The 244,585-nt window shown below is 41.9% G+C and overlaps 23 protein-coding genes across 29 annotated transcripts; 8 read left to right on the top strand and 15 right to left on the bottom strand.

The window, feature by feature from the left end:
* Window positions 1–5,249: 5,249 nt before the first annotated feature.
* ubr3 (ubiquitin protein ligase E3 component n-recognin 3) lies at window positions 5,250–40,355 on the bottom strand (the record flags this gene model as incomplete). 2 transcript variants are annotated; one of them, XM_083681801.1, is made up of 39 exons in its annotated part: window positions 5,250–7,503; window positions 7,657–7,796; window positions 8,020–8,229; window positions 9,484–9,663; window positions 9,938–10,063; window positions 10,333–10,440; window positions 11,491–11,615; window positions 13,520–13,620; window positions 15,549–15,654; window positions 18,727–18,812; window positions 20,521–20,657; window positions 21,055–21,267; window positions 21,409–21,519; window positions 22,044–22,177; window positions 23,143–23,292; window positions 25,994–26,082; window positions 27,447–27,901; window positions 30,035–30,214; window positions 30,368–30,472; window positions 30,632–30,773; window positions 31,907–32,003; window positions 32,869–33,010; window positions 33,142–33,227; window positions 33,556–33,689; window positions 33,845–33,897; window positions 34,007–34,135; window positions 34,378–34,467; window positions 34,592–34,657; window positions 34,756–34,842; window positions 35,001–35,134; window positions 36,013–36,192; window positions 36,678–36,906; window positions 37,207–37,337; window positions 37,443–37,509; window positions 37,752–37,792; window positions 37,932–38,087; window positions 38,391–38,543; window positions 38,765–38,904; window positions 39,922–40,355. In XM_083681801.1, the coding sequence occupies 39 exons, from the start codon at window positions 40,353–40,355 to the stop codon at window positions 7,386–7,388; spliced, it is 5,565 nt and encodes a 1,854-aa protein (XP_083537927.1). In that variant the 3' UTR covers window positions 5,250–7,385. The 2 variants fall into 2 exon arrangements, with proteins under 2 accessions (XP_083537927.1, XP_083537928.1); XM_083681802.1 differs by having other exon boundaries at window positions 21,070–21,267.
* Window positions 40,356–41,022: 667 nt separating this feature from the next.
* On the top strand, window positions 41,023–43,691 carry mettl5 (methyltransferase 5, N6-adenosine). Its single transcript, XM_083681824.1, has 7 exons — window positions 41,023–41,309; window positions 42,086–42,200; window positions 42,349–42,533; window positions 42,626–42,708; window positions 42,791–42,842; window positions 43,039–43,088; window positions 43,551–43,691. The coding sequence occupies exons 1-7, from the start codon at window positions 41,210–41,212 to the stop codon at window positions 43,590–43,592; spliced, it is 627 nt and encodes a 208-aa protein (XP_083537950.1). The 5' UTR covers window positions 41,023–41,209; the 3' UTR covers window positions 43,593–43,691.
* ssb (small RNA binding exonuclease protection factor La) lies at window positions 43,179–46,775 on the bottom strand. Its single transcript, XM_083681816.1, has 12 exons — window positions 46,700–46,775; window positions 45,945–46,008; window positions 45,734–45,837; window positions 45,339–45,513; window positions 45,143–45,250; window positions 44,947–45,050; window positions 44,781–44,852; window positions 44,627–44,669; window positions 44,377–44,514; window positions 44,097–44,283; window positions 43,896–44,015; window positions 43,179–43,772 (listed from the first exon to the last, which is right to left on the bottom strand). The coding sequence occupies exons 2-12, from the start codon at window positions 45,999–46,001 to the stop codon at window positions 43,684–43,686; spliced, it is 1,197 nt and encodes a 398-aa protein (XP_083537942.1). The 5' UTR covers window positions 46,002–46,008; window positions 46,700–46,775; the 3' UTR covers window positions 43,179–43,683.
* A 977-nt stretch (window positions 46,776–47,752) lies between these two features.
* Window positions 47,753–50,095, bottom strand: klhl23 (kelch-like family member 23; the record flags this gene model as incomplete). The annotated part of the gene is made up of 3 exons (XM_083681808.1): window positions 47,753–48,063; window positions 48,153–48,305; window positions 48,874–50,095. The coding sequence occupies 3 exons, from the start codon at window positions 50,093–50,095 to the stop codon at window positions 47,753–47,755; spliced, it is 1,686 nt and encodes a 561-aa protein (XP_083537934.1).
* Window positions 50,096–51,496: 1,401 nt separating this feature from the next.
* phgdh (phosphoglycerate dehydrogenase) lies at window positions 51,497–56,458 on the bottom strand. Its single transcript, XM_083681810.1, has 12 exons — window positions 56,240–56,458; window positions 55,380–55,531; window positions 55,163–55,228; window positions 54,962–55,016; window positions 54,689–54,787; window positions 54,472–54,604; window positions 54,231–54,379; window positions 53,892–54,044; window positions 53,343–53,481; window positions 52,852–52,979; window positions 52,310–52,535; window positions 51,497–51,884 (listed from the first exon to the last, which is right to left on the bottom strand). Exons 1-12 carry the CDS (start codon window positions 56,375–56,377, stop codon window positions 51,730–51,732), a joined length of 1,593 nt encoding a protein of 530 aa, XP_083537936.1. The 5' UTR covers window positions 56,378–56,458; the 3' UTR covers window positions 51,497–51,729.
* A 972-nt stretch (window positions 56,459–57,430) lies between these two features.
* cfap210 (cilia and flagella associated protein 210) lies at window positions 57,431–60,515 on the top strand (the record flags this gene model as incomplete). The annotated part of the gene is made up of 9 exons (XM_083681809.1): window positions 57,431–57,623; window positions 57,798–58,006; window positions 58,195–58,368; window positions 58,530–58,735; window positions 58,835–58,991; window positions 59,102–59,241; window positions 59,572–59,764; window positions 59,875–60,039; window positions 60,162–60,515. Exons 1-9 carry the CDS (start codon window positions 57,572–57,574, stop codon window positions 60,513–60,515), a joined length of 1,650 nt encoding a protein of 549 aa, XP_083537935.1. The 5' UTR covers window positions 57,431–57,571.
* A 643-nt stretch (window positions 60,516–61,158) lies between these two features.
* ppig (peptidylprolyl isomerase G (cyclophilin G)) lies at window positions 61,159–66,441 on the bottom strand. Of its 2 annotated transcripts, none has more exons than XM_083681805.1 (13): window positions 66,327–66,441; window positions 65,829–65,904; window positions 65,652–65,726; window positions 65,410–65,517; window positions 65,274–65,318; window positions 65,100–65,187; window positions 64,932–64,961; window positions 64,586–64,725; window positions 64,222–64,411; window positions 63,956–64,138; window positions 63,694–63,775; window positions 63,442–63,584; window positions 61,159–63,201 (listed from the first exon to the last, which is right to left on the bottom strand). In XM_083681805.1, the coding sequence occupies exons 2-13, from the start codon at window positions 65,887–65,889 to the stop codon at window positions 62,139–62,141; spliced, it is 2,208 nt and encodes a 735-aa protein (XP_083537931.1). In that variant the 5' UTR covers window positions 65,890–65,904; window positions 66,327–66,441; the 3' UTR covers window positions 61,159–62,138. The 2 variants fall into 2 exon arrangements, with proteins under 2 accessions (XP_083537931.1, XP_083537932.1); XM_083681806.1 differs by having other exon boundaries at window positions 66,316–66,426.
* Window positions 66,442–66,977: 536 nt separating this feature from the next.
* fastkd1 (FAST kinase domains 1) lies at window positions 66,978–72,114 on the top strand. 2 transcript variants are annotated; one of them, XM_083681803.1, is made up of 15 exons: window positions 66,978–67,166; window positions 67,488–68,015; window positions 68,110–68,178; window positions 68,295–68,420; window positions 68,534–68,932; window positions 69,037–69,147; window positions 69,235–69,366; window positions 69,464–69,950; window positions 70,081–70,195; window positions 70,283–70,411; window positions 70,616–70,747; window positions 70,874–70,984; window positions 71,313–71,457; window positions 71,589–71,703; window positions 71,779–72,114. In XM_083681803.1, the coding sequence occupies exons 2-15, from the start codon at window positions 67,678–67,680 to the stop codon at window positions 71,869–71,871; spliced, it is 2,502 nt and encodes an 833-aa protein (XP_083537929.1). In that variant the 5' UTR covers window positions 66,978–67,166; window positions 67,488–67,677; the 3' UTR covers window positions 71,872–72,114. The 2 variants fall into 2 exon arrangements, with proteins under 2 accessions (XP_083537929.1, XP_083537930.1); XM_083681804.1 differs by lacking the exon at window positions 66,978–67,166 and adding an exon at window positions 67,244–67,365.
* Window positions 72,115–72,235: 121 nt separating this feature from the next.
* klhl41a (kelch-like family member 41a) lies at window positions 72,236–75,302 on the bottom strand. The gene is made up of 6 exons (XM_083681807.1): window positions 74,144–75,302; window positions 73,813–73,970; window positions 73,593–73,700; window positions 73,196–73,381; window positions 72,764–72,910; window positions 72,236–72,563 (listed from the first exon to the last, which is right to left on the bottom strand). The coding sequence occupies exons 1-6, from the start codon at window positions 75,236–75,238 to the stop codon at window positions 72,452–72,454; spliced, it is 1,806 nt and encodes a 601-aa protein (XP_083537933.1). The 5' UTR covers window positions 75,239–75,302; the 3' UTR covers window positions 72,236–72,451.
* Window positions 75,303–76,214: 912 nt separating this feature from the next.
* bbs5 (Bardet-Biedl syndrome 5) lies at window positions 76,215–79,890 on the bottom strand. The gene is made up of 12 exons (XM_083681818.1): window positions 79,762–79,890; window positions 79,369–79,451; window positions 79,125–79,190; window positions 78,833–78,882; window positions 78,624–78,751; window positions 78,379–78,514; window positions 77,777–77,872; window positions 77,567–77,629; window positions 77,310–77,444; window positions 76,954–77,037; window positions 76,677–76,700; window positions 76,215–76,573 (listed from the first exon to the last, which is right to left on the bottom strand). The coding sequence occupies exons 1-12, from the start codon at window positions 79,821–79,823 to the stop codon at window positions 76,472–76,474; spliced, it is 1,029 nt and encodes a 342-aa protein (XP_083537944.1). The 5' UTR covers window positions 79,824–79,890; the 3' UTR covers window positions 76,215–76,471.
* Window positions 79,891–80,157: 267 nt separating this feature from the next.
* Window positions 80,158–97,377, bottom strand: col28a2a (collagen, type XXVIII, alpha 2a). The gene is made up of 36 exons (XM_083681826.1): window positions 97,178–97,377; window positions 96,608–96,775; window positions 95,478–96,052; window positions 94,747–94,767; window positions 94,542–94,601; window positions 93,341–93,394; window positions 92,795–92,839; window positions 92,662–92,688; window positions 92,530–92,574; window positions 92,192–92,236; window positions 91,778–91,831; window positions 90,107–90,175; window positions 89,949–90,017; window positions 89,692–89,760; window positions 88,071–88,139; window positions 87,366–87,434; window positions 87,136–87,204; window positions 86,471–86,539; window positions 86,187–86,258; window positions 86,011–86,079; window positions 85,853–85,924; window positions 85,421–85,489; window positions 85,173–85,241; window positions 85,007–85,075; window positions 84,828–84,896; window positions 84,558–84,626; window positions 84,131–84,199; window positions 83,958–84,026; window positions 83,765–83,845; window positions 83,386–83,421; window positions 83,254–83,290; window positions 82,608–83,165; window positions 82,116–82,405; window positions 81,626–81,872; window positions 81,243–81,434; window positions 80,158–81,144 (listed from the first exon to the last, which is right to left on the bottom strand). Exons 2-36 carry the CDS (start codon window positions 96,765–96,767, stop codon window positions 81,137–81,139), a joined length of 3,714 nt encoding a protein of 1,237 aa, XP_083537952.1. The 5' UTR covers window positions 96,768–96,775; window positions 97,178–97,377; the 3' UTR covers window positions 80,158–81,136.
* Window positions 97,378–101,339: 3,962 nt separating this feature from the next.
* On the top strand, window positions 101,340–104,470 carry LOC310813009 (ATP synthase subunit beta, mitochondrial-like). Of its 2 annotated transcripts, none has more exons than XM_083681814.1 (10): window positions 101,340–101,469; window positions 101,941–102,111; window positions 102,217–102,391; window positions 102,488–102,609; window positions 102,729–102,913; window positions 103,024–103,182; window positions 103,305–103,427; window positions 103,530–103,742; window positions 103,885–104,086; window positions 104,225–104,470. In XM_083681814.1, the coding sequence occupies exons 1-10, from the start codon at window positions 101,361–101,363 to the stop codon at window positions 104,320–104,322; spliced, it is 1,557 nt and encodes a 518-aa protein (XP_083537940.1). In that variant the 5' UTR covers window positions 101,340–101,360; the 3' UTR covers window positions 104,323–104,470. The 2 variants fall into 2 exon arrangements, with proteins under 2 accessions (XP_083537940.1, XP_083537941.1); XM_083681815.1 differs by having other exon boundaries at window positions 101,344–101,442.
* Window positions 104,471–104,637: 167 nt separating this feature from the next.
* On the bottom strand, window positions 104,638–106,689 carry LOC310813250 (coiled-coil domain-containing protein 89; the record flags this gene model as incomplete). The annotated part of the gene is made up of 7 exons (XM_083682113.1): window positions 104,638–104,724; window positions 104,819–104,918; window positions 105,000–105,076; window positions 105,210–105,346; window positions 105,493–105,623; window positions 105,718–106,190; window positions 106,630–106,689. The coding sequence occupies 7 exons, from the start codon at window positions 106,687–106,689 to the stop codon at window positions 104,638–104,640; spliced, it is 1,065 nt and encodes a 354-aa protein (XP_083538239.1).
* A 1,601-nt stretch (window positions 106,690–108,290) lies between these two features.
* lrp2a (low density lipoprotein receptor-related protein 2a) lies at window positions 108,291–153,726 on the top strand (the record flags this gene model as incomplete). Its single annotated transcript, XM_083681800.1, has 80 exons — window positions 108,291–108,399; window positions 114,742–114,849; window positions 115,098–115,220; window positions 115,437–115,553; window positions 116,330–116,440; window positions 116,564–116,677; window positions 116,845–116,961; window positions 117,564–117,707; window positions 118,001–118,120; window positions 118,258–118,386; window positions 119,023–119,192; window positions 120,304–120,527; window positions 121,069–121,275; window positions 121,416–121,618; window positions 121,854–121,994; window positions 122,139–122,342; window positions 122,976–123,168; window positions 124,014–124,139; window positions 124,438–124,568; window positions 124,935–125,072; window positions 125,163–125,444; window positions 125,864–126,103; window positions 126,409–126,528; window positions 126,791–126,907; window positions 127,095–127,475; window positions 127,897–127,911; window positions 128,312–128,560; window positions 129,305–129,516; window positions 129,644–129,828; window positions 129,954–130,182; window positions 130,385–130,562; window positions 130,935–131,063; window positions 131,809–131,975; window positions 132,081–132,224; window positions 132,529–132,638; window positions 133,147–133,324; window positions 133,568–133,781; window positions 134,128–134,367; window positions 134,759–134,947; window positions 135,415–136,341; window positions 136,517–136,682; window positions 136,826–136,984; window positions 137,176–137,465; window positions 137,571–137,783; window positions 138,357–138,389; window positions 138,481–138,723; window positions 138,883–139,008; window positions 139,122–139,241; window positions 139,835–139,966; window positions 140,503–140,704; window positions 140,939–141,234; window positions 141,628–142,294; window positions 142,434–142,604; window positions 143,086–143,309; window positions 143,550–143,727; window positions 143,866–144,062; window positions 144,262–144,507; window positions 144,715–144,843; window positions 145,811–145,930; window positions 146,865–146,981; window positions 147,383–147,499; window positions 147,687–147,824; window positions 148,019–148,141; window positions 148,381–148,509; window positions 148,686–148,820; window positions 149,047–149,178; window positions 149,344–149,487; window positions 149,619–149,784; window positions 149,875–150,003; window positions 150,223–150,443; window positions 150,601–150,780; window positions 151,023–151,142; window positions 151,300–151,390; window positions 151,494–151,561; window positions 151,989–152,106; window positions 152,265–152,391; window positions 152,748–152,861; window positions 153,048–153,164; window positions 153,260–153,331; window positions 153,556–153,726. The coding sequence occupies 80 exons, from the start codon at window positions 108,291–108,293 to the stop codon at window positions 153,724–153,726; spliced, it is 14,076 nt and encodes a 4,691-aa protein (XP_083537926.1).
* A 1,372-nt stretch (window positions 153,727–155,098) lies between these two features.
* Window positions 155,099–162,424, bottom strand: LOC310813249 (retinol dehydrogenase 7-like; the record flags this gene model as incomplete). Its single annotated transcript, XM_083682112.1, has 8 exons — window positions 155,099–155,181; window positions 157,153–157,408; window positions 158,507–158,751; window positions 158,865–159,028; window positions 159,949–160,207; window positions 161,335–161,665; window positions 161,780–161,815; window positions 162,374–162,424. 8 exons carry the CDS (start codon window positions 162,422–162,424, stop codon window positions 155,099–155,101), a joined length of 1,425 nt encoding a protein of 474 aa, XP_083538238.1.
* Window positions 162,425–163,228: 804 nt separating this feature from the next.
* On the bottom strand, window positions 163,229–167,012 carry dhrs9 (dehydrogenase/reductase (SDR family) member 9). Its single transcript, XM_083681819.1, has 5 exons — window positions 166,944–167,012; window positions 164,871–165,185; window positions 164,170–164,428; window positions 163,866–164,029; window positions 163,229–163,780 (listed from the first exon to the last, which is right to left on the bottom strand). The coding sequence occupies exons 2-5, from the start codon at window positions 165,181–165,183 to the stop codon at window positions 163,548–163,550; spliced, it is 969 nt and encodes a 322-aa protein (XP_083537945.1). The 5' UTR covers window positions 165,184–165,185; window positions 166,944–167,012; the 3' UTR covers window positions 163,229–163,547.
* A 3,487-nt stretch (window positions 167,013–170,499) lies between these two features.
* On the top strand, window positions 170,500–178,613 carry abcb11a (ATP-binding cassette, sub-family B (MDR/TAP), member 11a; the record flags this gene model as incomplete). The annotated part of the gene is made up of 27 exons (XM_083682110.1): window positions 170,500–170,587; window positions 170,700–170,712; window positions 170,841–170,889; window positions 171,118–171,359; window positions 171,465–171,549; window positions 171,823–171,956; window positions 172,075–172,246; window positions 172,561–172,685; window positions 172,797–172,971; window positions 173,055–173,168; window positions 173,270–173,380; window positions 173,463–173,588; window positions 173,790–173,993; window positions 174,264–174,434; window positions 174,706–174,895; window positions 174,978–175,059; window positions 175,193–175,322; window positions 175,440–175,604; window positions 175,745–175,849; window positions 175,964–176,125; window positions 176,293–176,496; window positions 176,655–176,896; window positions 177,087–177,243; window positions 177,353–177,550; window positions 177,735–177,941; window positions 178,076–178,222; window positions 178,413–178,613. The coding sequence occupies 27 exons, from the start codon at window positions 170,500–170,502 to the stop codon at window positions 178,611–178,613; spliced, it is 3,999 nt and encodes a 1,332-aa protein (XP_083538236.1).
* Window positions 178,614–180,994: 2,381 nt separating this feature from the next.
* LOC310813018 (glucose-6-phosphatase 2-like) lies at window positions 180,995–182,809 on the bottom strand (the record flags this gene model as incomplete). The annotated part of the gene is made up of 5 exons (XM_083681825.1): window positions 180,995–181,512; window positions 181,609–181,730; window positions 181,832–181,939; window positions 182,252–182,365; window positions 182,592–182,809. 5 exons carry the CDS (start codon window positions 182,807–182,809, stop codon window positions 180,995–180,997), a joined length of 1,080 nt encoding a protein of 359 aa, XP_083537951.1.
* Window positions 182,810–184,050: 1,241 nt separating this feature from the next.
* spc25 (SPC25 component of NDC80 kinetochore complex) lies at window positions 184,051–186,683 on the top strand. Its single transcript, XM_083681821.1, has 7 exons — window positions 184,051–184,120; window positions 184,495–184,656; window positions 184,743–184,808; window positions 184,982–185,128; window positions 185,302–185,406; window positions 185,531–185,629; window positions 186,358–186,683. Exons 2-7 carry the CDS (start codon window positions 184,506–184,508, stop codon window positions 186,480–186,482), a joined length of 693 nt encoding a protein of 230 aa, XP_083537947.1. The 5' UTR covers window positions 184,051–184,120; window positions 184,495–184,505; the 3' UTR covers window positions 186,483–186,683.
* Window positions 186,684–187,651: 968 nt separating this feature from the next.
* nostrin (nitric oxide synthase trafficking) lies at window positions 187,652–192,694 on the bottom strand (the record flags this gene model as incomplete). Its single annotated transcript, XM_083681820.1, is given in 17 exon segments — window positions 187,652–187,788; window positions 188,013–188,099; window positions 188,197–188,446; window positions 188,775–188,900; window positions 189,005–189,093; window positions 189,275–189,383; window positions 189,981–190,106; window positions 190,220–190,318; window positions 190,589–190,714; window positions 190,910–191,008; window positions 191,253–191,315; window positions 191,521–191,602; window positions 191,705–191,767; window positions 191,896–191,979; window positions 192,316–192,401; window positions 192,597–192,652; window positions 192,655–192,694. Coding segments are annotated over 17 exon segments (1,713 nt in total). The 5' UTR covers window positions 192,686–192,694.
* A 996-nt stretch (window positions 192,695–193,690) lies between these two features.
* cers6 (ceramide synthase 6) lies at window positions 193,691–211,183 on the bottom strand. Its single transcript, XM_083681817.1, has 11 exons — window positions 210,906–211,183; window positions 208,681–208,786; window positions 208,032–208,162; window positions 204,282–204,339; window positions 201,440–201,490; window positions 201,181–201,273; window positions 198,247–198,375; window positions 197,765–197,871; window positions 195,553–195,709; window positions 195,119–195,142; window positions 193,691–194,648 (listed from the first exon to the last, which is right to left on the bottom strand). Exons 1-11 carry the CDS (start codon window positions 211,073–211,075, stop codon window positions 194,478–194,480), a joined length of 1,197 nt encoding a protein of 398 aa, XP_083537943.1. The 5' UTR covers window positions 211,076–211,183; the 3' UTR covers window positions 193,691–194,477.
* Window positions 211,184–213,470: 2,287 nt separating this feature from the next.
* On the top strand, window positions 213,471–237,559 carry stk39 (serine threonine kinase 39). Of its 3 annotated transcripts, XM_083681813.1 has the most exons (20): window positions 213,651–213,675; window positions 213,981–214,041; window positions 215,409–215,521; window positions 215,874–215,982; window positions 216,371–216,512; window positions 217,090–217,145; window positions 217,553–217,662; window positions 218,277–218,378; window positions 218,584–218,717; window positions 219,015–219,063; window positions 219,174–219,239; window positions 221,498–221,569; window positions 222,020–222,142; window positions 222,977–223,006; window positions 223,502–223,558; window positions 224,700–224,761; window positions 232,289–232,341; window positions 232,520–232,588; window positions 232,828–232,892; window positions 235,817–237,559. In XM_083681813.1, the coding sequence occupies exons 2-20, from the start codon at window positions 214,029–214,031 to the stop codon at window positions 235,889–235,891; spliced, it is 1,500 nt and encodes a 499-aa protein (XP_083537939.1). In that variant the 5' UTR covers window positions 213,651–213,675; window positions 213,981–214,028; the 3' UTR covers window positions 235,892–237,559. The 3 variants fall into 3 exon arrangements, with proteins under 3 accessions (XP_083537937.1, XP_083537938.1, XP_083537939.1); XM_083681811.1 differs by lacking the exons at window positions 213,651–213,675; window positions 213,981–214,041 and adding an exon at window positions 213,471–213,620; XM_083681812.1 differs by lacking the exons at window positions 213,651–213,675; window positions 213,981–214,041; window positions 221,498–221,569 and adding an exon at window positions 213,471–213,620.
* A 1,791-nt stretch (window positions 237,560–239,350) lies between these two features.
* Window positions 239,351–240,343, bottom strand: b3galt1b (UDP-Gal:betaGlcNAc beta 1,3-galactosyltransferase, polypeptide 1b; the record flags this gene model as incomplete). The annotated part of the gene is made up of 1 exon (XM_083682330.1): window positions 239,351–240,343. Exon 1 carries the CDS (start codon window positions 240,332–240,334, stop codon window positions 239,351–239,353), a length of 984 nt encoding a protein of 327 aa, XP_083538456.1. The 5' UTR covers window positions 240,335–240,343.
* Window positions 240,344–244,585: the final 4,242 nt, after the last annotated feature.

Genomic DNA, 244,585 nt, shown 5'->3' with positions numbered 1-244,585 from the left:
TCTTCTGTCCAAAACAAAGCTCAAGCCTCCGATGTGTTTTCGGTGCAAATTGCATCTTGCCAATTATTTTTAGTATTGTGCTCAGAAAAAAAACAATATATATATTTACATGGAAATATCTCTTTCATTAAACCATTGGTTCTCAACAAAAGGCAAAAGTGCAGGCTAATTAAGGTTAACACAACATCAGTAACAGACATAATAGGCAATAAAGGACTATCAAGTACTCTAGATGTTACTCAATCCGTACCTTACGAAAATAAAAACAACCACTGCAATTCAATAAAAGATATTCAAGATTCTTATATGAACATCACAAATCTTGCCAGCAAGCCTCAACCTCCATCATATTCCTCAAATATCATGCACCAAATCACTCTGTCGACAACTCAACTTTTCAGAAACATTTTAATTATTTATTTCAAATTTTTAAATAACCTTATCATAAAACAAAAAATCATGCATACCTGTATCTGACAGTTGATTCCGTGTAAAGTTCTGCAAAAGTGTGTCTCTGTGTCTGTCCCTCTAACATGCCCCTGACTAAATCATGATAATCAGCAGTGATAAATTATTCATTCAGTTGTAATCTGCAATGCGATCTCGTGTTAAATATTCAGGTGCCAGATGTATCCAGTCATAATAGAGGGAGATATGAAGCCTCTCAGGTTGCACACAGGTAACCAGGAAGTCCTTGATAGTTACAAGGTCACATGGCCCCTTCATGTCTCCTCTCTGTAAACAATCTCTACCTCACTGACACAAACTGCTAAATTCTTGACTTTGGATTCAGACAACCCTTGACCTTGAAATTCTAAACAGCTACTGGATATAACAATATTTAAAAACCATACGAATGCCAAAGACATGATGTGAATAAATAATGCTGTGTCGACACTGAACATTTTGCTCTTCCATCACCTGAAATAATCGATCATCTCAGATCAGAGGGAAAGGTAAGCTATTGCAAAAATATGTAAATAGTATCCTGGCACTTCCAATTTTTTTGCAATGTGTGTGGCAACGTGTTTCACTAATAGGTTACAATATCATCTGCTGAGTGGTTAGCTACAAAAACAAGACATTATTTCACATGAGTAACAGTGGCGATCATGTTGCTATGAGCACAAAGCCCAGGGGAACCACTGAGTTGAAAGACATTCATACAGAGCACAACATATAGCCTAGCCGCTGTGTCTCTTCAACAACCGTTTTCATTTTCATTCAAACCAATATCAGAATAGACCAGATTAGGTTAAATACAAATTGAGGTACTGTGTCTTCAAAGGTCCAACATGTTCAACAAAAAGGTCTGTTTTCCTATCTGCTGTAATTCAGAAATTGAATAAATATTCCCTACAGCCAAGAGCCTACTGTGCACCATAGGTTTCAGGGATAACTGAAATGTATCTTATCAAAACAATGACAGGGAAAATGCTCCGATCACTCTCCTAAATGGGCAGTGACTCGGAGGGGAGATGGTGAAAGAGTGCTCTCTTAGAATAGGACACCAATGCTGCTTGATGGCTACGCTCAGGTTACTCATTGTCTACCACACTGTGTCAACATAGGAAAAAAGACATGTCATACGTATTGAAATGCTCTCAATGCACTCTGAGTGGAATCCTCACTGGAGATCTGCACGTGAGAATCTTGCATTCATGTCAATAAGAAATTTGCGAGTGGATCTCGAGTTAGGATTCTACCCTATATGCACACAAACAAATATAGTATTATACTCCGGCTAATGTAATTATGTATAAACAAATAGTGACATTTACAACAAATGTATAAGCCTTTAGACGCACATTAGTACACAAAATAGCTCTCCATATAAATTCAATTGGTCTGTGTGGAGATGGTGGTCGTTTCAGATCACATGAGCAGTTACCAAAGATAGATTGTTTTAGACACTGGAACCAGAGTGCAAAGGTGTAAGTGGATAATCTTATTTTCTGCTTCCGTCTCAATCTCACTCTCTCTCTTTCTCACACACACACACACACACACACACACACACAAACACACACACACACACACACACACACACACACACACACACACACACAAACACACACACACACACACACACACACACACACACACACACACACACACATACACACACACACACACACACACACACACACTCGCTATCTCACCCTTACTGGTAAGCCTCACTGTAATTATACGTTATTCTCAACAATAATCCCAGTTAAGGGGATATGAAGCAGCTTTACAGTAAACCTGCATCAACGACCAGTAAAACCAGACATGACAAACATGTCCTTGCTCTAACCCTGTCTGACCACAGTAGTGGAAAGAGAAGAGGACCTCACGCTATGGAGAGCATAGACAAAAATTAAGCTAATGTGTATTTATTGCAATAATGGCACGTGAAATAACGACTGACAATTGGAGTGTTTAAATGTGTTGCACAACTCCAATTAGTCCTGTTTATCATAAAAGCAACTTTTGTCCCGATACCACATGTACAATACATACGTTAAAAAACGATATGATATGTACAGGTGAAAGCCACAGAGTGAAGAATTCACGGTATCTGAGCTCACTGTCTCTCACCAGATCCTTCCGTGTAGGTGGAACAACTCTTTTGCCTTGAGGTGATTATCCTCAGTGTTTCCAAGTCCCCTGAGCATTGAGTAAAAACAACATCCTATTATCAGAGATGTAAAACATCTACTCCCGCACACTGGCCAGCATTCAGCAATGCTTTTGTATGCCATGTACCTTGTTATTTGTCACCTCACTGTGTTAGAGAAATGCGAGAGGCCAGATCTTGCAGATCTTGATATGTGACAGATGTAACAAACACTATCAAAATGTTGCAAAAGCATACATTAAGTGAGTGCAAGTGTTGTGATTGCTATTAGTTGAAGTTGATTAATCATGTTTGATATAGCCATTCTCATCCATTATAGGACAACATCCATAAGTAACAGGAACATAACTTTCAAAGTAGTCTACTGAAAGCCAGTCCAATCCGGGTCCACATTTCTATTTGTAAACATGTTCCAGATCAAATGTGACATAGAAAACATCTCATTCTCTGTCATGTGGCTAAATGTCATGTGTGCCTAAATATTTGTTTTCAGCACTGATGTCCTGCAGAGAGATAATGAGCAATGTGAGTGCCTGAGCCAAGCTGATGATGGTAACAACAGCTTCTACTAGATAACTGTATGTGCAGTAAGGTTTGGCAATACATAAATACAGCAACATAACATCTCACATGTTGAGCTGAAGTCAGTCAACCTCTCATTGAACATTTTCTCAAAATAACTGAACCTATAGAGTCATGAGTGAACAAAATGCATACCAATAACAACACAACTGACAGAATGCATGTTCCTTATTTTGCAGCCTGTAATCAATGGTTGTCAATTGCATGTGTTATAAATGTAATTGAATTGTAGCCATAATCCATGGCTAATCGAATGATGCCTTACCCTGTCGTTGCTGCCTCTGTATTTCCATTTTTAAAACCTGCCAATGCAAATGAATTAAATAGACATTTTAGAAAACATGACAATCTAACCAACTTGATACAATGTTATTATTTACATAATAATTCAGGCATCCCTACACGTCTGAAACATTGTCTTGTCTGATACCCTCCTCAGAAGCTTGGAAGAAAATATACGACATTCTCACACTTGTTGCAAAAGTTCGACTACCCTACCATAACAGTTTAGTAAGCCAAATATTCTAATGAGAAGATTAACCGTTTGAGTACATTATTTTTTCTCTATTTCTTACCTTCCATAGCAACATATCCGAACTGATTTTCTCGGTTTCTTCACAAACCCGTCAAGGATTTAATTATTAACTGACACTTGATAAGCACCTGGTCGTGCACGCCTGAGAGGAAGTAACATGTAGGTAGGCTATAGATGTCTTTAGGCTATGTGTTAAATTATAAACACAATGCTAATCAGCAGCACTTTTTATCCCACTTTCAAAATATAAACTAGCATTTACTTTGTCATTTCGGGTTGTTCATAATTGACAAATGACAATACAAACAGAGCAGTTATTTCTATCAAAGTTGAATAAGGTCTTACCAAAGCATGGAACAAAAAAGTCGCTCACGTTAAATGATGTTGATATGTGTTGTGGATGTTGCAGAGCAACACCTCCATCACAGAATCAGGGCCTACTGTATTATTTTTTTGTTGCCAGTTTCAATGTTGAAACAGAGTTCCCTGCTGGTATCTTCTGCATGTCTGGCAATTACTACTAATTAGAAAAGATGCCATGAAATAAGGGCTTTGTAGGCTTATTGGTCATTATAGAGGCCTCATTGTTTGTTAAACTTCAACCCACTTTTCCTCCAGTACGCAAATAGGTTGCTCGCCTGCAGGCATTTGGGGCAGTGGCACGCATTGTTGCTGCAGCTCTTAAAAAAAACGGATCTGACCAAATGCATTTAAAAAAATATATGTTTATCTATATTCTCTCATGTCATATAGGCAAATTGCCATTTATTTTCAGCAATGTTCTCCTACAGACCTATAGCCTAAGATGGCAATGGAAGCCCATCTGTAAAATAACTTTTATAGATTTCAGAAGTTATTATAGTATGATCAGTCTAGCCTGCCAATGAGAAAAGTATCATTTTTCCCCCCCCTGCGTAATGATCTGTCCCTCTGCAGGTTCTGCAACAATTAGCCCCGGGACCCTCTCGTGGCAACAGCTTTATCTGAATCATAACGTGTATATTCATCTTCATTCCAGACCCCACGTGTAAACAACAACGAGGTTTTTTTCTGTCACCTTCTGGAAATGGGTGCCTGTTTTTAAGGAAAGCTTCTTGCGGTAATGTCAGCCTTTGGTCCAATGGGTCCAATCTAGTATCAGATGGAATAATGATTGAAATACATTGCCATCCGGTCTCCATTTTTCTCCAGCTTCCCGTCTTCGCAATTGGACTGCATCATTAGTGGTATGAGTGCAGGATGGCCATGTAGTGCTAAGAGGCCTAGTATTAAAGGGTTTCCATGGAGATTGCTTCAACTTTTACCCAAGAGACTCAAATAAATCCTACTTACAATAATAGCATACAGAGTACATACAGAGAGCAGGAAATTGTTTTGTTGACGATAATTATGTTCATTAAATGCACCAATTACAAACAACAGGGACACAAAACCTGAGAAATGAAGCATTTATTTCCAGGTGTGTCTTCTGACTTGACAGCAGCATGCAAAATGAAAACTATACACAAATCAGAGTGTGTTTATATTTTATTAACATATGTTACATTTGCATTAAATGTCTAAGTCACACTTTCTGATCCAACTCAGAAAGTTTGAGTCAGCACCTACAGTAATGTACTGTATTCTTTCTTATTTTCATTCATACAGGAGAACACACAAAGAGCTTTCAGAATTTACACCCATCACTCATTGGATATTTTGTTGCGGTCATGTACAAAGAGGGGACTGCAAAATGAGAGGAACAGAAAAACTAGAGTAAACAGAAAAGCAGCATGCGTGAATTCAAGAAGAAATAATTCAAGTGTTTATTTAATTTTTTTTATCCTAAAAGATTCCTCCTTCAAGCACGATGTGGACCAGCAATTCACAAAATATTTTTCAACGGAATAAATCAACCAGGGATTAAAATGTGTTGTTTTCCCACAAAAAGGTAACATTAATCTTGCAGGCACAACTGGAGAAGTATGTACCCTTCCGGTTGGAAAAAATATATAATAATTAAGCATTGAAGAAACAAACTGTACGTAACTCAGTGTGACTAAAAACAACACGTCATGCACAGTGTATGATGGGTATTAGAGTCTGATATTATTCTGTGTAACGTTGGAATGCGTCCATGACTCATGAAAAGATTTTGAACTTTGAGAAACTTGGGGGGGGGGAAATAGTCTTCTTTAAAAATATATTGTAATTATAAGCAACCAAAAGTATAAATAAACTAATTGATAGAAATTAGATTGCATCACTAGTGTGGTTTAGCTGGATAATACATACATTTGCTTTGAAAGGGAACCCTATGATGCTTCTCAAAACCAACTACATGACATCAACATTTTGATAGACCAAATGGTATCTTTAACAGATTCCCAATCAATTTGATTTAACTTAATTTATCCAAAGTTGGGGTCTTGCTTTATGTGCCCATCTATATTGTCCATGACATTTACTGTATCTTTACAGAGCAACTAAAAAGATGTGAAATTCATAACCCCAAAATAATATTGGCCAAAGATTTACACAAATGATTGGATAGCATCCAAAACTGCTGTAGGATTATTCAACTATTTCCATTCCCTTGCAGAACGCCATCTTAGTACAGTATAGTGTATGAATTTTGAGTCATCAAATTCAACTTTAACTATGGCAAAGTCCCCTTGCATCTGATATTTTGAGCAATGGTGATCTGTCGAGATGTATGCCTGTAGTAGACATCCTCCACACCAGCCCATCTGTGATGTCATTCTACTGGGGCCAGACTAGCGAAAGGGCATGAGTTTCCTCTGAGACCCAGTGAGGCTTAGCAGAAGGCAGGACTGCAAAGATGAATAAAGAGATGACCGTGTGTCTCCCTCAACCTTGCAGCAAGCTGGAGTCAACTGTTTCCAGCAATCTAGCATAAACTCAAAGCCTTCATTTCTTAGAAAAAGAAAACAAAAAAATAATCTTTACAAATGTAAAATTACTTGTTTGAACAATGAGCAGCAGCATTTATTTAAATATTAAAAACTTTGTATTTTAAACTACAGCAAAAAATAATTCCTGAGGATGAATTGCAACTAGACCCTAAAAAAGAGCCTTTGCTTGTTTGCAATAAACTCTGTGTTGATGAGTGGACTTGTCTTGCCTACCATAATGTCCCAACAAACACACTGAGCACACATTTTGCAATAACATCGCTACACTCATCAGGAGCTTGAAACCCATGCCAGCAGTAAGAAGTCTGAAAAATGAGGGATATGCATCAACTCATACATGTGACAAATATGATTATCATTACACTTACCAGGGGAATCAATTATATAATCTACTTTGAGTATTTGAGCTGAACAACCAAATTATCTCAGGCTTCAAACGCCTCTTTCAAAACCAATCAGTTTCTGGGCAAAGTTGTGCTTTCGCTTCGAGCTTATCAAATTCTCTTTCTCCTTGTTGAAAACCACACGGTAAATCACTTTAAATAAACACACACACTGTTAGTCTTTAGGCATGATTGTACACCAAACTTCACATAAACCAAGGCTTGTGGCAGCAACACCCTCACTGCATGTTTGTTTATATCACATGATAAGATTCCCAAATGTATTACAGAGGCAGACACATAAGCCAAACAGATTCTTTACCACCAGGAGTTGTGGGTTTGTGACTTTACAGTCCGTTGTAGTGAGGCCCCCAGCGCTTGTTGATGTGGTCAAAGGTGTGCGAGACCCACTGTTGCTTCAGCACTCGATACCTCTCCTCACATAGAAACAGGGGCTTTCCACGGCTATAGGGAGGGCAGATGGAAATGACAGTTAAACAGATGATTACACTCTCAGTATATCCTCCCATACCGTCCTTCTGGTAAGGGTCTGTCTTCAAGATACAGAGCCAGAAGCCTGTGGTGGTTTGTCCCATGATGCATTGTGCCAATTCTTACCGTAAGTCGCGGTCCTCCTCTCCATGGGCATCCAGGTAAACGGAGCCCCACAGGCAGAAGCGATGCCCTCGGATGATGATGATGACAGAGGCGTTGATCAGTAGGAAGATGCCTGTTGCTGCCCCACAGTGTTGGGAGTGCTAGAAAGACACAACCGTGTTTAATCAAAACACACATCACCACCACACAACCAATCTAATTTCATATTAGACTAATTACCTTTTAAAAAGTGACAAATTAGGTTCTGTGGGCCACCCCATTAATTCTACATCCTGTTCCTAGACTCACTATAAGACAACAGTACATTTTTTGTTTCAAAGGATAGAGGAGTAAATTCGCCTTTCAACAGCCAAGGACACTCACCAAAACACATTCACAGATACCCTGCTGCTTGCAGCACAGCCCTTTGAGGCAGACAAAGGCTCCGCAGACAAGGCAGAGCGCAGGGTCCTTTGGCACCTTTTTGCAGGCAGTGCAGGCCTTCCTGTGGTAGTACTGGAAGATGGTATTGTAGTTGTCAGGTAGGTGGAGGAGGCGAGGCGACACCCACTGAGGGTCCTGGACAAGCAAGGTCTGGAGGAAGAGAAAAATAAACCCAGTTACAACATTGTTCCAATTATGTAGTTCCAACCATGCACAACTACACTATGTACACAGACTACAGTATGTGCCTTAAGGAATCCTTAGTAAACAGCTTGAGCTGCATAGAGGAGGCTTTGCAGACAATGAGAGCTAGGGCATTACTTAGTATGGGAGAATGAATAGTCTCTGTAAAAAAATCTCACTGAAAGTCTGCTGCTGTTATAGAACAGTATTGTGCTGTGGTCTGTGGTAGGTCTGCTATCGTTGACCTCAGCTGTCACTCACCACTAAAGAAGAAAGCCATGCCAGTCCCCTGAGAGGTGAATCTGAAGCCCTCTTTATTACCCATGAGCCCCTCAGCTCCCTCTAGTCCCGTGATTAAGAGTCTATTGACAGGAGGTTAGTCTGTCAGCCCTTCTCAGCAGCCTTTAGAGACATAGACAAAAATGATGCTGCACTTGGTCCTCCTCTGACCATCTCTAAATATAGCACAGACTGACGATACTTGAATTTCAGTGAGGAGATCTTAGTGTAACCATCTGTTAGATTAGATTACGTAAATTGCTTAACCTACTTGCTGTTAAAAAGCATTTAGGAAAATAAAAGTCTGTAATTTCGGAGAAAAAAAAGGTTTTTGAACCTTCAATTGAATAAATCTTCAAGTCTCTCTGTTATTTGCTCTCGTCTGTCCTTCAGCTCAGCTCCAGAGTAGGATGATAAATAACGTACACGGCTGAAAGGTATGTGGAAACAGTCCAAAATGGCAGTTCAAAAGCACTGTGAGGTTTTATCATGTGATGCATTGCATCAAAGGTCAGAGCTGAATAACAAAGTAGGGTGGGAGACTCATGACATGGCTGCCATCACTCTCACAGGGGGGTGGAGAGGGGTTCTAGTCAGCACTGGCTAAAACAATGGCCTTCGCTCAAGCTAACGCAATGCCTTCCAAACAAGGCAATACAAATATATAAAACAAAACATTTGATCACACTTTATTTGGATAGTCCCCAACAGATGATCTACAGTTGCTCAAACCATCAACAAACTATCAACTGCAACTCTGTTGATATGCAACAGCTTGCTAGGGTTAGGGTTACAGTAAGTGTTAGGACAGTCTCACTAAGTCAGACTCTCCTTATAAATGTTGTTGACAGTTAGTTGAACATCTCCAAACCATCTTTTTGGGACTAAAATAAAGCGTTGAATGAAAATCCTAATCTGTGTTTGAGAGGTTATATTGCCTACCAATGACTGCTGTGCCTGAGAGTCTGAGAGCCCTGTGACCTCGGAGCACCACTCAGTGACCAGGTCGAAGGCGCTGATCGTCCACTCCAAACACGAGGCACTGTACATGGGGTTGGATGGCTGAGGGGACGAGGGGAACATCCCCAGACAGGCCGCCAGGGAGGAGAACTCCTCTTCCTCCTGAGAAAAGACGCAACAAAGAGACCAGTAGGTTACATACCTTTCTATATTTCCTGTTTCTATGGTTGGGGGTGGGTTGATGGGGGTTAAGGGTTATAATTTACTGAATTTGTTTAATGTAGAATGTTCATAGACTGTCTTCTGCATGTGAAAAAACCTAGTAATCAATATTTAAAAAGGCTGCGTATGAGTTCAAGCTGTGGGACAGGAGTAACTCCAATGACAGTAACAGTTCAAGTAGAGGTGGTGTGGAGAGGTGTAGGGGCTTACATACCAGGCAGCCTGACAAGTTGTCCCCATACAGGTGGTGCTGCAGGAGGGTGGAGAGGCGCAGGAAGGGCAGGCAGAACTGCTGGAGGCTGTACTCTATGGACTGTGGGGACCACACACTGGAACTCAGCTGGGGAGAGAGCAGCACAGTATTAATGCCTCATCAATAACCTCTTAACAACTGGCTGATAATGTGCTGATGTATATCTCTCTCGAAGAGACTAGAGATATCAGAGCCTTGTTGTTCAGGGTAATGGGCAATTCATCATGTATGAGACAATAAGAGGGGTAACAACTGAGGGGATTACCAAGAGAGATGGAGCCAAATACTGGAAGATGGCCACTCTATCTTGAAACATGGAATGAGTTACTAACATTTTCCTAAACTTTATGGCTTACCATGGATGGCTCCTCAGTGCACACGTCATAGACACTCTTCTCCTTGGACAGCTCAGTGATGACATGGCTGAGGAGGACTTCACAGTCCTTCTCGGCATTGGCAGCATTCTGTGAAAGAAGTTGAAGAAATGCGTCACAACGGGAGGAAACATTAGTTAGCAACAACAAGCGAAAACAACTCCTAAGGCCTCTTCAGGCATTCTCGTGGCATGTGACGGAATTGGCTTCATGCAAGTCTCAGGCAGTAAGTTGTGAAGTATTAGAGCGAGACGTACTGCCTCTTCCAGTGCCCTCCTAACTCCCCTATCTATCTCCTTCAAAATGTGCTGTTCTCTATAATATCATAACTTATGCAGAATAATCCGACGCAATAAGTCTTTTCGCGCGATGAAATATTTGACCGTTGATAAGCACCGAGACATTACTGAATGTGTGTTCTGATAAAAAATTCAACTGGTTTGACTAATATTTTATATGGGGTAAAGCCGCTAGCATTTATCAAGTTGACGGTGGGAGAATATAAAACAGCAGCCGTCTTATCTAGGCTGGCGTTTCTCTGTCAAAGATTTATAGAGGAGGAATTTAATGTCTTTGGATTTCCTTCCTCTGGGCTCGGATCTTTGCATCTTTTTTATCTGTCGTAATTTAAATACAATGACACCCCTCCAAATATGGCCGGTGTTAACAATGAGGATTTCAGACAGTGTCTTAATGACAGCTTGTGAGCAAGTGCTGCATTGTTGGAGACAGAGTCGGGGGAAGATATTCTACCATTCCTCCATAATAGATGGTAACACCCCAGAGGCAGGCATTTTGCGGTTTGTCCATTTATATTCAAACCAGCCACTCACTAATACAGATTTAATAGACTGAAGACGGATAGCCAATTAATGCCACAGTCTGCGGTAATCACACTTTCCCTGATAATGAAGATCGATATTGTCTACAGCCAAAACAACTTCAATGGGCTAAATCTTCACTTCCATTTTGAACCATACTCACTACACAGTGATTTACAATGGCTGTGACTAGTCCTGGGAAAAACAAATCTGACATACAGACACTGCATGCCATGCACTGTTTTAAATCACTAAATAGGCCCTTCCAAAAGACTTTCTTTCTATTCTCATCAATTCATAGGTGCAATGTCTCCATTACCTTCTTGAGCGCTCCAGATGTGCTCCAGGCCTGTCTCTCCTCTGGGCTGAACTTGACTGAGAGAGCAGTCAGGGCCTGGATGTACTGTAGGTTGTACAGCATCCTCACCACACACGTGAAGTGTTCTACAGGAACAGAGAGATATTGAGGTCAGGCCTACATCAGGAAGACAGGCTTTACATATTGTACACAGTACATCGAAGCGCTATAATATTGTTTGGTCAGATACTGTATGTTATTGTTCAGCCTACTTGTTTTGAGAATAATGCATGATAACTACTTGGTTAGCAGTATTCTCATTGGAATACACTTAGTTATGCATGTAAATCTGCTTATAATAAGACAAAAATCTGATGATAACAACGTAAATTGTTTTGGGAGATGGAAGGAAAATAATGTAAATATTATGCCCTTCATTTACATGTTTTCTTTTAATATCATGGACATGCATTAGTATTAGAGTAGAGTAGCAAATAGCCAAAAAGGCAATCACACAACAACCAATGTTGTTCCACATAGGGCCATTGAATTTCAGTGGGTTATTATGTTGATGCTTAGAAAATAAAATTGATCTCGAGAATTAATCTCTCTTGACATAAGTAATAGTTAAATCTAAATCTATGCTGAAAATCTATGAGCTGTCAACCTGTGTGAATTTAGGACAATCCCTTTATTGAGTTAAGCGCCAACCGTTGGGGCTCGTCTCCAGAGGAATGCTGCCCTCCTCCTCTGTTTATAAAGGCTCATCAAACGCAGGGAGGTAATTAGTAGTGGGTGCCAGGTGGGCGATCTGATTGGGAGGGAGGTCTTGCTTTTAACCAGACAGAAACACAATGAACTCCATTATTTCCCTTCACCTCAAGAGAGTGGTGGTGACAGGTCTCCTGTGCTGGTCATTGTGTTGCGTGTCAGCAGCACATTAACACACACAAACACCTTTACTAGCATGAAGGACACACAGGCTGTTTGACCCCCCCCTCCGCCCTGACTACCCCTCAACTCTATTCTAAAGGCAACAAAAACCCATGGCTGTGCTGACCTCCATACCCATGCACCGCCCTTTAATAAAATACTTAATTCCCATCCCTCATTGTGACATGTTAAAATCAATTCTCTCTCTCTCTCACAATGAGCCACATAATGATGCTTATTTTGGCTTAATCAATGTGGAATTGAAAAAGATACAAAGTCCATCTAAAAGCTAATAAGACATTGAGTGCTGTTTTACCCCTGCAGTCTCTGAAGGGCAATGTGAGGGAGGTGTGATTCAGTCAATAGAGTGGAAAGCTTTAACAGCTGTAAAATGGCTTTCACTTGAGCTAAAACGGTCACATACTTTTCCCAGCACTGATAAGCTAAATGTTGAAAAACAACTCTTAAAATACTGCTCAATAATTGACTGAAAGTATTGTATTGTATTGTCTCCCATCAGTGTTTACGTTAAGGCCTCATTGCCTTAAAAATAATCTTAGATTTAAAAAAATAAAATAAAATAAAATTTAACAGTTGGGTTGATATTGGCTTTCAGTCCATTCTCCATTTCTCCCTGTGATCGATGTGAGAGAGAGATCTTCCGCCCTTAGTATTCCTGGGTCACTCAGTCATCACTGAAATTATCAGCTTTGTACGACACGGCAGCCATTAAACATGATTGCTGCAATTTGGGCTCCAGTATGGTGGCCCTCCCCTCAGGCTCTGGGGTTGAGCTGGAGGAGATCAAACGGCCAGTGTTCAGCTGAAGATGAAGGGCATGTGAAGGAGGCACAGCCCTCCCATAAACAGGGCCACGGCACTCTGTTCCTCACAGCCAAATAAAGGGAACAGGGGCACAGATAAGAGACTGGAGAAAAGCCCCCCTCCCTACATTCAGTCATGATTAGGACTGATACTGGGCTCTGTCATGGTGAACCGAGCAGCGACAAAGGAGCCTCCCTCTGTAGCTTTACTACCCCCTCCTCTCCCCTCCCCTCCTTCTGGTCTGATCTACAGTAGTAGACACGGTGGAGGAGAGAGAGGACAGCGACAGTACCTTTACGTAGAGGTTGAGGCATGGTCAACACGAAGATGATGAGCAGGGACGGGGTGTCTCTGAACAGCATGGGGACCTCGGGCCTCCCGTCATCCAAGCAACTGTGGGGAAACACACAGATAAATGTTATTAATACACTCATATCCAAATGACCAATACACACAGGTATCTATTTCTAGACATGCTCGCATATACTGTTGTTATCAAAATGTTCATGTTTAGACGTGGTGAAAAGTGACATGGTGAAGAACCTCTTTCACTGAGCTCAACAACTAGAAAGCACCCATGCAAACAATAAACTGCAGGTACTAAACACTAAAGGTATTCAATAACTAGCATCAATGGGGGCATGTTCAGCTACAGTATCATAACTAGAGACAGGTTACTGTATGTACACACTATAAATAGATGACGTCGACTGCCTTTTAATCTTTAGAGGGCCGAGAGCAAAGTCCTCCCTGAATAGGTGGCACTTTAAATTTGCTTAAACAACGATGACACACTTTTTCTAATGACCCTCTAGGAGCTCTACTTTAATGTAGTTGGAGAGGGCGGAGCATATTTCCTTGTATCCTGTGACCCAGTTCTTTAATGCAGCTCCAAACACATACTGTATTGTTGTTGATTGCCATCTTCATTTAAATGGCTTCTTTTCTTCTGACTGCCTATAGAGAAAGCCTCCAATCTCTCCTCTACCTTGAGTGGACCTCGGGGGGATTTCAAATGAAGGGAGCCGCACTTGCAGAATAATACACTCCATTTTCAAGGCGCTTGCCTGTTAATTCTACCGTGCAATAGAAGAAAACCTTTCTGACGCAGCAATCTGCTTTTGACTCCCTTGAATTCAAAAGACTACTGTAGCCTACTAGCCTATGCAGTGCACACACTGCACACACACACACACACACAGTCAAAGCTGATTTCGTACCCACATAAACCAAAGACATATAATTAGTTAGAGGATCGCACATTATTCATAAGGTATCCTGAAAAACGTATATAACTGAAAATTAACATGACAAAAAAAGCATATAAGAGAGAAATGTCTAGGTCACAGTGTATGAGTTTATATGCAGGCATGAGCGTCGCTCTCTGTCCTATTTAAGTAGTGCAACATGACCGCCCAAGGCTGTCAATGACAGTGCCGCCTTCTGAATCTCTAACAAGGTATTTTTAACACAAAATTGCTCCAGCGAGAATACTGCCCGGCTGGCTGGGAGCATTTTTAATAGTAACAGGTGTAAAAGCTGTCTTTCCCCTGCTAACAGGGAGGAGGAGGAGAGATCGTTAGATCATCTAATAGTGCTAAGTGTTCTAGGAGTGGGATGCTCGCTGCTCCTTAGACTAGAAACCTTGGCAAACAAACTGTATTGACGGCTAAAAGCACGTGTGACAAAAACAACCAAAGCTGTGTGGAGGCCGGAGAGAGAGAGAGAGAGAGAGAGAGAGAGAGAGAGGGAGAGGGAGAGGGAGAGGGAGAGGGAGAGGGAGAGGGAGAGGGAGAGGGAGAGAGAGAGAGAGAGAGAGAGAGAAGAGGGAGAGAGAGAGAGTGAGAGTGAGAGTGAGAGAGAGAGAGAGAGAGAGAGAGAGAGAGAGAGAGGGAGTGTGAAGAGGGAGAGAACACTTCGCTTTATAAAATGTCTGTTTCACTGATGCTGTGAATGATGGGGGTCGCTGGACAGCTGAGGGCTGGCATGTTGTGCGGTGCAGTGTGGTGTGTAGCGCGGTTGTTCCCGGTGCAGTGATTGTGACAGGGTCGTTTCGCTCTCGCTGGAGCACCCGGTAATTTGCCAGATGCAGCAATTATTGGTATCTATGGCAACCACACATGGTTCCTTCTCTGTTTTTAGCTGCTCTTTTGTCTGGAGGAAAAGCTGTTAGGGGGCAGGCAGAGATTGTGGCGTTTAGCGGGAGGGGAAAATGGCACTGTGATTAAGGCTGGGGGGAAGAGAGGAGTGTGTGTGTGTGTGTGTGTGTGTGGTGGGGTTGTGCGTGGTGATGATGCTTCAGGATAGTGGTTGTAACTCACTCTGTGTCTCTGCCCTGTGCAACCTGTGTCAATCTGGTCCAGGGGTTGTAGGCTGAATCGATGCTGTACAGGCGCATGTGCATGGCAAGCACATGAAACAGCTGATCTGAAAAAGACGGAACAAAACACGCACGTGAACGTCAACTGGCTATTTCGGACAGAGCAGTACGCTGACACGGAGAGGAAACGGTTAACCTGCATGTCAGTGCCCACTCTCACACCCAACTATCAGTGTCAAATGACAAATGCGGTTTACTTGAACCGACTGCCCGAGTGTAATGGGCTGGAAGGGTAAAAGCAGGCCAGGCCAGATGGACAGTACTCAGCCCCAAGCAATCCTTTGGTCAGGAGTCGCACCTGTTCATTGTGGAATGAATGTAACATGAAGAGCCACGCGTGTGCGTGCGCACACACACACACACACACGATGGGAAGGAGATTCACAGCATCACAGACACTTCATCAGAGAATATATCAGATATATGAGTATATTACTACACGTGGACTTAACATGAGTAAGAAGACACCTGCACCCAGAGATGCGCTAGAAATTGAGCATTTATGTGAGCAGGAACACCATGTGAAGGACAAAGCTTATGAAAGAACACTATGAAAAAACACCATCCACCTCTGGAACACTCGCTTCCTCTTGTCATATTAGCACAGAAACAAATTAACCTACTTTTTCTCATTATGGCCTCAATGGAAGCTACAGTCGTGCCAGCAGAGCTATAGTTCAACATTTGCATTTAATGTGCCTGAAAAATACAAATAAAAAAAATCACCATTTGTTGAAAGGCATTCAATCACAAACCATTTCCATACACCCAAACCACCAGCTCTTATTCTAAAAGAACCCTTTTTCCCCCCCCCTCACCCAGACCAGCCAAAGTGAACACAAATCCATTTTTACATGCAACCATGTCTACAACAGACAACCCACACAACATTGGATTTTCTGTTTTTCAAGAGAGTTATGACGGCTGTAATGCAGCAAAAACATTGCATTCATAACCAGTGCTGCAATATTGACTTACGGGTGAGCTGGCTACCAAAACCTAAACCAACACTGCCCTCTGCAGGTGAAAGATTCGACAGCAGGATAACATGAAAGAGAGGCTGGAGGAGAATGTCGAGTGACTCAACCTAGTTCCTCTGTCAGAAGGGTTTAGAGTCCCTCCAATGGGGGAGAGGATGCCATGGAGTGACACACTGTCGTCGAACACCAACCAAAGCCCTTCAAGCTGGTAGGAAACCAGTCCTCTATTTTGGCACACATGGCTAGGATTTTGGCACACATGGCATGTCTTCCTTCAGAGGCTGTCTGGTACTCGGTGCAGGTCTCTGCCTCTCCTAGCCTGCTGCTCCCCCCCAAACTGACAGCAGAGATAGAGATACTTTTAGTGTGCTGATATTGATCTGCCTTGGCTTTCTATTAAAGCTCATGCTATTTGCCATGATCCTTTACCCCTGTACTTGTCATCCCACCATTATAGATTTGTAATGCCTGTGTGACCTATGGTGTGCCTACAGTAGATTACCGTCTCCCCCTAGTGGACAAACACACTTTTTCAACAATCAATTCACTTGGACAACATCTTATCCTGACAGGTGGAGGACATAGAACACATGCCATAACAGTATTGTGATAGACGTTGAAGGCCGTCTTCTCTGTGTAAGGCTACAGCATCACAGTCTAGACCAATTCAAATGTTGCTTGGCAGATAAACCAGAGGCAAGCCATTTGAAGGGTCTGCTACCACAGTTGATTTAACACGAGGGATTGCCAAGCAGCCAGCTCCCTTCTCCGGCCCATGACATCCTCATCAGCTAAATGCTAGGAGAGCCTTGTGGAATAAGGGCTTTGGAGCCCCTGTAGGTTATGGTAGTTAGCACATGTCCCCCGTTCCCCTCCATATCCCTCTCCCTATGAGGAGGGAACACTAATGTACTGCAACTGAGTAAATTTGGCCGCCAGCGCGGCTACACAGTTAATGTAGCTCAGAAAATGGCAGTCCTCTAGTGTGAAATCTCTTTTGCCCCACTCAGGGATGACAGGCCTTTCACTAGTGCAGCGAGCTCTTCGAATTTATCGCCACTAAACAGACTAATTAAACCGACCAAGAGAATGGGCGGCACTCTTCTCATCACAGGCTCACTTCCGACACGAGGAACGCTACGTTGAACACATTTAAGGTGAATGCAAAGTTAAATTGACAACGTAGCACGACAAAACAGAAGCCCCATGAACAAAGTGATGGCCGACAGAGTCGAACATACAGAATCAAAGCAGACACCAGACTCATTGCATGGTCTGCCTCCCTTTCAAGTGTGTGTCCTCCCATTGACCATTAGCTGAGGCTGCGTCTCTGGCATTGTTGTCCCAGACGGGCCTAGTCACAGCTCAAGACAGCAACATCACTCAGTCTTCATTTCCACCCCCCACCCCCCCCCACCCACCACCCCCCCTCGCCGAGCGGCCGCCCTTGCCACACAATCAACTAAAACAGCACTTGACCCATTTGTCCGCTTCATTTACCCTGACGGCTAGCGCTTCGAACAGCTCACCTGGGATAGCATCTCTCCTTGCCTGCCACTGCTAATCGACAATTTTTACAAATGGCCCAACAGTTACATGGACCAGCAGCTTCAATCTCAACCCAGACACTTCATTACCCAGAGGCCGATGGGACATGAAGTCCCGCCACCCCCAATACCCTTAAGTCATTGTAATCACCAGTCTAAATACCATGGTAGACATTATACATCAAACTACAATGCTATTCTTCATATCTTTAATAAAAAATAAAAAAATAAACAGAACAGATTTGAAAATGTACGAAAAATGTCTGAAGAAACACAATGTTCTTCAGACTGGACCCTTGGGACCAATGGGGCGTGCATGATTTTGTTCCAGCCCAGAACTAATCAACCTGATTCCACTGATCAATGGCTTAATGAGTTAGTACTGTGCTGGAACAAATGCATGCACGTCTTATGGGTCCTCAGGACCAGGATGGAAGACAACAGCTTTAACACAAGGTCAACTTGTAAACAACAGTGTTGTGTTCAAGTCAAAGGTTCCATATCTGATAGCATTGAGTACAGGAATCAGGAATGGAGGAGGACAGTTGATGTTAATCAAGTGGGTGGGATATGGGGAGAGGGGTGAACTCACTGAGACAGGAGCGCTTGGCAGCAGCACTGGCTCCTCCAGAACACAGGTTCCCTCCACGGTGCACCAGCTCCAACTCCAGGTTGGTCCTGAGGAAACACAACCATGACCATTAGTTTAGACAGACAGACACAGAGACGTGCATACACACACGCACATCATCTCCAAGTCAGTTTTCCCCTGTTTTGTAAGAAACGTACAGGATGTAGTCAAGCCATTTGCAGGTAAACGCACTTGTTTGGTACCAGCAGTTCCACGTCAATAAATGACTGCATTTCAGAGGCTCTGATTTTGCACAAGCAAAGTATCAGCATAAAAGCCATCACAGCTTCTATGTATAATCTCTGCAGTCAATTCCTAATGCATATGCACACATTTCACACCATATTAAAAATGTTCTCCTCCAAATAATAATGAAATAAACAAAAAACCTTAACAGAGTAAATTGATATCAGAAGGAGATAGGTGTTACTAAAATTAGACTTAGCAGGGTCTGTTTTTATCCTGCCACCGGCCACCGCCTCCTATAGGCTGGGGAGGTGGGGGCAAATCCTCGGGCTTCCTGGGAGAAAAAGCAATTTCACATAGATAATGCAGCCGTACCGAAGCTCCATCTGGCTGCTGCTGATAAGAGCACCCTTGTTACAGAGGAATTTTCCACTCCTCAGGCAATTTGCACTGTTCACTGAACTTCAGAGAGCCAACAGGCACCCCAGACACAGGACTAGTGGATCTCTCTCCACAGGGCAGGGGGAGTGTGGCACGGGGAGGGTAAAGGTCTGGAGGGCTGGGATGAGTGAAGGTTAGAGGGGTTTGGAGGGGCAAGGGCACCTTTGTGACCCTCTGTCTCTCTGGTCAGAAGGCTGAAATCACTAGTCCATTATTTTTCTCTTGATTTTTCTCTCTCCGTTTCAGATTCTGATAAAAAAGGACTGCAGAGTGCCTATCTGTAACCCCCTGAGTTGACACTGTTTTGTTCAAGGAAAGATTCTAGTTCTAATGTGGAGGCAGCAAAACTGTGAATAAGCACTCGGAGGAAAATAGCTCCTCAAATCAGTCAAAGTGGGAGCAATAAATCCATACAGTCAGAGGTAATAAAGGAGTCTGCAAAGGCTGGTGGAACCCGAGTCAATACCGTTTTACTATAGCCCCGATTGACAAAGCTGCTAATGCTGCTTAGAAAGCGCATTTCCAGCACCAACACCAGCCCCTGCCATACTCAGAGGCAGTATAATCAAGAGGTATGAATAAAGCCCATCAGGAAAAGCTCCCACAGCCACTCAACTTTAAGGAAAATGTATTCCACATAGAGTAATCTATATATTCAGTGCAGGACAATGTTTGCAGGATTGAATTTCAAAGCCTTTTAAAGTGGCCTTCCTCGAAACGGAGAAGTGTGTTCAATGGAAAAAATAACAATACAAGAACTAAACTCAGGAAAGGAGATGCAGCTTTTGTGTCTGCTAGGCAGTAATTCTAATGCAAGGCAGGGAGCTAGCATTAAGAACACACCAGGTCAGACAGGGGTTTTGGCCTGAGGCCACCAAACAAAGTCAGTGGCCTGCAGAAATGAGAGCAGTGGAGGACCTCCCAGTCTGAGGAGAGGAGAGGAGAGAGGAGAGGAGAGAGGAGAGCACGCGTAGGGGTCACTAGCCACAGGGGCACAGTCACACCGAGAGATAACCCTGCAGTGACCAGTGCATCGCTCATCATCTCCCAGGCCACGACTCAACACACAGTCACACACACACACACACTTCTAGCTGCACATTGTTAGCCATCACAGCACACACTCACCTGGCCACAGAGTACATGAAGAGGAAGTCATTGTCAGGAGAGCCTGGGTTCTTGCCGTAGTCCATGTACTTCCTCTGGGTGGTGTTCTTGATGTCCTTGATCACGAGCTCCATCTCTTTACTCAGGTTGGACTCCGTCTGAGGAGGAAAGGGTACAATGCGGCTTCATAGGAACAAAATCACATCAGTATGGAGACGCTTCGCAATCATCACATGAGACTTGATGAGAGACAAGCATGGCAAAAGGTTGGCAGGAGATGAGTTGTTAGATATGAACCACGTTGGAGTCATTATTCATACATCCAATCAAGGGCCAGTTCCCAGATGAAGCCAAATCCTGGACTAAATCACACATTCAATGGAGATTCTTCAGTGGAAATTCTCCATTGAAGATGCTTTTTGTCTAATATTATGCTTAATCAAGGTCAGGGAAACTGGCCCTAAATGTCTCATTTGGTATCAGCCAATCATGAGTTGAGATGGAGAGATTAGGGAGACAGACACACAGGAAGTGGTAAAGATCTCTCTGCCTTACAGTGGTGCTGCTTACTGGGAAAAGGCCCAGCTGCTCCTGGAGATCCTCCACCTCCTTCACCAGCACACACGTCTTCTTGTTGCTGGGGTTGTGCCAGTGTACCTCCGTGCTCCGCCCGGGGCGGCAGGGTAGCACGCTGTTGGCAAACTGTCGGCACAGCGGGCAGGTGAACTCTCCCTTGTCCACAGAAAAGCCTTGCAGCACCTGGTCATTCTGGGGACAGATCATGAGATTGGATCATTACCGGAAATACAGACTGCGTTGTATTGACCCCATGTTCATACGTACAACAATAGAGGGCCACAAAATAACTAGAGAAAGAGGGACAGGCAGAAATGTCATGGCTTCTCTTACCCTCAGAGACTCCATATAGGACTTGTGGCAGTCTATATGCAGGGTGTGTCCACAGGTCTGGACATACACACCCCCATCCCAGCCTATGGACACTGACTGTAGACAGGAACTCTGAACAACAGAAGACAACAGTACGAGAAAGTCTGTTAATGTCAGTAAGACCCGATGTTTCAGTAAAAAAAAAGACAAAACATGGGGACATCTGAAGCGGAAAGAGAAACACTTAAAAATGTTTAGTCACACGTCAGTGAAGGCCTCTTATGTGCTAGTGAAACGTAGTTGCCTGAAGAAAAAGGCTTACAAGCAGAACAGAAGGGCAGCCAAAAGCCAAATAGCAGTGTTTTCTGCCACACTGACTAAACTTCTTACTGCTCCTAGAGAAAGGTGGAGGTGGGTATGAGGGAGGAAAAGCCAACACAGGGCTCCGTCTGTCAGGATGGGTTCTAAATCCGCCATGCCTAATTCTCAGGCTGCTGAAGCTGCTGAGAGTCTGGCAGGCTCATAGAGCTGGGCGCTCACTCGCCCCTGTCACAGAGCTGCTGATTCACCCGAATCCCGCTCAGGAAGGAAGGGAACATAGCCTACATGACGAGAATACAGTCCATGAGCATGAAAGAGGCTTAGAGGTTGCCTACGTCTTTGAAGAAGCGCTGCATGAGCGCGAGCCTGACGTCATGAGCCGCGCCACATGTGTCCGCCGGGTAGACGTGCTCCTCGTCACTGGTTGGTAGGTTCTTGGCCTCGTCGCTCTTGCAGCGGTGCCCGAGCACTGAAAGACAAATCAAAGCACGGGAGGCTTGCAGTGAGTGACAGAACGACTTCTATTCTAGATTATTACGATGAGTAACGAGCTTTCACGATTCTATTTATAGGCCTGCGTAATATTTACATAAAAATCATCAAGGGCAGCGGTTGCGGCAGTCAGATGCATCATGTTAAAAGTCTGCCTGGAGTGGAAAACAGATGTTTTCCCTTCCCACATCAGAACAGAGAATATTGACTGATAAATCAGACGCCGTAATGACAGGTAATTTACTGCACACTATCGCTGTAATCAGTAGCAGTGAAAACTATATTTTGAAAAAACTCTTGTTTTAAATGATTGTCTTCCTATCTGTAAAAGGACAATATGATCGTGTGTAGAATAATGAACTGACAATAATTCACTTGGAGTGTTTATATTGTCTTAAATAGCCGTTATGTGAAATAGCAGGTGGCAGATCATATAAGGTGTTCTTTTGACCTTGAGGTGGCAAGTGTTCCGAAACGGCATTATTGCTCAACTAATTACTAATCAAACATGCCGTTTATTTTCATGACTGATGTTGTGAAGTGAATGATAATCCTCCTTTCAGGAAGACAGCATAGAAATTACCTCTTAGCTGCAAGAGGCAGAAGGAACAGCAACCAGGGATCAACATGAATGATAAATGAGCCAATTAAAACAACAGCTAACCTTCCTATTAAAATGAGAACTCCAATATGGTGGTGCTAAGCTCCCATGAATAACTGTTTTGGTTTAATAGGCAAGGCCAATGATAGGGGGGAGTAGACACTCATATCTATGAAATACACTACCTGTTAATTTGACTTCCATCCTGACATTTCATTTGCAGGGTGTTTGAAATTAAACTACAAATCAGGACAGTGGTGAAACAAAGCAAGGCCTGTGTAGGCCATTAATTCAGCTGTGTCAGTGAGGGAGGGGGACACCGGCGGGTTGTAGTGCAGTACCTGAGGAGGCCTGTAGGAGCACCACCAGGCCTGTGGGTCGGTCCTCCGTGGAAGGGCCACTCTGGCCACAGATCACACAGTCGTAGAGGACCTCAGACTCCATCACCTCAGACGCACCCAGGTCCATGGCTGCTTCAGCGTCCGGAGATTCTGACACACAAAGAAGAACCTGAACAGTTACTTTAGTTTCCTTTTCAACACTTCACCAACAATGTCGTATAACATAACAAAGCTTCGTTTAGATATTCAGGCATGCTGGAGATTTATTAGATATTCAGGGCTTTTCCACTTCTGATCAGATTTTTCTGGTGATCCCTTGGTATAAAACTCTGAGAGAAGACAAACATATCTATCAGAATAGAGGGGAAGAGCTTGGGGAAGCAATGTGTTACCCATCACTAATGTGGTGTGTGACACCAACTCTACTTCATTCCAGGCTAAAACACTGAGGTAATGAAACACCATTAGAGGAGGTCAGCCAGGTCAGCTGACATTCATGGAAATAATACCATGCTCAATTACTTTCCTCCTCTCCGATTCACAGCAAAATCAATGACATGTTCTATTAGTATGACATGGACCTTTAACGTATACATGCCTTTCCCTGTAGAAAACCACTGTACAGTTGCATTTACTCAGTTGTAGAAAGATAAGGAGGTAAAGAAGATTGCCGTTCACAAAAGCGAAGAAGCTTTCATCAATATTTCTCCATATACTGCATTAGTGCACACACCCCCCCCCCCCCCCCCCCCCATCACTACCCAATGTGTGGACTGGAGAATCACTCACTGCACTGTGGTGCATTCAAAATGAATGAGAGAGCTTGCTGTGGCTAGGATAACTACTAACTAGAACTGAAACTCAATCAGAACTATGCTCTACTCTGTCCAAAGAGATCGGCATGGCACGGGAGATTAATTACTGATGTGAAATTAGTTTTAAATGTTAAAGACTGTGTTCAATTTGAACAGTAAATATCACAGAGAAATGTCAACCTGTGTTGGAATTGATTTATTGCTTAAGGTCGAATATGATCTCAGGGGAGGTTGCCGTGTTCCAGGGGAAATGAAAACAGTTTGCATTAGATGTCAATGTAAGCGCTTTAGCCTCAGGCCATGAGTACACACACACACACACACACACACACGTTATAAAAGGACACAGGCTGTTATTCTTCTGTACTTTACAATACTATACACTGATTTAATCCTGTCGTCAACAAGATTGTAGCTATGTGTACATCTATCCACATTAAATGTGTGGTATCAAATTTGAGCACTTCGTGATGATCGTTGTGAAGGATGCATGAGTGTGTTTATCTTTCAAAAGGCATTGAGGGAACAACTGTACAATCTTCAAAAGATTATTCTGCCAGATCTCATTTACATTGAAAATCCTTTATCATAAATTCTAGGCTCAAAGTTATTCTAATTCGGAGCCAATAACAACAAAAATTACAAATCAATTTAAAAGCAGATGCTCATAGCAGCTGTTGCCCGAGTCAAACGCATGGATGCTCAGGAACAATAGGTTGACATTTTGAAATACACAAGCTCCATGGTACTCAAATGGCATATTTCAAGTGTCTCGTAAGAAGTGAAATAACAAAAATGCAATACCAAGAATTCAAAAGGGAATTTTGTCATTGTTTATAAAATACAAGACACCATTGTAGCCAGACTTGTGTCTTATCTTGACCTTTTTGTCCAGGAGACAGAAACCCACTGTGGCCAAGAGGACCGGGAGATTAATGTTTGAACAGATGCTCCTACCATTGGACTTATTTGCCTTGTTAAATAATCCAGAGCAAATATTTATATCCTTTGTGACCTTTGATTAAATCTGTGAAATAAATGTAGCTTGTGAAAAGACCAGGCCCCATCATTTATACTGATAAGATGGAAACACAGCCTAATCTATTCAATAAATTTGGGTCAATGTCAGCAGGGGCACCTGCGACACTATAGTAAAAGTACTCAAGCACAAAAAAGGAGCCAAAACTGTGTTGCATTTCTTCAAGGACAGAGCCTGTAGGCAAATTGTTCAACCTTATGGGTTAGGGTTAGTGAAATCATATCATATTACTGAATACAAATGCAATAATCAATATTAACTTTATGTTTCAGGGTGAATCTCTTATGTCTGCCCCTATTAGAACCGACACTGGTGAAGCAGAGCTGAGCCCTTCAGCAGTGAACCTGAGGTAAAGCGCTGGGCTAATGTGGATGCTAGCTAGCTAACTAGACGGAGTCCGTAGCCCTGCCATAGTGCTGCCTCTGATCACAGAGACCATTATTCATCCACTAACCACACTGTGTCAGGGTGGTCCCTGTGAGTCCATCCCACTATTAGCGCTTTGATCCACTGTGCCCTCAACCAGCACGGCTCCCTCCTCCCTGAGGAGCTCTCTCCTCTCGTTTCTCCTAACAGGCCCTGGGAGACGGGCGCAGAGCTGGGGAGCACTGTCACCTTGCTACAGTGAAAGAGGCAAAGTGGAAGTAGGTTTTTTTTTTCCTACAGCTTTGTTTCCTTCAAGGACTAGGACAGGTGCACCATGTCCTCGATATGAGTGGACATCCACTTTAAAGTGTGTGTGTGTGTGTGTGAGTGTGTGTGTGTGTGTGCGCGCATGGTCTTGTACTGCTGCAATGGGTTCTGTACAATTATGTGCAAAGATATGATCACACCATCGAACAAATCTGCCAACACTCGATTTCGGGAAAAGCATCAAGGATTCTAAATACAATCAGCATTCCTGTCAGTCTATAACTGCAATGAAGCCAAACGTCTATGGCAGATCTTTGAGGGGAGTGAGAGATGTTGCTTCGCCAAGACGTGTGTCTCTCCTTACCGACATCCATGGCTGTCTCCATGAAGCTCTTTTGCCTGGAGGCGAACTCTGCCAGAAGCTTCTGCTGCCTCTCTCGAGCCCTCTGACGCCTGAAAGATCAAGAGGGAGTAAGAAACTGAAAATGTACAAGATTTCTCAGAGATAAACCTGTCAGAAATCTGCCATCCAAAATCAAAACATGTAATTCATTTCAATGTATCGCAGGGCTAAGAATGTTGTGCAATAACCTGACAATTACCACCAACCCGCCAAAATGATACGAGTAAAAAATAAAAAAAATAAAAAATTTTAAAAAGTAAAAAATATTTACTTATCAAAACATGTCCCATAATAGGACGCTGATATGGCACGGAATGCAATCCTTTTTGACCCAGGAATAGTGATTATCCTCGACATTGAGTGGGTTAACCTAGCTCTGTATCCATAGCAACAGCTTCCATGGGTAAGTGAAAAAGGTTGTTTTTCTAAAAACACTAAAAGCCCTTCTCTCAATGATTAGCCATTAAATACCCACTGCTCAGCCACCAGTGCATTGCAATCTCTAGACAATGACTGCTTCTGTCACACAATTTCCCTCACAGTTGAAGCTTCCTTCCACAAATACATATTATACACAATACAAGGTGGATTTTCCCTTTTCCCATTGTATTTCAATGGCGTTTCCTTTATAGTACTACTATACTACAGTACTAATACATGCAAAGCAAGTGTATTTCTATAAGGTTGTGATTGGCTGCTGGCAAGGTGGCTATTTCCCTAATGCCCATGCCTGTGGCCCTTGTTGCAGACGTCCAGAGAGCAGGGCTGACTGTAAATTGAGACCCCTAATAAGAGGACATAAACAAATGCTGACAGGAGTGCCACAGCTCAGTAATTTCCACTGACAGCTTCAGGGGCGCAGACAAGCCAGCCTGAAAAATGTGCAGCACCCCCTTTCGGCTTTCACCGCCATTGGCTGGCCTCCCCCGCTGTCACCGTGGCAACAGCCCACACCGCGGGAGAGAGATGCTACCTTTTGTCTTTGTCTGTGGGTCAACCCCAAAAATAGGTCATCACAGAGTGCTTATAGCCCATTCCATCATCATTAGAGGTGGGAATGGGGAGGACACAGAATATGGATGGTGGGGCTGGTGAGTGTGAGTGAAATTGCCAAATCAGACTGGATTCATCTTAATCTCAAACACAAACTCTACAGTGGGTGAGGGGTGGTTTTGGGACAGGCCTACAAATATTTCATCCTACTCTGCAGATGCTCTCTGACAACATTGTAAAAGTGTCTCTAACTGCAAAGGTTAAGACAGTGCTCATTTCTATAGCTGTAATACTGATTCTGTTGCTGTAGGTGTACAGTATTTGTTTTGTAAAGAATATGTTAAGTGTTACAAAATGTTGACAATGTGTGTCCTGACAAGATGGTGATCATGGTGTTGCATTCTGAGTAGCAGCCTCTAACCTCTCCTCCTTATCCATGGTCTTCTTGTCCGTGGGGCTGTTCTTCTTTGGTGGTACCGGAGGAGACACCTTCCCACAGATCTCCTGGATGCTGCGCTTGCTCTGACGGCTGAGTGTGGCCGCCTTGGTGAGGATGCGCTCAATGGCGGTGATGCCGTCTCCGTGGGCGTGGCTGTTGTGGCCGGCGGTGTCCATCTCCTCCAGAAAGGAGGCAGAGAGGGAGTTCTGCTTGGCAGACAGCTTCTGGTGCAGCTTGATGAGCAGGGAGAGCATGCTCTCTCGGATCTCCAGGATCTCTGTGACCAGCTGGGGGGGCGTGCCGGGTGGGACCCAGCGCGTGGAAGAGCTTTTGGGCCGCACCACCTGGCTGGCCTCGGTGCTGCTGCGGTTGATGATCTCCTGGAACTTCCTCCTGCGTTCCGCCACAAGGCTGAACACCTGCGCCTCCCGGACATTCTAGGAGAGCAGACACACACGGTTTTCAGTAAAACATGCAGATGGAGAGCGTGACAGAGAACATCCTGTCCTTATCTAGACTCTAGACCATGTCTTTAAAATGGAAAAATCAAGTACATTACTTAAATGCGAGCGAATACAAACACTATCTACTCAAATAACAACATCTCTGAAAGCGATTTTGGCCTGATGGATCCTCAGTAGTACATTGGAGGGAGGCCACACCATTATCGTCAGACAGGCACAGCAGACATATCAAAGTCAAATTAAATATCCATTATAAAATTTCAGCTGACTTTTCAAGAGAAACTATCCTCAGAGCACTATTTCATATTCTGAGGGAAAATTTAAATCATCCTGCATCTAACATGAAGACTGTTTGAACGATAGCAATGACCTGACCCGACAAAGGACCGGAGCACTGTTAAATAAACATACATCATACAGCCCAGTCGGAGCAACATCAATCAAACTGACATGCAGTTAAAAAGCGTTTACCCAGACTCACATTATACACTTAATTAGTTTCGGCAGTCAAGAGGGAAAACCCATCAGAGCACAGCACTGTACACACTAAACAATCCAAGGCAGACTGCAACCTTCTTATCAATATGGCTACAAATCATAGAACACAGAACCACACAAAACACACACACACACAAATATACAAACACAACAGGCAAATAATGCTTTCATGAGGCTTGTATAATGGGCAGAGAACACACTGCAAGGACCTGAGGACAGAAACCAGATCTGAACAAACTCAAATGCAACCGCTACCTCTCTCCAATTCCCTGTCAGACGCCTCGAGTTCTGTGGAGCAAAAGTGCAGCAAAACGATATACAACATTTTTTTTATTATACACATGATGATACAAAGACACCTCTCCCAACATAGACAGATATGATATCATACATAATACAAAAACACCCCACTAAAAAATAAATGCAACCAACAGTTTACACATTAAAGGAACATTACACCTAATCTGCCCTTCGGCAAGCAATGGCTGAGCACACCTAGTAGATGAACATGAGAAGCAGCCATCATGCCAGCACCCAGTGTACAGGGTATTTGGGTCATTCCATAAATTAGGGGGCCAATGACAGTTTTGTGGATGGAAAACTTGTGAAGACTGTTCCAAAGACATTGAAATGTAGTGGGACTGCATATCTTGTGATGGAGAAGAGCACACGATATTTCAAACGCTTGCATTGGCTTGATGCCTTCGCATATTTTGCAAAAATCGTGGAACATAAAACTATACTTGTCTTTCCCTTCATATTTCATGGTGTTATTATAATACTAAAATGCCATGTAAAACTTGAATCCTATGACACTCCAACATTTTTATTTTCACTTTCTTACATGTAATCCTTTCAAACTCACTGTAGCAGTGTAACTTTTAAGGCCCTTGATGTTACGATGGTAAGGCAGATCTACCAGTCCCACTAAATCACATATTTGTTCAAATTCGTGTGATCAGTCGCCTTTCTACCGACACAGCACCTCTCAGACTACATACAGATTAAAAATGTATATTGTTGTCATCATGGTTCCAACACTATAGAGATCAATGAGATTTTAGTACACACACACACACACCTCTCTTTTAGCTTCTTATCAACATATTTTTCGATACGACTTGACATTAAATCTGTAGGTCTCTCTCAAAACGTTTTTCTTTCCCTCATTATCTCCCTGCGTGCTGCTGCCTACTGTGTGTGTGTGTGTGTGTGTGTGTGTCTGTGAGAGAGAGAGAGAGAGAGAGAGACCCACCCCTGCTCCCAAAAGTAATGTGAATATAATTATAATAATAAAATAAATATGGTGTCATTAAAACAATAAAATAATGTCATTTTGAAATTAATCTGAGAAAAATGTGTAATGGTGTTTTGGTGTCCATTTTACATGTGTAGTTTTGGATGAGGTGCGTAATGCATGTTGCCACACTTCAGACAACTTGAAGTCCATTTCTGCATATAATGACTTTTATTCCTGAAACTAGACATCCTGAGCTAGTTACTAAACATTCGTTTATCTGTATTGAACCACATGTCACATGTTGACCCCTATGTCACACTTTGGCCCCCTCATTTATGGAATGACCCACACACAGAGTGTTATCTGACCTGGCCGAAGTTGGAGGCCTCAGAGCTGGTGCTGGGTGGGGGCTCTCTCGGCTCTCTCTTCACCTCGGGGGCATTCTCAGGCACTCTGACCCTGACAAAGTTGATGACGTGGTGCAGGTTGGACAGGAGGTTGGTGCCAGGGAACCAGCTGTCGTGGCAGTGCTCCTCAATGCACGGCTCCTGGTGGGAGAAGATACAGTAGGCAAGATGAGACAGACATGATGAATGCAAAAGAGGACAAATGGAAAGAAGCAGGGGGGGGGGAACATCTTTATGCACCGGCATCTATAGTAGATCTCGAACATGATTCAGAAATCTCTGTGTACATCTTACCTCATCCTCCTTGTCCTCCTGAACCTGGTTGTCCAAGCCCAGCTCGATCAGGTACAGCACCATGCACATCACATGCTCTGACATGTTCGGGTGATCCATCCAGATCTAAAAAGATAAAACACAAGACATGAGGTAACATGAAAATATGAGCGATTGTACAAATTCACCACTTTAGTCATATATCTAATGCAAGGGCATTTCTAATGCAATGAATGAATAAGTAAGTAAGTAATACGAATGAATCAAGCTGTCCAAAAAGGTCACCTTGTACAGCAGAGTGAAAATGACAATGTGCAGGGTCTTGCAGTGCAACAGTTTCACCAGCCCCTTGTAACAGGGGTGCAGAGGAGTCCTCTCCTTGTAGGGTGGCCATGGGTTCCCAGTGTGCATACCAGCCTGTTTCAAACTGGCCAACAACAACAACATTATCATCATCATCAGGTAGGTTATAGTATCATCATTGACAAGTAAGGTACATTAAAGAGATTATTCAATAGTTATCAACCCAACATCACAAATACATGATGATAGCATGGCACAAAATAATCTCACCACACAAAGTAATTCACCACACAAAACCTCTCAGTCTATGCAATGGAACAGCCGGCTGCAAAGTCTCACACTCTATTAGCGCTGAAAGGATCCTGGTTATATAAAAATGTGGCTCGCCTGACAGGCAATCCATCATATTCAACAGTGTGAACCAGCAGCATAAGCCTGAAGTCAGACTGAGAGGTGGGAAATAGCAGCAACAGGAAAAACATGCTACTGTCATTACATTTAAGACACTCCATATTATACAGGACTGTCTTTCAAGATAGAATGTGATGAAGAGGTAATTCAGTGTTATTTCTTTATAAAGATGGTTTGAGCTGGTGGATTGCGAAATTGCCGTAGTTGAATTATACATTTTGTATTAGGACGTCATAAAGGCAAAACAGGGTCTAAATCCATTAACGGTGTAATCTTCCCCTTCCCATAAACTGCTATTTGTGCTGCTTTGGGGAGGACACTTCAGCACATTTGGCCACTTCACATCTTCTAGAGATCTTCAAGAAATTAACCTCCCACTATCTCCTTCACCCCAACCATCACATTTGTCTTTCCATACGTCCAAACTAAATCTAACAAGGAAGGATTTCCTCAATTCTATTATAGTTTGGCATGAAATATTTATTTTGCTCGACAGTGAACTAATTGGAACCAACCCCATCACCATGTAGGCCTAACCCCTCTTCTCCTCTCCCTTCAAGACACGGTGCTAACAGTGTCCATGTAGCAGTCAGCAGGGCATGACTTATGCTCCGTTTGGGAAGGGTGTTCAAACCACGGCCATTCCGACAATAGAACTAAAGATACCAACAGCTAAAAGGTTAGAATGAAAATGAAAGGACTCAATGGGAAAATAGTAAACTAATAAAACCTGATAACTATTCACATACACAAGGCAAACCATTTAATTGACATTGAAGTGCACTGCAACCCATTCAAATGAGAACCAAAAGCCAAGAAATGGATGTGATGATGTGACGAACTTACAATGCTGAGTATCTGTCCATTGCTGACTGGACATCACGACGGTAGACCGTTCTGAGAACAACCATGATGGGGTCAAACTCCTTCTCCCACACCTCCGCTGAAATACATTAAAAAAATCTGTTTTGTAACACAAAGTCACATTGACTCAAATTTCTTCATATTTTCCCCCCATTCTGAGAATGCGGTGTTAGCCTGCCCCCAAGTGGAACGTACAGTGGAAATAACAATCTAAAGCCTTCAATGATAGACCTAGCTGTGGAGATTGTTACAAAATGCAATTTTGAGAGCGTCAAACCTCCTCAATGCCTCAATGCACCCCCATCCCACCAACAGAAATTGCCCTCATAACACAAAATATAAAAACATGATAGAGACTATGGATGAGGTCTCCATTATAAACACCCATTTACAAGACTGGACAAAGGGCAGAAATTACTTTTGGTCAATTTCAATTTAGGATAAACCCATAGAATGGACATGAGGACAGGACCACCTAATGGGCCAAATCCTGATCTGATATACAGCACAATGCTTCATAACAGCCAAAGACTAAAAAAAATACACTGCTCTCTAGAGCTGAGGCAATGCCCTATATTTGGTAACAAGAGAGACAAAGGGCGAGATGTAACAGCCTGAAGGGCACCAACATTTTAAACGTGCACAGGGTGATAATGTAGTCATCCACAGAGACCATATCTTATGTGATTCAGTCTTGTGAATTGTGCACTGTCCAGGTTTCTGGATATAGAAGCATAGTCAACTGTGGTGCATGAGTGCCATCTCAAGGCAGACTGGTGAAAAAGCACCGTGATAATGTTTAACAGAAAGAAAAAGTGCTTGTTGAATCATCATAGCTTTTGGAAAGCAGTCCAGAGGGTAACACAAAGAGCCAGTAGTTAGCGCAGCCAGCCAGTAGCACAGCAATCCAGTAGGCTAGTAGCTAGCTTGCACAGACAGCTTACCTTTGGGAGTGTACATGCCCTGCTGCATGGAGCCTCCCGGCTCAAACACAGGGGCTTTGAAGTCGGCCACTGCAGACAGCATCTCCTCAAAGCTGCAGCTTCCTGGAACTATCCCACTTTTGGGGTTCGGATTCTCAGGAATCTGAAAAAGAACCTAAGGAAAAAGTCGCGTCCTATGCAGATGTATATCAAAAAGGGGGAATGACAAGACAGCTCAGTGCCAAAAAGAGCTCATCTGAATTTGTGAACAGTGTTGTTAACAGGGGAGGATACAAGGTCGAGCAGCGAGCTGTGCGTGCGATCATTCATACACAGCTGGGACACCATCTCCGCTCTGAGGATCTCGTCGTCCGCCATGCCTGTCAAAGAGGAGAGGACAGTCCTTACAAATGTACCAATGACTCACAGTCATGATGATGTCTGGAAAAGCCATAGTTTGAAGAGAGACAATAGTGCACAGTCCAGTCTGATATGGGATTTAGATGCAAATTACCATATCAGTTGAGTAATAACCAATTACAGTATTTATTTACCAGGGTGTGAAAAAAAACGCAAAGCACTTGCTGCAGCTACAATATAAATATATTTAAAGGCATACAAAGATAGACAAATGCATCTAAACATTGCATCTAAAGATCAAACTGTTCACATAAAAATATCTTTCTGCCTTGACATATCTGGACGTACCCAAGTGAATGCGAAGACTGGATAGTATCACCAGGAAGGTCAGGGCTCCCTCCAGCATCGGCCTCTCCTGCTCCGAGTCCAGAACTGCATTCTGGTGCTGAGACGCCATGGTCAGGAGGTCCACCACTTTGAATCTGTGTGCAAAAGAGACATTACTACCACTTATTTCCATGAGCTACTCTACATCATACAAGTAAAACATTTTCTTAAATTGGTGATTATAAATGAGTTCAAGTTCAAAGGAAAATGAAATCAACTGCAAGGACATCAACCATGGGTCTGACCATACCTTTCAAAGACAGACGAAATGAAGTAATCAGGATCTAGCCTCGATGCACAAACCTGTCAACAGGGTGGGCGGGGCAAAAAAGGAATGAAAATGTGTGAATGAAGTATACAACATTCATAATACATCCCAATGCTGTAATGCCGACAAGAAAGTAGTCTTTACCTGGAGCAGATAGATGTCTGGATCGATCATGGAGTTGCAGAAGTGAGACTGCACGTAGGTCATAGCCTGTCCTTTGATCTGCAGACCATTCCTGACCCACATGTTACTATGGATCTCAGAAAGGCTTGCCTACACAATAAAACACAAGGGCAAATATAAGCAATTGAAGGGGGAGAAATTCTGGCTGTGGGCTCTCTGGGATGTTTTCTGAAAGGTGTCAAAGCTGTGGTGTCATCAGTATACAATTGATAGGATGTATTCTGATTGGTCTCCTTGCAAACAGCTCCTAATTTAAATATTTTGGTCCATAAAACAGAAGAAAAGCACAGATTCGCTCTCTTTTTCTGTGTCATTGACAGAGCTCCTGGTACCTGAATCTGGAGAGGATGGACCATGATCTTCATGAGCATCTCCTGGTCTGGGAGGAGACTGTCCAGGTCCAACCCCTGACATTTCACTGCCTGGAAGACAGACAGAGCATGTCAACTCAATGCCAAATGGTTCTAAAACCACCTACAATATTCCATATATGGAGTATTGGATGATGGGTAATTAACTATAAATACAATGGTAGTAGTAAGTTACCTTGCTTAGAAACATGGCGTAGTACCGATGCAGGGGCAGATGAAACGTCACTTGATTTGGAGCAGGCTAGATAGAAATGTGCCCAGTTACAAACAAAGAAAGTAAAATGCTGATTCATAAATACAGTATGTGTACTGACAGCTGGGTATAGTTTTCAGATTTACCTCATCCACAAAGCCAATAGCATCAAACCAGATCTGCAGGGTCTCCAAGCAGTAGCGCACCACAGTTTTCGTATATTCCTGTGTCTCCTGCACAACAAACAATAGTCCGTTTAGTGTATTCCAATTCTATACTAGGTTTCTGTGTATTTGTTTCTCAAAAAAAATCAGGAAAATATATTTGAAAATCTCAGAAAATGTATCTCCTGAACAAAAGCATGTGTGAGAGGAAAGGAGAGTGGACTTGCTTTGACTTTGCAGTGTGTCAGGAGACCCCACATAGGTTGAGCACAGGCCTCCAACTCTGCTGCAAACGCTGCATAGTAAGTCTGGGACTCAAACTCCACATGCTCGTTCATCTCACGCTTATTCAAGTTCATACCTAAAAAAAGGACCAGACAAGAGTCAGAGTTAGAGTTCAGAGTTAGAGTTCAGAGTTAGTCATCGCACACATTGTTACCTCAGGCACTGAAGTGTCATTTTGAACAAGCGGAGTTAGTGTCACAAAGATAAACAAAGGCTTGTGAACCTGGCAGACATGTTTGTTGGAAGCCAACTTAATCTGTCAAACCAGGGGAATCCCTTCTAAGTAAGGCAAGAGCAGTCTGCACATGCACAATGACAGTGACAGTCTACAGTACACCTTGCCTCAGTAAGAGGATACTCTTACTGAGTCCACAGTTTGAGACCAAGAGTTATTTTTAGGGTTGCGGTGGCAAGAGTACGTGGTAAGAGTTCAACGCTACCTACAATTCTAATACAGTGACAAGGAGGCAAATGCCCTACATTTATTTTCTCAGGCCAGGAACAATTAAAATAATTGCTCTTGGGGTACCATAGCATTGGTTTAGCTGGACTAAGATTAAAATAAGTTAATTCTATTAACAAAACAAAAAACAGCTGTATATTTATTTGGTCTATCTTTAACAATGATGCAATAGGTTTTTGTTGGAGCAAAAGTTGTTTGTGTTTATTTCCCAACATACTGCCCGGGTTAAGATTTCGACAGGTCAGGTTCTCTTCTGCAGCCAGTAGCGAATACACAGTGACATACCGTCAGTGCAAGGGAATCATAGATAACATTGTTTCACATGACTAAGCAGTTATTAACCAAGACAGATGACGAGGGAACATATTCACTGTATGACTCACATAGATAACACAGAAGAGTCCCCTAAGAGAAGTCACAGCTACTGTAACATCACACATTCTCGGCTACCACTGTAAATTCTACTTTTTAATTCTCCTACTGTGATTTACCTTGAAAGAAGGACACGAAGCTCATCCACAGCATGAGCAAAGAATGGTCCTCCAGGAATTTTTTTGCTACACTTTGGTGTGAGAGGATATTAATAAAATCGCTAACTAAAGGCCAGTAAGTGTTGTTCTTCAGCAGAGCCTCGCCACAGTTCACCACCACGTGGCGACTGTTCTCTTCATCTGAAAAGCAGGCGAACAGAGGGAGAGACAATGAGACATTCCACATACAAGACGAGAAAAATACCTAGACCCTGGTTGTAAAGATTAAGGTCAACACTGCTGCTGAAATACCAACCACTACAATTCAAAACAAGAACTACTGGGGCCTTACTGATAGACACTCACCCACCCCATTATTTACACACCTCACACCCATTTGAAGGTGTACATAGTTACTGTCAATCATCCAACAGCTTTGTATAGAGATAGGTTGCTAAAGGAGGAACCATGTTTAAAAGGTGTGGTGGCCAGTAGAAGAGTACAGTACATTCTTAAAATGTTTGAAATAGATACCGATACTAGTACTTCCATTTCAAACCAAAAGAAATCTTCCACTTAATGAATGCACATTTGAGGTCAATGCAGTTTGTGAAGTCAATGAAACGATGCTTGCTGTGAATGAACAAAAAGAAACCCATCGGCACCATGATTCAAACATAGCTCACCTTGAAGTTCACTTTTGATAAGGCAACTCTCCATCATGTAGAGGAGGACAGTGACCATGATGTCCAGTAGTTGACACTCCTCGGTGACGTGACGTGCTAGCTCCTCATTGCTGAACAGCTGGACACTGATATGGACGATGCGGTTGGACATGGTATCTGACTCATGGCTTTTCATCAATGTTTTCATAATGAATGCATAATGTTGAACAAATGTTTTCGTGAAGGTGATCTATAAAAGGAGAAAGGATAATAGACAAGCAGGTCCTTCAGGTCATCAGCTGCTGCTGTAACAACTAGGCCTGCTCTATAGATTTTTGAAGCTGCAGGGAACACTAAAGTCAAGCAATCAATAAAACAAATTGTCTAATTTGTGAAATACACAATCTCAAGACTACTATCACGATTCAAGACATTTATTCTTTGAGCTTTGTGCCAAATTTAATCATGTGTTTGAACATATGAACAACAAAGGAGTCCCCACATACGGGGACTTCTTACAAGTAGACTTCTTACAATCTGAGAGACATACCTTGTAGTCTTGATCTGGCAGCATGTTCAGTAAAAAAGTTACCATTTTCTGTGGAAACTCATACTTTATTGTCCAAAACAGTAATTCCTCCAAAAAAGATTTGTGTTTCAGAGAGTCCATGATGGATGGATCTGAGGAGAGAGGAACACATGACGGAGATTGGCACCTCCTGACAACGACTCACATTGAATACAAGTGAATTATTCATGCAACAATCATAGAATTTAGTGAATTACCTTTGGTAGTGCTACTAAGTTTCACCCTCTTTCTCTGTCCAACCGATTGCCCACCATCTTGATCCTCCTTAATGAAAAAGGGAGTGAAATATAACCCATTGAAATTGAAATATAATTTGAAATATGTAACATTTGAAACATACCACTCCCTGATATTACTGTAAAATATGTTCAGGAAGGCTGTCAGAGCTATACATCACAATATTCGGTTTGACACTGACATGATTTTTATTTATTTAAAATAAGAAATGTTGACAATAACTAATAAATGAGACAAGCAATATCGAACACACTTTCACATTCACATACCTCTTTATTGGACTCATCAGGGCTGATTGGTGCAGTAGCACCTAAGAAAAATAGAGCAGGGATAGATGACAGCCATTAGCTCATTATTGCTTTTTTCTTTTAGCTAAAGTCTAATTGACTTTATTTACCATCCTGGTTCAACACACAATTCCAACCCCTAAAGAGGGGGTGAGGTCTTACCTAGTAAGCCCAGACTTCCTGCCCCTGCCTCAGCCCCAGGAGAGGCGTCTGCAGCCCCCACCTGGGCCTTTTCCTCCACAGACACCAGGCCTGAGTTCTTCAGTGCTGACAGGTACTTCTCATAGTTCTTTTTTGCATATACATTATCCTCTTGACCTACAGGGAATGTGTGTCAATTAGTTATTTCCAGACAAGAACAATTATCAAAAAGCACATAGATAGACACACATTAGATAGACAAATAGCTTCATAAGAAAAGCATATAAGAGCAAAAACTAATATTTGTTAGATCAAAGTGATAATACCTTATACACTCAACTTTACAGTAATAAGGCTACAATAAAAAGATTTCTGCTAATCCATTACTATAATTTCATCCTTTTTTACAGTTTGTTTCCCTCCAAAGGATACCATTACTGTACATTAAAACAATGACAGGCCAGATATGTAAATATTTACCCATGCTCAAGTCCTTGTATGTTTGCTGGTTGGTTAAGATCTTTGTCAGCACTGTCCTCATTGCCCCACCCATCTTCGTAAGTTCTTCTAAGAAGGAGATCTGGGGCTCCAGCTGTTGTAAGACCTTCTGTAGGTCCCTGTCAGTTGATGTGTCTGTGAGAGCAGGATGAGACATGTAAAATGTCAAGTGGGCTCTCATCAAAACAAGCCCAGTGACTCAAAAAGTTGTATAAGTGACATATCTACAGTACGCAATTTTATGTTCTGACATCAGCTGTTAGAATAGACACAGTTGCATTGTTTAATAACATGGTAAACGGAGGATGCTTTAAGGGTATTTTGTAATGTCAGCTGCTTTGTCACTCATTCCTCACCTGGTTCAGTGTATCCATCCCTTAGGTATTGTATGATAAAGATAATAAATCGAGGAAGAACCATCTCTGACATGAGTAATAAGTCTCGAGGGACTGAAGGGACATTCTCCCCTGTTCTTAATCGATGCGGTCTGCAGAACCTGCAACAAAAACAGCACAGATCGCCATCTCTTTAGACTTTTAGCAAATTAAAGAACTTATATTATGAAAAGTGAAACCAATTTGACACCAATCTGGCCTACTCACTATCCTAAACATGTACACAGGCTAGGCCTACACATTGACTGGCTTTGCTAGTGCAAAATGACCATGCATCTCATAATCATTTACTGTATTGCTGCATAACAAGAGAAAGTTGTTTAGCAAGGTCATCAAATAACGGTAAGGAGCTGGGGTTGAGCGAGGTTAAATACCATTATCTTGCAGGGGGGAAAGGTAATCTTGTAGGAGTATTATCAACCCTAGCGTTCGATTACTAACCTAACAATAACCTTTCACTTATGGGAATTGAGTAGCTTAGCCTTGCATCCTACCCCACAACAGAAAACAGCTGTATTGTTCAGTGCTATTGTTCAAACCTGTGCACTTGAGATTGCTGGGGATGAAAGGGAGGGGTGTGTGCTCGAGAAGTTACTATCTAGCTAACGTGCCCCATAATAAACTAAAGCACATCAGCTTTTGTAAGAGCTGCAAGAACTGCAAAGTGCAGTAACGATTATAAAGCGCAATTAAATATTCAGTGACAATAGACTGGACATGTCATGTGTTAAAATGTAAGTAAAAATGGGGACCTGGTTTAAAAATTAACTACACTTTGACACTCACTCAGCATCACAGCGAGAGAGTAGAGCAGCTCAGCACCAACAACAACACTTGTCTAGCCTGTAAGCTCAGTTCACTAACGTTAGCTAGTAGCTACCTAGCTAGTGACTGTGGTGTAGCTAACGTACTGGGTGGGCGGAGAGACACAGTGTTTGCTAACGACAACAGCCCAAAGATGCTATTCCAATCACTGGGGCGTGAATTTCTTGTAGCTAGTTTGACATGAGGCCTTGTTACTGTGGATGTCACTTGCCAGCTAGCTAATCAGCTGACGTTAGCTTGTTAGCTAGCGCTTGACGGCTTGTTTAGCTAGCTAGCTGGTGGACACGACTTACCCACTTTCTCGCATGACATTACTGTCTCCACAGTCACAGGCCCCACCAGCCTGGCTCCTGAACATATTGAAATCATGGCCCGTGTGATCCCCATTGTTAAAACACTCTGCGCAGAGTGACATGCAAGGGGATATGCCACAGGTCCGACAACGGTATGCCACAAAATTGGCTGTCCAAACCAAGCCACACAGAGTAGCGTTGTCATAGGACCGGACCGTTTTGCAGAACTCTTCGAAACCTTCTCCTCCAGCTATTAGACATTTACACCAGTCAAGAGCCTCGGTATCAGCCGCTGGTTTTTCAGGATTAAAAACACTATCAAGCAGTTCCTGAAGTTGTCGGACTCCAGAGCTGTTGTCAGTTCGATTAAGGTCTGCCTTCAAATGGGTGGCAGTAGATTTCTTGTCCCGGCGTAGCAGCAACGCCGCCATCATGCACTCTGGCTTGTTGTCCAGAAATTTATTTTTGTTGTCTTGTTGCTATGTTCTCGGGTTCTCTCGCGATACTTTTCAATATTCCCATATTGATCGCACATAGGTTTTCCCAACTTTGGTTTTGCCAGTGCTAACACACTTTTGGCAAAATAATAGAACATGCTCAGTAGTTTCTACTAGACTGCCACTGCATTCGTAACCAACTGCAAGCCTTTGAGACATTGCTGCTTATCAGCAGAGACATGACCATGCAATTTTGTGCACCATACATTCTATTTATAGACAACCCATCATAATCTGACACCTCATAAAACCTCTCATCTTTATAAAGATCAAAGCAAGTATTTATACAAGTTTCATTTAAAAAAAAATATATATATAAATTCCATCAAGCCCATATCTGATGATCTAAAATGCTAAAAAAAAAAAAAAAAAAACTCCTGCTCTTCAGACAACACAATATTCTTTAGGTAAACACATTTAATAGTATTAAATATGATGTAATATGTTTGTAAACGAAGCTTGATTTTGAGGCTACTATTATCGGTACTTGAATTCTTGATGTCGGTTCTACTTCGGATTGTTTTCATTGAGACCCCAGACGCGGAAGTGTCACCCTGTAAATTATCCCCCTACACTACATCATTTTTTGAAGATGGTCTCTGCTTTATCCGTTGTGGTCTACTCTTGGTCAGCATGAGGTAGAAAACCAATAGTGACTCTGGTTCTACAACTCCAAGCTATTGCGAGTCTCTTTTCAGTGTTTGGTTGCGTTTCGACAGCTGACAATACTGTAACGACCGTTCGCTACAATACTTTTTCTTGCATATCAGTAAGGTGGAAAATTAATCAACATGAAGCTCAAAGAGTTAGAGAGTTGCCTTCAGCAAGTGGATGGTTTTGAAGAACCAAAGATCCTTCTTGAACAATATCCAACGAGCCCTCATATTGCAGGTATAGTCCGACTCCACATGGGTAGTCCATACAGTCACCTGCTCCGTACCCCTCCATATCATGTGTTAGGACAGTTAACCTTACATTTAAATGTGTGGCTCTATACTAGCAAACTGGGGTACAAAATGTCAGTTTACATTCAAGGGTATTTTCATACATATATATTTTACCATTTAGAAATTAATGCACTTTATGTATGTAGACCCCCTATTTTAGGAATATTTGGTCCCATTGCATGCGGTTTCTGCATCAATCCTGTGGTGAGTGAATGGTAAATCATTAGGAGCAAAGCAGAGATGTTTTTTAACATTTATGAATTCAATCTGATGCTGCCATGAAAATTAATTAAAAATGAATAATGATAAGTGAGAAAGTTGCAGAGGCTCAAACAAACTATGCTTTTCCCCTACACTATGATATCATGATTTTTGATAATCATTGCAGCATCAGAATGGAATCAGGAGTGTTCAGAAACATCTTCTCGGCTTTCTCACAAAAAACATCTGCAAAACACACTGCAAATGCATCCAAAGATATAGCAGGCATAATGCAGTTATTGCATGCTGTAGACATGGGATGAAATATTAACATTTATTAAGTTGTCCAAATACTTACTTCCTCAAATGGAGGGACTACATATATCTAGTCAAATGAAAGCTGTAATTCTGCCTCGTACATCATCATTTGATCTCAAATTCAGTTTCCTGGTGTATAGAGCCCTGTTTCAGACCTGGCATGTCTGGATAGATCAACAGATGATCCACTTCTCTTTTCAGCCTGTATGCTTTATACAATCCATAACACTTTTGGTGACATTGAGGGCAAGTTGGTTGCTGATCTGGGATGTGGATGCGGAGTTCTCAGCATTGGGGCAGCAGTGCTCGAAGCAGGGTAATATTGACTATTCACAAAAGCGAACTGAGCTTTTTCTGTGCTTATGGACTGAACCTTACTTACACACATAATTGAAAGAATTTAGAAGGAACCAGCTGTTAACATCGGAAGTGTTATTCTGTTCTTCTTTACAATGTTCATACAGTTTGTGTGTTGGGTTCGACATTGATGAAGATGCTTTGGACGTATTCCGAGGGAACACAGAGGAATTTGAACTTACCAACATAGACCTGATCCAGTGTGACATATGTTCCCTGGGAGCTCATGCACTTGCCAAAAAGTTTGACACCGTGATAATGAATCCTCCGTTCGGCACAAAACGCAACCAAGGTGGTTTTACGCTCATATTAAATTAAATATTTTTCCCCCCAAAAAATCAACTGTTTGTGATACAAATCTTGACTTCTTTCTTCAAACCCAAGGCATGGACATGCAGTTTCTGAGGACAGCTTTAACAATGGCAAAGACAGCAGTATATTCACTTCACAAAACATCAACACGAGAAGTAAGTTCTCAGAGGAATAGTTTGACTGATTAATTAGCTGTTGTGTTTGTCCATTAAATACAATAAAACTGTCTAATTGCAGCACATACAGAAGAAAGCAATTGACTGGGGAGTGAAAATGGAAGTATTAGCAGGTAACCAAATAATTATCACATTGTATTGCCTATTGAGTAATAAATCTCACCCTAACCCATCCTCAAAACTCATTTGATGACATCATGGTCAGGTTCCTCCCCTATGACCTGCTGTTCCAAAGCGTTTTGAGGAGGCAAGGAAAGAGGACATGATTGAGAGAGTTGAGACTCACCTCTTGTTTTCCTTCCATCACAGAACTAAGATATGACTTGCCAGCATCTTACAAGTTCCACAAAAAGAAATCGGTAAGAGACACAAGGTTAACCTATTTGTATATGTGCTTATTATCCCCCAACACTTTACAGGCAACCAAAAAGAAGCTTAATTGAAGACAATTACTTTTAAAACCAAACTTTTATTGACTATTCACAAAAGCGAACTGAGCTTTTTCTGTGCTTTCGGACTGAACCTTACTTACACGCATAATTGAAAGAATTTAGAAGAAAGAAAATGGCACTCCGATTAACTATTGACATGCACGTCTTTGTATGAAGGCGACTAACAGGCTTAGCATGCCCATGTAGAAATGAAATTATTATTAGACGCAGTCAGCACAACATAATGAAATTCATGTTAAATAAGACGATCCAATAAAAAAAAAGTATGTTCAGGGTAGAAATTGAGAGGTACACACAATGTATGATGCACAACATTACTGATAAGGGCTGAAAACTGTCTCCAGTCTTACATTCTAACTTGTTTTCTAGGTTGACATCAAGGTGGACTTTCTACGGTTCTCCACAACATGAAGCCTCCAATGGAATGGAATAAAGTTGTCTCTGCATTTTCAATGTTTTCTCTTTTTTTTCCAAATAAAGTTTTTCAATGACATGGGCCTATCTAAGAACCATTTTGAGTTTTGACAACTTTTGAAGCAGGTCCATCGGCGCCTGCTCCCTCCAGCGCTCTCTTCTTTGGGCTAGGAGGTGCTAATGGAGAAATGGAAGTAAGAAGGAAAGGATCAGATGGGATAGTTGTGACTTTTCTCATTGATTATTTACAGACATGCCATGCCAGAAACCTCATGATACTGCTAATGTCAATCTTCTTACCATCATCCTCATCGTCACTATCAAATTTGGTCTTTCTGCCTTGATAATGTGATTTGCCATCACGTCCACCTCTATCCCTTCTGCCTCCTCTTCCCCTTCCTCTGCCGCCTCCTCTTCCACCTGTAAAGAGAGATTAGAAAATGCTCAATCGGTGCAAAAGAGATGACACTGTAGGTCACTGTTTGCTAGTGTTACAGGTACCTCTGCCTCGACGTTTATTGAGGGATTCCTGTTGGTCTTCAATTATCTTTTTCAGAGTTTCCCTCTCCACATCTCCCTCCATCACCTCCCATTCAACATCTTTGCTTTTGATTTGCAAGTTCCCTTCATTTGCTTCCTTGGCCTTATCAAAAGCCTCCTTGGCACTCCCTCTGAAGAGAATGGTACCCTTTAAAATAAAACAATTTAAATTAAATAAAAATCAATTATCTGATTTTGTAAATAAAAAATAATATAATCTTGTATTAAGTGTAATTCGTACCTCTTTGGCACCCCTGGTAAAATCAATCCATTTGATCTGACCATGACCTGAGAACACTTCGTGGAAGTCCTCTCTTGAAACATTGTCGAGATTGCCTGAGAATTTCAGCAAGCATCCAGTCTGCTCATCCAGAGATTTCTACGATGAAAAATTACAGACAACCATTAATGATGTGTTTCTTAAAGATTTTCAGTGTCAAAAACTATTCACAGCTGTTCAATAAACATCAATGTGACATTTGTGATCTTACCATTTCCTCTTCCTCTGCTTGTTTTTGCTTTTCATCCTTATCACTGTAATAAAAATGTTTATTTTTTATTTTTTAAAGTTTACATGACCATAAAATATTACTTAACATACTTGACATATTAAAATGTGATTAGGCCTGTGAAATTTGTGCTTACTGTTTAGCTTTAGCCTTTGATTCTGCTTTCATCAGTTTCCTCTCCTCTGCCTTCTTTGCATGGTAGTCCTCTCTGGAAACACAAAAGCAGAGAATTTATTCCTTGTTACAACAGAAATTACAGATCATCAAAGAGGCTTGTTAATGGTGGTACCATGTCAACTTACCTCGAAAGTATGATCATCTCATTGTCTTTGAAAGATTTTGTATCTGTGCGTGCAAGGAACTGCTTTGATGATTCTTCATTGTCAAAAACCAGGAACACTGAGCCCTGAAAGTAGGATGCAAAGTGTCTTATTACGTGACCATACTACAAGATCACTACTAAACATTTTACTCACTGTAAACTTGCCTTTAAATTACCTTGAACTGCTTCTGCAAGTTTCTTCTCATTTGAATGTTTTCTATGGTTCCGGTCACATTCAGCCACTCCTGAATTTCATCAAGAGTTGTTTCGAGAGGGAAACCTTTCTGGAAGATCATAGAAACTGGATTTCAGACACAGCACAGGGCAAAGCTGTAATTTCTAAATTAAGATCATCTCAAATACTCAACTTACAATGTACACAGATTTGTGTTTGAGAGCATCTTTGTACGCATCATTCACTTCTGGCAAGGGCTTGGCTGAAGCTCTCCTGATTTTTGTCTTATCCTCACTGATTTCCAAAAGGCCAGTCTTGGACTTTTGCAAAGATTCAATGATTACGTTGGAATCTGTGGTCAGCAATCTCAGTCTGAAAATAAGGAGAAAAAGTGTCAGTCGCCAGTAAGAATGTATCTTAAAAGTGGTCAATCCTTTTTTACATTTACATTTCTGGCATTTCTTTATCAAAAGCGACTTACGGCAAATACATTTGTTTAAGTAAGTGAATCATCTATCCAACAGTCATCATAAGACAAAGATCCTCTAACCCAATAAATAAGAACACACTGTAAAAAGTAAATTGAATGAACCTGTTAAATTTCAGCATGGTTTCCACGGTCACCCAGCCATCATCAAGCTGCAACTGTTCTTTGAGAAACTTGTCTCTGGGAAGGTTGTGATCACCAAAGTAGTACTTCAAACAAAAATGTATAAAGTTATGACTCAGGGCTGACATTCAACACATTGATTTATTTGTCTAGCTCAGTTGACTGATCTTAAGTGACTTGAAATTAATGTTACCTCTATCTGTTTAACCACCTTCATCTCGGTTGGAGACATTTCCTTGTTCTCTGCCATGATTTGTCTGTGAAAGTAATCATAATTGAAAGGGTCAAAAATAAGAAATGCAATAATTTGGAAATCACATCAAGCTAAATTCACTATCAAACTAGCCATGATGACTCATTACATTTGCATAATCATGCAATTCACTTAAGCTTATTCCAAAACACATGCAAGCACAGATATTACCGCTATAGTATCTTAAAATGCTGTGCCTGCAAGGCAGTGAATTACACGCAGGGTTGACGGGAGGCAGTAGTTACCGGTGTAATGAAGCTAACACACTAACCAATTTCTCCAGACACCACCACATGCGGTGTGGGAAAACGTTTGCTTACGTCGTTAGCTTACATACATTAGCTACCCACGTTTTCATGTTGATAGGTCTAGCTCGCCAGTCCCAATACATATTTTCGTTCATTAGTAAGCTATATGTTAGCATTGCCACAAAATGCACATGACACGATTATTTAACAACCTTTAATTTGCTGCAATATTTCTATGATTGTAGGTAGTTATCTTGCTTGTATGTCCACTTAAAATACTTTAGTTTATGCTAGCTAGGCTAGCGAGATAGCGAGTACCATGACTTGCTTTAGCAACCTTCCTGCCTTGGTTTTTAAAGGGCCTCTAAATCCCTAGAAAATCAGGGTCATTTTCGCTAAATTGTACAACGAGATCAAACACAGACCCGTTTAGATAGCTTTACTTACTGTGAGATATTCAATGCTTTCAGAGATGTTACGTGCCTCCAAGCCGACTTTTTACACTCCGCTAAATCACGTTGGAGAGCAGATTCTTCTGCGTGCTACGGAGCACGTTGAGGACCAAAAGAGAATTATTGATTTGAAACATTGCTTTGGCGGTCTTGACAACCTCTTGTTCTCATGTGGATGATTTCTATGCTGATGTAAGACCAAATAGACTGACAAAAATAACATTTTTGTTATGGATTTATTGTATCAATTGTTTGTATCATAAATACTGCATGGAGTAGAATTCAATTAACACATCATTGCATAGCTTTCCACCATGTGTGAAATTTGTGAACATGCCACCACCTCATACAAGGTGCATATTGTGTTAACAGAATATTATACAATCAATTATATCAAGTGCACAATCAGATACAGTAACTGCTCCAAACGTTCTTTTCACGTGAAACACACTGTCTCACATAATAAGAAATAAAGGTTGCTTGCTGTAGCTTACACCACGTTTATCATCCAAATCACATGTCTGTTTTCCCTGTTGTACTTGATCTACAATATACAGCATTAGATGGCAACACAAGAGTCGAGTCTAGTGAATAGTTGTGCATATTCCTGAACCCCTGAGTTTGATTATGTTTATTATTCCTCTAGACATTGCCTTCAATGGTGTATTTTTTAAGTGTTTTCTGGACATGTGTGATTTGAGTGTGTGAGTAATTGTATCAGTCAGCGCACACTGTTTTATGTGCTTCATTTGATTTACCAGTGTATACTTATATACCTTTAGCAGCTATTCCTGGTGAATTCCTGCAGTGAATGTGGTTTGTTCTTTTGTAATATCAAACCAGTGATAATTTGTCACGACAAAACACAGCTTTTGGCCAAAGGTATCATAAGGATATGATGTTATTAGAAAATAATTGTACACAGCACCTGTCATATGTTTTGAGTCAACAAAGTTTGAGAAAGCTGTCTGTTGTCTCACAAAGGAATGGCATCCACTTGATCACTCAACCACATCTTGGTTATGTGCTCAGAGGACATTGACAGACATTAGACACTGTAAACACTAACACAGCCATGTGATCTTGCTGCACTGGGGAGGCTCCCCACAATCTCCCAGGTGTCCAGCTCAGGGTCATATTTCTCAATGCTCTGCAGATAAGTCCCCTTAGAGTAGGAATATCCCCCTGTCACATAGATGCAGCCATTTATCACTACAGCACCACACTCCATCCTCCTCTCCTTCATCATGGACATCTGTCTCCACTCATCTCTCTCTGGGTCATAGCAGTCTGTGATAGTCGTCTGTCCACCAACCAGGTATAGCTTGTCGTTCAAAGACACAGAACACAGGCCATATTCTGGAAGTATTAAGGCAATAATTGTTCAGGATTCAACATATTGTATACACATTAAAATAGATGTCTGTTTCCCTCTAAATATGTCATACCTGGATGAGGACTTATTGTGACAATGTTCCACTCATTGATGTCTGGCCTGTAGGTCTGAATTTTCTCGTAGGTGCAGCTTCCTCTGTATCCATAGTGGCCCCCAGTCACATAGATCGTGTCACCCATGACACAAGCAGTGGCATTTCCTACACCTTTGAAAGAGTAAACCTTTATTATGAAGAGTGAACATCTGAACACTTACAAAAACAACATTAATTTCCCAATTACTATGAAAGATATTTGTGCATGTTATTCTGACATTGCAGAAAATTTTACTAAGTCACAAATTTGTTATGCTTGGGGTCACATGTTTGTCTTCTCATTGTACAATACATTTGTAGTGATAGGATGAATGTAACTGATGATTGACACAACGCCCAAATCTTATTAATGTGTAACAATAGAGCATAAAAGAATATTTGTAATTACATTATACCAACATTGTATAAACCTTCATAATGCTTTAGTAATTGCTCTGTAATTGTGTGCGATGGCAATGAGCCATTTTTGTTATGATGCAAGTTGAATAGGGCTGTTATCAAGAAACATCTCATTTTCATTACCATGCAATTGCGAAGCAGTTACTAAAGAACCATGTAACACAATGTTAATTCAATGTTGTTACTACAGCGATTACAGTGTTAATACATAGGTATCGAACAGCATAATTCACATTTCATTACGATTATAACAACAAATGTTATGTTAAAGTTTCCATACCTTGTATCATGTTGGCAACAGGAGACCATATCTTTTTTAAGGGGTCATAAAATTCTGTTTCCCGTTCTGGAGCTCCCCCTCTATACCCCCCTATAGCATAGATACAACCATGTAGAGCCACAGAACAGTGGTAGTATCTAGCAGTGAGCATGGGACATCCCTCTGTCCATTCATCACAATCACCATTATAAATCCAAACTGTGTCCAGGGCTTCAATAGTGTCTGTCCTATAACCTCCAGTCACATATATAGTAGCCCCCAATAAAGAAACACTGTAGCTTTCTCTTGTATAGTCAGGCATATCCTTTCCTTGAACCCATGTGTTGCTTATGGGGTCCCATATGTGGACTTCAGAGAGTGGATGCCAGTAATACCCTCCGATAACATACATATTTGAGCACGTTTTTTTGCTACTCACTGAAGTCTCGTTGCTGGACTTCAGAGCACGGATGATTAAAGATTTGACTTTTTCCTCATTGTCAAGTAAGCATTTTCTTTGTACATCCACAGCAGTTTTGAAGTACATCTCATCCAGCTCAAGCTGGATGCAACGGAGTAAGTCCTGAACGTGATCAATGCGATTATCCAAGTCATGGGTGACCCATTTCACCACTGCATCCAGGAGCACACCATCCTTCCATACATTTAGGTTCTCAGCAGACATAACCGAGCTCAGCTTGTCATACTCCACCTCCAGGAACTCCTCCTGGTGCACAAGCTCCTCGAACCTGCTGAGCATGATCCTGCGTGCCTCCCGCTCGAGGACAGGGCAGATGTGTAACTCAGCAAAGGAGTGTATACCCAGGCAGTTGTCCACATCCAGGAAGCGTATGAGGAAGTCCTCGCAGGCCTGCCTCACTGAGTTGAACTGGAGGAGGTCAGCAGCCTCCAACAGGCTCTGCACATTAGTCTGGGTGATGCTCACCCTAGAGGAATATACATAGTTCACCAAAGCACTGAGAACATCATAATCAATCCCAGTCAACTTGATGAGGTTGTTTGATCGCTCCCTCATGTCTGCTGTGAACATTACTTTGAAATAAGAGCTTCGAGCTGACAAAGCTGCCTTGTGACAGTGAAAGACCTGTCCTGTGGCACACTGCAGGCTAATGTCTGTGAATAGACCACCTATGTAGAATTCTCTCAGAGCATCCAATAGCTCAGTTGGATGGGTGATGTCACAGAAATCATAAATGTAGCTTCCTTTTTCTTTGTCTGACATGGTGGCTGGAGAATGAAAAGATAAAACATGAGACTTGACTTATTGGCTTCATAAATTAGTAAAGGCCTTCAATAATAAATGACCTATAGTCGAACAGTAGCATTGAAGCAATTTCCTTTATTGGTGTCACATAATTCCAATAATTCAGTGCAGGCTCTGATAATTTTTCATAGCAAGGTGAATCTAAAGCAGACGCCCTCTAACATCGGAATAATATAATGTAATGGCTTTTTATCCAAAGTATTCCTCTTATCTTCACATCGATATAGCCTCTATTCATCATGTGCAATGTGATCCTTGCCAGTGTGAGTACAGACTGCTATGTTATCCAGGTAAACATTCAGCGCACTTCAGCTAGAATGTAGCTGGTGATTCGAATTTACTGTAGCATTCGTTTCCAACAAATCATTTGCTCATCGATCAAGCATTAACATACACAATCATTCCCTTTTTCATAACGCTTACCGTTCCAGTGTATGGCATGAATGACGCGCGCTAGTGAAAAAGTAAAAGGCGCTTGCAGTGTTCCTGTTTAAGCCCTGAGGACGCTCCAACACATGAACCTCAAATTAGCTCTCAGGACGTTTGCACCGCTGTCCTATTTTGGTATCTGTGTATAGTTGGAGAGGCGCCGGCTGTCACCCTGCTCCATATTCCAGCCAGCCTCTCAGTCAAAGGATAGTACAACCAGCCAATCAGAGATGACATCAGCGAATCACCATCACCGTTATATTCCCTAGACACATTCTACGGTCACAATGGATGAGCCAAGACGGCATCGATGCGCTCACTGACGGAGACAGTGCACAGATCTGAACAAAACAACAGTATAGCTAGGCCTACTTTAATTTAATTGAGGATACCCCACCGAGAGAGAAAAAAGGAAATTCCCATTCACTATTCAGTCTTTCTTTTTCGTTGCCATGGCAGTTTTAGCCTAATCCTAATAGGGATTAAAACCCTTGCATAATCCTAACACGAGATTGTAGAAACAAACCGACGCTGAACCTTACCCCACTGGTTTTATGGTTTCATAATTCATAAGTAAACCAGATGGTGGCGTTTGAGGCTTCAATGTTGAGAACAAAATATACAAATGTGCATACATTTTTGCACAAGTCACAACATGACTCAAACAGAGCAACGGCTAAGGACATTTAGGGGGCATGAATCATCTCTATTGCACCGTAGGGACTATTGAAACCAGAAATACGCCTAATACATGTAGTAACCATAGAAACCAAGGGGGCACAAATCCATAAAAACGTGCCCTGGCTACAGGACTTAGTTTTTGTTTACTCTCCTTCTGTGGTGTTCATATTGAGAAAATGTATAAAAACGAGTTGACAAGCGGAAATAACTGAACAAAAAAGAGAATAGGCCAAAAAGAACATTACCATAAACATGACAGATGAGTTTTATTAAAACTAGACACATAGCCAGCATTTCTACAATTTCAAAAGGTGCATTTAGTAACAAAATGTTAAATACAAACACAAATACCCTTCTACATTTTGTAAACTGCAATTATTGAAATGCTAAAAGCCAAGAGGAACCACTAAAATCTTGAGTGGTTAGATTTTGGAATGCTCTACTGGTCCCTTGCCATTGTAACAGTGCTCTCTCACTCCCACTTACACAGTGATCTGTGCCACTTCTTTAGCCAAAGGCTTCAGGGCACCAAGGTCCCCCAGAAGAGAGGATAACCCCACACAATACCACTGGTCCCCAGTCCGATCTGCAGGGGCACTGAACGACTCCATGTCCACTCCCGCCGTGGCCAGCAAACCTGGTGGGGAATGAGAGAGAGAGAGAGAGAGAGAGAGAGAGAGAGAGAGAGACGTTCAAGGTAAAGGAAGACTCAGTCATGCTGGCCATCTGATATTTACAAGCTTTGCCGTATGTACATGTGAAGTTGGTAATGAAAGACAAACATTATCAGTGAAAACAATCAAGTTTAATTAAAATAATCTCAAGGGAAAAATCATTCAAGTGTGGCTACAAGTCTAACAAGAGGCAGCAAAAAAGTAACAGTTCAACAGAACAGGTGATACCGTGATATCCCAAAACAAAAAAAGGTTGTGCACAATCTGCATTACTTTACATTGTTGGATTGTACCCCTTGAATAACCGGGTAAAGCACGCTCCCCTGTGATCTCTATTTGACAGAAGTCGATAGTTACGGTTATAAAACGTGAAAAAGAGCTCTCTCACCAGTCACAGAGGGCAGGAGCTGAGGAGCAGCCGCAGCCTTGAAGAAGAGTAGGCTGCCAGAGAGAGAGACAGGCTGTCTGAACACACTGCTGTTGAGCTCCAGCAGGACGGGTGCTCCTCCCTGGACTGAACCAATGGCTTTGTAGCTGGAGCCATTGACAGAGATCTCCACCTCACAGGCTCCAAAGGTCTGCCCAGCACTTGCTTCACTGTGGTTTCTGGTTACCTAGAGTTTAAATACAAAGCCAGCCATCTCTGATAAGATTGTTGTTTTCTTTTATATAAGTCATTCATGTTATAAAACAGGGTTAGTGTCAATTCCATCAATTCAGAAAGTAAATTGAAACTCCAATTCAACACTGTTGAGGTGTTTAAGTGTTGACAATTGAAACATACACTTCGATAATCATTTTTGAATTCATTGTAATATCATTGAAAAATATTTGGCAATCAATCATCTAATTGTAATTCAATTCACTTCCTGAATTGACAGAATTGAAATCAAATCTTTAACCAAATGTCCATGGGACAATTATGTTTACCGTGATTCCAGACTCCTTGGCCAGGGTCAAGGCATTGACCAGGTTGGGGCAACTCCTGGACCCATCAGTGAGTAGTCCAACCATTACTGCTGAAGTCATATAACCAGAGGAACCATTCAAGCAGTCTCCTGGATGGCGACAAAAAGGGCAAGTAATTTAATTGACTGAAAAAAAAAACATTCCACAATGCCTTATACTGTTCTCCTGCATTCATAGCTGACATAATTATACCACCAGAGGGAGACAAACCAAAGAGCACATGACTTGTCTTCACATGCCTTCAGCTTAAACCTGTGAGACCACATGACATTCTTTTGTCTCCTATACTTCATGATCACTGATCAGATCACTGATACACAGGTTATGGGCAACGTGCCAAATATTTTCATCCATCGAACCCTTCCTGATCTGCAGTCACAGAAAAAATTAGACTAGACAAGTAAGTAATTGAAGGGCATTAGGACAAAAATATTGCCAGGCACTACTTTTACCATGGGTTATGATTCGGACTTGGCTGAAGGGTTGTTTAGAGGTATTGCACGACTGCAGCATGGCTCCTATGGCCTCCCCAAGTTTGATCCACTGATGAGACTCAGGGGCGAATGTGCTTGCCAAAACCTGGGCATTCACCTGCATTCACACAAAATCAAATTAAAACAAATGTGGTTACTACCAAAAGACTTACTGCATCATTTTTGCTCATGTTTTTTTTGGTAATTTCACTGTTCAGTCTCCCTACCCTACTGGATCTAATCACATTCAAGTTAAAAACAGCACAATTTAATTGTCAAGTATGTCTCAAAGATATAGAAACATTCTTACAAACAAAACGTTATGTTTAGATTCCTATGAGAACAACCTTGGGGATTACATGTTATGATACAAAAATGACAAACAAGTTGAATTTAGAAACTGTTTCAGGTCTGTGAACCCTAGTGAATACACAATTAAAGCAGGAGCCAATTACAATCGCATTACAAATCAGTTGGCACACACAATTGGCTGGACTGAGACAGTTGTACAACGAAAGAATAACTCACTGCTCCAACCAGGCCCTTGCCCTGCACCATGTCCACAATCTGCAGGGCAATGTCCTGCCCACAGCGGGCCTGTGCCTCCTTGGTGCTGGCTCCCAGATGAGGGCAGCTGATCACATTGGGATGGTTCACCAGGGAACGGTTCTTTGGGGGTTCCTGTGACAGAAAATAAACAGTTCTTAAGAGGGGAAATTTATTTCAAAAACATTTCCATATACCATACATTAGCCTACTGCATACATTATAAGTGCTCTGATATTGGCATTAATTGCTCCAAAGAGGATTTATAAAGCCTCCAAGGGGATAAACTGTATAAAGTTATTCAAGTGGGTATGTTCTTGCCTCAACAAAGACATCGAGGCCTGCCCCTCCGCACTGCCCAGACTCCAAAGCTCTGAGGAGAGCATCCTCATCGATGATGCCCCCACGTGCACAGTTCACAACCTTCACACCTTTCTTACACTTTGCAAATGAGGCATCATTCAGTAGTCCTGAGAGGAAGAAGAACAGTTCACTATGGTGGGAAATGTTTGTTTTATGTTGATCATTAAAACTTTCAGCACTCCGGGACTATTAAACTCACCAGTTGTAGAAGGCATGAGGGGAGTGTGGACAGTGATGTAATCACACTGGGGCCACAGCTGCTCCAGAGACATCTGCTCCACCCCCCAGGTGGCAGTCACCTCAGGTGGGGTGATTGGATCATAGCCAATGGTCTGTCAAAGGCAAATCATTTCAATACTTAATCTAAAAGCTATTGTATCATGCATCTTATTTGAAACTCAGGATTATAAACAGACCTTCATGCCAAACGACTGCATTCTGGAGGCAACTTCCTTTCCAATTCTTCCAAGTCCAACTATTCCAAGTATTTTGCCGTACTGCTCTGCACCCATGAACTGCAAAATCATTAACAAAACTTTGACCCGGGACCTTTAACATCCTGAGACTCATCATCAAAACTGATTAGTGATGATTGGATGAACAATGGGGCAGACCAAGCGGCATAAATTCCTTTGTGTGTCAAAATCATGCATGAACACATTAGGCAAACCAAAAACCACTTGATTTACCTTTTTACGATCCCAGTTCCCTGCTTTCATGGACATGGCTGCTTGTGGCACATGTCTAAAAATGGAATGATTTTATGTAACTAACTTTTCACTAAAAGGGTGATGAGACTGAAAAATGTGTGTTGGCAGCATTAAACACTGTTTGAAAACTGAATGCCACATCAGCCAATCAAAGCAAGGCCATCTGCTGAAATCTCTTACCTTGAGAGGCTCATCAACAGGGTACATGTCAACTCTGCAGCGCTGATGGTGTTGCCACTCGGTGTGCTAAAAGAGCAAATCTTTACATTAACTGGCTCATATTTAGGGGGAAGTAAGAAGTAATTTGATGTCGACTACAGATGGTGCTCTCATTTCAAAAAGTTGGACAAAGCATGCTAGACTATATGTGGTTTCCAGAAGACACTTGCAAACTTACTTCATGACAATTATGCCCTTTTTGGTGGCAGCATCCACATCCACATTGTCAACACCAGTCCCAGCTCTTCCAATGATTTTGAGGTTACCAGCAGCATTGATGACATCAGCCGTGACCTTGGTTGCTGATCGAACAACCAGGCCATCATAGTTCTGGTGGTAAATTTAACATAATATGATCAGTTGGATAGACACAGTAAGAAACAGTCATGTACATGGGGGTAGTTCGGAGAGATCAGAAAACATGTTATGGTTTCCATTAGTGCACTAGTCAAACATTTTCAAGCTATTCATTTGGGCAACACTGTGTCATACAAAACTTGAGGCCATTCAGGCCAAATATCACATCAGCCATGTCCTCATGTGATCAATGGCAATTAGGTACGTAATGCCTTCAGTTGCAAAGGTTGGAAGAATATCTAGCTGACCAAGGGATCCTAGTGCATGGACAGTGGATGACGTGTTGTGGATGAAAGAGTGCAGAAGGCCAACTGATGGGGAGCTCAGCCAACCTCGTTTGCAGTTGCATCAGATTTCAGAAGGCGGTACTAGCGACCGAATGCGGAGATGAACGCACACGCAAGACCTTGCATGTTCTATCTATTAAACTGAAACTTTTACAAATTATCTAGTTGTCGTCTGTAGCAGTAGGAAACATAACACTCAATTCACGTTATAGTTTGATCACGCCAATGGCAATCACTATACATTCCCTTCGAAAAAAAAGTCTCATACAAATGTTTAGAAAAATACTTACGTTATTTTAGAGGGGTATGAGCAGCATTCGAAAACTGTCACTGCTTTTCTCAATCTGACGGATATACACAGAAGTAATTGCAATAAGAAAAGATGCAACAATACCTTTATCTCCGCAATCAAGTCATCTTTACTCATGTTTTGCTTCTCCGTAACTTCGATGCCATTTTCCTGCAGGATCTTCTTGCAACAAGGATCAACACTTTCACTGATTAAAATACGTTTGATGGATATCGGGGCCATTTTGCTGTTCTCTCAACAGTTGGAGGACAATTTCACAGATGAATAGGTGATCCCTTACGTAAACTGATGGACACACTGAAACTTCTCAACCCAGTTGGTTTTGAATGAAAATCGTGGTTAAGGACTGCCCCTTCAATAGTAAACCCGCCTCTTCTCATCTCCTGTTTTCAGAAGATGAAAAAAAAAATGGAAGACCTGGAAACACACCCAACTTGTCTAACCAGAAAAAACATTTGGCAATACATTGTCTGTTGTCTCATACTGTATAGATGTTTTAAAATAACCACTCAGGAAATTCAGAAAAAATATTTTATTTTGTTTCCCCATTGGTCACTGCAATTTAGACTTTACCATTATGGGGGGTACGTTTTAATTTTTTATCAGTTCAAAGCAATATTCAGTTTCCTTCAGAGTCAAGTTTCATTCAGAGTCAAGTAACCTTCTAAGATTGGCCTGTCTTAATACAACAGACACTGCTAAGCACCTGATTCAATTAGACCTACCCCATGACATGCCTTTTTCTGTTCATTACTCGTGAAATAAAGCTGTAGTGTGAAACTCCTCCGCCTTTACAAATAAAGTTGCCTACTATGCAATTAGTTGATCTGTATGTGTATTTCATATTAGAATCCATTTCAAGATTGATTGTGCCAAGAGTTGAAATCCTAACTGACAAATGTATTGTTAGGGACAGAGCAATTAAAGATACCATAGTGTACAGATATAATACAACAATTAGTCAAATGTAAACGAATGATTGACCCAATTGCCCTATTTTATTAATGAGGAACATTTTGCGAAATCTGTAGTTTACTATCAAACTTCAGACATATAGTTCAGAGCCTCGCTGTGCGGTCTGAGTCATTGGTTTGAGTACAATGAACTGCTTTTACTAATGAATTACGAATAAATGGCGCCATCTGTTGGTAGACAGTGGCGTGTTACGTTCTAATTACTGGCACAATGTAATAATCGGTTCTATGACGTTCAGAGTTCTGATTGGCAAGGTGTTGCTAGGATACATTGCAACAAATGTGTCGATCGTAACTTTTCTGAAAACATTCCATCAAAGCCGACTTTACACAACGTTGCAAACTAGCTTGATGCCACACAAAAACTGCCATGCAACTTTTGGAGTTCTCTGAATACTGTTGTTAACTGGATAAGATTGAAACCAATATAAATTCAACTTAAATGGCAACGTCGGTTGTACAGTATGGTCGACGGAGTGGGTCCAGCAAAAAAGGTAAGCTAAAGATATGACAACTTGGCATAGGCCTCTACCTTGACATTGCGTTCAGACACAGGATTGCATAGTTACTGACTTATATGCGTGTTTGATTTGACATACAAATGGAAAAGAAAAACTATACCTTGTCCTGTACCATTGTATCTTTATCTTATTTGATAATCCAATCAGTGCACGAAGTTGAGGAAAAAAGCGAAACGATGCAACCACCGGATCTTCGGCAAGTCACTGTCTTGCCTAAAGGTGAATGGCTACGAATTCAAGGTAGTTTAAACCAGGTGAATAAATATAACGAAAGTCTAAAGGAAGCATCCAAGCAACGAGAGACTATGCACCTGCGTTCCAAGGACGTGGTGAAATTCTGGTCTAACACTATAGCTGTAAGTAGTAGTCTATCTTGTTTGTTTGTTTTCTTTGTTTGTGACTGATGTCATTGTATTTGAGGGTTACTTATCATAACCAATGCATCACTATTATACATTACCATTATGTTCATGTGTCCAGAACACATGTCCTACAACAAAAATCCTGGTGTAAAATGTATTGTAATGTGCCATTCATTTCACAGGGGCAAAGACAAAAGAAACTTGAGGCAAAGAAGATTCGTGAGGAAATTGAAGAAGAGGAGAAAAAACGGATAGACATTGAGGAGGCCAAATATCAGGAACAAAAAAGAAAAGAGGCTATAGAAAAGGCCAAGACTCAGCAGTACTACCAGACTGATCGTGTGAAAGGATTCCATGTTTGTATTCCTTATTGTGTTAAAACAATAGCTGTCTTCTACAAATATATTCGTCCACTTTTTAATTGTGACTCAGATAAAGATACAGTTGTTATCCTTTACTCATTCTAAATGTGCAGCTCCCAGTTGATGAAATAAATGCAATATTGTAAATTTTTCAGAGTGCACTCTTGCTGACCGAGGTACTGAAAGAGAGGGAGGCTCAGATTGAACTGAAGCACAGAAAGCAGAATACCTCCAACGATGTGGACAAGGAAATCATGGCTATGATGAAGCGCAGAGAGGACGAGGCCTTGCAGCTCGAGCAGCAGAAAGTGTTGCAAAGGAAGCTTGATAGTCAGGCCATAGCAGAATACTTGAAAGAGCAGTAAGTCTCAGTAATACATTAAAAAAAAAAAAGGCAGCATAATTATCAAATTTAACAAGATATCACACATGAATCCTCTTTTGAATTCTCCTCTATTAGGGAAAAGGAGCATGAGATGGCTAGAGAATGGGAGAAACTGGAAGACAAAAAAGATGGAGAGGAAATTCAGCAACTTAAAGAGCTCTATCAGTGGGAGCAAGGCATGCTGGAACAAAAGAGCAAAGAGGAGAAAAGAAACATCATGAAAGCTCACATGGTAAAGAATGGATGTAATCACTGTTTAGATTTCTCACTCACTGGAGCAATACTAGACAACCACTTACAGTTAAAGCGTGTGCATTAAAGAGTCATGCATTTGAATTTCAGGAGCATCTCTCGAACAGAGACATCATTAGGGCAATTGAGGCACAAAAGCAGGAGGTGGAGGAGGAGCGCAGGAGGCTTTTTGCATCCGCCAAAGATAAAATGATAAAGTTACGGAAAAACAAAGAGGCAGAGATGTTCAGGTAAGTTCCAATCAAAGTCTCATGTAAAAGGAACACTAATAGCATTAATTTGAGAATCCATATGCAATTTTGACCTGAGTAGAAAGGAAAGAGTAGAGGAAACACATTTTTTATGACACAATATTATCAAAACGGCACAAATGGGGGCGCTTAATGGCATAGCAAACAAATGCGCATACCGACCCTCGACGCGTTCGATTCCGACCCTCGACGCGTCTTGCATGTCATCCCTCCTCTCTCCCATCTCTTCTGTGTCTATCCCAATAAAGCAGAAATGCCCTAAAAACATATTTAAAACAAATAAATTGACATGTCTTTCTCCCTCTTTAGAGAGGTCCAAATGCAAAGGGAGAGGATCATGGAGAGACTGGCAGCTCAGCAGCAGGAGTATATTGACAACGAGGAAGAGCTCATCGCCAAGGCTATCGCTCAACGAGATGCCAAACTGGCACAGCAACAGAATGAGAAAGAAGAGAAAAAAGTGGCTATGCTGAACTCCATTGCCTCCCACAGAGAAGCCATGGTATACCAAGACCAAGAGGAAGGGGGGGGGGGAGCAACTAAACATTTTAAAGTGATATGAATTTATGAATGTTTATTTATCATAATTGCACCAGCTTTTTTTTATTTCAGAGGCAAGAACAGGAGCTGAGGGAAAGGGAAGACCAGCAGAAAGCCCTTGACATGCTGTATGCCAAGAAAGAGGCTGACAGAATATTTCTTGAAAAACAACAACTGAAGGCGCAAAAAGTCAAAGAGGATGGAAGAACTTTACAAGGCGTCTATGTCCATCAAATGGTAAGCTTGGCTTTGGTTATTTTTTTTTACTATGCCCTTTCTTCATTTTGTCTTTGAAACCAGCATTACACATTTGATGCAGCAACAAGATTTCATTTAACAATTTAAACCTTTGCATTTAGGCTGAAAAACGTGCAAAGGACCAACACATAAAGAAAGGACAACGGAACTTCGAGGCCAAAAATGCAGAGCTTATTTCTGATGAGGAGAAGCAGTTTCAACAGTATGCAATGCATGTGATTGATACAGCCGCAGAGGCCAAGAGAAATACTCACCCACTCCGCAAAGCCGCCAGGGAGGGTATCGGAGGGGGGCTTGGACCCATTTTTGGAGGAGTGAGACCAAGTTACTTGGTTCAGGATGACACTGGTGTCCAGATGCCCAATTACGTCTGTAGTAGAACTCAGGACATTAAAGAGCTGAATGAGACAACTGATATTCAGCAATCCAAGAAAAGACTTGGATTCACCTGGTAAAGATATGTGAAAAAGATCAAACAGTGTCAGTTAATTTAAGCTAATTACTTCATATTATAGCGTTGACTGAAGAATAGTTGCAAAACAATAAACTAATTAAATTCATGATCATTTTGACATTTACAGTATATTTTAACACCATTATTGTTGTCATGGTTGCAAATTAAAATATGTCACTGGGTAGGAAAATGTGTCACTTTCAATATACAGTGAGATGATTGTGGTCTATTTCAGCACTCAAATATCTCATTATTAAATAATGAAAAGTAGAACTAGTGATAGTCGATGTGTTTAACACTCCTTTGTTCATCTTCATATGGTATATTGTAGTAACCAATTAAATGTAAAACTAGTGTAAAATTTACATACTTTATGGATAATTCCATACATTTGTGACTTGTGAATCACTTCAAATGTGATTCCTATTTCCATGCATAACTGAATATGAAAATGTGGTGGCCTGGGGTGGTCCAATGGTCTAGCACCATGGCCTACAGTGCACACATACAGTATGCCCACGTCAGCATGAGTTCAAATCCGGCCCATGCGCTGCTGACATATCCTCTCCTCCTGTCTTTCTTCACTATCTTTAGTCAATAAAATGGTAACTGTATTTTACTGAAAAGAGACATTACAGGCAATATTGAATTGAAGATGTTTATTTTACAAAGCAAGTGGTTTACATTTATAGTTCAAAGGAAAGTCAAGCCCAGGAATTGAATACCCAGTGTGGACTAACATGGAAGAACTTTACAGCAATGTATTTATTTGCACATTACTCCAGAGAGGGATACAATTTTACAAACAACAAAGAAATCAGAATCTACTCAACGCTAATCCAAATATACACTGCTGCCATTTCTAATTTGGGACTGAAGTGAAATTTCCAGGAACATTTAAATCAATAAATAAGTTATCAACTGGTGGTTTGTCCGTCTCTTACCTAGTGTCGGCTCTTTTCAGATCTATAAGTCCTGACACTTTCAAAGAAAGTAAGTAAGATGATTTTTTTAGAAACAAACCCATTTCATATGTTGCACTTACAATATTCTGTCAAAAAAGCTATATTCATTTCAAAACATGACTATAGGGAATTCAAATGTATAAATGTTTATAACAACTGTATGATTACAGTGACTTTAATCATGTATCCATGTAATCATACTCAGTCACAGATTAAACCCAGGGATAACATCACATCAACTCATCCCTTCCATTAGAATTATCACACTGGAATCACATATGCCTCCTGAAGTGAGACACTTCAGCAAAAGGGAAAAATAAAACAAAATAAAACATTTGTCTTCAGGAAATGTTCCTACAGCAACCCATTTTCCTATTCCACTGACCAATAATGCACATGGCATACATAACCTGTAAATGAGTGACAGTACAAAATAAAAATGTTTTTTTTTGTTTTTGTTTAAAAAAAAAAAAAACAAACATAAAAATGGCTCTCTTCAGCTGTCAAATCGTATGAAATGTTAATTTGTGTGAATATTCTTGATTTGAACCCATTTGGAAGTCAATTGGTATTGTCTGAGAGAAAAACATCATACCTTTTTATGCATCAGGGTTGTCAACTGTTCGATTTGAGGATGGAGTAAATGGACATTTATTTGACTAATAACTGTCATCAGAACTGGAGCTGGCGCTGTACTTATGTTTTTTACCGTGGTCTTTGCTTGAGTTTTGATTCCGCTCTGGGCTTTTCATGGCATCTTTGGGCTTATGAGTGGACTCCTTCTCTCGGCTATCCTCCCTTCTACTCTTGGAGCAGGGGCTTTTTCTGCCCTTGTCCTTCCCTTTGCCCTCCCCATCACTCTCAGAGCTGCTGCTGTGTCTGCTCTTGGACCTCCTCTTTCGGTGACCATCTTCACTGTCTTTGTTCTTCCTCTGGTGGGATGAACTGTCTTTGCTATGGTCTCTGTTGTTGCTCTTACTCCTAGACCGCCTACCTCTACGCAAATCTCTGGTCTTATTCCTGTCTGGACTCCTGGTCCTGTCCCTGCTCTTGGACCTGCCTCTCCTTTTGTCCTCCCTCTCTCTATGGCGCTGTCTTTCATGGCTCTTACTGCGCTCTCTACCCCTCTCTCTGTCCCGTCCTTGCTCCCTGTCTCGTGACGAGGCACGTCTCCCCCTATCCCTGCTCCTGCTGTTAGATCTATGCCTGTCCTTTGCAGAGCTCCTCTCCTTGCTTCGAGACTTTGTCCTGAGCTTCTCACCGTTTCTTCCCTTCGTCTCCTCCCTCTGCTTATTCTCAGCCTCAGAATGCTTAGTTCCCTCTTTACTCTTATCGCGTTCCTGACTTGTAGACTCTGCAGCCTTTTCTTTTTCTTTTTCTTTGTTAAGGTTTCGGTCTTTGCTTCTTGAGCGACCCTTTCTGCTATCACCTTTGTTGTGTTTATTATCCTTTTCTTGGCTTTTGGACCTTGCTCTTTTCTCTCTGCTCTTGCTGCGGCTTGGAGATTTGGCTTTCTTCTTCGACTTGTGTTTGTTGTGCTTCTCTTCATTTTTCAAAGTGTCCTTTTCTTTGCTTTTGGATCGATGGGAGCGACTTTTCTTGTCTTTCTCCCTGTGCTTGTTGGCGTTTTCAGAAACATTTTCATTCTTGTTTTCTGAAATCTTCCTCTCTCTTCCTCTGGGAGCTTTAGCACTTTCATTCTTACCTTCGTTCATGTCACCCCTACAACACCAATACAGAAAAGGTCAGCCAATCAACTAACAGTGAAATCTACATCTAGGCTCTCTCACAAAGAACTGGCTCCTAAACTGATCCATGAGGGCAATGAGAGAAATATGGCAATACTTGAGCCAGATTATTGGATACAGATTATTGGATACATAGCAGCCTCCCAGTTCAATAGTCTATACAGTACCAGCTACGAATATTCCGAAAATCTAAAACGGTTGGAGGGCCTCTTACTTGTCACCCTTGATCCAACGATCTCCACTGGGTGCTCTCATTCTTTGAGCACGCTGCATCTCCTGACGCCAGTGTGGAGGAGTCTCACTGCGCCTGAAGCGGTCCCTTGATCTTGACCTGGAGCGTGACGGAGTTCGATACCGCTGCAAGAGAGAGAGAGAGAGAGATTCAGTTAACTCACCCACTAAACACTTGTTTTACAAGCACACAAGTGTTGAAACTCTGTACAATCAATTATTCCAGTGTGCTCACTCTTGGGCCTCTGCCTTTGATCTTCCTGCCAGATCTTGTCATCTGAAGTCTCCTCTGGTATGCTGACAGAGAATTAAATGTGCTGCAACAAACAAGCGGAAAGGTTTAAATAGACGACGTCATTTGTGAAGGCATGGCACAAACTGTAGGACCATTGTGGCAAACTGTTAAATGCTTCAAGGTTAAATGCTTCTCTAGGCATTGTGCTGAGCTGCACAGAATCAGTGTATTTTAAACATGCACAATGTGTTCATGTACTCACCTCTCCCTGGGCTTCTCTCTCTTTTTCTCCCTCTCCTTTCCAGCCTCTTCCTTCTGCTGCTGCACCTGCTGAGGACTTCTCCTCATAAGGAACCTGTTCTCTGGAATAGCGGGGATTTCCTCTGGTCTTACTGTAGACATAGCCTGCTCTTCATCTTTCACATCAGCACTTTCGGCCTCAGACCTACAGCCATAACAAACTACAGTTAAAACCAGCTTCACTGCTGTTGTGACAGAACATGTGCAACCTGTGATTTCATTACAAACCCTTTCTTGTCTTTCTTTTTCTCTTTCTTCTCCTTCTTCTTGGACTCTTTCTTCTGCCTCTTTTTCCGTTTCTTGGATTCTTTATCAGAATCCTCAGAATCAGAAGAGGAGTCAGAGGAACTGTCAGATTCACTTGAGCTATCGCTGTCACTGGAGGCCAACTTGAGTCTTTTCTTCTGGTCTTTTTTTGCTGTGAAAAATACATAATTAATTGAACAAGCTAATTGCTTAAGTTAAAAATTCAAAAACAATGATCCTGACAAGACAGTCATATCTCCCTTACCTGAAGCAATAAAGAATCTGAAATATTTTCTAAGGTATTTCTATTTAATGTCAACATTCCAAACTACAGACATACACCTACCTTTCGATTTTTGAATGAGTTCTCCACAGTTCAAAACTTTCACTTCAGAGTATGGTTTACTGCTGGGGTCTGCCTTTTGACTCTCCATTGTCTGAACGACTTCTTGGCCGGATATCACTTGACCAAAAACAACATGGACACTAGAACAAAACCAGAGGTTAATGAGCGTTGACAGATGACAAACCGAAGAGAACTTGAAAACTAACTTGCCAACGTGTGTCTAAAACTGGTAATGACAATTATTCTTGTACTTCCGAAAATACTACGATTCCAAGTGAAAATACTTTTCAATAAAGATACAACTTGTCAAACAATGTTGCTGTTCTTGTCCTAATATTACACTTACCCATCCAGGTGTGGCGTTGGCTTTGTTGTTCTGAAGACCATAGAAAACATTGGAAGAGAATATGACTAAAAAGGGACAAATACATGTTCTAACTCTCAAAATATCAAACCAAGAATGACGTATCATATCATTATGCGCTGAGAAAAACAAAATCATTGACACACTTACATAAAAAACTGTGATCCATTGGTATCTTTGCCCCTATTTGCCATTGACAGGAGGTACGCCTTGTTATGTTTGACAGAGAAGCTTTCATCTGGGGTAGACATGCAGACAGAATGTTTGTTACTCTGTGAGACTGGCATTGATCAGAATATGCAACAGAATTGTCAGCCTACCTACCTTCAAAGAATCCTCCATATATAGACTCGCCTCCTCTTCCATTGCCTGATTTACCAAAAGCATATTGTTATTAGATCAGACAATGCAAGTTTTAGTACAAGTTTGACTGTCTGTGAAATCCAACAATGGTTTATACCTTCACTGAAGTCTCCTCCTTGAATCATGAAGTCCTTCACAATTCGGTGGAAAAGGCATCCTTTGTAATACAGAGGTTTTTGTGTGCCTTTTCCAATTCCTTTCTCGCCTACAAAAGAAGCAATGTTGTTAGTCAAAGTAGAATGACTGAGTGCACATTGACAACATCTATGAATACAAGGTACCGTTTCAATGAATCACACTTAGTGAGTAATGAATTAACTGCACACTTGTAAGAGTTACCTGTGCAGAGGCATCGGAAGTTCTCGCACGTTTTGGGGCAGACATCAGAAAACAATTCAACCACAACTCTACCAACTGCAAAATAATATGGGCGTTAGTGTCTGTATCCTTAAAGGCAAGAGACAAGATAAATTAGATGATTGATAAATGATTAGATGAAAAGCTGTGCCCTCTCACCAAGCACGTTACTGATGCCAATATCAAAGAAGCAGCGTGGACGTTGAACCTTAATTCCCATGGTAAACCTCCGTAGCTGAAACACGACAACATTTTTTTAACAACATTATAACACCCACCAATCAAACATGTTAAGTAAGCTAGCTAATAAGGTGGAATATTGGTCTGTATTGAGATGTAGCTAGCTAGCTAGCTAGCTAGTAGGCTATATTTACAAACAAACGTTACTACTACCTATCAAGCTCATGTAAAACATGTTTAGCTATATTTCTGAGTTATTTTACAGCGTTCAACAAGTTGTAAAACCATCCTGCTACCTAATAATAGCTACCTAGCCACTTTACTTTCCGGATTGTGGCCTGCAGCTTGCAGGCTAATAGCTAGCTAGCCAGCTTACGCGACTCATTCAGCTGTGTTCCTCTCGATCCGCAAACTGAATTCAACACACATTACAATAGATTTTACATTTAACACTTGAGCTACCTACATTCACTTTACCTCCGTTGGTCCACTGAGGCCAATCTCTCACGGTAGTTTTTCAAAACAAGATGAACCCGAGTTTTCATTCAGAGCTTCCCCCCACAATGTTTTCAGAAGATGGCGCGATGGGAAACGTCAATGCATTTCGGAAGATGCGCTGCGCTCGCCAGAAGCGCGCAGAAGCCTGGCGAGTTTTTCACACGTGCAGACAGTCCAGACAATCCACTCTCTAATTCGAGCCCTCTGAACTGAAATACATAGTTACACAAATTGCTCACATTGAAAATATGAAACAATTTCATAAGAGCAAATAACTGTTATCACACATGCTGTACAATTCGGAAAGGGGGATTGTTGTACTAGGACAAAATTATAGTATTGTACGGCTTGATCATGGATTACGGTAGGTACCGTTTTCTGAGGAGGTACGGTAGCTTTGATGCAAGGGAGTGGACTTAATTTAATGTTACAAAAACGAAGAAAATTAAAATATTAGACTGTATATTTGTCATTAATAGAACGCATGCCTTTGATATCATTATGCTGAATTCTGGAGGACTCACATATTTGAGTTCATCCACCTTTCTTTGCTTCTTAGTATTGACCTGTAACTTGCGCAAGAAGTCCGCAAAATGTTGACCGTTCCTCAATGACGTTTGATTACAACTACAAGCTGTCATGTAGCTAGGGAAGTCAGACACACTGCTAACTACTTAAACCTGAATTAATTTGTTCGCTCATCGTTATTTCTTACGAGATAAAACTGCATGAAACAGACTACGCCGGTCAACACTTAGACTGCAAGAAATGTGTTGGATTAGCCTGTCTTTGCATTTGGCAGTGCCAATTGTCCCCCATGTGAGTAGCTTGCTAGGTCGGACATGCTGCCCAGGCTTGAAAGTCATGTCCAACATCTTCTGTTGCTGTCTGCAATTCTATAATAGAGATTAGCGTACTGCTTGCCATGTGCAGAAGCTACAATATATTGTTTTGTAGTATTCATAAGGAATGTATCACTGAACCGCTATTATTTTTAATTTGTGAAACAGTTAGTAAGGTAACGTTGTGCAACATTTTACCCAACAGTTTTTTAATTATTAATTTTATGTGAGTAGAGAACTGTCTGTAGGAATGATGATCCATGCAACATTTTGACAATTTCCTGCTCTCTTGCTTCAGATGTTTCACTTAAAGGGCACCTAGCTGAAAGAGCACCTATCGAGAAAGCTGTTTCCCTGTGGATTCTAAACTTATAGCTGTCGACCAGATCTTTCAGCAGTCTCACCCTGAAAATGTGGACTTGATCTTTCAGCAGTCCCACTCTGAAAATGTGGACCTCAATTCACACATAAACTAGGCCAGACCTTCCATGGCAATGTTTAGGCTTCGGGCTTTGAGCTACTGCCTGCGTAGGTCTCTGCATGGAGGGGGGAACCGGGACCAGGTTCTAGAGCAGCTCCGCATCTGCTCTGGTGAGGACCAAGTGTTTGAGTTGGTGGGCAAGAACAAGGCTAAACTGACAGTGAGCCATGTGGGCGTTGCCATGGACACACTCTGGCAGTGCCAAAAGGAGAAGCCACAGATGCTGAGGACAGTCGAGTTTATGAAGAGCCACCCACAGTTCCTAACTCTCAGAGTCCTGGCTGAAAATAAGATTGCACTCATGGATGATGTGATGTTGGTGGACATGCTCTACAATGTTCTCAGGTACAAAGAAAACATTTGTGTGGATTAGGGATTACATACTTTTGGAATGTTTATTTATGTGTGTATATACACCTTGTATTTTATACTTTTAAAGGCTCAATGTGGAACCACATGACTCTCTGGTTCAGCACTTGGTCTCAGAGGCTTGGCTCAGATTAGACAGGTAAGTCATTTCACTTTTCAGTGCTAAATAGGCATATTGCACACTGCTGAATAATGTAATTACATTGGGGTGTTACATTGGAACTGGTGCACAGATGTGGATTCTCTGTTCTGCAGATTTCCAATGCAGTCACTCTCCAAGTTTGCTATCTGCCTGAGTGATCAGTCCCTGCAAAACAGTCCTTTGATGGGTCAGATCACTGACATATTGAGTCAGAAACTCTCCTCTATTGATGATGCCAGGTATGCAAAAACAATTAGTAAACTTCAGAGCCCATAACTCTTTAAATCCTACCTCTAACCTTTGGTAGTACTTCTTCCGTTTTCTAACTTCTGGTCTTGTGTGTGTTCTGCAGGATCCTGACTACGCTGATGATCAGTGTGTCACCTTTTGTTTCTACTCATCTGCGGGATGCACTGATTGACAGGGCCAATAATATCCTGGACACCATGGACCCCTCCCATTACAACAACCCCAGGAGGATGGTGCAGTTCCTGCGTAACATCAAGTATTGCTACCGGCCCCTGCTGGACAAGTGTAACCAAATTCTCTTGAGCAATGTCCCCCACATGAATGCAGAGAACATTAGCATGATCATGGGGCTGTACCAGTCACTGCAGTTCAACAACTGTGACTTCCGTCTTGCTGCTAAACAGAGGCTAATGGAACTTGTAGACTCAAGCACTGACCCGGTCTCCTTCACCAAGCTTTTTGTCGCACTTGGTCCTATGGCAGGGCAGGAGACCAGAGAAAGGTACATTAATTAGAAAAGCTGAGATCCTAAACTCATTCTGGTGCATTTGCATACATTTCCTGGATTAACAACACATTGGATTGTAACAGCCACTTGTTTTTCAGGCTGAAGAGCACAGCACTGATACTGGCAGATGAGTTCAATGCCCAGCAGGCCCTGGCAGTTGCTGAGGCACTGGAGGAGATTCAGTGTAGGAACCTTAATTTGATCCACAAGTAAGTTCCTTTCGCTGTTACACGGCAATGTGTTTGGGATGCATATACAGGTATGCCATGGAACTTAGTCTGGTTATCTGTTTACAGGATTGCATCAATAGTCCACAAGAACCTGCATGTCTACAAGCCAATGGAGGTGGCCAGGATTACTCAAGCCCTGATTCTGCTGCACTACCAGAGCCCAGAGCTCTTCACTAAACTAAGGAACATTCTAGTTCAGTGAGTGGTCATTCTATTAATTTCTGCCCTCTAATGTCCTTCTCTTACACAATGGCCTTTCACAGCATTTAAGTAAACTAATACACATTTCTCACAGCTTCTTGCAGAATAGTATCTTCCCATATGAGGTGACCATGCTGACTCGAGTCCTGTCCATGCTGCCTTATCCTCGACTCGATGAAGGGGTGCTTTCACGTGTAGAAGCAGTGGTGCCCCAGTGTAATCTGAATGACCTCAACACCTTTGCAATGGCCTTTGCTAAGTGGGTGCGCAATGACCCTGCCTACAGACACAACACGCCCAGCAAGTATGTGCACTTGCTCCAGACACTGAACCGCTGTGGACATGAGCGGTTGCAGAAGGCTGAGCGTTTGGACCTGGTGCTGGAGGAGCTCAAGTACATGTCAGGGGAGTGGTTTGAGGAGATGCTGCTGAAGGAGACCATGGAAACGCTCCAGAGGATGGTGGACCAGATCACCTGGAACAACGTGCCTGAGATGGCCCTCTTCCTGACGAAGACAAATCACCTCTGCACCCCTTTAATGGCCCAAATCGCTAGCGTGGCCATTAAGGACATCAACAAGGTACTTTGAAAGACAACACATTGTAAACTTTTTATTTCACATTAGGAAAAACTGTCTGTCTGTTGGGTCTGTCTAAACATTGAGTCTGATTGTAAATTGACACCTAATTGTCCTTTTTTCTGTCTCAAAGATTCACTATTCAGCAACTTACGCCACCTTGCTGCCATTTTCTGTGTTGAATTATGATTCACCAAGGGTAGACGAGCTGTTTGACATATGCATTCAGCATTTCATGCCTCATATCAGTAAGTAACAATGTATGCCGTTGTATTTTGCATTTAGAACTCATCAAAATGGCCTGGACTAAAAAGTGGACCTTATTGTTCTTCTAGGTTTGTTTGACCCCCATCTGCTAGTTCTTCTTGCCTATAGCCTGGCAGTAGCAGACTGCTTCCCAGAGGACCTAGTCCAAAAAATCTTCAATGTGGATTTCCTCGGCAAGCTGGATGCCCAGTTAGAAAGTATGTTTCTGAGTTGAAATGAAATGATGTGAGAAATGTATGAATGGAGTCATCATTCTATCTCCACATTTTAAAATGGCACATTTTACTAAACAACTCAAAAGAAATGCAAAATCAAATTGAGTATGATTTAGTAGTATAAAAAGGCCAATACTATCAGATAAGACTGATGCCATAGGTGCTAACCTCACTTTTACCTGACAGCCCTACCAGACGCCCTCAATATGCGGGTCCGCCTGCGCCTCATGGAGCTGAATCGGGCTGTGTGTCTGGAGTGCCCAGAGTTCCAGGTGCCCTGGTTCCATGAACGCTACTGCCAACAGCTGCAAAAGAAAGGTAGGGGTACTTCCTTAAGTAGAGCCAAAATACTTTCTGGATGTGTACAGAATTGAATGATTATGGCTTCATGTGTATGTCATTACTACACATTTTGAGGGTTGAGTTTCTTGTTTACTTTTTCAGGTAATGGTTCCAGTCCTCTCCAACAGCAAATCCACAGAATGCTTGGGGAGGTTCTTGGAGGGATTAATTGTGCCAGAGTGGCAGTGCTCACCCCTTATTTCTACACAGTCGGTGGGTAACAATGAATTCAAACTGTCTATTAGTTGTGGAGACTTTAATAGTTGCCTAGCCCCCAGATGATTTGACAAAGGCATTCACAGTACCCATTAAGTAATCCTGAATGTGTAATCTAGCACTGTTTGTGAATTAAAGGGATAGTTCACTATTTTACAATTTATAGTCAGATGGTTCCTTACCTTGGAAGTAGTCAATGGGCCAGGAGAAAATGTAATCTATGGATCTCTCTGACTTGGTTGAAAGTTACTTTCAGGTGATTTGGCCACACATTTTTAACAGTGTTGAAGGTAAGGTAAAAACTATCCTTTCCTTGTCTCCACAGACTTTGAATGTGTTTTGGACAGACACCACAAGCCAGTGGCTTACAGTGAGCAGAGCCAGCTGCAGATCTCTGACGATGGGAAGGTCCGGTGGGGGTCGGACTCACGAGTGAAGGAGAGGAGTGAACTCCCACCAGAAGCACAACGGTAGAAGCCTTAACATTTGACAATGGTAGAATAGTAGATTGGAAATACTTTTTTCTATCAATGTTTCTAAATTTGTTTATTATCTTGGGTCAACACTTGGGGGATTTCACTTTTCTTTTTCACTTTCTCAGTGTTGCTGTGGACTTCTTGGATTCCAAAACCTTTTGCAAAAACTCTCGTCACATGAAAGGTGAAGCCATGATGAGAAAGAGACACCTTGAAATTCTGGGATATCATGTTGTCCAGGTATGTGTGAACATTATCCTCTGTCCTCATAATGTATACAATTGTCTCTGATTAATGGCAATGTTATCTGAACAGATCCCTCATTTTGAATGGAATTCTATGGAGCTCTCCACGCAAAATGCTTGGAAGGAATACCTAAGGAAGAAGATATTTACAGAGCTACCCTGAAGGACCTAGACATTTAAATTATGATGAGTAATGTTGATGTATCACTGGTAAATCCTGAGAGGATGTCTGTCTATCTTTGGCAGTTTCACTGACCATAGATATCATGTCAGATGTCAAGTGCTCCTTATTGCCTCCTCAGCCTAGAGTGGCTATAGAGCTACCTCACACTGCCTGCCAAGAAATGACTGTATCATGCTTTTTATATCAAGTGTTACATTTGTTATCCAATAATAAAGGTTTGTAATAAAATGTGATTTGTGTAATAACATGTAATGGGAAGATGTTTTACCCATCCAGTGGATCATCTGACCTACAGGTGGGTGAAGTAAATTAAGAAGGAAGACATGTAAGCATGTATTGGGGCAGACACCCACACTTAAGAAATGTTTACTTTACGAAGACTTGCAAAAAAATACAACATTACAGTATACAACACAATACTATTGATGTTTGTGTGTAAAAATCACCAAGGTGGATGTCACACAAAGTAGTAAAACCATTTTTGCAGTAAACTTCTAGCCTACATCTTGTGAGTATAGACTATGTCCTAGGCTGTGAGTTTACAGTGTGTGTTCACACTTCACAATTTAGGCATCTTGGCTGGATTGAGGCGGATGGACACACAGGAAGCTCCTGCAGCATAGCGCATCTCTCTCAGCATCCCTGTCCACTCTTTCTTATCCTCTTCATACCTATGGCAGGAGAAAAGATGAGAGAGTTTGAAAGAATTCACTGATTCTCATTGTCAAAGACATGCACAGAGGAGTAGATGGCATTGGCTCTTTAGTACATAAGGAATGATCAATTTATCAAGAGTGTAATACACTTCAAGTTGGTAGTCTAAAAGGGATTATATTTGATGATTAGCTATCATGCTGATGATGAGACTTACTGCCAGATGTCAGTGACTTCTGAAGGAGCACACTCTTTGTCCTCCAACTCCACAATGGCGAAGCCTCCAACTGAGTACAGCACCCCTCCACAGCTAACCAGGTTGACTGAGCTCCTCTCCTGGGGGAAGTCTGTGAAAGGAGCCCACCTGGAACAACAGATTGTTTGACAGTAAGATTGAATCAAAATCAATCTCCTGACTGCTTTAGCCCTAATGCATATCACATGAATACAGTTGCCCATTTAACAGACAGCTGGTATTTCATTGAATAAGTGACAGTGCAATTTAATTTGCACCATGAAATGTAAAATGTCTAATGCTAGATGAGATCTTTGTCATACTATAATTAATGAGCAATTGGGGTGAGGGTTAGTAAAACATTATGTCCAAATTGACAAGTGTATTGACAAGTAATGAGGAATTGCAACATACTTGTTGGTTCCAAAGTCATATGCTTCAGATGCAGCTGTGAGACCGTCTTCATTGGCTCCCCCAACCACCAAAATCTTCCCATTGTGAATGACTGCCCCAAACATGGATCTTGCCGTGTTCATAGAAGCCACCTCCTTCCACTCTGATTTCTTGTGGTTGTACGTAAACATCTTGTTGATGGCTTTGCTTTTATAAAGACAAGGATAGGTTCACATGGAAAATCACATTTAGAAACAGGGATATCACATCTTTCATAAAAGGATCATAACAAACTCATCACACCTTTTCAGTTTAACTGATCATGCCTACACCAACATACTGTATACCAGTAATACAATTAGTAGGATGTCTTATAATAATAATAAAAAGACCAGTACTGTATAAGAAGCAGCCTTACTTGTCATCTGTCTTGCCTCCAATACAATACACCAACCCATTTTGAGAGACAACACTATGACCGTGGATTCTCAGAGGCAGCTTTTTGGTCTCATTCCACTTCAACTTCCTCGTGGACAGAGGATAAGGGGAAAACATTATCCATACATTCCTTATTTAGCCTAATTTAGGGACATTTGGTAAGAGATCTTATTAAACTCATCCAGGTGGTTGATACTTACTCAACATCATAGTACATTACAGAGTCAACAGACACATTAGACTGTAGGTCTTTGCCAGCGACAGCAAAAATGAGATTGTCACATTCTCCCATACTGAATAGACATCTGGGAGAAGGCATAGGAGGGAGAGCTATCCAATCAGCAGCAAGACTGTCCAACTGAAAAAAAGATCTTGATGTTACACATTAAGAAAACATCAGATTATTTTCAATTGTTTATGATTTTACAATAGGGAATACCCTCTGCTTATTCTATGTGTAGTGTGGCTGACACTTTGTAATGGGGGTCAATATCCTTAGATAGGAAGCGCAAAATTAAGACGTATTATCACCTGATAGAAGTAGCATTGTAATGGTGCGTCTTTGTCCTCTTCATCAACAAACAATCCTCCCAGGACATAAAGATTATTCTTCATTGATGTCAGGCTGACATGGTTGCGTGGTATTTGCTCAGCCATTGCAGCAAGAAAGCATTCATTCTCAATGCCATCATAAGCCACAGCAGCTGTGTCGTTGAGCATCAAAAGGACATCCCTGGCATACATACCATGTCTTTTGTTATCATTCAGGTAACGAGGCAAGCTATCTTTTCCGTCTTCTCCATTGGCCACCTCTTCCCCTGCTTTCTTCTCAGGAAGTTTCCCAGCTAAAGCATCCTTGATGACTTTGATTTTTTTTACGAGCTCAGGGTCACACTTGATGATGTCATCCTTTTCCACTTTCTCCTTGAAGTACTTCTCTGGGAGTAAACGGAAACGGATGCAGTCAAAGGCCTCACCGAGGGTCTTAACACGGTTCTCCTTGTCTTTCCTGATCCAATTCATCATGGTTTCAAACACTACCTCCTCCTTTTCTACATTTAGAGAGTCCCCTCCTATGATGGCAAAAAGTTCATGGGAAGCAAGCTGTAAGAAGTCCTCCTCCTTGGCCAGGGTTTCAAAGCGGTCTGCAATGTAATCTCGAGCTGCCCCTGCCAGTCGGGGGCAGTTGAGCACCAGTGCCAGTCTGAAGATAGCCAGGCAGTTGGTCAGGGACAGTTTCTTCTGGAGAAAATTCACACACACAGTGAACACTGAGGGGATCTGGAAGCGGCTGGCCACAGCAAAGATATCCTGCACATTGTCATCTGTGATGTCAATCTCTGCTGAATACAAGTAATTCACAATCATCTCCATGATTGTGGGGTCCAAATCCTCCAGAGTAACCTCCTTGTCACTGTCCATTTCTTTTCCATCTCCTGAGAAGCATAGCTCTCGGAAATAAGGACTACAAGCAGCCAAAATTAGTTTATGGCAGGGCAAGTTTCTATCTCCCACTTTGAGAACACAGTCGATAAACTTGTTCTCATTCAGAAGCTCTTTCAGGCCATCCTGCAGCAGTGTGCTCTGAAACAGGCGAAGATCTTCCTTCATGCCTTTTGGGTCCATGCTGAACGAAACGTGACTTTGAGCAAGGGACGTGGAGGATGTTGTTCTCGGCACACTGTCCTGGCTGGGCTGGAAAAGACTGAACACTATAGCACGCCAGACCTGAACCCCCTTCAATATAACCATGACCCTCTAAATATAGCCACCGACCCCATCCAGGAGGAATTCAGGGTGGCCAAATCGGAAAAGTCTACATCACACAGCTGTCAAAGAGTGAAAGAAACAACTGTGGACCCTTGTCACAGAGGTAGTTAGGTATTTATAGTTATTACAATGTTATATGACCACACAGAAATAACATTTGTGACAGTGTGACTCAAGTCAGAGTAGGGCCTACTGTTACTTGAGATGGATCCCTTGAGTGATGTTTATAGTAGTGATACATGCTGAATGGACATGCAATCAGTCATTCTCATACATATTTCTAGTTATACTCTGAAGAAATACATCACTTTCACATAGGAGTTTTTCAGTTTGAATTTACTTTTATATTATTGTTGTATTAGATAAGTGACACAATTGTGAGTAGGGTAAGAGCATACTACAGTATGTGAGGAAGTGTGTGAGGTGAACTTCATGAGAGGTACTGAGGTTGTCACACCGTTATTGGTAGAGATGACTATGAACTTTTGTTAGTCATGAAAATCTGCCATGGTGATTCACTTGGGAGCTGATCCCATCAACATGTTTTATATTTAAATTTGAGTATATTTCCAAGGGACTGACCTTCCTCGTAGGCAGGGTACTGAGCAGCAGCTGTCACAACAGGTGACAGTCTGTCCTCTTCAACCGTATACTTGAGCTCCTCTGACACATTTGTAAATAGCCTGCAGATCATTGTTCACAGAACAAATGACTCAGTTTCCCCCCACATGCCACAGGATTATGCTTTCAACTCATTTCAAAAATTCATTTTAGACATGTTCACAGATAAAAAAAGGTCAGTAAATATATCTAAATACTTTAATTCCCCAATTCAAATAGACAATCAATAATTAGTATTTCACAATTTATATTTAATTGTACAAACGTGAATATACTCAGCAATTTCATAATAATGCAGTACCTTATTATTATGCTAAACCTGTTTTTTTAAACATGTATCAAGTCTACATCTTTACTGTACATCAGCTATTAATACACAGCCATTAAATATACTGTACACTTACAAATGAAGGAAACAACTGTACAAATACGTCATTTGAAATAGCAAACTGATTCAATTTGATGTTTTCAGCCCATAACCTCCCATAGTCCTTGAAGTGTGAACCCCTCCTTCAACTTTTCTACTGCAATCCCAAGCTCATCAGAGAATACCGGCTCGCGGTCTTGTTGCTTTGAGAGGAAATTAAACAAAGTATGAATGACTCATTCATATATAAATGTCTTTACATCAATGTAATGTATGCAAGTATGTAATGTGGTTCTGGGAAATTACCTTATTGCCATCAGCAAAGTAGGCCTGAAAATTAAACAAATACAAATCAGTAACATACACACAATTCACACAGTTCTGAATTTGAGCTACTGTTTGCAGTAATAAGAGGTCAAGTGTTTAAACCATCCGATAACATCTCTGTATAAACATGACAGGCACTAGGCAACGTAAATCCATGTTTGCGGTACATGACTTTCGCAACCTGCTATTTTCAGAGTGTGAAACCCAAACAGTGTGCTCCCAGAGGAAGGGTGAGTGTTTGGCTAGGCACACTCACAGTGAAAGCATCAGTCTGCTCATCGGGCTCAATTTCCACATCATCTGGTAGCTGTTCCACCGTAAGCTCCTCCAATGGCTGAGGCTGGAATCATTGGTGGGGGAAAAGGTTATGTAATCTTATAGGAGGATAGTCATACCACACCAATGGTAAAGCTATTAATCAACTATGTTCCACTGCTGTATGTCTATTGTGATATTCTTAAAAAATCAGCCAAATTTACAGCTGTAGTTCACAATTCATCTGTTGGTCTATCTATTCGTTTTATGTCATAATATCATTACTCATATTAGTAAGGGAAAGTTCAAGAACTTTAACTAGTTTTAATAAGACATTTTATTCTAATATCGATGTACCTTTTCCTCCATCTCATAGTCCACTCCAAAAATAGGATTTGCAGAGTACACTTTATGTAGTGAGTTTATCTCTTTAACTGCATCTTGGAGTTTATCCAATGGATCAATCTTGAATCCAAGCACATATCCTCCGGTCTAAAAACATAAGAAGAAATATGCTTTCCATCAAATGGCACAGAAAAGCCAAGCACTATTATCAGCCCTTTATGAGTAGTTGATGTACTTTCCCATGTCTTTAGGTAAAATACAAAAATTACCTGCTGTGAGCTCTCGATCACCAAAGCTAGACCAAATTTGGAGTCTCTTATTCTGATGGAACGCTTTTGGGAAGTGAGAATAAATAAATTCCATGATTATTTTCCATATCCTACATTTTTGTCATTTCCTTTGTTATGAAAATCAAAGAGTACTCATTGAACAAGGTACAGTATCATGGACCAGCTCATTTTTCCATGACTTGCACTTACAATCTGAAGATAGGGAATGCTGACATTGAAGCTCTCGTTCATGTTGGCATGCCACACAATCCGGACATTGGTGATAAAGAAGGTTCCTAGATTACCCTAAAAGGAACAATTTAGTCAAATGTGTTTTATTAAAAGCATATTCATTTCCCAATTACAGATATTTCCCACAGGCCTATGATCTACGACTGATAATTTGTAATAATCCCTGACACAATCAAAGTGCATGTACTGTAAGACCAAGGTAAACTGAACATATATTGTCCATGGACAAAGTAAACTGAATGTCTGCAGAACTAAGTTAAAAGTCTCTGATTCACAGACAATGTATCAAATACAGGACCTCTCCCATTCCTCTGTAAAAAGTTATGGAAACTACTTTTAATATTATTTGGTACACCGATGACTAACTCCAATGAATTTGTTTGAGATATTTGACGTGTTTAATGTAGGCCTAAATAGGTCTAAGAATTGTATTATGTGAGACGTTTCTCATCCTACCTCTCCGTATCAAGAGAGATTGGAGATTGACTTCAAACCAAAAGAACACATACAGGTCATTACTGTAACTGTATATCAAGTTACCATAAAACAGAAAGCAATACCTGGTCACTGGATAAATTCCACACTCCGTTGATTTTGTCATACACTTGCTCCTGAGGCAGGAGCCTCAGTTGTTTATTTTGAATCAGAGCTCCCCTCAATTTGAGGTCACGGTACATTTTAGAAGTCTCATAAGCCCTACAGCAGAGGAAGGAGGGCAATTATTAGAATGACAAGACATTCAATACAATGTCACCCCCTGTATTAGGCTATGGCTACGGCATTATGTGTTATTATTGGGAAGTACCTGTGGACGGCAATGACAGACGTAAAAAGCCTTGGACTCCCTGGAACCACGTTGGTAAAAATGAACTCAAATCTTGTGTTATTGGACTTTGTCAATATATACAGTGCTTCAGTCTGACCTCTCAGTTTCTGAAAGAGAAAATTCAAAGATCTTACTGCTCAATAAATGCCCAATGATAAATTAATCTGTCATTAAGATGATGTTCTTACAGAGTTAGCTGTCCTTGTTGTGATGTTAATAATGGAATTGTATCCCACGGCTACAAAACACAAAAGAACAGCAATGTCACTATTGTGTAAACAAGCAAAGAAACAAATGGATCTTTGAGGCCAAACTGAGATACCATTTGAATCCAAGAGAGGGCAGTGGTGTTCACTAGGAAAGAGCATGTTGTCCTCTTGTATTGTTGTTGCATGTACTGTAACTATCCTACTATGGCTGTCAAAGAAACAAAAAGTGATGTTGTGGATGTGTACTGTAGCAAGTGATTTATATACTCACACAAATTGACTCTTGGCAGAGCCAAAGAGTGCCAAATGATCCTTAAATTTGTTACCAGGAGCCTCCCTGCAAATAAAGTAGGCTTTTACATTAAGATGACACTGTATAGCGAATGCATACACTACAATGTCTTCAAACACTGGTCAGCCAGGCCAGCAACCAGAGATGGATTTTGCTGGTCAACAAAACCTTCACACAGATATGATTTGAAACAATCTTGCAGGTAGTTAGGAAGCTAAATCACCTCGATCCCCATTGTTTCCTTTGGTATCCTCAATGGAATCAAGACAGTCTATCAAGACCTCTCCTGGTCGGGTTTTCATCTGCCTGAATTGTAGAAAACAGTTGTTATCTTTCATCAACAAGTGGGTGCATGCTCATTCGCCTGGGTGCTCAATTGCTAACCAGCTGTCAAAGTCTGGCCTATTGTATGTAGGCTGTAGCTAGGCAATCACACGTCAATTGGACAATATAACATGTTTAACAACGTGATGTCGAACGAATTATCTATCTTGACCCTAATAACATGATTATGAAACAGATTTCCCTCCAAGTAGCTAGCTAGCTACGTTAGTTAGCGTCGAGATAACATAACAGGGCTATTGATAAATAGGTTAGCTATGATGCAAACACTTACTGTGCAGTAATATCGAATCTAACATCTCTATCCTCCCAAAGGACATCCAACATAGTCGACATGATTTCAGATTAGCGACTGCTTTCAATCCAATCTGCCTGCATAATCTTCTCAAGACAAGCAAACTGGTCTAGAGCGTTGCATCCGTCACCGTGGAAACCGACGGCAAGCATTAAGGACATACTTCGCGGTGTTTCTTGCTGAGCGCCACACGACAGACCTGCCTATCTGGAACGAAAGTCTACGATCTGTCTACGCGGTATGCCTGCCTCTGCACTACAGATATTTGACAACTTGTTAATTGGACAAGGACTCATCAAACAGCACATTTTAAACTTTGTATTCATAAAAACAAATACCGAACAACATTATTCAGGCAAAAACTATGATCATATACACAATGGTGGTGATGTTTGGTATGAAAATGTGTACCTTTTTCTAAAGAGATTCCAATCAAGACATATCAAACTTTGTAGAAAATCGCATTTGACTATACAACATGCTTTGAACAGATATTTCCAAATAGGCATCTGATTTATTACATTTTTATCACTTTATTCTTAGTGGGAAACATGAGAAAACATTTAAATTGAAGGCCTATCCCTAAAATGGACAGATTAATTGCATTAAAAATAGACAATAATTAGAGCACCAGTTTCATTTAGTTTGCCTATACAATTCAGAATCCAAAACATAAACTACACAAATAATGTATTCTAGGAGCCTATTGCTATATTTTAAGAAAAAAATATTCAGTGTTTGTAATAGCATAATGTGCTTATGGCTCAGAGGTATGCGAATTAACAGACTCACTTAAACCTAAAAGGATAATAGCTTTGTTCTGACTTGCTTAACTTGTTACAACTATCTCCCCTAACTCTGTCAATTCCTGAATGAACAAGAATGTCTATTTTATCCAGTATTGTACAACATATTGTGCATAACATTGAGGTAATGGTTAATAATGGCTAATATCACAATAAAAAAAGGCAGGCTCACTTTTCAAATGTAATGAAATAGTAAAGATGTTATTCTTCAAACTGAGATTTTTTCACAGAAAGTCCTCATAAAGACCAGTGCAATCATGAAGATATTGTTCAGATAGGGCCTATAGCGGTGAACCCAAACAGCTAGGCAACTTCATGAAGTCAAGAAGTAGTATATGTCCCTGATTCTCTACTCTAGAGAAGGAGAGAGAGAGCAAGTAGCAAAATTGAGCTTTTGCCACAGATAAATGTTGGTTGTACAATACACCATGTTTAGATATGAAACAGTAGACCATAACATATTAAATACTGTTCAAATAATCTGCTTCACTTTGGTGGTTTCCTTGGAAGATTGTTCCGATGAGAGTTGACTGATTCTTCTGTCCATTTTAACCAGCTGGTGAAAAAAACAAATGCATATAAAAAACTAAGCCACATACATAGAATAGAAGTTTAAACTTCTTTTTGGTGACAGCGCTTTGGGGCATACTGTACCTTTTCTAGATAGAACACAGGTTTTCTTGCATTCGTCCTCTGTCTCGTAGTTGTTGGCATTTCCATCACAGCCTCCATACCAGAACTGTGCACAGGAGTTGGCCTGCTTGTCATAGTACCACTTGATGTTATATTCTCGACAGGGGCCTTGGTCCAAACTCAGGTTACAGCGAGAATCGAGAGGGCCAAACTCTGACAGAACAACACAGAGGGAGACATATGACATTTGAGACATTTCGAAAGTTTTAAACACATTGCTACATGTTAACTTCCAAGACAAATATGAGCCTGTTTCATTAAGTATTAGAACATGTTGAGCGATAATTGAACTGTATGAACAAACTTTTGATCTAGTGTATATCTTTTCAGTGAGAGCTGCTAACCTTCAGATGGTAAAGCAATAACCACAGGATGAAATTGGCCTGAAGAGGACAACGCTGAGTCCAATGCTGACGTTGCTGCAGATGATGATGATGAAGATGATGAGGCTGATGAGACAGATGCATTCGAGTGGGAGTTCTCCCTTCCAAGCATGATGGACACAGTCTTGTTAACTACAGGTACACTGCTACCTCCTCGGACATGGGTCCGGATGTCTAAATCCTCACCCTCCTCATCTTCCTCATCCACCTGGACAAAAACAATGGCACACACATAGATGTGTCAGTACTTCAAAATTGAATGCATCCTATCATGCATGTAAATTAGATTTTTTACATGTAGCATACAATGAAGACTTTCATACAGAAATATTGATCTGTTGAACGTTATTATACGTATAATTCAATTGTTCCTTGATGAAACTTAAGGAGACTTTATGCATGCACTATACTACAGTATTACATGTGTACAGACAGTACAGACTAAACAGACCTGCACTGGGAGTGGACCTGCATTGATGGGCAGGGCAAAGGTATCTCCACGCACTCTGATGTGAGTCTGTGTATTTGTGCGTCTCTGATTAAAGACCTCCTCCTGATTCCCATATCCATAGCCGTACATCTCATTGCCAGTATTCCTGTGGTTTTCATCTCCATGTCCTTTTCTCTCGTAGCCGTTGTTCCCATTGTTTCCATTGTTTCCATAACCATTTGTGAGGTGATTGTATATAAGGGCGCCATTTTCATCTTCACAGAATTGGCTAACAAGTTTTGACTCGAGAGCTGAAGGAGAAAAATTATAACGTTAGAGTGCATCTCTTAGGCTGGCTAAGGAGCTGTAGAGAAGATTTATACTGTAATCTTGATTCAATGTCAATTAATATGTTTAAATGAACATCGAATTAAATGTGATGATATACTATTGAAAATGTATCAATTTCAAATAACTTCATTATACATTATATAATATAACTGTGATTGTCACCTGGTAGAGTGTTGAAGTCGTCAATGAGGTACATATGTTCACTGTCAGGGTCCGAGGCGATGAGGTTGAGCTCTCTCAGGAACTCAGCCTGTGTAGGATCTGAACTGTTGACAATCCCCAGGGCGTACATCTCAACGTTGGCAGCATGGGCCTCTCGCACAGCCATGTCCAGCTTGACAGGCTCCCGCTTGTCTGTCTGCCCATCTGTGATGACAATGGCCACTTTCCTGACCCCATTGCGGGCACTGAAGAAGGCATCCTGGGTAGCCTTTCGGATGGCAGTGCCAGTGTAGGTGCCCTCGCCCATATACGGCATTTTCCTGATGGCCTGCTTGACATCCTGCTTGGTCATAAAGCGAGCCAAGTTGAACTCCAGATGGACATCCAGACTGTAGAGGACCATTCCAATCCTGGTGGCATTGCGTCCAACAGTGGTACGGTCCACCAACCTTGTGACAAAGTCCTTGATGATTTCAAAGTTTTCTGGACCAACACTTTCTGAGCTGTCAATGACGAACACAAGCTCCATTGGCCTCTCCTTGCACTTGATCCCACATCCTGAAAATATACAAGAAATACAAAATGCAATTCTATCCATGTTTCACATTTTATTTTTTATTTTTTATTGTCAAACAGTGAGTCTTACCACAGATTTCCTTGATCAGTTTAATGATGTCCTCTCTCTGGAAAAGATAGGAGTGTGAGAATTACATTGATATATCATATAATTTCTATAACAGACCATCAATGATTTAGTAGGTAAAGTTTGTGAACTTACTGTGAGCCCTGCTTCACCCTTTACTCCTGGTCTCCCCTGTGATGTGAGAAAGGCATTTGAGTGATATATATTATACATTTTATTTTGTGAAACTTGACTTTGAACATGAGTATTTCAATCACTATTCTTGCTTAGATTTCCTCTGACTAGGTTTAATGAAATGATAAATGCTTGGCAAGATTACACAGTTGCCCTACTTCCCTCAATGAACAATGACTACAGCTGAGCTGACTAGAACAAAGCCATTATCCTTTTAGGTTTAAGTGAGTCTGTTAATTCACATATCTCTGAGCCATAAGCACATTATGCTTTTGCAAATCTTTTTTCTGAGCTGATAAGTAACACTGTAAACTAAGTCAGTGAAAATGTCATAACTCACAGACTCGCCAGTAAGCCCAAAATCTCCTAAGTCCCCCTTTGTACCCTTCGTCCCCCTCTCGCCCTGCAGCCCACGGTCACCCTGCAGTGAAGAAAGAGGAGAGAGAGAAGAGAGGAGGCCTGCAGTTAGAGACAAGACCACTGTATCAGTCAGAAGAGGGGAATGAAGTTATACATACATGCCATCCCCTTACCTTAGATCCTGGGAATCCATCTCCTGTGGGTCCCCTTGGTCCTGTTACGCCCTGAGACCCCTGATCACCCTACAATTTGAATAGACAAAACAATACCCATAGTGTTGTTATTTACTCAAAGTCAAAGGACCTTGGAAAACCCCACTGAAGTTCAAAAGGCAGGATACGCATACCTTGGGACCTTGCAGACCCTCCCCTGGCGGGCCTGTTGGACCAAGGGGTCCTGGTCTTCCAATGTTACCCTGAGAAGAAATGACCCCAAGTTATTAGAAGTGGACAGACCATAGAATTAGATGGGTCAGACAGGTCACTGACGCCATGTCAGCAAAGTTGATTAAGATCCAAATTCCCATCACAGCGGGACTCAACATATCCACTAAGGATATACTACTACTGTGACCTCTTGACTATGACCTCTAGGATGCAAATAATCTCTGTTTGTGAGGTGAATATAATATTCTTTTTGTTGTATGGTAACTTAACAACAGTAACATGTATCGCATAGTCCATTTGTTTATACATTCTTCATATATTGATATTCTTGAACATCTAAGTGTTTATTGAATTTATCATGTGTGTCAACTAAATTAATAAACTTACCGGTAGTCCTTGCACACCCTCTCCTGTTGGGCCAGGCAAACCTGGCAACCCTCTGAAGCCAATATCTCCCTAGCACACATAACCAGAATCAGACACACATACACATACAGTACACATAAACATACAGTACACAAACGCATACTGAAAATACAAATCCATGCATCCACATCCACTAATTTGCAGCAGATTGACATGCATGGCAAGTTGAAGAAGAACTCATGGATTTTACCTTGGGTTCTGGAATACCCTAACCCTAACCCTAGATTTTACCTTGGGTCCTGGAATGCCAACCCCCTCAGGGCCCTGCTCTCCAGGCAGACCTGGCAGGCCTGGAGGACCCTAAAACAGGAACAGGAAACAAATGTAAACTCATTGTAAGAGAGACCAGAAGTATGCAGTGATGAATAAGCTATTATTCATAAGTTTTTACGCTGATTCTTGGTACTTACCACCGGACCAGGGAAACCTTCACCTTTGGGCCCAAAGTGACCAGGTGATCCAGGATTACCACGGTCGCCCTGGTGAAAAATCATTCAAACAGGTTGAGTACATGCCACATGATAACTTCTGACACAGTTTTCCATCATCGAAAATATAGCGTAATATAACACTTACCTTTGGACCAGGCAGCCCGTAGCCATTCTCCCCCATAGGCCCAGTGGGGCCAGGTGGGCCAAAATCACCCTTAGATAGAGAAAGAGATAAGGAGGTCACAATGCTGTTTAGCAGCCAGGTTCTGACGATGCATGACAATGGGCTCTATTAACAGTGTTACTCAATGCAGGCTAACAGGCCTGCCAAACGTCTACACCTGCCAAGACCTGCATTGAGAAAAAGGATGATGAAAGATGTGTATTTGTTACCTTGGAACCTGCAACGGACCGTCCCGGTAATCCTGGCATGCCCAGGCGGCCTGGTATACCAGGCTCCCCCTGAAAGACAAGAGTTTGCAAGACATACACTATGACTGTTTCGACACTCCCTTTATCCAAACACTCTCTACACAACCTACAGCCTGAAGAGGAGTTTAAGCCACCAATACAATTACCTAGAGCATTAGTGCTGGACTACTGTTACATCAATCTTGACAAATATGCCTACTACTGTATGCGTTGATTGTAATTAGGCACTGCAGTAACATGAATAGGAGGAATGGGAGGTAGGCCAAGGAAGCAATTAGTTTGTATGATTGCATGACTGACAGGGATTCCTTTACTTAACACAGTAACACAGTGAGACTACCCTGTTGAGATCAGACTGTGTGTTCAATCTCGTTGAAATTCGTTGATTCTCACCTTAGCGCCTGAGGGGCCAGTAGTTCCGTGAGGCCCATGTAATCCACGGATGCCCCTCGGTCCATGGTCTCCCTGGGGGGGTTGGAGCATACATCATTAACATGACCCCTCTGTGTGTTTACAGCAGTATAAAAGAAGAACAAGAATGTGAAATATACCTTCTCGCCTTGGGTGCCGATCCCTGCTGCTCCCTCAATACCCCTTAAACCAGGAAAACCTGCTTCACCCTAGGAAAGGTTGATGGTAGATTACACAAAAAATATATTGTTGGTATATTTCTACTGCTATGTTGTTGTGGCACAAATCTAGTGCCCAGAGGGCTGGAATAACATGCCTTCTGTCCTGGAGCCCCGTCCTCTCCTGGAAGACCAGGCAAACCACCTAATCCAGATGAACCAGGCTCGCCCTGAAAAAGAAACAAACTGCTATTTACTATCATGGATATTTTTCTGATTAATTAAGCTAAATCAGAATACCACACAATCAGGAAATGGGTGACAGTGTGATAGATTCAGTTTGTTTTGAGTAAGAGCATTTTCCTGTCCTTATAGTCTATCAAGAATTCATCGGTCTTATTTGAATCAATTGAGGACAGTAGATAGTGTAGATGAGTCTTACCTTGGCCCCCGGCTCACCAAGGCCTCTCTCTCCTGGAGATCCAATTTCTCCTGGTAAACCTTGATCGCCCTGGATATGAACGGATAGAAACAGTTTGAAGACATGAATCAAAACAAAACATGTAAATACTTCCCTAATTTTACTTCAGGGTCTACGTCTCTGTAATCTCATGGCATAATTTAATATCAACCGTGGTATGATTTGGAGAGAACTCACATTACCAAGAATAGTTTAAGATGCTTTAAAGGTCCAGCATGTAGATTTGCGTGTTGCTGCTCCCTCTGGCCACACTGAACATTTGAAAATGTGGATATGCTACGTTTTCTAATAGTACCGTACATGTGCATATCCTAGTAAACAAACCAAATGTAAAATAGGCACGCAAAGGCCTACCAGACACCAGATTTGAGAAAACTCTTTGAACTAATACAGCACTCGTCACTTAACCTCCTTCATCATGTGGTCTCATTCCTTGATGGCTACCGATTTATCATGGCCATTTAGCACTATTTTAAAGCTAAAATCTACATACTGGACCTTTAACCCATCTTTCTAAAACTGTCTAGTATTGGTGGCTTGGCTGTTATATTGTATCTGAACTGTCTTAAACTCATGGGATTAAATCAGTGGCATTGTCTCTCTCTTGGAGTGTCACTAGCACCAACCTTAGGTCCGGGGAAGCCGTCTCCTTGGAGTCCTCTGCCTCCTGGTGGACCCCTTGGACCTTCCACTCCCTGTGGGACAGTCATCAGTATCACATGTCAATAAGTGTGTGTGTGTGTGTGTGTGTGTGTGTGTGTGTGTGTGTGTGTGTGTGTGTGCATGCATGTGTGTGTGTGTGTGCATGCATGTGTATGTGTGTGAGAAGGTACCCATTGAAGGGATGCCACTTCACCTTCTCCCCCTGGATGCCTGCTCCTGTGAGTCCAGGTGATCCTGGAAAACCTGGTGGCCCGAACTCACCCTGAGGATGAAACACAGAGAGGGTCAGATGTCTTCAGCATGCACTATTCTGACAACATAATTACCATGTTTAATGTATTCACTCAAGTTCCTTCCTCTGATGCATGTGTGAAGCACCCTCTGACTAATAAAAGATGGTTAGAATCCTGCACCAGTATTGCAACTACATGTTCTTGAAAATCTCCACTTCTTCACAGAACAAACTGTGTTTCACACATGCATGGGTATCTGAGCATTAAGGTTTGACTTGAGAATTTGAGACTCTATGTACTGTATATAATAACATCATCACATGGTGTTTGAGACTGTGACATATAACATCATCTCATGGTGTTTGAGACTGTGACTATGTATATGTATACCATCATCCCACGGCTGTTCATTAAATACTAAAACAGGTACTGTAGTCCTAGAGGAATCCCACCCTGAACTTTCAACTTTCCCACAGTAACTCAAGCATGGTGCCCTCCCAGCTGACCTTTTCTTTCTCACTCTAGCTCTCCTCAGAGGCGCCTGTATATAATTGCTGCCTAAAAGGACAATCAGGCTTCTTTATGAACTACATTCGCCCCTTTGTTGGCCAGACATGGTGTGTTTGTGTGAACGGCATTCATTAGCTGATGTATTTACAACCCACCTTTTCCCCTTTGATTCCTGCGCCCGTCTGTCCCCTCGTCCCCCTCGGCCCGGCCAGCCCCCGGTCCCCCTGCAGAACAAAGACAAAGTCATCACCCCTCTCTCCTCTGCCTGTCACACGGCCACCTCCCATTGGCTCACACAGTCACAGCACAATCCTCATTGTTCTCGGGCAGTCGTGTAGGGAGAGTGAGTTAGCACCTGTTTCTGTCTTGGTGTTAGTGGAACAAAATGATGCTATGTGAGTGGAATTGTGTTTTCTTTTCTCCAGAACTGACACTCAAGTTTGAATCTGTTCTTGTGATCCTCCGGAGTGGAGAGTGTTGTTGCATACCTAGCAAAACTTGGCTGTGAGAGAGGGTGATGAACTGCTCAGCAACAGTTGAACATAATGAAATGCAGACACACGGACAGGAACATATTAATTGTGTGTATGTGTGTGTGTGTGTGTGTGTGGGGGGGGGGGGGGTGACCCCTTCTATAAAAACTACCCTGACCTCTTTTTGCGGTCGGGGGGAATTTCCCATACGAGCCAATGAGTCTGGCACAGTTCTGACAGATGTTTAGATGCCTCAGGACATTTTCAGTGTTACACTCATTTTCCAGGATATGTCTATTGCCAAATGGAATTACATCAAGGTTTCTTTAGAAAGAAACCGCCGCAACTAAACCTTTGTTATCAAATTTGCTCCCAGGTTCCGACTTGAATTAAGAGAAACCGTGAAGGGTAAAGTCACAATAAAAAAGTATTCTAGTGCTGAATACTTTGTTCGTAACTTTGTTCGTAAGTTTATTAGTTTACTCAATGAACTGTAAAACTGTTAATGTTCATGTCTCTCAATGTGACGATAATTATATACTTAAGATTAAATAAAAGTCATACATTCATAATGAAAACTTCCTATTTGTGTTCCAAGTTTTGTGTGCCATGCTTATAGCCTTGTCCAAATTGTACTACTTTCTATTTGTATATGATGTTTGCACAGTTCTTAAATAAATATTCATAAGACTTCACAAGTTGCAACATGAAGAAACTAGACTAGTTTCACGCACGCACGCACGCACGCACGCACGCACGCACACGACACATCAGTAAGAATGGTAAGACTTGAATGAGCACTTGAGCTGTGAATTGGAGCAGATTACGGTCTAGCTTTGACAGATCCAGCCCATATGTTGAATAATAACCAACATGAAAATCAGACAGTTTGGTCATTTCCTCTCTGCAATCTGCAGAGGCTCAGAACTGTGCTTTCATGCAGGTGTAATGTCAGGGCTACTCTCTATGTCTGTTTCCAAGGTCACTTATAGACTATAAACCACATGGCTCTCTTCAACAGCTCAAGCTCTTCTAGACCCAGCAGCACTGGAAGCCATTTGATTTATGCCAGGTTTATGTCAGTGTCTGCTATTAGAGTAATAAAGTCATATTTCAGAAGTATTTAGCTCCTCACAGCAGTCAAGGGTAAAATGCCTCTACTGTATAAGAGAACTGTGCACCTATGCACTAGTGAGAATGGAGAGAATGGAGGATGACAAAGAGAATGTGGAAGTATTCCAGCTTCTCCTTGGTCATGTCTCTATTGTTTGTTCTTTTTCTCATGACAAAATTGTAATCATACCTTCGGCCCAGGGAAGCCCTCGCCTAGGGGTCCTTTCTCCCCTTGAACACCTTGTGGCCCTTGAGGCCCCTGTAAAAGAAGCCAGACAGTTTTTATCCTTTCACCCAAATTAGGGTCAGATCAACCTACCTTTGTAGTTTTCATCCCAGCTCATGTTTCCCTCTAACAATAAGACATCCTATGAGGATCTCACTGAGACAATTACGTCATGCCATATGTTATGGTAGAATATGAGTCAGGTAATTCTGTCCACTCACAGGCAGGCCTGGTTCACCCATCCCTGGTGGGCCAGGAGGACCCAATCTTCCTTGGGACCCCAGATCACCCTGCAGAGGAGACACGCACGATGAGATGGAACAGGTGACATAAAAACACTACATCAGTCTCAAAAAATGCAATAATGGACCAAATTTACCTTTGGCCCAGGAAGTCCAATACCAGATTCCCCCTGAATTCCGGCCGGCCCTGCAGGACCTCGTTCACCCTATGATTGCAAACACAAGAAACAAAAACAGTGAGGGAGCATTATGAATCAATCCAGGCCACAGTTTGTGACGCAGTGTAAAATCAGATAAGGTTAAGGCCAAAGCTCTAATCCAATCTGGGTTTCACATCAGACAACTACATACAGGTGTTTTACATCACGCCCAGATTAAGTGACACTCATAAACACTGTCCTTTGATCCACTCTCTCAGAGAGACTGTGATATCAATGACTTCCTCCCTAAATATCAACAGCTTCAGTTAAGAAATACATTTTTGCTATTGTTCAGAGTCTCTCATAAGCTTCTTTGAAGTTGATGGAGAAAGATCATACAATCTCAAGATACAATCTCAAAGGCATGTAATTACTAACATGTAGTGCATGTAGTAAATCATCACAGCTATTGTATAGATGGTATTGTACATGGAATGGTGGGCTAAATACCTGAATATAGTCCCTACACATTCAAACAAGTCTGGACAAATATCACACAGACATTGTCTTCACTTCAGGTCTCAAAGCTCACCCAAAACAATGAACAACTATTTTCCTGGAGGCAGTGGTTCACAGCAGAGTTTACATGAGATTTACTCAGGTAACATGAACAGACAGAATATGTTAGAAAATGTTTCATCCTATACGAGAAACAACAAAGAAGTGGAGCCTGTCAAGAATAAAGCTAAGCTATACATTTAACAAGTTTTCACAGAGCAAGGCAGACCCCCTAACAGTTTTAAATACATACCTATAACTGAACAGTCACATTTGACCTGTATGATTGATTGACGCAATACCTTACATTCCTTTCTTAAGACATTTGAATAAAAACAGACATGTCTCTTTCAGGGATAATCTGTGCTCTTTATCATACAGATAAGCTAAGTTATAGTGCTCTAACTCAATTAGTGAGTAGAAAGTCACATCTAATTTGTAGTGGGGATTTGTAGTACTATATGTAAGTACTATATAGCACTTACTCTGCCTAAGAGAGCAGCATCAGTGGAGGATGCACGCTCTCAAAAAGCCAGGTACTGGAAACGCTTAGAAACCTCAATGCACTTTTAGCACAGTAAAGCATTACATACAAACGTTTGACTCAAGAAAGATTGACTCAACCATTGATCTTTGTTCATTTCTCTCTCTTTTTTGTGTTAATTTTTCATTTTCTCTTTGCAAAGGACCTGCATGTCCTCGCATGGAAGACGGAGCACATTTGATGCTTTAGCTATTAATAACCCCCATGACAATCCCAGTGCAGGACTGTTAGGGAGGTAGAAAATGCTGTAGGCAGTTCTGAGTGTGTGTTTAGAAACAGGATCCCTGCCATTAGGAGAACCTGTGTAGAGGAGTGAACACTGGTAGTTAATCCCCACCCTGCCTGGTGAATTAATGCAGGGGAAGGAACTGGCACAGCACCAAATCTCCCACAGGTGCCTATTACAAGACATACACGCCCCCTCCCACTACCAGGTAGTAGGTTGGGTGGCATAGCAGGTATCTCTCTTTTCAAAGTACTAAAAAAGGAAATGTGAATGTCACAGCAGATGTGTGTGATGAAGTAAGTATGAGGTGTACTGGATGTGGCTTTGAGGATGTACTTACCGCCTTCCCCTGAATGCCCGCTGGTCCTATGTCACCCTGTGGTCCTGGTAACCCCTGGGGAGAAACCAAGATTGTGGTTAATAAGGGTACAAGTCTGCCATGCTGTTAATAAGGGTACAAGTCTGTCTGCCAAGACTCGACTCACATCTGGATCTTAAAGTCAACCCCCCCAGATCCTGGAGCTAAATTACCAGGTCCTTAGGAAGATTACAGAGATTGTGTTTCAGACCATTGACTTCATTGTGTGTGTGTGTGTGTGTGTGTGTGTGTGTGTGTGTGTGTGTGTGTGTGTGTGTGTGTGTGTGTGTGTGTGTCTGTGGTGGAGGGGGGGCGGGTGGAGACATGGCGAATGAATGTGTTTATGTAGGAGATTCACAAATTCACTTTGCTGCATGCACATATCTGATTCCCCACCTGTAGACCTCTGACTCCTCTTATGCCAACTGGACCCTCGGGACCCTGCAAGTGGACACGTTACACATAAATATATGCCATTTAGCTATATATGTCATTAGCAAAACAACTTACATTGCAGTGAGTGCATACATTTTTCAGTATATATGGTCCCAGCAGGAATCAAACCCCCAACCTGACCTGTTAGCACCATGCTCTACCAACTGAGCCACAGAGGACCACGTAAAGACAACATATGTGCAATAACTCATGCCTTTGTCTATATTAGAAAACAACACATCAATATAACAGAAGGATGACAAAGGGACACACCGATAATATGGATGAGGCTTACGTACCCTGTCTCCTTTGATTCCTGGAGTGCCACACTCACCCCTCTCGCCCTGTGTATAGAAATCAAGACGTTATATGAGATGAATGTAACTCGATGAAGACAGAAACATTAATGGCAACTTGAATTTATGACATACCTTCTCTCCTTTATAACCAGGTTTCCCCTGCAAAATGAATGTACATCGTTGATGAGATGTTAATTATAATATTGATAATAGCAGATTTACATCAAATTCAGATTTATAGGTCTTGATCATTAAGATAATTTACCTCTCCACCGTCTCGACCTGGATATCCACTTAACCCAGCCTCACCCTAGAAGAACAAGAACATCAGCTCAGTGTATCATATTGTGAGAAGGGCATCTAAATAAGTAGATATTCAGTACATGAATGGATAAAAATGAATGGCACTTTGCTGTTTCATGCATGCAATATAACACAGACTTAAGGCCTTGTCTACACTTGACACTGAAATAAAGATTTTGTAAGTACGATGATCACATACAACTACAAAAGTGTTCACATTGTGGCCGCATTCTATTCTGATTTCCATCCAGTCTAGACGCAATCCAACCACTGAAAGCGCATACAGCCCATAGACACAGCGGGGGAGAGGAAAATGCGGACACAATGTGGGCATGCAAGACCGCTAAGACACTCATTTTAAAATGTTGAATACCAGGTGTGGACACACATACTGTGATCAGATTGTGATCTGATCATCATATTTGGATAACAGAAGTCTGATTTAAGTGTCATGTGTAGAAAAGGCCTCGGGAACACAACAGTTAAATGATCACATTAAATCAGCGACCTTATGGCCTTTAGCACCAGGGACTCCATCATCTCCTGGACGACCTTTCTTCCCCTGTGGAATGAAAAAGAACCCAACATGAGATAGTTCAATCACGAAATCTCAGACATTCCTTTCTCTTGCTTTAAAGGGTGTAGGAAACCACTCACTATAGGCCACTATCCATTGGAATTTGTTGAGTTAGCCAATGGGGGATACAATTTTACTATTCCATGTATATAGAATCGGTGGTCAATGTGAAAATGAAACAGGGTTGTTCTTAGGGCACCGACATTGTTTGAACAGTACATGCAGGAAAATTGTGGCTATAGACCTGTATGTGTGTGCGAGTGTGCGCACGTTTATGTGTATGGGGTGTATCATGGTGTAAACCACTGATGGGGCATGTTGTAACATGGCCGAGAGGTTAGAGGTCACACCGCTGTGCAGCACCTGGACAGCGTGTGGCAATTGTTATCTGCTGCAAATCGCCGGTTTGTGGCCATTAAACTAATGAGAGCAATTATGAGAACTTTTTAGTCTCAGTGTAAGAATGTAAGGAATCTCTCTGAGGAGAAAGCACCTGGTGAATGATCATACAGCTCTCTGTCACCACAAGACTTACTGTCAGACACTAAGCTGTCATCCATCCAGAGAGAGAGAGATGTGGGGGAATGGGGTGATGATGTAAAAGATCAGCTACTAATCTCACACACAGTTCAAGCCCCTCTGACATTCTATACCCCTGTAACTAACCCTAACAATAGGGCTGGAAGTGTTATTTATGCTGGTCAAAGGTCTTGTTTTATTGGGAGTAAATGTCATCATGGGGTGCCCCTGGTTTCCATGGGGGACATCTTATGTGGGATGGGAAATGTGCAGTAACTTGCAGGGAAAGTCAACAAAACTGAGGCATAAGAACTGGTCATTGGAAATGACAAACTTAAACCTCTCTTATCCTGTAGCCATTGGTAGCCAAGTTCTGGTAATGAAAATATGTAGGAAAGACCATTTATCAACCATCTCTGCTTACAGGCTGAGCTAAGAAAAAAGCAAGCAATTATCCCTAACTATCCAAAACCAAAGCAATATCAAATCAGAACCATGTTAGCTTGTCAAGGAACTCAGCCTTTCAGAAATACACAGCTTTCTTGGATTTCAAAGGAAGTGTTCTGTGATGTGGTCGTGTTTGGATTGGAAAAGACAGGGTAAAAGTACTCACCGCTGGGCCACTGGTTCCTCTCTCGCCCTTCTCACAAGCACATCTTTGAGCCAGGGGACACTTCAAAAAGGCAAGACATGGTTTCAGAATCCAAATGTAACTCTATATAACCATACTGTACATGAAGGTCCACTGAACTCGATTATATACATTATGTTTATGGATACTGAATAGTTTTTCAGCAACAACGTGTAATAGTACCTACCCCCTCATCAGCCAAGTCTGTCTGTGTTGGGAGAGAGAGACAAGATGTGATAAGCATTAGAGACCATCATTATGCTGCTCCAGATATTACATTCCCTCAAGTAAGACTAATTTCTTGTTCTGTCACATGTGTACATAACATGTACAGTCACAATATAGAAACAGATCTTAAGGAAGGCTAACATAGTTTCAACAAATCCCTTCTTTAATACATGATTTCCTGATGAGAAACAGCAAACTAAATTTGACACTTACCATGTATCTAATACTGTATCTAATACTGTACCACTCTAGAATATTACTGCACATCTCTGCATCACCTCTCTACACACCTCTGTAAACCACACTATAATCCGGTCCTTGAAAAGGGTATCACTCAACAACAAAGCATGTGGCCTATGAAAGAAATCACATGGGATTTGCACTCCTTATTACATACAGATGTCAAGCACTCCTCTTGAAATGCAAGACAGATTTCTGTGCATTGAACAAAGATACAAAATCCTCAACCGTCACCCAGAGTCATCATCCTGTTATAGTCTCTTACATCCATATAGAATGTCAGTCATTCAGACTCAGTCTGTATTACATAAAAACAAACATACTATAACATACTATTAGAGATATTCTCAACTAATACTAAACACATGTAGATCACATTTGCGCCATCATTGCATTCTCATTACCCAATAGTGTTTTGAGAGAGAATGTAGCCATGCGGATCATACTCACAATTTCTGTAAGGACTTTCTCCACAATGTCCACGTCCTGTAGGTTGTGGAGGTAGCGGGAGGTAGGAGAGCTGGCCAGCAGGCGCAGTTGAGCCACATTGGCTGGTTCGTTGGCAGCCCGGGTGATGCCCACCGTGAAGAACTTCACCCCCTGGTTCTTGGCATCGGCGGCAGCTGAGAAGATGTCTGGGTTCCTTGGGTGGGAGGTACCATCGGTAAGCAGCATGGCCACCTTGATGCTGCCAGGGCTGGACTCCTCCAGGTAGATCTTGGTCATGTTGGTGATGGCGTAGGTGGTGTAGGTGCCGTGGCCAATGTAGATGATGGGGGAGATGCGGGTCTTGAAGTTTTCCGTGCCCCTCCACTGATTGAAGGTCTGCTCGATGATGACGGTACTGCTGTACTGCAGCAGGGCTACCTTCCAGGACAGGTGGCGCCCGGTCTGCAGACGGACGCTCTGGAGCCTGTCCACCACGTCCATGGCAAAGCGCTTCTCCTGCTCGTGGTTCTCCTTGGCACTCTCAGAGCTGTCCAGCAGGAAGGACAGCTCCAGGCTGCAGTCCTCATCTAGGATAGCTGTGACACATACAAAAGGTGTTTTATAACTTATCTGTACTATTTATCTTAAGATCTGTCAGGATTCACATACAGTAGGCTGGGATACATCATATTGAATATGACATAGACCAAATGCTGTAGAATATCAACACCTTGGGAAGATAGGATATCCACAGACCAAATGGATATATGCAGCAGAAATCAGTAACACACTAAACATGAATCTCTCTATACTATTGTAGCAATGCTGTTATTACTCTAGAGCCAATATAGCATTAACATTTTGTAACATTGTACTTCAGCAATTGCTTTGTAATCGCATAGAATTTGAATCTAGGGATTTGTGTTATTACACAGGTGGAATAAGAAACAGTCCTAATTAATTAGAGCGTTATTACACAGTTAAAACTTAAAACACAACTTAATGAAAATAATTACCACAAAGGTAACACATTGTATTAGATTATTTCATAATTCTAATGGCCATGAGGCAAAAAAGTAATCTAACATCTCACTGTTTGTATATAAGCTTCAAGGAGCAATTGTTGAATGGTATGGTTTCTCCTACTGTACCTTGTCCATTATGGTTCGGTCCATTACTTGACAAACTACTTGCATGCAGCAGTTTCGCTCTGGATCTCTTGCCCCCTATCCTCTCATCAAAGTAATTCTGAGCCCAGACACTTACAAGCCCTGTCACCAACAGGACCCAGGTCACAGTAGGGAACACCATTGTCCCTCCTGGAAAAAAAGACAAAAGTAAATACAATGGTTATACTGTATTTGATCTGTTTGCATTAAAACCAGTAAAAAGCTTCAAAATGACAAACAATATTGAGAATAATTTTAATCACATAGTATATAGTGCATGGTGTCTATGAAATTATTTATTACATAATGAATGGGAATCACCTAAAGAGAATTCTAAGATATTCTGATATTCTGCAACCAATCATCCCTTCTTCTATCTTATCTCTTAAGAAGTCAGCAATGCTACCAAAAACAAATATTTGTGTAAGAATAGTTGTGCACAAGATGTGCAGTTGAGTGGCACCAAAAGATTTTCTTTTTTAAAGAAATACATTTTTCAAGCATGCATATAGGTAGATCATTAGAAAAAGCCAATCTTCCTGGTTCACTCACAGTCCAAATCCTTTGTGTGTGCTGCAGATCCAAGTATCTGAACGGTGTACAATGTTTAGAATATTGAGTTTGAGCAGGTAGTGAAAGAGAAGAGCAGTGATGGGGATCCAGTTAGCTGCTTTAGTGTATAGCAGCAGTAGCAGTGTTAGGCATCCTGAGTCACAGTGTGTTTGTGAGCCACTGAGCCTCTCCCTCCTCCTTTATAAGAGAGGAGCAACAGCCAGACCCCTTAAGACCCCACTGAGGTTCCAGCTCCCGCTCTCCCCTCAGGGCTGGGGAAGGTTGGGGTTGGGCGTCACCACTTAAAGGCAGTGTAGAGATTACAGATGTGTCCAAGAATTTCATTTTTTTTAATCTGGTTGTATGAAGCCATGTTTTGTATGAGTGGGGAATCTGTACAGTAGGGAGCTTATTTGCATACATGTATTTTATGTTGTTTCTCTAAACAGGATAATACAAAAAAATATATGTGTTTATGCTTTATTTGTACAGGGAGATCTTATTGAGACCTGAGTCTCTGTTACAGAAGAGCCATGTAAGGTTCATGGGAATAAAAGACAAATACAGATAGACAAAATAAAAAAAAGAAGGAAATAAAGGAAAGGAAAATAAAGGAAAGAAAATAAAAGCAGAGGGGTAAATAAATGGAAATCTACAAAAAACATTATGGAAAAAAATAAAATAATAACAATCATATATATAGAATCCACTAATGTAACTCTATCCCTGTTAGTTATATCATATTACTCAAAAAGAGGGGGAAATGAAGGATAGGGTGGGTTGTTGTCTTACTGACTAATAGATGTTCCCTTTTACATACCACAGGACACTACAGTGGTTGTCATGCGATCAGACGTTGCGTTGGTCTCATCTGGTCTTCCTTATTGTGTGAGGAGAATGTCTTTGTCTAAGGGTAATCAAAGGGTTAATGAAGCTGCCTCAAGCAGTCTTTACATTATCAGCCAGAGGTTTGCAGGTTCTTTTCATAGTAGATCAACTAGGACATGTCATTTTGCTTTACCTCTCCATTGGCATCCTCATAAAGGGGAGTGGCTGAAATTCCTCTTTGTTGGGATTTGTCAGTTCTTGTTGATTACTTGCAGTTGGTCAAAATCCTCCGACAGCCTCTGGCATTCCATAGTGGAATGGCTTCTTTCTTCATTTGAGTTCAGCTAAGCTTGGTGTAATGAGCCGTGAGGATATGTGAACAGTGGTTAATAGCAGTCTGACAGTGAACTGGGGGGTGGAGTAGAGATACCGTACATCCACATTCTGAGCTACCACATATTGAAGTCATATTGAAGGTGTGGTGTATACAAGCATGGCAACTACCTCTCTATATTAATGAAATATACATATCTGTTATATCTCTTACAAGATATGTCGCCGACCCTTTCAATAATGATGGTCTCTGTTTCATCAACATTGCTGTGTCTTTGCATTTTTTCTTTTTCTGAAATGGACTATTTTCTATTGCAGTGTGTCCATAAGTTCTGTATGGCTAAGTGGTGTTGTTCATGACTGTACTAAGGTCTCATCACAGTAGAAAAATAGCTGTAAGTTGTAGGTTAGATTGTAAATTGTAAGGAGTACTTCATCTTCTGGACCAAAAGATGACCATCTGACCATTCGCTTGTGGCCATGACCTGTGATCCCAGCGTTGGTATGGTACAAAAGAATGGGGGCTGGTCCTGTGCAGACTGGTTAGGGAATCATGCAGCTCCTCACCAGCTGTGCTTGAGGTGACTGTCCTTTTTATTTCAAACCTGGAGGCGGAAAGTAATCAGAGGAGAGCTGCTGACACTCAAGAATGTTGCACTGAATAATGCCTTGGCAAAAATACACCCCTAAGACTTCCCTTCTTTGCCCTGACAAAGGACAACCTTCCAAATGTATAATTTGCATCTACAATATTCAATTCGGGATTGCGGAAGTATGAGCAAGCTCATTATTACTGTAGAAGTCTGAAATTAATATTGAATTACTGCCCTAAGGCACTGGTGAAATAACTCAAATGCATTATGTTTTTCTTGGTCATGAGGCAGGCTTGTGAACATGTTGAAAAGGCCTCCCTCAGTATTATGTTCTGTGGTATAATGGTTTATACAAAATTCTCTGAACTTACCATATTGTATTCTCTGTTACAGGACACAGTAAACATTGAGGTGAAATTACCAGCAAAATTCCATGTGTTGTATGTAATCAGTAATTAGGTAAGTAAACAAAATACTGTTTGTATTCTCAAGGATGTAAAATATGAATACTCTGCACTGTAGGTATGTGGCCTATGAGCTAGGTCAGAAGTATTTCACTGTTTTGTGGGATAGGCTAAAAGACACACCAAGAAATGTTAAATACACTGCTTGTGTATGCTTCCAGGTGTGCTCTTAAATACATTGGTTGAAAGACAGAATGGTTCACTTCTGCTAATTTAAATGGCCTTCATGTACCCTACATATTACCCTAATTATCACATTGGTATTACTTAGCCAGATTACTGTTATTTTGCATCTCAACACTTAAAATGCTAACAAAAAATGAAATTTTTAGTGGTTGAAGATAGGTTTGCAAAGTTTCCCTTGAAACAGCCACATATATGGTTAACTTCTGTATCAACAGCCTAAGGACCAAGGACCTAAGGACCAACACCTACGGCATTCAATTTGTATGCCAGATTGCCTATGGAATGATTGGATAAATATCTGTAAACATTTTCAAGCAGACCATATCAAAGGGGATTTAGCTTGAAGTTAAAAAAGAGTCAAAAGGGAAAAATCACAACCTAGGAAGGATATTTTTCAGTCCTCATCCCAAACAATATCTATTCTCTTTTGTTGTTTATATGATTATTATTTTACCTCTCTCGTTTAATGTGTTATTTGACTGCTCCTATTCCACCTGTACCATTCCATTAAACAGTGCATAGCCTGCAGGGATTTCTACAGTTTCCTGAACCACACACTAACATTACAGTGCTCACATTACAGCAATGCTTAGGGGCATTGTTATATGGAATATGAACAGATGTGTAAGGGGACAGCTGTGGTAACTATTATTTGCATATCCATATACAGTAAGCCAAGTTAACCATAAGTAATGCACTGTGAGATGTGATTGACACATCAAGTGTCAGACAGGCTATGTCATACCAGACATAAATGTCAGATAAACAGCATATCATATATTACCACACTTTTAACTGCCAATAATTGAGCATATGCGTGTACAGTCCTATTGCAATAATTGAAAAATAGTAGTGGGGTAGTTTATAGATCATAAATCTGCCATGAGTACAATTTACATTTCATTGGTATTTCAAAATATTTCATGTGTATAACACATAATAAAAACATAAGCAGTAGAGAGCTCCTTTAACTGAACATCTTAATACCTCTGTAGCATACGTCAATATTTTACCACTACTTTCAATGGGCTCCAGTAAAAGGTAGTTTTCGGTGGACCTATGACGTTCCACGTTCAATTAGCCTACCAATGGGCAGCAGTTGTCGCCTGGCTGTCGGGGATAATCCCTCACACCACCAGTACATCCTCTATAAATATGTGGAAGTAGGCCTAGTGTATATTCTCGCATTCCTAAATTCTGTAAACTATATTCTCTAAAGCACCAAAGTCTTTGATAGGGTAAAAATCTAATATTAGAGTGTATATTGTAGAGTATAGAAACGTATGCATACATATACCTGCTTCATATAAAATATGCCATTCAAAACATTGGAACCCTTACCTTGACTTCTTGATCTTGCCATTGATAAGGTGTTGCCCTCGCAGATGTATTGCACTGCACTGCCCTCTTGTGGGAAAAACGTAGATAGGAAAGAGGATTGAAAAGCGATGTATCGTGCATATCGCGTAAAATTAGTTTGCCACTAAAGTGTCCTTTCATAATATTTCCTTTGTGTATAATGCATGATAAAACATGAGCAGTAAAGCTACTCTAGTTTAACATGACCCCTCTGAGCCTGTAGGCCTAACTATGTATTTTACCATTGCTTTCAATATGTCTTCATTCAAAACATTGGCACCCTTGCCTTGACCTTCTGCCCTCCCAGATGGCACTCAACCAGAATTCTGACAGGGTTGCGCATGCTCAGTTCGATTCACACGGCGTCTCAGTAAACGCTACACAGCGCACTGTCCCATTCCACCTTCAGCCATCTTAACCATGTTAGGCACCGTGGGACGCTGCTGCTGCAAGGGGGCTCTGCAAGCTCTGAAGCCGGGGGTTAACCCCGTGAAAGCCTTCAGTAAACAGCCAGCAGGTCTCTATTCACGTAAGTTTACATGGACATTTGAAATGTTGCTGAGCCCGAGTGCTGGAACAACAACATGCCTTCACTGACGTTTCAGCTTGTATTCAATTTGACAGCCAGCTGATATTGATGTCAATGGTGAATTATCCAGCTCTATTATGCTATAGCTAACGTGTTTTGTCACAAAAGGTAGTGTCTTGATTTGGTATCTAGAAGGCAATGACCTTAATGTGACAGCTAGGTTAGCTAAAGTTAGTTGGCACCTCTTTTCCAACAGTGAATGAGTAGCTGCCTGTTGGTGAGACAATCAGTCGCCGGGGCCAAATATGATCTAGAAAAGGACCATTTTCAGCAGAAAATGTGTTTGTTTTAGCTGTAGTAATAGTGGTAGCTACCATCAGCAATCCTTCTTATTGGCTTTTTGAAGGTTAGTAAAACCTGTCATACGGATCTAGCATACATATTAGCTAGCTAACACTATGATTTCCACAGGCAGAAACTATTCTGCTGCTCCCGCTGCTGCGATTATCAATGGCCGCATCGTAGCTGTCATTGGTGCTGTTGTCGACGTTCAGTTCGATGAGGGTCTCCCTCCCATTCTCAATGCCCTGGAGGTGGCTGGGCGTGACTCCAGGCTGGTGCTGGAGGTTGCACAGCATCTGGGTGAGCCTCTTTTGAATCTGTAATGTCAGTTTATGACAGTCTTGTCAATAAAGAACTGCTTTTCCAATGTATGTTTCTCCACAAGTCTATTTGGACTTTTTCCAGGTGAGAACACAGTCCGCACAATTGCCATGGACGGCACAGAAGGTCTGGTTCGAGGACAGAAGGTTCTTGACACTGGAGCCCCCATCAGGATCCCTGTGGGTCCGGAGACCTTGGGCAGGATCATGAATGTTATCGGGGAGCCCATCGATGAGAGGGGACCAATTACCACACAACAGTATGTACATGGGAGGGACGTCAATGTATAGCTGAAACTTCAACTGCAAAGCTAATAAACTATTTAATATGAATTCGTGATCTGATTGTTTTGCAGTACTGCCCCCATTCATGCTGAAGCTCCTGAGTTCACAGACATGAGTGTGGAGCAGGAGATCCTGGTGACAGGTATCAAAGTAGTGGACCTGCTTGCCCCCTATGCCAAGGGTGGCAAGATTGGTAAGTGAAAAATCTCCCTTCCTACTGAATTTTCACACTACTCATGTTTGACTTGGATCATTATGCATAGTGCTTATGAATGATTAGAAATATTAATAATACATTTTATTTGTCTTCAGGTCTGTTCGGTGGTGCTGGTGTGGGCAAAACTGTGCTTATTATGGAGCTGATCAATAACGTAGCCAAGGCCCATGGTGGTTACTCCGTGTTCGCCGGAGTGGGAGAGCGCACCCGTGAGGGAAATGACTTGTACCATGAAATGATTGAGTCCGGTGTCATCAACCTGAAGGACACCACCTCCAAGGTGACAATCTCTATATGATGCTTCCTTGTTGTTGTTTTTTTGGGACATTCCTAAGAGGACTCTTATCTTGGATCTGTTTTGAACGGCCTTTATGTTTCCCATGTCCTCAGGTAGCGCTGGTGTATGGTCAGATGAACGAGCCCCCAGGTGCCCGTGCCAGAGTCGCTCTGACTGGGCTAACTGTTGCAGAGTACTTCCGTGATCAGGAGGGACAGGATGTGCTGCTCTTCATTGACAACATCTTCAGATTCACCCAGGCTGGATCAGAGGTCAGGAATACAGCATGACCAATGTTTGCCGTTTGTCAGAGATAAAAAAATAATATTTCACAACATATAGCCAAGTCTGACGTAATAGCCCTATTCATAATGAGACCCTCTCTCCTCCTCAGGTGTCTGCACTTTTGGGTCGTATTCCCTCTGCTGTAGGCTACCAGCCCACCCTGGCCACAGACATGGGTACCATGCAGGAGAGAATCACCACCACCAAAAAGGGGTCCATCACCTCGGTACAGGTAAGTACCTCAGGAAATGGAAGACATCCCCAGCCTCCTCTGAATTCCATCCTTTCTTTGCCTTTAAGATGACTCTTTTTGTCTTTTTTTATTTGATTATAGGCCATCTATGTGCCTGCTGATGACTTGACTGACCCTGCCCCTGCCACTACCTTCGCTCACTTGGACGCCACCACTGTGCTGTCCCGTGCCATCGCTGAGCTGGGTATCTACCCCGCCGTGGACCCTCTGGATTCCACCTCCCGTATCATGGACCCCAACATTGTTGGATCTGAGCACTACGATGTTGCTCGTGGTGTACAGAAGATTCTTCAGGTAATTGTTGTTTTCTGATGTAATATCTACCTACGGTGGGTAAGGACTTAACTGTGCCATACGCCTTCAACAAAAAATCCTAACAACCTTTTCAATGTAACTAACTATTTCAACTAAACTAATTATTTTAACTCTCTTTTAGGACTACAAGTCCCTCCAGGATATCATTGCTATCCTGGGTATGGATGAGTTGTCTGAGGAAGACAAGCTGATTGTGTCTCGTGCCCGCAAGATCCAGCGTTTCCTGTCTCAGCCCTTCCAGGTAGCTGAGGTCTTCACTGGCCACATGGGCAAGCTGGTGCCCCTCAAGGAAACAATTTCAGGTTTCCAGAGTATTCTTGGAGGTAGGACACTATGCTTAAACTAACTACACCAACATTAGGCTTCCAATGTTGTTACATTTGAGGAGCCTTATACTTTTATCAAAAGTAGCTTGTGAGGTATGAGTGGGTGTTGCTAACGATTCTTTTATATTTTCCTAGGTGCATATGACGGCCTGCCGGAGCAGGCTTTCTACATGGTAGGCCCCATTGAAGAAGTCGTCCAGAAGGCTGCAAGAATGGCTGAAGAGCTCGCTTAATTGACAACTGGAGGGTTGGGGAATGGTTTTATGAGAGGGGCATTTGTATAGAATTTCACATTAACAAACTGTATCCAATGTATTGTCATCCTGAACATGTTCTATTATATTTCCATTTTACGGGGAAGATGATGATGGAATAAAAGTATCTTGTTATAATCTGTATTGGCATTTTATGTTTCCCAAATCAAAATTGGTTGAATATAGCTCCCTTAGGTGAAGAGCAGAAAACCATTGCCCTGGGAATATCAATAACTTTTATTTAGTAAAAACAACATTAACTGTATCTATATATGCATGGATGGTATGGTAGTCCTAGTCAGTCATATGGCGCAGCCTGGCATTTAACTCCTTTTCCTTTGCAAGCAGGCCGTTGCTGTGTGTTTTATAGGCTTCAAAATCCTATGAAATAATTGAATACAGTTGAGTATATATCTGATCACTTCTGTAGTGGCTCTTTGCCAAGATCTTAATATCAGTTACAATACATACAAACCTTCTTGAGCTTGTTGCATGTTTTCACAGATTCTTCAAGGGCATCCTGGAGGTCTCTCACTTTAAAATGCGTGTTTACCAGCACTGCCTCCCTCTCAAACCTAAAGCAGAGACGTTGTGGGTATACAGGCCTTTCATTTGTTTGCCAATATTAATATGGTTACTATCTATTATATTCAAACCTGTCTTCTGCTGCAGCTCTGGCATTTTCCACCTCTTGTCTTTTTGTCTCCAACTGCTGGATTTCTACTTGTTTGTCCTGCAAAGAGAGAGCTCTTACTATTTCGGCTGAACAGTGCTACTGCTTCCATGTGTAGTAGAAAACAGAACATGTTTTGTGAACAATTATGATTCAGACATTCTGTTCAGAGAATGGATGTATATTACAGTACTTGTATTAGTTTCCCTCTTTGCATGGATAGATTCAAGAATTTGTCTTTCTCCTTGGTCAAGGTCTCAAGTTTTTCTTGCAGTTCAGTCTCTTTTAATGAGTCATTCTCTCTTGCTTTCTGAAGCTGTTGATTCAGATCTGGTCAAGAGAAATTCACCATTAACGTTGAATGTTAATTGCTCATTTGAAACAGAACATATGATGTTATAAGTCAACTATCTGTTGTCATTGTAATATTATTCTTCACTTAGTGTCAATGCAACAAATCCTCTTGCCAAACTCACCTGTGCACATCTCTACTGCATCCATAAGCTGTCTTTGAGCATCATGCAATTCATCTTGCAAAGATGCCTCCTTTGTTTGATGGAGACACATTTGTTCTTTAAGTGTTGTCTGAAATCCAGTAGTTTTTTCCCTGTTGTGAAGAAAATATATTAGCAGTCAGTTTAACTCAAGCAGCATTCATCAGTGCACATAATTTAAGTGAAAAGATGTATTTTTAATCTTACTGATACTCATTTTCTAGACTTTTGTGTTGCTCAGCAAGATCTTTCAATTCTTGTGTTAGTGTCCGAATCGTCTCCTCTTTCTTTTCTAATTCTTTGGAGAAAAGCTTCTCGTTCTCCTCCCGAAGTCGTTTGTTCTCCTGTTTGAGTTTGGCGTTGTTTATTTTGTACTCGTCCTTGAAATTAATCATTTCCTGATGGTTAGCTGCCAGATCCATAAATCTTTGTTCTAATTGCGTGGATCTCTTCCTTTCATTATTTAACTCTGTCTGTACATCTACTCTAAGGTCTTCTAACTGTGAGTTAATCCGCTCTAGGGCTTGACAACGAAGAAACATGTCATCTGCTCTTTGTTTCAAAATGCAGATCAAACTGGACTGTTCGTCTATCCTGGAACGCAGCATCCCTGCCTCCGTTCTTTCATCCTGGGAAAGACCGCGCAGTTTCTCCAATGTCCTGTGGACATCGTCCATGTCCTGGAAAGAATTATGAAATTGCATATCAAAGCACATACTGTATTGACCTAATAGGACGCATGTTACAGTGTCAGCTACATTTTATTACATTGTATTGCCACCGAGTATAGGTACAGGTGAGATTCGATTGTAACAATTTTCCACCCTAAAGTAACAGTAAAATCAGGTAGGGCCCAAATGTGATTAGGCCTAGGATGCGTGGCGGTTCTTCCCAGAATACCACGCTGAGTGATACCATACATACATGCGAGAATACGCAAACCCAGTCTCCAAAGACTGAGAATGACTCCATATACACACAACCACATATGTAACTAGTTCCAGATAATAATAATAATTAAAAAAGGACGAGTTAGAACGCTCAACGGTATAGCTAGCTTGCTAAATTAAAATACGCTTCATCATGATGGGCGTGCTCTGGACGTCTCTGTATTCTTACCTGTTTGGTGTTTTTTATCATCTTTCTAATATCTTTTGGACTTCTTTGTGGTGATGCCATGTCGTAGGAAAACGTTTTTTTATGATATCTCAAGCTTTGGGTTGCCAAATCTGTTTATCCTGCTACTTGGCTAGCTACTTCTTCAACGCCTCCTTGACTTGATCTTAGAGTCAGAGCGACTAAAGTTTCTGCTGTTGCCACTAGCAACTGTCATTTGTCAGCTCGCTCAAAGTCCGCCTTTGGCTTTCCCAAACTTTCTTCACAGAATGTTTACAAAATCTACAATAAAAACGGAACGACGGGTGCCTATGCAAACATGTTTTAGTTTAATGTTTGGCTTTTTGTTTATACAGACTTGCTTACTGACGACACATTCACATGACTGTGCTCAAGTTCTACATTACAGGTCGAGTTGATTATTCCAGACGAGACATTCTTATAAAGCGCAGGTGTGGGTTTTGCAGCAAGTGCAATTTTTACTGTGAACCACAAGATGGTGCTACTGCTCTTCTCATCAATGTCTTTACATGCTGTTTTTTGCCAACAGAATATTGAAATGTGATGACCATCTAAAGTTACTCCCAAGTCATGAATGCTATTATTAGCAGAATTACATGATCCAATTCAAATCAATCGATTAATTGTTATGATTAGTTGTTGATGTCTTTTGGGGGGCATTTATCCTGGCCTTAAATTCTGGTCATTCCCATTCCATGTAGGCTAATTGAGTCTTGACCCCGGTGCAGGCCCGTACCAACGCACCAAGGTCACCCTGAAGCTGAATAACTTTCAGCCTGAACAAAGCAACAAAATGAACCTCTAGCAAGTGTGGCAACAATGTATATTTGTTTGTCTCATTGAATTATATTATTATTATTATTATTATTATTATTATTATTATTATTATTATTATTATTATTATTATTATATAGTGAAAGATACTTGGATATAAAAGGCCTACATATATATGTTGTTTTATTGATTAACTACAATTTTCAGTTTCCGAGAATTGAAATTTTCGCTTATGGTGCAGAAATATAATTGCAAAGACCATTAACTGCTGCAATTTTTAAACAGAAACATATTTAGGAAGCTACTGTAAATAATTAGTTGACATTTATACTGCCCTTCTATTAAGTTATTTTCCTTTATTCTACAATGCTGAGCTCTCTGTCTCACTGTTTCAACATGTCAGCAATTAGTGCTGCTCTTTGCCTGCTCCTTGCTTTTGAAGGGCAGATCATTGCCCCTGATCAGTTGGCTTAGCCTATTTTAAAGGAACAATTTCCTTGGGAAGTTGGGCACGTTAGCGCAAATCATTTTCTGGTTTTACATTGCAAGATAGGTCGGGTTGTCGTAAGGAGTCATTCGATACTAGACCTACGTTTTCACTGTAGTATTCCCCTTAGATGCCAAATAAGTATCATCTGTCTAAATTATGCATAAAGCAATGACAAATCACGCGCAGATGAGACAGCCCGGGCAATGGAATTATGCAGATTCCAGGGTGCGCGGTAAGGGTTTTATCCAGAGCGCCGTGGTTGGGGGAGCGTCCCGTCTCCGGCTTTGTCTACGCCCCTTTTCATCAACTAGCGGGACAAGAAAGAGAGAGGCAAGCAACAGCATCCCAGTCCCTAGAGCACCTCCATCTGCCCGGCTTCATGCGGAGCTGGACGGACCAGCCGGGACCCAGCAGCAGAATGTGGAGAGCACTGCTTGCAAAACTTCTTGTCTTATTGATTTTTTGTACATTCCGATGTCATTCTCAAGGTAAGTTGACTTAACTTGACTTATTTTTATTTATTTATACAGCCTATGATTCTCTGTGAACCTTCAGAGAGATGTTGTGTGTTTACCCCTGTTGATTCCAACATGTTAATCACTTGTTGCCCTTCAAATAGACAAAGTATGAGGTAGAGACAGAGTATCCCATTAGCTATTAAGTCAAAGTGCTTTATTTTAGAGTCAAGATGTGTTCCTTCCGTGTAGATTAGTGAACAATAACCTAATTCAAGTCAACAAGCAGGTGGACTTGCATGTCTGTGCAATGCTAGGATAATTTATGGCAATTATACTATTTTAGCTAATTGATGTGCTTTTTATATGACAACAATTTCTTAAATTATTCTTGCAAATTAACCAACAAACTCTTTGTCAGTCAATTTCTCTGGCTAGCAAATAATTAATCATGCAACCAGTAGATATAATGGTCAATTTAACATTGTCTAAAACATTTTAATTCTTTAGAAAAATATCCTACTATAGAGTATTATTAAAGGTTGAGCACAAAGCCTTCCTCAGACAGATTTGAAGTTCTCTTGGAGAACTTTTGCCTGAGCTTTGCCGTTGCTAGGTAACAGAAGAGAGCATGTGACTTCCAGACAATCTGTGTGGACTGCAAGCTACTGGTACAAATCTTATTCAGAGGAACTCAACGGCTTGCCCTGTGCAAAGCCCACAAAGATGGGAAATCATTTGATGCTCTTAAATTCAAGGACATTTTCCCTTTTTTCAAAATTGTTGGAAATATTCAGATACCCTGCCTGATAGATGTGAAATAGTCTTGTGTTTGTGTCTAGTATATTGGTCTAGCCCAGACCCTACTGCTCAAATTGTAATCTGCTTTCTTTTTGCTCAACCCTTAGTATGTAAGCTCCTTAGTGTGAATCAAGCAACTAATTACGCTGCAGCTGCTGCTGAAAGCAACCATTTCTACCTAAGGAACAACGGCAAAATAGTGCATGTAAACAGCAAGGGGAAAGTTCCTCCAACCTCAGATGAAGCCTTCCAGGCTAAATAGGCTGTATAGTTTTTCCTCCTCTTTATTTACCAGCTGCATATCCTAGCATTCCAAGACAAAGTAGGCCTAATACAAAAGAAAACCTACATGTTGTTTTCATGAAAATGTAACATTTAAAATGTTCTAGTGGCATTATTTTTTCATTTATCAGAAGTCACAAAATATGGAAATGCTGATCATTTGAGGTTTATCTTGGCCAGAATGAATCATCATTTTCAATCAACTTAGGGCTTAGTCAGCATGTAAATGTTAATAATTAGTTAGTTAATTCATTAGTTTTCCTTTAACATTTAACAGTGATGTACCAAAACATGAGCTGTGACCTAGTAGGTTCAGATGTCATCTAAATTAACAGATGATTAAAGTTGTGGATTTCAGGATAGGTTTCAGATGTGGTTTCGCTGTCAGCAACAAAGCCCCCTGCACTCGCTGCATCTGGTGCAGTTGAGTTTGCATCAAATCTAAAGACATGGCACTTGTTGATCTCCTCAGAAATGTGAGGCAGGAATGGTTGATTTAATCCAGATTTATTCAGCATGTGTTTGAGAGGAAATGACCAAAAGAGCCCTGATGCAGGAGGACAGGTTACTTTCTCTAATCCATTGAGCCTAATTTCCACTGGGTCCTCCAGGGATAGGGTTCACACTCATTTTTTGCCCTGTCAAAGTTTTTCTTAAGCTAATGTGGTTCAGCTTGGTGATTGTTTAATGTGTGACCACCTTTTGTGGCACATTGTCCAGAGGCTTTGAACTTGTTGTAGTAGAATGCCTGCGTTGGCACAAATGGGTAATGTAACACACACACAGTGTTTTGATGTTAATAGGTAATACACAATAAAGGAACTAGAGCTAATGGATGAATAATCTCAGTCATGGCTAGTTGACCATCTCTAGTTGACCATGGCTAGTTGACCATCTCTTGCTTGCTAGTTGACCATCTCTTGCTTGCTAGTTGACCATCTCTTGGCTGTTCAAAACATGTTTTTGCTGGTTAATTCTCAGAATATTTGGGTTAAGTGTCTGTTAAACCTATTTTGCCACAAACAGCTTTTATCATTGAGGGTCTTGTGTAAACTGATGGGGGATATATGGTCTTGGCCTAACATTTCCCTGCTACAGTTCCTAAAAGTAATCTCATCTATTATTAGTTCAAGTTTGTAATGATACGGCACAACACAACAAAAACACTTGTGCATTGATGTTGAAATTTGTCAAGGCTCAAAAATCCCTGGCCAGCACGTGCATGTTAAACCTCACACATGCTGCGGGCCTTTCCGGTGTAAATCCTTGAGCAACAGTAACACTGTATTAGAAATGGGAACAGAAGTTAGCACAGTTGGCACAAATAAAGGACTAATCCTTTCCTTTTATACAGCACCCTCAGCCTAGGTCCCAGACTATTCTATGGTGCATAGGAAGCATAGTTTAGGCTAACTCAATGCTCATGGTGTATTGGAGTGGCAGTTTGTCATGAGGAGCAGTGTGCACAAAAAAACATTCCACTGTCTGCATTAGTGTAGTATGACATCTCAATTTATAATTCTTCACTCAGTGAAATCTGAATAACATTTAGTTTCATACACTTGTTAAAACACATTCATTAAAACTTAGAAAAGTATTTTTTTTCAGTTAGCACTTATGAGTAAGGCTTCATTTATCACTCTATTTCTCCCCTCCTTTTGTGCCTATATACCACTGCCAAACTCCCTTGGGCTTTCTCTGTTTTGTGAGTAGCAGTAAGAGCCAAAGTCAGTTGTTTAGCAATTGACTGCATTCTGTTGCATTGATTTCCATATGAAATGGGCAGCAGCACTTCGCTCTGACAGCATGGACGGATCCAGCGCTCCACGCTGCCAGCCGTTTTCTCCACACACATTCAGAGAGTGCGAAGGGACACACCAAAACAAGGCGGTATTGATGAAAGAGGGTGCACCACTTTCACAGGGGCCCCGCATGATTGGAAAGAGATGTTTTGGGATAGGGGACAACAGGGGAGTTTTTTGGCGGGGGTGGGCAAGGGACTTCTGTTCGACGTTTGTTGTTTTTGCAGGAAGCTATACTGTATTCTGCATTCTGCTGTCCATCTCCCCAGTGGCTTTGGCGTGGTGACACTTCCAGTTATGAGGTTGCAACCCTGCTGGCTCCTCTATTGTGCCATTGTGATTTCACAGTGGGGTCTGAGGCATTGGGAGGCTTCATTCTAATGAAAATTCCTCCGCTGCTCCTCTTTGTTTGTCAGTAGTAGGGCGTCCTTATCTTCCTCTGTGGCTAGTGTGGGGTTCTCGCCTGCTGTGGGTTTAAGTTGGCTAATTAGAAAAGACATGGTCAGAGAGACGGGGGAAAAGAAAACACCAAACTAAACAAAACAGACGAAACAAAGACACTAACGAAAAAGTACCAATCCTTAGACACCTCATTCTTAACAGCAGATTTGCATCATTTAAGCCTCTCTTCTTCTAACTTTTTCTTAATGGTGATTGACACAGTCAACTTGCATCTATTTTATCTTCGTTGAAAAAAACTAAACAATTTAAGGGCTTATCAAGGGCTTAAGGAATAGTGAATTGGATGACTTAAACTATTTTACTGAATGTAAGAACAGAGCAACACAAGATAGTACTGTTACAAAGTCTACTTTAGACTGCCAGTCACCTTTCCCAGAATTGATACTGTCAGGAAACACTGGCTGCATTTGAAGGTCTCAGAAGATTGGTTTCCTTTTGGCAAAGGTTGTTTAAAGCTGTTAACCCTAATGTATAGCAGACAGGGATTATGAACATCTCCAATGTTGCTAGGGGGTCTCAGCAGTGCCCTTACTTTGAACTTGCAGTCCAGTCTTTCTCTCCCTCAAATCTTTCCTTTCAATATGTTGAGTTTGTTTTGTTGATCCCCCATGAAATTGATGATGATTTGAGCTCACTGTGTCCAGTGTGTGGACAATGACACTACATTCTAGTGGGTTGAATAGTGATCACATAAAAAGATTTCTGTTGCTTGTTATGGTTATCATGTCATATTAGGTTTAAAAAAGAAATCATAGGAAGACACAAATCACACACATCAATTTAAAGAATCTTAGATACACGGTATAAACACATTTTTAGTTGTCATGGCGTGGGGTGTATTTGGGGCTACTGTCTGTGTTTGTGGAGGGGGTACATAGTGAAAACCAAATGTTTTGTATTGGTGTCGTTGAGCGCGTTTGCTCCGCTGCTCTGATACTGTATGCACCGTTTGTCTTACCTGCCATGTTACAGATGATGCTGAAACCTCCGGGATCATTGCCTTGCAACAAAGGCTGCCTTTGAGCTGATGGGGGAGCAATTTTATCATTAGTAAACTGAGCAGGAAAAAGGCTTGCTTCCCAATTGGCTGCCGAAGGAGTTAAATATGAAGCCTATTTGGCTGGCGTAGTTTAAAAGCAGGTTGGTGGTGTCGGCTAATTAATCTGAGACGAGACCTCATGATATGAGAAGCCCCTCACAAGGCTTTTAGTGCAGTAGCATGGGCACTGACCCCACAACTCAAGTGGAAGTGATCCATCTTTAAAGAGCACATTACATAAAGGAGATGATAAACTACTGACTCTCGTATAATAAACTGTCTGCTCACACAACATTTGTCAACTGAATGGCCTGAGATTTTGCAGTAAATTTATTAAATTTTATGTGTGTTTGAAGAGGAAGGCAGAAGTGTTTTCCTATGCCTTTAGCATTTTTGTCATGATTGAAGTGCTTTTTTGACCTCTTTTATCTTTGAACCTCTTTTTATGAGACGGCAATGCTCTGCCAAGCTTTGTCACAAAATTGACCAGTGGTAGTATTTAAGTCGTATTTATTTTTCTGTGTTGTGTTTACGGTCACAACATTAAGGTGGCCCTATACTTGTGTAGCAACCCTGATAGGCTAGTTAGCTTATTAACATCATTGTATTAACATGCTGTTACAGTACATAGTGCAATAAGAATTGCTTTGGAATTGCATAGTAATGGAATGGAGTGGTTTGAGTTATCAAACAAAGAGGTGTTACCTATATATTTCTGCCTGACCACTGTTTTCCTTGTTTTGCATATCTTTATCATGTAAGATGCTCCTATGCCAGTGGAATTTGAAGTAATGTTGTAGATAACTCCAGTGGGGGAGAGCTTCTGCTCTCAGCTAATAGAAATCCACTGCACATGCTGATTGGTGATGGCACAGCTAGTTGGTGCAAAAAAAGAAAGAAGAAAAGATTACTCACATAGTTGCTTTGAGGAGTCATAAGTATGCTGTATGCGGGGATATCCCACCTTTAACCACTGATGCATTTCTTTGATGTGAAAATTAGTCATGAATTGGTGGAGGTAGATATGCTCTATATTGTGTAATTGGATTGGAGAAATTGCAGTAGTTGGTTCATGGATTGTTAAAAAAAACATTGTTGATGATTTTATTTGTATTACTGAGCCTTTAGTGAAGCCACCAGTCTATTTCCTATAGTGTTTTTTTGTTATTCTTCTGTTTGTTTTGAATCCGAGGTGTTGACTCAATTTCAAACCTTTTCTCTTCAGCACATATTTGACCAAACAGGGAGTATGTTTAAAGGTAGTCGATAAGACACCGTCGACCACCAACCCCAGACATGCACCACCAACCACCAGCACCTCACATCTCCCTCAGAGAAGAATTTGCGTTTAAGGGGTTACGGTACCACCCGGTACCACTATTTATCCCAATTACATTTCTGACAAGGAACAGCATGCACCATAAATCAGGTTGTCAGAGGGAGACAATCAGAATTGCGCATTCCAATTCGGACAGGTCTGACGGAGGGTTCTGCCACTGAACTATGCTGCCTCCGTCGATATCTCCTGGAAAACGTCAGTGAAGGTGGAGTGGTGGTACGTTATCTCCTCAGATGCCACTCAGTGAGAACATCAAAAGGAGGCTTGGGATGAGTGGGTTAGAGTTGTGTAACTGTCTGGAGGACGGCTGGCACGCTCGTCTCCGAGGCTTGTCAATGCTGTTAACAGCATGCTTCATCAATCGAGACATCCCCAAACACACTCAGGACTAGAAAGATTTTTTGATAAGAATCGCAAAGAGCTCCTTCAATTTTCCTGAACATGGACAGCATATGCATAATATGTGCATATTTCCATATTTCCTACCTATGTTATGAATATGCATTGTAATAACCAACTGATTTGAGAATGGATAATAATGCACTGGAGGTATAACAGGGGTAGGGAATATCAAAATAGCATCTGATCGTTTCAAAATACAGGGTTAAGGGAACAATATTGACGGTCATGTGTATGTGTCTTGTATTCAGGATGTGAGGGGGGCCAGTTCCGCTGTGGGACAGGTCGGTGTATCCCTGAGGACTGGCACTGTGATGGAACGTCCGACTGTGTGGATGACTCTGATGAGAACGACTGCCGTGAGTACTCTTATCATGTGACATTGGAACTCATTATGTCCCGCCCTCCTCCTTTCTGCCTTTTTAATTGTGTTGAGGGCAGCAACAGTGTCCTGTCTCCAAGAACTGTGCGTCACTGATCTCCTTACACATTTTATTCCCTGATAATAGCCTTAGTTGTGATGCTGTCATTTGACCATCACCCACTCCCTGACTGTTGTTGCCAATGGTGTGGTGATTAATAAGTGACCTTCTGTGTGTGTCCTCAGCTCATGTAACGTGTGACGAAAGTCATTTCCAGTGTCTGAGTGACGGCGAGTGTATCCCAGATGTCTGGGTGTGTGACGATGAGGAGGACTGTGAGGATGGCTCAGACGAGAGGCATCACTGTCGTAAGTTGTCCCCACAACTCCCCCTGCACTGTACACAGAACAAGAAAACAATATACTAATACAGCATGTAGCATATGGCATTAGGAATGAATGCACGACATTTCACAAATTCTTTTACGTGTAACCCTTGTTAACACAAAGTCAATGACAAAAGACAGTGGGGTAAAGAAAACCCTTGCACTTGTGGCTAAGTTTGTTGTTAATCTCTCGATCCAGCTGGTAGGACGTGCTCCAGTGGGCAGTTCAGTTGCACAAACGGGGCCTGCATCCCAGGGGAGTACAGGTGTGACCGGCTGCCTGACTGCTCCGATGGGGCTGACGAGAGAGACTGCCGTAAGTCCCCCCACTACCCCGTGTGGCTTACCTTCTCTGCCTCAGGCTCCTGTGGCATTTTAATCAATTTGTTCAGATTAAGAGGCTCGCTGACTGACAGAATGGCCACAATATGCTTCTTGTTGTCAGAGGTTGATTGCGGATTCCTCTGTGGATTAGTCAAGCTGAAGTTCAGCTGCTATTCCATTATTGTGCCGACATGTTAGACTCACAGCACTGCACACTTTGGTAATCTCACAATGGTAGAAAGAATGCTTAGGCTGTTGGTGGTGCTAATAGGGAAGTTTAGTCCTTTATTCCACCATGGAATGTTTTCAATGTTTGTGATGCTACTAGAATATTCTGTTCTGTGTTAGTTCAGTAGGCCTTCTAAGAGGTGAACTGCCACCATGACTTATTGGCGGAGCAGCCAAGGGTATATTTTACATGCAACAAAGTGGTTCAAAGACTGTGTGCCCTTATACGGTTAATGAGATTAAAAGTGGGTTAGACCTGCTGATGTGGCTGCTATGATAATGATTTGGAGAGAACGGACTGTAACTGCAAACTAGAGCATACTGAGAATTTTGGGAAGTTGAACTAGGGCAATATTTTGACTGGGGCAAATATTCTACATCTATAACTTGTGTGATAACTGAAGAATAGATGTTGTCCTTATACACATAGATAGATGACAAGTTACATTCATATGTCTTGTGGTTTATTGTTAATGTGACCGTCAGCCTTGTATGATTAGTTAATATGAACCTTTTATGCTGTCTCCCTCTCCACCTCAGACTACCCTGAGTGTACAGAGCAGAGGTGTTCAAACGGAGCCTGTTACAACCGCACCCAACGCTGTGACCAGGTGTTGGACTGCCGGGATGGCTCTGACGAGGCGAACTGCAGTAAGTGTCTAGTCAACGCTGGTCTTGACGCACAGCAGTGCACTCAACCAGCCACTCCAGAGCAACAGGGGAATGGGTAAGGAACTGAGACAGTCACTGAAGGGTTGTTGTGTTTGTCTGTAGCACAACACTGCAGCACAGGCCTGTTCCAATGTCGCAATGGAGAATGTATCCCACAACGCTACATCTGTGACCATGACGATGACTGCGGAGACAGGAGTGACGAACAGAACTGCAGTGAGTACCTCTCCCCTCCTCCCACCACCCCCCCCACCCCCCCCCCCCCACCTCCTCCACCTCTTTATCTTTCACCCATAGACTGTGGCTCTTATCTGAACTCTTCACCTAGATAGATGTTACGCTAACTTGGACTTGCTCTGACCTTTTCTCTATACTCCCTGTAGCCTACCCCACTTGCAGAGGGAGCTACTTCACTTGCCCCAGCGGCCGATGCATTCACCAAGTCTGGCTTTGTGACGGAGAGGACGACTGTGAAGACAATGCAGATGAGAAAGGCTGTGGTAAGGATGCTACTGAGGAAAACCCCTCCTCCCTAATACAATTCCCAGTGCTCAAATCTCAAAACTTGGACTTAAAATCCTGAAAAGACTAACATTAAGCTGGTGAAGAAGTAGAGAAGTAGAGTTCAATGACTGAGAAATGCTTGTGTGTGTGAACCGGGTTCAACTTTAGTCTCCATGGTTAGTATGGGCTAGCAAGGCGCTATGCTAGTGCTCCTTTAAGTGTCTTATTCAAATGCCTCTTTGTGGTCCAAGATCGTTGAACCCTCTAAAGAGCTTTAGAATTCCTCCACGCTGCTGTGAAGAGTGTATGTTTTTAGAGGATGGGCTGCAGGAGCCTTCAGAGCCCCCATGTGACCCTCTCAAAGCTTGGCCCCCCCTCTGTGATTTAAAGTGACAGTGTTTTACCCAGACAATGAAGTCTGAGTCACAGTGCCCTTGAGTTCATCCGGGCATTCCTGTGAAGATAAGGCTGCCTGTCTTGAATGCATACCTTACACATTGTGTCTCTTTTGTCAAACCCACGATTGTGAGGTGTCAAATTCCGGTGCTTTCCTTTCTCTGGTGGCAAGGCAGTGAGGATGGTTTTGTTTCCTGTGTAGATGCTGTACCACGTGAGTGCTACCCAGGAGAATGGCCCTGTCCATCTTCAGGGCTGTGTATCCCAATGGATCAGCTGTGTGATGGGACGGCCCACTGCCCAGAGGGCAAGGATGAGACCAACACCACTGCTGGACGCAACTGCAGTCAGTACCTATATGACCTCTACAGTACACACACACATGCACGCATGCATATATGCACGCACGTACACGTACACGCATGTGCATGCACACACACACACACACACACACACACACACACACACACACACACACACACACACACTGTACTGATAGCATACACATTTTTGTAAAGCAGTAATGTAAAGCAAAACATTTCATCCTTTCTTTTTTCATATAAACTGAAACCATGATTTTTGGCTAACTTGTATTTTGAGCGCGGTTATATGGAGTTCATGTGTGTCTATGCCTGGCAGGTATCTGGAGGTGTGCCTCTCTGAGCTGTGAGCATCGCTGTCACGCCTCCCCCGAGGGAGGAACCTGCTCATGTCCCTCTGGATATATCGTCAACAACAACAACAGCCGCTCTTGTATTGGTAAATACTGTACACTCGCTCTCTAATTTACACAGAGGGAATTTTTGATACTCTGAGGGAAAATGATGTATGGACTGTGCTTGTGACCCATGTTGTTATAATATCTACTACGATTCTTGTCTTATTCCTGGATGAAGACTTTGATGACTGTCAGATGTGGGGCGTCTGCGACCAGCTGTGTGAGGACAGGATAGGCACCCATCGCTGCAGCTGCCGAGAGGGCTACGTCCTGGAGCAGCACAGACACTGCAGAGTTAACACATCATGTAGGTGGCCATGGTCTCTGTGGTTCTCTGAGTGTTACTTAAGCACATCAGCCACCCACCATCCTCCAGGCAGAACACACCCCCCCCCCCCTCCTCCCCAGCCCAGTCTCCTGTCTGCCAAGCCCTGTCCTGCTGAACGCCTGCTCTGCTTTCTGGTGCATTGTTGCGCACTGAATGTTGTTTCAGCCAGTCGTTTACTTATGTGGAACAGAGAATGGATGTTGACCAAGAGACAGACCTCTCTGCCTTTGAGCATGAGGCCAGCAGCAAGGAGGGAGTGTGTTAGTAAAACAGAGCAAATCATCTCGGCCATACTGGTTTGGATGTGGAAAAGAAATAGAATGGATTATATTAAAATAAAAAAGGGTAGGCCTAATAGATAGATTTGGATTTAAAATAAATAGCCGCAGGTAGTCAGGCAGACATCAAAACTGGCTGACTTTATGTATTTTCTTTTCTCCACTGTGTACAGTCATGGCTGATTGGATTATGTACAATTTATTTTATTTAATCACTTTATAAAATAAAAGAATACGAAATTATATTCACTAGAAAAAAATGCTTTGATAGTTAAACCAGAGACAAAATGTCTGATTGAGCATGTTGTCTTACTGAATGTCTTGCCCTCTGCTACAGCTGCAGTGCCATCCCTGGTCTTCTCCAATGGCAGAGACCTGCTGATAGGGGACATCCATGGGCACAGCCAACGTACACTGGTCCACTCCCAGAACAGAGGAGTGGCTGTGGGGGTGGACTACCACTACCTCCTTAACCGCGTCTTCTGGACTGATACTATTCAGAACAAGGTAACAAGAGGCATTTTCATCCATCCAATCTCCAACTCCAATGCATTCCTGTACCCCTGTGTAGGCACCCGGGCTGTACAGTACCTTCTGTGTACCTCCTAGGTACGACTGTATACCCTAGTTACAGTCTCCACAGGATAGACAGGCTTATTGTTTGAGGAAATGCTTGAGTTGTACAGGAACCTGCCCTGCCGGGGGGAATTCTTTGACAGATCCTTTAAGATACGGTCACTGTTAATACTGTAATAATGGGGGAGCTTGTTGGCTCCCAAACTGCTGGGTCATTATAATGAAGGGGAAGCAGATCTGAAATGGAATCCACATTTTCTAATCTTTTGAAAACTGTGTCTGATATACTGGTATGATGTTCACATACCAACCGTGCAATTTTTGTAACCCGATCGTGTTCAAAGTAATGGTGCAGTATTTGTTTTCAGCGAGTCCACCCTGTTAGCTATATGCATTCTTTGGCCAGCTCAAAGGGCTTTGTTCAGTCAGTCTCTTGGCTTCTCCATGGTTTGAACCCCAGCCATGGGACTGAAAAGCTGGTACATACCAGGAGCGGGGGTATCTGTGTAGATCAGCCACCTTCATGGCGGGATGTCAAGGGATTTGAAGTGGGGGGACCACAAACAGGGCATGTGAATGGACCAGAGAGGTTAAACTACCAGGCTACTTCCACATCTTCAGTTTCTCTTTAAACAGGTCATCTGAAAATCCTGCTTTTTAGACGTCTGGATCTCATTTCAAAAGAGCCTGAGCTGTAAAGAGCAGTATGCCCTCCCTAGATATGCAGTGCCAAAGTTTCAAGCCTGAGAAACTGGTGCCATCTTGGAATCAGCCGGCAGGGTAGCAGTTTCAGGATACTACCCGACCGGCTCCACCAAAATGTAACTAGACAGACAAGATGGAAGTCAGACAAGCCGTAAGCAAAGCCCAGTCTTGATAATAGTCATTTCCTTAAGGCAGAGGATGGCATATCATGGGCAGTTTGGTGACATACACCTCATCCCTGTATTTTAGTCTCTTTGTGTCTCTGTGTACTGTATTTCCGGATGCTTAATGACCAAAGAGCTAATCTCTTGACAACAATGCTTTCTTTTGTGGGCAGGTGTTTTCGGTGGATATGGATGGTTCCAACATGCAGGTGGTTTTAAATGTATCAGTTGACTACCCTGAGAACCTAGCTGTGGACTGGGTGAACAATAAACTGTATGTGGTGGAGGCCAGCGTCAACCGGATTGACATGGTGGACTTTGACGGAAATAACCGGGTCACACTGATCGCAGAGAATCTCGGAAACCCAAGAGGGCTAGCTGTGGATCCTACTGTGGGGTAAGTACGGGGGGGTCTCCGTCATCCTCCGTCCCTCCATCCCTCTATCTGTCGTGCTTCATCGGTGGGGAATAATGAGTGTGTTAGATTAGCAGATTGTCCTGGGGGGGGGATTAGCGAGCAGTAATAAACGTGATGACCCTCATTGTAATCCAATATAGCACAGTTCAGGAGGGGAGATCGGGCCAGGTGGGTATTTACATTGGGATGTGATAAAGAATGTACACAGTTGCTCACCCTTGGTGGGATTATAAGTGAGCCACCTGTAAACTTGGCTCAAAGACAGTGGTGGACGTGTACTTCAAATTCAATTAAAAAGGAAATCCTTTTCCTTGATACATTGAAGGGGAAAAGGTACGAAAAGGAAGAGTGGTTGTCCATTCTCTAAAGAAAAAAAGGAGGAAATCCTCTCATGTATCAACTTTTGTTGAGATGCAATATTGGTAATTTTATGGTTGCTATTGAATCCATTACTGTATACATGTAGCCATGGTGCTAAACACAACCAAAGTGACTTGACCTTCATTTATTTTTCCCTCAGGTTCATGTTCTTCTCGGACTGGGACTCTCTGAACGGGGAACCAGGACTGGAGCGAGCCTACATGGATGGCACCAACCGCTATGGCATCATCAGGACCAAACTGGGTTGGCCAGCTGGGATCACACTGGACATTGAAGCCAAGCGGGTGTACTGGGTCGATAGTCGCTTTGACTACATTGAAACCACAACATATGACGGTCTTCATAGGTAAACATAAGAGCTAAATAAATCCTTATTGTTGGGCTAAACTGACAGGAAACCACATAGGAACTGACGACTGTTAAAGATGCACAACGTGATTGATTTACTGTATGTATTCCAGACTCATTGTATGTTCTGCCTCTTAGGAAAACAGTGGTCCATGGAGGTGCAGTGATCCCTCACCCCTTTGCCATCAGCCTGTTTGAACACACAGTGTATTACACTGACTGGACCAAGATGGCGGTGATGAAAGCCAACAAGTTTACTGACAGCAACCCTCAGGTGGTTTACACAACATCCCAAACCCCTCATGGAGTGGCCGTCATACACCCACTTAGACAGCCTTACGGTAAGCCTGTCTTTTATTCAAACATTCCAGTGATGACAGCACCTCCGTTTGTTATGTTAGTGACCGACAGTCTGAATGTAATTTATGGTGATATATGGCAATATGTTGAGTTTCATGTATTTTGTGTTGCATGTACAGGTATTGTGATTTATTTATACAGTATAGTTGTGTGCTTGTGTGCTTTAGGAGTCATACTACCCCTACATTTGACTAAGAAAGTGTGTTGTGTTTCTAGTGTCCAGCCCTTGTGGGATAGACAGGGGAGGCTGTGAGCACATCTGTGTTCTAAGCCACAGGTCAGACAACGGAGGGCTGGGCTACCGTTGCAGGTGTCGTATGGGCTATGACTTGCATGCTGATGGCAAGAGATGTGTGGGTAAGAATAAACACTCGCCACCATTAAAGTAGAAAGAAGGTGCCCCTAACCACTGTTATGTCCTTTGTGTGTGATGGCTCTGTAATGCCAGTGCAGTGTTATCTGAAGGTTAATGGAGGTGGTGGATCTCTTCTTCTTCTCCAGCTGTGAGACAGTTCCTATTGTTCTCCAGCCAGCTGGCTGTCAGAGGGATCCCCTTCAACCTCTCCTCCCAGGAGGACATCATCCTCCCTGTCACTGGAACCCCCTCCTACTTCATTGGGGTCGATTTCAGCGCCGAGGATGATGCCATCTTCTTCTCAGACACAGCCAAAGACATCATCTACAAACAGAAAGTCGATGGGACAGGTGAGAGTGTTCAAACACTGAAAGATTTCTGTTAGAAAGTTGACTTTACACAGAATATGGAATTTAGAATCAATAATCAATTTTTCATTTAGCATCATGGAATGTCAATACTCAATATTTGGAATGTTTTCCATACCCTACCATGTTTACATCCCTGGATAATATCCTTACTAGCAGAGAGCTAAAGCATGTGATCCCGGCAGGCTTATACAGGGAGTTAGGGAGTGCCTGATGGGGCCAGCTGGTACTATGGGGGAGGGAGGGAGTGGGCAGGAGTATGGACAGCAGTAAAACTCTTCACTTAACACCTAAGTCATGTTCCAGAAGACAAACTATAGGACACATAATTATAATAGTTCTAGAGGATTCAATCTTTGCCTTCCAGCCTACGACTCAATATTCTTGTTAAGAGGTTACTAATGTGGTAATCCATGAAAAAACTAGCTCCAGGAAAAATGAAACTACAATCTGCTCTGATCAGTAGTGTTGTTTTAGCAACACAGCGTCGGCCAGCTCTAGTTTTCTCTGTCAAGTCTACATAGGGCAAATGCAAGCTGACAGTCTATTGACTTAAATGTGTTCCTCTTTCATCTCTGTATTAAATGGCGGTGGCCACTACTTTGATCTGTGCAGGCAGGGAGGTACTAGCAGCCAATAGGGTGGACGGTGTCGAGGACCTGGCTTATGACTGGATTTCAAAGAACCTCTACTGGACAGACCCGCGTTACAGGAGTATATCAGTCATGAAGCTGGCTGACAAGTCCAGGAGAGCCATCGTACGCAACCTGAACAACCCCAGGTCCATCGTAGTGCATCCTGTGATTGGGTAAATATACACAGCAGGGATGGAGGGGGGATGGAGGGGGCGGGTTAGAGAGACTGGGGATGTGTGCCCCATCCAGTCTGCCTGTCACAATGAAAATAAGTGTGAAGTGCTCAAATGACTTATTACTTACTTTTTTAAATTTAATTAATAAATACATACAATTTCGGCTTGAATGTTGACAGTATGGTTCATGATGCAATGTTATTCCATTTCTTATCTCATTAGACCACACACACTTTTGCAACATAAGCTGCTCATGGGCGTGGGGAGGTGTGCCCCTGTATGCCCACCCAGTAATTTCTTGACAATATTTCTGTCTATTTAGGGGACCCACCCAGCTCAAGAGCTCCCCCATAGGTAGAAAGTTCCATATAATCACTTTAGCTCTGGGCACAGAGGCCTATGCTTTCATCCTGGATCTCTGCCTCTTAAGAAGATGAAAAAAGCATTAGGAAACTGGCCACTTGTGTCCGGTCACACCTACCATAATGCGAGAGGTGCCCAACCCATTCATAGATTGTTGGCGCTTTAAAGCCAAACCTGATAAAAGGAGTCTTTATTTAGTGCTAGTGGGACATTTCCAATAGCTTCAAAGTCATAAGGCCTCTGGGTCCAATAGCCTAGATTAGTTCAGCATGAAGGCTGGTATTGTAGTGAACACTAAGAGCTTGGCTTAAACGGAAAAGCCCTGTGGAGCCCTCAAACAAACTGTCTACATTACTAAGTTCCTATAGAAAGATTTTGAGATATGTTGTTTTTTGGTTGAGGTAAAACTGACACCGTCATATTTTATCCTTGTGAAAATGTGACTTTATTGGTTATTATTGTTCATGTTTGTTTGGCAGGTATATTTTCTGGACAGACTGGTACCGTCCAGCAAAGATTATGAGGGCCTGGTGTGACGGGTCACATGCCCTGTCGATTGTAAACACTACTCTTGGTTGGCCCAACGGCCTGGCTATTGACTGGAGGTGAGCCAAAGGTTCCAGGTCCCAGCCTCCTAAGAAACAGTCTCACAATACGCCACAATTCTTCCCCTTCCAGTAAAAATAATCTTGTGATTTCATTTACAAGAAATCAGATCCTTAGGATTGACTTCACAGTGGAGGTGCAACATTGTGCCATGTGTGATGACATCATTTTATTGTTCAGCCATCTAAGATCTCATTAAGCCTCTTAAGAATGATCGTCTCTAATCCTTTTCCTGGCAGTATGTTTGTGTAACCGTGTTTACTAAAAGCTGTCTCACTGGTCCTCTCTCCCCCCCAGCTCCATGCGTTTGTACTGGGTGGATGCCTTCTTTGATAAGATTGAGCACAGCACCTTTGATGGGCAGAACAGATTGTCCCTGGACCGCATCACTCAGATTTCACATCCTTTTGGCCTCACCATTTTTGGAGGTGATTCATTATTAATTTCTTCATTCAAGATCATGTAAAAAAAAAAACCCCCAGCACAAATGGATAATAAATCATTGCTAAGTAGATAATTGCAATTGGAATTACAACCATTTGACATTTTTGACCTAATGGTTTTATAAATAGTGGCCACCTTGTTGTGGTATAAAAGCTAAATCATTTTAATTTAATAACGACCTGTCCCTCCTGCTTGACTGACGATCATTTCAGAGGACAATTACTGTGTCATCTCAACCATTATAATGTTCACTGGTGATGAGAGATAGAATAGCTTAGGTCATAGGTTGTGCCCCCGCTATTCCCAATGGGGTCTCACTTACATGAACATTCTTGCTCGGGCCTGTCCAGGTTATGCATACTTCACTGACTGGCGCCTGGGTGGTATTGTGCGTGTTCGCAAGAGTGATGGAGGAGAGATGGTCACCATCAGGAGAGGCATCAGCCACATCATGCATGTCAAATCGTTCAACTCCAACTCCCAGATTGGTAAGCAGCTCTCCCATTACTTTCCCTGCTCCTGTGTCCATATAAGTTAACTGTGACATTCATTATGTGCTTTTCTACCTCCCTTCTCAGGTTCCAACTTTTGTAACAGGCAAACCAACCCTAACGGGGACTGCAGCCATTTCTGCTTCCCGACGCCGGACTCCCAGAGAGTGTGTGGCTGTCCTTATGGCATGAAGCTGGCGCTCAACCAGCAGACGTGTGTAGAGGACCCGTCCAACGAGCCCCCCACGCTGCAGTGCGGTGCCAACTCTTTCTCCTGTGCCAACGGGAAATGTGTCCCTAACAACTACCGATGTGACGGCGTTGACGATTGCCATGACAACAGCGATGAAGTCAGCTGCGGAGTTCATAGTAATGCTTTTGTGTTATGTTTATGTGGCGTTAATTTAGTGAAGTATTACTATTAGTACATCACTGAAAAGCTTTTTGGGATAGTAAGGTAATGAGACTGTGAAGCATTGTTTCTTCTTTTGGCTCGACACACCAAACGTTTGGATTTGAAAACCCTATAATAGAGGGACTACGCATAAAAAGTGTTGTAATTTCTGAATGGTGAAACCAATATGTACACAAACATCATATTAATTGTTTGATTTAAAATCCAAACTTTTGGAATGTAGAGCCAAAAGAAGAAAAATGCTTCACTGTTCCATTACTTACACAGGGCACTGTATATATACTATTTTAGAGGGTATTGTCTCTCTCTGCAGGAAGAGAGGAAGATACAAAAATGTGGTAAAAATAAATGTTTCATTCCTACTCTTTCTCAGACACCACCTGCAACCCCTCTGCATTCACCTGTACCAACCAGCGATGTATACCCAGAGGTTGGCGCTGCGATGGGCACAACGACTGCTTTGACAGCAGTGATGAGAGGGATTGCCCCACTCAAACACCTGGCACCTGCCCGGCCAACCAGTTCACCTGTGCCAACCGCCGCTGCATCCCTCACACCTGGCTGTGTGACACTGACAACGACTGTGGGGACAGCTCTGACGAGGCCAACTGCGGTGAGTGTCTTTGCTGAGGCCACACACACACACACACACACACACACACACATACACACACACACACACACACACACACACACACACGTTTACCAGTGCAAACTCATGACTTTGACATTGGTGGGTGCTCCACATTGAGAGGTAGACATGATGAATTACATAAAATGTAATGAACTAGTTTGAAAAAAAAGGTGCTTTATAAATGTAAATCATTCTTCATTTAATCATTGATAAAGTGTCATTGACCTAATTTAGGTCCTGTCATGCGCAACATCCAAGCTTGACTTTTCTCTCTGTGTTGGCAGACCTCATGGGTACATGCCACCCAAGCCAGTTCCAGTGCCCAGACCACCGCTGTATCGACCCCCGCTATGTGTGTGATGGTGACAGGGACTGTATGGATGGAGCTGATGAACAGGGCTGCAGTAAGTGTCCCTCTGGATTATAACAGATTATTATATCAGTACTCTCTGTACTGAGGACATGACAGTTTGACAGTGTCAAGTAATTGGAATGAACAGTGAAAAAGCATTTGCATTCTAATTTGCTAAGCCTCTTATTAAGTCATTGGTCTCATTAGATGTTTATTACACACATAATTACTTTGCATATTCTAAACTGTAACCTTGGTCATCAGTGCTTGTGTTTATCAGCCTAATCATACCGTACCATCCTTGATTTTTTCAGTTTACAACTGTACTGCTTATGAGTTCAAGTGTGCCAGTGGACATCAGTGTATCAACTCCTACTACCGCTGTGATGGAGTCTTTGACTGTAGTGATCGCTCAGATGAGTCTGGCTGTCGTAAGTGTTCGACTTCTCTCTTTTATTCCACAAGTCAGGATAATGACCCGGTATTATATAAGGTGACGATCATAAAGCTGATCAGTATAAGAACACATCACATCACATTTCAGAATTTCACCTCTGTGATGTGTTCATGAGCTTCCCCAGCTGATGTTTGACCTTGTCACCTCCGACTGTGCCCCAGCCACCAGACCCCCGGGCATGTGCCACCATGAGACTGAGTTCCAGTGCCAGTCTGATGGCAGCTGTGTACCGTCCACCTGGGAATGTGACGGCCACCCGGACTGCGAGGACGGCTCAGACGAGCACCATGCCTGTCCCCCCCGCACCTGCCCCACCTCGCTCTTCCGCTGCGACAACGGCAACTGTGTGTTCCGCGGCTGGCTCTGTGACGGCGACAACGACTGCAGGGACATGAGTGACGAGCGGGACTGCCCCACGCCACCCTTCCGCTGCCCCAGCTGGCAGTGGCAGTGCCCGGGACACAGCGAGTGTGTCAACCTCACTAGGGTGTGTGACAACACCCAGGACTGCCCCAATGGTGCAGACGAGTCCCCGCTCTGCAGTAAGTCTCTGATGCCGTCTCCTCTGCCTCTGGGGAGCCTGCTCATACACTACAGTGTCCACTCAGGCAGCGTCATGTAACAAATGAAGTGCACTTCTCTCTGTCCCAATGAGTTCATCACTTTTGTAATTTTAGTGTTCACTGGTCACTTAAAATTCCGATATATTTTCACAGCATCAAACAAATTACTCTGTCTCACCTGTCCATTAATTCATTTTTGTTTCATGATTGTGATTTGATGTCATCATGGTATGTTGAATACCAGTACTGTGCACTGCAGCGGTTTTTGGTGTTTTAGTGTTTGCGATGGATTTTGTTGTGTGTGGAATCTTGTGTTCAAATCATGCATGTGTTGATCTGGTCTGTATTAACGTTAAAGTGATCTGTGATTCTCCTCTCTTGCCTTCCTCACTGCTTTCAGACGAGCCTTTGCCAGGTAGGAACAAACCCTCAATCATTGGTGCAAACCTCACGCATGTAGCCTTGATTCTCCCCAAAAACTGCCATCCACACTAACCACTGGAAAATGTGTAGAATTGTGCCAAACACAATGGGAGTATAATGATTGTTGTCTATATAAATGAGCAATGTGTAGAAGATATGTACAAATGGTGTTTTGAAATGCAGAATATATTCAGTAGTTGCTGTGGTAGCTTTGATGAAGCTCTTTTGTAGCACTGTGATTCATTGAGAAGCTATCTAGATTAATTTCTTTCATTCATTCATTTATTCATCCAGATTTCCTGTCATGTCAGGAACATATTTTATTTCCTTTCAGACTGTTGTTCTGAATGATTTCCATTGTCTCATTGTCTCCTCCTGTCTCTACCCTCCAGACCAGGAGAGCTGCTCTGACAACAACGCGGGTTGCACCCATGGCTGCATCCAAGGGCCGTTCGGAGCCCAGTGCACATGTCCCATGGGCTACCAGCTAAGTAACGACTCCAAGACGTGTGAGGACATGGACGAGTGTAACCCCCCGGGGTTGTGCAGTCAGCACTGCTTCAACGAGAGAGGCTCCTTCCGCTGCCACTGTCAGGACGGCTACACTCTGGAGACTGACCAGCGCACTTGCAAGGTCTCAGGTGAGGAGGGAAATGTGTGTGTGTGGGGTATGAGTTCTCCAGTGGGTTTGAAGAGAGTTGCTCAACCATTTGCGCTTGACTCATCAACATTTGGTCCCTTAGAATTCCTGTAATTCTAGAAATGATTATTCTTGATATACTCTTTCGGCCAATCCATTTAGTCCTCAACATACTCAGTTATATCCCCCGTTCAAAAACATAATCAGCTAAATACAAAAATGAGAAGATGATCCTTCCTTGGACTAAGTCCCTTCCCCCAGAAGACAGGAATGGATGTAAATCTGATTGGCCCACACAGACGCGAGGTTCCCTGCAGACAGGAATGATCCATAATGGAGCGGGCCTTTGGCCCCCAGACCGCTGGACAGGCACACTGTCTCCCTTCTGCATTCTCTCTCCACTCTGCTCTGATTTCTTTAGATAAGACAAATAACATATATGTCACTCACTGGCCCTCGTATGGGGTAATTAGGACATAATCACCAACAAAGGCCTATTTATGAGCAGTGCGCCTGACATGAGCCCATCTACCACAGAGATAACCTGCTGAAAAGCCCTGTAATTCAATAGGCCATTATTTCCAACAAGGCTGCATTTATCCTGTTGCTGCTGATATCTGTGTAGCCCCTATTTATCATGTTGTGTAGTTTTGGAGGTCCTCCATAGGCGGCATGTGGTAGCTGAGGAGTGTTCTCATTTGAATGATAATACACAGGTGACAGGTGAAATTGTGTGTCTTCACAGGTTCGCGCGAGGCTTTACTGTTAGTGGCCAGTCGGAATCAGATCGTATCAGATGACATCAGCACCCAGCCCAACGTGGTCCGCTCGCTGGTTCGGGACGGGCGCAACATCGTGGCCCTGGACTTTGACTCAGTCACTGACCGCGTGTTCTGGTCCGACACCAGTCAAGATAGAATATGGAGTGCTCACAAAAACGGCACTGACAGGACTGTGGTGAGTCTTGAATGTCCTTTATGTCATTGTGTCATAAAGTCCTGAATGTCATATCCCACAACAGAGGTGTGACAGTACTTAAATAAACTCATTTCGCTCGAATACATGTCTTTTATTTGATTGACAGGTGTTTGACAGTGGAGTGACCGTGACTGAGAGCCTGGCTGTAGACTGGATAGGCAGGAACCTGTACTGGACTGACTATGTCCTGGAGACCATTGAGGTGTCCAAACTAGATGGCACCCATAGGACTGTGTTGGTCAGTGAGAATGTGACCAACCCCAGAGCCCTGGTGCTGGACCCAAGAGACAGGTAAGACCCTGTACACAGTGTTTAGCCTACTTGTATACAAATAATAGGTTACAGGCAGATAACTAGTATTCATTGTCAAACCAAATGCATTGAGTGTTGAAATAAAATCTGTTTCTATTGTGCAGTGCTCACCTGATGTTCTGGACAGACTGGGGGAGAAACCCTCGCATTGAGAAGGCCAGTATGGATGGCAAGTTGAGGACCACAATTATAAGCAACAAGCTGTACTGGCCCAATGGCCTGACCATCGACTATCCCAACAACCTGCTTTACTTTGCCGATGCCTATCTGGATTTTATTGACTACTGTGATTACGATGGCAAAAACAGGAAACAAGTTCTGGCCAGCGATTTGGTGAGGAAATGAGATGCATTTACACTAACATTACTTTAATGTTAGATAACATTTTCAAACATTGATTTATTGATTTCAATTATACAGTTGTTTTCTACTGAGTCAAGTATATTGATATATCATTTTTGCATCATTTGCTTATTTACCATTTTATGTCGAATAATGTGAGTAAAATGCACTTCTTGTCTTTTGCAATAAAAAGGTACTGCAACATCCCCACGCAATTACCATTTTTGAGGATTTTGTGTATTGGACCGACAGATACATCAACCGTGTGATCCGAGCCCATAAGTGGCATGGGGAGAACCAGACAGTGATGCTCTACAACCTCCCTCAGCCCATGGGCCTGGTGGCAGTACACCCGGCCAGGCAGCCCACAGGTACGACAGGGTCCTGCTGCATTAGCCCTGCTTCTTAGCCTGCATTAGCATTGGGTTCTTAGCCTGTCTTATGTACTGTATAGTACAATGTGGTTAATCAGATATCATATAGGCTGATCTTAAACCTTTGGCATGCTGATATCATTAGCCTCTTGGCTTGCCATCAGCACATTGTGGCTAATCAAGTTTTAGGACATATCATATGGTCAGCCAAATGAAAATAAATTGTTGGCATAATGATATAAGCATAAACTATCGTATATACTATCGTATTACCATTGTATTTGGACTTGACTCAGCTTACTAACGTGTGTGTGTGTGTATGTGTGTGTGTGTGTGTGTGTATGTGTCTTTTATTGGCCCTGTGTGTAGGTGAAAACCACTGCTTGAGAAGCCCCTGTACTCATATCTGCCTGCTGTCAGCGGTGGGGCCCAGGTTCTACTCTTGTGCCTGCCCCTCAGGCTGGACCCTGGCAGCAGACCAAATCACCTGTGCCAGAGGTAGGCACCATGCCAATCTGAAGGAAACACTCATCACTCACAGTTTGATTAAAAAGTGAGATCAGATGCAACAGATAGGTTGTTATATTCATAATTCATAAGGTTTTTATTAGTAGAGGAGGTCTTTTTGTAAATGCCTACACACTCACTGGAGCTCTTCTGCATTCTTCTGCATTCTTCTGCATTCTGCATTCTTTGCTGTGTCCAGCTCTCAGTTGGCAAAAGGAGAAATCTCCTTGAACACTGGACTCATTTGCGAGGCTAGGGACTTGTCAACAGTATCCCATTTAAATGTTGTTGTAAAGTCCCGTTCCAGAGGTAAATATTGAGAATCATAAAAGTGTGTCTAAGGTTTCAACAAGACAAGGGACCTTTAATCTGAAGTCCAGGGAGTCCTCTTTAGGTCAACAGCTTAACCTATCTCAAGTTTCAGCTTGTTCAAGCCAGGCAGAACGCAGTCTCCCCTGAGGCCAATGATTACCCAAGAATGAAAATGCCTGCAGCTATCCATTGATTCTAATTTGTGATGACAAAGCGAATCAGGCAATCTGAAGCCCCCTCCTCTTTCAAGATTGGGAGCTCTTAAGACTGATGCTGTGTCATGATACAACATTGTGTTCAATTATGTATAATTTCATAGAAGCCATTATGATTCAGATTGCCAGTACTGCCAGGGTCCCAGTACAATATAGGCTTGTTCCATTAGTGCCACTAAATTGTAGTTGATGTCTTTGTTTTCCTGCAGTTGAGGATCCTTTCTTGGTGGTGGTGAGAGACAGTATCATCTATGGCATTTCCTTGAACCCGGAGGACAAGAGCAATGATGCCATGGTCCCCGTTGCTGGGCTTCAGAATGGATATGATGTCGACTTTGACGACATCGAACAGACCATCTATTGGGTGCAGCACCCAGTAAGTGTGATCACTCTCCACAGACATCTTGAGATGGCACTATTCTCCCCCTGGGTCTGATGAACCCTCTTCCCTCTGACCAACCCCATCCCATCTCTTCCCTAGGGTGAGATCCACAGAGTGAGGTCAGACGGAACCAACAGGACAGAGTTTGCCCCTGCTGCCATCCTGGGCTCCCCTGTAGGCCTGGCCCTGGACTGGATGACTGAGAACCTATACTACACCAACCCAGCCTCACAGTCTATTGAGGTGAGAAGACCGGCAAGCAGAATGGATTCCATACATACACTTTGCTCCTGTAAAGAGCAATAAAGTACTGTTATTTTTGAAGATGGGTGGCTGACTGTAATCAATTACTTGTACAATAGAGTAGGGTATTGTCACTTTGGAGATATGCTGTTGTCAGTGGTACACAGTAACTAAACTTCTATACTCTGAACTTTAAGATTGTACTAAGCATGACTACTCCATCACTGAAATACATTTAAATGTTGTAATTACAGCATTCCAGGGTTACACAGTAACTGACCAGTTGTATGTGTGTTTGGGGCAGGTTCTGAGGTTGAGAGGGGAGATACAATACAGGAAGACACTAATCACCAATAACGGCTCCCCAACTGGCGCGGGCACTCCGGTTGGCATCGTTGTGGACCCGGCACGTGGGTAAGCCCCATTTAACACTGCTCTGGCACGGCCGCTCATCCCCACAGCCACTGAGCCCTATCAGCCTGCCTGCCTGCCTGCCTGGTCTGCCCGCCATCTGCTCTGCCCCCAGAGAGAGCTCAACCAGTGTTACTGTACACCACACAACACGACACACTCCAACAACCTAGGACCAGGGAAACAGGCCACATATCAGCTGCTCACCTTCTGCTTTCATAATGTATAATGGCTTAACTTACTCCTACAGTATGTGATTTTATGTGATTTGAGGGGGGGCACAGTCCCGACACACACAATTACAATCAAATGTACGCCCATGGCTACACAGCATTTGTGCAAAAGCCCAGTGAATTTCCCCATTAGGGACAATAAAGTTGTATTGCACAAGACACACAGATTGCTACTGCCTCTTTTAAAAAAAAAATTAGTATCTGTAGATGTTATCATATGATGTTTTTTAGATGTTACAGTATGATCGCTGTATTCATAGCTGTGTCTCTTTTGTTAGGAAACTGTACTGGACGGACCAGGGCACAGAAAGTGGCATCCCTGCCAAGGTGGCCTCTGCCGACATGGATGGCTCCAACCCTGTCACCCTATTCACCAACAACCTGGACCATGTAGAGTTCATCACTGTGGACATCACAGAGAACAAGCTGTACTGGGCTGTCACAGGCACCGGAATAGTAGGTCTTCAGTCACACTCTTAACCACCATAATTCATATTCATATTTACCTGGCTGAAGACACTAACAACGTACACTTATGTAGTACATACATCCTCTATACATATTAACTAGGGTCCAAAGTTTTCCCTGCTTCGGTTATGTGGTCAGGAAACTTCAGGCCTTTCTTTGTTTGAGTAACCTTTTTCACTTGCTTGATGACTTGATGTCATTGAATTGAATGCAGTCTTGATGTCCCCACAGATTGAGCGCGGGGACCCAGACGGGACAAATCGCATCACTATTGTGACAGGCTTGTCCCATCCCTGGGGTGTGGCTGTTCACAAGAACTTCCTCTACTTCACCGACCGGGACTTTGAGGTCATAGAGCGAGTGGACAAGGCCACCGGGGCCAACAAAGTGGTGCTGCGTGACAATGTCTCTGGACTGAGAGTGCTGAAGGTGCACTACAGGGAGAGTGAGTATCTGAAGGGGTGTATTATACACAGCCAGGACAAAATAAGCCTCGCACTGTTCTCTGTATGAAATCAAGCCATGCTGTTTTGCTTATTCGTTTTTACAGATAAAGAATGGCTCGATTATGACATTGCTGTTAAAGTTAAGCACAAAGTTATAGCTGATGGGTAATTGCTATGAGGAAGGTCGCGAGAATATTAGTTTACCAGTTCTTCCTCCTCTTGGAAGAACATTTGGTATGGAATGAGCTGTGTTCCTTGAAAACAGAGCAGATAATTGCTCCCCTGAAAACAGAGCAGATAATTACTAGCTTTGAGACTGGCTTTGTAACTTCTCTGTCCCCACAGCCTCGGCAGGTACGTCCAATGGCTGCAGTAACAACATAGGTGTGTGTGAGCAGCTGTGCCTCCCTCGTCCCGGAGGCCTGTACACCTGTGCCTGTGCTACGGGCTTCAAGCTGAACGCTGACAACAGAACCTGCGCTCCGTACCAGTCCTACGTGGTCATCTCCACACTGTCTGCTATCAAGGGCTTCAGTCTGGAGGGGGAAGACCACTCTGAGGCCATGGTGCCTGTGGCTGGGAGAGGTGGGTGTTTGTCAAGACTACGGCTGTAGCCCTCTCTTAGGAGAGGTAACATAATACTGTATGGTTTCAGACAATTTAATCAGATAGATAGATGCAGTTGATTGCAGAGTTAAGGGGAAAATGTAGTTGTGATATCTTTATAGACCACAGTGATGATATGTTTTTAAAACAACTGGGCTCATTATTTCAAAATGTTCAATCTAGATTAGTTTTTGCTATCCAGGATCAGATCTATCTGGCAGATTTTAAGTAGTATAGGGGAAATCAGCCAGCTCGTTCTGATCCTGGATAGCAAAAAAGAATCCATATCATTCTGATCCAGATTTAAAAGTTTTGAAATACTGGGCCCTGATGATTTCTGTGTCTAACCTACTGTACTAATGCCCTGCAGGTCGTAATGCTCTGCATGTTGATGTCCACATGGCGTCTGGGTTCGTCTACTGGTGTGACTTCAGTAGCACAGTGGCGTCTCAGAACGGAATACGCCGGATCAAGCCTGACGGTGCCGGGTTCCGCAACGTGGTCACATCTGGGATCGGACGCAATGGGATCCGAGGCATCGCCGTGGACTGGGCTGCAGGTACTGTGTACACAACCATACACACCAGCTCTCCAGGAATTTGTTTAAATGTTGCCAACAGATAGAGACAGTAAAGAGAGAATAACAAGAGATCAGACCTGGAGTAGGTGACAGGAAAGAATATTTAACAGAGCAGAGAGTCAGCTAGGAGTGGAGCTTGCTGCTGATCTTGATACTGTGGCAATGAATGATTTAATTGATGGTCATTCCAAAATCCAGGGAAACAAATTCTGTTTGTCAGAACTATCACGATATTGTCCATGAGGTACTGTCAGCTGGGTTACACTGTCCTTACGTTACACCACTCAATAAGATGTGCATGACCACATGCTCTTTCCAGTAGATCTTATCTCAACCATCCAGTCACAATTGGTCAGTGTTGTTTAAGTCCATGTCTTTGCAGAATCCTTTGTTCAAATACACAGTGTATGATGCTGATATATTTGTATCTTGGCTGTACTTTTCAGGGAACCTCTATTTCACCAATGCCTTCCTCACTGAGACTTATGTGGAGGTGTTGCGGTTAAACACGACCTTCCGCCGTGTGCTGTTGAAGACCCAGGTGGACATGCCACGCCACATAGTGGTGGACCCTAAAAACAGATACCTCTTCTGGGCCGACTATGGCCAGAGCCCCAAGATAGAGCGGGCTCTGTTGGACGGAACCAACCGCACTGTACTGGTGTCTTCTGGGATCATAACCCCCCGAGGCCTGGCTCTGGACTACCAGACTGGCTACGTCTACTGGGTGGATGACTCCCTGGATATGATTGCCCGTGTCCACCCAGAGGGGGGAGAGACAGAGATAGTCAGGTATGGCAGCCGCTACCCCACCCCCTATGGGGTCACAGTGTTTGAGAGTAGCATTATCTGGGTGGACAGGAACCTCAAGAAGGTCTTCCAGGCCAGTAAGGAGCCCGGAAGTACAGAACAGCCTGCAGTGATCAGAGACAATGTCAACATGCTGAGAGACGTGACCATCTACGACCAGCGCACCCAGCCCAGCTCCGTCCAGCAGCTCAACCACAATCCCTGTCTAGAGGCTAACGGGGGCTGTGCCCACTTCTGCTTCGCCATCCCTGGGGCGGGACCTCAGACCAAGAAGTGTGGCTGTGCCTTTGGGAACCTGGCGGCGGACAACGCAGGCTGTGTGGTGTCGCGGGATGATTACCTCATCTACACCACTGAGAGCACAGTGCGGAGCCTGCGGCTGGACCCTGACGACCACGCGCTGCCCTTCCCTGTGGTCAACGTGCCCCGCACCTCCGTGGCCCTGGACTTCGACCGCACAGACAACAGGATCTACTTCACTCAGAGCTCAGGGGCTGGGACAAGCAAGATCAGCTACATCAGTCTGACCTCTCCCACCTCACCTCCTACAGTAGTGGCCTCAGGTAAGGAGCCAAACGTCTATGTTCATCTGTATGGTTTCTAAGTAACAGCATGATATATTGCATTTGGCTTTGAATGTTTTAGCCATTTTATGCATGCTCACGGATAGAATGATAAAAGATAAGCAGCACTTTTTATCCCAAGATATAGGCTCACTTTATGTTTGTGATTATGCAGATTTAGGGGCTCCTGATGGTATTGCCTATGATTGGATCAATAAAAGGATTTACTATAGCGACTACATCAACCAGACCATCAGCTCCATGGCTGTGGACGGTTCTCAGAGGTCCATCATCGCACGTGTACCCAGACCAAGGGCCATAATGCTGGATCCATGTAGGGGGTAAGACTGGGCAAACAAGAAAAGAATGTGAACAGTTCCATGCCTAAAGCTCTCACTCAATATCTTCTCTAAGTGTTTACTGTAGCATGTACACCATTGTTGATTTGACATTGGGATGACTGTTATACCCTTGTGTTTCACAGGTACATGTATTGGACGGACTGGGGGTCCAATGCGAAGATTGAGCGTGCTACTTTAGGGGGCAATTTCAGAACAGAGCTTGTGAACAGCAGCCTTGTGTGGCCTAATGGACTGACCCTGGACTATGAAGAACAGAGACTGTACTGGGCAGATGCCAGCCTGTAAGACCTTCTAATACCTCAGAAGTCTATAACTGTCAGTTTCAGACCTTGGTAGAAAATCTGTTCTCTATCAAATACTGTGTGTAAGATCACTTAATGTGTGTTAGATTTAGCTTTCTTGGCACACGCAGGCCAGGTTAGTTTCTGTTGATTCTAATGCTATGCGCTGTGTGTTTCTTCTGCCTTTTCAGACAGAAGATTGAGCGCTGCTCTCTCAATGGGGCCAATCGGGAGGTCATTGTCAGCACAGCCATCTACCCCTTTGCCATGACCATGTTCGGTCAGTACATCTACTGGACTGACTGGAACACTCGCAGTATCTACCGGGCTAACAAGCATGACGGCTCTGACCTGAAGGTGATGGTCCAGAACCTTCCATCCAGGCCCATGGACGTCCATGTGCTGGCCAACAGCAAGCAGCAGCAGTGTAACAGCCCCTGCCAACAGTTCAATGGAGGCTGTAGTCATATCTGTACCCCAGGTACTGGCAGCTTACCCCTGTAAACCTGTGAGATCTGTGTTATTTTATTTTTGTGATGTTTGTGTTTCGTAGCTGTCATACAACCATGAGTGTCACTCTTTCTAGGACCCCAGGGTGCCGAGTGTCATTGTCCGTCAGAGGGGCGCTGGTACCTGGCTGACAACAAGCACTGCATAGTTGACAACGGGACCCGTTGCCAGACGGGCCAGTTCACCTGTATGAACGGACGCTGTATCCGCGCTCAGTGGAAGTGTGACAATGATAACGACTGTGGCGATGGCAGTGATGAGCTGGAGCGAGTCTGTGGTATGGTGCTTAGTAGAACCTGTGTCGTGCCTGTTTTGTACAATTATGCTGATGGTCTTATTCGTCGAGGAATGTCTTGTCATGCTAATGGCATAATTTTGCATGTCTTGATGTAATGCATAGCTGAATGTTATTGATTTATCAGTGATTAATGTCAGTGCTTTATCAGACCCTAGTCCAGAGTTATGTGTTTAGATGTTAGTATATGTTATCTGTGGTTTGTGTTTGGTGATGGTGCTTTCTGTTGTACAGTGATTGGTACATCTACTCTCTCTCTCTCTCTCTCTCTCTCTGTCTCTGTCTCTCTCTCTCTCTCTCTCTCTCTCTCTCTCTCTCTCTCTCTCTCTCTCTCTCTCTCTCTCTCTCTCTCTCTGAACTACTCTGAACTGCCGCTAACATGGTGCCTCTAACCAAGTTTCTGTTTCTCACTGCAACAACTCTCTTTTTCAGGATCCAAGAGTGATTTCAACCCTTTTGGTGTGTATGCTTGCTTTTCACTAATCTAATCTAACCATGGTGATGCTTGTTCTCTTGTAAAAACCACATACTAACCAATAAAACAATGTACTTGTATCTTGCATGCAGTCCCTCAAGTGGCATCATTTATTGCCCTGTCAGGTAAAGTCAATATACACCAGCTAGCTCACGTTCACCTGATCTCTCACCCCATTGGCTAGAGCTCTGACGTGTGTTTGGTTCTGATTGGCAGCCTTCGTCACCTGCGAGCCCACTGTGTTCACCTGTGGAAATGGTCGCTGTGTGCCCTACCACTACCGCTGTGACCACTACAATGACTGTGGGGACAACAGTGATGAGGTAGGGTGTTTGTTCCGGCCCTGCGACCCCAACTCTGAGTTCACCTGTAACAACGGTCGCTGTATCGCCAAGGACTACGTCTGTAATGGCATCAACAACTGCTATGATAATGGCACGTCGGACGAGCAAAACTGTCGTAAGTCTACTGTGCTGCACACAACATGACTTGGTCACTTCAACCAGAAATATTTGTTCATGGATTAGAGGAGTGTCTATGGTAAAGACTGGAAGATGCAGTTTTAGAAATGTGAGGTCTTCATTGTCAAAAACACAAATATTTCACCCTTCTTCTCAGCGGACCGAACCTGTCAGCCAGACCACACCAAGTGCCATACCAACAACATCTGCATCCCACGCTCCTACCTGTGTGACGGGGACAACGACTGTGGGGACATGAGTGATGAGAGCCCTACACACTGTGGTGAGTCCCTTAGGACAACAGCCAATGGGTATGCTTAGACAGAGAGAGAGAGATCCTGTGGTCCCCTCTTCATGACTGATATATGAAATGACCGTAAGCCTGTCTCCCTGCAGCCACCTCCACATGTTCCCAGACTGAGTTCCGCTGCTCCAGCGGTCGCTGTATCCCAGCCCACTGGTACTGTGATGGAGGGACTGACTGTGCTGATGGGTCTGACGAGCCCTCCTCCTGCAGTGAGTACTACAGACCCCTCTCTCAGTAATGGTGTAAATGGTGTGTGAGTGTGTGTGTAGATTTGTAGTGTTACCAAATTGTGTTTGTGTGTGTTTGTGTGCATGCGTGCATGCCTGTGTGCCTTGTGTGTGTGTGTGTGTGTGTATGTGTGTGTGTGTGTGTGTGTGTGTGTGTGCAGCATGGGTGACGTGAGTGTGTGAGTCAGTGGTGTATCCCTTTGTTGGGGATGTGGTCAGTCAGGCCTCCTATTGTCTGCAGCATTCCTCCATGGTGACGCCCCCCAGTCTCCTCTGACAAACACTGCCCCTCCTCCTTCCTTTGTTGCAGGAGAGTTACAGAGCCTGACTTTAGCTTTTGTTTGAATAGATCACCACTGATGGGAATGCAGAGTTGCCATGACTATTTTGATAGCCTCATCACCATTGTTTTGGTTAAGCCATTCACTACTTTTTCTCATTGGCCATTTCAAAACCAATTAGCAAGTACACAATGTATTTTATTGTGTATTGTGCATAATAGTATAATTCTAACTTTAATCGAATGACATGCACAGTATAAATGGTTGGGTTTACGTGCCCTTTCCTCTCTCCAGCCACCCTGGTGAGAACCTGCAACACAAATCAGTTCCGCTGTGACGACGGCAGGTGCATCGGCTCTTCCTGGATCTGTGATGGGGACAATGACTGTGGAGACATGAGTGACGAGGACCAGAGACACAACTGTGGTGAGTATCTTCTCTCTCCTCTCCAACCTCCCCCCCCTCTCCCCTCCTCCCCCCTCCCCCTCCCCCCGCCCCCTCCCTCGTCAGGAAACGTCAGGAGGCATGCCAACCAGGGGGGGTCGAAAGAGAGAGGGAGAGAAAGAGAGAGAGAGAGAGAGAGTAGACTGACGTCTTTGGCTCCTGTTGAAGGTCTCCGGCCAGAGTCTAAGGAGCTCGCATTCCTGATTTCCCCCTGCCTCACTCGTTACTTTGTGCCTCCTGGCTGCCTGGCTCAGGGTGGATCAAGACCCTTATGTCATGCCTCACCAATGTGTGGTGCTAACAATAAGGAGCCTGGAGCGGAGGCCTGGACACACCGCTCGCCTCTGCATGAGTCTCACTTCAAACAATGGGGATCAATCACATTAGGCGGATAGGAAACTCCACGGCTAGAAGTCTGGAAATACAGTTAGGAATGCTAGAAATGCAAAAAATGCGAGGGTTATGGAGGCATCATCAGATGTAATTTGGTGTAATTTTCTGTCCCCTCTGGTCTGCAGCCAATCGTACATGCTCAGCCTCAGAGTTCACCTGTGTGAACAACCAGCCCCCACAGCGGAAGTGCATCCCTCATGATTGGGTGTGTGACGGTGATGCGGACTGTGCAGATGCACTGGATGAGCACCAGAACTGCACACGGAGGTCCTGTGGTGTCAATGAGTTCAGCTGCAGCAACGGCCTCTGCATACGCAGCTCTTATAGGTATGAGAACATGGAACTGGCAGCTTTCACCAGGAAAAACAACACAAACACAAATGTGTGACGTTATCATAGAAATAATATTCAACTGAAATGCATACTGTATTGACAGCTATGCAAGTCAGATTTCTTCAGTTCATAATTGTTGTGTAGTTTGTCAGCTTGTGTCAATCTTGACACGACAGCGCCCCCTGGTGTACAAGGAAGCACACTGAGTGAGTGTTGTTTTGGTGGCAGGTGTGACAGGCGTAATGACTGTGGTGACAGTAGTGATGAGCAGGGATGTACCTATCAGCCGTGCCAGCAGCACCAGTTCACCTGCCAGAACGGCCGCTGTGTGTCCCACGACTTCATCTGTGACGGCGACAATGACTGCGGGGACGAGTCTGACGAGCTGGAGCACCTGTGCCACACGCCAGTGCCCACCTGCCCCCCTGGCCAGTTCAGGTGTGACAATGGGAACTGTGTCCCCCTCAGCAACGTGTGTGACAGGACCGATGACTGCTCTGATCACAGTGATGAGAAGGGCTGTGGTGAGTGATTACAATCAGTGTATAAGATCTGTCATTCAGTAAGATAAAAAAATAAAAATAAAAAAAAAATTATTGTAAATTTATTTTGTAAAACCCCCCCCAAAAAACACTTATAGTAGTGAATTAAGTTGTCAATTATGTTCCTCAAATTTGTTTTCTTTTGTTAATTTAAATTGATTTGTATCCAACTTCTCAAAAGATACATATTTTCAGAACATGTTAGGAATGAGTTTTGAGGAATGAGTGTTACACAATATAAACAGAAATAATATAAAAACATATATTTTACTATTCACTACTATGTTATTATTGAGGTCTACCTTTTGTAGTTATTCGTCAACTAAACTGTAAACTCTCACTAATGCTTGCTCCTTCTCTGTCTGCTGGCTGCAGGTATTAATGAATGCACAGACCCCTCCATGCACCACTGTGACCACAACTGCACTGACACCCCCACCAGCTTCATCTGCACCTGTCGCCCTGGCTACCGCCTCATGTCCGACAACAAGACGTGTGACGACATCAACGAGTGTGCCGAGACGCCTAGCGTGTGCAGTCAGGTGTGTGAGAACACCGTTGGTTCCTACGTGTGTAAGTGTGCCCCCGGGTTCCTCCGAGAACCAGACGGTCGTAGCTGTCGCCAGAACAGCAACATCACGCCTTACCTAATCTTCAGCAACCGTTACTACCTGAGGAACCTCTCTACAGACGGAGAGGACTACTCACTCATCCTACAGGGCCTCAGCAGTGTGGTAGCCATGGACTTTGACCGCGTGGAGAAGCGTCTGTACTGGATTGACGTGAGCCGCAGGGTGGTCGAAAGGATGTTCTACAACGGCAGTAACAGGGAGGTGGTGATGAACGGGGTGTTGCATGGGGAGGGACTGGCTGTTGATTGGGTGGCCAGGAAGCTCTACTGGGTGGACAGCTTCCTGGACTGTCTCAAAGTGTCAGAGCTGGACGGACGGTTTGTTAGGAAGCTGGCGGAACACTGTGTGGATGGGAATAATACCTACTGCTTTGAAAACCCCAGGGCCATCGTCATTCACCCGAAATACGGGTGAGTAGATTCCTTCCAATTATCATCATGTTGATAAATTAGTAGGCACACCTCTTAGGGAGAGTGAAATTGATTCTCACTCCATTGGATATGGCCAGGTTTCTGAAGCATTCTTAACTTGTGCTGTGGTTCTTGTCAGGTATGTCTACTGGACGGACTGGGGGGACAAAGCCTTCATCGGTCGTGTTGGAATGGATGGGAACAACAAGACAGCCATCATCACCACCAAGATAGAGTGGCCCAATGGCATCACTATTGACTACACTAACGACAAGCTGTACTGGTCCGATGCACATCTCAATTACATAGAGTAAGACACATACAATCATGCTCTGTTACAATACTCTAAATGTACTGGCCTGTAACCCTAATATTATTATTACTACTACTACTACCCTACAACTACTCCTTTAGCCCTACTACTACTACTACTACTACTACTACTCCTACTACTACTACTATTACTACTCCTACTACTACTACTACTACTACTACTACTACTACTACTACTACTACTACTACTACTACTCCTACTACTACTACTACTACTACTACTACTACTACTACTACTACTACTACTACTACTACTACTCCTACTACTACTACTACTACTACTACTACTACTCCTACTACTACTACTACTACTACTACTACTACTACTACTCCTACTACTACTACTACTACTACTACTACTACTCCTACTACTACTACTACTACTACTACTACTCCTACTACTACTATTACTACTACTACTACTACTCCTGTAACCCAACTACTCCTCTGTTCCTTAGGTACTCTGACCTGGAGGGACACCACAGACACACGGTGTATGACGGGGTGCTGCCCCATCCGTTTGCCCTGACTGTGTTTGAGGAGACATTGTACTGGACTGACTGGAACACCCGCACCGTGGAGAAAGGAAACAAGTACGATGGCACGGGCCGCCAGTCTCTGGTCAACACCACACACCGCCCCTTCGACATACACGTGTGCCACCCCTACAGACAGCCCATCGGTGAGTCCCAGAGCCAGTAGTAACCTGAGTATCCTGTCTTCAAGAGCCCTCTCTTTAGTGTCATCTTCCTTCCCCTACACTCAGATTGGCATCACCTCTTTATACAGACATTTCCTGCTCCTTAAGTCCATTTAAGTGTTTACTTGCAGTAAAACAATGCCGTGCCTGTGTGTATGTTTGCCCAGCTGGAGTGAATAGGGGATGTTTGACTGATTCTTTGACCCCCGCCCCCTCCCACAGTGACCAACCCCTGTGCCGTGAACAATGGAGGCTGCTCCCACCTGTGTCTGATCCGTGACGGAGGGCGGGGTCACACCTGTGAATGCCCCGACCACTTCCTGACTGTCCAGCTGGGGGGCGTGGCTCGCTGCCTGCCCATGTGCACCAGCACTCAGTACAGATGTGCGGACAATGAACGGTGAGAAGGCGCCCACAGCCGAGTTTAACTGTACACTCATTGCCTCTGTAGCCTATAAGCTGTGATGTTAATGAGTTGTTGGTAAGCCCTAAACAGTATCCCCCCCCCCCCCCCCCCCCCACACACACACACACACAGTTGCATCTCTATCTGGTGGAAGTGTGATGGCCAGCGGGACTGCAGAGACGGCTCTGATGAGCCCTCCACATGCCCCAGTCGCCACTGCCGGCTAGGCCAGTTCCAGTGCAACGATGGCAACTGCACCAGTCCCCACTTTCTGTGCAACAGCAACCAGGACTGCCATGATGGCTCTGATGAAGACCCTGTGCTCTGTGGTGGGTATAGCATTTAGCATTTAGCATTTAGCATTCACATTTTTGTTTTAGCACTTGAAATGGTATTTACTGTATGAAATGTACTTTAAAAGTAAAGTCCTTGCCATCCTGGTTGATTTTCCTTGGTCTTTGTTTTTTAAAGTACAAGGATAGGTTTATTCCCGTTCCGTAGACTGAATAAACTGTTCTCTCTGTGCAGCCACCCACCAGTGTGAGACCCACCAGTGGCAGTGCACCAATAAGAGATGCATCCCGGAGTCGTGGCAGTGTGACAGTGAGGACGACTGTGGTGACGGCTCTGACGAGGAGCCCACCCACTGCTCCAGCAGGACCTGCAGACCCGGCCAGTTCAAGTGTCGGAACGGACGCTGTATCCCCCAGAACTGGAAATGTGACGTCGACGACGACTGTGGCGACAACTCTGACGAGCCACTGGAGGAGTGCAGTGAGTGAAACACACACACACACACACACACACACACACACACACACACACACACACACACACACACACACTCACACACACACACAAACACACACACACACACAAACACAAACACACACACACACACACACACACACACACACACACACACTTACTCAAAAGCTGTTTTTCTTCATCGTTGACGTCCTTGATGTGCTCTTCTTCCAGTGGGGCCGTCTTACCGCTGTGACAACCACACCGAGTTTGACTGCAAGACCAACTACCGCTGTGTGCCACTCTGGTCTCTGTGCAACGGCCACAATGACTGTAGAGACAACAGTGACGAGCAGACCTGCGGTGAGTCTAGTTCACAACAACACCAGCACACTGACACACAGTAAATCATCCAGCTCAGCTCCATGGCACTGAATGAGAAGGGTTTGTAATAGAGACCAATGTGTGTTGAGAGTGAATGAGGGGCTATTAGCCAACACCCTCACCCTCCAGTGGAACATTACAGAGTGTGGAAGTGGAAGGTGCTGATGGAGAGGGTCTCACCACTCCCCCTCATATTCACCTACCCCTGAGAGAAGGCTCAGGATTTATGGGCTGTGTGTGTGTGTGTGTGTGTGTGTGTGTGTGTGTGTGTGTGTGTGTGTGTGTGTGTGTGTGCTCGCGCTCAGTGGTGTGGAGGACAAGGTTCACACACTGCACTCTTTGTGCTGCGCCCGATCCACACACACACACACACACACACACACACACACACACACACACACACACACACACACAGACACACACACACCAGCCCAAGCCCTCCCATCTCTTATCAGAGGCCCTCACTCCATTAGTGCCATCCCCACGCAGGAGGGGAGATCCGCGCTAATCTGGCTGTAAGAATGCAGCGGTCGGGCCAGGTGGAGGGCCAGCACTAGTACTATCTCTAACCCCCAGCACTGTGTGGTAGAGACAGCTCAGCCCAGCTCTCCTCCTCTCCTCCTCTCCTCCTCTCCACCTCTCCTCTCCTATAGACCTGGCATAACTCAGAGCTCATCCATTTGAGGCATGCTGATACTCTACTCCCCCCACATGATCACATCTGCTTTAATTAAAAACCAGGGGGCACCACCTCACTTCAAAGCTCTGTGGTCTAGTTATCATCATCGCTATATTGAATAGCGTGATGCACAGTGTTCAAGAATTTCTCATTAATCTGGTAATGTCTTGCTGCACCTACAAAAGTGTAAACGGTGGGTCTGTGTGTGTCTGTCTGTCTGTCTGTCTATGACAGTGAGTCATAACCCTGTGTTTGCCCCGGTTTCAGACGAGGTGACCTGTAACCCTCTTGGGGACTTCCGCTGTGACAACCACCAGTGTATCCCCCTGCGCTGGAGGTGTGACGGGGACAACGACTGTGGGGACAACTCAGACGAGCGCAGCTGCAGTGAGTTCTGCCCTACATTAAATAAATGTATAAAAGACACTTTATTACTGATTTCAGGGTTGAAACACCGGTGTCAGAAACTGTTGTTGAACATGGCTCTAACATGAACACGGCACATACCTTAGTTTGTGTGGCTTGGTCAGACTGGGACTTACAAGGACAAGTCTTTTGTGCCCCCTGTGAAAACTCCCCCCTCTGTTCCAATCACACCTAACTAAGAGGCTATTTTTTACAGTTGGTTGCAGTTTTTACAGTATGAGTCTCTGCCCAGCATCTCTAGTGGGGGATTCCATGAAATAGGGTCGTTGATGGCAAAGAATGGGCCTGTTATTGTTTTATCAGATAACAAAGTGCTCTTGTAAAAGACTTCACACTTCTCTCCTCAGCCTCAATATCAGTGTGCAGCAGGCTTATCAGCTGGTCGAGAAACGACCTGTCCTCAGCATGTCAGGGCCTGGGAGTGAGGGAGGCTGTCCACCTCTGCCCTGGAGAATTTAAACAACTCTGAGATACATGTCAGCTAATGAGGATAATGGGAGTGCTTCAAAGGAGAACCAACCTCTCTCACTAAATCACTATGTTGTATGATGAAACCTTAGTGCCACTCCCCTTGTAACTGCTGTGGTAATGCACAGGGAAAACAACCTCAGACAAATTCCATGAACTCACCACAGAAAAATGGCTGGATGGTTGCTTGTTTTGACATATTTTGAATTTGTAGTTTGATGAAGATAAAAATGATATATCAAATCCATCATTGTATCTATATAATCTTGATATATATAAAATATCAAATAGTACAGTTATAATGTAATGCCCACTGCCAGCTCTGTCTACATAATAGTGTGAGCTACGACCATGATAATCGTAACGTAATATTCTCTTATGCAGTAATAATTCCTAAGATCCTCTCTCTGTGTGTGTACCCCCTTAGGCCCGCGTGTGTGCACGGAGAGTGAGTTTCGCTGCGATAATCTGCACTGCATTCCCGACCGCTGGGTCTGTGACCATGACAACGACTGTGAGGACAACTCGGATGAAAGGGACTGTGGTGAGTGGAGGCTCTTTGTTTTGGCTGTTGCTTCTGGTGGTTATTTGTGTGTGATGTTGGGCAGCGCTAAGCAAAGAAGCAATAAAATGTCCCCTTTTGAGGCACTGGATAGACAGACGGGACCACCAAGATTCATTTATTTAGTTTACTGGAGAATATGGTGGTTCCTACAATGCCTCTTTTTAGAGAATAAATAGAATAAATTATATTCTATTCGAGTGACTGTAGATGTTTACTCACAGTAGTCATGAGCACAAGGTCAGAATCTGAGATACCTCACTATTTGGCATGAATGTGGAAATTCAAATTGGGTTGTGATGGCACTTCACAAAGCATGTATGAGCCGTCGTAATGTTTAAATGTCGATGATTCATTGTGTGCTGGCTTGTCTTTTGTTGCAGAGCTTCGGACCTGTCACCCTGGCTACTTCCAGTGTGGGAGTGGACACTGTATAGCTGACCGCTTCAAATGTGACGGCAACGCTGACTGCCTCGACTACACTGACGAGATATCATGTCGTGAGTGTCACTCATCTCTTCTATTCACTGTGTGTCTATGAGCTGACATCAAATACAATACTCTTTATAAGATAAACCTATATTTCTGTCCAAAAAATTAATATTTTTCAGAGAAATCATCACCCTACGATAGCACCAGATTTGAGTTTGACTCGTAATGGACAATGTGTTTCTTGTGTGTCCGCAGCAACCCGCTACCCCAATGGGACGTACTGCCCTCTGTTCCAGTTTGAGTGCAGGAACCATGTGTGTGTACAGCCCTACTGGAAGTGTGACGGGGACAACGACTGTGGAGACAACTCAGACGAGGAGCTCCACCTCTGCTGTAAGGCAACTAGCACAGATCTGTCTTGTTATATCAAACTCACATTTGAACCCAAACACTTCATAAATCAGGTACATTTCACATAGTTACACCATTTTACGTAGGTGAGGGTCGTAGTCTTTATCATTTAAACGGTCAAATATTGCCATCATCTGATGGACCTGCCTGGATACGTCTCGGCCTTGTCTCCTCAGTGGACATCCCGTGTGATCCTCCATTCCGTTTCCGCTGTGACAACAACCGCTGCATCTACAGCCATGAGCTGTGCAACTCTGTGGACGACTGTGGTGACGGCACTGACGAGAGACAGGAGCATTGTGAGTGTGGGCCAATCACAAGTCAGTGCTGACATACTGAGGGAGGTGTTGGAGTGAGGCTAGACAATAGTACAAATATAGCAAATATTGTTGTATTTATGTTACAGTAGCTAATGTTATCAACACCACTTGTCTGTTTGTGCCATCCAAATTACTGTCACTATTTCCCTCAAACTAAATATAATTTATGTATCCTTCTCTCTGACAATATTGACCCCTGTAATTTTTGTCTGTTACAGGCCAGACCCCCACACACGGTCCCTGCTCAGCAGATGAGTTCAAATGCAGCAACAGCCAGTGTATCCCTCTGCAATATGCCTGTGACGACTATGACGACTGTGGAGACCACTCAGATGAGCTGGGCTGCAGTAAGTACACCAACCACCTCAGTCTTCACTCAATCATAAACCTTTCTGTAAGGCTAAGCCAAGCAGCTGTTTGTATAGTACTATAAGTAACATACAGTAGGTCAATGAAAATTCATGTCAATATTGTCAAATACAGTATATCATCATATACTGTACATTCCACTTGCTCTCCTCAGACCATGGCAGTGGACGCACTTGCAGTGAGAACATCTGTGAACACAACTGTACAGACCTGGCAGAGGGAGGGGGGTTCCTGTGTTCCTGCAGGCCGGGGTACAAACCCAGTGAGACTGACAGAAACACCTGTGAAGGTACAGTACAAACAACAGATAGTAGAACATTACACACATCAAACAGATCTTGTTGAATCACCAGGCTGAGTTACATTCTGATTCTTATGCATTATGCTAGAAGCGTTACTATAGTTCCTTTGCTTACTGGATGTTATAATCTGCCTCTTTCTCTCTCTCTCTCTATTTCTCTCTCTCTCTCTCTCTTTCTCTCAATCTCTCTTTTTGGTTGTGTGTTTATTATCAGATGTGAATGAGTGTGAGGTGTACGGGACGTGTCCACAGGAGTGTAAGAACTCCAAGGGAAGCTACGAGTGTTTCTGTGCCCAGGGCTTCAGATCTGTCAGTGAGCAGCACGGCATGGAGTGTGCTGCTGAGGGTAAGAGCCGAGTTTCACTGAGGGAGATGAATCACTAAGACCTTTATGTATCTGCCTGTCTCTCATCTGTTCTTGAGTAGGTTGCAGAACATCTCTAAACATGCTGTTTCTTCATACACTGCTTTCTACGTTTTACCATGTTGATGGTATCTATCTACACTTCAGGGAACCCGCCAGTGCTGCTCCTGCCTGACAATGTGCGTATACGCCGTTTCAACCTGTCCACTGAGCAGTACTCTGACTACGTAGACAATGCAGAGCACATCCAGGCTCTGGACTACCTGTGGGATCCAGAGGACAACGGACTCAGTAAGACCAGCAGCTCTACTCATTCACTCTCACTGTTTGGCTTTTGTGAAGCTAGCATTCTGGAGTGATATAATGATTGGGAAGATCTCTAGTAGAAACTATAAGACTTTATTGTCCTCTTGTCATCTTAGGTATCGTGTACTGGACGGTTCTGGGTCGAGGCTCTCAGTTTGGGTCCATTAAACGGGCCTACATGACCACATTCAATGACAACGGCAACAACCCGGTGAAAGAAGTGGATCTGAACTTGAGATACATCGCCAATCCTGACGGCATTGCCGTAGACTGGATTGCAGGGTACTTTACACCACCTTGCTTATTATCATTTTGTTTTTGAAGATGCTTTCTGGTTGTATTCTTACACCTTCTTTTCCTTTTGTTTTCCAGTCACATTTACTGGACAGATGCAGGGACCAATCGAATTGAAGTGGCCAAGCTAGATGGCCGTTACAGGAAGTGGTTGATCCACGCTGATCTTGACCAACCAGCTGCTATTGTAGTCAACCCAGCTCTCGGGTATGAGACATATCAATTACAGTAATATGGAGACATGTTGATTGCTAGAAAAAAAGAAGACTTGAGGAATATACAGTCTCAACTGTAACAGGATATTGTGGAATGATTTCCAGGAAATAAAATGTAATAACAGCCGAGTTAAATCTGTTTAAACGTTCCGATTCAAACAAAGACATTAAAAACCCTTTGTCCTGCCTCTGTGCTTATTGTATTTCCCAGAACCATGTACTGGTCTGACTGGGGCAGGAGACCCAGGATAGAGTCGGCCTGGATGGACGGGCAGCACAGGCAGGTTCTGTTGGACGAGGACCTGGGCTGGCCCACTGGCCTGGCTCTGGACTATCTGAACGGAGACAGGATCTACTGGTGTGACTCCAAGGAGAATATCATCGAGTCCATGAGACCAGACGGCACAGAGAGGAAGATTGTCATGTCTGGAGGTCACAGCCTGATATGTTTATTAGATGCTGCTAAATGCTGATGTATATACATTGTAACTTATTAACTACCTAAATAGTAAGATGGAGTCATACAATATGCATTTTCAAGCCCTTGTGTCGTATGGGTCTTTACAGAATGTGTCATTGTCTGTTTCAGATATTGGTAATCCCTACAGCCTGGATGTCTTTGAGGGGCACGTGTACTGGACAACCAAGGAACGAGGTGAAGTGTGGAAGACTGATAAGTTTGGGAAGGGGGCCAAAGTAAAGGTGCTGACCATCAACCCTTGGCTCACTCAAGTTCGCATCTACCAGGAGCACAGACACAACCACTCAGGTCAGTGTGATATATCAACACTTTCACCCAATCCCAAATCAACCACCCAGCTCCTTCTCCTAAGATCTGAGAGGTGTGAGCAACATGGTGAAAATTACAAATCCCATCATCAGAGGGCAAGCTGACTCATCTGATCCTCTCATCACTCCAGGAGCTAGAGTTGTCAATTTGGGATTGGACATTTGTTTTCTTGTGTCTAGTGCTTATTATGGTATTTACAGGTCCGCTCTTGTCCCTATCAGTGCCCAACCCTTGTAAGGACATGTGCAGCCACCTGTGTCTGCTCAGACCGGGAGGATACACCTGCACCTGCCCACAAGGCTCTTCCCTAGTCGGCTTTAACCCCAACGAATGTGACGCAGGTATGGTTGATTATATCATTCACTCCCATATTGGCTGCTAACTGTTGCACAACCCAGATATCATGTGAATCATACTCCATACATGCATGGCTGCTCGTGTGATGTTGTCGTGTGATGTTGTGTTGATGTTGTGTGTACGTGGCTTTCACTCCTGCAGCCATTGAGGCTCCAGTCTTAATGCCCCTTGCATGCAGATGCATGAATGGAGGGTCGTGCTACTCTGACGAGGGGGGCCTGCCCAAGTGCAAGTGAGTTCTACAGCTGTGTATATCATTGACCACTCCAGCCGCAAGCCATGGGGATTTTTGGTTCCACCAGGGAAAAACATTATGTTTTGTGCCTATTTTACAGGTGTCCGTATGGCTATGCAGGCAGTTACTGTGAGATGGGGAAGTCGAGGGGCGCCCCTGCAGGAACAGGTGAAGAAGGAGCTTACTGGAATATCTGCACTGCAATATGTTACTGCCATTCCCAGATTGTCTAACTGCAGTATCAGTCCTTCTTATTTTACCTCATCAATGTTACCAGTTAATGATACAGTATTTATACAGTGACATTATCCAAGTTTTTGAGATAGTAATATGTGCAGAGTTTGTCCTCTAACTGTTGTTGTCTTGCAAGTCATTAGACTGCGACCTCTGGATTTCTTATGGTCAGCAAATACAAAAGCAGTTTTTCTCCCCAGTAAAAAAATAACACATTAACTTCCAGGGTTATTTCAGCAAACTAATGGCTCACCTGCATGTAATTTAACAGTGTTGATGATGTGTTTCTTTGGACCTGATATATTATGTATATGTAAACATCTTCTGGAACTAACGGTATGTCTGGCATCTTTGTCATCAGCAATTGCTGTGCTGTTAGCAGTGATTATCATCCTGGTTACCGGAGCATTGGCGGTTGGGGTCTTCCTCAACTACAAACGCACTGGTTCCTTCATCCCCTCCTTGCCCAAGCTCCCCAGGTACTTCTCATCTTTGACCTGATTTCATCCATCTCTGATTGCCTTTCTCTTATTGTATGAAATGAGAACATCATATGGAAATGAAAGCGGTGTAAACGTCATTGGTAGCCATTGGTAGTGTAAAAAGCAGCTCTAATGAGAGTCCTCTTCTTTTCCAGCCTGAGCAGTCTGGTGAAGTCTGGTGACACAGGGAACGGGGTGACGTTCCGCTCGGGAGATAATGTCACCATGGATCTGGGGCCTCCGTCTATTGGGGTGTCATTCATTGACAGGGCCATGCAGCTGGTAGGCACTAGATTGTGTCGTTTTAGCACTTAGTGGTGTCATTGTCCCTTCTACCTGCACCATCAGCAATTTAATCCTTATACTTTGGACCTCTGAAATCTACTAGTCCGGTTAATAACTGTCAAATGATTATGAACTGTCTCCAAGGTCACTATGCTTCGCAGTCAGGTCAATAATTCATAAAGTGAAACACAAATTTCAGGTCACTGAGGGTTTAGTGAGTGTTTGAAATACAATCAACATAGTGATGAAGATTGCAAGGCCACTAACCAAGCAGTATGTGTTCAAATTGTGTATGGTACTTTTGGTTCAACTCAAACCACCTTTGATGAACTTGATGTATATGTCCCTCTTAGGATGAGAACTTTGCAGTTGAGGCGGGGAGGCAGCCAATCACATTTGAGAACCCTTTGTATGCCACTGCTGCTGCTGGGTCATCTAGTGATCCTGCTGTCATTCACGCTACACAGGTAGGTACTCCCAGTGTTCAGAATAAGACATGGGTATTAGACAGGCTGACAGAAGCTTGTAAACAAAGACTCATAGTATCTGGCCCGTATTGCACTAATGACATACTGTGCAGCTACTGGATTATTAATGTCATAACACTGATGAATAACAATACTAATTACTCTGCACTGTTTAACTCCAAATAGGTGACAGTTAATGTCAGCGGTGACCAGATAGGGAACAACTTTGCGAACCCTGTGTTCCGTACGGAGCACAGCGTGGGGGCTGTGCAGATTTCCGCCACTAGCGCTAAGACTGTTCAGGTGAACTTCCTGTCCTATATCTGCAACATCAGTTGATTAAAGGAAAGTGGTTAAACTGTGCAGTATCTCACAACAATGGTTTCCCCTGTTTACAGGAGTCCAGGTGGACATTATTCAAAAGAAAATTGAAGCCAAGCACCACTTTCGAGAACCCTACCTACTCAGAGGTAAGCCCAAAACTGGCACCCAATTATCATTCAGTATGAGACTACTGGTTGCATGTCCAAAAATACCACTGAGGAAGCTACTGTCTTTGTCATTCAAGTATGGTTTGTTGGATTGTCCTTCTTCATCCTAATTGGCTGATGTTTGCTTCTTATTACTAGTTAGAGATTTGAATGTTTGAATTTCTTGACCTGTTTTTGCTTAGCATAATCTCATTGTCTCTCAGATGCAGAATGAAAAAACAGTAGGAGGCAGTGAGGACAGTTCTTCCACAGACCCCCCACCCTTTGTCCCCCCTGCCAAACCCGTGAAGAGGGAACGTCCCAGCACCTTCTCGCCCACTGAGGACACTTTCCGAGACACAGCCAACTTGGTCAAAGAGGACAGCGACGTATAACCCCCCCCCCCCCCCCCCCCTTCTCACAGACAGACAGATGGGAATCAAAAACACACACTCACTCTCTCCTTTGCACATAATCTATTTTTATATGCAGCCTGTGTACAAAACTACGATTGTTTTGAGAGAAAAAAAGAAATTAGACGAACATTTCGGTAGCATACAGAAAAAGAGGTCTGTCATGACTATGCCTTCTGATATTTCTTATGCCAATTCTTGTTGAATGATTTTTTTTTTATTGTGATGTACTATATGTATATCTTTGCACTGAAGCTGCTGATAGAAATGTTATAAATATGTTGTATATTTGTAAATTTGAAGAGTACGATTTTGTGATAATATCCTCTGGCTGTTATATAGATGATCTTATTAATAGTGCTTCATAAACAAGATAACCCATATAACTGGTGAAGTGCATTGTGAATGTACAGTAGATATCATTTTAGGACATTGGTAATGTTTTGAAAGGATAATGATATATTTTGCCACTGAACAAAACTGAAGATATATGCAGTTCATGTTGCATGTTTATATACCTCATTTCAGGGCTAAAAAACAATGAAGCAAAACAAATTAAGACTGGTCCAATATTTGTGCTCTTACCTTAGATATTGTCAATCTATAGACGCTTTAAAAAGAAAAATATGGACATTTGGAAAATCTAAAATACCAGTATGCTAAGCATACTTACATGGTACTTGGTGGTGGACATGATCAAATTATTACACATTTCCCCAAATGTTTTTGGTATATTTAAATCAAAATTATTTAGTAAAACCTTTTATGAATAACAATGGCGTCTTTTTTAAATGTATTTGGAACAATACTTGAACATGCCCATAATTTTATTGCGTGAAGATGAGTTGATAGTCCAAAAGCAAAATATCCACATATCTACTGATAAAGAATTGGTCAGTAAATGAAGTATCTGACTGTCGTTTCCTAAACATGGACTATAAATTGTGTGCTCTTAGAGTGATTGTTTTGTAATATGATGAAAAGGACAAATAAAGACTGTGTAGATGATCATTCTAAATATGCCCACATGTTTTTTCTAGATAGCAAAGTGGGAGACAAATTCATGCTGCTGAGACATAAAATGAATAAATTTCTTATTTTGTAATACAATCTCGACAATCTGTTTTTGTTACTCTGAAACACATTGTGAAATTTGTTGCTATCACCATCTTATAGAAATACTATATTTAAAACAAAACAAACAAATTTCACAAAAGCATTGCTGTTGTAGCACACACAGTGCTGTATTGTGTTGGCACCATAAGAAAATGCAATATGTTTATGAATCAGTCACATGTATGCAGTCTCTATGCATTACAGCATAATGTACACATTACCTTTGACAGGTAGCCATTCAGGACGAGCCTCCCAGGGTACTGGCCACGTTGACCACCCTGCTGTGGGCCTTCTTCAACAGTGGGAGGAACTGAGTCATGTCTTGTCAGACGAAGAGCACACATCTCTCCTGTCTTAAAGTCTCTTCATTGGTTGCCTGTCAGTTTTGTTCAAATCACTAAATGGTCTAGCGCCTGAATACCTATCAGATATGCTTTCAGTTTACAGTCCATCGAGACCTCTCAGGTCCTCTGACACTGGTCTTTTAGTCATTCCCGGGGCGAGGACAAAGAAATACGGGGAGGCAGCTTTTAGTGTCTATGGTCCTCGCCTCTGGAATAACTTACCTCATGAGCTCAGGGTGTCACAATCCATAAACACTTTTAAAAGAAACCTCAAGACACACCTTTTAGCTTAGCTTTCTCTTAATCCATTTGCACTTCTATTTTTGTTTTCTTTTTATTTACCCTCTTAATCTATTATTATTTCTATTTCTATTTCTATTCTATTCTCTATGTATATATGCATGTATGTATGTATATATGTATGTATGCTTGTATGTATGCTTGTATGTTCTGTACTTATGTATTTTCAATTTTACTGTTGAACTCCTTGTATTGCAATTTTGTATGAAAGGCGCTATATAAATAAAGCTTGATTGATTGATTGATTGATGTCAATCAGACCAATTAAGTCACATCCAGAACCTTCTTAAGTCATCCAACTGTATCCACTCTGTGGAGCTAATGGGTGTGGACCTCCCAGGTTGTTCACAATCCCCCAGAGACATAAAGGAAAGACAGAGGAAGACAGATGCTCCAAGGAAGGTGTCATATGCCAAAACGTCATTCAGCTGTATGTCGAGAGTCACCAGTGAAGTTTCTTGGGGGTAAGGATGTTTTTAAAAGGGAAAGACATCTCTCACACCATACTGAAGTATAACATTGTATGGCAGAACTATGGCAACATACTGTAAAAAGGAAAGTGGGTAGAAGGATGCAGTTTATTTATTTTTTATTTGTTTTTTAAATCCCAACTAGTCAAGCATGATGTCTCAGTGAAATACTGTATTCTGTATGTCCTATCCACAATTGTATTCAACCACTGTATCCTAGGAATGTGAAAAGGCAATGTATCTTAAAACAGATAAATCCACTGTAATCCCTGGTGGATACCGGTATATGATGCACCACTTAAATCTGCCTTTAACTAATCTGTGTGTCACTCAGTGGTAAATTAGTAACCACAAATGTGCTCCACATTTCATTCTAGGGTTTCAAAGCTTAATAACTGAATCATGAATAGCCTATGGCTCGATGTGATACAAATCTAATACATTAAAGAATGAATATGTCACTACATATCACAGAGAATTAATTTTGTTGTAACGTCTCGTCCTGTTTCTTAGTTTGTGTTTATCTTTGCTTCATGTCGTTAATTTATTGTTTCCTGTTTATTTTTGTGTTCCTCACCTTGTCTCTCGTTTCAGATGCTTTATCACCTGCCCTTGTGTGTTTCCCGCCTGTGTGATTGTCTACCCCGCCCTGATTGGCTTCACCTGTTCCTCATCTTTCCCTGTGTATTTAGTCTGTGTTCCCCTGTCTCTGTGCCAGTTTGTCTTTGTACCTTTGTGTTATGTCCCAGCATTTCCTAGTGATAAGTATTCCTGGACTTTTTTAACTGCTAACCTGTGTACCAAACCCTGCTTTGCCTATCCCTTCCTGGATTATCTGCCTATCCATTGACTGCCTACCTGTCTACCAAACATTTCTGAAAGTAAAGACTGTTCTATTGGATTTAAGTTTTTGTCTCCGAGTCGTGCGTTTGAGTCTTTTGCCTGAGTACTCCTGCCATTACATTTGTTATTGAATAATGAACGTTAAGCTGTGAGTTCATGGTATTAAACATGTTTTGTTTTGTCGCAATTTCAGAGAGAGAGCGGTGGTTTGAAAATATGCAGATTTATGGGTCAGTTAAAGGGTTATGAGGTAGGCAACCACCCCTACCACTTTTTATCTCTGCCGGTGCTTGACTCTGACTAGCACCCTATCTACCCCCTGCTGCCCGCCTCACCTCCCTCTCCGACCTCAGCGCGGATGAACTCAACCACACTCCCGATGCTTGCACTGTTAGTAACATTTACCAGAACTGTCTTCAGTCTGGGGGAGGCCGCAGACATCAAATCCGAGACACATTTCTCCCTTTGCCATGCAGTTATAACATGAAATCCCTGTCGATTAAGTTCCCTTGCCACCAAGTTTCCAAAGCCGCCATCACAGCCCGTGCAGACTTGCTTCTCGTTAAAGCGACCGACTTCTCTGATGTAGGGCTTAAAACACAATGGTGAGGACAATAATCAAATGAGTGTGCAGGTTAGAACCAAGTGTGATAGGATTGCCTAAACAGAAAAAAACCTAAAAGGTTAAGGCCTATTCATAAAATGTAGTCTACTATAGCATATGATGTGTTTCAGATGTTACACAAGAAAAAACCTCAGAAAACTCATTCTGCTGAATAAAACTCTCCCCCTGGAGGGAGTCACAGTTCAATACAGTATAAACTACGCATTACACATAAAACAGACATGAACACATAGGGCCTACTCATCTTTGTTGTCCTAAATGCTTTATAATGTAGGGAAAAGTCAGTCATAAGTATTGTAGTTTCTTTATGAGAAGCATGTGTTAACCAGTATGAAAACATCATGGAGACATACTGTAGCTCTCAGCCCTTCTAATATGAATATTCCCATAAAGACTATTAGCTTTTACGGTTTTAATTGTCAGATTCCTCTGCTTGTGAGTGTCCTCCACTTTCAACTCCATAATCCTGATCTTGTTTACAGAACTACAACAGGAGGATTATAATATCAGTTTGTCATAATCACAGCAATGCACCTGTCTACAGGCGAAAGCAAAACTGCTCCAAATAGGCTACTGTTGGATTCAAGGCCCCCCCCCCATCATAACTAAATGGGGGAAAAAACTGTTGTCTTTTAAACAATAGTTATTTCCGATTAAGGTACTGTACTTGCTTAGAATTAATACTAGAATCGCAAGTAACCTATATATCCACTTAATAGAAATGGGGGACAAATTGCTGCTGCTGAGACATAAAATGAATATTCTTACTTTGTAATACAATCTCGACATTCTGTTTTTGTTACTCTGATACACATTATGAAAAATGTTGCTAATGTAAATATTTCACAAAAGCATTGCTGTTGTAGCACACACAGCGCTGTATTTTGTTGGCACCATTAGAAAATGCAATATGTGAATTATTCACCAGTTATGCACTTTCTTTTCACAGCATAATGTATATATTATACAGTTTATCGCTGACAAGTGGTTATCTCGTTCAGTCTAGCCTTACAGTATCATAGTTATGATTGACACAGGGAACATTTAGTGGCTCATGAGTTTACCACATCCACTTCGTTTGCCTGGATCTTTCGGCCGTCTTTAGGGACCGGAAGTAGAACAACTACAACAAAATCTGCGACAAACGCGGGACAGTAGGAGAGAGGAATCCAGAACAGCTTGGCATCCCAACCTGCCCCGTAGCGGGTCCGTGGGTGGCGGGCCATCAGGGCATGTTGCATGCAGTTAGTCACTTTTGAGATATCAGCACTGCACAAGATCCCCATGGAGAAGCTCTGTGCTTTCACAACTTTGACAAAGAAGACCAGAGAAGGATGAAAGACAGGCATTTCAAATGTTTCAGGACTGTAATATGTGGCAGTTATAGGTAATTACATGGGCATACAAAGAATATTTACTCACATTCCTCAAAGAAGTTGTCTCCATATGAGTCCTTGACGTCCTCCGGGAGATGGTTCCACAGCCTTAACAAGTCTGATTCAATCAGGTCCAGTCTGGTCACACCAGTCTTGAAGAAGCCAGGCTCAATGATGCTCACATTAACACCAAAATGATGCATATCCCTCCTGCACACAGGTTGAGATACACAGGTAAAAGTGCTGTTATTGGTCTTAGGTTTGTGTGTTTTTGCAGTCATACAACAAAATGAATATCTAATCCAATGTAATATGAGTTTTGGAAAAATCCTTTGGTGTGAGAAAAAGTAACATGTCTCACAGCCAAATGAGATGACAGGACAGGCTATGAGGTGAAGGCAGGTGCTTTATTTATACAGTGGAGGTGACAGGCATTCGACTTGGTAATGTTCACAGTTTTCACATAGAAGGGAAAACAAGAAAAGGATAGTTTCTCACACATATACTATCAACCACTAAACAGTGTAACTTGCAGGTACAGTAGCCTGCATCTGTAGGTTGCTTCACAACAAACACCTGGCATGTAGACGGACCGACAGACAGGCAGGTAACTCGCAGCAGTCTCCTTCCTCCTCCAAAGTCTAAAACAGACTAGTGTAAGTAACCCATGGTATTCCCTAATCCAGATTGGGCCATACCAATATTCTTCACCAAACAGGTGAAAATAGCTTCAATAGGCTATATTCATATCCTATATCTATCTATCTATCTATCTATCTATCTATCTATCTATCTATCTATCTATCTATCTCTGTGCTACTACTGTACTACTAATAGCGAGCAACATTAAGGGAAATATACATATTGAAATGTTTGCCTGTGGGATGTTGGCGCTCATAGTAATTCATTAGACCCCTTAATCCCATTAATTTCCTGGAAGGAGATTTGTTGGGGGTTAAATGAGGGTGTGTAATGTAATTAACTGACATCAACTAAGATGCTTAGGCCTAAATCTATTAACACGTGTGAATCAACTTCTCCAACAAGTGTTTTTACAGTTCCATTAATCACTAGTTAAATATAAGTGGGGTTTATGTGTGAAGTGTGAACACCAATTAATCTCTCCGTACCTGAGGCTGTCAGAGAAGGCCTCCACCCCATACTTTGACAGGCAGTAGCCTCCTCCATTCAGGGCGAGCCTCCCCAGGATACTGGCCACATTGACCACCCTGCCGTGGGCCTTTTTCAACAGTGGGAGGAACTGAAGGGTCACGTCAATCAGACCAATTAGATTCACATCCAGAACCTTCTTAAAGTCATCCAACTGCATCCAATCTGTGGGGCCGATGGGTGTGGACCTCCCAGCATTGTTCACAAGCCCCCAAAGACCTAAAGGAAAGACAGAGGAAGACAGATGCTCCAAGGAAGGTGCCACACAGTATGCCGAAACATCGTCACCTGTATGTCTCTCAATAGTCATCAGCGAAGTTTCTTGGGGTTAGGGATGTTTTTAAAAGGGAAAGACATCTCTCACACCATACTGAAGTATGATATTGTATGACAGAACTATGGCAACATACTGTAATGGGAAAAGTGGGTAGAAGGATGCAAGTGTTCTGTATAACATTGGGTAACATATCTTCCACTATAAGAAGACACTTTTTTTAAAGACCTGCACCTCAGTCAATAGTGATGTCTCAGTGAAATACACTGTATGTCCTATCAACAATTGTATTCAACCGCTTCTGTATCCTAGGAATGTCAAAAGACAACTTATCTTAAACCAGAAAGATACAAATCCACTTGAATCCATGAAGGATATATGATGCACCACTCACTTACATCTGTTTTTATAATCTGTGTCAGTAGCTGGAGTCAAAGACATATATAATGTTGTGCTTCTTGCTTCAAATGTCATAGAGTTACTTAGGGTTTCAAAGCTATAATAATATTTTGAACCAATAATAAATCTATGGCTCAATGTTCAATTGAAAGTGAGTTTCATTGGAGAGGATATAACCTATTTTATACATGACATTAAAGTAATAATACGTCACTGCATATGAAGCAGAATTCATTTTGTTACTGAAAAATTCAAGGTATTGTCTAATTATTTTCTTGCCAGTTAGAGGGTTGTGAGGCAGTCAAGCATACCTTGCCCTTTTTATCTCTGCCAGTGCTTGACTCTGACTGGGGCCTGCTAGATTGCATTGCCTATACAGCTCATATGCTGCTTCATTGTTCATACTGCAACCTATTTATTCTGCTTATAATGCCACTGCTAATTCATATACTGCTTACACTGCACTACTTGTACTATACTGCACTACTTACTGTTCATATACTGCACTACCTGTATATACTGTTCATTGCACTTTCTGCTTTTTTTGCACTTCTGGTTAGACGCTAACTGCATTTCGTTGTCTCTGTACTTGTACTCTGCACAATGACAATAAAGTTGAATCTAATCTAATCTAATCTGATCTAATACCTTATCCCCCTGCTGCCAGTCTCACCTCGATCTCCGACCTCTGCCCGGACAAAGTCCACCGCACTCCTGATGCTCGCGCTGTCAGTGACATTGAGCAGAACTGTCTTCAGTCTGGGGGAGGCTGCAGACATCAAATCCGAGGCACCTTTCTCCGTGAGGCATGCGGCTATTACGTGAAATCCACGTCGATCAAGCTGCCTTGCCACCAAGTTTCCGAAGCCGCTATCACAGCCCGTGATAAAGACATGCTTCTCGTTAAAGTTCTCGACTTTAAAAGAGTCTCTGATGAACCAGACAATGGTGAGGGCGATAATCAAAATTAGAGTGCAGGTAAGAACCCAGTGTGAAAAGATGGCCTAAACAGACAAGAAGAAAGAATATACATTAGACGTTTTAGGCCTGTACAATCCATCGTCTGGCTTGTGATGTGATTCAGATGTTACACAAGAAAAAAGCCATATTTATCTCACCTCAGAAAATTCATCGAGGATACTATCCTCAGACACCTGGGAAAAATATAGTGAGTAACAGTTCAATACAATGGAGGCTATAAATTATACAGATACATAGGCTACTCGTCGTTGTTGTCCTAAAAGCTTTAGAACTTACACACGGGAAAATTCTGTCTTCATCCATTCGTATTATAGTTGCTGTATTGGAGTCATTATGTTTCAACCAGTATGAAAACATCATACACAAACTGGGCAACATACTGTAACTCTCAACCCCCCTAATATGAATATTCACATAAAGACTATAAGCATTTAGAGTAAATAAATAGTCCGATTCCCATACTGTAGTTGTTTGTGTCCTCCACTTCCATTTCCATTTCCATTTCCAACTCTATAATCCTTATCTTGCTTACACACCAGGTGGATTATAATATTAGTTTGTCATAATCACAGCAATGCACCTGCTGTACATACTGTGGGACTCTGGGGCCCACATCATAACTAAACAGAAAAAGGGTATTCAGACTTCTTGGCTAGAATAAACTGCAAGTTACATATCCAATGATAATAGAAATCATTTGATCAAGAATATTTTGTTCATGACACCAGTACATTCTCTGGGCAAACCACAGTGACAGTGGCTTGCTGGCCACCAGATGGCATCTTGGCATCTCCCAAATGTATACACACACTTAATGAAAAAAACCGTGTCCATACACTACTGTCAACCAGGGAAAGGTCAATTATGTATTGCTGTTGTATTGTAATGTGACTACAGATATCTGAATTCACAAATGCTACTAATTCACACAAATGCTAATTCACAAAAGTAAAAGTTTCATTGAAGTGTTCAGCTCACTAATTACTGTGCATTAAAGAGGTGAACCATTACTTCTTCTTACTGTATATCTACTGTATCAACATGGATTATAAATTGAACCTACCATAGCTACTTGCAGGTTTCCTTCTCATCTAGGATATAGAACGGCAAAAATGGAGTGAAGCAGTTGGATCATTCTCAAGTCAAACTTGCATGTTCTACTGACAGTTTCAACTATGAGGCTGCAGGTTGGCCGAAGGTCTTCTGGATACTAATTACCCGGGTAAACATTTCCTAACTAAGCAGTTGATTGTGTAACATTTAACCGAGACCCTTAGACTTTTCGTGCTACGTTCTGTGTTGTGAAGTCATAGGACAAAGAGCAGAGCTGTGTTAACGATAAGAAATGAGAGGCCGATATCTGGTGCAGGTAGAATGCACATACACCCTACAGGTATGTAATCTCTAGTCAGCCATTGCCCTGCATTATGGGTTGACTATCACATTTTTGTTTGTATTACTTTGACTAGCTTTACATGAGATGGGGTAACTGCCACTGTACATGCAGAATGGATGGTCTTACACTTTGCTGAATGGCATCGATACCTGTCGTGTGTTTCGTATTCAGACACTGACCATTGGCCTACTGTATTTCTGAAAGTCTGAATATACTTGTGTTTATTTGAAATTATGCATCAAACTTCAAACATGAATGCTTGCATGATCAGAACAATGTAGGGCATACAGTACAGTAGAAAATACACACTAATTTACTAACAAAATGGCTAACAACCATTAACAACAGTGAATGTGACAAAAAAATACAGGTTTGTACAAAAATGTGTATTCATTGTTACTTAGGTTGAATTCCAACACAAAGCATCTTTACCAGAGTAAAAAAGGCACAGTCTATCATGTTTCTTGATCTCTTACTCTGTACTGTACGATTTAAAGACTAACTTCCTTCTACAGATGGTAACCATGGCGAATCTTTGGTTCGGCAGCTTCTCTTAAGAGTAGTAGGTCAGCAATGCAAGTTGGCAAGTAGGACACGGGCAGCCAGAAGAACTTGGCATCCCAACCAGGAGAGTAGCGGGTACGAGGATGGACAGCAGAGATGGCGTGCTCCATGCAATTCACTACCTTCATCAGGTCTCCATCCAACATCTTTGAAAACCTGTCCCGCATCAACAAATCCACTGGAAGAGAAGTATGGCCTCCATCAATGAGGTGATTTTGACTTACAACTGACTGTGTGAGGAAAGTTAATTCCTATAAGCTTACCTTTGGCTGGGTAATCGCTTCCATAGTCGTCTTTGATATCCTGAGGCAATTTTGCCCACAATTTTTTAATTTGACTTTTCAAGAGATCTACATCAGTCACACTTGTCTTGAAAAATCCTGGTTCGATACACAGGACTTTAACTCCAAATGGTCTCATGTTCAACCTAAAAATCAACAACAGAATGAGCCACAACAAACATATGATGAATCTCTGCAAATACCACTATTCATTAGATGACAAATCACTCATGTATGCTTTCAAATAAGGGTAATGTATAATTAAACACAAAGCAGGGCTTCTCACCGCAGGCTGTCATTAAAGGCCTCAACTCCATATTTAGACACACAGTAGGGTCCACCAAATGGACTTATCCTTCCAAACACACTGGCAACGTTCACTACCCTGCCTCTGGCTTTCTTGATGAGAGGCAGGACACTCAGGGTCACACCGATAACCCCATTCAGGTTGACCTCCAGCATGGACTTGTAGTCATCTACAGTGAGCCAGTCACAGGGAGCAGAAGGAACGGAGACTCCAGCATTGTTCACCACAGCCCACAGACCTGAAAGATGACGCCCCCATCAGGGCAAACAAACATTAAGTCTCTCCATGAATGGAGGGAAACATTCCACTACAAGTGCTTACATGCCGGTGTCTTACACATGGTGATTAGCTTACTTCCAATAGACGGAGTAGGTGTGTTTAATTAGGTTTGTGTTATTACTTGACATGGAACTTTAAGGTTCAAAATTAGCTGTTGACAATGTTTGACTCGTGGTAGTAGAATAAACCAGTAGGAGTGGATCAGAAGTCATTCTGGCTAATTCCTTTTGTTTGAATACTTTATCATTCCAATACCTTGATTTTTTCCTTACATGAACAATTCATAACAATTCATTTTCTCCCACAGAGTAATTGATAGACATGGTAAGTGAACTCATCAAACACAGGGAATGACATTGTGAATGTAGCATAACTACATTCAGCTGAACTGGACTTCTCACCCTTCTCTCCAACCAAAGTCTTTATAAATTCTGCTGCCTTATTGACACTGTCCGTGTTGATGACATCTAGATGGATGGTTTCCAGCCTTTTAGAGCAGACCTTCCTCAGGTCATCCTCCCCCTTGTCAGTGTAACAGGCTGCAATCACACAGAACCCCAGCTTGTCCAGGTGCCTCGCCAGAAGGTTTCCAAACCCAGTGTCACAGCCAGTGATGAAGACATGCTTCTCTGACTTATTAGGAACTCTTTTGAGCTCCTTAAACCAGCGGTACAGAAACCATAAGGCCACCAGTCCAAGGATATACAGGAACATTTCTAAGACCAAAGAACAAAACAAATAGCTGTAATAATAACATCATGGTGAGACATGCTGTTTAATCTTCAAACTGTCAGGGATCTCGACCAAATCATTTTCTACTAAGAAAATCAATGCTATGGATTTTTTCAAATCTTGAGAAGAGATAACCTTCTACGTTGATGGGTAAGTCATGGGTTTAGATTGAATACCTCCATAAACTGGCTATTATCCCCTGGCTGGACCTGAATAGAAAGATGTCTATGTATCATTTTAACAATGTCCTAGAAAAGTCTATATGTTCACCATCAGTAAAATGTTCACCATTAGTAAAAGCCCAGTGTTGGGGAGTAGTTCCACAATGTAGCTCAACTAGTTTAACTACATTTTGTTTTTAGTTCAAACTAAATTCCAATTAGTAGTGTTTCCAGTAGTTTTTTTGCCATGTAGGGGTGTAGTTAACTGCCGTACTGTCACTACTCACAATAGTTTCCCCAAAAATACACAAAAAAATGAATTTCACTATTATTCCTGCCCTTGATCTACTGTCTTTACTGCTTCCTGTCTCCTCCACCTCACCTGTTTTGGGGCTTATTTGATTTCAGAATACAACCTGACTAGATCAGGTGAGACTAGCCGAACAGGCGGGGCCAGTGTATCTGTGCAGTCTCTAGTTGGACAATTGTAGTGCAATTCTTACTGCACGACTTGAAAAAATGTTATGACGGCTATGAAATCCTCAATAAAACGTCCTAGGAATTCTCTTTGAATCACCACATAACACAACTATAAACTGAACATATGTGCAAACATTAGATCTCTTAAATACATTGCGTCTTCACATTGCGGCATATAAGGCTTTTCCTGATTCAGGTACATGTGTCAAGAAAACATTCATGATTGGCCATGAAAAGTACCTCCCACAATGAAGATACTTGCTGTTTCATACAGTCTGTGAGAAGTAACTGTAGGGATTCACGCCTCCATCTAAAAACTGCGTGCGGCTGGATGTGCTTTAGCTAGTCCGACAGATTGTATCTCCATCATGCAACAGGTATTGAAAGGCGCTGATTAGCGCTGTTCGGAAAGTACTCAAAATCGATCCTCTCAAACACGGTATTTTTCACTCAGTGATTTCAGAGCACTGCAGTCTCGCACCTGGACGAAGTGAATTACTTTTTCAAAGGAGTTTGGCAAACTATATTTCTCTCAATGGTAGCTTTAGTGTAGTTCAACTTCTTCCCTTGTAAAGTAATTGGTATTTTTGTTAAGCTTCCCCAACAACAACTGGGGCTTTCCCCTGAAGCCCCAGTTGTTACTTTGGACATGTAATTAATGAAGAATGTTTCTTGTTTAATGGATACCAATTTTATTTACATCCGTCCCTAAATTCAGAGTCCCTGTTACTTGAACAAACTCGCCCTTTAGGACATTATTTTGGAATTAATTTAGGCTGCTTGCGCTCTTTATTGACCTTTTCCTGAATAATGTAATCTTGTGATCTTTGAACACAATGGGTGATCTGTTGCGTCCAGGTGCCCCACTTATTACAACTGAGGCTAGCCACGCCTACGGCCAATCAATTATCAGGTGATAGCGGAGAAAAACAAACCCTCAACACGCACTAAACACTCTGAAAATACACGAAACTAAGAGACAAATTAATCGAAGTCACCTGTCATTAGCCTACATTTGCATTTGATGACAATTACGCTGTCTAGTGTTTCTATTGGATATCCTTTCCTCAATATATAAATAAGTTATGAAGAATTACTTACTTGCCTTACAACAAATGTGTTCCACTGCCGCAGGCTTCCTTGAGGAACTGGTAACCTGACAGTAGTGTTAAAGGTTGAGTTTTTGTTGTATTCTTTCACCTTCCGGTTCGGAATCGAGCCCCCCCCTGTTCCCAGTCTGATGTCACTCGCGTCCGAAACCAACCCTAGCTCTATCCCTATGTACTTGTACTTGTAGCGATCTGAGAGGATTAGACCGGTGTTAGTAACATGGCTGCAATTTCAACCATATATATATAAGAGGGCGAGTTGAAGATATTACCACGATGCTTACTCCTGTCGAATCCTCTCAGATCTCCAAGAGTGCCCAGGCGTGAGAGCAACCTAGGGGGTGGTTTGGGACAAGGTGTGTTTGATGTGCAACGTACTCCATCTGCTGGGCATTGCATTCCTATTACACTACTTACTTCTGGTGAAACCGGTCTTGTGTTTTCACAAGTTTGCAATGATGTATCTGTGTGGGTCCACTGTGAGAACTTGTATTTATTAACATGGGTGAAAACCACAGTGAGAACTTGTTTATGACAAAGTTGAAATTATCAACGATAAACTTTCTCCTACATACCTGCATACAACGGTCTCATAAGAATGATATTAGGCGTACTATCTGTTTGAATACGATATCCCAGTTGTAAAGGCCAACATATTATTTGTGAATAATGATATGATGATCAAACAGCTCTACCACTGCCCACTATTCAAAAAGGGCCATAACACGCTACTTTATCAGAGAGCCAATGGAGTATCTTATTATGACTTGTCCTGTTCCTATTACACGGTGTTCTAGCCTACTGTTAGTCTTGAGCGTTGGCAAACTTGAATGGCCTGATTTGCCTGTTTCCCAATAGTGTAAATCTTACAGGATGTCTCAAGCGTGCACACGTCATTATGAATTGCATGTGGTGATTAATAACCGGCTGTAAAAGAGGTACAAATTCCTGCGCAACCACACAGTTGCCCCGGCGGGCATTGACCTCAAACCAACCGAAGTCTACATATGGCCTTAATTCAATTAATCCTTCAGCTCCTATTCCCATGGTAGAATAAAATCACAGAATAGTTAAAAACGTACCTCTGTCAGGGAGGCTCCCCTCACTGACTCCACTCACAGGAAGATGCTTGCAGTTTCCCGAGATGAACTATGTATCCAAAGCCGGTTTGTAAACAAATACACTGTAAACATTACTAGAGCTTGTGTCTTATTTCGGGGAATACATCTTATAACTTATAACTTGTTAAACGTGTTACTGATTGTTTATGGAGTAACTTGTTTATTGTCAGTTTTCCTAAAGTGTCACTTTATTTCATTTTTCCCAAATGTCACGTCCTGATATTGAACCAATGTTGAGAAGTTGATTGATAGTGCAAATGTCTGATTAACTATAGTTGGTTCAGACTGCCGCTAAGTGAGTTGAGGTCACACACTAATGGCCACAAGGTCATTGCACTCATTTCTCAATCCATTACACAATCTGTTATGATTCTCCAGTTAATGCGATGGTGTGTCTGTGTGAATTAGCTGATCAGACTAATGCCCTTCAGGTCATTACACTTATTTTACAATGTAGGCTATCAATGGTGACACCCAGGTGATGCACACACCAACATGTATCACCGGAACGGGAGAGGTTCTTCCAGAAACCCTTTGTTTAATCAAAGTATTATTGACAGCATTAACTTTTATTGACAGAATTAACTTTTATATTTATATTTTCCTATTTTCCTGTCATTGAACATTAGCTTCTTTTTCCCCCCCAAAATACCTAAAACATACGTGTTGCCTCAGACAGTGGTGGGGTAGGTCGCTGCATAGTTTAGCTCCCACACCCAATCCTGAAAATACCATGGTAGCATAACATTTAGACTGTTTGGAAACAGACCAGTTAGGCCAAAACTTGGGAACTGGTTTTACTCCACCTAGTGATGGTGACTGATCAAGTTCAGCGTGACAAGAACCACCAAACTAATTAACATACAGGTTGGTATGACATGGTAACATTAGCATAGGAGAAAGGGGTAAAATACTACAAGAGCTGATGTAAAACTCAGTTCTTGGTTCAGACCACTCCGCTGGACCCAGAGCATGGACTTGCTCTGCTGCCTGATACACAAGTAAATGATTCCTAAAACCCAGAAGTTGCAGCTGTCCTTTATTTTCTTACAGTACAGAATAAGATTCATAAATAACATAAAGAATTTGGTTGGTATATTTGAAAGTCCACAATCTCACAATTTGATGCAAGGACATACAGTACAGTATGAAATGCCTTTAGAATTCAAAGGCATTCACATGTTTATCATATTCACATGCAATGGCCCCTGGCCCTAGCATAGCATTTTCTTTTCTCTTATGATGACTAATGTATAGATGATTCAGTTACTTTAGACAAATGTACTTTTTGTCTGCTAAATGTAAAAAAATTTAAATGTAAAAATGTAAATGTAAAATCCTTTCCTATCATTATTCCATACATGGCATTCTCTCTATAGATTCAGCCTGGCAGACAGGTATGGAGTGATGTTCATATCAATCAATATTTAACATATTAACTTACATTAACTCATTGGTTCCGTGAGTATACCTTTGCCTCACAAAGACATTCTAAATGAAGCCATAATGTGGACAGAACTCTTATCAGTCTAATAGAGGGAGAGATAATGGAAGGGGCGTCCACTTGAGAAAAAGATAGTTATTTGTTCTGGTAGGAGGGATACTTTGTTATTGGTGGTGACCAAAGGCTTTAAGCAGATCAGAGAGTCCTTGAGAGGGGAACAAAACAGGTACAGTATACTTTGTTCCATTATAAGATTGTAAGGAAAGTTTACATGAGAAATCATTACTACTCTCTGTCTCTGTGGTGGATCTTGATGGTCTATGTACTGGATATTTAAATTTCTATAGTCTTATTAGGTAATTTTTGTGTATGCATTATGGTACATTGATATCCTCTTTATTGCAACAAAGAATCAGAAACCAGGAGGAATTGCCACTGGTTAGGAACTCTTTGAATGGGTGTGTGTGTGTGTGTGTGTGTGTGTGTGTGTGTGTGTGTGTGTGTGTGTGTGTGTGTGTGTACAACTTTGACCATTTATGTTTCCAATTATCTATTGTATTCATATGTTTAAAAATATGAATATGTCTAAATATGTTTCAAGAGTTGGTGAGGGTAGCTCCTCATAAAATGCATCGATGGAATCCATTGGAATTTAATAACTTTCAACACTCAAATGTTTTGTATTACATAATGGAGCACTGAGAAGTAATAACATGGCTCTAATAGTATCGTCAAGGTTACTGACTTGTAATCAAGTCCCTCGTAGTCGATTGGTTAAAAAATTCCTAGGTCTGGTACATGGTTATGACCAGGAGAATTACAGAGATTTCTATGTTTTACATATTGGGAAGGCATGCATGCTTTACTGACTTATTTACAGTACAATACTGACACCTATTCTGTGAAGAATCGTACGTGTGTAAAGTATTATTTTCCTTTCTCAAGGCCTAGTGGATACTGCTTGTCAGGGTTGAGCCACAACAATGAAGGAGTCTGTTTACCTTAAAAAGGTCACTTCTCTGCAAGAGGACACTGCCGAAGAATATTTGGGCAACATACCAGAAGATATAAGTAAGTGAACCATTTCTTTCTTTAAGCCCACAAATACCATAATGGTTAAAAGTCAAAATCATAAGTCTTATATTATATTCTACTCTAATTTCAACCTCTCTTTTTTTAACAGAGATTGAAAAAGGGTAAGTCATTGTTTTTGATTGGGATTGAAATAACTGTATCATCCTTTATTACAGACAGTACCTATCATACAGACTTACTCATCATCAAAGAAGACAAAAGCATTTCTCTTTCATGATTGTTTTTGCAGAGATGAAAAGAAAAAAGAAAGCTCATTGGGGGTTGGATACTTTCAACTGGTAATTATCTTACTGTCTGGCCTGTTGGCAATAACAATTATGTTAATATTATGGTAAATTTAAAGACAATATAAGGGTTTGTAATCCCACACCTAGGGGAAAAGGTCACAGGAAAACAGATGACCCTCGAACATTTGGAGTCATAATCAAAAGTCATAATAAAATATCCCAAGACAAACACATCAGTTCATTGTTAGTGTTGTAAAACACTGTTCCTCTATTACCCAGTTTCGATTTGCCACTTGCAAGGACATGGTGATGATGGTGGTGGGGGGCTTGTGCGCTCTGGTCCATGGCGCAGCCTCCCCCCTCATGCTCCTGGTCTATGGCATGATGACCAACACCTTTGTGGCATACGAGCTGGAGGTCCAAGAACTGGCAGACCCCAATAAAATCTGTGTGAACAACACCATCACCTGGATCAACGGATCCATATTTGAAACAGCAGAGAACACAACTATCTTTTGTGGGTGAGTTGAAGCCATGGTCCACTGATTAAAATGGAATATGTTTATGAATAACTTGTTGTAGTATATAGTAATAGGTGTGCTATATGTGTATTTTATTTTTTACAGGGTGGATATCGTGGCACAGATGACTATGTTTGCATATTACTATGTTGGTATTGGATTAGTAGTTCTGATTGTTAGTTACTTTCAAGTAAGTGGGTTGATACTAAAAATGTCAATATAGCTTTTTGATAAGAATTACCCAAACCTATCATAATCAATGATGATGGAAAACAGACTCGTGACCATTTTCATAACATTAACAGTCTAAGTACTGAACAGTTAAACAGTGCTTCTGCTATGAAACAAATGTAATGGTTACCCACATAATGGGTCATATTCCATCCAAAGTTGATCACATTGTCTTACTGTGGAGAGGACTCATGCTATGTATATCCAAACCTGCTCTTTGTGCTCTCTGTAGATTGCCCTCTGGGTGTCGGCTGCTGCCAGACAGATACAGAGAATCAGGAAGACATATTTTAGGAAGATTATGTGCATGGAGATAGGCTGGTTTGACTGTAATTCCGTTGGCGAACTAAACACAAGGATATCAGAGTAAGTCTGTAACCCTTCAGCTATTTTTCAATGGCTAATTTCTTTGGAGACGATGGGAGTATTAGGCAACAGGTGATGTCATTCTAATCATGCTATTTGAACTCTTCATCCCCCTCAGTGATATCAACAAGATCAACAACGCCATAGCTGACCAGGTATCCATCTTCATAGAGAGGCTCTCTACCTTTGTTTTTGGCTTCATGGTGGGCTTCATTGGTGGATGGAAACTGACTCTGGTGGTTGTCGCTGTGAGCCCTCTTATTGGGCTGGCTGCTGGACTAATGGCCACGGTAAGAGCAATTACACACTGTACAGTAAATAAATGTTTTTCTTTCTTGAACTGTGATTCAGAGATGAGTTTGATATCAAGGGTAATTCACAACTTTAATCAAACAGTTTATGGTCAATAATTCCTTTTCTTTGATTAAACAGTCCCTGTACAGTATCTACCAAGTAGCCTTCTTGCTTCTGTATAATAAGGTAGTCACACCATTGTTTTGGATTGTGTGAAGGGTGATGGGACTTGTGAAATGCACTAGTTGAAGTTTGATTTCATATGAGTGTGAGAGCCTTGTTCAGTCATCTCCTCTCATTCCCTCCCTAGGCAGTAGCTCGACTGACGGGTCGGGAGCTGAGGGCCTATGCTAAGGCAGGGGCCGTGGCTGATGAGGTGCTGTCATCCATCAGAACTGTGGCAGCCTTCGGAGGGGAGGACAAGGAGGCTGAAAGGTATTTGGAAATGTTATACTGATGATTGACACATTTGATTGACGTGTTCCTTCCCCCTGCTGGCTGACTGGCATTTTAAATGTGATGAATGAAAAATGCATTATATAATAGGTATGACAAAAACCTGATTGAGGCACAGAACTGGGGTGTGAAGAAGGGAACCATCATTGGTCTGTTCCAAGGGTACCTGTGGTGTATTATCTTCCTCTGCTATGCTTTGGCATTCTGGTATGGATCTCAACTGGTCATCGAAACTAAGGAGCTCTCCCCAGGCACTCTGATTCAGGTATGGAAACTCACATCATTGTAATATACAGTATGTACCCAAAATGCCATCATAGAAGAGGTAAAAGTCATGTGTGTCTCCAGGTATTCTTTGGTGTTCTGATGGCAGCTATGCACCTGGGCCAGGCTTCACCCTGCCTTGAAGCTTTTGCCTCTGGTCGAGCTGCAGCAAAGACTATCTTCGATACCATTGACCGAGTAAGGCCAGAATTTCAGTGAATATACAAACTAAAAGCAATACAATCTCAAATTGAAAAAGTTACAATACAAACTTATAATAAACGTCTGTTGACTTCTAGGAGCCAGAAATTGATTGTTTCTCAGAGGAGGGTCACAAATTAGACAAGGTCAAAGGTGACATTGAATTCCATGATGTCACATTCAGTTACCCCTCACGACCAGAAGTGAAGGTAATGCAGTTCACTCACTTTTCTATGTTGTTCTTAATTTCCTCCAAAATATAATTCAATGTAAAACCACCTGTTTGTTCAGATTTTAGATGATTTGAGCATGCTGATCAAAGCAGGTGAAACCACTGCTTTCGTTGGCCCAAGTGGATCAGGGAAGAGCACCACTATCCAACTCATCCAGAGATTCTACAATCCCAAGGAAGGAATGGTACAGTACTGTGATACTTATTCGGCATTTCCATGTATGCTAGGGAAGCTGTCAGTTTAGAGTTAATCAAAATAATTCAACTATTTATATCCAGGGACAAACAATATGTTTTTGGTTTTACCCATAGGATTTCAAAGCTCAAGACCAGAAGCTATTGTTTTGGAAGTTGTGATGATGACATACAATCTTTCTCATTCACAGGTGACTTTGGATGGCCATGATATCCGCAGCCTGAACATCCAGTGGCTTCGCTCTCTGATAGGTATTGTGGAGCAGGAGCCCGTGCTGTTTTCCACAACCATCGCTGAGAACATCCGGTATGGTCGACCTGGGGTCACCATGGAAGACATCATACAGGCCACTAAAGAGGCCAACGCTTATAACTTCATCATGGACCTACCACAGGTACAGCAGATCATTTATTCACAGAGTGACATTAGGCCTATAACCTTATGGAATTTCACCCAATAAAGCATAATAGCATATACCTCAAGGAACATCAGTTAGAAGATATAGATTTAACACTCTGGTAGCAGATTAATCAGAGTGTATTAACCACCGTGTATAATCTAATGGAATTCCATACAGTGAAGCGTATATTATGCAGATTAATTGAATAATAGCATACTACCTCATGAAACATCAGTGAGAGAACATTTGTCTGTGTTGATTCAGAGCTTTGACACCCTGGTGGGTGAGGGTGGAGGTCAGATGAGCGGAGGACAGAAGCAGAGGATTGCTATTGCCCGAGCTCTGATTCGCAACCCCAGGATCCTGCTGCTGGACATGGCTACTTCTGCTCTGGACAATGAGAGTGAGGCTGTTGTACAGCAAGCCCTTGAAAAGGTGAGTGACTCGAAGCACACAGCAATACAATTGTCAAGACATAATAATAAGACTGGAGCTGTTTTTTTATTACACAACTGGAAGTAGGAACTTGTGTAATAACTAAAAGAGCTCAACTCTATAACAATGAACTAATACTATGTAGTAGCATGTTAGAGGGTTGTAACTACAATTATTACGGTGTTAAACAAGCATAAGAGTGGACATTTACTCATCTAGATTACCTAATGGACCTGTGGTTGAATCTATCTCCATCTCTCTCCATCTCTAGGCTCGCATGGGCAGGACAACCATTAGCATTGCCCACCGTCTCTCCACCATTCGAAATGCTAATGTTATCGTTGGCTTTGATCATGGACAGGCTGTGGAGAGGGGAACTCATAATGAGCTGCTAGAGAAGAAGGGTGTTTATTTTACCTTGGTCACCCTTCAGAACCAAGGAAATGACAAAGCAAGCAGTGGTAGGTCTGAGACACCGAGCCCTGTCATACTGAGTTGAGAGATCCTGTATGGGAAAAAACACATCATTATTTTCTACCACAGGTCCTGACGATAAAACCAATGAGGAAGAATTCCTTCAGCGAGTGCAGAGTTTCAGTCGGGCCAGCTATGAATGTGGGTTGAGGTAAATCGAATAACCCTGAGATGAGTGAGTTTGTGGCATTGCTTATAATAAGACCACAAAACAAAACACTGCTTACTTGCTCAGCAAAGCTAATTGTAAAACATTGGTAAAACATTTACCCTTTTTCTTGAAGGAAATCTCTCCGGCAGCGATCTGAAAGCCAACTGTCAATTCAATCTGTCCCTGATGCTATATCTGGCAGTCTCAAAATGAAATCAGACCAATTCAGTACCATTATGGACAGTCAGATGGAATCTTCAACGGTATGAAGGTCATTCTATTGTAGTCTTGCATTGTCAATTATAGGACTATATCTCATCCCAATGTTCCCTCTGTGGTGCCTAAAAGAGGAATTAAATAGCCCACATATTTTTCTACAGAAACACAAGGATGAAGCCAAGGAACATGTAGAACCAGCACCTGTGGCTCGCATTCTTAAATACAACAAACCTGAGTGGCCCTACATGCTCGTGGGCTCTCTGGGAGCAGCCATCAACGGCTCTGTCAACCCTATCTACGCTATCCTCTTCAGCCAGATTCTTGGGGTGCGAGACAATAATAATAATATGTATTTATCTATTCTGTATAGTTCAGTACACTGTTTGTTATCTGGTTTATTATTAGGTTTGTAGTTTTTGTTGTTCAGTGGAATTCATGGAATTTATATAATTGTTTTGATCTGCAGACATTTTCTATCCGTGACCTGGATCAACAAAGGGAGCAGATCAATGGAATATGTGTCCTGTTTTGCATCGTAGCTGTGATAAGTTTCTTCTCTCAGTTCTTACAGGTATGAATTAGTTGAATTGTGCTGTTACAGGCCATACTGAGAAACAAACATGCTAATATGCCGAGTGGCCCCTTTAGTGATGTGCATAAACACTTTTGTTGCTGTATGTTTCAGGGCTATGCCTTTGGGAAGTCTGGGGAGCTGCTGACACGCAGGCTCAGGAAGGTGGGCTTCCAGGCCATGTTGAAACAGGAGGTGGGCTGGTTTGAGGACCCCAGGAACAGTCCAGGAGCTCTGACCACCAGGCTGGCCACTGACGCTTCCATGGTCCAGGGGGTGAGTGTCAGCGGCAGATTCTGTGTTAATTCAGTAGTCAAATCAATCAAATTTATTTGTATAGCACTTTTTACATAGACAAATGTCGCAAAGTGCTTCACAACAAAACAATACTAAACAATATAAACAATAAATACAATACGAACAATATGATCTAACACCAACAGGCAACTGGAGCTCAGATCGGGATGATTGTCAACTCCCTGACCAACATCGGAGCGTCTTTCATCATAGCATTCTACTTCAGCTGGAAGTTAAGCTTGGTTATCATGTGTTTCTTACCACTGATTGGGTTGTCTGGGGCCTTCCAAGCCAAAATGCTGACAGGTTTTGCGAACAAGGACAAGAAGGCGATGGAGGAAGCAGGACAAGTAAGCCAAAGGTCACACTTCTGTTTCAATGAAAGTCCCTGTACAAGTTTGTAGAACATTCTGCTGTGTTTAAGGAGCCTCTAAGGAGTGTCTACAGAGGGTTATTGTCTTTTGGTACTTCAAATGAAGGACTTCACCATCTGTCTCCTCTTCTGCAGGTGTCAAGTGAGGCTCTAGCCAACATCCGGACCATCGCAGGGCTGGCCAAGGAGAGTACATTTGTGGCTTCATATGAACAACAGTTGGAGGCTCCATACAAATCGGCTAAGAAGAAGGCAAACATCTATGGAATTTGTTTTGCCTTTGCCCAGTGTGTTATCTTTATGGCCTACGCAGCCTCATTTAGATATGGAGGCTATCTGGTCAGCTCGGAGGGGTTACATTACATTGTGGTTTTCAGGTTTGTGTTATTTGTTTTGCTGAATATAGTACATGTTGTTACATGTCTTTATGATACTGTTTGGTTGTGATGACTAGAATTACAATTTCAATTGAGGCAATTTGATAATCACAATACTGGGTCAATATCATGTTTGCTGTTTGTGTATACCCAACCTGTTCAGCCTAATGCCATTGTTGTATTCCTCCAGAGTGATCTCAGCCATTGTGATCAGTGGGACAGCACTAGGAAAAGCTTCTTCGTTCACCCCAGATTACGCTAAAGCCAAGATCGCAGCTGCTCAATTCTTCAAACTACTGGACCGAGTCCCTACAATCAGCATTAGTCAGACTGAGGGAGAGAAATGGGTGAGGGAAAATCTGTACAGCTGTCCATTGTATTAAATCACACATTGTGACAATGAACAAACGTGATTACATTTTGACAATAATTGTGCCATGTCCCCTTTCCCTCCAGGACAATTTCAAAGGAGAGTTAGAGTTCATCAACTGTAAATTCACCTACCCGACACGGCCAGACATCCAGGTGTTGAATGGGCTGGTAGTGTCAGTGAAACCTGGCCAGACTCTGGCCTTCGTAGGCAGCAGTGGCTGTGGAAAGAGTACGAGTGTGCAGCTGCTGGAGAGATTCTATGACCCAGATGCAGGCAGAGTTGTGAGTCCCCACACCCACACCCATAACCATTACATTACAGTTCTTCCATTCAGTCAACTTTCTACCATTAGACGTAATCATAGGTGTAACTCAAGTGAACATGCAGTGTCATGACTGTGATAGCCTTTTAAAGTCAATAGATTCACTATACAATAATCATGTCTTTGTTCCCATATTATTCTAGTTGATCGATGGCCATCCATCCCAGAATGTCAACGTGCCCTTCCTGAGGGCTCAGATTGGCATTGTGTCGCAGGAGCCAGTGCTGTTTGACTGTAGCATCGCTGAGAATATCCAGTATGGCGATAACGCTAGAAACGTGACCAAGGAGGAGATAGTTGAGGCTGCCAAGAAGGCTTTTCTCCATGACTTTGTGATGACTCTGCCAGATGTGAGTGCAGTAACTGAAATCATTCTCAAATAGTTTAACTGAAAGCATACTCTAATGTGCGGCTTACTTTCCATCATAAGTAATGTGCAGGACATCCCTTGCACATTTTAAACCATTGTTTTTCCTTCTGGCAGAAATATGAGACTCAGGTTGGTGCCCAGGGCTCCCAGCTATCCAGGGGACAGAAACAACGCATCGCCATTGCACGGGCGATCGTCAGGAACCCCAAGATCCTGCTACTGGATGAAGCCACCTCTGCTCTAGACACAGAGAGTGAAAAGGTACCATTCGTAATAATAATGTTAATCAAATGGTCTATAATATCTTACATTTTCTGTCTACAACTCAAAGTATTTGCTCAATTCTTTGTATGTATTGCATCAGAGAGGCCATAGAATAGCGATTGATTTTGACAGACTCTCCACTCTTGAGGTGTTTATTTCTGACATTGCGTTGTCCCTCCTTCTACAGATAGTCCAGGCTGCTCTGGATGAAGCCAGACGAGGACGCACCTGTATCGTCATTGCCCACAGACTGTCTACCATCCAGACGGCTGACATCATAGCTGTCATGGCTCAGGGCTCCGTCATAGAGAAGGGAACTCATGAGGAACTCATGGCCAAGAGGGCTGCTTATTACAAACTAGTCACAACGGGGGCTCCCATCAGTTAATAAACCTTAGCATCAGCATTTTCTACTAAGAAGATGTATGAGGAGGAAATCAAGATTGTCACAAAGCAAAGTCATCATTCTATTTTTGTAATACATGCAACTGAGGTAACTATGGACACAACCTCATGTCAATGACTAGAGAGGCCCTGTTTACTTTGCAGTCTTGTTTTACCCAATGTATCTTGAGGAAAGAGCTGTACAGTATATGATACAGCAAGAGAGTCTTAGAGGTCAAAGAGGTGTTGCAAACCATTTTTTAAATCATTTATTCAAGGGGGTAACAATTATTACTGCAAATCACATGGATTATCTGTACATCTAAATATTTATTTGTATTTATTTGTTTATCTTTTTGTTAACCTTTGACAGTACGAATGTTTGTAAGATTTGTGATGCTGTTTTTAATGTTGTGCCATTATCAGCTTTGTCAAATAGAACAAACATGTTATACAATTTGAACATAGAGTATAAAGAACATAACTGAATGGACAGCAGCTCTCTAACCTCTAAAAAGAAAGCTCCACCAAGAAACGTGTGTTGTCCTTGATAATGACAGTGTATTGTTGATAACGTGTATTATCGACACTTTAAATAGCTAACTGATAAGGTCTTGTTATGATTTGTTTTCTGTAAGGTCCCTCTATATTCAAAGCACGTATTGCAGTGTTGTCTTTCCTTTTTCCTGATGAAGCCACAGACAACACCCAAAGACGAATCATCAACTTGATATGTACATTCTGTAAATGAATGACATTAAATTCCTCATAGGAATCCATTTTTCCTGACATATTTGCCATAGTTTAACCTCTGAGTTGATAATTAATCTGAGGTTCTGAAATGCCATCATCGATTGAAACGCTGAAGAAGGCAGCTTGCTGCCAAAATGTTGGTCCAATAAATAATTAGCATCAGAGCAAGAGGGTGTGGCTTTCTTTTTTTCTTTGAAATGCCACCCAACACTGCCTTTCACAAGTTATGAGCCAATATATAAATGATGATTCCTCACAGAACACCCAGGCTTTGCACATAATTTATCACGTGTGGAGAGTACACTATGCAGTAGGCCTACATGTATACCTGTGGCACACTTATGAATCTCGCTGTTGATTTATGAGTAATGTGACTCTCTGCTGAACCCTCCATGTTCCTCTACCATCAACACTGAGTCATAACAACAGACATGATCACAGATGTCTCTACAGGCATGGCTAGATGAGTGGACAGTTATACTGTATCATTAACAACAACAGATGTTGGGGGATACGCCTTAGAAAGTGACATGCATGAAAATAATCCAAGAGTACAAGATAGTATCAGCGCAGTATCGGTAGGTCAACATCTGAATTGCCTTGTAAAAACTTGATTGATTGATTCATAGATTCATAGATAATGACGTGAATGTGACAGCAAACAACAACGTGTTCACTCAGAGGAACATGTGAAAAGAACTCTTAACTCAATCAGTCAACTATGTATATTCATATCAACAATGTCACTCTTTGGTACATTCACTGGCTATATGCAAACATGATATGGGCATGACGTGAGGTCTGACTTACATGGATTCTATAAATATCCTGGAAAGGATATTTTGTTGTGAATGCAATGCACTGTATTTCATAAGCAATGTAAAGATACTTTCCCGTCACTACAAATGCATCCCTTTTTAAAAGTATAGTATGCCAAAATGGCCCAACAGCTTATACAGTGAAGAGTTTCTTGTCCGGCAAGAGACATTTGCTAGATATTTCTATTAATAGAAACTCTCTTTTTTAATTTGACCCCAGTAACGTCTGTGAAATTAGGATTAGCCAGGACATGGCATAGGAGTGCAGTCTTTAATATATGTGGGAGTGAAGAAAGTAACAGTGTTTTCAGTTTGCAAAAGAATATTACACTATAAGCCCGGCTTACAATTACAGATAATATTTAAATATTCCTTCACAAATGGCCTACAAGATACATCATCATTCAAGAAAACACTCACCCAGTAACAACCTACTGATAAAACAATTCAAGACTTCTCAAGGTTTTGATATTGGTGTTTTTATTAGAAGCCCTTTCTCAAGGAAGAACATTCATTAGAGGTTGGGAATATTTACACACAAGTACAATACTAGAACACATTTTATTTACAATTGACTTTTATACATATTCATGGAACAGTATCCTGCTCTTGTTTCACATTGTACATGTAATGGAACTAATGTGACATTGCAATGAACTATATACACATTGACTAACATGAAATATAGATGAGCTTATCAACAATCAACTACAGTACCACATAAACAAATTGACATACAGTACAGTACAGGTCAGCCAATCTACAGTACTAATGTGTATTTTATGCTGTACACCACGGCAACCAGTACAAAAATCTAATCCAATTTCCTCTCCTCATCCTCATTCCCTATCAACAAGTGGACACAGTAGGGGACGAGGGCAACCACACTGAGAGGCACCGCTGCACTCTTACAGAAGGAGAGCGTGTAGAACAAGAGCTCTGTGTGGGTGGGGACTTTGATAAAATCATACAGCTGCAGAGAGGTCAGAGTGGCTGTCACACACATAAGTTTGAAACTGGTCTTGTAGCTGTTCTTCCCCTTGCAGCTCTGTATGAACATCTGAGAGTTGATGGCCAGGCCCAGTCCAAACAAGGCTCCTAGGTTCCTCACCAGACCTGCGAAGGGCGTAGTGTCGAGGTGGATCCAGTCGGGATTGGCACACCACTTTTTTGCTTTGGGTATCGACCACAATAAGTCAATGTCTATCATTTTTAGGAGCAAGTAAAAGCTGATGGCGAAGGAGAACAGAAAGAGGCTAGTTTGAAGGTAGACTTTTAAACTCGCTGTGTGGATTGAGGGAATATGCTCAAATGCCTCAGCAACCAGCATACCTGTTGAGAATAGAATAAAAAAACAAGATACAAATGTAATACTGGTAGTATAGTAGCAATGTCTACTATTATTTGCAAACTCCTTTTTGGTCTTACCTGCTAAAACACCAAGGATAACCTGGTGAGGGAAGTGTGTGGCGATAAACACCCTGGAGATGCAAACACTAACTTGGATGACCCAGAAGGTCATCCACAAAAAGGACCATATAAGACGGAACCTAAAAGGATGGGGGAATTGAGGCAATTATCTACCTCACATTATAGAGGTGCACAACTTTTTATTTTACAAGGCAATATAACAGCTTGCTAATATACCTACCTCTGGCAGCCCTGTATTGAGGTGTCACTGGGGGATCTGGTTAAGTTGAGTGCAGAGGTGATCATCACGTACCACACACATGAGGAACCCATGGCATGACCAGATGGACTACCTGTACAAACAAACACAGCTTTGCTGTCATACAAGCATGAGACATGATGACATCTTCATAAACATATTGCTCAGTTGACACAACAAATACATAAAACAGTATTGCCTTTTGTATATATTTATATGGACGTGTTAAAGAAATTCAGATATAAAGTTAATCAAGTTAATTTCTATCTCAGGTTAAAACTATTGATTGATTTTAATCACTAGCTAGCTACAGTACATATGAGATTCACGATTGACAGCAGTGTCTGTGCACTAAGAGTATGGACATTATTGTCATTATGCTACAAACACATGGTGTGCCACTGACCTGGTCCTGTCTCACAGGTGATGTGGAACTGTTCCAGATGAGGGAGTGAGTGATTCTGGTAATAGTGAGTTTCCTGCACCCACCAGTAAGGCCGGTGACCAAACAGAATCCTAAAAAGAAGATGGAGTCAGTTGAACATTAAAAATAAAAACAAATGGAATGGCATTCAAATTACATTCAAAAATTAATTATTGATGCTGGGCATTGGATCAAAGGATTCATGCAACTGTCATGCAGATCACTTTAACAGCTATTAAAAATTTTAGGCATAAACATAACTCTCGCTATCTGTCTCTCCCTCTCTCTAACCTCCAATCTAACTAATTACAGGATTACCATTTGAAAATTAGGTTGAACCAGTCTCCGATAACTGCCACCCATATCATCTTAGTGCCGACAATCTGGCTGAGCTGGAACCAGAGAGGGAAATAGACAGAAAAAATGTTATGAGGGTCTCCCACAGACGACATGAAGTTGAGGAAGTCATGGTAGTCCCTGTAGTTGTGCTGGAGGTGCTGGATCACCAGCACCTCACTGCTGTGAATGAAGTCCATCTGGGGTTGGCCACACATACAGTCTATGGCACGACTGGAACAGCTGCTCCCTCGGCCAAAGCTATAACCATCACTCCATGGCTCCCCCTTTTAACCCCAAAGAGATCCGTCTTTATATGAAATCCTGACATCATAAATCATTCATCAGCTATGGCAACCATGGGGAGGTTGGCATGGTTGGAGTCACCCACAAGATGAAAATAAAGCGTTGGGGATCATGAAAACTCAGCATTTTAAGGCATGTTACCCAAGGTTGTTTACAGGACATTAGATTTGTGTGGGGACATGAGTGTGGACATTAGATTTTCCACAGGCCATTGCTTTTATTAGTTAATTATTAGCCATTCGATCTACTCCTGGGGGCAGTGTGCTCATGCAGATATAGTGTTATAACACTAAACAGGTTTACTATTACAGATTGCAATGTTATGATTTTGGCTTTCCTATTTCAAGTGCTGTTTTGTAAAACTAGTTTTGCACTTGTTTTTCCAAACTGGAAAAATGGCACTTTCAACATGGCAAATGGAGAGTTCACTGGGACACTTAATGATTATGTTGAGGAACAGTTAGTAGGGTTAAATGAGCCAAACCATAATTGACAGGGCCCCATTATCTAGACAACATCCAAGTGCTATATCAAGGCTGGCACTAATTGTTAACGCCATGATGCTTTTAGGACATAGTGTATTCTCTGTTCTACAGAACCAAGTTAGGCCTACCACTTCATTATTATTTTTGTTCAATATAACTTCATACAGATACTTCCATAGACATAACATCATGCATGAAATACTGTTTAAACAATAACAATTATAACCATTGATACATAACAGCACTAGTGTGCGAAAGGCAATCAGTTTACATCAGAATACAACCACAGACACATTGCATATTTTGCACTTCGAATCCCTTCATACAACAGTGGTTTGAATCTCACTTTGGCCACAGTGTGGCGCAACAACAGCTTGAGCGCACTGCTGTAAAGAAACAACAAAGCTTTGCATTGTGGGAAACCAGGAAAAACGTGGCCCCGGTACCATTTTGTACATTTATTGTAGCTAAAATATCTTCATCATAATCGGTTCAATTATCAATCGTTTGATATCATTATTCCCAAGATTACTTCTTATTTTGTATTTTGGAATTGACCTTTGCAATCATAACTACCTCGCTGGGACGTACGCAATTTCCGGGTGCTGTCCGACAGCCCTCCCCTCCGACGCCTCCTCCTCGTCGCGAGCGCGGAATTTTGAAAACAACGGAGGCCAGCTGACCAAACTCTCGGTCTGAAAAACCTCCTAAATTGAAAAGGTTATTACATTTAATAACTAGCCGATGGTGATTTTTTTTATTTTAAATGTATTTTTAACGGTATTTTAATTACTGTAACGTTTAGAAACGTTTTTATTCGCCTTTGGCCAACAGTTACTGAGTCTTACTAGCACATTTCTCTGCCTTTGGTACTAGTTGGCTAATGTTAGCTAGCACCTTGCTATTTATTTGACCAGGCAGTAAACGAGACAAGGCCAGCGCTGCACAGTGCAGAGCTTGAGACTCCTTTACGGGGCAGGCTAATGTGTTGCTGTTTGTTTGGTTGGATAACTAGGTGTTCTCTGTCTTTCAACAATGTGGCAAATTTTGCCAAGGTGTCAGCAGAGCCTCTAACTTGTGTTGTTGTCATACAGGTCACATCATCATGGCACGTATTACTGACGCAAACGTCGGAGACTGGTTCAGTGGCACGATGGAAGAATTACGCAAACATGTCGTTCACACATCGGGCGAGATGATTGAGACAGGCATGGAATTGTGTCAGTCTCACAAACAGTTCACAAAATCAGTTCTCGGTAAGACGTCAGTTCATAAATGTTGAGTAAGTTGGATAACTACCATGACACAGGCCATGGACCTAATTTCCCATCTATGTTTACAGATACGTGTTCAAAGAAATGTGAGGATGACGAAACACTGTTTGAGACGATACATGCATACATAAGAGGTAAGATTAGTGCAAATGATATAGCCATGCTGTCATTGAACTCAATGTACATGTTATCAACAGTCTGCCACGACACTCCCATTCTTACATGAAGATTCACAAAGTCAATGATATATAGTACTAGTACTGTATGATAGTATAGTACTAGTACTGTATGATATGTGTTCTTCTAGACATGGAGCAGAAAAAATCCTCAATGGAAGAGAAAAGGGATGCTATTTCTCAGAGGATGTCTGAAATGCAAGGGAAGGATGCACGGAAAGACAGCATTATGCAGAAGATAGAAATGCTCAGAGAGGAACAAGCCAAGAAGAAAGAGTGTAAGTCTGAAAAAGAAACCATGAAACTTGTTTTTATTGCTAAAAATGTTATTGTACATTGTAATGTAGTACAGCATTCTTAGTGACACCAACACCTTACACACACTTTCTTGTTGATTTCAATTTACATATCCAAAGCATATTTATGTTCCCTCTTTTTCTTCTCTGCAAAGTGATTGTGTGCCAAAACAAAGCAAACAAAGACAGACTGAGAAACCTCAACAAAGCTAAGCAGGTGTTTCAGGATCGTCTGGGATTGGAGATCAGAAAGATTCATGGTGAGAATTCATCTGTAGACAATTCCAGTTATATTATGCTGTGTGAACACACAGGCTAGATGTTTGTTTACCAAGTAGTAGCTTAAGCCAAAGTTGTTCAATTCTTTTTAAATTTATTTTTAAGGTGAGAAACTGCAATTTATCTTCCGAAACATCAACCACATAGATCCAGACAGCGCATACACCTTCACGTTGAGGATAAAGGAAGATGGGTTGTACCAGAGTAAGTAAACAAAGGGGGGAAACTGTTACTTGTTTTAGCATCTTCTAGGAGTTTATCCCTCCTTTGTGAGATTCCATGTCCCCTTAAACTTGGCACAAAAAACTAAAACAAAAGAAGAACAATGATTTATGGTTTGACTAAGAAGATATACACTTACTTAACACTTTATTAGGAACACCTGTACACCTTCTCATGGTAGAGGTGGTGTAATGGTGTGGGGAATGTTTTCTTGGCACACTTTGGGCCTGTCAATACCAATCAATCATTGCTTGAATGCCACAGCCTATTTGAGTATTGTTGCTGACCATGTGCATCCCTTCATGGCCACAATTTACCCATCTTCTAATGGCTACTTCCAGCATGATAATGCACCATGTCACAAAAGCAAAAGTCGTCTCAAACATGACAATGAGTTCAGTGTTCGTCAGTGGCCTTCACAGTCACCGGATCTGAATCCAATAGAACACCTTTGAGATGTGGTAGAACGGGAGATTCACAGCTTGAAAATGCACCTGAAAAATCTGCAGGAATTGTGTGATGCAATCATGTCGTCATGGATCAGAATCTCAAAGGAATGTTTCCAACATCTTGTGGAATCAATGCCATGGAGAATTGAGGCTGTTTTGAGAGCAAAGGGAGGTCCTACCCAGTATTAGTATAGTGTTCCTAATGAAGTGTTTGGTGAGTGTATGCTGAGTAAAACTGATTCAAAACTTTTCTCTCCACAGTTGTGTCGTGTGATCCACAGCTAGAGTGTATGCTCCACTTGGAGCAGAGGCTTCAGGAGACCAACAACTTCTCGGCCTTCCTTGCAATTGTTCGGAAAGAATTTGTAGCTCTGCCTAAAACCTGAGAAGTTAAAAAACTTTTTTTTTTTTTTTATAAATCTTTTAATCATTTTTGTATTAATCTATTTTAGAGTCATGTCCCTGTATTTCTCACACTTAGACTCACACAAATGTTGACATTATAATGTTTGTTATGAAAGTAACATTTTATTTACACTTTGACACATCAGGCATGTTTCACCCCTATGGAATATGTTAATAAAACATTGGACAACTCCATGATGATTCACAGTAGTTTCTGATTTATTCAAGACAAATTACAAATTACACACTTAATAACCTAGTATTTCAGAGCATCAATGAAAAGATGGGTAGATGGTTGAATCATTTCAAAGCATTTTCCTTGTGTAGCATTTTAGTAAGGCATGATTTCTCATTTGATTATAGACATTGCCAGGAATACACTACGACTTTCTTGTCACCGACCAATTTCCAAAAACGGCGTGAAATCCTAAGCATCCGGACGTCCTTACTCACACAGTGTGACAGGATTAACAATGCCAGATTTTCCTGCCCCGATGTTCTCCAGACACCTCTGCGACACCCAACGAAAAGTCTGGAATGTCAGAATTGTTTGTACTTGCTAGTGCAGTGTGACCTTAGGACGCAATCTCTAAACCAATACTGTGTATGCCAATGAAAACACTTGGAACATGGATAAACTGGTTTGACAAAATGGTATGGTTGGCAACTATGCGCCCCACACACATACATAACAGTAAATATAGGAATAGGTTTACTTCAGCTAAATCAAAATGGCATGAAATATCCCTCAAAACACTCGCCTTGCAAATTTTACAGTTTTACTGGTCTTTGTGTCAAGTGTGAAGTAATTCCAGACCGCCGACATGGTTGTTATTGTTGTCACATCTCAGCTGTGCACCCGTCAGTCCACCATACTGTTTTTGGCAGGTTTTTACAGTTTGTATCGTTTCTGCATTCCCTATCTCTGATTCCCGATCCAGCATTTTAGGCCAATATAGTTTTGATACCAATGCTCAATATCGGATTGTAGCATCTCTAGAATTAAGCATCTCACTGCTCTGCGGCATATTCATCGTAAGAATTTACAGAAAGAAAGTACAGTCTTCCCGGCATAAGGACTTTTGTTAATTGGTATATTACTTTGAACTGACATGTAGTCTCCATTTACTTAAGTGCAGGCTAATGTGTGTCATACATCTGATGACTTGACAACACTTAGCATGGGCAGCTCCTCAACATAGGTGGATGGGAAATGGCCTATATGTCCATTCAATATGCCATACCACCAACCATTGTCTTCCTTTTGATAGATGTCAAGAAGGTCTCCTGTGAGAGTGCAGACAAGCAAACATGTTACTACAGTCCCCATTTCCTTATTTCTTTGAGTAAGACCAATTAGGCATTTTATTTGACATATGCCATTTAGCTGACGCTTTTTAGTATATATGGTCCCAGCGGGAATCAAACTCACAACCTTAGCGTTTCTAGCACCATGTCCTGCTACAGACGACCACAATATTACCCATATTAATGTTTTTTTTTTTTCTTACCTTCTTTCATATTCAACTCGTCATCTCTATCAGATGTGAAATCGTAAAGAGCCTTGCATTTCCCAATGCTAGGTAACTCTGATGCACCTGATTGGGACAATTCAAAGTAATGATGCTTTTTGTAATCATGGTAGGGTAAGATAGGGATGCTAAATCTTTATGATTGTGTGTGAATACTTGTCACCTTCTTGCTCATCATCAGTCTTGGACAGGGCTCCATCGGCAGTGCTGCCACATTCCAGTGCTGCAGTGTCTTGGCTGACAACAGCGTTGAAGGCGAGGTTGGTGTCTACTGAAAAAGGCTCTTCTGATGATGTCACACTCTGGGAAGGTCCTTTGTAAATGATGGAGCTCCTCAGGGACTGACGCGGCCTGAATGGTGTCTTTCTGATCTTGACTGGGCGGGCCAGCTGAACAATACTGTGCTCGCAATCCTTTGAAAACAAAACATGTACTATGTTATGCTTGTAATGTGGTTTTGTGTATGAGGTGGGGTGCTAGTGCTGTCAAGTTTAAACATGTAAATAATGCCTTCAATAACGTTTACCTTCATAGAGCATATTTATCAGTAACATTGAACTTGTAATAACATGGATGCTGTATGCAATGCCTCAAAGTTGTGTTGGCTTGAACGTGTACTGACAAACATATTTGAATGAAAGATAATTGCTCTTTGTAATAGTTAATGTTAATTTCAACTTCACTGAAAACAAATATTTCTTAATCATGAATGATGTGTCTATGATACTATTACAAAGCTACCTTGTCTTTCCATTTTGTTATATTGTTGCTGAATCGATGTGAAGTCTTTGGTTTTCCCTCTAGTTCAGCCAGTGTTGTGGAGAGTTTGCAATGAGTGGCCTCGAGAAGGTCCCGCTTCAAAGTGATCTACAGATTTCAATAAGGAAGTACAACAACATTATTCATGGAATATATACTGTACATGAAAATAAAAGATATGTTATGATGAAAAATCTGTAAATGTACTGTACCTCATCAAGCAACTGTTCTGATTCCTCCAGGTTCTTTCTGTTTGAGAATGATGGGTTTTCAGAGTAGGTCTTCACCAGCCTCTCAAGACCTATGATTATTGCAAGACATTATGAATAAAAGGAGTTATCCAGAAATGACTTTCTGTATATTATTGATCTCTGCATTAGAGTGTTGTTACTTTGTGTTACAACAATAAAAGCTTTTAAAAATATGTGTTTTCTGTACAATAGAGTACTATAATGTGTGGCATTTAACTATGAATCACTTACCATCATAGTCTTTCTTAGTTTTTGCAATGCTGTCCTCCAAGCGCTGGAGTTTGGACTTGATGGCATCTCTTCTTCTGTCTTTTTCCATCAGTGTCTTACTGGCCTCCTCCTGTTGAACATGATTGTCCTTGTCAGTGTACTCTATGATGTATTATGACACAACCACACCCATAGAACTACAGTACATGTATTTGCAGATAACAATGTAGGCCACAATGCGTGTATGGTCTTGTGCTCAAAGCATACTGACTAACAGAATATAACTGGCTTTACTTACATTCCATCATCTACTGTATTGTAACAACAGAACAAGCACCTTGCAGTGCCCGAGTTGGGTCACTTATTTTACATTTACATTTATGGCATTTAGCAGACGCCTTTATCTAAAGCGACTTACAACAAATACATTTGTTTAAGTAAGTGAATCATCTATCCATCAGTCATCATAAGAAAAAGTAATCTATGGTAGGACCAGGGGCTATTGGCAGTCACAATGCTAGAAGAAGGAAGAATTCAGGTTTTTTTTCTTTTAAATGTACAGGAAAGAAACTCATACAGGGGGGTATTGGGGATGAAGAGGTCTTTAGGAGGGACAGTTAAGATATCGCCTGAAGAGATGGGTCTTCAATCTACGGCGGAAGATAGGTAGTGACTTATTGAAACTACAGAAACACACAACACGAATACTACTGTATATGAGCCTCACAAAATAATCAGCCATCAAGAATTCGGCCATGTTGTCCTCTGCTGTGACACTAGTTTCCTCCACCAGGGTTTGAATGTCCCTCTCCACATCCACTCTCTGGATGGCTTGATCTATCTGTCTCTGGCTCTGAGAGGAATAGAGAAATTGACAGCAGTATAGAAATAAATGATATATTACTAGGTCACATAGATTCTGACTGTCACAATTGATGTTTGTTTCGGAGTGTATGAAGGTCTCACATGTACAAGGGTCTGTCCAAAGCTTGACATATGGAGCTGGTATTTAGTCAGAATGTTGCAAAGAATTTCTATCCTCTGTTTTTCCAGCTCCTGGATGATCTGAAATAGTAAATACAACTACTAGTCATAGTCTACAACTACTACTGGGGGTTAGTAAAAGACTAAGCTATACAATATGTGTGACATGCTGTGACCTCTGCTCCAGATCTAGCTTCAAAATTAATAAGAAGACAGAAAATCTGAGAATGGTACAGCTCACGATATCACTTCTTGGGTGATTGAATTCTTTGACAGGTCTGCAATCAATAAAGAGAGTATATGCTATACAGATGACTGAAGTTAAGGATTAATTTAGTAACTTGTCAGAACCTGGTAGCAGTTTTTCAGTGTGTTTTCCCACTTCAGTCTGATTTGATGGCCATCCATGTTCATGTTGAAGTACTCCTCATCAGTTCTGGTCTGGGCCTCGGCTGATTTTATCAGCCTGTTCAGCATCTAGTCAACAACAGAATGAGTCAGCATGCTCTATATGCTCAGCATATCTTTTTCAAAGTTTGAAATCAAAATCTTTGAAGTTCAAATCTTTCCTCACACACAAGCACTTTTTCATTTGAATTCTAATTAAATTCAAGGGTTTTGTGAAGGTCAACTGATAGTACTGGCGTATAATAATTGCAGTGCCGACTGTACCTTCTGTTTTTCTTTCTCAGTGCTAATCTGTCTATTATTTTCAACAAAATTGAACAGAGCCTCGTGCTCCCTTGTTAATCCAACCAATTTCTTCTTCATCTGCGAGATAAACAAAATGAACATAATAAACCAATATTATAATAACCAAAGAATCAGATTTTATAATTATGTTTGTATTGTATTGTATTGCATAGTATGCACATAGTTTGATTGTATTACATGTGCCCATGTGAATAGAAACATGCTTCCACCACAATCACAATGTTGTTAAGCAAAGTAGAACTGAAATCTCATACAAGGAGCTTGATTTATTAGACTTGAATAACTGTTATGAAAGCCTTACCTTGAGTTGCTCACTCCAATTAGTGGCCACAAGTTTTCCAGTTTTCTCAACAACATTGTCAAGCTGTACAAGTAAGAGACAGAAAATGGAAATCAAGTTTCAATATGTTATGGTTGTAGAGACTGATGTGTCGAGTCAATCAAACAATATGCTTCTTGAGAGAGAGAGAAAGGGAGAGAGATAGACAGTGTGTGTACAGTGTGTGTGTGTGTGTGTGTGTGTGTGTGTGTGTGTATGTGTGTGTGCGCGTAAGAATGTAACTACACACAGGCCTCTTCCTCTTGTTGTGCTCCTCTAAGACTTGCCGTATTTCCAGAATAGCTTCTTGCTGAAATGCATTTCCCAATGTTCTAAAACAAAAACATCATATTAACATTCTTCATATCCATTGCTGCAACATTTATGGTGAAGGGTAGGTAAACTCTTAAGGTCAACAGAGGTGGATACAGTACCTGTGTGTGTCTGCTGTTGAGTACATTTCATCTGAAACATGGCACCATGCACTATAGGTGGAACTTGAACTTGAGATGGAAATGAAACACACACTGACAGTTTAGAGTACTGTTACTGTATCATGCCTCTTCAATAAACCGTTAGACAGACACATTCATAACATGTGGCCTATTTTCAAGAGAGTACTCACTTGCTAGCCATGCCTTTGGATGCCTTGATGAGTTTGCCAGCAAGTTTTTGTAGTCCCTTGGCATAAGTGTGCTCCATCTCAGCTCTAGCCATAGAGAGATCCCGTTCCCAACAAGACACAATAAATACTTTAGTCACACTCAAAGTAAAAGAGTAACTGCACAGGTGATTAACATTCAATCCGGAAGTTAAGATCTCAGAATGCAACTGTGAATGACTGATGTAGTACTGTGTGTACAGTAATTTAAAATAAATGGACATGATATGATATGTATATATATATATATATATATATATTATATTTCATGTGGAAAAGCAGAATACCATTCTTAAAGCCATAACCATATGCACCACTCAACTGCAGCCACTCAACTAGTTATTAAAATGTCTGTGCAAAGACATGACATAAAATTGTTGATACCTTTGCTGAAATACTGTCATGAGCTCCTTGCAGAAATGCTCCCCATTCTTTGAAAACCTCTTCAGATCTTGGTACAACAGATTGTACTAAAACACATTAAACAAGCCACAATGTAGTCAAATTGCCATGAGATACAGTATCTGGCAAAAGCTAGCAATGCACACAGCTGTTGATACTGCATCTCCATCGAGCACAAACATAACATGATGATACAAACATAGTAATGTATGAAAAATACCTGTGAGAAAGTATATTTTTGAAAAGAGGTAGTGAGTACTCACCGTGCAAGCGCTCACCGGGTCCTTCATCTTAAATCTTGGGCTGTTTGTTGACTTTGCACTTTGACCACTCTCCTTCCCAAGGCACTCATGCGGAAATCACCTGAGCTAACAAAGCCAGTGCCCAATAGGAAGGAAAATTCCATTGGAGGATTCAGCCATAGAATGATCAAAACTACAGTACACCTGCCCTCCACCTCTTTTAGTTCTTCCTGATGTCCATGTTATCATTTCCCCTTCTCGTCAACATACTTTATCAATGACTGTTAGGTAACTGTGAAAATATATTGAATCTTAACTACTCAAACCTTTGAGTGCTTTTTGCATGATTCAATAGTAATATTTTGCTGAATAATAAAGCATATTAAAAATAATTGTATAAGGTCTTGTGTGATCGATGTCCTAGGTGTTCATTTTTAACATACCATCTCTTTCCTGCAGGCAGGATAATCCAGACCTGTAGAAAACTGCCAACATTTGAATCAGGATCCCACTTCCAGATCATCAATAGGGGAAGTCTAATGGTAAATGGGATGGCTCAGTCACATGTAAGAGCACTGTCTCAGATCCAGAGGATACAGCATACCTCTGAGCCCCTATGTCCTTGGATGACTCACACTACACTATACTTACTCATGATTATAAATAAATACATACAAAATCTAAATGGGAAACTGGATATTATTAATCTCTGGAACAAAATTGTTACCTTCAGTATTATACAGTAGTCAACTTAAATTCAAATGTTACAATATGTCAAGAGACTGCATAAGCAGGATGAATCATTAACTAATAAAAGAAAAAACGCATTGAATGAATAGCAATAATATGGACTCATTCTACTCTTGACCTTGAGCAGTTTTTTAAGATCAACGCAAATAATTATTCATAACCAACTGTTATACACTCAAACTGACTCATCATGAATCCAAAATTGTCTCTGCTAAATGAAATTAATCAGATTCACAATCATACTTTCTCACTTGCAATCTTTAATATCTTAATGGGTTTTAATTGTATTGATTTTATTAAGAATTTAAATACCTTGTGTCTTCCAAGAGGGCCATGGACATTTAATGAAATTCTTACCCGAAATGTTGTAGAATACTTATAACAAAATGCTTTAATTTTTAAATATAGCATGGCCATACTTTTGCACACACACATAATACTGTTTACTGATATCTCATTTACAGCTTATGGGTGGACAACGTGTGTTTGTATTTTCTTTTCCATTATGCTTTGTGAGTACACATTACTATTCATTTGTGAGGAAAACATTTGCAACCACTGTTTTGGCATGTGTTGGGGGTGCAGCATTGAAAGCAAATACAATTCTTCAGCATTTTGCCAATACTCATAACATACAGTATGAGTCTGCCTTTCATAGAATGCTGAACTGAAAAGCAGTTGGGATTGTTCATGACTGGACAATCTTTAACACTGACAAGAGAGTAGGTGAGACATATTGACCACAATTCGCAAACATGTATCTATAAAAAATAAATAACATAAAAAGACACCAACATAAGAAATGACCACCCCCAGTATGCCAGACTAGGTTTAAATAGCATGCTTACACCGTAAAAGTGGAATGCTTTTCATTCATTGGTTAAACAGAGAGTGGGCAGTACAGACAGGAGTGCTTTGATATCCATTGAGTGCAGTTTGATGCAATTATATAATAAAGAGAGAATAAAATGAGAGAAAACATACAAAGAATCAAACTGAAATCAGAACTGCATCCATATTCTATTAAGAACTTCCAGTACCAGACAGGCAATGTTGTTCATTTCTCACACACACCCACACACACACACACACACATCTATGAATGGTGTCTGCAGCTTGGCTCCAGTGCTTGTAATGTCTCATAGGGGGCGGTCAGTGTTCGTCTGGACACGGGGTTCCTGTCAGGTAGCCGTTGGTCCCGTGAGTTTTATTGGTTCCATTGGTGGTGCTGCTGCTGCTGCTGCTGTGGTGCTTCTGATTGGGCGGGGGAGCGTCGTCCTCGTCAGAACTGGACTCAATGTCGCTGCGGTCGTCTTTAGAGACCTGTGGAGACGGGGCAGGGCTGTCAGGTCAACTTGTCCACACTGTACAGCCTGATGTCATGAAAAGGGGAATATGAGGGATGGGCAACTGGTCTATTGAATTAGTGTTGTCATTGTTAACAGTGCCATTGTTCTTTGATGGTTAAACTTGTTCCCCTATATTCATAAAAACAAGTGATTTTTTTGGACTGAAGTTCAAATGTTCCATTAGAAAAAGGTGCTACCAAGAGTGATAGAGGGAGGATGTGAAATCTTGTGTTAAGAAAAATAACGTGTGAGCAGCCCCTTCCTTCTCTCTGAAAAATGACATGGAATGTTTCATTAAATCAAAGCGGGATGATTAAGGGAATGGTACAATCAGGACAATATACCATGTGTACACATGAGGACAGACGACTGTGAGACAGATGATTTCTGACTAAACATACAGTAGACTGTTTAACAGACATCCCGTCTAGAGGAACTACTTACATGTAAAGGATTCCACTTTCCGGCCTTGAAGATTGGAAGGTTAGCATAGGGGATGAAAAGGTAAAGTCAAAAAAGGCTACTGACAATAGGAGGCCCTTTGTTGGTAACAATGAAACTATAGTACAGAGCATCCTGTGAGAAGCTCCTGTTGTAAAGTACATAATCTGTCAAACTTTACCTATTCAAATAATGTTATAGTAGTACTACTTTCTAACATGCCTGTACCAGCTTGTTAGAAATATATGTAAGTATATGTACCGCCATGTGCTTTGATTAACTCTATTGACTTATTACTCATAGGATGCATGCATAAGATCTGGTCCCAGGCTATTTCCTAACAACATAATGAGTACAACCATTTCAGATTACAGCTCTTATAGGGCCAATGTGACAGTGTACGGTAATTGACCATAGGTGTGTCTGTTGTCCCTCACCTTCCCCCGGGAGATGGCCCTACAGGCAATCTTCACTATGAGGTATGACCAGAAGGAGTGCAGCAGCTGCAGCAGGATCAGCAGCAGGTTGAACACCCACCAGGAGGGGTACGGCCCCACGATCTCCCAGCTCTCAAACAATGTAGTGTTCAAAATCCTAAAAGAGAAGAGGGGAATGAGGGTCAGGGAAAGGGAGAGAGAGAGAGAGAGAGAGAGGGGGATTTAGTCAATTTAGTTCATTCAGAAACAGTAAACACAAAAGTTAAGTTCTCTCTTTGTTCTAGGGGCTCCATGTTGGGAGGAGTGGAGGACACAGACAGGTGGCTGAGGCCTCCCGGGGCTGAATAGAGGCCAACAAATAGACACTTCAAAGCCTTAATCCCCTGCTCTTTGTTCTTCATGTATCCCTCTTTCACACACACACACACACACACACACACACACACACAAGCCTGGCTCCCTAGCATTGACCGACTCCTTCTGAACCGCCAAGAATAATGATCACCCAGGAGATCACCCATGTCTTCACACTGGTTCAGTTCTGTATGTTATAGCCTAGATCTAGCAGTGGTTGGACATTTACAAAGGGAACTATAATAGCACCCACTTTGCGGGGGGTGAGGACACTTCATGTAGCGTCCATTGCACTACATTAATTGTGCAATGGAGGGCAACAATTTGCTTGCCACAGTATACTGTACCTATTGTAGTGATTTACAAAATGGTTGAGGTATGACTGAACCGATAATTGCACGTGGTATGAATCTTTCTGCCGATACTGAAGCCATGGCAACAGCTTTCCAGTTATGACGCCTTTCTGGCTGCTGTGGAGCATGCTGGCTGCACTGAGAAGAACAGTACAGTAGCACTAACCCACGTCATAGTGCAATTACAAGGAGAGAGAGCTAAATAAGGCCTTAAAATAGAAATCCCAAAATACTCTACCTGTAAAACTGAGTCCTCAAAACAGCCTAGATACTCATACAGCACTGGAGGAGAGGTAGTTTGTCATTTTGTCCTGCTTATCAACAGATCTGTCCTCAAGTGTGGTGGCCTCAAAAGAATCATATCTAGTGTGATGAAGTTGGGACGTCAATTCAGGGCAGGACGGTCTACTGCAGCAGGGCTCAATGAAACACTCAATCATGTCCCATTTCTCTTTGAAGAACGGGACAGGCAATACACTCAGCTGTACTAGTTGCTCAAGGACTGAGACTGATTTGCAACTGCTCCACTCATACTGTATCAAAGCTGGCCCTGTCCTGACACATTAACATATTCCCATCACGTTTAATATCCATCATCCAATTCAATGTTTCATCATATGTCTCTGTTTCATCAGAGTTCTTAACACCAAACAAGGGGTGTGAACAGTAAATGTATTCACAAGTGGTATGCATGCAAGGGTATCAGGTGCAATACCTACAGTAGGTGGAAAGATATGGTAATCTAGTGCAGGATTATTATTTTGTTCTTTTTTACTATAAAGTCATGATACTAAATGAGACATTAAAGGGGGCATTTAACAAAAAAAAATGTTTTTGTATATTACTTGCCAGTCCACCATTAGTATGTCTTAAAAGCATCATTAGTGTCTTAAAAGCATCATCATGAGACTATTCCAGGAAGTAAATCTAGGCTTGCTATTAGAAAAACTAAGGCTCATATGCAGAGTAATGACCTTTGGCTACATATCAGTGATGCACTTTTAACAATATATTATAGTGTATATAAAGTATAATACACATTTGTTATAAGATGTTTAATGTGTGTAATTTGAAGTCTAAAATCTACCTCTTGGTTAAATTATTAAGAGATGATCTTAATAATAATGTGCCTCTCATCTTATTTTGTCCCCTCTTACTGAGTAAGATACAGTAAGTCCATAATGTTGCTGTATCCATAGTAACGATTACTAAGCAACACAATTCACCAAGACCTGTATTTCATCATTGTGAGATCCTTATACTGTACATGCCTATTCAGGGACAGACAGGGACAGACAGGGACAGACAGACAGACAGACAGACAGACACACACACACACACACACACACCCTTCCCATCTACATCACAGAGATGTGTCTTACTGACAGAACACTTGGGCAACAGACACACACTCCTTCAAACAAGCCCTTTGTTACAATTATTTAGGCAGCTGCTTCACAGAGGCACAGCTACTGTCCAGACAGAGACAGTAGGATCCTACTCACCAGACAGGATAGACTCCCAGCCTGGAGCTCATGAAGACCATTGCAAACATGACAAACAGTAGATTGCAAAGTCTCTGGCACTTGGCATAGTTGGCCATTTTGGCAGCCTGCAAAACAACAGAATCCGTTTTTTTATTCATTTTGACATGGTAAGTGTACCACGTTAAATAATGTTGTTATCACACCGATGACTCAATGATCATTGTTATTCAGAGGGTTGAGAATGACAATCAAATCTAATCGTGGTTGCAATGCGGCACATGCACAGACATGTACAGTTTGCAGATTGTTCCTCTGGTGCTATGTTCATTGACCTCACTGCATGTTCGCTCTGGTGTAATTCAGAGTCTACAGAATACAGGACACGGCCACACAGCCATCTTTTAATCGGGTAGGTACCTACGATACGGTAGGTATCTACCATAGGTACTGTATTCTGTCCATCTACCAGGCGTGAATGTGAACACACAATGTCCCCTCACCTCCATCAGGACGTCTGCGGCGTCATGGAGGCACATGACCAGCGTGCCCACCCTGGCCATGTTGTTGACGTAGGAGAAGGTGATGAGGGAGATGGTGGCCAGGTGGTGCAGGAACATGATCAGGAAGTCCTGGGAAGGGGGTTGTCACAGTAGTGTCACATGATTACAGAGGACAGCATTCACAGGTCTCTTTTATCTGAATCACAGCAAGGGCCCACATGTATAGTACAGTTAGCATGTGACTTCTACGAAAGCTTCTGCAACATGCGATGAACATGACCCCGTGTTCTTTGTGATCTCTTTGATACAGTGGTACATGTAGAGGATGCTCAGCCTTGGTAGAAGTGCAACACAATAAAGGAGCTACACATGACATTTTCACTGTTCACTCTGCTACAGCATATAATGGCCTTGAAAAATCGGCAGGGATTGTGGAGTGAGTGTTTACAAGTAGTAGCTTCCCACCAACAATAGCTTCGATTGGGATATTAGGATTTCTCCTGCCAGGTACGGACAGATCTGTTGTCAAATCTTAGCTTGTTACAGAAAGTAGGCAAATCAAAACTAGCCCTAGCAAATATTTATTATTATCTGTTCACTTGACATGTCAGGATCTTACATTAATGGTCAATGGTCTGGATTTTGTGATGGACACTAGTCTACTGGTTAGTGTAAACAAAACTCATTGTAACTGCAATTTGTACTCATGGCCACAAGGGAGCCGGATTTCATGTGTAGCTCCTTTAAGTCATGGCATCTCTACTCTCACTGTGCAGGGGACATGTGAAGGTCCTAATACTACCACTAGGACAAGAACACACAAGAACAGCAGATGCAGTAAATGGCTATACTCTACTGTACGTACATTTTCCTCCTTTTTGCTGCTGCTACAGAATGTGTAAAAACTGTCTTACGTTTTCTCTCTGGATAAAGGATTCAAGAAGTGCTGCCTTAAATTCTTTGTTTACTTGATGGCTTGACAGTTATCTTCAGAATTCATTTCTTAACTTGATAAATCAGGTGAATATGAACTGCTTTCAGTGTCAACTACAGCTGACTACTGTAAGTCTAGCTGGGTTTGGCCTATCCTGATTCAGAGCTGCTGCATTGTGAATGAGACTGCCGGTGGATGACATGGTGAAATGAACCCTCCTTGAGCACCGTGATGCGTGGTTGAAGAGGCTCGGCAGGGCAGCAGCAGAGAGTAGCCGGCCGAGAGCAGGAGGATGAGGAGGAGGAGGAAGAGGAGGAAGAGCAGCGATGCAAGATACAGATATGGAAGCATGGCAATAGAGTGCAGGGGAACATACTGGAATTGGCGGGGGGTGCAGAGGCCCTCCTCAATGTGGTGTTGTGCATGAAAAAACTGAAAGGAGAAACAAAAACAGACAACATGCCAACAGTCAACAAAGAGATGAGAGGGTGAGGGCATAAACACCATGGCATCATGGGACAGCACAGCTGTGAGTGTTATGTGTGCTGTGGTTTGGACAGGGCGGGGCAGAGGGAAAGGAGAGAGAGAGGCAGGCATATGTCCATGGGAGTCATGCAAATTGATATTCTGTGAACCACAACCAGGGAGTAAAGCTTTTCAAGAAAATTAAATACAGTGGTCGAAATGGACTCTTATGTTTTAATGTAAAATAGTTTCCTTTGATGCTGATGCCCATAAATGGCAGAATTGTAAAGCTTACTATACACGCTATATTTGCAGGATACTGTACTGCTATGAGCTACCAAAACAGATTAACACAGTTTACCCCATAAGATTATTGACCCCCCCCCCCCCCCCCCCTCCTTAAGAGAGCAACAGATATTGCAGATGGCTCTTTGAAATCAACAGAAGCAGAGGCAATATTTACAGCTCAAACATGAAGGAATAGCGCTGATCTGTAAAATCGACCGGAAAGCCCATGAGCTTGATGTGTGTGTGTGTGTCTGTCCATGTGTAAACAGACATGTCTACAACATTCTGCAGTAGCCTTTTCTATTGTGGGTGTGTATCCATGGATTATTTCTCTTTAGTCAGAGGATTACACTGGAGTGGGTCACAGAACTAGGCCTCATGACAGCACAGCTGTCCGCTTGACCCTCAATTAGGATGTTTAATCATAATGCTGCATGAAATGGAGAGGGATGCTATGTGAGGTGGGTGATAAACCTTACAAATATTCTTTGAGTCAATACAATTCAGTGTGAATTAGAGTTCACTGGAAACACTATTCCACAACTGCATTCAGCTACTGTACAACATATGAAATGATAGGGAATTATCCAATTAGCCTGTAGTTGTCATCATAAGTTGTGGGGTCAAGAGAAAATATTAAAGTGGATAAAGATAAGTAATAACCTCCAGGCTCAGAGCGCTGGGTACTGCAACAGGACTCAATCCAAAACAAATATTGGAGGGAAAACATTTTAGAATGACTGCCAGTAAATCCGGTCATAAAAGTTATGAGCAAATACTAATCCATCTCTTTCCAACAGATGTCTGTGATTTCACACACACCAGGGAGACTATACTGTACACTGAGGCAAAAAGCCAGCTCACAGGGACACAGACCAAATAAAACACAGTCACTGAACAGACAATGAGAGGAGGGCTGGATGCATGTGCTGACAAACAATAATGACTGAAATTACTACCACATAAAACCAAGCTTGAGCTACACAAAGAGTAAAAACAATGTAGTGTCAAATCCTTTCGAAGCCATTACAGAAGTGTTGGAATTGTGCGGTCTGATCCTTTGCCATAATGGACTTGCCATAATGACTTCATTGTTACTGAGGCAAACAAATAGAAGGATCTTTGGAAGAGGAACTTGCGAGTGTTAAATGACATTCATACACAGAAATCTGTGTTGGAGAACTATAACAAATAAACATTATTATTTGTTATTTTAGATTCATCAGATTACTTAATTGGTGTCCTACCTTCCTCCTGATGTCTGTAAACTGGGAGAAGAGTAGGGAAAGGTAGAAAGACAGCTCCAGTATATAGTAGTAGTGGATGTCCACCGTCAGTGGCTGTACAAACACACACATCAACAAAATTAGATCCCTATTGGGTAAAGCGGCATCTTAAAATCTGTTATTTGTTGTTATAGAAAAGTTATTTGGCCAACATGAAAACATTCTGTATTCAATCTGCAGTGAAAAGAGCTGAGAGCTTTTTTCAGGATTTAAACATCACCTGATAGGGGTAGTTGTACCAGCACTCCCTTGTATTCCATAGCCACGGGGTCTGTAGAGACAGCACATGGACTGAATTACAATGTATGATGAACAAATTCACAACAATATTGTACAATTTGGCATGATGGCATTTGTACATTTGGCATGTGGTTCAAACCCAAAATATAAGGGGGAAATGTAAACTATGCTCTCTCAATGTTCCTCTTATTTGTGAAAATCTCTCGAACTGCAACTGAGGACATACAATGCATTGAGTGTCAGGTAACCAGGAACAAAGCATACAGTATGAAAGTGTATTTCCAAGTCGAGCAAGACAAGACAGGGCAGACAGCCTCCACCGCATGTATATTATGCTGTTCCAAAAAGTATATTTACAGCTACATAAAGTGATATTGATCCCCAAACCTGAACACCACCTCAGGCTCAATACTTACTGTTTGATTAAGATCCAACAACATTAATATCAATGGGACCACAGACATGTAAGATTGTATTTTCATTAAAGTGAAATGTAATGATAGTGAAGTGGTTTCTCTAAAGTGCAAAGTAATCATAAAACTGTTGTGATATGCGTAAGGTGGAGGAGTGTGTGTGCATGTCTTGCCACAAGAGGGACCTAGACAATAAAGACAGCATAATAACGAGCTGCTCATCTTCATCTTCTACAAGGAATGTTTGCCCTCTATGGCAGAGGCATCAACCAATCATCAACTAACTCTACAGTGAGCAGTCTTAAACAAATTTGCCCTATTTAGAAATGCTGACACTGCTCGAGTTGACATGCAAACTCGAGCAGTGTTTGCATGTCAAGAATGTTACATTAGGAACCTCAGTGTATGTATTGCAGTGTACCAGCTCATAATACAATTTAGTTCTCTACATACTGTACAAGTATGTACTGTCTGGGAGAGATGAACATGGAAAGAGTTGTCTGATGGTAAAAAGGTAGAACAGGACCAATAAATCTGATAACTAACTGGATTAAATTACTCAGTTATTTCTCATTTTCAATAGTTACCGAAATATCAACTTCCAGCTAAGGAGAGACAATAAAAGGCCAATGGTAGTGGCCAATTGGAATTGATTGATTTTAGAAAATGTGGATTTTTATTTTCATGTAGATATACTTCACCGAACAGCATGAGTGTAAAATAATAATTATTAACAATTGTTTTGCTACAATAATCCGTCCATCAAACTGTTCAGTATTTTGAGGGAGAGATAGTTGCACACGCTCTATCCCTTTGACGCTCCTGCCAGCTAGCGCGCTAGATGTGGGGGAGGGGAGAGGAGGAGGTAGGCCTGAACAAAGCTAAACGACTGTTGTCTAAAGGCCGATTCATGCTTCATTGACAACAACGCAACCAGGGGTCTGCGTATGTTCACGAAGGTCGCCCAACTGTTGCAGAGGAGGCTGCACAGGTTGTCGTGCACCTCTCTCGATTTCTCCATGAGCGACCGGCCGTGTAGATGTTGCACACCATTGATTGGTTGGTTAGTGAATGGAGGCGGAGCTGAAGTAGTTCAGTAGTGGAAGAAGATTCGGGACAAGTTTGTGCGAATGAAAAGGAAGCTGGAGAAAAGAAAAGAAAAGTGGAGCTGCCGCTGGGAATCAAACAAAGCCCATCATCTTTGTTATGCTCTCCTGGCTGGAAGTATTAGTAAAGCACCGAGAGACTGAGGCAAACTGTCATGAGGTAAATACAAAAATTCAGTTGGAGGCGTTCATATGGCAGGCACTTTTGTTAAATGATGTTCTTGCTGTCAGTTTAATCAATAAATAGATCTTTGGAAACTTTGGATGTGTTCATTAGTTATTCAGTTATAGCAACAGCAGTCGACCACAAGGACTCTGGCTCTGACATGCGTTAGAGTTGTGTCTCTGTTATGACGGTTATAACGATATAACGAGTTGAGATTAAATGAGATTAAAATCATAGTTTTAACTATACAGTGTTTTGTACAGTGTTTTTTTTACAATTACATTGTTTACAATTTTTTTTGTAAACATAAGATTATATTTTGGTAAAACAGTTGAACTAAATTCATTAGGCATTTATAATAATTATTTAAGAATCATTAACATATCATTCATTTAAAAGTTACAAAAATGTATGTACTAATCCCAGATTGCCCCTTTAAAGGTGTAAAAATATGTGTTGAGGAGGACTGTGACTTTAGGAAAGGTTACTAAGTTTGCATCTCCAGTGCTGTTTTCTAGACCTACTCTATTAATAATCCCGCGGGAGACTCGGCCCAGCTGCAGGGAATGAACTCATTTCACAAAGTGCTTCGTCATGCAAGTTGTTTCAGTGAGAATTTCTCTCCGCTACAGTGTGTCTGCCCATTCCCTCTTAATCATGATTAGACTGATCAAGCCCAGCCATAGCTGCATCACCATTCAATTACTACACACACTTAGGTCCTACTGGCCACAGGACAAGATGTACAGTAATTCGCAATGACGTGTATCCTTATATATCAACGTAGCATCATCATTAAGACTAAAGGTGGCAGTCCACACGGTTATAGTTCTCAATTGAGCATTTCCTCAGACAAAAGGCTAATATCATCATAATAGATACTGTGCTGAGAGCAAATGGATCCATTATTCCTCAGAGATCCCTGGTTGTTGAGTGTTACATTATGAGAGGTACATTATTTGTCTACTGCTTCTTCTTGCACAGCAAGGTCCCATCAAGTACAGCCTCCATACCTTTTAATTTCTAGAGCAAAGCTTCAATAACTAGCTCTCTCAGAAGAATGTGTTCTCATACAGTATAAGCAGAGTATAGCATTCGATTATTTTGTATTCATGGGAGAAATTTGATCAGCCTTACCTTTTTTAGGAAACGCAGTCCATAGGTAAATATATACAGGTAAAACGAAAATCTCCACCTATGAAAAAAAAAAGAAATACAGGATCAAAAAGTTAGAGATTGGGAGTTGAATATATTTACTGTGGAACCTTAGGGCTATTTGAAGAGATCTAGACACATACAACTCCACCTTGATAAGGAGTTTGGTTTCGATTTCCCCCTTTCCATCATATAATTTCTCTCCAAAGTAGGCCAAGGTCTGAATGCAGAATGGAGATGTGGGCAATCATTTTACAAATTTAGACCAATTAGTAACCAACAACTAAATGTCACATTCAAAAGAACTATCAAAAATCACAGAGTGAAATGAAAAGACCTTTTAGAATGAAAAACGTTGGCATGTGGACACTTCTTCTTGTCATCTTAATTAGCTACACGATAGAAAGAAGTGCCAAGTATGGTTCCTACAGTATCAGTGGTAGAGAGGGGGTATAGTATAGCACTATTGTACAGCACAATGTGCCCTTAGGCCTGCAGTCATAGATGTGGCGGTGGCTGTGGCCCAAGCCAAGCTCTCTCACATCCCAGCGTCTGCATTCCAGGGTGAGTCACTAGATACCGGGTGCCTGCCACCAAGCTCAGCAGCACACTGCTTCAATGGCAGAGGGGGAAGAGAGGCACTCCCAGACGCAACCTCTGCGCTGGGACTTACGTAACCCCGTGCACGTACGTAGCCACAAATGCACATTGATTGGATGGGAAAGTTTTCCTGTGATCATGGGCTTTGGAGCTCTCGGGCAGAGACTGAGCCGTTTCAGTTGACACTTCAGAGATCAAAGCCAAGGCAAGCTGAGCATGGAGGCAGATGCCCACAGCACATAAGAATCAGCTACTGGACTGAACACTCATTGAGAGCTAGCTCACAACGAATACATCTCCTTGTCGTACTCTCTTCCTAAGGGTTTTTCATAACTAAATGACTAAAAAATAGAAGAACAGACTCCATAAGACACACTTGAATATGACAGATTCTCTGTTCTTGCTTGTAGAGATGAGAAAAGGTATCAAATATCAATCATGAGTCAGGAGTGAGTTCTTGCCATTAATAGGGCTTCTTAGACAGGTAGACCCCTCAAAATTCGGCAGGTGCAGCTGCATGCTGGTCCCCACAGACAGGATGACTAGTATGATGTGACATGGATACTGTAAGAAGCTAACATCCACTGACTAGACTCAGAGGGGGTTCTTTAAAGGCTTACTATGCTGTCTGAAAGAGAGAGTGACTTTTGCATGGTTCTAAGGTGTTCCTAGAATAGGTACAGTAGCTTCTGTTTTTGACAGCCATAGATGGCAAATATCACCACAGTATCTTACTAAAATGCAAAGCTGAATACACCAAGTCGTTTTTCTGAGGCTTTGTAAATCTCATTGGGTGATCAAAGGTCAAAGCTTGACATCATACAACAAAGATTTTAAGCGTGCTCTCACTTCAAACTGATAATCTACTCTTTCTAATGAAAAGGACATCTGATGTTCATAGGATAGAGGTGATCAAGCCACAAGTCATTTTGCTCTCTGTGCTTGATTAATTGTAAAAACAAATGAGCTGGATTCATTTGCCTAATGATAGGTCAAGACTGTTGCTTGGCAACTGGGTAGACAAACATGGCAAAGGAGTTTGCTGCTGAATCAGTGCTATTTATGTAGAATTACTATGACTCACAACTACTCTGAAGAGCATTTTGCTGGTGACCGAGGAGGCACTGTACCAAATATATGGTACAGTATACAACAATGTAGTTGCATAAAAAGACATATAAAACGGTCTACAGAACCTTCCTGCAAGGGTTATAACTGGAAACCAAATAAACCAAAAAAAAACAACCTCTAAGTTGGCTAAGTTCCCTCTACATATGACTTTCATTTCACATTTTCTTTCAGCAATTCATTGGTAACAAGGTTCACAAACCAAAATATTCTAGAGTGTGCCTTGTGTCTCTATGGTAACTGAATATATTCCTTGCTCAGTGGAAGCAGACAAAGGTCCATTCTCCATCTCATGTTCTCTTTGTGAATAACCCATATGTTTTAGGTGAACAGTTTTTTTTTTTTTAAAAAGCTTCTTGGTTTCTTTGAGCTGCTGAGTCATGGAGAGTTACTTGGGGCAGCATGACAGTTGACAAATTGTTCTTAGTGCTACATTTTTATCTATTAACTTTAATTACTTTATTTCGTTTGAGCGTATTGTTTAATATGTCTCTTCTGCATTAGGACATTTAATCTCATACAACACTAATCAGAGTATTTATTAATTAGAATATACTGCCTTTGGATATTTCCTTCTACAATAACTCTACAGAACCAGAGGAGGGATAGAGAAGGGAACCAGTGCTGTGGTAGAAACAAAGCGCATGCCCCACTGGGGACCAGCCAGGCCTGATAAAACTAGCTGGCAAATAAATAAATATCTCTGTGCAGCGTCTTTAAGCTTGGCTATCCCCAGTCTGAATGTGTCTGTGTGACTCTCTTTGTTAGCATTAAGGGAAAAAGGGAAGCGCAGCTTGGCCGTCCTGAAGTGCCGGAGACAACAGCATCCTATCAAACCCAAACAGCTGTATACAAGGCACTAATTACAGCAGGATTACTGCTGAGAGGACTGCGGCTGGGTTGGTTTAGAGAACTGCATTGTAAGCAACTGAGGCAGCAGTTAGACAATAACAGGAGTCCAATCCATTCTGACACTGCTAACAGACACTGCATCTATTTGCATTGGAGGCATAACAGTTGTCACTACCGTCTCTTTAATCAATTTCATGCTAGCAGAACAAACTGGTTCGGGAAGGGCCTCTTCTCCGGCCGAGGGCGGTCCTTGAGGGGAAGGACAGTGGTATAGACCTCCTTTTCCTTCTTCCTTGACCCTGCGCTTTAGATCAGCCCGGGTGACCCGTAACAGTCCAGCCGTGTTGATGGTTCCAGAGGGTTCGCTGTCCCACCACGGAGAGACTCATCACCCTTCCAACAGACTGGGCCGTGGACTTTATGGAGATGGTGCGTGCCAATTCTGCCAGGTAGACCGACTGAACTGCAATAGCGTTTACCTCACTGGGCCGCCTGCACCGCAGGTGTGGAAACAAAACCGGTCCACAGTTCTTGGCTTGGCAGAGGCACCAGCCTTCAGGTCAAGATAGTCAGCCAGTGAGGCTTCCATCGCAGGCAGATTTGGCAATCCAAATCTCTTCTTGATGGTCTTCGTAGTGGCCCACTTGTCACCTTGGCTGAGAAGGACTGCTTCCACAATGACTTGATGGAATCAAGGCATTCATTGAGGATGGGCACACGCTGGTGTGTGGTTGGGAAGTCACTCTACAGGGCGATCCTGTCCAGCCTCAACCTCTTGGGTAGTGGCAGGGCCCAAGGCAGCTCAAGTTAGAGCTTGGAGGAGGCTCTGTGGACAGCTTCGAGCAAATCACCTCATCCTTCACCTCCCATGCCATTACAGCTTGCTGGGCAGAAGGGAGGGAGACCAGGTCAGTGCCATCTTCTCCATCCCCAATGGCGCAAAAACTTGCTTTGTCAAAGCTAGCGTGTGTGTTACTGCTTGGCTGGTACAAACAACAGCACCCACACCCACCTTCTTGGGTTATGACTGACCAGTGACCAGGCCTTCTGTAATGTGCACATACTGTAGGTGTTAACAGCAATTATGTGATACAATGTATATGGTTTACAGAGATGAGAGGTTCCGTTCTGAAGCTGTCCAGGAACTCTTACATGCTCTCACAGAAACGGGCCAAGGTGCTGGGCTTCTCCTGGTTCCGGCGCTGTCTGAACCAACGCTGGATGGTCCGAACGTCCCAGTCCAGCTGTTTGGACAAGCCCTCCAACCTCTTCTCATCTGGGTGCTGGGAAGACAGAATTAAGACATGTGATTGTTAACAAGGCTGCCATTATTGTGGAAAAGATGTGGCATGGGTCAGAAGACTGAAGTCGTGACATCCACAGAAATAAAATGTAATAAATTATCGCAATGTTTAATCAGTAAATGGTCAGTGAAATTAAACCATCACCCAATTGGCAGCTGAGAAGGGAACAAACATCAAAGCTATTTGCTCTGAAGTGCCTTTGCTTCCACCTTTGAAGTCTCTTCTGTGTTGAGGGTGACTGTGGCTAGGTCGTTCTTTATGTGAATCTAAAAATGTGTCAAGGAAACCTGCTTTTCTGCTGAGCTAAATATAACCATGGTGCATCAATACAACAAGGCACAGATAATAGCACAAATTAGGAGTTGCTTTCTGAGCTGTCTGAACTGAATGCAGTAACTTTTCTGCTTAAGGATATTGCTCTTCATATGTGTTATCAGTACTAATACATCAAAGGTCTCACACATTTAAGTTCCTCTAGAAATACACACTCCCTGTACCTTGGTTATAGCAGTGAAAACTTTCTCCAAAATGGCATTGGGCTGGGCTCTCTGTGGTCCATTTGCTTGTATCTTGAGACCCAAGGCACATGGTCTTGCAATAAACCTGCAATAATAATTAGAAGAAACATTTTCTCACACCATTTTAGTTAGGGGGAATCATGGCATGACCATTGACAACCATTTGTTATGAATAAATATCCAAACTTTAAAATTATATTTAACTGCTGAATCAATATTGCTGTGTATAGTCAGCATTTCTCTGGCTGAAAATGTATCCACGTTTGACTAGATGGATGAAAAATGCATTAGAGTACATTGAAAATCTTGACTAAGAAGTCACTGAACTTTCATTGCACAGACAGACAGATAAGACGTTATGGACGTTAGTGCGTTATGGAAATAAATAGGACATTCAAATTCTATCTGTTCTGATAGCTGGGCGTATTTCTTAGTACTATATAATGGAATCATTCAGTATTACTGTGAGAACAGAAATGCTAGAGGGATTTCAGTATGAGCTATGAATTGTTGAATATCAAAAATGGCACAGGGTAATTAGAGCCTAACATCCTAAATATGTTTCTGTAAACAATATTTCACAGCAATACAGTAAATGGGATTTGTACTCAATACAATGATGATTCATGTCATTATTTAAGGTTAAATTGCGAGGGATTGAGTTTATTGCTGAAAGTGACAACATACAAACCTGTTCCAGAATTATAATTGAGTAATGGGCACACTAATGGACAAAGGGCTAAGGTGAAGATTAAACTGGCATAGGAGTATGACAAGATCAAGATGAAATGCCCATGTGGAGCAGACAGCTGAGGGGGGCAGAGCTTACTGGCCTATTCATAAAGGTCCTTACTGTGCTAATGAAGTGTGTCGTCAGCAATCCAAAATTATAATCTGGAGGGAAGAACAGCCTCAATTTAGCCTGTTCCAGATCTGCATCTGTTTTAGTCATCTCTGTATGGCATGAGGATAGTCATAGGAGGTAGTCTAAAGCACAGGGTAGCCTCAAATGACTTTCAGAGTCAATCTTACATTAAAATGGCTCCCATTATTGTTGAGTTGTATTCATAAAAGTCAAATGTGATTTGAAAATTACAACTGAGGTGAACTTTCGCTAACAGTTTCCAATTCTAGCTGCGACTGACAGGAGGCCTAACTGTGCTCAGGCAACATAAGAGGCAACATAAGGTCAACAGCCGTTGTTGGCTGATTGAATGGGTACAGATCCAGCACTTTACTATCCTGTATAGATGACAAAGAGCTCTCTAATCGTAAAACCTGATCTAAGATCCTCTTTAGCTCGTTAAGGAAGTTAGGCCAAAGACATTTTTTGCTTAGCAACTTTTTACTAACAGGTATGATGCCTTTTTCTGTCTTTCATATTCAGGACATAGCCTATAGGTGTGACTAGATCCTATTGATTATATTTCATCCATTATGAAAATAGAAATTAAATAACAAGCCACTAAACTGTACCATGAAGACCTAGAGTATTACATCTGGACAAGAAGTGGTAGGCTGCCCTTAGTGAGGTGTTGGGTGAAGTTTTTACAGCAGAAGGACCCTACAGACATTCAATCAAAACACATGGCTATGTATCCAACTGTTGGGTACATGACTGAGATATGCATGATACAAATCTAAATCAAACACTAACCGTGAGTGTCTGCTCTCTACTTATGTACAAGGTAGCCTATAGCACCAGTGTCTCAGTGAGAATGTATTTAGCTGGTGAAAACTTAACATTTGAACACAACTATTTCATGACGCTGAACATCAGACACAAAAGCACAGACCACTGCGAGGTCAATAGGAAATTGGACGAGCATGATTCGAATAATGCGCTCGCCTATTGACAGCTGCAACTTGCGGCTAGAAGGATGCTAGGCCAGCTGTATCCCATTAAGAATAACATAATTCATTTCTCAACGCAGTTCTGTAAGCTCCAATCCATTCATATCTCTAATAAATATTGTTGCCATGTAGGCTACAATGTAACAGGGATACTATAAGAATAACCTTCCTAGCAGGATCGAATATGTCTCATTCATTGTCTACATTCTGTGAGCGAAACATGTTTCAATAGTAATACCCAAAACAAAATCTTTAAAACAGGCTCACATTTTCTTCGAAATGACCAACAACATACCCAATGATATCAATAGCATTATGGTTAGCCTCTACTTCAACCTAAATCCACCCACCTTTCGAAAACCAACCGAATCATAAAGATGCAGAAGGCTAAAGGACACGCCAGATAAAGATCCTCGGCTTGCGGGAAGGTTGCCTCATCTGTATTTTTTAAATCAGCCCAGGTTACATTGTGAGGGAGCCAAAATCTCTCGTTCCAAAACCATGCCAAAATACCGGCCATGTCCTTGTAATATGGACGCGTTGTCCCTAACCAACAGACCCGAAATAAATGCGATATCAATGGCCTAGTGCGTATTTGCAGCGGTCTTTCACGGGCGATCTATGCAGGTTTTAGTGTAGTGTGATGGGATCAGTGTATGTACCGCCTGTCTATGTTCTCCCCCTCGCTATTTCCAGTGTAGGGAAGTAGACTCAATCAGCTACTCCGCAAGTGATTGGTGCACTGAAATGTCACACATGCAGTCGCCACACAAAGGTATTCATGTTTGATATGGCCCAGCCAACGTAGCTTGAAATATGATTTAAGCTTAGAATAAGTTCACATGTGGCAAATAGTCAATAGGAAATGCAAACTAAAGTGTAGGGCAACAATTGTGACGCTCAATGATTAAATTCTCGTTTTGAGTTGGCAAATATCCAATTCAAAGCGATGGGGAAAGCACTGTATGAATACATGGTAAATCATGCCACCTATTGACCGATTTCAGTGCAATTCTTGATGACCAGACGCCTATGAGTAAGTTGTTGTATCCATGGATAGATACATTTACATTCATATACATATGTCATATACATTACTTTAGCCTAATAAAAGGTGGGCTAAATACTTATTTTAGTAGCCATACCCACATCAATATCTTCCATCTCCACATTGACGTATGACTATATGCAACCAAATATGGATAGGCCTATATGGATGACCACATCCAACCAAAACCAATATCAGGAATTTTCGGGTGGGCTAAAACTGACCCTAATAAACATACAAACAAACCAAACTGTTATTTTTTTTACGTGTGCTTTGATTGGGCAACTTTGATATACAATATAAAATATTTAGTCCTACCTAAGAAAGGAGCCTCAACTTTTTTTTAGAAGAATGCTAGCAGTAGCCTGGAACCTTCTGTATACTGGTTTTGATTTAATATTCATTGATCTTGATCTCTATTCAACTCAGGTCTTTAACCTTTGACCTCAATTGTCAGTCTTCTTCTGTTTCAGACTTGCTATTGCTTCAGCAAATCTCCGAGGCAAATACAAGTTGTAGGTTACATATTTTAAAATGCCATGTAAATCTGCAGTACTGTCAAGTGATCTGCCTCTTGTCCTAAGGCTATCTGTGCAGTATGTAGGCATGTACAGAATAGGTTTCTAGCAAAAAATGACATTGTCTTGTCAATATACTTAGAAGAACCCAGTATATGTTTTGCTTAGGCTTAACTACACGCTTACAACATGCTATATGATCTTGCTAATGGGGTGGCCTAAAAAGAGGAAATGAAAATAAATCCAACAACAATCCAATATGACACCACATATGTTGGTATTTGTCATTTATTTAGACCTATTTTTAGACTTAAAGTGTTTTAACTATACTTATCCATTCAGTCAAATAGGCTATTCTCTGTGAAGCATGGCTTATATTACGATTGCTGTCATGTTATTGTGTGGTTACAGTTAATGTTGTTACCCTGAGTCCACTCTGTATCACAGTATTGTAGTGACAGGTGATTGTCGGTATTCAAGACGAATTTCTGCAAGTGAATTATTTCATTTGTTGATTATAATCCATGTAGTAAACACATTACTCTTCGTTCTTCAACGTAGGCTATCCATGGAGGAGAACTAATCATGTGATTCATTAATTTAATATGGAATGAATCCAATATCTCATATATCATTTTTTTTATGACGCAGAAGCTTTCTCAAGCACAGTGGATGTAGTCGAATTAACATGGTCTACTGCCATCTTGTGGACACACTTTGTGCTTCTTCTCGTTGATACCTTGTTGCAACTTTCATTGCATGTGACATTTCCGTCACATCATTATCATCACGATACGAAGTAGCATATACAGTCCACTGCTGTAGTGTGATGTGTAATATTCAGGTTCAATTGTGTTGTAAGATGCAATAAAGACACTACAAGAAATTTAAGAAGGCTAAATATCGAGTTAATATCAAATGGGCTAACAGAATATATGATAAGATACATTAAATAAGGGAGCCTACATTTGATTTGTCGAGAAAACCGACACTAAGAGTAATTGGAAATTCATTTGGAAAAAACGATTAGGCTACAGGAAAGTCTATCCTACTCACTAATCTTAAATGCAAATTAGACTTTATTTAAATCAATTTGATATATGGCATGATATCTAAAACAAATTATATGAATCTAATCATTAGGGTGGCATGTGTTCATATTCAGGCGTATGATTATTTGTTATTAATATAAGGCTCTTTTTTATATATATATAATTTCATCACAATATCAAAATAGTGGTGAAAGTTTCACAGTGAATGTGGCCCGTTATTTTCCGGATGTTTTCATCGCAGGCGGTAGTAATGCTCTGCAGCAGCTGACACTTCTGTAGTCAGGAGGTGAAGGCAAATTTTACAGTCTGAGGTCGCTAAGTAGCTCAGCAGCAGCAGCATCATGGCGGAGCAAGGCGAATCTCCGGCTCCTGTCCAAAATCCGCAACCAGTGCTGACAACGAGCTGGCCAATTACCAGGGAGTCGTACGAGTTACAGGAAGTCATAGGTTAGTACCACTTGATAAACCGTTGTGTGATGGATAATGTTTTATCATGGATATGGTACGGGCGGTTATGTGAATGACGGCTAGGGCCTACCGGCTTTTTCATATGCAACAGCGTCCTGTAATGCTTTGCAATGCGGATGTTAACAACCGCAATTTTCTTGCTGTAAGGGGGCTACAGGATGTATTTCTTCATATTGAGAAATCATGAGGATAACTATTTTACAGTTGTATTCATATGGGTGGACATGTCATTTTCCCTAAGCGTTTATTATGCTTTGCATAGGCTAGGATTTCTTGTATGCCGAACGATGCTCCTTTATGGCACGTGTCCAGTAGCCTAATATTGAAATCATCACACAGATGTATGAGCCTTTGACTATCGGCTAGTATTGTGTGGATCAACTGGAAATGATAATCACAGGTAATGTCCTGGTCATGCACCTGCATTCTTCACGGTAATGGCACGGTACCGTTCGGTAGAGCAGGGATATTGAATTGCATGTCACCCTGAGGGTCCACTGTACAGTTCAAAGATGAGTCAGACTAGATTATTATTATTACTATTATTATTATGATTATGATTATGATTATGATTATGATTATTATCAGGCTACTATGATGATGATGAGTATTATTATTATAATCCGGCCATTACTAGGCTATTAAAACAATTCTCGACAATGGATGAATACAGGGTATTTTTTCTATCGGTAGGTTATTTTGTTATGTTGATTGTAAAAAATAATGTAAGACGTTATTGTTTTACCAAGCACAATTTAATTCAAACTTAAGTTTGCGGTCCGAAGCATTGTTTTTTGTTCTTAAATATCCATGCCATTGTAACCCTTTTGTAAGTCCTAACAGTGGATAGGAATCAACGAATGCCTCAGCACGTCATCGGTCAAGTTTTAAGAGGTTTTAACGAGGCCTGTTATTTGCACCTCTATTAGGTTACAATGATACTGAGCTCACTAGCGCTGCAGGTCCGGATATACTAGAGTATTTATCCGCGCCCTCTGCTGGCGATGAGTACAGACCACTGTAGGCCTTAAATTCATTCAGGGGTAAACGTAAATACTCAAATGTTGACTCATAGGAAGTCATTTGAATGCTTAGCCTTTTTTCTTTTGCCCTGTAGCGGTATACATATTAATTTGCATGCAGATGAGTTACCATATCAGTGTTGATAAGGGACAGCAGTACAGCCATGGGCTGCTGTGGCTAGTTAGTAATCTTCTCTGTGCTCATAAACAACTGTTCAGCAGTCCGATCTCCTCTCCTCCTTATCTGTCACCAGCAGTTGGCATGGTGTGTGCTGTGTGTCACATACATGTAGCTTATTTTTTCTTTTTTCCTTTTTTTATATGTGTATGTGTGTGTGTGTGGGGGGGTGGGGGTCGCATTACCACTACCACATTTAGCTTGAATAACCACACTGCTTAGCATGGCCTAGTTCTTAACAAATCCCCATCACAACTCTTCACACTTTGTTTTGTCTTTAGATACACTTACTGTTATGCATAGGATATGATGGAAATGTTAGTTGCACATTGGCTCAGTTTCGTTCCGAACTGTCATTACTAACACCAAGATCAGTTACATAAAAGAGTTTGTCACTGAATTTTTATACAAATCTCACAAAAAAACACTGAATGTCCCAAACAGGTGTACAACTATCCTGCATGTCACAGGGTGTTCCTCTTTGCAGTTCATCTCTGTCACAAGTGATGTTACTGTACAGTTGGTCTCCTCCTGCCATGTGTTTTAATAGCGTCTGTGTGATTCCAGGCAGTGGGGCCACAGCCGTGGTGCAGGCTGCCCTCTGCACCCCCAGACAGGAGCGTGTGGCCGTAAAGAGAATAAACTTGGAGAAATGCCAGACCAGCATGGATGAGCTACTGGTGAGTACAAAGATAAATAAGGGCTATTTTCTCAGCCTGTGTGTTCAGAGTGCCTCTGGCCCTCTCTGACACTTGTCTAATAGAGCTGCTCTCCCTGAAGTGCTTCGATGTTTTCTTCGATGTGTTTGACTAAAGAATATGTTTAGTTTCCTTGAAGGGTGTCTTACTTTTAAGAGCCTGTTTCGATATAGAAAATGTTCTAAGCTGTTTGTTTACTCAAAATAAGGTCTATGAAAACTACCTCAAAACTACGTTTAGTTTGCAAATCATTATTGGTAGTACATGACTTAAACCCCCCCAAGCGCAAGGTTGTCAAAAGCTGTAAACTGTCATTTTTATCTCCTTATAATAGAAAGAAATACAAGCGATGAGCCAGTGCAACCATCCAAACGTTGTCACCTACTACACCTCATTTGTGGTGAAGGATGAACTTTGGTTAGTCATGAAACTTCTGAGTGGAGGTAAGATTTGACCTTCAACATTGTAGGAAATACAACTGCAAGCTCTGACTAGTATACCTTCCCATTATACATTGACAGTGGTCATAATGGCTATATAACATGGTTATATAGTATAACATGGTTATATAGTATAACATGGTTAAGCAGTAAGCAGTGACTCATTTTATATAAAGGTCTAATTGTGACCTTGATCTCATATGTAAGGAGATTAAACAACCATCAATTGTCCAACACATTTGACAGTGTTATTAAATGTACAGTTGGCAGTAAGTAAAAAGTAACGTGCTAATCAAAGTATAAGGAGTGAGTCGACATGAATTTGAAGTTATATGACAGTTTGACTTCTCAGCAATCCATATTGTCAATTTGTATGGATCCTTTTTTTAAGGATCCATGCTGGATATCATCAAGCACACCTTCAACAGAGGAGAGCACAAAAATGGAGTCCTAGATGAGCCCATCATTGCAACCATATTAAATGAAGTCCTAGAGGGTCTGGACTACCTGCACAGAAATGGACAGATTCACAGGTGAGGTCCCCCAAGGTTTGAAGCGTGAATCAACACTTTATGATAAATTAATATGGATTGGTACACTATTCATAAGTTGTGAAAATGCTAGATGAGTAACAATGAGTAGTGCAACATTTAAAAAAAGATAATTATGAATGATTAGTTATCTATTAGTAATGAAAATGATCATAAAATCTTACCACTTGTCCTAATTTGTTGGACAAAGGCCTAACATGAACTTTACAGTAATCAATAGTTACATTGTATAAGATAAACTCAGGGTTATGACATATTCTACACTAATCACATGTGTTTGTAATGATTCAATGACTTCACTGGTAATAAAGAGGTTGCGTTCTTTGAACTTCCCTGGATGTCAAGGTCATTGAGAACTAAACCACTATTACCCCTGTGGGCAGGTCTCCAATGATGGCAGGCTGAAAAACTAATTTACACACACATGGATGCAATCGATGCTGCCCCAGTTAGATTGCCTGCTGTTGGTGTTTGACCTGCGGTTTTTTGCTGTGTGTGTGTGTGTGTGTGTGTGTGTGTGTGTGTGTGTGTGTGTGTGTGTGTGTGTCTGTCACTTCAGGGATGTGAAAGCAGGGAACATCCTGTTGGGAGAGGATGGCTCTGTTCAGATTGCAGGTGTGTGAGTACTGATACAGTATCACTCGATTAATTAAAAAGACAAATATTTGTACTATTTGAAATGCACAAAAAGTAAGGAGAAATACAAATCTAATTAATTGAATTTAAAGATAGTTCAACACAGACCTTTACTTTTTCAACATGGGGATTGACAGTATTTACTTAACAACATTGACATAAAGGTAGTCAAACAGGTCCCCCATGGTATTCCACTGGAGGCCTATTTAATGTTCTTTTCAACTACTGGAAGTTAAACCAATGTAACAGGTTAATCTTGTAAAGTTCTGCACAATTTGTGTCAGCTGTTCATAAAGGTTTGCACACCTTATTTTTGAAAAACCTGGTTTTGTTTGAAATAAAAGCATCTGCGCACAGCTTATTTTAATTCTGTGTTTTTCTCATAGATTTTGGAGTCAGTGCATTTCTGGCCACTGGAGGTGATATGACCAGAAACAAAGTACGGAAGACCTTTGTGGGCACTCCATGTTGGATGGCTCCTGAAGTGATGGAACAGGTGAGACTATCATGGGGCCTACTTTGGTATCATCCACAAGCTGTGTTCATGTACTGTAGGCTTGCAGTAGATCAGGGTTCTCCATCTGCGGACCTGGAGATGCTACTCTTCCTTGGACCCCAGGAAGAGTAGCTGCTGCAGGTCAACCGTGGGGGTCCTAGTACACTAAACTAAACTGTACTACTGTAGTTGTGTGCAGGCTGTTGTTGCCACTCACTCAAGTAAGAAGTATAGAGATTACACACACTCTTTTAAGTGTAGTGCTGACTAACTGGGCACAGTGAAGTGAAATAAAGTGAAGTGAAAGTGTCACTCTCTTCTCTATTTGCAATGAACTTTAGTACCACTGACATTTCATCTCTAGCTGAAACATTGGTGTCAATAAAGTTCACTGCAAAGAGAGAAGAGTGTGTGGCTTCCAGCAAGCACTAACACATTGGTTTCAACCAATCGACAATCAATAGTCAACCAATCATGGTCCTCAGTCTGCACCACAAATACAGTAGATGAATCAGATGTGCAAAGCTTGCATAACCACACTTCTCCAAGACCACAACAGAGTTTGGGACCACTGATTTAGCCTAAATACTAACACAGTGCTGCTATGCCCACAGGTACGAGGCTATGACTTCAAAGCAGATATATGGAGTTTTGGAATCACTGCCATAGAGTTGGCCACAGGGTCTGCCCCCTACCACCGATATCCACCCATGAAGGTAAGCTTAAGAAAGTATGTGGTAGCAATGGGTACTTTGTAGTACTTAAAAAATTCAATAGAACCAATTGGTGCCTAGTGGTGCTTCTTTTATTGAATATTTAATCTCCCATTAAATAAAATGCTCCCGACAGATAACTACCCAGTATCTATACAGCCTATAGTTGAAGTGTTGATGGTTTTGATCTTTTCTCTTCTCTCTTCAGGTCTTGATGCTAACCTTACAGAACGACCCTCCCACCCTAGACACAGGCGTGGAGGACAAAGAGATGCTGAAGAAATATGGCAAATCCTTTAGGAAGCTAATTACCATGTGCCTGCAGAAGGAACCTGCCAAGAGGTTTGCTCTCCTCAGTGCTTGCCACTCTATTGTATGTACAGTAGATGTATCGACAGTAAAGGGAAGGAGAGGGAAGTAATGTATTTATGTGGAATGATAATTGTTAAATTAACTTAAGCTATGAGACCGAATGTCTCAAGTGGGTAAAGACAAATGATAAATGTATAGCAACCTAACTGTGTTACTTATAAAGTGCAGCATGGCTTCTGGTGACTTAGCAGGCTCTGTCTTAAATAAGAACCACACAGCACATGTCTATGAGTTCTAATATCTCAAATGTATTTTCTTTGCGTTTAGGCCTACAGCAGCAGAACTTCTGAAATGTAAATTTTTCCAAAAGGCCAAGGTATGATTTTCCCTCATACTGTATTTGTATTCTCTTTGTTTATTGATTGTGTGCAAAGGATTTGGGTGTGGGGGTGGTGTGTTAATGTGTGGTGTGATTTTCATTTGCAGAACAGAGAGTATCTGATCGAAAAGTTGCTGTGCCGAGCACCAAACATAGCCCAAAGAGGCAAAAGGGTAATGTCTAAACAAACATCACACTTGTAGCCCTCATTCTGCCTAAAGAAGCCCTAGTATTGACTAAACATCATGAACAGTACGGCATTAGGGGTTGACAGCACACTCTCCCCTAGCATGTTACATTTACAGTCAACAGATGCAAAGCGTCATCTCTTCCTCCCAACACGTTTTTTTTTTCACTTTGAGTATAAACTGTTGTGTGGGTACTAGTAGGCTGCAAATATGGGTTGCTACTGGAACAACATCAGTCAGGCAGAATAGATGTGCTGACAACTAATGCATTAGCGGCCCATAGTGTCGCCCACTGCAAGTGGTAGACAAAGACAAATGGGATTTAATGATGAGTTAGGTTAGGTAACAGGGAGGTGCACTTAAACACATTTGCATGCTCAGTTGGCTCACAGTCACAGTTAACTGGGCGTGAGTGCAGCAGAGAGGCAGGGCTGAAATTGGCCAGGCTCACCATCATATCATCCTCCCAACTGGATGGCTGAGAGAGAGAGAGAGAGATGGGAGCTAAGATCCATTGCCAAAAGGCAGAGTGGCCAGGATGGATGGATGGATGGATGGATGGATGGATGGATGGATGGAAATTCACTGGCATGAGCAGGGGACAAATGGAGGACATGGTGGACTAACTGGAAAGGTGTCACATGACCGGAACATTAAGCAGAGTATGATGTCAATAGAGTGGGAGGTGAGGGGGTTGGCAGACCGTGGTAGGGGCAGGTAGGAGGTAGAGTCATCGGGACGGGGGTGGACATGGGAGAATGGATAGAACCGAGAAGGATGTAGCATGACAATAAAAATTGGTATTCTAAGGCACTGTAGTATAGTAATCACAACTCTTTCTGTCACCAACACTTACCCACAGGGCACTCCGTCAATCTTCTTGTCCTGTACTGTATCATCACTGAAACTACATCACAGTGCTCATACATACTGAATTAGAGCTGTGTTGTGTCTGTCTCACCTGATTGTACTGGTTGATGAGGAGAATGAGCCAGAGAGTAGTGTCCTCTGTGTTCCCATGTCATTATACGATGGGTGGGGTTTGTTTAAGTGCTGGTTTGACCTATGGAGTCATCCACATTGTCCACTCAGCAGGCACAGGCCCGGCCTGCATAGAGAGGCAGCATAGCAGACACATTGTCATCTCAGGACACTATGACCTGTCCACATCAGCCTGTCTCTCCCTTTGACCTCCTCCCCCAGGCGCTCCACTCTCTCCCTGCCCCGCCCTCACCATCTCTCCTGTCCCCCTCCCTCCCCTGTCCCTCTCCCCCCTCCCCCCTCCCCAGGCCTCTACTTTCCTGCCCCCTCCCTCACTCTCTCCTCCCCTCCCCCTTGCCCGCTCCTCCAGCCTCTCCCCTCCCCCCACTCTCCCTCACTGCACCCTCTTCCTCTCTCCTCTCCCCCCTCCCCCTCCAACCTCTCTCCCTCACCTTCTCTCCTCTCTCCCCTCCCCCTCCAACCTCTCTCCCTCACCTTCTCTCCGTTCCTGCCCTCCTTTCTCCGCTCTAATAGAATGTCCTCCCTGAGATAGAGGTTTGATAAACATTGTAATGACTGCCCAGGGAGAAAAGGATTAGAGGTATACTTTGAAGGTGAGGCAACATCAATTCTAGGGTTAGTGTCTTTTGCCACATACAGCACATAGTATGATGCAGCTGTCCTTAAGTTAACATGATAGGGCTGACATTTTAGAAAATTAATGAGAAACAGTAATGCAATAGGTTTGAGACATTGATTTTGACTCCAGATGATAGAACTGAAGCAGACATGCATTGGCCAGCAGAGGGCACCCATGTTCCTTGGTTGAGCTCCTCGCAGGGAGCGCTGCAGAGCTTTCTGATCGAAGACGACGCTGTAGATCTAGTGGCTGACACTGACGGAGATGCCTTGCAGTAGTTATTGATGTGTTATTCTACAGATTGATTTGCCAGGCCAGTACACAGACAATGATATCGATCGAGCATACATGTTTCCTGTAATTCCCAAACAAGTGGTGCTTTGAGTACTTTATCTGTACATCTCTATTCCATATTGTTGTGTTTATGTGTGCATGCTTATACATGTTCCCACTACTGTGTTTGATGGGCAATATATAGCTTACATGCTTTGGCGTCTAGCCAGTTTTATGGTGAGTGTCTGTGTGTGGAGACGTCCAGGCCACTGCCCTGTCACTTGCCTCCACACACAGTTTGCAGGTGATGATGATCAGAGTGGACTGATCCTTCTTTGTCTTGCTCAAGGAGCCAGAGCAGAATTCCTGGAGCATGGGCTCTGTGTCAGGTTCGGAGAAAGAACTTGATGCCATCAGAAGGGTACATGTTCTTTGACTTAGCCCAAGATGCTGCGTGCTTCCACTTAGATGACTCCACATATAGCTGCTGTTAAAAGGAGTTGTGTGTTTTATTTTCTTTGTGCTATGTACTCATGTACTCATGTACCCCCCCCCCCCCCATTAGATTGATCTCTCTCTGCTTGCTTGTATCATCCCTTTTTCAGAGCTTAGAAACCTTCAGAGAGGGATCAGAGCCCAAGATAGTGTTTTTGCAATGCTAACTAGCTTCCACTGACACTGTTAATCAAAGCTAATCAGCTTATTTCCTGAAATGAACATATGTGTTACACTATCATGATACTAGTTTAATTTACACATACAGTATTGGTCTTGATTTTAACCTTAGGGATAGGAATGTCCTATATATGTTGTCTCACAAGTGTGTGTGTAGCCTCCAGTCCGTGTTTGTTAACACTGGTCTTCTGCCCAGGTGAGGAGAGTGCCAGGGTCCAGTGGTCACCTGCACAAGACGGAGGACGGAGACTGGGAGTGGAGTGATGATGAGCTGGACGAGGGTAGCGAGGAGGGCAAGGCTGCTGTCAACCAGGGCAGGGTAGGTGAGACCAGGGCCAGGGTCAATGCTACGGAGTCAAGGAGTCATGGAGCTAGCTTATTAATAGTACTAACGGGTAACATTTAGTTTACCATTTCCTGCTTGTGTAGTATTTTTACAGAAACAACATGGTAACAGCATAATTACACATTATTGACCATGTACTTTACTTCATTGGGGATTCATTGTAACAAATACGTATCATAATTCTTACCAAGCAGTTACCAATGTTGTTATATGGTAATTAAATTAACATTGACAGTAAATACTACATAGATACCAGTGTTAATATACTGTAAAAACGATGTTATCGACTATGTTACCCACTAATGTTGCATTTAGATTCTGTCATTCTCAGGCATGTACTATTGCTACAATGATAGGCCTACTATCCCGTTTGTCTTTGCCCTCCATCCCCCCTCAACCTGCATGTTTTACTTTTTGTGAGCAGCTGGCTTTGTCTTTGTTTCTGAGAGAGGCTGACACAGGTTGCTAGAGGTAGCTGGTGTTTTTTGAAGATATCTGCAGGGGGTTGGGGAGGGAGCTGGTAGACAGCCATGATCAAAGATCAAAAGTTGCTTTGATATGGAGGCCTCACCTGGATGTGTCATACTGGGAAAATTACACTAAGCAAATGACGCGATAAATGAAATGCTGATAATAATATTCTGTCTGTGTCTGCTTTTAGTTTTTTAGTGGCCACCTGTATACTAGGTTACAGTGTCCAAACCATTTTGCAAGGTTCTATGCCTATTGCATTATATGTCTGCCAGTCATGTATAGACTTTTGAGAGTGTGACTATAATGTTGTCTGTGTTTGATTTTCCCTTCCAGTCGAGAAGGGTCAGAGAGGAGAACAAAGATGTAAGTTAGCTCTTTTCTGTTCTATAAACAGATTTGCAATACAATAGTCATTGTTCAAATCTTTTTTATATAATAGAAACAGAGCATCAGGTGTAATTTGGGTGAAGATAGATGGCAGTTGTCATGAGGGTGCAAACCTGTGCATTGGGGAGGTTAATAGACTTTTTTTGCCCCTGTTTGCTCTTGCGTGATCTGATTACTTTACAGAGGGGCATCATTGGAAAATGCAATTGCCTTGCCTCAACAGGCAGCAGTTTATTTAGGATTTGTGACCTGTATAAACCCAGCCTGAGTTTCTTGGAATTATGGATTTTACCAAGACCTGATATGCCTTTTGCTTCTAATTTTTCTTATTCTAAAACAGCACCAACAAATGCTTCTACATTGATTGTTTCCTATTGACCTCTCTCTATTTGGTTGTTTTGAGAGGACTTTTCAGAGGAATTAAACAAGGATGCCATAGCTTTACTTTATCCCTTTCACTTTGTGTCATAGAATGAGGAGAATGCCAACAGTGTTCCTATTGAAGGACTGTCTATTCAACATCCCCAGGTGAGGGTTTCAGAAGCATCCATGATTTGTCATGATTCAGTGACCTTGATGTCCCGCCGAGTGTGTTTGTGTGTGTGTGTCAGTCTCCTGGAGGGACCCTTTCAGCAGTAATAACTCAAAGTGAACAGGCATCTAAAAGACATCATGCCATTCTCTCAGAGGCCGTTACCATTTTGAAAATGAGCCAAAGTGGTTTGAGGTGGACCTCCCATGTCTGACAATGATGAAGGCCATAAGTGCTATTGCCGTTTTTATGTTCTAGAGTCAGAATCTAGTTCTAGTCATGATTATAAGATACATATTTTGTATCTTTACAACAACAAAATATTTTTTGGTCTACATACAATTACACCATATGGTATATGTGTATATGTACGTACACCATAACACTTTATTAGGAACACTATACTAATACTGGGTCGGGCCTCCCTTTGCTCTCAAAACAGCCTCCATTCTTCGTGGCATTGATTCCACAAGATGTTGGAAACATTCCTTTGAGATTCTGGTCCATGATGACATGATTGCATCACACAATTCCTGCAGATTTTTCAGGTGCACTTTCAAGCTGTGAATCTCCCGTTCTACCACATTCCAAAGGTGTTCTATTCTATTGGATTCAGATCCGGTGACTGGGAAAGCCACTGAAGAACACTGAACTCATTGTCATGTTCATGAAACTAGTTTGAGACGACTTTTGCTTTGTGACATAGTGCATTATCATGCTGGAAGTAGCCATTAGAAGATGGGTAAATTGTGGCCATGAAGGGATGCACATGGACAACAACAATACTCAAATAGGCTGTAGCATTCAAGCGATGATTGATTGGTATTAACAGACCCAAAGTGTGCCAAGAAAACATTCCCCACACCATTACACCACCTCCACCATGAGAAAGTGTACAGGTGTTCCTAATAAAGTGTTCTGTGAGTGTATATACCACTGTTACTCTATAAGTTGAATGTACTGTACAGATACACCATAGAAATGGACACATTCTACTAGACTGTTCAAGCTTCCAGCTAGCTCTTTCCACCCCTCTGCTCTCCCCTGCAACTCTCCCCATGGTCTTTGCTGTAAATGAGAATATGTTCTCAGTCAAAAGTCAGATTAATTAACTCATCAGACTCTTTCTACTTGCAGGTTCAACCGTTAGAGAACAACCCCTTCATGCAAGGTGCTGTGAACATGGTCCTAAGGCTAAGGTGAGAGGAGTCCCTCAGTTCACCTTCCATCCTTCACTTTCAACACAGGTGTCAACTCTAAATGACACAGACCTACGCGGCGCTAATAGAGCTAATTATCTTTTGGTCGCTAACGATCTCTCCTCCCCGATCTCCAAGGGAAGAGAGTGTTACACATCATTAGCTCTCCACTTCGCTGTGTTCTCAGGGACTGAACCAGAGAGCAGACAACCTGTACTGAGACCAAACACACAGTAGCAACACTGACCTGGCTGTGTTTACCTTCAGCTATTCTAGACACTTCCATCCACTGGGAGGTATCTGTTCATGAAGAAGATGGAGAGGTTGTCGCAAGAGTTATAGAATTAGATTATTCGATTTAGATTTACACTTGTAGGCTAGGCTCAGACTGTTTACATAATTATGTCCTTTTATAATATGCTAACTAGTGTTATGTTGGCTTCAGACTCCAATAAGCAGTCAAATACCCTCCCGAGAGGAAGGCAGTTTATAGTATTTATTGCATTGAATTTACATCCTTTTTACTTCCCCCTCAGCAAAGTGGAAGCAGATTTAAAACACAATGCATAAGCAGGATATGCAAGGCAAATGTGCAGAACTGTGAGTGGCTTATTATCTGCACAAACACACACACACACACACACACACACACACACACACACACACACACACACACACACACACACAAACACACGCACACACACACACACACACACACACACACACACACACACACACACACACACACACACACACACACACACACACACACACACACACACACACACTCACTCACAGACAGTGGTATGGACGCAGCCAGCCTCATAGACAATGGGGTGTATTTCTGGACAGTTTAATGTCTGCCTCCTGCTCCCTGTTGAGCCGAATGCAGCTCTGGGTACAGAGTAGGCTCTGGGTCGATAAGATAACAGGCGTCTGAAGGGCCCTCCCCAGGCCCCCTCCGTAGCTCACAAAGCTGTCCCCTCCACTGCTCACAAACTCCAGGCCAACTGGAGGGCTCCCTGACTAGCTGGTTGGCTGGCAGCTGACAGGCAGGTAGGCAGGCCGGCTGGCTAGCTGGCTGGCTGGCTGGCTGGCTGGCTGGAGAGGTGTAATCACTCTAACCTTGACATGTAAACTAATGGACAGTTCTGTGAGAATAGGGAGCTGTTGATATTTCTCAGTGGCCAGATCCATTCATCCATTGTAGGCATTGCAGTCAGTTTTCCTTGGCTGTTTGTACTGTATGGGTATTAATGTATTACTCCAAACCCAGAGATAAAGTTGTGTATGCAATGCATTAAACCAATATAGCTCTACATGGAGTCCCGTCACAGCAAAAGGACTTCAGCTGTCACTTTTTGGATTAATAAAAAGTCTACTGACAAGATCCACGCCTCTGATGAGAGCTAAAACAGTCAGTCTCTGCCACACAGCAGCCGAAGGAGAGAAGTACAGTTATCAGAGCTCTCAATTTCAAGGCACTTCTTTGCAGAACGAGAGGCTCAGATGAACTCAAATGGTTTTAGCTGCGCTTTGTCAACTCCCGTAGAGCAATAATGGGCTTTTGTTACAATCGGTTTTGACATGCGTTATGTAAAAATATGTTGTGGATGTATTTGAATATGGATTTCTGTATAACCCTGTTTATTCCATGAACTGTAGAAAAGCAGCATTACATTACATTTGATTTGCTAGGAAGATAGGTGATTCCACAGGATAAATGGTACATTGGTCACATTTCATAGCTTTTGGAATATGCTGTAAGCTAGTTGGATGGATATCTACAGAGCAGTACTGTAGCATTCTAGCCCTCAGTCATGGATACAATAGCATTTTTATTGTTTACAAGGATTGAACCCCTCACCCCTACATCTTGTGCCTACAGCGTCTCGCTTTATCACTATGTACAATATGTGTGAAAAACTCATGTTTTTCTCACTTTGCAGGCATCATATTGGGAATATATATATATATCTCTTTCACCTTGCTAGTACCGGGTTGGCCCCCTTTTGCCTTCAGAACTGCCTTAATTCTTTGTGGCATAGATTCAACAAGGTGCTGGAAACATTCCTCAGAGATTTTGGTCCATATTGACATGATCGCATCATTGCTGCAGATTTGTCGGCTGCACATCCATGATGCGAATCTCCCGTTCCACCACATCCCAAAGGTGCTCTATTGGATTGAGATCTGGTGACTGTGGAGGCCATTGGAGTACAGTGAACTTATTGACATGTTCAAGAAACCATTTTGAGATGATGTGAGCTTTGTGACATGGCGCGTTATCCTGCTGGAAGTAGCCATCAGAAGATGGGTGCACTGTGGTCATAAAGGGATGGACATGGTCAGCAACAATACTCAGGTAGGCTGTGGCGTTTAAACAATGCTCAATTGGTACTAAGGGGCCCAAAGTGGGCCAAGAAAATATCCCCCACACCATTAGATATTTGCGTTAACGAGCAGTTGAACAGGTGTCCCTAATAAAGTTCCAGATGAGTGTGTGTATATATATATATATATATATATATATATATATATATATATATATATATATATATATATATATATATATGTACACTTGTTCTGACCACTCATTATGGAATTTGTGCTCTATGTTATGAACCCATTAACTCATAACACCCTCTAGCACATTCTTCATACCACTGCCACTGCGCCCTGATGGATACAGTAGGTCACTGTATGTAGCAGCAGAGGACGCCAATAGTGGCACAGATGTCGAGCCCCACAGAGCTCTCTCTCTCTGAGGAGAGGGGTGGAACAGATGTCGGGTTAGTGACGTTAGTTTAAGAAGGATTTTGAACTGAGGGCACATGTTTGGATTGTATGGATTGTGAGGGGACAGGTTTTTTAGTGAGAGCTGGACAACTGGATTGAGGCTAAGCTAAGGAAAAGGCAAGGAGGTGGAGAGGAGAAGAGAGAGGAATCACAGAAATGAATGTCTATTATGCATTTTATAGGACATCCTCAGGATGCTTAAAATGTTTTATTGTCACAATTAACATTAGACTTTACATTGTTGCTTTCTACTAGTTTACATAATTGAATGAACCGTGATGTAGTATACATATTGTAGCTTATTTCAAGCTCTTCAATAGTCTATATGCTTTGTGACAACTGGTTTAAATACCTCTCCAGATTCCGACCATGTGGAGATGCATAGAGGGGGTGGGGGGGAGTATTACAGTTACCCAACAGTTTAATCTGAAACTTGTAATGCTTGAGTAAAGCCTACCTAACTGGAGGAAGAGTGACAGCTCTCAATCTCTTTCCTGTCACATATCCATTGCTCACTCCCTTATGAATAAACCTTAATGCATTTTTTTAATCAGTGACTTGCATCCAATAGCACAACACTCTTTATACATTGTTTGTCATTGCAAAGGAGTTGCATTCCCATTTATTGTGTAGGTGTTAGCTTTGGAACAGTGATAAGCAATGCAGGATAAACGATTATCTAAATTATGTACAATTCAACAAGATTTGACCAAAGACTATAATGTATAATGACAAAAGTCTTATGGTATTTAGAAAGGAATTTGTCTGTGATGGGAAATATGAAAAGGAGGATTTATGGTATTGTGATAACATCAATTAAAGGCCTTTAGAGAGCTGCATTCAGATGGGAATGTGTTAGCAGACCATGTTTCTTGGGAGCTGTTGAGGTACGTATCTCTGTCAAAGAGAAAGGATCTAATAAGCACAGTACAGGGCATGACCTCACAGGAAATGAAAAAGGGCAAAAAGCACTTTTAATGATCTGGGACTAAACAATGATTATATTGTGCCTCAGAAATAATTCGATCAGTTCCACAAATCAGTACTTTGGCCCAAATACTGATGTGGCATCCACAATGCTTATTGATTTTTGATTGAGTGGATATGGAATGGTGGGAGGTTAGAATTCGGGCCAATGAAGTAATTGAGCTCTAGGCTAGATGTGGCTGATTGGTGCATTTGGTCCATGAGGTGGCGCTGTGCATGTCCTCCTTTATGTGAATAGTGCCAAAAGCTTATTCTTATACGTTATCTCGGAACCCAGAATTTAATATAATGTACAGTGTAGGCAACTCATTCAGTAAATTGCATTCAGAAAGTCATATTATATAGAAAACTATGAGCAATTCGTTGTTGCTCCGTGCGAAAGCCAAATTAAATCTACCTTAATTTGCTGGCACAGTTGAACCTGAATTCATTACCTCAGTTCCGTTTTCTCTCTCACATTGTACCTATTCATGTTTACTTTGTCAAGAGTACTTCCCAATTTCACTTCTAAGTCTCTGCATTTACCTCAGATGTGTATAGATTGTGTTTGTTGGTGTGTAAAGACACAGGATTTAGCAACACAGGATTTAGAACACACCTGACAAGTCATTCATACACAACAGACCATCGGTTTGTTTGGCCTTGTCTTCAATCTATAGTGAATGCTCACAGAGATCTATAGCTTGCTTTTAACATACCAATCATTTGTCTGCTCTGCCAATACAGTTCGTATAGTAGTGGAGACAGCTTCCTTAATAGACTGTGGTTCAGGAGTGTAATTCTAGTTCTGTTGACAAACAGTGAGCTTATGTACTCAGGGGAACCTGGCAAACGTTGACACGTTGTCAAGTTTTTCTGTGGAGGAACCCCCTCTCTGGATTGGAACTTTCTCTCAGTCCCTTTGTTTGTCAGTGAAGTGTTTACTTGAACTCTCATAGCCTACAACACCATGGGAAATCAGTGTTAGTGAATAGAACATGTCTTCTCTGCACACCTCTGAATTACCTCTCCAAATGTACCTGGTAAACAATATTTGAACACCTGTCAGGGACAGTTGGGAACAATGGAAGGATCTCTTATTGGTTGGAGGGAGCATTATGGGATTTGGAGTTGACTGAGCAAAATGATACTCATACTCATATCCCTGTTCTGATGATATGATAATAACAAAGTTATTAAGGAAGATTCAGAGGTTGACATTTTGAAAAGTATATTAATCCGAGAGAATTTGTAAACAGTTTTCAATCTGTGCAGCTTTAGTTCAAACTGTCCTATGCAATCTGTTTACCTCCCACGATGTAATCTGACAGAGACTTTCCAGGCATCTGTTGCTGATCTCTGTGGAGGAGGACTACAGTAAGTAGGCAGATAGAGACGCTGGAATCGGGCCCTCTGACACAGATGTGGTTTTAAACAGCCCTTACAGCATGTGTTCCCACTACCAGTGGATCAAATCTCATCCTACATCCATCTGTTCAGCCAAACTCTAGCCCCTGAGTTCTCTTTAGCTGTGAATCTGTAAAATGTAACAAGTTAAGTTCACTCACAAGCAAGCTGATGTTAAAATCCTCTCTTCCACCTGCTCCTCCAACTGCCTCTCTTGTACAGTAGTAACTAAATAACCTCTCACAGATGTGCTTCCAGGCTTCGTGCATGTCTCCTACACACCAAATCTCATGTGAAATGTGGGTCAGGGGTTAGCAGGCGTGCTGAGATGGATGTGATTTACACAGCTTAATTACAAACCAAATTAATCCACCCCCCCCAACGCAGCTTTCCAGCTTTGCTACGTGTGATGTGACCCTTTATGTCTCTGTGTAAAGTACCCTGCTGATCCTTGACTTTGAAGCTGTCACACCCATCACTCTGTCTAGACAGCTGTTTTTAAAAGCATTAAGAAGGATTGTAGATGCTGTTCAGCGAACAAATCAGACGTGGGAAGTGTTACCCAATAGCTATTTTTAATATGTAAATTATTAATGCAGAGGTTAGGATGTGATTTAGATTAGACGTTGACATTGCTCAGTTGAACAGGACAAGCTGCTCATTTGTAGCCAGTTGGATATATACTGATATACCTCCTGAATCCCATCATGCAGTTTTGAGGAATAATTTTAGAGCGAAGAAAGTTCTGTAAATCTGTGCTACAGTAGGTCTGAGCCAGGGGTGAGCTACCCAGGAGAGCTTGCAGACAGATGTTACCTTCACACAAAACATTGTATGGAAATGCAAAACTACTGACACATTTATTTTACATGTTCCTTTTACATAATTATCCTCTGTTAGAATACCGCCCAAGCCTCTGGTACTGTATTTCTTCTATCATGCTCTAGAAGAAGAAAACAGTGATTCTACCGACTTTATCAATGAAATAGGCCTGATACATCTAAACTGCCATAGCACATGTTTCAGCTGCCTTTCATCTTACAATCAATCATTGCCATACAGTATATGACATCTGGAAATCTAGCAAAGCATGTCCTACCTAGATAGCTATTGGGGCGTGTAATTCCCCCTAAACCAGGGAGATATGGTCAAGGACATTCACTGTTGCTGAAACACTTCAACACTAAAGTAGCGCAGACATGCTTTCATTAATTATATCTCATATTACATCTATCAATGAGTTAATTGGCAGGGTTGTGAACATGTAATTGTAGTTTAATTAAAATGTGGCTTAGCATATATTTGTGTCATTAATGGTCATACAACCAAACACATTTATATTATTTCATATTTTCATTAGCTTTATGTTTTGATTGACAACACCTCAACCATGATTATATTGTTTTAGCAGTGTTATGTCACCTGCCAGTGATTTTGATTTAGCGACATTGGAACTGGTTAATTAATGTGATCATGTGTTGTTGTTGGAATGATGTTCTTCCAACTCTGGTCATCCCACAACCAGCCCTGTTGCTATTCCTCTATAAGGCCACTTAAAATCCAAAGCTCCTATTCTCTGTCTGACTTTTCCACTGCCACAAGTAAATGACCCGAGTTGCCCTCTTTAGTTCTTGACTTTTTCTTTTCTTTTTTTCTTTTTTTTGTTGCATAATCGTGTTACTGCAGTATTGCCTGAGGTGGTCATAAAAAATCCAAGTAAGAGTCCTTCCCTAAAGGTTTGGTTTTTATGAAGTTTGCATTTCTGCCAGTCCAGATATTCTGAGGACAAGCCATACACTCTAAGCCCTCCAGAGTAGATTTGGTTTAGTCATGTCCTCCATGGGTCCTCATCAGTGGTCGAAATGTTGCCATTGAGTTGTGGGAGCATTGCAGAAACTCATCATTGGCGACTGAATATCTCTTCTCAGGTGTATACTGTATGTGGAGTTACTTAGTCAATCTTCATCAGGCACATGCAAGGATTCAATTTCAATACCAGCTGTGTGGATAGTGAACACAGGATGGATGTTATTACCACACAGTTAAGCAATTGTGAAGGATAACTTTGTCACACTAATTATGTCCTTTACATGTCATGTTGTGCTAAGCCCAGTGGTGTAGTGTTCATGTGTCAGCTCAGCTGGGCTGTCTTTTTCTACTGCAGCGTTCATGGGGTCTGGTTGTCCAGTCTCCTCACACAACCTGAGTGGATTAGACCACATGGTCCTCCAACATGAAGCTCTGTTTGGACCTACAGTATGGTGGATGATAGACTGGTGAGATCCATGGTTGCATGTGACTGAGAAATGGAGTTTAGACTGAATCACCCTCTCATCTCTCTCTCTCTCCCTTCAGGAACTCCAGGAAAGAGCTGAATGACATCCGGTTTGAATTCTCTCCTGGCCGAGGTAAGAACTACGTTTTTGGGTTAAAAAAAGAACCAAAAACGTCTATGTTTTGACAAATGAGTAGTGTTTTTTTTGGTAGTCTGTATTATAGATTAACTGGCTAATTGTGACTGTTGTGCAGAATGTTTATAGCCTTACTCTAATGTTGCGTGTCGTTCTCATGTCGTTCTCTTAATAGACACAGCTGATGGTGTTTCACAGGAGCTGTTCTCAGCTGGTCTTGTCAATGGACATGATGTTGTTGTTGGTAATGTCACACCCCTGTATTCTGATATACTGTACACTACAGTTTATTTAAACCCACATGCTTATGGTATCTTTTTTAAAGAATCACAGTAAAATAACTTACTTATAGTCAGTGACAAGCACAAGAGCAGCTACAGTATACACTTGATTTATTAATATGATCTATGATTATTAGATATGTACAGTATGCATTGTGACACGATTAACATAATGTGTTCGGTGTATGAAATTACCTTTCAGTTGCTGCTAACCTTCAGAAGATTGTTGATGATCCAACTACCTACAAAGTGTTGACCTTTAAACTGGTGAGTTCACAGATGATATATATATGTATATATATATATATATGTCACAGCACCGCATGTCTCTAAATATCCACATGAAATAAGAGAAGGAGTTTTCCATATGTCAACAGCAACAACCTCAATGTTACATCACAGAGATGGATTGACTTCAATGTCTGTTTTACACCAATGAATTGTTTAACCAGACAAAACAAGGGGTTGTTGAATCTGAATGAATAGCCAGACTAAATCCAAACCTGGAATGAGCCGTGGTGTAGGATAAGACAGAGATATCTGTGATGACAAGCGTGTCACTAAATAGTAGAACTGATGGTTGACGCTCCTAATCTGCACATATGCTCCTCTCTGAAGTCCACTGTGTGATTCACAGTGATCCACATCATGCAGAACAATGCTAATTCTCAACGGAGAAAAATTAAGAAGGCAATTAATGGCAATCCCAGTGGATTAGCTGTAAAGTTGGGGATATGTTTTGTCAGCTCTCTTTTAGAAAGTGTGGATGAGGTAAACAACATCTGTGCGCCAGGTCACAGTACATCACAGTTCGACCTTTCTGCCATGTACCCAGTCTTATCAGCAGCTGTTGAATGTCGAAGGTGCAATGCTCTCTGGGGAGCAGACAGGAGAGAGCTGCATTAGTCGAGTTAGTGCTGCACACTGGACTGGGCTGTTGGGACATCAGTAAATATATTGGCCAGAGAGAGCACTTTCGCATTTTCATTTGTTAACTCTGCACCAGGCCAGGCCATTCAACTCCAAATATCGACCCCCCCCCCCCTATCTCCCCTTTGCTTGGACAACAATTCATAATATTATACCACGAAGATTCATGCAGCTGGAGGAGGCGGGGCATGTTTATGATCCAACCCAGCCAGAGGTCAGAGCATTCTCGGTGGGCTGGCTGAGAGACAGAAGCTAGACCAGTTTTTCACCACAGCCCCCCTCTGTAGATCAGACGGCTGCTGGGCTCCCAGACGCTGGGGAGACACAACCCCTCCCTGCCTGGCTGTAAATTGCTGCTGGCTGGCCGATGTCGGGGCACTGACTCACTCTTTACCACTTCCCAGGGGAGATAGCCAAGTGAAAAAGAGCTATCGATTGGCTCTCAGGGACCACTCAAACCAATCAGAATGCGTGTTGCCAGTAATAAGGCCTCCTCGTGGGCCAGCACAGCGGCATAATTAGTTTAGAATTTAGCAGGAGGAGGCGCTCACTGGAAGGTAAAACTGTCAATAAAATTAAACTTGTATTTTATCACAACTGCTTGCTATGCATGTGTAGTGTTTTCAGTAGAGAGAACCCAAACGTATTAACCCAAACTCTCATTTTCTTTTTAAATGGCTTGTTTACTTGAACTGTCACAGTACATGTCCAAAACAGAATATCCACACTGTAAAACTTGGCTGTCGTAAATTACGATAACATACACAGTAAAATTCCATTAAACAGTTATACACTGTTATCAGATCTTACTGTGAAATAACTGTAATTATACCTGACATCAGTCAGACTGTCAGGGAGAAACTTATCACAGATGGTAGTACTACTTGAACCAACAACACTGCTAGACTGTATTGCAGAGGAACCAACAATGAAAACCACTTAACAACATCCTGGTAGTTATAACGGTAAGTAAGACATAGTATCATAAACATAGGAATTAGAATTACCCACAATCCTCTTTTCCTAATATTCCACTCTGGCTGTGGCTATGCCATTGATAATTCACACTGGGCTATGCTAGAAGATTGGGGGGTAATTCCAATTCCTGTTCATGTTGCTGTATTTTCCTCATCGTTATACCTTCCAGGATTGTCCATGGCTTTTGGCGGGGTTATTGGTTCCATGTACCGTCTGTAATATAGTGAAATGTTTGGGACTGGACATTCCATTATGAAAAGACTAATGACACATGACTGCTCATCTGTTGATGTTATTGGCTTGAGTAAAGCTTTGCAGGTTTAAAGTCAATGTCTATCCTCCATTACAACCCTCACACTACATTGTTAGTAGAATGTGTTGTTCTTTCTCACAGTTTTATGTTTTTTTTTCGGAAATTAGGCCTGATTTGCAAAGGTTTAAACCTACAGTACAGTGTATTATTTGCTTTAAAAACCAAGAAGCTATTGCTGTAGAAATTGCAGTAATTCATGAATACAGGTCAAATACAGTACAGTATTGTTTTTGTTTAATACAGTACCTCTTTGCTTACTCTAAAATGTTTTACAGTACTATACTGTATAGGCAAAATACAGTGACTAACTTGCAACTGTAGTGCGAAAAGATGAACAATGCAGAAGCTCCATATTTACATGAAGCCTTGTTTACTTAACATTTATCCGTTTGAATTTATACATTTGAATAAATTAATATCTGAATGCATAATACATTATTTTTTAATGTTGCATCCCTTGCATCACTTTCATGTCTATGGGCTTGAGTCAGGCTTTTGTCACAATACAAATGAAAAAGAGTAATCAAGTGAACTGCTTGAAATTGTCACAGAGAATGCAGTATGAAACATATTCTATTACTAAATGGATGAATTACATTGTTCTACATTTACTGTGGGGGGACATACAAAGCTCTTCCCATACATGTTTAATAAGTAAGGCTTATTTTAACAGACTGTAATTCCTCTACTCTGCCCTCATGTCTTTATCGATCTGGAATACAAGGACAAATGTGTTCTGTGCCTGGTTCATGTCCTTGTTTCAAAGCCAAAAGGCTCCAAATAGTTAATTCATAAAACAGTTTCTTACTACTTAAAGTACGATCAATCCCAAAGCGAATCCAGGTTGTACAGCTGTTCTCTGGGTGTTATGTTTCATGATCTTGTTGTGTGAGTGGATTGTTGTGTTACAGGATCCTTCTCATGTATGTTGTTGTATCTACAGCACTAACCCTGTTAATCTTTGTCTCAGGCGTCTGGCTGTGATGATACAGAGATACCAGACGAGGTAAAGCTGATTGGGTTCGCCCAGCTGAGTCTCAGCTGATGCCTTCCCCTTCCATGGCTATAGCAGGTTAAAGAAGCAGACAGTAAAGGCAGACCGACTGAGGAACACCACCCTGTCCCCCCACTTCCCCACCCTGTCCCCCCACTCCCCCACCCTGTCCAACCCACTTCCCCACCCTGTCCCCCCACTCCCCCACCCTGTCCAACCCACTCCCCCACCCTGTCCCCCCACTCCCCCACCCTGTCCAACCCACTTCCCCACCCTGTCCCCCCCACTCCCCCACCCTGTCCAACCCACTCCCCCACCCTGTCCCCCCACTCCCCCACCCTGTCCAACCCACTCCCCCACCCTGTCCCCATTCCCTCACCTGCCCTGATGGCCAGCTTAGCCACAGCTCCGCCTCCACTCCACTAGCTCCTCCTCCCCCCCCCCCCCCCCCCCCCTCACGACATTCCACCGCCCAGCGCATGGACCAGGACCAGGATTCAGCCCAGGAAACTAAAGATGTACTCAGGTGGTATAATAGCTGGCGAAAAGTGGCTTAGGATTTTTTGTTTGGTTTTTAATCACATTACCTCTGCTTTCAGTAAAAGTCTTATTATTATTTATTGAAATGAGAATGCCTTTTATTTGTTTCTCACTGTTTTGTCTTCACGGTGGAAAGATTTGCTTCTTCAAGTTCCATTTCATAGACCCACTCATTTGAGATAAGAAATATTCCCTGTTGGTCTGTATTGTATTCCTCTTTCAGAATGTAAGATTTATTTTATTTATGGAAAAAGCACATTTTCATGATTACATAATGAATGTTTTCAAGAAGAATGAACGGTAATGTGTATAGATGAGTGTAATCTAATGAATTGAAGGGACCCATTTTCAGTGAATGTGAAGGAAAGATGAGACCTGAATGCTGCCGTGTGTAATTTGCTGCTTATTCAGACGACAGTGTTGATGCTTCAAAATGCTAGAGGTGCCTTGTTCATTTATCTGTGCCTAAGAACGTAGGTAATGAGTGAGACCGTGAACAGCAGAACTTGTTTATGTATGTTTGGAACCATTTCACAAACATAATATTCCAGCAATGATACAATTCAATGGTAGTGTTTTCTCGAGTCAATAGTGATCCTTTAAGGACAAGCTACAATGCACTTTTGGGCAGAGTATATGCACCTGACAAACCAATGCTTCGCCCTGGGAGACTCACTAGGAATTGTAATGAGAAATTTAACCTGTATGCTTGTGTCATCTGACGACAAAGGTCATTTCAACCATAACACAAACCTTAATCCTCTAATGCTTTGGTTAATGTGTTTTTTGGAAGCCAAATTAATTGGTAAGATAATGAAATGTTTAGTTCTGCTCTGTCTTACTGCACTACAAAATGTTTTATTTTCCCAAATATTAGCCTCTGAAATGTACTGTATAACAATGCATCTGCAAACGAAACCCAAAGGCAACTATTGAAAGGTTGACGAGCCATTTGTTTGTCCAAACAAGTACAGTAGCTCTAAATTATTTTTTAAAGTATTGAAGTGGTAAATAATATTAACTTGTACTAAATACTTTATTTTAAGAGGTAAGTTATTGTGTTTTCTATGTACAGTATGTGTACCATTTCCGCATATTATCCGTGTTCCCTTTCTGTAATCAGCTGATTTCAAATTTCTGCAGAGGAGCAACAAATAAAAATTGCTATTATTAAACAGATATTGTGTGGACTATATTATATTGATTCCACACAATGTAATATTTAAAATATGAATTTGAAAGCCCTATGCCATGTTTACTCCGCCCACATCACAACCGGGCATGGATGAGGAAATACACATTTCCTTGGGATCCTCACAGCCAAATAGTGCCTCCATTTATTACAAGCAAGTGACAGGTTTTGACAATGCCACAATCTGGCAGATAGCACTGCTGTCACAGAAGTCTGCCAAGTGTCACTATTTGGCAAATCCCCAGAGTGAGACTGAGTTGAATTGGCTACAGTGCAGGACCACTGAAAATGCACAATATCCTCAAGTTACAAATGCATACACACATGTACTGTAAGTATGAAAATAGTTATTGTGGTAAGTAATGTGTGGACGTCACTATAGTACTTTACAGTACATTAAAATGAACGTGTTTACCCATTATGAAGTTATGATTATTCAAATCGAATCCCAAAATACATGTTAACTTGAATGCATTACAAGAGTCAACAAGTACAAGGCATAGAATATGTGTGATTACTTTCAAGTATGTATATTTTTAATGTAAAAAAAACATACTGTATATCACAACAACGCCCTTCAGTATAGATCTTTATGAGTTCACAGTCAAATGTCACAATAGCTTAGAATACTAGAAGAAAAAGAAACATTTGAAAATGAAATTTTGGCCATATCAGCCATCCAAGTTTTACAAAATATAATAATTTTTTGTTATTTCAACACCAGTGGTTCAATACTGATATGCCAAATACACATGGTAATACATTCTACTTAGGAATGTATAAAGTTACAATGTACATTGTCACTTGCACAAAATGAGACTTTTTGATACTTGGTGTTTATGTATTGAAACAGCTCTCTACATACAGTACACAGTAATAGGATTAGTAGCTGGTTTGATCAGAAGCAAGTAGCATGGCAACTTTGATTACTTAAAGTAAGAAAATAATAATTGTAAAAATTATAAATTGCATCTAAAATGCAAAAAGCCCACTCTTTACAGTAAAAGAGGCAGGCTACATTTACACCGATATGTAAACATATAGATCCAGGCAAATTTACATTAACAGAACATCTGTTGGACAAATGAGCACTGACATCTCTCCCAGCACATATGGTATATTCAGTAAAAATATGTTTGATCTCTTATTGAATGACAACTAAATGAAAATAACCAATCACATCATCACTTTGTCTATGTTTGCGGATTGCAGATATTATTGTTGCAGTATAATTCTTCTGTACTGTAGTCAGCAGCCTAGTGAAGGAGAAGACATGATGTGGGTGAGGCGATGTCCCTTTGTACAGTAAGAACCAGCATAAACCAGCAGATGTGGACTTGGCATGAGGCAAATAGAGATTTACACTGACATACTACTGTAGGTATAAATAGTATCTGTCTTTCAATAATACATCTGGTTTACACTTGTAAATGTTACTTTCAAAAATGTACATTACACAGTCAATGTTCTTCCAAATGAATTTGTGAAGTCTATACTATTTGGAGTTCTGGAGCACAAATTACAAAATGACGAGTATCAACACCATTTAAAGTGTTTGTTTTCATGAGAACATGCTCTTCACAACCCTCATGCACCCATTAACTGCTCAGGATTGGATTGAGTATGAGTACAGTATACCTGTCTTTCAGTGAATCAACTGCCGTCATAAAATGAAGACTGGCTTACAACTAAAAATGAAGACTCATCAGTGTAACTCTGGAAACAGCAGTTTGAGATAATTGGCAAAAACAAGTTCATTTATCCTCAGGTGCCAGCCACTAACATCTGAGGTGTTTCTTGCTGGACATGTCATTCCAGATCCGGTGCATTTCTTCCGGTGAAATCTGGTGGACGGTGATAACCCGGCGGTACCTGCAGAGGCTGTAGGCCATTTTCCAGTGATTGAAGCCACTGTTCTGATAGGGGTGGATGCCAAGCTTACGCAAACACAGCCCCACGTACACATCCTCCAGGTGGAGAAGTCTGGTGTGCAAGGATGTTTTATAGATAAGCTCAGCCACGTCTGCTGAAAACACATACCCAGTGCCCGAACAGAATGGCGGGTACTTACTCTCTGGGTACAGGTCTCTGGACATGTACCACTTACTGCGCATGTCTCTGATCGGACCTCCGTTAATCACGTAGCCTGTGAAGTAGCGTCTCTTTGGCTTGGTGGCGGGCTTCAGAAGCTTGTAGACCAGGTTGTCCATGTTGACGAAGATGTCGCTGTCTGTCTTCATGACATATTGGGCCTTGGAGCAGAAGGTGGCCACCCAGCGCATGCCCATCAGGGTCTTAAGGGTGAGGTTATGGTAGGAGTCAATGAAGTCCTCCACCACAATGTCGTGAAAGATCTGGCTCTCCTGCTCCACCATCTGGTTGAGGACGGCGTCCGTGTTCCTGCCCAGCAGGAAGAGGGTGATGATGTGGATGTCGCTGAAGGTGCTCTCATCGCCCCATGTCTCCCGGATGGCCTGTCGGGCGTCAAACTCATTGTGCGTGGTACTGATCAGGATGACGAGGAATGGCGTGTTGGTCTCGCATTTCTTGGGTTCGTTGATGACGAAGTCGAAAGAGTGCGGGTTGAGGGGGCGTGTCCGTATGTTACTGAACGTGGTCTTGTTGGGTTTCACAGTCTTTCGTATAGGCACAGACAGCGTCCCAACATAGGACGACGTTGGCCGGGATATACTCAAGAACCAAAGAGCACTCGCCCAGCAAACAACTGTCAACACGTACAAGCATGAGACTTTTGAAGGCATTATGCTGCATTTAGGTGTGTTTTGATGCATTAAATCTTATATACGGCTTTCTGTCTATTAGCAGTGTTTCTTCCAGCAAGGCAGCATTATGCTGCTCCAGCGTGCTGCTTGACATTAATTGTCAGTAATGGATTGCTTTAGAGGAAAGTGATGGTATTCTGTTGTTTTCCTTTGAATGCAAAACCGGTTTGAAACCGTACAGATCTCCAGTCTGTCTTCTTGACACTCCTGCTCCTCCATTTACATCTGCAAGAAGAGAGAAGTGAAACATTAACAACAGAACTAACAGATATGTCTTTATGAGACCAGAGAGCTCATCCATCTACTAAATGAAAGAATAAAAAGGTTTAAATGAGGTATTGAAAAGTTCTGTTAAGAGTTCCTCCAAAATTGGTACTCTGCAGTTGTATTGTTCACACAAATATAAGCCTGCAATGAATATTTAGAGTAAGATATTCACAAACCAACAGCTTTTGATAAGAGCTCTATTGAAAACTGCCCCTGGACTAGGCAGCATTTAATCACAGTAGTAGGGTGCACCATAAAATAAAATGATAATAAAGCTTTGTAAGGGTTCTCAGCTACACAAAGAAGCAGCACAGAGAACTAGGCCTAAAAAGTGTTTAATTGATCTTTTGGAGAGCTAATTGAAAGGCTTATACATTGCAGTTTCTAGAATGAAGTAGCAGAGGTCCTGGGGAGAATCTACTCTGAAGCTACAGGAAAAAAGTCAGATGTAATCAGTATTTTACACAAGACCTCTGTCAGCCTCTCACTCACCATCTACAACTTTCCACAGTAAACAGCTGCATACTTAGGCCTTTTCACATTGCACTTAGCCTAGAGCTAAGAGCTCCCTTAGCCCCAGGCTAAGAGAGCTTTTAGCCTGGGGAAAAGCAATTGTTCACACTTGCACTTTCTTCAGTGGGCTCGCACTAACAGAGGCTTAGCACTGACTTGGCCCTGGACTAGGCTAAGAAACTGCAGTGTGAAAAGCCCTATAGAATCTCTCCTAGAACACACACCCCATTCATTGTGATATAATTTCACTCTGAATCCCACATTTCAAAACTAAACAGATAAACTACTATTAAATGTTTGTATTGGAGCAATAATAAAACACACAAATTGTGACAACAAGTTTGGAAATCCCCAGAGTTTACATATTTGGTCAATTACAGTGTATAATTGCCTTATCAAGGACCTGCAAAAAAAATGTTTGCTTGGTCTTTGGCTACACACTGGACATTTGGCATATACTGTAACTCCCCACTATAAACACACCCTTGGGCTTTATGAAACTCTGTGATGATGGACCAGATGAAGTAAATGTTTACAACTCTACTCTACTGCTCACATTTTAAATTTCAATCTTATTAACAGAACGGACGTATCCATTAAATTCATGTTAATGGTTTAAGACCATTGGTTTAATGGTTTAACTGCTATCCACATTTTAAAATAAAAACCAGTAGTAGCATGAACAGTTGTATTAAAGTAATGACATTGAATGTGGTGCACCAAATGAAATACTTATAAATATCATATCATTAAAATTAAAATACTAACAGTACACACTGAACTGATAAAAAAATAATGTCATAACTGACCTAGACCAAGTCCCATTTTTCAAACCAGAAGGCATACACTATCTTTTAAAGGGCAATGTGGGATTCAAACAACAACAAAGCAGTCTCCCCACCACTTATTTGTTAAACAGCTGAGGGATGGGGCTGGAAAAATGTAACCACTCTCAAGTTTATAGACGGAGCTTTGGATACTGACCTTCCATGAGATCAAAATTATAGTTTTAACCATGTTTTTACAAACAAGCCTATATTTTGAGTTCTGATGGGGTAAAACATTTAAACTAAGTTCATGAGGCATTTATATGTTATATTCTTAAATAATCAATGTCTATATATCATTCTTTTAAAAGTCCCAGATTTACCAATCCCAGACTGCCCCTTTAAACAAACTACTATTTTCCATCAAGAAAAAGAAATAAAAAAAAGCCTGAACAAATATCTCATGACATTATCACTGTTAGTATAACTGTGCTGCTCTGAGTCAATCTGGGAATGGAAGAGTTCACGTCAAATGCTTGTCTGTTTGATCCTAATAGTCAATATTTACCTTGTAATGCTCTCTGGCACATGATAAGGAACCTGGGCAAGCACCTGTCTACTTCCACAGCAGTAGGAATACAGTACATCCCTGACTGTGCACTACTGATGGGAGCTCTGCAACTTATACTGCAGCTCTGCCTCTCGTGATTTGCATTTCTGGTTGTTCTCCACAGAGACAACACTCAAAGGTTAAACAGCCCCTTTGGCTTCATACTTATGAAATAATTACATTAGGATAAGCACCTTTTGAGGAAGGGCTCCAAATGAAAATTCATATAAAACTATCTTGCAGAACATTCCTCTCAGTTCAACCCATGAGACTTTCAACAAAACAATACCTCAACTTCCATATTAAACTTGCGAGGACAAATGTCTCCCTACAGATAGGACTAGAGGTAGGAATAGTGTGTGTTCTGTTTCTGTGTCCCTGGCACAGAAGAACTTTGGTTTTGTCACTGTTCACACTGACAGAGCCAGTGATATGGTGGTGAAGGGGAACATAGCTCAATAATAAGCTTTTCCCCAGGAGTGGAAATTGTTCCTTCTATGCCCCCCAATTTCCACTGGTATCATAGTGCTATTACTGAGCCAACTGAAATTACCCTTCAACACCCTATGGCCACTCAGACCTCAAGTCAGAGGCTGTAGAGCTGCTGGACTGAGCTATTCCATTGTGTCTATGCATTAGAGAGGGTGGTTGGTGCAAGAGCTTTTTACTCGGTGGACATAGACTCCCAGACTCCCCTTGTGAAAGCAATTTTCTTCTCACCCAACTCACACAGGAAGTCACAATGTACTTTGCCACAACCATGCTCTTGTACTCACATACTGATTTTAGCAAAAAAAACAACCACAGGCTAGTCTCCTCACCCGAGTGATGGGTGGAAACCAGTTTCCTGATAAAAATCTCCACATAAGCAAGGTAGAGCCACCAAACCCAGACATATTAACCTGACTAAATTAACGTGTCAGATACCAGGTTGATAAAATCAGTCTGAGGCTCTAGTAATATACAGTACTGTGCACATATATTGTATAAATATACTATGGCTGTGGAAAGTGGAAGATGGAGAGATAGTGGACTGGTGCAGTGTTCTAAAATAGGCACGCTGGAATTAACAGCCATACATGCTGCACTCTCCAATATCCTCCCTGTCTGTTTATAATGAATTACTCATGATCTGTCTCACGACAGGCACAGTCACACACAACATGTGGCCTACCTTGCCGTATACAGTATATAAACATTTCTGTGTTGGCAGCACTCACTGCCAGATACACCTCTTAATCTCTATTTGGATTGTACAGTATACTGTATCTTCTTGGCTTTATCCTCACTAACCCATCACACAGTCATTATAGTACAGTTCTCTCCCCTGACTCCCTCCTCATTTTGTCCTTTGACTGTGAGAAATACACTCTATCTCACCCTGTCTTCCTAGTCTATTTGTCTTCTGTTGTGACTTTCTAGAGAAACCTTGCAATAGCAAATCATCGGTCTTAGACACTCAGTGTGTCGTGAAGGTCTTATTTCTCTGTGGAGGCACTCTCAAGTCCGTTCACTGAGTGCATTATGCACATTTGAGGCTTCTACAAGAGGGATTGCTTACAATCCCCAAATACTTCTCGGTTGAATACGATTGCCTACAAATGTCTTTGAAATGGGATACTTAAAATTGTTCCCTGTTTGAATTTTCTACTCAAAACCCTATGAAGACAGAGAGAGAGAGATAGAGAGAGAGATAGAGAGAGATAGAGAGAGAGAGTGGAGTGGTGTCCAAATAGCTTCTCAGTTTAAAAGACAGGAACAGAATGTTGTTCACTAGTGTTGGACACAGGAACATCTTACACACATGCACACATGCACACATGCACACACACACACACACACACACACACACACACACACACACACACACACACACACACACACACACACACACACACACACACAATCACCATCTGGTTTGTCACTTTACAATCCATTTCTCTCCTGACTTCAGCACAAATTTTATTAGGGAGGAGAATATTCTTTATTACGTGACAGCACATTTAGCTGGCAATTCGTAAAACCTAACCTCCTCTGGTGGCTATTTAGACAGAAGCTGTTCTACGGATATGT

Source organism: Argentina silus (assembly GCF_951799395.1).
Source record: "Argentina silus genome assembly, chromosome: 12".
In the NCBI taxonomy this organism is placed as follows: Eukaryota; Metazoa; Chordata; class Actinopteri; order Argentiniformes; family Argentinidae; genus Argentina; species Argentina silus.
Note: the sequence above shows the minus strand (reverse complement) of the source record. Positions and strands in the feature narration are given on the sequence as shown.

Coding starts and splice junctions, on each gene's coding strand:
- dhrs9 (XM_083681819.1), bottom strand. CDS start 165,183: ATGTTCCTGTATATCCTTGGACTGGTGGCCTTATGGTTTCTGTACCGC. Junction 164,030..164,169: donor GCCTTTAATGACAGCCTGCG/GTGAGAAGCCCT, acceptor GTTGATTTTTAG/GTTGAACATGAGACCATTTG. Junction 163,781..163,865: donor AAGCGATTACCCAGCCAAAG/GTAAGCTTATAG, acceptor CTTCTCTTCCAG/TGGATTTGTTGATGCGGGAC.
- LOC310813009 (XM_083681814.1), top strand. CDS start 101,361: ATGTTAGGCACCGTGGGACGCTGCTGCTGCAAGGGGGCTCTGCAAGCT. Junction 103,183..103,304: donor TCACCCAGGCTGGATCAGAG/GTCAGGAATACA, acceptor TCTCCTCCTCAG/GTGTCTGCACTTTTGGGTCG. Junction 104,087..104,224: donor TTTCCAGAGTATTCTTGGAG/GTAGGACACTAT, acceptor ATATTTTCCTAG/GTGCATATGACGGCCTGCCG.
- cers6 (XM_083681817.1), bottom strand. CDS start 211,075: ATGGCCGGTATTTTGGCATGGTTTTGGAACGAGAGATTTTGGCTCCCT. Junction 208,787..210,905: donor ATTCGGTTGGTTTTCGAAAG/GTGGGTGGATTT, acceptor TTATTATTGCAG/GTTTATTGCAAGACCATGTG. Junction 198,376..201,180: donor TTACAGACATCAGGAGGAAG/GTAGGACACCAA, acceptor CCCCCTTCCCAG/GACTTCCTGATCATGTTCCT.
- ssb (XM_083681816.1), bottom strand. CDS start 46,001: ATGGCAGAGAACAAGGAAATGTCTCCAACCGAGATGAAGGTGGTTAAA. Junction 44,016..44,096: donor CAATAAACGTCGAGGCAGAG/GTACCTGTAACA, acceptor CTCTCTTTACAG/GTGGAAGAGGAGGCGGCAGA. Junction 43,773..43,895: donor TAGTGACGATGAGGATGATG/GTAAGAAGATTG, acceptor TTTCTCCATTAG/CACCTCCTAGCCCAAAGAAG.
- phgdh (XM_083681810.1), bottom strand. CDS start 56,377: ATGGCCCCGATATCCATCAAACGTATTTTAATCAGTGAAAGTGTTGAT. Junction 52,536..52,851: donor CCAAGGAGTCTGGAATCACG/GTAAACATAATT, acceptor TTTAAACTCTAG/GTAACCAGAAACCACAGTGA. Junction 51,885..52,309: donor GCTCCTGCCCTCTGTGACTG/GTGAGAGAGCTC, acceptor ATTCCCCACCAG/GTTTGCTGGCCACGGCGGGA.
- ppig (XM_083681805.1), bottom strand. CDS start 65,889: ATGGGAATTAAGGTTCAACGTCCACGCTGCTTCTTTGATATTGGCATC. Junction 65,319..65,409: donor AGGAGGAGACTTCAGTGAAG/GTATAAACCATT, acceptor TTGGTAAATCAG/GCAATGGAAGAGGAGGCGAG. Junction 64,412..64,585: donor ACTCATTCAAAAATCGAAAG/GTAGGTGTATGT, acceptor TATTTTTCACAG/CAAAAAAAGACCAGAAGAAA.
- fastkd1 (XM_083681803.1), top strand. CDS start 67,678: ATGGCAATGTTTAGGCTTCGGGCTTTGAGCTACTGCCTGCGTAGGTCT. Junction 69,367..69,463: donor CTAAGGAACATTCTAGTTCA/GTGAGTGGTCAT, acceptor CATTTCTCACAG/CTTCTTGCAGAATAGTATCT. Junction 71,458..71,588: donor CTCCCACCAGAAGCACAACG/GTAGAAGCCTTA, acceptor TCACTTTCTCAG/TGTTGCTGTGGACTTCTTGG.
- bbs5 (XM_083681818.1), bottom strand. CDS start 79,823: ATGTCGACTATGTTGGATGTCCTTTGGGAGGATAGAGATGTTAGATTC. Junction 79,191..79,368: donor AGGAAACAATGGGGATCGAG/GTGATTTAGCTT, acceptor CTTTATTTGCAG/GGAGGCTCCTGGTAACAAAT. Junction 76,701..76,953: donor AGCAGACTGATGCTTTCACT/GTGAGTGTGCCT, acceptor TTTAATTTTCAG/GCCTACTTTGCTGATGGCAA.
- stk39 (XM_083681811.1), top strand. CDS start 213,515: ATGGCGGAGCAAGGCGAATCTCCGGCTCCTGTCCAAAATCCGCAACCA. Junction 218,718..219,014: donor CAGAAGGAACCTGCCAAGAG/GTTTGCTCTCCT, acceptor CTTTGCGTTTAG/GCCTACAGCAGCAGAACTTC. Junction 221,570..222,019: donor AACTTGATGCCATCAGAAGG/GTACATGTTCTT, acceptor TCTTCTGCCCAG/GTGAGGAGAGTGCCAGGGTC.
- col28a2a (XM_083681826.1), bottom strand. CDS start 96,767: ATGGTGTTCCCTACTGTGACCTGGGTCCTGTTGGTGACAGGGCTTGTA. Junction 88,140..89,691: donor AGGGCTTCCCTGGGCCGAAG/GTATGATTACAA, acceptor TTTGTTCTGCAG/GGGGACCGGGGGCTGGCCGG. Junction 84,200..84,557: donor AGGGTGTGCAAGGACTACCG/GTAAGTTTATTA, acceptor ATTTCTTCTCAG/GGTAACATTGGAAGACCAGG.
- spc25 (XM_083681821.1), top strand. CDS start 184,506: ATGGCACGTATTACTGACGCAAACGTCGGAGACTGGTTCAGTGGCACG. Junction 184,809..184,981: donor GATACATGCATACATAAGAG/GTAAGATTAGTG, acceptor GTGTTCTTCTAG/ACATGGAGCAGAAAAAATCC. Junction 185,407..185,530: donor GGAGATCAGAAAGATTCATG/GTGAGAATTCAT, acceptor TTTATTTTTAAG/GTGAGAAACTGCAATTTATC.
- mettl5 (XM_083681824.1), top strand. CDS start 41,210: ATGAAGCTCAAAGAGTTAGAGAGTTGCCTTCAGCAAGTGGATGGTTTT. Junction 42,709..42,790: donor ACAAAACATCAACACGAGAA/GTAAGTTCTCAG, acceptor GTCTAATTGCAG/CACATACAGAAGAAAGCAAT. Junction 43,089..43,550: donor AGTTCCACAAAAAGAAATCG/GTAAGAGACACA, acceptor CTTGTTTTCTAG/GTTGACATCAAGGTGGACTT.
- klhl41a (XM_083681807.1), bottom strand. CDS start 75,238: ATGGACCCAAAAGGCATGAAGGAAGATCTTCGCCTGTTTCAGAGCACA. Junction 73,971..74,143: donor TACAATGCTACTTCTATCAG/GTGATAATACGT, acceptor TCTTTTTTTCAG/TTGGACAGTCTTGCTGCTGA. Junction 72,911..73,195: donor TATGACTTTGGAACCAACAA/GTATGTTGCAAT, acceptor CTGTTGTTCCAG/GTGGGCTCCTTTCACAGACT.